Source organism: Delphinapterus leucas, chromosome 17, assembly GCF_059928025.1.
Source record: "Delphinapterus leucas isolate spDelLeu-1000000601 "Yukka" chromosome 17, BTC_Dleu_Yukka2, whole genome shotgun sequence".
In the NCBI taxonomy this organism is placed as follows: Eukaryota; Metazoa; Chordata; class Mammalia; order Artiodactyla; family Monodontidae; genus Delphinapterus; species Delphinapterus leucas.
The window spans coordinates 37,149,379-37,414,376 of NC_143145.1; the positions used below are offsets into that span (position 1 = coordinate 37,149,379).

Below are 264,998 nucleotides of genomic sequence, written 5' to 3' on the forward strand. Positions count from 1 at the left end.
AAGAAAAGGGAAAAGAGCAAATGGGTCATGGACACTGAGGGGGAATAAAGGTCATGGAAGACTCTAGAGTCCAAGTGCCTACATCACAGTCTAGCCAAAAGCAGGGTCAATAGGGATTCCTATTTCCAGTTCTGCCACATCCCCTTGGCCCCATGTGGTATCCAAAGGCAAACAGCTCACTCCTCTCATCACTATTTAAGACATGGGGGGAAGAAAAAGTAAATGGATTGCAAGTGGGGAGCCAAAAAGAGATCAAGTCAATGGTTGGGGGTGAGGTGCGATTCCTTAAGTTTAACCTTATTTTCTTGTTAGTCAGTACCCCATTGCAAGTTCAAGTCTTCAACCGATCTTTGTTTTCAGAGTTACAGGAGCCAAGTGATGTACAACAAAGGCACAATGATTCTTGGAGTGAGATGGGGAAGGAACCCAATGGCCATCACCTTGGGACATTGAGTCTGATTTTTGATACAAAACTTGACCCAGAGATTTCTGAAATGTGAATGGAAAAATAGCCATTTCAAGACTGCAAGCAGTTTTCAGTCTTATGAGCAAGGACATCTATAAGGGCCAGTCAGGACCAGCTATATAATGTGTAGGGCCCAGTGCAAGGTGAAAATACAAGACCCTTGTTCATAAATTTGTAAAAATTCCCAAATGGTGACAGCAGAGCACTAAAACAAACACCCCTTCTAAGCATGGGCCCCTGTGGAATTGCACAGGGTGCAGCCACATGAAACTGGCCATGGGGCCATTTAATTACTCAAATGTGGAGTGTGGAACCGCTTCTCACATGGAAATGGTTGAAACATGACTCCAAGGAGCAAAAGACTGCTGTTTAAAAAACATGACTTTCGTAAAGACAAGAATCTGGACTGTTTGACTTATCACCATATCAGTGAATACAGAGCAGCTGCTCACTAAATATTTGCTGGGGGAAAAAAATGAATAAACAAGCATAAAATAACGTGTGCAGTAGGAAGCTGTGTCGTTACAGACTTGTGTCTGCTTCCAAGTTTTCTCTGTAGTGACCAAGAGACACATGAAAAGATGCCCAACATCACCAATTATTAGAGAAATGCAAATCAAAACTCCAATGAGGAATCGCCTCACACTGGTCAGAATGGCCGTCACTAAGAAATCTACAAAAAATAAATGCCGGAGAGGGTGTGGAGAAAAGGGAACCCTCTTGCACTGTTGGTGGGGGTGTAAATTGATACAGCCACTATGGAGGTTCCTTAAAAAACTAAAAATAAAGCTACCATATGACCCAGCAATCCCACTACTGGGCATATACCCAGAGAAAACCATAATTCAAAAGGACACATGCACCCAACATCCATTGCAGCACTATTTACAATAGCCAGGTCATGCATGGAAGCAACCTACGTGTCCATTGGCAGACGAATGGATAAAGAAGATGTGGTACATATACAAAGGAATATTACTCAGCCACAAAAAGGAACAAAATTGGGTCATTTATAGAGATGTGGATGGACCTAGAGACAGTCATACAAAGTGAAGTAAGTCAGAAAGAGAAAAACAAATGTAGTATATTAGCGCATATGTGTGGAATCTAGAAAAATGGTACAGATGAACCTGTTTGCAAGGTAGGACTAGAGGCACAGACATAGAGAACAAACGTATGGACACCAAGGGGGGAAAGGGGGAGTGGGATGAATTGGGAGATGGGGATTGACATATATACACTAATATGTATAAAATAGGTAACTAATGAGAACCTGCTGTATAGCTTAGTGCTCTGTGGTGACCTAAATGGGAAGGAAATCCAAAAAAGAGGGGATATGTGTATACATATGGCTGATTCACTTCACTGTACAGTAGAAATAACTCAACATTGTAAAACAACTATACAATTAAAAAAAAAAGTTTTCTCTGTAGGAAACTGACCCTTAAGTGCAGGTAAACCATTGCCTGTGCTTATGAAAACATGAATATTCTTTAGGAAGCATTTACTCGAGAAAACCAAGGGGCTGTTCGCATTAAAGGGCTTGAGAGAATCTGAGCACATATGATACCCTAGAGTTGAGAGGACTGAGTGTAGCCCCAGTTGGGAGCAGGCCCTTCTTATCACTTCTGAAAGGAACCCAGAGCCTTTCTTTTACCTCAACTGTTAGAAGCATCAGGAGTGTGTCTTGAGGCATTAGTACAAGCAGTGGGCTTAAGACGATGGGCACTGCCGTCAGACTAGCTTCATTATTACCTTATTGGGCAAGTTACTTAATCTTTCTGTGTCTTAGTTTTCTCATCTATAAAATGGAGGGATAATATAGTATCTGCCTCAAAGGGCTGTTTAAAGGATCAAAGGAGTTTTATGTGTCACGCCCTTAGAACAGTACCTGGAACATGGTGAGTGCTATATAAGTATTTGCTGCTTATTATAACCCTCTTTGGAAGGACACCATTGCCTGTGGCAATAATGAGGCCCCTTCAAGCACCTTCCCAGACAGTAAGCGTTGATGAAGGGAACAGGAACAGAAGAGAAGGAAAAGGCTGGATGCTGCCAATCAACAAGTGTGTGAGCACTTCCATGCCTCTTCCCCTACCTTAGCAAATTGCCCAAAATAGCCAAGGAAAGGAAGGTTCTTTACTTGGTGGGGCCTTGGGGTGAGAGGGTATTGGGGGTTGACAGCCTGCAGGCACAGGAACTTCAGGCACCGATGCTATGATGTGACTTGACACTACTTTTATTAGAGGCAGAGTTGCACAGTGGCATCAACACATCTTGATGGACATAAGCAAGGGTTCTAGAGTCAGACTGAATTCAAGTCCTGGTCTATCATGTGGTCAAAGCTAATCTAATGGTGTAATTAGAGCTCAACCATGAGTGATAATCTTTCTAAAAGGGCAAAGTTGAACTGGGGATTCTAGGTCCTCCTAATTTCTCACAGAAGACCAAATCTATGTTTGAATAACCAAAAAGTCTGCTAGCCTAATAGGCACTTATGTGCTAGTCAAGAAAAGTCTTCATTTCTTGAGCCTGACAGGGCTCAACCTGGACTTTACTCCCAATTCCCGCTCTTTCCAGGAGCCCTCGTTCAGCACCTAACCTTAACACGTATAATCTGAGCACAGTTAACCAATGTAGTTACTATTTTAATTTGAAGGAAAAAAAAACTTGGAAGAAAAATGTCATTTAATTAAAAAATAATAAAGTCTATGGATTTTACATAAATTTTTGCAACTATTCGAGATCAGGAAGACTGAATCCTGAAAGCCAGGGCCAGTCTTACTCTTGTAAGAGAATTAGGATCCTAAGCAGAAAACAAGATATATGATCATTCTTAGACGGAAGTGTTAGTAAATGGTTTGCCAAACAGAGATTGGAATTGAAAACTAATGGTTACTCTCACCACCATATATGAAGCATAGCAGTAGTAATAAAACAATTTTCCTCATGAATTCTTTAAGCAAAAAATCCTAAGAGTAATTTGAGAAAGTTGTATAGTAAATTATCTCTGCCTTTTTGAAATAGGGAGAAAGCAGATACATTAAAATATCCTCTACATGTAATTTACATATAGCTGCAAGGTATAATGAAGTCAGTAGTAAGAGATGTGAAACCCTTGGATTAGGAGAGAAGAAATGATTTAAAATTTTCACAGTTACCACTGATTTTGTGTATTTTCCTGGCTTGTATTCTCCCGTGATCTCTAGAACAGTCCTGTCAAGAATGCTTCCCAAGACTGGGGATTTCTTTCCCTGGTGGTATGGAAGGATGAGGGCTGGACTGAGTGAGGATATGGGAGTGTCAGTTTGCACTTTACCACCAATCAGCTGGACTGCATGAAATGACCTTCTTTTCATTCTCCATCTGGGAAACTCCTACTCATCTTTCAAAACTCAGCTCAAGTGCTACTTCCTCTCGGAAGCCTTCAAGGACACCCCCAGGGAAAGTCTCTGGGTGCTTATACACTTTGCTCAGTCTCTTTTAGAGTATTTTTTGCTGTTTCATAATTTTGGTTTACCATACATGGTTTACTGACTAAAATATAACTTTCTCAAAGGCAGGCAACGTGACCTGCTATCTTTATTTCTTGGGCACCTAGCACGGTATTTGACTAAATAAATGATTAATTGAATTAATGTCGCTAGGTACCTCATGCAAACTCTCTGGTACTGCATTTTCTTCATCTGTAAAAGGAAGGCATCCATCTGTTTTCTCAAGTTCCCATCCAGTTCAAATGCTCCTTGAATGTATAATATTTAGTTACAGATATTCCATCCAGACCTTTTCTAGGGGTAGGGCAGACAGAGTTACCTCTGGGATTCTGCCATCTCCTCTTTCTACCCTCTCCATGCATCCAATTCCCCTGCACATCCTGGATATGACTCTTTTCCACAGACCCTTGCACTCAGCTACTTGTCAGTAGTGTCAAGGTTAAGAGCACAGATCCTGGAGACAGATTGTCTGAATACAAATACTCTAGCACTTATTAGCTATATGACCTTGGGAATGTTATTTAACGTTTCAATTCCCTAATTTTCAAATAGGGATGATGATGGTGATGATGATAATGACGGTAATAATAAATTGCATCTACCTCATAGGGTGTCTAAGACAGGTTCTGATCAATCAGAATGAATGCCAGCCTTCCTGGACATAGGACTCTACCCCACCCCACGCTGAGTGTGTTGTTGTTGACTGTTTTAGAGAATGGGAAAATAAGGTTTTAGTAAAAGATGCTACAATAGATATTTTCAATAGGCAAAGGGGGAGGCATGATCCAGATCAACAAGTCCAGGTCCTAGAAGGCTTACCCCAAGACAGGTTTCCAAGCTCTGTTGATTTCACAGGCAGTAAATAATGAGACCAGGCTGTGGAACTTACTCTTCCTCTGTCTACTTTTTATCAGAAAATAATATTAGGTGGTTTCTCAAGAGTTATGTTTCTCTGATCGTATCTGCAACTTAAGAAACTGTTATTTTTAATAATAGTAATTAATAGTAGAATAACACTTTATTTTTTTTATAAGATTCTCACAAGCCTGTGAGATGGGTAAAGAAGTTATTATCTGCTCTTTTAAAGGAGTGATCACTAATCTATTGTATTTAGGATTGTTAAACATGTAAGATTTTTGGCAATGCTTTGGAAACTTACATGGACATTGATGAATCAGCAGAGTAACTCAGATTTTCTCCATCAATTTCCTGGAATCTAATTGTAAATCTTGGATGATTTTAGAGTCTAAGTATAATAACTTATATTAAATGGATCCATAGCTAGAAATTGTTGCTGTCACAAATAATATATTACTTCACTTACTCCAAGAATACAAGGTAAGTAACTTTTTAAATTCACAGAGCAAACTAGAAATAGACATGCCAAATTCATAGATTAGGTATAAAATTATGTAGCAGCATACCTTTGAAATACAAATCTATCAGGAGCTCTATAGGCCACCTCTCCTTTATGGAAATGAACATGGTGTTTGGTCACAAATTAAAATTCCACTTGACAGAATACATGGTGCAGAATGAATAATCTTCACTCAAGCAATTCACAATTATACTCCTAATCCTGTCGCATTGTTCATTATATTAATACAGACTTGACTTTTAAGGGAATGCTTGACAACGGTTAAAACTAATGCCTTAAAGTGTAAGCTCGGGTATAGATACAGATCTATGGAATAGATATTAATATATAATAGCTGGATCTTCTGTATTGAATTCTAGATGGGTATTTGTTTGCTGGTAATCTTATTTGACAAGTCCAGAGAAAAAGAATTATATCAACTCATCACTAAATGCAATTCCGGCAATGCTTTCTTATTCCTGAGAGCAAGTGAGGTGAGCAATCTTTTTTTATTGAACAGATTGATGGAGTAATATTTTGGAAAAATTATAGGGAGCAAACAGATGGGAAATGGGAGAAAAGCCACATGGGTAAGAAAAATCATGAGTTTTCACTATATAACTATAAAATATAAAGGACAATTCTTTTGGGAACTCCATAGGTCACTTGATTCAACAACAGTGATATATTTTCGCTTCAGCAAAGCTTCTAAACTTTGGGAGTACGGGAGTTTTATGACATACGGCTCTCAGCACCAGCTGTGACAGAGAAAAAGGCCTGTTGATAGAATAATTCTGATTAAGATAATGAGATCCTTGGCTGGCCACATTTAATAGCCTCACAGGAAATTTTAGGGTGGAAGTCAGCCAACAAGCCCATCTTCATTTGCCCTTTCCTTTGAGTTGGCATAAACAGTAGACACTTACTTATTTCTCTGAAAAATTAATTCCTTAAAAACTTTTTAATGGAGTCACTTCACATGGTAGTCCAGCCTATATTTTAAATTAGGTAAAAGCTTTAAAATAACTCCCTATCTTACTGGCTTGCTACATCCCCTTCTTGTCCTCATTATGTCATCCTGGGCATTGTGTCATGACTACGAAAGGTGGAGGGAACATTCAAGAACTGGAACCATTTGAGATGGGAGTGCAGGAAGGAAATGCCCCATAAGGAACTCTGAATCCATGTAGAGAAGGATCTTAAATGGCTAGGATTAGACCACAGATGATTTTTTTTTTAATTAATTAATTTACTTTTGGCTGTGTTGGGTCTTCATTGCTGCTCGCAGGCTTTCTCCAGTTGTGGCGAGCGGGGGCTGCTCTTAATTGAGGTGCACAGGCTGCTCATTGCAGTGGCTTCTCTTGTTGCAGAGCACGGGCTCTAGGCACACGGGCTTCAGTAATTGTGGCATGTGGGCTCAGTAGCTGTGGTTCGGGGGCTCTAGAGCACAGGCTCTGTAGTTGCGGGCTTAGTTGCTCTGCGGCATGTGGGATCTTCCCGGACCAGAGCTCGAACCCGTGTCCCCTGCATTGGCAGGCAGATTCTTTTTTTTTGCGGTACGCGAGCCTCTCACTGCTGTGGCCCCTCCCGCCGCGGAGCACAGGCTCCGGACGCGCAGGCCCAGCGGCCATGGCTCACGGGCCCAGCCGCTCCGAGGCATGCGGGATCCTCCCGGACCGGGGCACAAACCCGCGTCCCCTGCACCGGCAGGAGGACTCCCAACCACTGCGCCACCAGGGAAGCCCCGCACAGATGATTTCTAATTAAGAGTGCTATGGATTGAATCATTGTGCCCTCTCCAAATCCATATGTTGAAATCCCAACCCCCAACAGGATGGTATTAGGAGGTGGAGACTTTGGGAGATGATTAGGCCATGTGGTTTGAGTCCTCATAAACGGGATTATCACCTTTATAAAAGAAGCCAAGAAAGCACCCTTGCCCCTTCCTCCATGTAAGGTTACAGGGAAAAGGCAGCCCTTAATGAGACAACAAGCTCTTACCAGACACCAAATCTGCCAGCACTATGATCTTAGACTTCCCAGCCTCTAGAATGATGAGATATAAATGTTTGTTGCTTAAAAGCCATCAAGTTTATGGCATTTTTGTTATAGCAGTCCAAATGGACTAAGACAGGGAATTTAGCATAATCAGATTTGTGCTTTAAAATAAATCACTCTGGTGACAATATGGAGGACAGATTGGAAGGGAAATACATTGGACTTTGTGATATTACTTGGAAGATTCTAGAAATAGGCTGAGGGGAGAAATGCTGAGAAACTGAACTAAGACAGTGACTCTGGGAATAGAAAGGAGAAAACAGATTCAAGACTAGTCATCAGGTCTTGTCCTTTCTCTCTCTGAAGTACCTCTACCAGTTTAGTCAAATGTCTCAATAATGCCCTTTAGAGCATCCCGCTTTCCTCCAGTCCAGGATCCAGTCCAGGATCACATATTGTATTTGGTTGCTGTCTCTTTAGTCTCCTTTAATGGGGAAACATTCATCAATTTTCCATTATCTTTCATGACACTGACACTATTAAAAAGTACAGGTCAGTTCTTTTATGGACCGTTCCTTAGTTTTGGTTTGTCTGGTGCTTGCTCATGATTCGATTCAGGCTATGCATTTCCAGCTGGAATACCACATATGCAATGTCATGTCCTTCACAGGGTCATATCTGGAGGCCACATGATGTCTGCCTGCTCCTCATTGGTTATATTCATCTTGATCACCCGGTCAGGGTGTTGTCTGGTTACTCCATTGTACAGTTACTGTTTCCCTTTTTGACCAATAAGCAATCCGTGGGGAAATACTTTATTACCATATAAATGTTCAGCTCTGTGGCAAATGTCCCTCCCTGGATTGAGCATTCTCTCTTTTTTTTTTTAATTAATTAATTAATTAAATTTTGGCTGCATTGGGTCTTCATTGCTGCGCGCGGGCTTTCTCTAGTTGCAGCGAGCGGGGGCTACTCTTCATTGTGGTGCACAGGCTTCTCATTGCAGTGGCTTCTCTTGCTGCGGAGCATGGGCTCGAGGCGCGTGGGCTTCAGTAGTTGTGGCACGCAGGCTCAGTAGTTGTGGCGCACGGGCTTAGTTGCTCCACGGCATGTGGGATCTTCCCCGACGAGGGCTCAAACCCATGTCCCCTGTATTGGCAGGTGGATTCTTAACCACTGTGCCACCAGGGAATTCCGATTGAGCATTATCTGATGATTCCTGTCCAGATGAATTTTTACCATGTTGGTTGCAAAATGGTCATTTTTCCAGAAGCTCCTTTTTTAACTAGACATAGTGTTGCCTGAAATCTATATATATGTATATGAAATATATATATGATACATAGTTGTGGTTTTGTGGCTAAATTCTCATAGAACTGTTCTGTGGGACTTCCGGGAAGTCTCCTTAAAAGCACAGGGGTCGGGGGTGAGAGGGTGGCAGGTGTTTATCTCCCTCCCTCCTCCTTCCTGCTGCCTATAACACAAACATGATAGCTGGAGATCTGTCAGTCAACTTAGACCACCTTGTATCTTGCAAATAAAATCCTCAAATGGGATTTTGAGGATGCCATAACATCCTCAAAGAAAAGAAACTTGGGTCCCTCTTGACACCGTGAAACTTCCAACCAGCCCTGGACTGCCTACGTCCAGACTTCTATCTTGTTTAAGCCACTATTTTGGGGCTCTCTCTTACAGATGAACAAAAGCTTCTAGTTAGATACATACTTAGTAGTTGAATCTTTGAGAAAGTATGGGCAGCTTCCTAGGTAGAGCATGAAGTAAGAAGAGAGAAGGGTTAAGGATTAGTGCCCTGAAAATTACTGAATAGTAAAGGAGCCAGTGTAGAAATCTGTGAAAAAAATCAAACATCAGGACAGAGTGGTGCTTCCAAAATCAAGGGAATAAAGAGGTTGAAGGGAGAATGGCATGAACAGTTCAAATATCGTAAGAGTTCAAATGAGATAAAACTGAAGAGCCTCCACTGAGTTTGGCCATTACAGGTCTTTGGTCACTTACCAAGAAGAATTTTATTAAAATGCTCATTTTCAGTGGTTTCCAGGAAAAACATTTTACAAAAATGAATAAGAAAATTCTCTGCCCTTAGGAGCTTACTGTCTAGAAGGAAAACAGAAATTCATAATCACAATATATAGCATATTATAGGACTTAAAAATGGTATATGATAGGAGCCGTGAAAAAAGGAACTGATTTCAGCTTGATGTACTAATTGGAGGATATAAGGTTTGAGCTGAACCTTGAAAGATGATTGGAATTTCCCCCATGAAAAGGACATTCGAGACTAAGAAAACAGAAAAAGCAAAGATTCAGAAGTTACAAAGTATAGGATTTACTCTTGAAACATCTCACTTTTCTGGTGGTGGTAGGATAGAGTTTTAGAGACTTGGGTGTAAGGTGATAGGGCTTCAGAGGTGGGCTGGGGCCTCACTGTGGAAGGCTGCATAAAACAGCAGAGAGGACGGACTTTCTTCTATAAGCAATGGGGAGCTACCACAGGTTCTTAAGGGGCAAGTGATTACTATAAATGTTTTATAAGGATGTGACTAGAGGCCAGGTGTCGGGAGAAGAAATTAGTGATGGGGATTACTTAGAAGATTTTGCCATGGTTGTAGCTAAATAGCATGAGCATAAATATGGGCAATGGCAGTAGGAAGGAAAGGAAGAGGATGAATTCAAGAACCATTGCAGAGGGTGGTGAAGGGAAAGTGTCCTGAAAATATTATTACCATAGGATTCCTGTCTTTGTAAAACACTACCCCTAAACCAGGCTTGGGAGACCTAAACAAACCATGGAGTGATTCCTGCTGCTGTTGGTGTAGCTTTCCTCCCTAATGCCAGCTGGAGTAGCCTTCTGCTAACTATGATAACAGTGAAGAGCAGTCTGTGATCATCGGAAGTCATTATTCTTTAGAATACCCATCTAACAAAAGCTTGCTACCATTTATTAAGTACCTAAGTGACAGTCACTGCATGAGCGCTTCGTGTATTTTACCTAGAGATCTTTACATCAATACAGTAAGGAATAATTTTCCCATTTATCAGGTGTGGAAAATGAAGCCCATTGAAGGGAAAGAACTTGCCCAGGGTCACTCAGGACTTTCCAAGTCCAAGGCACTTAGCCTGATGGAGATGATGACCAAAATGCACAAAATCCTTTGAACCTTTACTAAAACATTTGCCTTTTCAGGATAGCTAAATTTCTGTCTTTTCCCTTTACTTAAAAAAAAAATCCTCCTATCTAATCTCTTGTCTTTCTTACTAATATACATCCAAATACATTGCAAGTATTTCTGAAAAAATGATTTCAACATTAGGCCTTCCATGTACTTTCTTTTTTTTTTTTTGCGGTACACGGGCCTCTCACTGTTGTGGCCTCTCCCGTTGCGGAGCACAGGCTCCGGACGCGCGCAGGCTCAGCAGCCATGGCTCACGGGCCCAGTCGCTCCGCGGCATGTGGGATCCTCCTGGTCCAGGGCACGAACCCGCGTCCCCTGCATCGGCAGGCGGACTCTCAACCACTGCGCCACCAGGGAAGCCCTACCTGACTTTCTTGACTTCAATCCACAGTCATATATTAGATGATGCTCCTAAGTTTCCTCCATGTGCTGAACTTGGATTCTTTGTGTTCCAGCTAACAAATGATTATTTAAGGTCGGAGAGGGAAGTTGGCTGGTAGGCAACAGTCTGCCTCACACTGTTTGGACAAATATTTGAATAGTTTACTGCATTTTGCCTTTATTAAAAGAGTATAAAATATAGATAAAAGCGTTGATAATAGGAATAAGAAGCATTGGTCTTAAAAATTTAATACAACCATGACAGTCAGAAAGGAGCAAATCTTCAGCCTCCTCAGATGCTTTTTAGACTTCAACTGATTAATTTTTATCCAGTTGTGATGGAAAAATGCAAAATTGAGAATATGAGTAAAGTGCTAGAACCACGTTATCAGAGATTACATCTACACACACACACACACACAGGAATAAAATCCTCCCTTAAAATATATAATTCTATTATTTAGCTTTCACACATTTTACTCTAATTCACATTTTCACAAACTCATATATGAAAAGGGGACTCTCTGCTTCTCTTTATATTCGTAGTTCTTAAATCTTGTGGGCTTTTTAAAATAACTTTTCTCATTTCTTCCTAACACCCACCTTCTTTTACCCTTAACAGAAGTCTAGTGCTGCCGTTTCCCTATGTTTAGCTCAGACTCTTCCTCTCTGTTCTGAACTGCAACCCTCGCACCTTCATTCCTTTCTATCAGTTGCACTTGCTTTCCTTTCCCCTAAAATGTTTCCTAAATGTCTGGATGATTTTTCTTCCCAAAGTGATCCTAAGTGCCTTTAAGCAAAGAGATTAGGAATACAGTCAACATAAAGAAGTAAGAACTAGAAATAGAAATAACTGATGTATTGGCAGCTTCTTAGTATTTTATTCCATGTGGATTATTTCTTGATTGTGCACTTTAGACCACAAGAACTATTAGAATTCCTCTGCTTGGCACAGTCTTGAGAATCCTGTTATAAGCACCAAATGTGATATTAAGAAACGAAATTTAGTGAATAGTGCACACAGAGGACCTAAATTCCAATCTAATGTCTGCCTTTTGTATAATAATTAACCCCACAAAATCTTGCTCATTTTAGACTTAGTAGAAGGAAAAGCAAATCTAAATTCATGAAAAATGTGAATCAGGGACTATTTTTAAAAGCCAAATCGTTGTGTTATTTTCCTATACCTAGAGTAACTTGAACTGTTGAGGAGGGTTTTCTAAGCTTTGCCTACTCTAATGATCGAATAACACTTTGGGTAGTTAGTAGGATCAATTTAAATATAAATAGCAAATGCATGTATCGCCTTAAAAACCTTTCTTCTTTTAAGTAGGCTAGCATCCTAACCACACAATCACTGTCTCACTTAGGGGACTAATTTGCTCTTGGGATAGCACTGAGAGTTAGTCCCTCCAAGAATGGTTTTGTTAGAGATTTACATTTTATTTTAATCTCAAGAATGAGGGTTACATCTCTGACAAAATTAGAAAGGGTTAGAAAGGGATTCACTGAATGAAATAGCATATGTGATTTCAACTGTGAGGGACGGGGTCAAACATTGTCTTAAGTGGTAACCCCCAGACTATCACTTTCCATTTATCATAAATAATTAGGTGGTAGTTTTGTTATGTCATCAAGTGCATGGGCCTTGGAGTTAGAAAAACAAATCTGGATTATACTGAGAATTTGTGGATTTTGAAACACTTAGATACAGCACTTAACTGATGCCACCCCATGGCCCCCCACCCCCCAAATTCTTAGGGACAAAATAAAGGGACAGCAAAGTGCCATTCAAAACCCACAAGATTTAGAGTAAAATGACCAGTTTGTATCTGGAGCACATAGCACTGTGACTTTAGACAAGTCCTGTAACCTCCCTGAGCCTGTTTCCCAGCTACAAAATGATACTACCACCCTCAGAATGCTGTTTTGAGTATTAAGTTCAATCATGCATAAGAAAGTGCTTGAAAACTGTTTAGTATCATTCAAATGCTAGAGTAAAAATGGAGGAACATTTGATTGTTTTTAAAATGAAACTGTTCCTGTCTTGGCCAGGGAGAAAAATTTCCTCCAACACTTGGCATCTTTTGAAAAACCAATAATAAATTCTTTCACCCATGATTGACTTGTAATCATTTCATACTTTTGTGAAAAGAAGGAAACATGATTTCAAAAGTAGTGATTTTAGACAAATTGTCAAATCACCCCTACATTTGTGACAACTTTTGGGTCAGGAAAGCATCTCCATGTAGATGCAATGTGGAGTTTAAAGTGTTTTTTCACAGAAACATCAACAACAACTTTTAGCTACGTTGTTAAAAATTAAACTTTCCTTATGTTTCGTTTAACATGAACTAAAGTTTTACAAAGATAATCCAGTAATAGGATCCTGAGAAATGACAGGCAAGCATTGAAGGGAAGAATTGCCTTTAATATATTTTGTATTTATACATGAAGGAAAACCAAGATAGTGACTTTTGACTAGGTTAGATCATCTAACTCCAGATAGTGAAGGTAATATCATCAACAATTTGTTTATTGTTAGCAGGACTCTAAGCACTGAATGGAGAATAACAAAGAGGAAACATAAATATGTAATAACACATCACCTATCAGAGTTCAGAAACATAGAAATTTCACTCTGGCTGAAATGCCAATCATTTTCCCCCTGCTGAAGTCTCCTCAGAGAGCCTGTTGCTCTCTGACCAGCTAATTTGACCAGGGACAGATACTTGGCCCAAACTGAGTCAATCAGATTTTCAGAGACAGGAAGGCTGAATTGGAGGGTGCTGGCATTGAAGACGCAAGGTCATGATGCAAGGTCATGCATTGCCAAAATCGACAGCATGGCAGCCCAAAGCCAGTGTTATGAAGGAAAAGAAAGTAAAAACTCTACAGAGAAGCAGAATAACTAATTTGCAGAGAAGAAGGTGGAGCAGATGTGAAACAGGACAAAGAGATTAGGGAACCAAGTAGCTAGAAGGAGAAAGGGAAAGAGAAAGAGGATGAGAGAGAAGCTCTCTGACCATGCATACTTCCTTCAGTTGGGTTCTGAATAATGTCTTAAAATAAGTCTCCTTTCCTTTCCTTGTACGTTTTGGTTCCTGAGAATCAAGGGATACTTTAATAAGCCATTCACTGATTGGACTAGAGCCAAAAGTAAACAAGAAAGGCATCTGAACAGTCAAATTACATTTCGAAAATACTATCTACTAAAGTTCACGTGACACTAAAAGTCTTTCATTGCTTATTTAATTTCTTATAACAGCTTTATTAAGATATAATTCACATAATATAAAATGCACCCCTCTTCAATTACCTGTTTACTTTAAATTTGTTTTAATTCCACCAAGCTTCCAGATTTCATGTCTAACTCTATGAGTAGCCTTAATAACGAAGAGAGCATGGCTAGTAGAAGCTAGCACACTGCAGCAATAAAGTGAGTTGACAGCCTAGCAGCCAAGGAGGAAATAGAAAAACTGTAAATAGGAGAACAATAATTCCAAAAGGGAAAAAAGGAGCAATCTGGGGCCACGTAGAGTGTTTTCATCAGGCTTTTCTAGTTCCGAGGAACAGCTCAAGTTACATCTAATATTAGGGGAAGGAGTTGTAAGGAATGAAGAAAACAAGGATCTCAACCCCTCAGGGCCTCGTGGGAACCACCGACGGCCAAATCACCAAACCTCTGGAAGACCAGGCGCTGTAGCAGCGCCAAACCTCAGGAAGACTGGGACTAGGACGCCATCGAGAATCCAAGGTTACCCCGGGACTTCAACATCGCACATCGTCACCTCAGTGATCAGTTATTTACGGCCTCAGCTCTCCCCTCTGGCTGCGCTTAGCAGTGTCTTGCGTCTTCTCTGTCTCCCCTGACCCACTTCCTCAACCCCTCTTTGGAATTTATAAGCTGCCAGCTCTTGACCTATTGCAACCTGCAGACTCATTCTGTTTGGCCGGTGTGGTGCCTTCACGTTTAGAGTTCCAAAGTCTTAGGGTGGGGCATGAACTTGGCAGTCACCCGAATCTTTGCCAAGCCCGGCTACCTTCGCCACGCCCCCTTCTCTCATTTGCATAGCCCACCCCCGCTGCTGAAGGTCGGAGTTGGTGATTCCTGCTCTCTACCTCTTTTCTACCTCACAGCTTGTGCTTAGCATCAGACTTGCTTCCTCATAATTTTGGCTTATTCTACCCCATTGGCTCTCTGTGTACATGTTTCTAGCTCCCACTGTTCACCAGTAATTCCCAGCTCAAATTCCCCAAAGGGAGAATCCGAACCACACCACCCAGTTGTGGCTAAACTTTTTCCACTGGTCCATGCTGTAGACTGCTGGCCAGCCTAGAGCATGGCTGCTTTAGGACAGGAGTCCACTCTGTGTCATCAGGTGTGGCTGAGGAACTGCAGGGCCTGCGGAGAACAGAACACAGTTTTCTGGGGCTGACACCTCAGCAGGGCCCATGAGCAGTGCAGGTACCTTTAGTTGGGGCTGAGGGAAGGGTGTCTGCAGTAATTGTCCAGCCCAGTGAAATCTGAGGGACCTAACTCTGCGAAACCTTAAAAAGACTGAGAGAATCAGGTTCCATCTAGCGTCCTCAAAGTCTGTGATCCTAACATGGAGTCTTTAAGAAAAGGTTAAATTGTGTTCAGTGCTCTCTGTCTAAGGAAACAGTGATGTGTATAGTATGCTTTGGAAGAATTTTGAAAATCATGAAAGTAAAAACGATGGAAGCTATTTAATGTGTATTCAGATATTTGAGAAACCTGGATGGTAAAAACAAAACAAAAACAACAACAACCAAAAACACCTTCATTTTCCATTGAAATAGGAATTAGTCCTACAAAGTTAAGAACAGAAGCTCGGAACGTTTTCTAATCCTGGCTCTGCCACTTACCAGCTAGCAAAATCTTTAGTAATTCATTTCCTCAACTGCCTCATCTATAAAATGAGGGTAATAACAGTACCTATCTTGTAGAGTTGTCAGATTAAACTAAATATTCCAAATAAAACCTTTAGAATGGGTACCTGGTGCATAGTTAGTGCTAAAAATTAATTATTATTATTGCTGCCATTGTTTTGTTATTATATAAATAAGGGAGTTTTATGTACTAATACATTAGTAGGATTTTTATAATGGTTGATAACTGTCGAGATTTTCCTCTTTGTACATATATATTCTCTTTAACATTTTGTTCTAGCTCTGTCACACAAATTATGTATTGTATTTCCACATGAAACAAACTGCTTCAGTTGACTTGCTATACTCTATAACAACAGTGTTTTGTTTGAGGGGATCTGAGTTTATTTTAACCCTAGTGCTGGTCTGTCTATCCATTAGCTTATCTTGGTGCCTAGACTGAAAGGCAACCCTGGCAAGACAACCTTCAGAGCAGGCCCCTACGTGGATAGCTGTCAATTCAAAAGTAAACACCTTTGAAAAACAACAAAGGCTATAGCTGATGCCAAAGGATTTATCTAAAGTCAGTCTCTTTGGCGTCTCTGGCCAGTTCTAGGTTGACTTCCTGCCTGGAAATAAGACAGGAAAGTGCTGGAATGGGTGCACGCCAAAAGGGCTGAGACCTGAAAGAAGTGGCGCTCAATGAAACCATTAGAATCAGTGAGGGAGCTTTAGAAAACATATCACTGCTGGTCCTACTTTACACCAATTAAATTCTAAACCTCAGGGGTAGGGCAGGGGATGGGAGAGGGCAAGCAGCCATATTTTTTTAAATTAATTTTTATTGGAGTATAATTGATTTACAATGTTGTGTTAGTTTCTGCTGTACAGCAAAATGAATCAGTTATACATATACATATATCCACTCTTTTTTAGATTCCTTTTCCATATAGGTCATTACAGAGTTTTGAGCAGAGTTCCCTGCAAGCAGCCATATTTTTAAAGCTCCCCAAATGCTTATAATGTGTAGCCAGGGTTGGAACCCCACTAGGGCTTCTGCTAATTTTCTTCTGCCACTGGGCAGGCCCTCCTCAGAAGAGAGGCTTCCGGGCAAGAACAGAGGAAAGGCGAAAAGAAGACCTTGCCCAAGAACCTGCTCATCATTGCAGCCACCTCAGGCGTTGGCCAGGCCTTACCCTCTGCTCAGCACTGGGTAGAAACCAAGTGGGAGGAGACAAGAAGATTGTGATTAGCGTCGCCTGCCTTCACAGAGCTTTCAGAACAGTTGGGGAGTCAATATTAGCACACAAGAAATGGTCGCAGAACTGTGAAGCATTACTTTGTGGCTGTGATTGGAGGGGCATGCTCTGAGAGTTCAGCCAAGGGTGAGGTGAAGGTCAACATGGAGGAGACAAAAACCTCCTGAGGATGAATCAGATCTGGGCACAAAGGGAGCCTGGGGAAGGCAGTTACAAGAACAGTGAACAGAACGAACAAAGAAAGGGCGTGGGGTGGCACAAACAGTGATGGCGCCACTCTATCGAGGATGCAGGATATTCCCGGGGAGTAGTAGGAAATGCACTTGGACGATTTAAGTAGACTGGGGCCAAATTTTAGAGGGCTGGTGTATTAGCCTGAGTAATCTAAATGTCATGAAATAGGAATGCTGTCCTGGGGTCTTCAGTAATAATAGGCAATGTTTCTGAGTGATCTAACAGAATATTGGAGGAGACTAGAGATAGCAAGACTGAGTAATATTGATTGTTTCAATAATCCCAGTGTGGAAAAGAAAACCCTGAAGGCCTATCGGTTATCATAGAAACAGATGAGGAGTAAATCCTAGAAATAGCTGTACGTTCCTTTTGTATGTGCTTATTTTGATTTTTATCAGATTATATAATATATGCACATTATAAAATTTGAGAAATCACAGAAAAGTAAAAAGGAGAAAAATGCATAATCTCTCTAAATACAAGCAACCACTGCTTTGACATATTTTTTCCAGTTTTTCATATATTTTTATGTGGTTGTGATCTCACTGTCTAAGCAATTTTGTATCCCATCTTTTTTTTTGTTTTTTCTTTTTGCTATACGCGGGCCTCTCACTGTTGTGGCCTCTCCCGCTGCGGAGCACAGGACTCTCTACCACTGCGCCATCAGGGAAGCCCTGTATCCCATCTTTAATATAATATGTGTGAGAATTTTTCTACATCCTTAATAGCTTTAAACTTTATTATTACATTAGCTGTGTTGTCTCTATTGGTATGGATGCACTGTGATTTATTTGTAGGACAATAGATTTCAGATTTCTTTCAATTCTTCCCCTGTTAAAACAGTGCTGAGGACTTCCCTGGTGGTGTAGTGGTTAAGAATCCGCCTGTCAATGCAGGAGACCCGGGTTTGAGCCCTGGTCCGGGAAGATCCCACATGCCGCGGAACATCTAAGCCCGTGCGCCACAACTACTGAGCCTGCTCTCAAGAGCCCACGAGCCACAACTACAGAAGCCCGCGCACCTAGAGCCCGTGCTCCGCAACAAGAGAAGCCACCACAATGAGAAGCCCACGCACCACAATGAAGAGTAGCCCCGCGCTGGTCTCAACTAGAGAAAGCCCATGCACAGCAACAAAGACCCAACACAGCCAAAAATAAATAAAAAAATTTATAAAATAAAATTAAAAAAAAACCAGTGCTGAGTAGAAGTATATCTCTATATATTAAATGTGCCCATCTTGGTTGTTATATCCATAAGATAAATTCCTAGATATGCCATTACTGAATAAAAATTTTTTTTAATTTAAAGCTCTTGCTACTTACTGAGAATTTGCATTTCAAAGTATTGAATTAATTTGCACTCCTGCCAACAGAATATAGCAATGCCGTTTTCACTCTAATTATCTTACCTAATTTGCTAGAGTAAAAAACTGAAATCTAATTTGTATTGTTTTAACTTGTGAGGTTGAACTTTTTATGTGTCTATTAACCACTTGTATGAATGATTTGTCCATTCTCTTTTCCCATCTAGAAATAGTAAGAACAAACAAATTTTAGAATTAGTAATATACTGAGGATGAAAAAGAGAGAAGATTCAAAGTTCTTGGCCAAAATAAACAAGAGAAAGCAAAAAAAAATAAATAAACAAAATGAAAGGTCAGATAGCAATCCGGAAAAAAATTGCAACACATATGGCAGAAAAAAGTCTGCTTTCCAAAAAATAGAAAGAGCTTATACCAATCAACAGGTCAACAATCTAATAGAAAAATGGGCAAAGGACATGACAAGTAGTTCTAGAAAAGGAAATACAAGTGGATTTTAAACGCAAACTGATACTCAGCCTAACTCCCAATAAAATATGCAAGTTAAAATGAAAATGAGATAGCATTTTCACTTAGATTTGCAAAGACCAAAATGTTTAATAACAGACTTTCTCAAGGAGTTGTTGGAAAACAGGTACTCATCCATGGTTGATACACTGTTAATTTATGTGATCACTTTGGGGGATAATTAGATAATAGATATCAATGTGGAAAGTAGACATATCCTTTGACCAACAATTCTACTTTTGGAATTTATCCTACAGATAATTCACAATTTGCACAAAATACTATATAACCCAGATAATCATTGCAAATTTGTTTATAGGAGCATAATATTGGAAACAACCTAAGATACGTCAATAGAAGATTATTTAAGTAATGCATGGTGTATCTGTACAGTTGAATATTATGCATCCATTAAAAAGAACAGTGTGCCTTTGTGGGTACTGATATAGCATTTCTCCAAGGTATTTTGTTGAAAAAAAAGTAAGGTGCAAAGACTACCACTCTGTAAAAGGGGTGAGGGTGGGCAGGATAGATATTCATTTGCTTGTATGTGCACAAACTTGTTTTGCATTGATACATGAGACACTGACAATAATAGTTGCATGGGGGAGGGGCATTGTGGGAACTGAAGGGCAGAGGTTTACAAAGAGAATTTTCGCTCTATCCTTATGTTCCTTTTGAATTTTGTGTCATATATCTACAATGGGAAAATGTGACTGTTAAGAGTATGGCTTTTGTACATTGTGTAAAACCAAGGTTCAAAAAGGCAGCTGCTTGGATTCTCTCCAAGTTGTGATTTGGAGTAAACTGTATTGTTAGCATTCTACCCTGGACTGTAAGCCCAAGGTTGCAGTGGCTGTCAACATTGACTTCCCTGTTGAATCACCAGCATCTAGCCCAGATGGGAGGTGTTTAATAAACATGTCTTAGATGAGTTCCAGGATTCTAATCTAAAGAACAGAAAAATGAAGCTGCCATAGAAAGAAACAGGTCAATGTGAAAGGAAGAGTCAGAGACAAAGGCATTTAGGAGTGTAAAGAAGATACCTTGCAAAAATGTTGCAAGGGTATCAGACTTCAGAAGGAGTGGGTCAGTGCCAGCCTGCTCCTCCTGTACCAGCGCTGTTGTCCACAGCAATGTCAAAGCTGTGGAGAGGAAGCTGGAGAGGTGGGCAGGGCCGAATTGTGACGGGCCCTAGACAGGATGCAATGGAGTGAGAAGAATGAATGACAGAAGTCAGAAAGAAATTGAAAGCCCAGACATATTGTTCAGACTACTTTGGCTTCAAGAAACAGATCAAAACCAAAGAGGGCCTTTATTGGCTTGTGTAACTGGGAAGTCCAGAGATTTGACAGTATCGGTTAGGATATTCTTTCTTTCTCCACCCAGCACACCCACTTTTCCATGCTGGATTTATTCTCTTGTAGACTCTTTACACGTGCTGGCTTCTGACAACTCCAGTTTTATAATTAACCGGTAGGTGGTCCCAGTAGTTCCTAACAGTTCTAGTAAAATCTTAAAAATGATACTTATTGGACAACTTGAATCGCATGCCCATCCCTGAAATAATCCTGTTCAAACTACTAGAAGACCAGGCAAGTGTCATAGATCACCACTAAAGGGTTAACACCACTTTAATCTTATGAACCAAGAGTGAGGGAGGGGTAGTCCTCCAAAGAAATCAGGATGCTGTTTCCAAACACAAAGTGCTGAACAAGTAAAAACAATAATAGCACTCCACTCTAAGCAAAAACAAAAGATCAAATGAATATTTTTCCATTCTTTAATAATAAAAATTGGAAAGCATCTTTGGAGGGAGAAAAAGTCAAGATGCTAGAGATGGTGGGAGAAATTGTGGGAGCAAACTCTGGAAGAAATGGGAAGTGAGGGTGTTCAGATGGAAACACTGGTGGTAGAAAATAATTATGGACTCATAGGGCTGGGAAGGATCATGGAGGCCACCTAATGCAGCTCCCTTTCTTCTATTCTGCGAGCCTCCACACATGAATTAGGCTCCCTTACAGGACCATTCGAACTCTACTTGAACATGTTCGTAATGCAACATATTCGTAATGGATAGCTAATGATTTCAGAAAGTATTTAATTTCATTGTCATGCAGGTTTGATTCTTTAAAATGTCTGCTTTTCATTGAGCTGAAATCTAGTTCTCAGTTTGCCCTCTGGGTTAACAAACCTCAAGGCTACTCTTTTCATCAGACGATCCTTTAAGAGTTGGAAGACACTTACATTCCTTCCCTAGTCTTTTCCTTTTCAGCCAAGCACAACCAGTTCTTTTGACCACATATCAGGCAACGTGGTTTCTAGCTTTTTCTACAGCCTAATTGTCTTTCTCTGGATTCACACTGATTTATATGTGTCTCTCTATATCTTTATCTTTATTGCCTCCCTTTATCTGGACACTATACTTTACTAATGCAACTTAAGATTTCATTGGCTTTTTTTGCAACACTGCACAAACTCTCCCATTTTGAGCTTGTTACCAATAAAATCCCCAGGTCTTTTTTCTCATGAATGGTTGCCAAGTCAGGTTTTGTAACTATGCAAGTGGTATTTTTTTTTGAGCCAGAAGAATGGAACTTCCTAATTTTTTCTTTTCAGTCTCTTCTTGTTGTTTCTTTCAGACTCCACCCTGTTACTTCCCTGCCAAAATGTGACTCTTTATAACCGGGTGGTATAAGGCCTATAGGCCTTGCTTCAAAAGAAGAACCCTCTGGCGTTCCATTAACCCAACAGGTCTTTTGGCTTATGCGTGGGTCAGTTCTCATGGCTGATTCCTAAATAATCTGATAATCTGGTTTCTATTCTTTGCTGATGCCTTGGTCATATGTTGCACCACTAATAAGTGGGCAGCCTTTCTAGCCCATAGCTTGTGTGTGTGTGTGTGTGTGTGTGTGTGTGTGTAACAGTTGATGAGCTTTGACCTGTGTTTCAGGTCAGTCAGCTTTGTTCCAGCTGTTCTAGATGAGCAGACACCGGTGCCTATAAGCTGTCCCCTCCCCGACACCCATGGCCAATGAAACAGTAGCAGCCAGGTCAGCTCCAGAAAGATGTAGAATTAGTCACATCTGGCCTGTGCTTTAAAGCAGAGTTGTGAGAGGCCTAACTAACCATCACCCTGTAGCCAAACTGTCTGATGAGTCTTTGTTCGACCAAAGTCCCAGATTCCTAGATGTCCCCCCACACTGCCCCAGTCCTTACTGGAACTAAAGCCCTCTTTACTTTTGCTGTGTCATCTAAGGTTCTGATTCCATTATGAATCTCTCATCTGGTTCATAGAAGACACTTTTCAAGGAGCAATACATCTGCCCCCAGAATTTGGAAAGGCCTCCTTGATCTAAGATTTGCTCACCACTTATTTTCTTAAGAAGCCAATATCTAGAAGCCTTTTCCTACACATCACCCCAGGCCCCCCAGACTAGACCCTTTGCATATAGACCCTCCAAAGTGAACTAGCATTCACCTTGCTCCTTGGACTTGATGATTTTGACTGCTGACCTCTCCCTGATAGAGGCTAGCTTGCCTCTATCAGGGAGAGGTTTAATTCATCTCCACTGCTTTAATTCATCTCCACGTTTGCTTTAATTCATCTCCACTGCTCTCTCAGCCTCAATTACCACCCTCCTATCAGCTTGAGCCTGCTTCTGCACCAGGAGATGCTAAGTACTTGAGGCTCTGGGAAAGTGCCAATTATGATAACTAAAGAAAATGTGCAGCTGTGACACTGAGGGTGTGGTCAAAAGTGGAGCCTCTTCTCTGACCCAAAGAAGGAGGGGGTACATTGTGCCAGGGGTAGATACCAGCTGCCCTTTCATCCTGTCTCCTGTAATGCATGCATTCAAGACCCAGTGCAGTCACCCTTAAAGCAGAGGGACTGAGGTCTCAGACTCTCACTACAGTATAGGATTCACACCTCAAACATTTGAAGGGCCTACCTGTTTGCTAGGATTTAGTTCTCAGTTTTCCCACAAATCTCTATAATAGCTCATTGTCAGACTGTATCAACAGCAATAAAGAGATGATATATTTGTGCTTCTGGCTCACATATTCTGTGTCCCTGATGAAGAAATGCTGGCTTGAAGAGCAATGGTAAAGCAAAACCGTCAGTGATGGTCTCATCACCTTTCCAAACTTGTTTTGTGTGATGCCCTTTTCGTATTACTTTAAAAAGAGGAACCAGATGTTTTCCTAAGGGGAAATTTCTAACACCTTCTTTCTGAAAAATAAGTCACTGGAATTGAGAGGCCATACACTCGGGATTTTCTAGGTTATGACCACAATAAAATAATGGATGACATCACCTATAGGAGAGAGGTTTTCATGAATCAATGCAGTAAATAGAGTATAAGAAGTAATTACTAAATCTAACAGGAAATTTTCTAGTTCCTAGATACTGGGACAATCTTCCTTACCAATCCAAAATTAGTAGATCAGAAAATTAAAATAATTTTTCTTTATATTTGCTAGCCAGTCTAAGATTAAAACTGAAAAACCAAGCTTAGATGTGTGTGACTTTTTCAGAGCAAAATAGAAAGTACCTGGAAGGCAATCCAAATAAAATCATTTAAAAAGAAGTAATGCTGACATATCTGCCGAGGAACTGTTCACCAGAATGTTTAGACCGGGTCCAAGAACGTCAATCCCCTGGCTCCTATTCTGATTGTTTTGGGACAGAACACAAATTTCAAAAGGAAAAAACACAAGATAGCATTCAAAGAAACTCTGCCAATCCTGAATTTGAAGATATTAGCAAATGTATTCAGTGTTTTTTCATCAAAGTACAGCTTTGATTTAATACAGACTGTTTAAAGGATTTAAGAGAAATATCATTTATTTCAGAATAAAAACTAATGAGAATGATAGGGAGTAAGGTCTTAGAAGAAGGAAGGGAATGAATTCAAGGACTCATGGGAAAGGATGTAAGATTGGCTCATCTTCTGAGACAGGAGGAAAAATAAGAAATACTTGAGTAAGAGACAGAGAGAGATGACACAGAGAAAGGGAAGATGAGAGGGTTGATGATTCCCTAAAGGCCTGGATGTTTCCAGTAAAGCAATAAGGGCAGGAAGCTACCTTTTTCCCTCGCTAGACTGTAAGATCTGTTAGGGCAGGGACAGGATCTGTTTTGTCCCCTACCGTATTACCCTGCCACTTAGCACAGTGCATGGCACATCGTTGATTCTCAATTAGTATTCGTTGAATAAAATGAATGAAAGAGTGTGGGCACTAGGGACTTAGAAGAGTGGGACATGCTGGGAATGGCTATGTTAGGAATCAACCAGAAATGAAGAATGTGGTTGCTAATCTGAGGTTAGGTGGTATGCATTTAAATTGAATCAGCATTTCTCTGAAATTCAGAAGCAAGAACAGAAAAGCAGACAGACGGGAACTGGCGTAACAAGAGAACAGAATGGAAAAAGGATAAGAGGGTCTAGTATGCCTGCGAGAGTGCTGAAGGTCAGGCTGAAAATGGGGTCAAGGATGGGGACAGACTGAAAGCAACAATAGATTGCCAAGGTCACAAGATTACAAATACTTCTGAGTACTTTAGGCAAAGAGCCCCTTTAAAACACCAGTGTAGCATATAGCTTTGTAATAGGCTGAGCATCCAGTTCAAATTTTTACTCTAAATTCTGTGAATATTCAGACATGAATTGTGTCTTATAGCCCAAATTCTTGTAGCCCAGTGTGTTCATTAAATGAATAAAAAAGGGAGGAGAAAAAGAAAGAAGACATGATTGACATGTGTTATGTCTATTAAAATTATGAGCTACTCAGATTTTTTGTGTCTATAAGTGTATATAAGTATTTGGGGGTGTATGTGTAATACTGTTCACAAATACACATTCCATCATAAACATCCCCAGATATTTTCTGCAGTATTGGGGTTGATAGCAATGATTGGAAAATCTGTCAATTAATTGAGTTCTGCTCTATCTTCTGTGTGGTAGGATGGAGCCAAGATCTGGTAAATACTGGGCTTGAAGACCCAGGGGACAGGCTGGAGATTTGGAATTGCTGAGGACAGAGAACCAGAACCAAATTCCTTGTCCAGAGCCCAGTTACTGAAAGGAAAGGGCCTAGAAATGACACAGTTTCACCAGGATCAAAGACCGTGGCACCAGCCAGGTCAAACAGAGGGACAAATTGGCAGGTACCATATAGAAAGTCAAAATCCAGAATTACTATGTATTTGCCTCTTTGGAAGGCCCCCAACGTCAAACCCTTTGCTAAAACCCGTCAGCTGTTAAAGTTCTCTGCCTTCAGTATCAAACATATCAATATTTTCCCTTCTAGGATTTTCTATTTAAAAGGTGAATCTTGGGCTTCCCTGATGGCATAGTGGTTGGGAGTCCGCCTGCCGATGCAGGGGACACGGGTTTGTGCCCCGGTCCGGGAAGATCCCACATGCTGCGGAGCGGCTGGGCCCATGAGCCATGGTCGCTGAGCCTGCGCGTCCGGAGCCTGTGCTCCGCAACGGGAGAGGCCGCAACAGTGAGAGGCCCGTGTACCGCAAAAAAAAAAAAAAAAAAGGTGAATCTTTGGAATTAATTTTCTTATCACCTCTTCTTGAAATGTTATTATAAATTCTTTTAATTTTGTTCATGTCGTTTCTTCTGCAAATACATGTACTCATATACTTAGGATTCTCAGGTTGGAAATTCTTCACTTGTGAAATATCAATGCAAAGGTACATTAGAAGCCTAACTAAGAGAAACAGTGACTCATTGTCAGATGGGAGTGAGGTGGGAGAAGAGAATGAAAGGAACTTCCACTCTCCTCCAGATATCCTAAGTCTTCAAAACTTAGGAAAGTTTTGAATGTTTCAATGTTTCAAGGGAATCCATTGTTCATTTAAAAGGAAAACAAAAACTCTACACTTGTTTTCCTATTGGGTCTATAAATCAGTAAAATATTAAGGTGGAAACAAAAGAAATACCTCTTTGCAATTGATCATCTACTTCAGTCATACAAGTCCTTGTATTTGATTGTGTTGCAGATTTATGCTTCTAAAAATAGTATGTCTCAAGTATTCTTTCTAAATCCCAAAGTGCTTGCTACTAAATTATTTTTCCTCTATTCAATGCTGAATCACAGAGAAGATAATTTAAAAGATCTCATGTGATGTATGGAACCAACATTGTACAAAATCTGGATCGGGCACCCTCCTGTTCTCGGTAAAAAATGAATTATCATACAACTTTACTGTGTGGGAATTTTTATTTGAACAAAGCCATCTCAAAATCACTGCACTGTAGCAATTGTTTAGTTTCCCCCTCATGTCCTTGAGATATATTGTTTAAAGTTTTTGCTTTTATCACAGAATATAAAACAATTTGAGATGGAATACAGATCTCTGGCCCTGAGACTTCAGATATTTTTCTCCCTCGCTCAGTTATCCAACTGGTTTCAAATCTTATTCTCTTTGATCATGGACAAGAATGTTGGCTTGGCACAGTCATTTTAGCTCCAAACTTGTGTGTTGTTTTTTTTTTTTGCCGACTCCCAAGTATGAATTTCAACAAGTTAACAAAGTTAAATTCTCCCCTCTAGCCCTAAATGTCAGTTGATGCATTCAAGGTATGACATGTCATCTCTTGTCCATCTTTTTATATCGTATAGACTTTTCAATTAGCCATTTTGAATTCCAGCCACATTTGCTAGGAAATAACTGTTTAAATACATCCTCTCCTAACACATTTCTGATGGGATTCCCCTGGCAAAGGTAGATGGGATTTTAAAAATTGGAACCATACTAGAAACAGAATTGTTTTTGGTAATTGCTGATGAGTTTCCTGGCTAGCATACGTGGAGCTGAAGTGACAGTTCCATTGAACAGCATGGATGGCAGAAAAGGGTGAAAGATGGCACCTGCAGAACAGCTGTCCACTCCCAGTAGGGCTTCGTTCGGACTTAGTTGTCTCTCCCCAGTGTTTTCTCCCTGCTTAAATGTTTTGTATCTTCTTACTGTTTCAGTGCTGAGATTCTGCCAAAAATACTAAACACGATTTGAAAGGAAAAGAAAAACATAGAGATAAAACTTCCCAACATCGTATTACAGGGAGGAATAACATTTTCTTTCTTCCTTACAATTCTATTTTCCTATGACAGACTATCTTCAATAAAAGCCACTGAATCCAATATCCACTCATCTTAAAATAATACTATTGATAACAGCTAATATTTACTGAGCTATTACTAAGTGCCAGGTACAGTGCTAAATGCTTTACCTTTATTATTTCATCTAATGCTCCCAGAAACTCTAAGAGGGAGATATTTTTATTACCCTCACTATAAAGATGAAACAGATATAATGGAACCTTGATCTATGAGTATTTTTCTGCCTGTACTAGTAATTTTAGACCTTTTATTGGAAGGCCTCTGAGAATCCAAGTGCACACATGTATTTTTTCACCCACTGAATATGAATACCTACAAGTATAATCAAAGTGGAAGGGGGCCACAAGATAGGTTATAGTATTTTTAAGCTTTTAAAAGAGTATCTTTAGTAATTCTGCTTCTACGTATATACCCCAGAGAAACTCTCCCATTATACCAAAAGAGATATGTATAAGAATGCTCATTTATATAGCAGTTAAAATGAATAAACTAGATTTTCATGTATCAACATGGATAGATCTTAAAAACAATGTTGTGTAGGGAAAAAAAAGACTATAGAATGATATGAATTTATAATATCATTTATGTAAAAAATATAATATCATTTAGTAAAACTGATGTTTGGAACATAAAACAACAGAATATGTTATTTGGAAATAAGCATTTTTATAGTAAAAGGATAAAAATGTGAGCCAGAAAGGTAGAACTTTCAGGATAACAGTTACCTTGGGAGGAAAGGAATAGGATGGGGGGAAGGTACAAAGTAGGCTTCAACTCTTTGTCTCATTTCTTTTGCTATAGAAAATAATACAAATATGAGAATATGTTAACATTTGTTCTGTCAAGAACTACATGAGTCTGCTACCTTATTTTCTGAAAAATTTTTATATTTTAAAAATAATTCCATCTTAAACACAAATAGGTATATTCACGCTGGAAAAGGGCAGGGATCACTATACAGAGCATTATCTCCATAATTTGGGGGTAAAATTTTTCTGAAGCAGATTTAACTAGGTGCCCAATTTATTTATAAAATAACTCAGTATACCATCCATAGAACAGCTAGCTTTGAGTCTTATAAATTCAGTGCAACCTCCAAACTAAACTAGTTATAAAATGTATTCTTCAGTAATTTCATTATGGTGAATTTTGTGGTTTTATATTAGCTGCAAACCGCAAGGAGCCAGCCCCCAAGATCCCTGCAATATTATCAAGGCCAACAGAAAGAACAGTTGTCTGGGGACTGTTACGGGCCACACGCTTCTGGCCAAAGACTCCTCTTCGTGGGTCATCATTATTACCTGGACTGTACATCCCCAAATCTGACTCCCTGGCCACCCCTCTTCCTTTCCCTTTCTTCATCTCCAACAGCACAGGATTTCACTGTGAAGGTAAGCCCTCCTGATTGCTATCTAACTAGGCCATGTGGTTTCGGTAGTGAGCGTTCTTCATTACATGATTTGGTATAAGGTTCTGGGCCATAGCTAAAAATATTTCAGCTTGAAAATTAATCTGATCTCTTGTTTGTTTTCTTTTGTTTGGAATATTTTCACTTTTTAGACAATAATGTAGTTGAAGAATGCTATACCCAGCATTACTTAAAGTGCTATTTATTTGTTAACATTATATTTTGTAAGTGAGAAAAGTATTCCTCGTGTACATTTAAAAATAATCCCCTTCAGTTATATAACTAGCAATCAGTACCAGTTTGTTTGTGGGCATGTGTTCATATACATTTTTTATACCTGCCTTGTTTCAAATAGCATAAAAGCTGGGTTACAGATATAGATAGATAGATAGATAGATAGATAGAGATATAAATAACACCAGAAAAATTAAATCTGCATTCAGTGAAGACATGGAAACAGAGGATTTAAGTCAGGAGTGAGTTAAGTATGTAAAGTGCATCCTGTTCAATATTATACACAGGCAGGAAGGATGCCTCATACATGGCTCTAAGCTTCCTCGCAGCCAAGGAAAATACTGTCAGTCCCACAATTGGCTATCCAGAAAACAAAACAAATGGGGATAATACACAAGGGAAACACAACTATACCAGGTGCTAAAACTAAAGAAAAACATTTTCCAGATATTGTTAGAGTAAATATAGCAATAAATTTCATGGTGCTTTCTTATAAATCCTTTAATATAGGCCCAAAGTATGATACCAAAGTAAGTTCATTAAGAAATCAGAGGGAAGAAAGGAACCACGGCATGGAGGCTGGGAAGGTAGGAAAGGGGTAGCATAGGCACAATCCAGGGGCTATGGCATTGCAACTGTTGGTCTTGACATGAGGCTCATTACCAGGATGACCATATAATTTATTGTCTAACCCAGGCCCCTTTGAGTGTGAAAGGTGGTACTATTGGGACTTCCCTGGTGGTTCAGTGGTTAAGACTCCAAGCTCCCACAGCAGGGGGCACGAGTTCGATCCCTGGTTGGGGAACTAAGATCCTGCATGTCCCGCAGCATGGCCAAAAAAAAAAGAAAGGTGGTACTATTAATTAAGCCCACACACAGGTATAAGCCTGGAGTGTCCTGAGCCACCTGGGATATACAATTACACTAGGTCCTTGTTCCTCACCCAGTGACATCCTGCTCCCATTGCAGCCCACCACTGTGGACCTTGTCAGCCAAACTCATTCTGTCCAACCTGGAGTGAGTCTAACCAGCTCTAGTTATAGGCGACTCTGGGGGGTTCTGGCCCAGGTCACCAGCATGGGGTTGGCTTGCTCATGAGTCAGCCAAAGAGGCAAGGTAATCAAGAAAGACTGGAGTAAGCAACGGGCAATGTCATAATGGCTGAAGCACTTAAGCTATAGTTCTCAAACATGTGATATTAATTACCCAGGAATCTATCTTAGTAAGCACCCCAGGTGATTCTAGCAATGATGCTTCTAGCCTAGGCTTTGAGAAATACCACCTTAAAGGCTTATTAAATAGCCCTTCAGGGAGTCTAACCTTCCTACAAGGAAGAGTACCTTGGGTGGGCTTTGGGGAGGATACAGTGCCAGTTCCCCTGTGCAAGGTCAGAGCAGTGAGATAGGTGGATCAGAGCCGCTCAGCGTTCAGCTACCTGAATGACTTTTCCATTGAGAGGCCTAGGTTCTCAATTTGGACGAGAAAAGGTCTTTCCTCTCCAGATTCTCTATATGGTCCTAACAATTAAGAGAACCACTCAAGCCGGGACACAGACTACCCCATTTTTTAAAATCCTAGCTGGACTATCTCCCACTCTAGTGAGTTTCCCTTTACCTAGAAATAGTAGCTAACATTTACTGATGATTTGCTACGTGCCAAGCCTAAGTGTCGTATCTGCATTTACTCATTTAGTCCTGAGAACAACCCAATGGGAGAGGTACTGTTTTCACCCCCATTTGATGGTGGGGCATGTTGAGCACACCCAAGGGGAAATGTACACAGTGTGGTCTCTGTCTGAGGCACCCTTGTGGTAATGCAGGCCACAACCTTCACAGTCTGACACACTGGGCCCAACGTTGTGGGTCATAGAAGTTTGGTAAATTTCCCAAGGTCCCGCAGCTAGAACCCAGGTTCTGAAATCTCATAGATGAGGAAAAGGAGGGAACTGGCTAAGAAGACATTTCTATGACCTGCCAGGAAGGGAACTGGACCAATTTGGGAATCAATGTATGTAAACACAAAAGGACAGGTAAGAGTGAGCAGTTAGGAAGTAGCACATTCCAGTGAACCAACTGTGGCAACTGAGAATCTCCCAAGTCTTCCTGGATGAGGTCCCAAGACTGCCTCCCCAAACCGTGTTAAATGATGATGGTGAAAAGAAAACCTAAGCTCCCCTTCCTGGTTGCATATTTTCCAATGAAATGACCCTAAGGCTGAGCTTCTTGCTTCCAATGTCCTGTCCGGTGTTCCTACAACATGTTTTTATCACAGTTTTGGCCCTTGTATTAGAGTGATTTTCTATGTGTCTGTTTCCTTGCCAAGTTTACAAGTTTCTTGAAAGCAGGGACAATACTTTACCATATTTGTATCTCTCATTGCCCAGGGAAGGCATGCCACATGTGCATGGCTAGGCATCTTTGATTGCTTCCTTCTTCTCTTCCTTATGTGTCAGGATTAAGCTACCTGACTTCAAAGTGTAGTGGAAAAGACCTACAAAAATAATGAAGTGCTTTACACAGAAAATTATAGATAGGCACAGGATTGCTGTGGAGCCAGAGAAGATGGGCTCAGCTTAGCCTGTGAGGGCCAGCGAAGGTTGATAAATTGAGCTAGACAGAGAGAAGGGAGGGGGCGCTCTAGGCAGAGTAGATGGCATGTGCAAAGAAAAGAAGATGCTCATGTGTGAGAGAGAGAGTAAAGAAGGAGAGGAAGGGAGAAAGGAGAGAGGATTTTTGGTACTGCAAGCAGCTTTGTGTGGTTGAAGAAGTTTTCACTTTGACTGTGTCACCAATGGAGAGGGCTGGGGTAGGGATGGGAGAAGGGTAGGAGCTCTGGAGCCAGACAGCCTGCATGGTCCAAATCCCAGCTCTGCCACTTACCAGCTATGTAACTTTGTGCAAATGACAACCTCTCAAGCCTCAGATCCTCATTTGTTAATGGGATAATAATAGCACCTACCTTTTGGGACTCATAATTAAATGGCCTAATACTTATAAAGCACTTAAAACAGTGCCTGTCATATAATATGCATTCAATAAAGAGTAGTTATTATTGTAACCCCATTGCTCTCTTTCTCTCATTCCCTACTTTTACTCCATTCCAAGTAAGTCTTATCAATTCTTCCTCTAAAACAAATACCAAGACCATCCTCTTTTGTCACCACCTTGGTCCAAAGAACTATGATTTCTTTCCTGGATTCTTGTAGTAGCCTCCTAACTGCTCTCCCTGTTTCTATTCTTGCTCTGTTACAATCTGATCCACAAAACAATTAGAGTGATCCTTTTCAAAGGTAAATTGGGTGTCACTCCACTTAAAAATCTGTTGTTTCTCATCACACATCATCCCAACCATTTAGAATTCTTATCATGACCTTAAAAGGCCTTAAATAGGGCTTCCCTGGTGGCGTAGTGGTTGAGAGTCCGCCTGCCGATGCAGGGGACACGGGTTCGTGCCCCGGTCCGGGAAGATCCCACATGCTGCACGGAGTGGCTGGGCCCACGAGCCATGGATGCTGAGCCTGTGCGTCCGGAGCCTGTGCTCCGCAACGGGAGAGGCCACAACAGTGAGAGGCGCACGTACTGAAAAAAAAAAAAAAAGTCTTAAATAATCTGGCTGCCTCTAACCTCTCTAAAACTACATCACATTCCCTCTTACTCACCATGCTTCAGCCTCTAGTTGCCTTGAACTTGGCAAGTTTGTCTTGCTAGAACCTTTGCATCTGCTGTTCTCTCTGCCTTCCCCACCCCGTAACTTGTTTGCCTCCTTCTTGTCTTGTACTGGGTTGGCCAAAAGGTTCATTTGGTTTTTTCCATAAGATGGCTCTAGTAGCACTTAGTTGTCTTTAACTTCATTCGAAACAATTTTGTTAGATTGTATGTGACAGCTGTCATATCAGCGTGCATTTCAAAAAAAGACATCAAAATTGGTGAATTTTTGTGTAGCCATTTTAATATTGAAGATGGAAGAAAAAAGCAACATTTTCGGCATATTATGCTCTAGTATTTCAAGAAAGGTAAAAACGCAACTGAAATGCACAAAAAGATTTGTGCAGTGTATGAAGAAGGTGCTGTGACTGGTCGAACGCGTCAAAAGTGGTTTGCAAAGTTTCGTGCTGGAGATTTGCTGGACGATGCTCCACGGTCGGGTAGACCAGTTGAAGGTCACAGAAATCAAATCGAGACACTGGTTGAGAACAATCAATGTTATACATGTGGGAGAGAGCTGACATACTCAAAATAACCAAATCAAGCATTGAAAATCATTTGCACCAGCTTGGTTATGTTCATCGCTTTGATGTCTGGGTTCCACATAAGTTAAGCAAAAAAAAACCTTCTTGACCGTATTTCCGCATGCAATCGTCTACTTAAAAGTAATGAAAACATTCCCTTTTTAAAACAAATTGTGACGGGCGCTGAAAAGTGGATACTGTACAATAAAGTGGAATGAAAGAGATTGTGGGGCAAGCGAAATGAACCACCACCAACCACGCCAAAGGCCAGTCTTCATCCAAAGAAGGTAACGTTGTGTATATGGTGGGATTGGAAGGGAGTCCTCTATTATGAGCTCCTTCCAGAAAACCAAATGATTAATTCCAACAATTACTGCTCCCAGTTAGACCAACTGAAAGCAGCACTCGATGAAAAACATCCAGAATTAGTCAACAGAAAACGCATAATCTTCCATCAGGATAAGGCAAGACCACATGTTTCTTTGATGACCAGGCAAAAACTGTTACAGCTTGGCTGGGAAGTTCTGATTCATCTGCTGTATTCACCAGACATCGCACCTTTGGATTTCCGCTTATTTAGGTGTTTACAAAATTCTTTTAATGGAAAAAATTTCAATTCCCTGGAAGACTGTAAAAGGCACCTGGAACAGTTCTTTGCTCAAAAAGATAATAAGTTTTGGGAAGATGGAATTATGAAGTTGCCTGAAAAATGGCAGAAGGTAGTGGAACAAAAGGGTGAATACGTTGTTCAATAAAGTTCTTGGTGAAAATGAAAAATGCCTTTTTTTTTTAAACTTAAAAACCGAAGGCACTTTTTGGCCAAATGTCAGAGGAGTGGACTTTAGTTTGAGACACCAAACTGAAGTAACAGGCTCCCTGGTTTCTATATGTTACTCTGGTAAATTTATTTCCTTTTGTTTATGTCTCTGTTGTTATTTACTCTGCCTTCCCCAACTCTGTGCCCCAGAATATATGTTCTATGAGAGCAGAAACAAGGCCTGTCTTTTTCATTGCTGTATTCCCAGTTTCAATAACAGCAAAACTCTCTGCCTGAACTAGGCACCCAATAAATATTTATTGAATTGAAATTGAACGAATTAAAAGAGAGTAGGGAAAGAAGGGAGAATGCTGCCAAAAATGAAGGCACCTGGGGCCAATTATTATGCTTTTGCAGCAATCCAGTGAGAAATGATGAGGCCCTCCAGTGGTTTTCAACCTTGGCTCTGCATTGGAATCACCTGGGTAGTTTCGAAAATTACTGATGCCTGAGCATCATCCTCAGGGCCCCTGATTTAATTGGTGGATGCAGCCTGGGTGTCAGGATATTTCTTAAAGCTCCAGAGGAGATTCTATCATGCAGCCCAAGGTGAAACCACTGCCCAAAGGCAAAAGGGGGATACAGAAGAGAGTGAGTGCAGGGATGTTTAGGACACGACACGCAATAAGCAGGACTTGGTGGTTAACTACAAACTGGAACTGATGAAAAGGAGGGTGCCTAGGAAGAATCCTAGATTTCTGGCTTGGGCCTGGGTAAAAGAGAGAGGCAAGTTTTGAGAAAAAGATAACAAATTATGTCTTGGACAGGCTAAGTTTGAAGTGCCTGTGGGGATTTGAGTGGAGATGTTCAATAGATATTTCTTTAATAGATTTACGTTGCCCTAGTGAAGAACAGGAAATCCCTCTAGTTTTTAAGATGACAGGGAAAGGCATCTCCGGAAATTATGACAGAGTACAAGACCATTCCCACTCTGCACAGACTCTTTACTCAAAACTCCCTTCCAAGACAATGCCCCATCAGTTCTGAAATGTTGCTCAACATGTTGATATATTTACAGGAAGGATTATATTATGGATGGGTACCATCCCATAAATCCATTTAACTTACTATTCTTGTATTACCTGTAGGCTTAAAGTATCCCACTGATTAAATTGCTGGCAGCCTCCAAATAGCATTTAAAGGAATATATAGCAGCTTTAAAACTTTCTGATAAATGAAAATGAACATACCCATCATTACTTCAAGAGTTGTGGTCAAATATACTTAGACCTAAACCGCTTAGAAACCTTGTTTAGTTTTTTAATTGATAAATTTTTACTGGGTTACCAAAGATACCAAGTACCCTCTGAAAGACCATGGCTCCTTGGTTTGTTTCTAATTTAAATTAGATACACTAAAACAAGGATTGATAGGGGGATATATTTAGTTAAGTAACAGATGGCGAAAGGACATTCTGTCCAGCATCTATCACATTCCTGTTTCTCAGTATTCCAGAGTGACTAAATCTTGAAATCAACTAGGAAGGAATGGACTGAATGTGTTTATTCAACGAAGATGAACTGATGCCCAGTCATATGTAGGTTAAAAAATTCAAAGGGGGTATGGCTGGCTTCAAGGATATGGGGGGTGTAACGGATAAAGCGGATTAAAGTAATTCAGAAGGTATCAAACATAACTGAAATATGAATTCTCAATTCTTAAGGGACTCTGTGATATCAAGTGGGAAAAAAAGAGGTGAGTGGAAGATATTCTCCGAACCCTCACGCAAGGTGCACAACTGTGGCTAAGGGCTGTTCCTAGCAGCCCCTGCGGAAAACTAAGGTCTGTTAAAAGAAGGGGGCGGTGGGGCGCCGCCACCCTGAGGGAAGGACATTTCCTCCCGGAGAGGTTTGAAACTCGCTGCAGCACCACGGCCCTGCTCTCCCTGGGGCTGCCAATCTAGCAGGTGAACCGTGAGAACACAAAGGAATGAATAATGGCGTGCGAAACGCCGAAAGCCGGGCTCCGCAAGTCCAGCATCTCCCTACACCTCCAGCCACTCCCACCCGTCCTTGGAGGAGACACCTGCCCCACAGCCCGGCCCGCTTCGGTGAAGTCTTGCGGGATGATGGGCAGGAAGGGCCGCTGATAGCCGCGGGCGGGTAGACAGCGGGGAGGGGCCACACTCCCAGCAGCCCGAGTCGCTGGCGGGGAGCTCCCGGGCGTGCGCGGAGCGAACACGAGCGAGCGAACAGCCGCGTCCCAGAGCCGCCCGCGACTGGCCGGGTGGGCGTGACGCCATGACGCAAGGCACGCGGGCGGTGCGCAGGGGCGGGGCGGGGGCGGGAGGAAGGAGTGGGAGGAGGGGGCGGAGACAGCGGGGGCTGAGGGAGGGGGAGAATGGCAGTTGCGGCGCTGGTTCCCGGGAACAGCAGTCAAGACAGAACTGCGGAGGAGGAGTCCGGGAAAGCGGCAGCCTGGACCCCTCCTCTCCGTTCCCCCCGCCCCAGCTGAGAGGCGCCTTGGCGGGTCTGAGGAACCCTCCTCCGTACTTCCTTTGGCTGCTGCCGCCGCCAGGAGATGGGCCTGCTCGCCCGCAGCCCTGCGCCCTGCGTCTCCCTGAGGAGTTGAAGGTACGGGCGGGTACAGGGGGAAGCTGCGCCCGGGAGCCAGAGGGCAGGGGCGGCTCCAGTTTCCGACACGCGGCGCTCCGGCTGCTACCCTTGCGCCCCTCCCCGGGACGGAAATGGATTCGGAAATCCCACGGGAAAGGCGCCCCTGCTCGTGGCCGGGGCGGCCCGGGGGTCAGGCCTCGGGCTGGTTCCGCGTCCCCGGCTTGGCCCCGGCGCTGGCGTTCCCTCGGCCGCGCGGGCGGATGGGAGGCGTGGGATACGCCCCGAGCTCTGTCCTCCTGGCCCGAGCAGTCTGGGGCGAGGGCCGCCGACCCGGCGGTGTTGTGACGGGCGGAGGCGGCGCTCCCCTCCTCACTTCCCCAGCCCCTGGAGCAGGCGACGCGGAGGGCGGCCGCGGCGGGGAGGTGGCGGGGGCGGAGCGCATTCCTGATGGGTGAAATCGGCTCTAACGGGACTGATTTCCGGGCCTCGCTGCAAATTCGGAGACGGGGCCAGCGCCCCCCACCCCCTGTGGTTGGAGGCCTCGGGGAAGAGAGAGGCAGGCACTGGGGAACGTTTATCCGGGGGACTGCCACCCCCTGCAAAAGCAGAAATTAAACAGACGAAAAATGGTGGGGTCTTGGGGTGAAGTATGTCTTAAGAGGGGTCCTCCAGGGTTGTCTCCCTCACACTAAACCTTCAGGGAGTTCTCAGTCTTCATCCAGCCAATAATGCCACTATTTTTAATTTCCAGTTTTTCCTATCATTTGGCTTCCCCTCTGCCGTTGCCCTCCCCCCCACCCTTTTCATTAATGGGAAGAAGGAAAATAAGTTCAGGGTTCATTAACCTCGCGACAAAGGGCAGTAAATAAAAGAGGGGAGAGAATGGTTAAGGCTACATATGGGAGAAAGAAAGGTCTTATTTTTTTCCCATTAGCTCTTGAAGGTAGAAATATACGAACGATGTTTTATTCTGGTTAATATTTACTATTCAAAATGTTGCGGAACGTCCTGTGGGGTGGACGTTGGAAAGAACAGCATTTAAATGCCTCTGCAGTTTTCAAACCCAGGTGTTGGCTGCAAACGCTAGTATTAAATGTTAGTAAACGGTGGAGGAATAAAGCAATCCTTTCCTCTGATCGGTTGCCTTAAAATGTGATTTTTCCTTAGCGTTCCACTTTTTTTTCTTTTCTTTTCTTTTTTTGGTAGTAACATGGCTGTCTTTTTATTTATACATATGTATTTTTTATTTTAACCTAATTCCTTGACCCTTTTTGTTATGTGAAGTCTGACGGTATGCCCAAGTTTCATTTTAGGTTTTGCCATTAACCATCTTAATGAGCATCTTTATGAGTCGAACTGTTATTACCATATTGGCTTGTTTATGCTTCCTTAACACCCAACTGTCAGAACTGAATCAAAATGTAAATATTTCTATTTAGAAAATGGCGATGATCTATTGTTGACGCTTATTTTCAAATGTTCTTTGCTTGCTATGTGCAATTCCATGGTAAAGATCTAGAATTAAGTCTTGGGACCTAAACCACATTATGCAACAACAACAAACCTTTTTATTTGTTAGTTTTATTTCTCTTTCTATTATTGTATACAGTGTAACTGAAATTTAAATTTCATGTGTCCTCAAAAACTATTTTAATGTCACCACAAGGTGTCTTTCTGAGGAAAAAATTACATTTGGCAACTAATGTTAGTGTAGTTTTTCAATATCTGTGACTTCCAGGAGGATTCCAGTAAGATTAACTTTTAAAACTGTAACATTATTTTAGGAATTGAAACACAACTCAATTTTTAGTCTTCAGATAGTAGCTACTTGAAATATTGTTGTTTCGTTTGAATGACGCCTCAGTTGAGCATTAGAGTTTATATAAAGAATGGTCCATTTTACTGTCTTCAGACCAGTATTGGAATTTTTAAAATTTTGGTGGTGATTTGTAGAATTTTGGGTGCCTTTTTACTTGGTTAAATGAAACTGTTTTTTTCTACCTAACATATGAAAGATACTAAGATTATTGTCTGTTTTTAAAGCTACTTCAGCATTTTAGTGGAAAATAAATGCACTTCACACATTTGAAATAGAGGAAGTCATAAGGTCATATTTTTGCAGTTATGAATTAAGACACTTGGGGTCGCCTCTCTTCAATGGGATCAGATTGAAAGATATTATTCTCACGGGGTTGTTAGATGGAATTAAATATAGGTAATTTAAAACAAACTCTTTTATCATTTGAAAGACTCTCTTGTATATTATGGCAGGTTCTGATTTTATCCTTAACACTTCCTTAGATTTATCACAGAAATTCTTTGGTTTCTAATCATCCCTGCCCACACTGCCCCACCCCCACCCCCCCAATCTGGAGGGCGCTGAGGATTGAAAAACGTAGTTTTCTGGATTTTTCAAGGAGGAGAAGGAAGACAAATATTTGTGATAACACGTCAAAATCCCTGGTCAGGTGCTGGGCAGAGAGTAAGCTAGGGATAAATTTTGTTGCATTTATATCTGAATTGCCTCTTTCTATTTCTTCCCTACTCAGGTTATAAAGGAAATCTTAGAGAATTGTTATTTGTTTTTCTGATGCTTCTAACAAGTGACAGTTGATTGTCAAATGCAGGCTGGTTTCGTGTTAAGCTTTATGATCTTTTATCATTTAAGGCCCATGTAAAAATTAGGCCATTTTAGGCTGAAGGCCAAAAAAAGGTTGAATTTCGAAATTTATATTTGATTGTATTGGCATTGTGTTTGGCAAACTAGCACTAGTAGTTTAATGATGGTCTGAAAGGACCCATGGTCGTACATGAAGTACTTTAGCTTAAAGGTTTTGGTTTGATCTTTTTTTAAGCAAAATGTTAATCTGATTGCTTATGGAGATCACCTAAATTTTCCTTAGGTGATTTTTTTTCTCCAGTCAGGAGTAGTTATTATTTTTCTTTGGCTTTTTAATTTTTAAGTCATGAGGTACCAGCTTTTGTTAGTTTTGTATAACCCTGAAACAACTATATATATAACCACACCTGCACAGCTAAAGACTGTGGGATACTGTTCCTTTGTTAAACACATCTGTATTTCAGATGACGGTAGAAAAAAGGCAGTGAAATCATTTTGGGTGTTTAAAACTTGGATACTTCGTTCGTTTCTCAATAGCTGTCATATGTCAGTAATACTTTCTGTATTAAACTGAGAAAAATTAGCACCTTTTGATAAAGTAGTTTTTGCTTGTATTGCTCTCTTTGTAGCTGTCAATAAAAGCTGAACAATTAATTTGTTTATTAATGACATTTTCTTGAAAGCTAGGATATTAGCCTAAAAAGCATTATACATTCTTGTTCTACTGATGTTACCTACTATTTTCTTTCAAAAGTCATTTACTTGAGAAATGCTACTTGTTAATTTGTTTTTGAAGTCCTTCTTGGTAGAGCTTCCTTTTTTGTGTGTGAGTATACCAGCATTTTTTTTTTAACATCTTTATTGGAGTAAATTGCTTTACAATGGTGTGTTAGTTTCTGCTGTACAACAAAGTGAATCAGCTATATGTATACATATATCCCCATATCCCCTCCCTCTTTCGTCTCCCTCCCACCCCTCTAGGTGGTCACAAAGCACTGAGCTGATCTCCCTGTGCTATGAGGCTGCTTCCCACTAGCCATCTGTTTTACATCTGGTAGTGTATATATGTCTGTGCCACTCTCTCACTTCGTCCCAGCTTCCCCTTCCCCCTCCCCGGGTAGAGTTTTCTTCTGTGAAATCCTCAGTAGGATAAAACTAATAAGGAGTTGTTTTACCCCTCAAATACATTTGTGCGTTGAATTTTGAAGCAAAATCCTCAGAAATCACCCTAGTTTGTTTAAGCCGAAAAGAAACTTCAAACCTCAGTCTTGGGTTCAAAAAAACTGAACTTAGCCCCTTAAAATTATGTACACTTAACATTTTCAACCTCTGTCCTCCTCTGGAGACCCCTGAAAGTATAAACAGCCCTGCTGTAATGTGAATAGCAAGCAAGGTTGCTAGTTGTAGAGACTTCTGGTAGAGATGAGCCATAGGAGGGAGCAAACTAGTTAGAGAGAAGGAACAAGAAACCAGGAGAAGCTATAGGGAGTGAGATAGTGTTAAGCTTCCAGATGAATCGTATATAGCATAGTAATGTAACTAATGTATCACAAAAGTAGATGGCCATTACTATAAATCTGCTGATGATTTATATTTTGTGATTTCTAAGTCAGGTATTGGCATTTGCTCCCCAAATGGTGAAGTACTCTAAGTTATTCTTATGCATATGAGATAATACATATGAAATGTGCAGTAGAAGTGTAGGAGATAATGTAAACTGTATGATGCCAGGGACCATAATCTTTGTTCACTCTTAAGGTCTCAGCACTTAGCATAAGGCTTGACAATGATAGGTGTTGGATAAGTATTTGCTAATTGAATAAAGTTATGTATTGTAATGTAACTATTTCATAACTCTCTCTATAGCAGGGCTATCTGATAGAAATATAATGTAAGTCATAAATTAATTTAAGATTTCCTGTTAGCCACATTAAAAGTAAAAAGGAACAGGTGAAATTAATTTTCATAATATATTTTATTTAATGCAACATATACAAAACATTATTGTCTCAGCATGTATTAGTGAATGACTTTACATTCTTTTATTCATACCAAGTCTTCAATCCACCATGTGGTTAACACTGGACAGCACAGCTCTAGGAGTATTTTGTATGAAATGTTTTTTCCTTTCCACAGAAATTCTTTTGTCTTTTTTGATAGTCTCTTCTTTTGTCTTTTTTGATAGTCTCTTTCTAACATGTCTTTTGAGTCCAAATACAGAAGCACATATGTCATTGAATTGGAATTACTGAGTTGGATTGAAAGTCAGGATACCTGACTTCTTTCATTTGTACAACTTTCCCAAAATGGCTCTGCCTCACTCTCTTTCCCTGTCTGTAAAATGAGGGAGAATGTGCTATCATCTGTTTCATTTGATTAGTATAAATTATGTCTTTGAAACACTCTTAACTACTCAGACAAGACTATTACAAAATAGATTTTTAAATTATTAGTAACTTGTCATAGCAAATCTCAGTATAAAAACAGAAGGAAAAATTACCCATGAGACTACTGGTGCGGAGGTCCTGTTACCTCCCACACTGGAATAAGTTACAATGAATGAATCAATACAAGATGCTCCTGTAACATTGAGTCAGGAGAGGTGACTAGGTCTGCTCCAGAACCAGATTTTAAACCTCTGATCTATTTAAATATTGCCTTAACTAATTTATCCTTCAGTTTTTGTTTGCATGAATAACCTACACTTCTTACATAGGCATCCTTAAATCAAAATCATGAAATAAGGTCCTTTGGGAAGAGAGGGTGGGGACTGATTAAGTGCATTTAAGTGGGGGAAAATAAAGCAAACATTTAGAAAAGTCTATCATCACTTCCTATAGTACAGGATATGTACTATATAGCACAATAACTGATTCTTTCATCCAAACCAGGGGTTGCAGTGGTTACCTGGTAAGCAGTTACACATAGCCAAATATAGCTAAATCAAATACGTAGCCAAATCAAATAGGTATCTCCTTATAGCCATATCCTTTCATTAAAAATAATAATAATAGTAACTTTTAAAAAATTATAGATGAACATCCTTTGGCTTTTTGCATAAACATAACACACTTTACTGATGACCTTAGTAAAAATTTCTGGAGTCATGTAGTAGATTGTGTGGTGGCTCTCAAAAAGATGTTCACATACTAACCTCTGGAACCTGTGAATGATACCTTATTTGAAAAAAGAGTCTTTGCAGATGTAGTTAAGGATCTTGAGATGAGGAGATCATCCCAAGTTATCTGAGGGGTCCAAAATTCAATGGCAAGTTGTCCTTATAAGGGAAAAGCAGAGGGAAATTACAGATAGACAGAAGAGGGGAAGATGCACAGAAGAGGTGGAGGCAATGTGAGGCATGGAGGCAGAGACTGGAGTGATGTGGCCACGAGCCAAGGAATGCTTGTAATCACCAGAAGCTGGAAGAAGGAAAGAACAGATTCTCCTGAACCCCCAAAGGGATCGTAACACTGCTGGATTTGAGGCTTTTACCTTCCAGAACTGTGAGAAAATAAATTTCTGTTGTCTTAAGTCACCCACTTTGTAGTAAGTTGTTAACAGGAAACTAATATACAGTCAAAAGTAAAAAGATCTGTGCTTACCTTTGTTTTATATCATGCATTGTGACTCTCAGAGGCCAGACAGCCCTTCCTTTAGAATTCTTATCCGTTCTGAGAAGTATCAGAGGAAGTGTCTTAATACCTTCAAGTCTGAACAGGCCTAAGAAATAGCTTATATCATGTAAGATACACTGTTATTGTCTCTCAGGTCGTTCTTAAGATACAGTTTATATTTAGGGGAGGGGGCAAGTGTAATACTGATGGGATAGACCAAGAGGTTTTGTCTCATGAGGGTGTGATTCCTTCCACCTTCCCTATCTCCTTTACTGGAGCCTCCTCTTCTACCCTATATCTTAAAGTTGGAATGCCACAGGGCTCAGTCCTTACCCTTCTTTATTTATTCCTCTGGGGACTTCATCCATGCTTGTGATTATACCCACCATTCGTATAACAACTCTTCCCAAAATTTTATCTCTAAGCCAGACTTTTTTCCTGAACTCCATGCCTGTCATGTGGGTATTTGGCTGTACATTCTCACCTAAGATTTAAAGGCATCTCAAACTTAAATGTCTGAAAATGAACCCCTGCTCTTAGCTCCTCCCTGAACTTGTTCTTTTCACAGCCTTCTCCATTTCAGTGGACAGCAGTTTCAGCCTTCTGGTTAATCAGGGCAAAATCCTCTTGGAATCCATCAGGAAATTCTGTCAGTTCTAGTTTCAAAAGATATCCTTATGCCCATCATCATCTCTCTCCTAGAGTATTGCAGTAGCCTTTAAACTGTTCTCCATGTTACTGTCCTTACTTCTTTCTTCTCATTCTATTCTTAACACTAGAATTATCCTTTAAAATTATTCAGATTCTAAACTGTCTCTGTTTAGAAGCCCCCTAAGTTTGCCCATTTCGCTTAGGATAAAAGCCATAGTTCTTACAGTGGTCTATAAAGCCATACACAACCTGGTCCCATAACGTTGTGACCTATCTCGTATATTCTTTTTTTGCTCATTTCCCTCTGGCCACATTCTGGCCTCTAGGCTATTCCTTGAACATACCAGGCACATTCCTACCTTAAGGCTTTGCAGTGGCTGTTGCCTTTGCCTTGGAGGCTCTTTCCTCAGATTTCCTCGTGGCTAACTCCCTTCAAGTCTTAGTTTAAATGTCATCTTTTCAGTAAGCTCTGATCACCCTTTAAAAAATTGTAATCAGTGCCACACGTACACACACTCTTGATTACCTTTACTCTGCTTAACTTTTTTCCCACATTTTAGCAAAGAATCACAGTAAAATATTTAGGTGAAGTATTTAGAAAATTGTAAACTTCTATATAAAAGTATGAAACAATTTTTAGTAGTTTATCTATAATTACTGACCTAGAATGATTTGTGGAAATAAGGTAGGTGTTGGGCCTTGAAAGAAGAGTAGGACTTCAAATAAGCAGAGCAGAGAAGGTGGAAAAGAGTATTCAGGCAGAGACAAAGACATAGGAAACATCATGGAGGTGAAACTATGTTTTCTTGATATATTTAACAAGTAGACCAGTTGGCTAGAGTGTGTTTTTATGTAGGAGAATGGTGAGAGACTAAGGTAAGATTGCGGAATGCCATGTAAAGCTTAAAGTTTGTTTACCTGTGGGAAGCAAATGGATGTTTGTAAGCAGAACTTAACAAAAGGCCAACGTGATAATTCAGAAACCAGGTGATTAATGAAGGTCTTGTGGAGGAAGTAAAGTAGTAGAAAGAGGACTGAGACTTCGGCTCTGCCACATTAGCCGTATGGATAAATCAAATAATCTCCAGACCAGCACTATCCAATAGAACTTTCTGCAGTGATGGAAACATTCTAGACCTGCACTGTCCAGTATGGTAGCCAGTGGCCACATATGGCTGTAGAGTATTTGAAATGTGACTAGTGTAACTGAGGAACTGGAGTTTAATTTTTTTTAATTTTAATTAATTTAAACTTAAATAGTCTCATATGGCTAGTGATGATACATTCGACTGAGTAGCTCTAGAGTACAGTTTTCTCACTTATAAAATGTAAGGTTAGATTGGAACATTAGTGGCACTAGAAGGATAGGTTCCACAGCCAAATAAAGTTGATGCAGTGTTCTGAGAAAAGCAAATGGTATCTAGCTAGCAGATGCACCTGTGCATGACTAGTATTTGTGAAACAGTTCCAGGTTTGTATCCTTTTCATTTTTTGTATCTCCATGACTTATTTGAGATCCCCTCTGTCTCTTGATTGCTGATTTTTTAAATTGGTCTTTAGGTTGATGCTTCCTATAGTTAAATATCTAATACATCTAATTTAATAGTATGTTTCATAATTATAGTTAAATCTATCTTGTTTCTTTTGAATTCTTAATGAGAAAGCCATAACAATGAAAAACCTTTATGATTGTTTACCTGTTGTGTAATTCTTACCTAGATTCTTCTGCTTTCTTTAGAAAATACTCCCTTACTTGTTTTCTTCCCCTATAAAATTAAGAAATATTTCATTTGTATTTCAGTTATGATTTTATTTTCGGGGGACATGTTTAGAGAGAAGTTCTATGAATGCTGTGTATCCAAAGGAAAATAGACACGTTGCTTATTGTGCCTCTTGTTTCCCAAGAGATATTGTTCCTTCTGAGAATTACTTTATAATTTGAAGAAAGTTTTAAAAATAGCTTTTAGAACTTATAATCAAATAGCTCTTCCAGCCTGTGCCCTACCTAGACACACACACACACACACACACACACACACACACACACACACACACACACACACACACACACACACACACACACACACACACACACACACACACACACACACACACACACACACTTACCCTAACCAGAGGTTTCCGCTTCCCCCACCCCTCATGTTCTTTAGGAGAAAGAGACAAATGAAATTCCAAAATTGGAGATGCAGGATACTGCTGTTATCAATACTTTTTATTAAAAAAAAACAACTTCCAGAAAAAATGGTAAGAACAAAATTAGCCCAAACATTTAATATTTGTAATTGTCCAAATAGTAGAATTATTCAGATTAGTGATGAAACCGGTAAAATTCAGTTTGCGAAGATAATACTCATTACACTGGATTTACTAAGACCAAAGAGTATACCAACACTGTAGAGAATTTGGAGATATTTTTAAAAGAACAGAAAGAAATATTAATTGTCCACTTTTAACCATAGAGTATGGTATGTATTACAGCTGTCTATATATTTGTATATTAGAATCATAGTCTTTCAGAACTAAGGGGCCTTAGACATTACCTCATCCAATCACTTTAGCTTTCAAATAAGGAAGTTGAAATTCAAAAAGTAGACAGACTTGACTAATATCAGACTAGGTTAATATTTCCCTTCTGTTGATGTATAGCAATGAGTATTTTAACCAGTTCAAAAAATTTTTTTTGACAGTTGGATATCTTTTTTAAACCTATTTAAAATTTTTTTCATGTCTCTGGGCCCTCTTATCATACCCATAGTTTTGCACTATGCTTTTCCTACCTTCTCCCTATTGGTGTATTGTTTGCCCTTCTGAACAAAGAGTGCCTGGAATGGGCTAGTCAAAATGTTTTAAATCTTTTTTCTTTAATTGGAAAATGGAATTAATAATGCTTTTTCTTTCTGCAGCAGATTTTTTTTTTTTTTTTGCGGTACATGGGCCTCTCACCGCTGTGGCCTCTCCTGCCGCGGAGCACAGGCTCCGGACGCGCAGGCTCAGTGGCCATGGCTCACAGGCCCAGCCGCTCCTTGGCATGTGGGATCCTCCCGGACCAGGGCACGAACCCGTGTCCCCTGCATCAGCAGGCGGACTCTCAACCACTGCGCCACCAGGGAAGCCCCAGCAGCTTATTTTTGTAATGGATTGAGTAATGAGTATTATTTGTAATGAGTATTATTAAAACCACGTAGTACCATTCTATTCTACCTCCCAAACAAGAATAGGCTTAAATAGATAAATGTACCAGGTGTATGTTTGTGAAGCTGTTTAAGAACTATCTCTTTGGGGAGGCTTTGTGGCATATGGGAATAGTTTATTCTGAACTTTTAGTTTATGTTTCTAGGCGATCATAGGAATTATGTTAAGGATAGAGCTCAAGGTAGTATATTTGAGTCTTGATAAGCATTCACTTTCCAAAAAACTTGCTGGAAACTGATATGTGCCTATGTTAACGCTCTGTTGAGTTACCTCCACCTCCCCCATATATAAAAGTAGTTAAGTTGAAATTATTTACCCCATTTTCAATATTAGACCACTTGTCATAGGTTTGTAGCTGTATAAACATAACAAGGCTGAAAACTATATTTATGTTGGAGAAATTCGTGTACTATAATGATGTGTTCCAAACTTGCAAATGGCTAACTATTCTGATGACATTAGACAGGCCATTTCAGAGGCAACAGTTTGTTTCATTTTATTTCTAACCTTAAGCATGATAATCTCTTTTTAAACAGTTTTATCCAGTAAATGGTTCAGTTACATTTGTGCCATCTCCTCAGATATTTGTAATAGTTATAGCTAATATTTGTCAAGTGATTAATATGTCATACTGATGCTGGATTCTTTATATATTTTATTTAATCCTAGTAATAATCTTGTGGACTGTAGATTATTTATTATTCCTATTTTACAGTTGAGTAAACCGTCTTAGTAATTTAATGCAATGTCACACAGCTAGCTAATAAGTGTCAGAATCTGAACTTGAACCCAAACTTTGTGACTCCAAAGTCTGTGCTTTACGGTCTGAATAAAAAGATGCTATCATTACCCCATATTTGTATAGTATTTTAAAAATTTCCCATCCAAGCTACTCGTAAGTTATTCCCTCATTTTATCTTATCTTGGGTAAGATAGTTGTGTCTGAAACAGACAACCCCAAAATCTCAGGCAGAACACTATAAAAGTTAATTTCTCACTCACACAGAGAACCGTGTGGATGACTCAGGTATCCCAATTCCTTCCATCTTGTGACTCAGCTGTCCCCAGAGGCCTACTTGGAGTCAATCACTAAAATTACTATATTCAGCCAGCTAGGGAAGAGGGAAGAGAGAGAGCTCAAAGGATGATTGAAAGGATGATTTAGGGACTAGTCCTGGAAAGGGTGTAGTACATCACTGTACTCACATTGCACTGGCCAGGACTGGATACATGGCTGCATCTAGCTGCAAATGGAAGGAAAATGAAACAGGTGGGTATAAAACATCATCTCTGCCACAGATGATACAGAGAGGTTATTGCTGAACTAAAGCCACAAAACCACTTGGCAGCTATCTATAGAACCCAGATTTCTTAGATCTGCGTATAATAGGCTCATGTTTCTGAGGAGACATTCCAGTAATTAAAAGGCTTTTTGGTTGTATTTCTAGCACCGTTGCTGACTCTTTCTCATTGGGCATCAAACATTTTACTTCTTTGTGCCTGTTACATTTTAAATAGGAATATTGTTATTGACTTACCTTATGAGGAATGATAAACTTAAAAAAAAGTTTTTCAGTGGTAATTGCCATTTTAAGTGAAGATGACATTATTGCTTTATAATATCTTTATATTTATACTCAGTTGTCCTTTGAATATACAACAGTTAGCCTTTACTTGTTAGATTTTGTTTTTTAAACATGTGATGAGTTATTCTGGGCTATCTACATACCTTATATTTATTCGTGCATTCTGAATCTGAGACATTTGTTTAGGGATGAACGTTGTTTTTTAATGTTCCCCCAAACTTAACTCTTTTGGAAGGAACTGCAACTTCAAATCTTAAAGGAATAGAAGTATGTTCTAACTGAGCTAATAGTTATGAATATTGTACTAATAATATAAATTAGAACAGACACAATTTACAGAAACTGATGGTAACTTTTACTGGCAAATTAAATTCTGCCATCTCTTCAGTAGCAGTTAACCGTTTGTTATACTTTAGACTCCTCGGAGAATCTCTTGAAAGCTATGGATTCTATCTCTAGAATATACCTATATTCACAATTTAGTATACAGTTTTAGAAATTTCATGGGTTTCTCTGAAGCCTATCCATGCATTAGCTGCTATTTTTAAGCATTTTTATCCTTCTCCAAAAATTTATTATCGTGCCTATTATATTTTTACTTTAACAGACTGTATAAAGAGATGTTTAATGAGTCAGAGTTTTTATAAGATTCATAAGGAGAGTCTGTCTCCTTAATATTATTTGGACAGCAAGAATTATGCCCAGAGCCCGCACTGCTGCTGTAGCTGAATTTCCAGCTATATTGGGGAATAGATTTATTAGAGGAAAATATGACATTTCCACATTTGACATTGACAAGATGAATGACATAAAATAACTTTAAACATTTAAATAAACTTTTTGAGCAATATCAAACTTCATTATAATGAACTTTAGTGATTTATCACTGTTCAGAGAAAGCTGTATGTGAAAATCCAAGTAATTTAATGCCTCAAATTTCTCTTAATGAACTTCTTGTTCAGATGTACAAAGGTCTGTTTATTTGGGGCCAAAATTAGCTTGTGTGCAGATACATCATTTCTAGTACATCACTTCTAGTTGTGGTCGATCAAAGGATGGCTTATGATAGTTAATTCTGTTTTTTGGTAATCAGCTACTACCAAATTGTACCTAGGCATATTTAAATTTGTTATGTTGTTTGCAACTCTGTATATAGGAAATGCTATGGAAGATAAATATTTCCTTTTTTCAGTGCCTTTGGAACCTTTATTTAACACTAGAGGAAGAGCAAGGCCAAAAAAGTGAATTAAGTTTCAAGGATATCCCCCACTGTTTATTTACCATATTTGTTTCTGAAGTTATGCACAGTGAGCTAAATTAATTTTCTCTATACTAGATCATTAAGTCAGATAACTAGTGATTCTTCTTTGTACAACTTAAATTGTCTGCTATTTATTATACTAGAAAACCATTGTCACTGTGAAAAATAGAGTGCTGTCAGAAGCACATATTTATAGTCTTTTAGAAAAAAAGCTTTAAATGGGATATTGATAAATATTTGTTCAGATTATGGGACTATCATATATGCTCAAATATAAAATAAAGTCTTTTTTCTTTCAAAATTATGCTTATGAAAAAAGGGAATCACTTTATTATAATTTATATCCTTGCCAAGTCACTAATATTACTGTTTGGGGAAGACATAGTCTGAAATGTCTTTATTCAGTGCTTGGTTAGAATGCACTAGAGTGAAAGTTCCACAGAACAAGGGCCTTGTCTACTATTATATGTCTACCACCTAGAAGAGTATTTGGCACATGATAGGCACTGAACATATTTGTTGAAAGAGTAAATGAATTAATGATTATAAAGAATAATGAATTAATGCATGCTTAAGCTAAAATTTCCTATGATAGCATCGTATACAGATTCGAGAATACTGTATCTCAGATCCTTTGGTAAAGGTCTTCTTTGGAAAACCGCCAAATGTTTTTCCCCCAAAGTGTATACAGCTTTCCTCTTGAGGAAAAGTTCATGCAGCACAGGGCAGCTGAAAATCAAGCAGAAAACTAAAGTCTTACTGGCCTAAGGTGTCAAGGGACGGAATTTGGGACTGCCAGAATGGCTGGAAATTGAGTGGATAAATCCCAGGAAGGAGGGAGTTGTAGTAGGATAGCCGTAAAATCTATGAAAAAACTCCCCTGAAATACCTAGGTGACCCCTGAACTCTGCAGAAAGATTCCAAGGAGCTCAATGGAAAATAATAGCAGTTAGGCTGAAAAAACTGACTAGAGATTTCACCTGCTACTCTCTGTAGGGGAGACAATTTGGTGTTTGATTCCCACCAAATTAAGGGGTTTTAAACATTTGTGCCCAGAGACCCATTCTAAAACACAAAACCAGCCTCCACAAGTTTGACTTTATTAGCCAGTGATTTAACTGCCAGGTATAATAAAAATCCTCACTCTTAGGAGCAGATAAGAAGCTGTAAAAGTCTCTACTGCATAACATCCACAAAATCCAGTTTATAATAGACAACTACTAGACTTGTGAAGAATCAGGATAATGTGATTTAATGTCAAGACTATGCACCCCAAAATGGTAGCTGACCCTAAAATTAGCAGAATTAGCAGACTTTAAAGCAACTGTAATATATTCAGTGACCTAAAGGGAGATCCATGATCATGATGACTGAATAGATGGGCAATTTCAACAGAGAAATAGAAACTATAAAGAAGAATAGACAGTCTAGAACTGAAAAGTACAATATCTGAAATAAACATTTTACTGAATGGATTTAACAGCAGATTGGAGAAGGAAGAGGAAAAAGTTGATGAACTTGAAGCTAGATCAACAAAATTTGCCAATCCAAAGAATGGATAAAAAAGATTACAAAAAATGAACAGAGCCTTGATGGCCAGTGGGACAGTATCAAACTAACATGTGGGGCTTTCTTGGTGGCTCAGTGGTTGGGAGTCCGCCTGCCGATGCAGGGGACACAGGTTCATGCCCCGGTCCGGGAGGATCCCACATGCCGCGGAGCGGCTGGACCCGTGAGCCATGGCCGCTGAGCCTGCGCATCCGGAGCCTGTGCTCCGTGGCGGGAGAGGCCACAGCAGTGAGAGGTCCGTGTACTGGAAAAAAAAAAAAAAAAAACTAACATGTGAATAGCAGAAAGAGAGATAAGAGACAGACATAGCAGACAGTCGGGCAAAAAATATGTTCATTGAACCCCAACTAGGATAAATAAAAGGAAAACCACATCTAGGTGTGTCTTAATCAAACTGCTGCACATCAGAGATGGAAAGAAAATGTTAATGCAGCCAAAGGGGGAAAAAAACCCACATTACTACAGAGGAATTACAATACCAATGAAGGATAACTTAATCAGAAATGATTGGAGACCAGAAGACAATGGAATGACCTATTTAAAGTTCTGAAAGGATAAAGCTATCAACCTGGAATTCTATATTCAGAACAAAATATACATGAAAATGAAGGTGAAATAAGGACATTTTTCAAATAAACAAAACTTGAGAGAATTCATTGCTAGGAAACCTGCAACACCAAGAAACGCTTAAGGAAGTTGTTCAGGCTGGAGGGAAATGACATCAGACATCAGATGAAACTTGGATCCACAAGAAGGAATGAACAGTACCAGAAATGGTAAATGTGTCTATAAATAGATTTTATCCTCAGAAAATACTTTGTAAGCATATAAAGCAATGAAAGAAGAACTTGGTAGATGTGACTAAATAAACATGTTAAACTTCTTCAAAAATCACAAAATTAAAGGGCAAATATTAAGAGGAAGTTAATATGAAAGATTTAAAATCAAAGAGGACCATTAATGTTCCAGTGTTAAAATGGGTAAAAAATATGAACAGATAAATCATTGAAAAAATAAAGAGGGCTGTAAGCGTGAACAAACGTTCAATTTGTTTAGCAATCAAAGAAATGGAAATGAAAGTACTTACTTTTTTTTGCCACTTAGAAAAAACTATTGAAATGATATAGGGTGTTGATGAGAATTCAGGGAAGTAAGCACCTTTCCAGTTGGTGGGAGCATAAATTGGAATGAAACTGTTGGGTAGTTTATTTCAAGAGCATATTTTGGAAGTCCATACCACCTAGGTAGCAAGAAATTCATACACCAAGAAGTAGCCTACCAAATTAGGTCAGAGATAGGTAGAAAGGAGATCATTATTCAATAAGTGGTGTTGTGATAACTAGCTAGCCATTTAGAAAAACTCAAATTTTGATCTCTACTTAGTCCTAACATGAAAATAAATTGAAATGGATGAAAGATGTAAGCAATAAACAAATCATAGAAGTACCAGAAAGAAACATGAGCAAATTTTAAAAATATAATCTTGGAGTGAGCAAGATGTTCCAAGACAGATATAGAATCCAAAAGTCATAGAGAAAGATATGTTAATTTGAACACACACACACACACACAAAATTTTAAATTCCTACATTGGAAAATTACCATACAGTTTTAAAAAAAATTATTTGACACATAATAACAAAGTTCCTTTACATAAAAAGCCTTATACCAACAGCAGGATATGAACATGTGGTTAGTTCACAGAAAATGAAATGTGACTTGGAAACATTTGAGAACCACATATAATACCAAATATATAGTCATTAAATTTTTTTTTTTATTCCTCATCTTCTCTCAACCTCTCAACATAAGTATATATGGCTGAAAAAGTTTAATGGCCTGTTATGCTTTTGTAATATAAAATAGTATTTTAGTAGCTTCTAAAATAGAAAGTCTCGTTTCTTTATGTTCTTGATTCTCACTTGAGTATGAGATAGCTCAGGCTTCACTAGTGACCAGAATTAATGATCAATAGAAACTGTGCTGGGAATCTCTGTACCTATTCCCTCCTCACTTCAAACAAACAAAAACAACTTTATACTTAGTCCTCTTTCTGTTCTCTTCAACAGTGCTATTAAGTGTTTTTGCATTCTACTTTTATTACATTCATGTTTTAGAGGTGCTGAACATCTGGGTGTCAGACATCAGTAAAAGAAATTGAAATCAGAAACCGTAGGTACTCTTTGCTCTTATACTTAGCATTTATCAACACAAAATTATTGGATTTTCTGTCTTACCTTTGCAAGAAGTAACAGAAGAAACCTAATTTTAGCTGAATAACAGAGGCAGAAACATATTCAAGAGTATAATGGGGTTTTCTCTTGGTAAATTAATTTCTTTATTGTCTATAAACTTTATTTTGCCTAGCCTTCTATCTCCAAAATACCCTTTCATGAGTCTTAAATCACATAGGCATGTGGGTGGTTAGTAGATGCTACTAAAACATTTGTAGTTAGGAGATGTTTATTGGTTGAATATTTTAAATCTGTAATTCTTGAAGTTGTATAATGTCAGGATATTCAACATGTCTTATTTATCCTGTAGCACAAGGGTCCCCAACACCCCTAACCCACGGACCACTGCCAGTGGCAGCACAGCAGGAACCGGCAGCACAACAGGAGGTGAGTGGCAGGTGAGCAAGCGAACCTTCATCTGTATTTACAGCCGCTCCCCATCGTTCACATTACCGCCTGAGCTCCACCACCTGTCAGGTCAGTGGCAGCATTAGATTCTCATAGGAGCACACACCCTACTTTGAACTGCGCATTCGAGGGATCTAGGTTGTGCGCTCCTTATGAGAATCTAGTGCCTGATGATCTGAGGTGGAGCTGAGAATATGATGCTAGCGCTGGGGAGCAGCTGCAAATACAGATTATCGTTAGCAGAGGGGTTTGACTGCACAGAGACCGTAATCAATTGCTTGCAGACTCATATCAAAACCCTATCAGTGAGTGGCAAGTGAAAACAAGCTCAGGGCCCCCGCTGATTCCTGCATTATGGTGAGTTGTATAATTATTTCATTATATATTACAGTGTAATAATAATAGAAATAAAGTGCACAATAAATGTAATGCACTTGAATCATCCCGAAACCGTTTCCCCACCCCCGTCCATGGAAAAATTGTCTTCCATGAAACCAGTCCCTGGTGCCAAAAAGCTTGCGGATGGCTGCTGTAGGGCTTGTGGGGTAAAGATTCTTTTCACAGTTTAAAAAGGTGGATGTAGTAAGGTTGTATCACTTACAGAGAACCTTACAGCAATAACAAGCCAAAAGCAAAGATATGAACGGAATCCTCAGTTCCTCACTTCCACTTATGTGTGTTCTGCATCATAATTTATTTATCCAGTGTTTATTAGGCACCTACAATAAGTTACAAGTTGTATTAGGTACTAGAGATACAAAGCTTGTCTTACATTTCACTTCAGCTAACATTTAGCATAGTGCCAGGTTTTAGCACGTGCCAATTTCACTTTCTTCTCGTAACATCTATTTGAAGTAAGTGGTATCATCCATATTTTGTAGTGGAGATCACAGACTCAGGAATGGACATTATCTGAGATTTTATAACTAACAGTGGCTGACCAGATCTTGACTTCCAAATTCTCTTCTTTATACATCCAGACTGGGTGTTTTTTATTTGCCCCTCCAGATCCACTCCTCATCCTTCCTTGACTTTCTCTGTGCCCCAGAGGAGGTTGACCTAGTCTAAGGACTGCCTCACTTGGGCTCCTTTTTTGGTTTCTCATTGGATTTAGCCAGTGTGAGGCATTGGTGGATATTGGAGATCCAGAGAAGAGAGAAGCTGGGTATTTATTCTTCCAGTTGCCTTTTGACAGCTCTCTCCCTGCTCCTTCTTTCAGAAGGCTGGCAGTGGCTTCCTGAGGACTTTCCCATCCCTGTTAGTTCCTTTAACCCTACCCACACCTTTGTAAATGAGCCCTTCAGTTATCTCTTTGAAACTGCTTTGTTTTTTTGCCGGGACCCTGACTGATACAGCTTTTCAAACATGAGCTACTATTTTGTATGGATTTGAGTTTTCTAACTGTTTTTATCCTGTGTTTATAAGTTGAGCATTTAAAATCTGCAACACATTTTCATGTCAAACAATATTGTAATTGTTTATTAGGTGCTTCACCTGGAATGGTCAACTTCCATAATTTTTACGAAGAATTAAAAAATAGCGTGCTGCCAAATTAGATGTATTTTATGATGCATCCGTACGAAGTTATCAGCACTTCTACTACATCTTTGGTCCATAAAGCTTTGACACGTCGTAGAAATACCTTTGTTGTGGGCTATTCCTATTTCTTAATTCCGTATTCCTCAAGAGGTACAAAAAAGTTAGAATCAAAGAGATCTTGACTTTAAAGAGGTATAAACACTGTGGGCTAGAGAAGGTTAGGTAAGCAGGTTCAGGTCTTTGTCCTTCATACCAGTCTCAGGTGCTAGTCTTCAATTTAAGTACATAAAAAGGTCAGGAGGTGGGGCTCCTTTGCCAGCGATAAAAACTAATTTTTCAACCAGTTTCTTCAGGGGGATGAAAGTGTGTAGCAGCAATTGGCAGAGAGTCTTCGTTACTTGTTGGAGTTGTGCTAGACTGGGAAAGAGGGGGAAAGAGAGCCATTTCTCATATTTTAATTAGCAGGTGATTGGAATTTCTTGTGACATTGGTGTTAAGAGAATTGCCTCCTGTATGATATTAGATACTTGGTTGAAAATACATAATATGGGGTCTACTTGTATTTTACTCTCCTTTTCTGTTTCACTAAGCTCTTCTAGCATCTGCAATTACAGATCTATACTTTTATTTAGAGGGGAAAGGTATCCCCACTAAGCCAACAGCCATAACATCATGGAGGCCAACCTCAGTTATCTTTTTCCCCACTGCTTTTCTTCATGTTATCGATGTGTTGTACTTCGACAAATCCTTGTGATAGTAAATCAGTTTAAAGAATATCCAAAGTTGGGGATTATTAGGAGTTGTATATATTTCAAATTACATCATTAAGTACATTTACTGCCTCTCATCTTCTGTTCCTGCTCTGAAATGATGTAAACTACTCTAAGTTTTTAATACATAATTTATTTTGCCTTTGATCCAGTAGACCTCATATTTGTCTTTGTAAACTTGGTGTGAACTAATTGGACGTTTTAAAAAGTAGAGCATGTATATGCCTAGGAGGCATGACAGTGAAATAACAAGATTTTTTCTTGTGCTTATGAAATAGTATCATCACTTCAGTGACATTGTGTCATTTTAAGAAATACTCATTTGGTATTTATTCACAGTGTCTATGTTCCTCACTTCATCTTGGCTGTGTGTGGTATTAAAGAAATCACAATACTCAAGTTCTACATTTAAAACCTTATTAAAACATTGAAGTAATCAGGGCAGAAAAACAAGTGAACACTGTAAAAATTTCTTAGTTATAAAATGTGAGTACAGTTTAGTTAGGAGGAGAGAAGAGGGAGTGGCATTTCATACGGGGGAATGGCTTGAATAAGGCATGGAATTGAGGGATAGTTAAGACCAGCCCTAGATGATATGTAAAATATAATTGTCTTTTGTTTTCTGAGACAATTTTTGAGATACTGATAGTGACTGGAGTTGTTTCATGAAGGCAGCTGCAGACAGATGATGGTACTGAGGCCGAGATATTAGAAGACCTGAATTTGACCCTGAACCCTGTTATTTCCTAACTGTGCAACATTTACCCTCTCTGCACTTCAGTTTTCTCATCTATCAAATCAGGATAATACCCATTCCATAGGGCAATGAAGTTTAAATCAAAAGTGCTTTAAAAGCACTTTAAAACTCTACTGTGTAGTGGTATTATTATATACAACATATTTTCCCTTCTTTTTCCAACCAGCAACCCAGCTCTTTGTTTTAGAACTCAAATAATATTTTTGTCTTAATGGTGTGTGCATTTATGAGGCCGAACATAACAGTAGTACTTACAGATTGATACAGTTGATAGTTTAAAAAGTTGAGTTCAAAAAGAATAGTACTATATTAAATGATGCAAATAATAGATTTTTATTCTTCATTGGAGAATAAAATCAGCTTTTTCTAAAAATAAGTAAAGTTTCTAAATCATTGAAAGTTTTTTTTTTTTATAATTTCACACATTTTTGTCATCTGTTCAAATTGGCAGAATTTCTGTAGTGCTTTTTTGTTTTTTTGGTGGTTAAGGGTAGTCTCAGAAATCCAAGTTAGTTTACTAGTTTCTAAGTGTTTATGCAAATAAGCAGTTTGATTAAAAACTCTTCGTGGGTGAACCACATAATCTTAATTTCATATACCACTAGAATAATTAGGTTTAGTTCTTTACTTAATACTCTTGAGTCTCTGATTTCCTATCTGCAAAGTTAGAGTAAACTTTATGTATATGGCTAAAACTTGTATATTGTAAATCACTGAGAGGAGGGGAAGGAGGGACGAATATGTCCACACTTCAGGGTGGTGGGGTGAAATATTGACTATATCTTTTGAATCTGCTGTTATGCAGGGCCTCTTATCTTGTAGGTGGCTTGCAAGATGGCTTCCTTTCTTTTTAAGATGAATTCTGTAATAGCCTATAGTTTGTCATAATGTCTGAAAGACTCCCTCTAAATCTGGTGAAAATGGACTCAGCTGTTTTCAAGAGTTGTAGTAACAGAGATAAATTTAATATATATAAGTTTATAACTATTGGTTTTGTGATATATATTTCTTCTCCAGACATATCGCATTGAGTACAGAGACCCATGTCTATCTTGTTTATGGTGGTAACCTCCTGAGGTTTAGCACATGCTAGGCTTAGACTTTAACTTTGAAATTAAGCCAAAGTCCCCTTGATTGAGGCATTCCCAATACTGTTGAGTCACATGCTTTTAGACACCTTTCATGGATTTTTTCTACAGATAGTCATTAATTTATGTGGGTTTTTTTTAATGTCTCTCATATCTCTATACATAGGTTTTTAAGTACTACCTCACTATAGCCCCATAGGCTGAAAATGACTATAAACTGAGGTTGTTTTTTTTTTTTTTTAATGGCACTTTTATTTTCAGTACCTAAACTAATGAAAAGCAAGGAGCCTTGTTTTTGGAGGCCAAGCCTGTAGAATTCTGTTTTTAAGTGAAAGTGTTTAGCAGACTGTCTTTAGAATTAGTGGTTCTTGACCAGCGTGTGCAACTAAATTACTGAGGAACATTTTCAAAATATACAAGTTCTGGACCACATCCTCAATTTGATTGGGTAGCTCTAGAGTGGAATACGTTTTTTGTTGTCATTGGTGGGGTTCAATTAGCTGGTTTTTTTTTTTTTTTGCGGTACGCGGGCCTCTCACTGTTGTGGCCTCTCCCATTGCGGAGCACAGGCTCCGGATGCGCAGGCTTAGCAGCCATGGCTCACTGGGCCCAGCTGCTCCACGGCATGTGGGATCTTCCCGGACCCGGGCATGAAACCGCGTCCCCTGCATCGGCAGGCGGACTCTCAACCACTGCACCACCAGGGAAGCCCTTAGCTGGGTTTTTTTTTTAAACTATACGCAATAGATGCTCATGATACAATTGTAAACTATGCAGAAAGCAGAAAGTGAATACTAAAGATTATTCTCCCCAAGGTAGCCATTGTTAATGGTTTAACATTTTTCCAGAAATTGTGTACGTACATGTAAACCTCTGTGGGTGCGTTTTTTTCCACAAATGGGTTCATACTATACATACTATTTTGCAGTTATTATTGTTCACTCAGTATTATGTAGCGAGATCTTTTCCCTATCATTACATGTAAATTGTGGTTGGTTCCTTTATTTTTACCAGTTCCCTGTGGGACACAAGTTATTTCCAGGTTTTGTGTGGGGCTTGTTTGCCTTGTTTTGTTTTGTTTGCTTGTATCAGCTAGGCTGCAGTGAGTTTCCCTGCACAGTATTTCTTTGCACACTTGTGTCATATTTTTTGAAGGATAAATTTTACATGTAGGATTGCTGGTCAAAGCAATTTTGAAGTTTAATAGATAGTGCCAAATTGGTTCCCCAGAGTTGTGCTGATTTGCGGTCCTCCCAACAATATGTGAGGTGCTTCTTTCAATACATGTCCACCAACCCTTTCAACCTTTGTCAGTCTGATGTGTACAAAGATGGTGTATCTAGTGTTTGAATTTTCATTTCTTTAGTGTTGTTGAACACTGTTTCCTATCTTCCTAATTTTTGTAATTCTTTTTCTCCAAACTTCCTCCTTATATCCTTGCTCATTTTACTGCTAGGTTATACATCTTTTTCTTACTTATGTGTAAAAGCTGTTTGTATACTAAGGAAATTTGTTCATTGTTATACATGTTTTACTAATTTATCACATCATCCTACTCTGTAGTATTTTTTACCATATAAAAATATTAAATTTTTTAGTATTCACATTTGTTTCTTTTCCTTTGATGCCTATTTGTTTATTTGCAGAATGTTTTAGGAAGTCTTCCTAAGTGGGATGACAGTATGTTCTAGTTTGCCCCTGTTATCCTAGTTTAAATATTAATAGCACCTCCATTCACTCTTACTAGGTTCTTTTTTGGATAATGAATTATATGGGTATCAAATTTCTAAAAGTGTGTTTTGAAAAATTCTCCAGCTGATATTCATTAAATACCACTGGTTTAATTTTTAAATGATAAATTCTTAGGACAGAATCCCCAAGATAGATTCCCTCTACAGTTCTGTTCATTGATACATATATTGAACCCTGGAGTACAGAAAGCATTTTGAGATGCAAGAGAAAATAATAACTATAAAGAAGAAAATATGCAGAATTTTTAGTTCATTTACCATCACACTCTATATTTCCCTCAGAATTAAGGGACTATGCTGCAGATGATGGGAAAATATAAACTGATAGACGTGAGTAAAGTTTGCCTGAGTGAAATTGTGTGGATATCACCTCAGGGAGCTTTTTTTTTTCTTTGACCTTTAATCGTGGTATAACAATCACCGAGAAAAATGCATTAATCATGAATCTGTGGGTCAGTGATTTATCACAAAGTGAACATACCTTTGTAACCACTATACATGTGCTTTTTCCTTTGTGCCTCTCCTCAAAAGGTAGCTACAGTACTGACTTATAACATCATAGATTAGCTCTGTCTGTTTTTGTTTTGTTTTGTTTTGTTTTGTTTGCGGTACGTGGACCTCTTACTGTTGTGGCCTCTCCCGTTGTGGAGCACAGGCTCCGGACGCCCAGGCTCAGTGACCATGGCTCATGGGCCCAGCTGCTCCGCGGCATGTGGGATCTTCCCGGACTGGGGCACGAACCTGCATCCCCTGCATCGGCAGGCGGACTCTCAACCACTGCGCCACCAGGGAAGCCCAGCTCTGTCTGGTTTTGAACTTTATTTAAATGGAATTATACAGTACACATCCTTTTATGAGAGATTCATTCTTGTTTTATGAGTAGCAGTATTTTGTTCATTTTCATTGCTTTCTGGTATACCAGAATATACCAGAATGTGGAATGAATATACCACAACTTGTTTATCCATTCTACCATTGATGGAAATATGGGTTGTGTCCAGTGTTTGGGCTTATTATAACTAGTGTTGCTGTGAATATTGTTATGTAGATGTTTTGGTGCATGTGTGCATTCATTTCTCGTGCATTTATATCTAGGAGTATAAATTGGGTAATAGAGTATCCATGTGTCCAAATTTGGTAGATACTGTTAAACAGTTTTTCAAAGTAGTTTTCCAAACTCCTACCAGCAGTCAACATCTTTGCTAATATTTGGAAATGTCAGTTGGAATTTTAGCCATTTTGCTGGGTGTGTAGTGGTCTCTCAGTGTGGCTTTAATGTGTACAACAAATGATGTTGAGCACTTTTTCATATTCTTTTGTGAAGTGCCTGTTATGTCCCTCACCCATTTTTCTATTATATTGTCTGCTTTGTCTTGTTGACGTCTAAGTATTCTTCCCATATTCTGGATACTGGTCCTTTATTAGTTTTATGTGGCAAATGTCTTCTCCCACTCCCTTAATACTGTCTCTTCATTTTATTGTAGTCCAATTTAACAATCTTTCATTTTATGGTAAGTACTTTAGTATGTTTTGTTTAAGAAATCTTTTTGTTGAAATATTCTCTTCTGTCAACTCCTAGAAGCGTTATGATTTTACTTTTCACATTTAGATCTATGAACCATGAATTGATTTTTATGCAGGGGGTTAGCTATAGGTTAAGTTCCTTTTCTCTTCTCAGATGGTAACCAGTAAAACAGTACTATGTTGTTTTTGTTTTGTTTTTGACAAGGCCATTCTTTATGCTCAGCAGTGTCACTTTTGGCAATAAGTCAAGTATCCATGTGTATATGTGGGACTTTTTTCCTGGACTGTGTTCTGTTCCACTGGTCTTTGTATCCATCTTTGTGATGTACCACACTGTCTTCCTAATTACTGTAACTTTATAATGAGTCATTATATCTGGCAGTGTAAGAGCATCCCCTGCCCCCCCCACACTTTGTTCTTCACAATTGTGTAAGCTCTACTTAGCCATTTGTATTTGCATGTCCATTTTATTGCCAATTTTTTTTAAACTCCTAAAGGCAGTGGGAATCATTGAGGTTTGAGTGTGATAAAAATCATAAGTTTTGTACAAGATTTTTTTTTTTTTTTTTTTTTTTTTTGTGGTACGCGGGCCTCTCACTGCTGTGGCTTCTCCCGTTGCGGAGCACAGGCTCCGAACGCGCAGGCTCAGCGGCCATGGCCCACGGGCGCAGCCACTCCGCAGCATGTGGGATCTTCCTGGACCGGGGCACGAACCCGCGTCCCCTGCATCGGCAGGCGGACTCTCAACCACTGCCCCACCAGGAAAGCCCTGTACAAGATATTAAGAATAAGGTCAGCTCAAATCTAGACTCTTAAGATTAAGTAATATCCGTGTTATATCAGCATTGGTTTTATATTCTCTTGTAGACTACTCAATAAACTGGCCTTATTTAAAAAACATCAAAACCAAAAACTAAGGATTAAAGAACATACTTGTTTGAAGTTTCATAGAGAGTTTGTAAGTTTATTAAGAAACATGCAATTAAATAATCTTGGTGTTTTTGTTTTGTTTTTCAGAACATCTGTGATAAGTCTACCATAAATTGAAGTCCTTCAAGAATTCTCTGAAGGAACCAAATAGGATTTTCTTACATCATGACTTAATCTGAATGCACGAACAAGAAACAGGTTTTATCTCTAAATATAATGAAGGGCTGTGTGTAAACACAGACCCTGACTCAATTCTAATGAGCATTTTAGACATGAGTTTACATCGGCAAATGGGTTCAGATCGAGATCTTCAGTCTTCTGCTTCATCTGTGAGCTTGCCTTCGGTCAAAAAGGCACCCAAAAAAAGAAGAATTTCAATAGGCTCTCTGTTTCGGAGGAAAAAGGATAACAAACGTAAATCAAGGGAGCTAAATGGCGGGGTGGATGGAATTGCGAGTATTGAAAGTATACATTCCGAAATGTGTACTGATAAGAACTCCATTTTCTCTACAAATACCTCCTCTGACAATGGATTAACTTCTATCAGCAAACAAGTTGGAGACTTTATAGAGTGCCCCTTGTGCCTTTTACGGCATTCTAAAGACAGATTTCCTGAGATAATGACTTGTCATCATAGATCTTGTGTGGATTGCTTACGACAATACCTAAGGATAGAAATTTCTGAAAGTAGGGTTAATATCAGTTGCCCAGAATGTACTGAACGGTTTAATCCCCACGATATTCGCTTGATATTAAGTGATGATGTCTTGATGGAAAAATATGAAGAATTTATGCTTAGACGGTGGCTCGTTGCAGATCCTGATTGTAGGTGGTGTCCAGCTCCAGACTGTGGGTAAGAAGATTTTGTTTGATTTTTCTTGAGTTAATTTTTTTCTCTGTGGATAAAATAAGAATTTGCTGACTGTTACTCAAAAGAAAAATCTTAACATGCCAGGTAATTCATTCATTCAGTAGACAAAAATATGTTGAGTATGTACCATGTGTCAGGGACAATGTTAGATATTAAAGGCAGGAATCTTGTCTTACTCATTTTTATATTGTCTTTGCATCATATATTCACTTAAGACTGTTTTCAGAAGAAAAGGATAAGATGGTAGAGTGCAGAATCTAGTCCTATTTATTTTCCCCATCCATTTGGAGAATTTTTATTTTGTTATAATATATGAAATGAGCAGACATTTTGTTTGTTTGCTTTTGGTGGGGGAGTCACTCGTTTAAACTTAAATGACCCTTTTGAAAGGCACCTTAACGCGTGCCACAGTATGATGTGTTCATGAGTTGATGTGTGCTTGAGACACAAGATCTAGAGATTATGTAATACTTCATTTGCCTCAAGCTTTTGAATTACAAATTCCATTTTCCCAATATTTAAAGTAAAATAATTTTGCTTGTATATTTGGTTATTATGTTAACAGCAGCTCCTGTTAATAGGGTATTTACCATGTATGGTTGTCAGAACTAGAAAAAAATAGTCATATGCTTTTCACGAATAAGGAAAGCCATAAACCCTGGATGAGTTTAGCATACCATTAGTAAGCCAGAGATTATAAATAAGAATTTGGGAAAACCCAGAACTTCCAAGATTATCTGGGTATAATCAGAGACAAGGCTGAAATGTGAGTTTGATTTATCAAATGACAATTTCAGGACTCTGATCAAATCCATTATTAAAAACTTATTGAGCAGCAAATTTTCAGATTGTATTTAGTCTACCAATTCCATAATTTTAAGTGAGAAAGGTAATAGTATGTTTCTAGCCTGTGCAAATTCCACCAGTTTTCCCAGGTATCACTAGCACTTGACTGTCCACCAGGGATTTCTGTGAAACATAAAGCATTAAAAATATTAGATTATCTAATTATTTAACATTTTATGAATTCATTAGTTGTGTGAAGGACTCGGAGGTACTGTTTAGTATCACATTTGTATTATGATCTCCTATACTGCAGGATGCTTGTACTGTAACATAAATAACAAAATAATATATTAAAGATACTATCTAAACTGGGCCAAGGTTGGCTGTGCTTCCAGGTGTATGGTAGAAGCAAACTCTGGACCTGTGAAGGATTAAATTCTCAAGAAAAAGATGGGGAGAAAATAGGGATAATGAACAGTGCCTTTAAATAATTTGAGCTAGAGAAGAAGAGCTTAGGTACGATTGTATCACTCTTGATCCCGTGGACCCCTGCAGAATATTTTCACTAATGCAGGTGTGTACATTCATTAGAGTAGATTTCAAGTTGATTACAAATTTTAGGTTTAAAAAAAAAAAGCCTTTTGCAAGTCATTATAGCAAATACCCTATAGCAGGAGTTCAAACAGAAGTATTTTACATTTCATCTGGACAAAGTGTGATTTTCTAACTGTCTTTCATGGAACCCCAGGATAAGAGGTGTTTCACAAGTTCCTTTAAGCATTTAATAGCTTTAAAAGAAAATGTGTGAAAATGATGGAACAAATTAAAAGGAGGCTTTCGTGTCAGAACCTGTGACCAGGAGAGATTGAGAGAGTAAATTCAGGAGCACAGGCTTTCTGGTCACTAAATAGGTATGTTCTCCTGTGCTGGGTTGATGGATCATGTCATCATAGTGGATAATATCAACACTATCAAGCTAATAGAACACAATAGATAGGGCTGACGTAGATTCTCACTTGTCTAAGAACTTGATTTGGGTACTTCCCTGGTGGCGCAGTGGTTAAGAATCTGCCTGCCAACGCAGGCAACACGGGTTCAATCCCTGGCCCAGGGAGATCCCACAGGCTGCAGAGCAACTAAGCCCGTGCGCCACAACTACTGAGCCTGCGCTCTAGAGCCCGCGTGCCACAGCTGCTGAAGCCTGCGCACCTAGAGCCTGTGCTCTGCAACAAAGAGAAGCCACCGAGATGAGAAGCCCGTGCACTGCGACGAAGAGTAGCCCCGGCTCGCCACAACTAGAGAAAGCCCGTGCGCAGCAACGAAGACCCAATGCAGCCAAAAATAAATAAATAAAATAAATAAATTTATTTAAAAAAAAAAAAGAACTTGATTTGGGGGGAAGAATGCCAAACCAACTGGGAAAGGATTGATTATTCACCATATAGAATTGTGAAAATTAGCTATTTAAGGGGAAAAAATTAGATTGTCACCACATATAATAAATTAAAACAAAATCAAAACAGATTACAGAGGTAAGTTATATAAATAAAAGGACAAAATTAAACTAAAAGAAAATATAGATTGATTAGATCACTTACTGCTATATTATTTAGTAAAATTGAACACACATCCTGTAACTTAGAAGATCCACTCCTAGTTAAATGCCTCAGAGAAACTCTTTACTTGTGTGCCAGGAGACATCTAGTTAAGAGACATGTTTAAGAATGTTCATAATAGCAAAGAAACAAACAAAAAAGTTCATTAACAGTACAATGGATAAATGCATTTAGTCTCATGGTTACCTCTTGTGAGGAAGAAGAAGGGATGTGAACTTCAAAGGGGCAATCAAGGAACTTCTAAAGCCACAGATAAACAAGGTAACCATAGGTTCTGGTTTGCCCAAGATAGTTCCAATTCATGCTTATTGTACTGGTGTAAATTTTAATAGCATTACCTTTCTTTTTCAGGTGTTCCAGTCAGGTTGTGAATTATATGATCACCCTACTGATACTATTCTTAACTTGTGTGGTAGATTCAGGGGGTATTCATTTTATTATTCTTTATAAATCCTTTGGTGTATATGACATTTCTCAGTAAATTTAAATTTTTTTCATAATCTCATACTCTTAGGTATTTTGCACATTTTCTTATTGAGACATCATTGTTAAAAAATAATATGGCTTAGGTATTCTAAGTATTTTGGAGAGGAAGACATGAATGTTAACTCAAGTATAAAATAATCTTAAAATAATAGAAACACCTACTTTAATAGATTCCTTTATTATGAAAACCACTTGATTGTTACATAAGTTTAACAGAGAATTAGTCTTGATTAATTTGGCTATAAATTAATTTTTGGTTTTGGTGGTTGTTAGTAGTCTTACGCACAAAGGACAAAGAAAACATGTCACAGAGATTAATCACTTTGTGTATTTTCATTTGTATTCAATTTATGCTGGCTCACTAGATTAGTAAGAGCATGTTTTATATAATTGATTGTGTTATAGGTTTTATGGTTGTGTTATGTGGAAAAGATCACCTGTGACAAAATTTATACATATGCTTTGAAAACATAGAATACTGCATAAGACCTCATTACAAATTACAATTGTACTTAGCATGAGCGTGGACAGACCTGATTTTGAATCTCTATCCTATCATGTTTTAAGGATTGAGAAGGTTTTTAATGTTATTGGTAGCATAATTCCTAGCACACAGTAAGCTTTTTATAGTTCTTATTTATCACTCCTCATCTCCATTTCTGAAGTTTTGTTTTTATTTTTTTTAATCAGACAGTTCTTCAAATATTTACTGCACCCGTGTGCCAGGTACTGGGAATTTTTAATAACTAACAAAAGATGAAAATCTCTGCCCTCTTGGAACTTATTCTTTGGATTCACAGAGAGAAATTTCTTATTTAAACTCCATTTATTACTGAAATCTGGCACAGAGGATACTGGTAAATATCTGACTGTTTGACAGTTATTCATAGCAATGCATAGCCAGTAGTACGTACTAGGACCACAGGCATGCGTGTAGTATTTTAATCCCTTTCATTGTACAACACACTTGAAAGACTTTTTTCCAGAAATGCTAAATGTGAAATTATGTTTTCCTCTTGCTTTTGATACTTACCAAAATGACCATTTTCTGTATCTGACACCAGTTTTACTTAAACATGTAGTTTAACACACTGAGAAATATTGCCCTTAGCTCAGAGTAGAAAGAAAACCTGACCTGGTTTCTATTTGAGACCTCTGAGGGTTTCTGACCTATAGTCTTTCCTCTCTTCTGAGGGCCAGGGCAGATTAAGCTTGTTTAAAGGACAGCATGTATTTCTGAAAACCCCTCTTGCGAAGGGGTCTAGGAGGCCAAACCTGTGTGCTGTGATTTAACCGGGGTGAAGTTATCTGGACTGCTTCTAGAACATGCCAGTCTATACAGGTTCAGAGAAAAATCTGGCCATGGCTGAGGAAAAGAATTACAGTGAGGGACATGTAGGAGGGGAAGCATAAGACCTGCCTTGGATAAAAATATCTATTACCTCTGCCTAGGAGGCTTAGTTTGTACATTGTCTAGGCAGACAGCAAAAAACTGGCATCTTGGTTTCTGTCATCACTTGTTTCAATTGGCTAAGACTACCCTTCTACTAGCACACATTATCCATGTCATCTCATGTGAGTGCTTTTGACTTTACTGGGGAGATTTGAATATGCAGGAACATTTATTATACTAGAATATAGTTAATGATTTAATGTCTGTGAGCCCCTCAAGAGTAAAAATAAAAAGTATTTTTTTCTTTATAACCACAGGTTAACCACATGCTCAATAAAGAGTTATTGAATGAACAAATCTGAATATATGCCATTAATGTAAATCATATGTCTTACGAACAGTTAATAAACCATTTTTAAGCAGTGTGCTCAACTATAATCAGGTTTGTTAAGCTTTGATCTGATTTACTGACATTTAAATGGCTCTAAATAATAACTTACTCTGGTGGAAGATACTGTTCATAATGGACACTGTTCATAATGGAGTGGCACCATAGGCTTAGGAACTAAGGAACATGTATTTTTAGAATTTTATTCTATCTATGTGACTCTCATTCCCATCCTCCAAAGAAGAGTTTTAGCCATAACTTGCCCGTCTTTTGACATGCTGGAAATGCTTTTGTAGGCTAACCTTTTAGAACAGAGAACAGGTCCAACTTTGATTTTCTCCCGAGGAAACAAGTACATGTGTCTGAGAAAACAAGAACTGAGTTGATACATAAGACATAGGAGACATATCAGCTTTCTTTTACTAATTAGCTAAAGAAGTTAGCTTTAGATATGCATCCCAAATGGCCTAACACTCCACCCTGAAATTAGACAGACTTCTGCAAATAATCTGGGCGGTTCTCTACAACCGTAGACCTCCCCTCCCCTACAGCATGTACTGGAAAGCAGAACAGAAAGCATCCTCTCTAGGAAAGCAGATCCTGAAAGGGGGAACCAGGAGATGAGCCTCACTTTGTCTAGACCGTCTCTCAAATATATTAATTAAGTCACTCCTTTTCCACGGAATAATAGTAACTTCTTGCTAATGGAATCATGAGCCTGTTGATTTGAATATAAAACTTGACTTTTCCTCTTAACTGGATCAAGTAATTTTGGTATTTCTGATTATATTTTCTTTGTTCTTTAAAGGTTGTGTTAAAGCTTTGTGCTTTTGGGGGAAAAGTTATCTTGGACTCCTGGATAATCTTTCTTTTCTTTTTTCTCATTTTTTAATTAAAAATTTTATTGAAACTATTATATCTTTCTTAGGATTCCATTTCATGTTTGGTATAGTTTGTTCTTCTTACTTGTTCCTTCATGAGGAATTTGCTCTAGGCAGAGTATACGACCCTAGTTGGTATTCCTACCTCCTCAATGCTAATTTGTGGAACTCTAGTACTGTGAAACACTCCCAAGAAATAACATGTCATGGTCAAATATATCTGGAAAATAATGTTTACTATATATGTACATTATTGGTATGTTAAAAATTATTTTAGCAAATCCTATAGTAAAAAAACAAACAAAAAAGTACTTTAATTTTGCTTAGCATGTCCCTAACTTGACCATTGAGTTCTTTCTTAGTATGTTTCACCTATTAACAATCCAACAAATAGAAAATATTTCTGGAAAAACTGCCTGTTTCAGTCCTTTTCCGTCTTTCCCACTTTCTTCCTATCCCTCCACTGCTGCTAAGTAGGAATGTTTAAACATTTCAAGTAACTAGAGATCTTCAGCTGAAAAATAGAGACAGAAAGTAAGACCTGAGTTAAATAAGGGAATAGAAGGAAATGGAACTATCTTCTGAACCAAGATTTGTGTACTGTTTAAGCCAGAGATGTTTACTTAGTTAACTAGTATTATTCAGTTATTTCTGTGACCTTCTGCTGAGCCTGTTATTTTCTCAAATAATACCTAATGCATTAGAGCATTGAAATTTTTCTTTAAAGCAAATATTTTGTATTTAATTTAGTTTTACCATTTGCTTCCATTATAATTTGAGAGCTGTTCTCCAGTGGAAAATAAGTTTGGCTCCCACACAATGAAAATCATCTTCAAGAGTCCTGACATTCTGTTTTCAAAATATGTGAATGCTAGGTACATTTAATTGCTCGATATATAATAGAATGTGCTTAACACAGTTACTAAGATTGAATGTGTATGAAAACGGAACACTTACATAGTAAACTCTCAATAATTGTTAGCATAAGAAAAAGGTTCTAGACAAAATACCCTAACTTTTATAGTTATCAAAATTCACAGTCATGAAAATATTTGGTTAGTATTGTTAAAGATAATCCTGTTTTTCTTTGGAATTTGCTTAGATTGAATGACTTAAATGTTTAGCTCTGGGGTAGGACATCTTAGCTTTTCTATTTAAAAAAATACTGCAGGGCTTCCCTGGTGGCGCAGTGGTTGAGAGTCCGCCTGCCAATGCAGGGGACACGGGTTCGTGCCGTGGTCCGGGAAGATCCCACATGCCGCAGAGCGGCTGGGCCCGTGAGCCATGGCTGCTGAGCCTGCGCGTACGGAGCCTGTGCGTCCAGAGCCTGAGCTCCGCAACGGAAGAGGCCACAACAGTGAGAGGCCCACGTACCGCAAAAAAAAAAAAAAAAAAAAAAAAAATACTGCAGAGTAGCATAAAACAAGTTTGATGTACTTTATCTCTAACATTTTGAATACATATGATGTGCTGTAAACTAATTCTCTTTTCCTTTCCCCCACCTCTCTCTCCTCTTTCTCTCTCCTCTCTTTCTCTCCCTCCCTCCCTACACACACACACACACACACACACACACACACACACTGTTTTATTTAAACAACATAACTTTTTGTTATTACTAATTTTTAAAAAATTTATTTTTGGCTGCGTTGGGTCTTCGTTGCTGCATGCGGGCTTTCTCTAGTTGTGGCGAGCAGGGGCTACTCTTCGTTGTGGTGCGCAGGCTTCTCGTTGTGGTGGCTTTTCTTGTTGCAGAGCACAGTCTCTAGGCACGTGGGCTTCAGTAGTTGTGGCTCACGGGCTCTAGAGTGCAGGCTCAGTAGTTGTGGCGCACGGGCTTAGTTGCTCTGCATCATGTAGGATCTTCCTGGACCAGGGCTTGAACCCGTGTCCCCTGCATTGGCAGGCCGATTCTTAACCACTGTGCCACCAGGGAAGCCCTATTATGTCCTAATTTTTGAGATACATCAAAATCTACATTTTCAGAAAAGCCAAGTGGCCAGATGTTTAATCAGTATTCATCCAAGGTCAAAGTCAAATATCACCAGTGATGAACTTTTGAGATACAGGAATAAATATAAAATTTTATTTTAAGAATTAATTTTTAAAAATTAGCCATCATATTAAATGTTTGACATCATGATGCGGGAATGGTAATTAACTAATTAGCTAACATGTCAGCTATTAGTTTGCTCCTGGTAATTACACTGCATATTTTAAAAATTCTAAATAGATATCTATAAGCAGTCATTTTCAACAAGCTTAAGTCTCTAGACTCAAAAGTTTAAGTAATTTTTATCTTAAAGCAGTTTATAAAGCTCTTTGGAAATCTGATTATTGAAAAGAAAATATGAGTCCTCAGTTTTTTTGCCATAACCCTTCATGTTTTTATGGATATTTTGCCAGATTTTGGAACTTGTGAAATTTTGAAATGGCAAAATTGACATTCTGCTTTTAATTCTTCTTGTCAAGATGTGAAGAATTCCCTAAAAGGTCTTTTTCTTGAAAGGCTGTCTCTAGATAGCCTAAATCACTAACTAGAAATTAAGTCAGTTCTTAAAAGTTTTGCTTAGTGATATACTAGTACACTGAACAGCCTCTACAAAGGTTAGAATTACGATATAGCCCAATTTCTGCTAATCTACCTCATATATTTTTATAAATATTTGTTTTCCCAGAAAGAATATTTTCTTCCTAGATTTATCTAGTTAAAGCAATCTCGATGTTCATATTTACTGTAAATCTGTTTCCCTATTTAATTATTTGAAAGTTCTTAAGCTTGTGTCTAAATTTGGCTTTCACAATCATCACTAAGAATTACTGCATTTTATTCTTGCAGCACGGTGTACATTTATACTTCAGTTGTCCACGGTGTACATTTATACTTCAGTAAGATTTCACCATATAAAGCAGTAAGCTTTTTACTTACATTATTTATATAGATGTAGAAATGATAATCAAGCATAAATGCAGAGGTACTAGAAATGTCATTGAAGCAGTCATTTGCTTATTTGGCCTTCTAAAGGTCAAGGCCAAAGCTGAAGCTGTTTTTGGCTGAATACTGAGGCTAAGCCAAACTTTAGTGAATCCCTATTTTATGTTTGGGAAAACTTAGTTGTAGGGAGATTGCGTAGCTTACATAAAATTATACAGGTAATAAGTGGTAGGAGTGGAGTTTGGTAGTCTAAACTTTTCTTCTGCTTTTATAAATTGTGACTGACTTAAAAAAATAGTTGGTCATAACATAGTCCCCTACACACACACGGGTTTCCCCATTCTGTCTCTCGCCTTTCCTCCTTTTTTCAAGAAAAAGTAGGGTAGAGAAGAGGTTTAGAAGAGAATGCCATTTCCTTTTCACTGAAATTACTACTATTATAAAGACTGCTTTACATTATAACTTGGGAGAAAATAAAGAGTCTTTCAAGAATTGTTTTCTTTTTATTGAGACTCCAATGAATAAGCCGTCAGGGAAATGGAACTTTCCTAGATTACCCTGTGTTGGTTTAAATTGCCTTTAATTCAGTCGGGTTTGAACACATTTATGATAGACAATGGTAGTTGGAAAATGGCCTATCAAAAATAAATTGGGGGCTTCCCTGGTGGCGCGGTGGTTGGGAGTCCGCCTGCCGGTGCAGGCGACACGGGTTCGTGCCCCGGTCCGGGAGGATCCCACATGCCGCGGAGCGGCTGGGCCCGTGAGCCATGGCCACTGGGCCTGCGTGTCCGGAGCCTGTGCTCCGCAACGGGAGAGGCCGCAGCAGTGAGAGGCCCGCGTACCGCAAAAATAAATAAATAAATTGGAATTTCATATGTAAAATTTAAGTTTAAAGGGTGAGATACTAAGGAAGCAAGAGGTCCAAAATTGGAGGAACTTCCTTACTCCTAACATTTTGCATAATTTAATAGATTATCTTGTAATTGAATAAAAATCTCTGTTACAACTATTATTTAAATTTTATTCCAGTAAGAAGAGGAACCCTGAAAAACTCCCCTAAATTTCTAGGCAAAATGTTTGATATTTACAAAAGCCTCTTATGCATAGATGACTTGTTTGTTTCTCTTTCAAACACTAGGCTTTTTCAATTGAAAGTTTTATTGAGATGATTGTAGATTTATGTGTAGTTGTAAGAAATAATACAGAGATATTCTTTATATCCTTCAAACAGTTTTCCTCCGTGGTACCATTTTGCAAGGCTATAAAGCAATATCACAACTAGGATATCGATATTGATACAATCTACCTATCTTATTCAGACTTCCCGAGTTTTACTTGTATTTATCTTTGTGTGTATATTTAGTTATATACCATTTTATCACCTGTAGGTTTGTGTATCCATATCCACCACCATAGTCAAGGTACTGAGCAATTCCATCACAACAAATATCCCTCATATTGCTCTTTTTAAATACATCCACCTCACTCCTGCCTGCTCCTTGACCCCACCCCATTCCTAACTGCTGGCCACCACTGATCTGTTTTCCATTTCTAAAATTTTGTCATTTCAAAAATGTTATGTAAATAGAATCATAGGGCTTCCCTGGTGGTGCAGTGGTTGAGAGTCCGCCTGCCGGTGCAGGGGACACGGGTTCGTGCCCCGGTCTGGGAGGATCCCACATGCCGCGGAGCGGCTGGGCCCATGAGCCATGGCCGCTGAGCCTGTGCGTCCGGAGCCTGTGCTCCGCAACGGGAGAGGCCACAGCAGTGAGAGGCCCGCGTACTGCAAAAAAAAAAAAAAGAATCATAAAGTATGTAACTTTTTGAGACTGACTTTTTTCACTCAGCGTAATACCCCAGAGATTCATCCAAGTTGTTAAGTGTATCAGTAGTTCCTTTTTGTTGTTGAGTAGTATCCCATGGTATATATGCATCACAATTTGTTTAACCATTCACCTGTTGAAGAAGGACATCTGGGCTGTTTCCAGTTTTGGGGCTATTACAAATAAAGCTGCTGTAAACATTTGTATACAGGCTTTTGTGTAAACTTAAGTTTTCATTTCTCTGGGATAAATGTCTAAGAGTGCCCAGAATTTATTTTAAGTCAGAAATTCTTAAAGTGCCAAAAATATTAACTCAGAAAATAGATATTAGTCACAAATCTGCTGTTCTCAGGTTTTTTTTCTGAAGCAAAATAACAAATTTCCTGATGGAGAAATTAGAGTTTGTGTACCTTTTATTAGGAGATTGGCACCAAAGACAACTTCTGCCATGCATCTTAAAAACAAAAATATGAGAATTTATGCATAAACACAAGATACAAAATGTATGAATTGGCCTCATTTGCCATTAACTGATAGGTATAGCTGATCCATAGTCATTATAATTTTAAATAGGTAATTTTTTTATCTTTCTGATTTTATCATTAACAAGTAGTTGTAAAAATTAGAAATAATGTAAGTATATAAAGAAAAAACCCTAATACCAGGGAAACTACTGTTATGACTTTTGGTATATTTCTTTTTAGTCTTTTCTATGTGCATATAATACTAACTTAATAGAATTTTTATAAAATTAGGACTAGGCTATATATACAGTTTGGTGTCCTAGTTGAAAGTTAAAAGTTGAAAATTAAACTTTAATAATTTTTTTAGGCATTTATATATCTTCATTTGTGAACTGTTTATTTTTTCCCCATTTTTATATTGATGAGATAGATAGTTTTAGGGTTTATGACTGTTAGCTCGTGCATAAGTAGAAAACTTTTTCTGAAATAGCATTTAAATTGGGTAGTATTTTTACTTAATGAGTATCTCTTATTTTACATCACATTTTAAATCTTTTTTCTTGTTCTGTAAAGGTATGCTGTGATAGCATTTGGATGTGCTAGCTGTCCAAAATTAACTTGTGGGCGAGAAGGCTGTGGAACAGAGTTTTGCTACCACTGTAAACAGATTTGGCACCCCAATCAGACCTGTGATGCTGCTCGACAGGAGAGAGCCCAGAGTTTACGTCTGAGAACTATACGTTCTTCGTCCATTAGTTATAGTCAAGAGTCTGGAGCAGCAGGTATTTACATCTAACTTCTTCTAGTAAATATTTGACACATATAGAACACCAGTTATTTTAATTTAAAAATGTAATATTCAGTCCTTGTATCCTTTCAATTTTCTAAAGTGTTTTACGCGTTAGCATTTCTGTCCCAGAAGCACTCATTCTTTCTGTAGAAGAAAGTGGTATTGAGTTGGAAAGATTTTATTGTCCAAAAAAAAAGGAAGAAAGGAAGTGTCAGTGATGATTTATATAACTGATAGCTGAAGATGGTCTGAAACTGATGTTTATAAAGGTGTTTTATGCAAAGCTTAGCAACTATTTTAAAAAATATATTAATTTTGAATATATTACCCTTAGAGATTATTTCTTATTGTATAACTATCACCCAGTTACAGATTTAAAACAGTATTTATTTTTGGAATCCTTTTCATTTACATGTTTTGTGAAATACAATTTTTATTTACAGATATTACCAATTCCAGGATCAGGGATTCAGAATCATACCTTGGTGAGGAGTACACTAAGAACTTTGTGTCTTTGGCATTTAAAAATTACTTGGAGATCTGTACATGAGCAAACATATACATCTCATAAATCTTAAAAAATTTTTAAAAAGTCTGACCATCTTAATGTTCTTTGAATAAAAATTCAAAAAAACTAATATTTCATAGAATTTTCACTGTTTATTGGAACTTCAGTCATTTTTAGAAAAATATTAACTTTTTTCATTGATTATAAAAGGAAAAAACTTGGAAAATACAGAAATTTATCAAGAAAATAATTTATATTCCTACTAGCAGTGTATTAAAATAGTCATGTACTTTATGCTACTTTAATATTTAAAGTTGAATTTAAAATTAAATAAACTTTAAATTCAACACTTAATATTTTATACAATGGACATGGATTTTCTTGCTTGTTCACTGGTTGACTTGTTTTATTTCCTTTCCTAAAGATTTGGGGTAGAACTCCAAAGGTATTAATAATAATCTGTAGGTATTGGTTCAGAAGCAATTCAGAGAGGACCTGAGTATACCTAAACTGTCCTCTGTAGAGTCAGCTATAGCTATTAAGTGGTCCCCTTGGAAATGATATCCCTCTTCTCTAAGTGGGGATGGATATTTATTGCTTACAGGACACACAGACATATAGAGTATGGAATCATCGTCTGGATTCAAATTCCAGCTTCTTCACTTATTCTCTGTGTGACCCTGAGGAAGTTACTTGCCTCATCTAAAAGATAAAGATACTAATAATACTTAAATCCATAAGGTTGAAACATTTCCTAGCTCATAGTAAGTGCTTTGGCTATATGAGATAGGGAAACTTAGAGAAACCACAGTCCTCTGCTAGAGATTTGCATATATCTGAACCATCATTAAAGAAAAAAAAAAAAAGAAATGACTAAGAGATGACTTTTGTTATTAATTTTAAAGTAAACATCATGATTTACTCACATTCCAGAGAATGTTGGTCTTCCTTATAGTCATCGTGGGGGATTTTATGTTTATTTAGCAGTGCTGTCCTGGAATGCCTTACTGGTCATAACCCTTATACGTTCACTTAAAATTATCCCTTTAATGTGAGTTTGATTTCTGGGGATAACCAAAAGTTCCGTTGCAGCTAAGTTTAACACCTAGAGTAACATACCAAGTTGAATCACTGGTTTGGTGTGGATCCAAAGTAAGATGTGCTTATATGATCATGAGTGTGACTTTTTATATATATGAAGTAGCTTTGAAAGTAATTATGAAAGAAAAACTTCCAAATGATTTGAGTTAAATAGTAGCATTGTTGGAATAGCCTCCCTCCCAAGGTGATTATTTTAAAGAATAAACTTCATTTGGAATTTTTCCATGTTGATTTAAAAATCTTATCTCATTGTTCTGAAAATATAAGGTACATGCATTTTCACCTACAGTGTTCCAAAAATAAAAGCTCTCAGAACAAAAGTTTAGTGGTAGTTTCCTTGATGTAATCTATAAAAAAATTAAAACTTTGAACTTGGCTTTTCACTGACTTGTGGAAAGACAAGAGGAAAGTAAACTACCATCTGAAATAGTTTTATTAATTCCTGTTGTTCTGGGTATCGTGGTGTTTTTTGGTCTCTCGTTATCATGATACATTAAAAAATAGTCTGCACTTTTAATAATAATTGCTTGGTATAATAATAATAATTGGTTGGCTATTTCTTTCTAATCAGTTACCTGAAGTTAAATAAGTATGCTTAATTATATGGTACATTAAATAATTTCTATTATGATTATATTTGTCTTTAAACTCTGACAGTATGCATCTACATGAGAGGGAGTTAACACACTTTGAGTTACTGCATTTTAAATGAAACACATATTTTTCATTTTTGTTACCATGTTTCTCCCCCTTTATAAAAATATATTTAATTGGCTCAGCTCCCCACCTACCCCTATCCCCTATTACTACCACCCCTAAAGATATTCACTGTTAACATTTTGTTTTAAGTCTTTATAGGCAATGTTGCAGGGGCAGGGGAGTTTTAAAACAATTTTTGAGAACATAATATTTGGTAACCCAGTGTTTTTTTCTTAATATGACAATGGCACATATTTTAACAACAAATAGAAATATAGTAATTTAAAAAGACAAAAGCTTTGCCAAACACTTTAAATAGAAATGGAAAACATTTTTTTTTTTTTTTTTGTATAAAGGAGCTGTGGATTAATTGATGCTTGGGGAGTGGGGCATCATTTGACCATCTAATCATTAAAACAGTTTTATTTAGGATTTTTGCATTTGGAGACTATTTTGAGAGAAATACATTATCTAATATGCACAGTAAAAATTTTTTTTCCAGTTTGTTGTTCCAGAAACGAGACAAAGCAGACAAAACAGCTTTTTGTAGACAAACAAGTATGCAGAGAGTGAAAGCATGCAAGTACAAATATATAAAAGAGACACATATCATTAGATTGCTTATGGTGTTAATTCTCTAACATGTAATCTTAGCATATTAAAAGGCCTTTTTGTGTTTTTAGAACCATGAAAATGAATGGGAATATCACCTGTCAGTTTGTTCTGAAGATTGCATATGTCAGAGCCAAAGCCTGAGTCTTTTTACTCTCACCAGTAATTGGGATATTTACTATTTGAGAATACTCTGAAATGAGGAAGTTTATCAATTAATATGCCACTTAAGCAGAGTATTAGCATTTCTTTAATGTACTAGCTATTATATTAGCTATAAAAGCCAGCTTTTTTTCATTCATGCCCAGTGTTAAAAACATTTTCATGCAGACTTTGTGTTCTTTGGATCATTTAAATCATGACTTATGGATTTTTAAATTTTTATATTCTAGTAATTATGTGTTTTGGTCTGGCTGCATAGAGTTGTCAGTTTGCTCAAAATTGTTTGAATCGTTAAAACAGTAATTGTGAGCATCGACCAGTTCTTAAGTTAAAAAACAGCTTTGGCCCTAAATGAAGCGCTAAGGAAACCTGAATTCACTGATAAAGCACAGGTAAAATTTGACCATAAAACTTGTAGAAAGGAAAATAGAATATAGCTTAATGCTTATCATGTAAGAAATTGAAACAAATACTTGAATTCAGTGGCTTGCACTATACATATCTTTTCTTAACTGTCTTATGTGAAACTGTCTTATGAAAATACGGGTGATTACTAGTAACAGTAAATAATTACTGGTTGCTATTTAAATAGATGCCAAAGTTCAAAATAGTTGCATAATTTGAGATAACTCTTATTCTGTGTCAGTGATTCCTAAAGTTATGTACCACTTGATTGTAACTTGGCATCTTTGTGCATTGTAACCATATTACTATACACGAAGCATACCACAGCATTTGAATAAATGAATAAAATGGACGAAGTTAACTAATTAAAAACAGTCATGAGCATAACCACCAAATGGTTGCTTTAATTCTGAAACTATTTTCCATTAAGTGTTTATAACCATACAACCCTTACTTAACCTCTTACCTCCTCCCTTTTATCTGAGTTCTGATTCTTTGCGAGGCCCATCTATCTATTGTATGAATTAAAATACGAGAAAAAGGCTGCTTTTCTACAGATACCTGTATTATTTTTACAGTGCCTATAGTTGATGTTACCTAGAAGAGAGGAGTAAACTCATAGTGCTATTTTTATGTAGTGCTTCAGGTTACTATCAAATTGTCACTTGCTGTTAGTATTCATTCACTAAAGGAATAGTATACAGAATATCTACATTTAATTTAAGTGGAGATGGTTAGAAAAGTCCTAGAACTTGAAGTGCTGCTCATTGAAGACAGCTATGGGGTGGGGACAAAGACAAACTTTATATAGTTCCCGGTTTGCCTAGAGCTGCCCTTGGTTCTCATTTCTCTTTTTATTATTTTGTTATTCTTTATTCTCATTGTTCTGCTACTGTTGGAAAAATGTTTACAGTTTGAAAATTTAATGTAAAATATGTTCCTTTCCTTGGAAGGGAAAAAAAAGTGCTTTATATACTAAAATTAGCAGGCTAAAGCTGTCGGTTAACAAACCATACATGTTAAGATATTTTGGCAGTGCTATAATTACCTACTAGAAATTGTTATTTTTAGACCAGTCTTGTATACTAAACGTCTATTTTCTTAATAGCTGATGATATAAAACCATGTCCACGGTGTGCTGCTTATATAATAAAGATGAATGATGGGAGCTGTAATCACATGACATGTGCTGTCTGTGGTTGTGAGTTTTGTTGGTTGTGTATGAAAGAAATCTCGGATTTACATTATCTAAGGTAAGCTTATAGAAGGGGCTATTTATGTCTAAATATAATTTTATATTGTAAGACAAAAGGACTTTTTTTGGAAACAGCATTATCCTTAGTATTCTTAAGCTTGGAATTTATATGATACTTGAAGAGATCTATTTTATTCTAGCTACATAAATTTAATAGGAATCCAATTATTGTGCCAGTCATTTGAGATTAATAGCTAGTCAAAAATAGGAAATGGAAATTTCTTCTTTTTTTTTGTTTGGCTTTGTCTTGTTTGTTTGTTTTTGGGCTGCACCACGCAGCTTGTGGAATCTTAGTTCCCCGACCAGGAATTGAACCTGGGCCTGACAGTGAAAGCACCAAGTCCTAACCACTGGACTGACAGGGAATTCCCGGCTTTGTTTTTTGTTAAACTAGAAAGTTAGCATTTAATACCCCATGTAATTACGGTAGGTCATAAATATTTCCATTTAATTTTCTCATAAATTTCCTCATTTAGGCCACAGAGTGAGTTTATGATATAATCAGATAATTATGTGCCTAAAACAGGGATAAAATAAGCATATTTTGCATTAATTTACTCTTCCAAAACTAACCTAAGGTTTTGAGGCTAATGGAGGACTAGGGATAAATGTTTAACCTGAATCCCAGTTATCAGTATCCTTTTAATGTAATTTATGGTGGTGCTTACCTTGATATTTTAGCTTTTAGTAAACTCAGAATTCAAAGAAAGGGGAAAAAAATCCTCATTCCTAAATTTGAGAATTCTTTTATAGTTATTGCTGAATGTATTGTAGTAAATTGTTACTGTGATGTTTTGCAACAGTTACTTTACATCGTAATTTTTTCCTTTAGTCCATCAGGATGTACTTTTTGGGGGAAGAAACCCTGGAGCCGAAAGAAGAAAATATTGTGGCAGCTGGGAACACTTGTTGGTGCTCCCGTAGGAATTGCTTTAATAGCTGGCATTGCTATCCCTGCCATGATAATTGGCATTCCTGTATATGTGGGCCGTAAGGTAAAATGCTTGATTGCTTGTTAATTTATTATCTTATTTTAAATCTTTAGATTTAGGATTGATGGTTTTGCTTTGTGTTTGTTTTGTTTTTTTATTTGTTTATTTGTTTTGAAAGACAAAGGTCATTTTTGGTATCTTAAGTGTAAAACAGTTACTATTTTTTCATAAGGTAATAAATTTTCAGTGTTTGGCAAGCTTATATGTATGCATAAAAAGTAGACTTGCTTTAAAATTATCTGAATCTGAAAACTTCAGTACATTTGCATTATAAACTTTACATATAAAATATTAAAGAATCCACACCTGACATTTTTTCTCATGGGTATGTCCTTGTAAAGTCAGGTCTATAAGGTTAATAGAGAAATAACATATGCCCTCAGGCAAAGAATAATTAGCCAGTTCCTGAATTATTTCCAACTTGAATTCAAAGCTTTTTTTTTCTTCAGATTACTGCTATTAGTAAATACAATATTTTGTAGATTACAACAATTTTGTGAAAGTCTGAACACCCAATACTTGCCACTGGCCTGAGTGATACTTCATTGGCTAAGCAAATAATTCTTTTTTGAAAGATTAAAGGGATAATTTACAAAGTGGCTAAGAAGTCTGCTGCTGCCTAAATTAGTAGAATATCAGAATTGAGAAGTAACCTCAGAAATTATCTAATCCCAACCCTGTAACCAAGCAGAACAAAGTATAGGAATTTTAAAAAGGGGAACTAACATTTGTTGAGTTCTAACTGTGTGGTAGATGTTTTATATACTTTGACTCATTTTAACCTCACAGCAATTTATATGTTAGAATATTGAAGTTTAGGAAAATTTATGTAATTTATCTTTAGTTACACAGGAAGAAGCAGAGCTGGGATTTAAACCCAGATGCACAAATTCTTTATATAAGATCCCTGATAAATTTCAAGCCAGCCATTTGGGCACTTCAGTGATGGGGAAACCACCAACTCATGAGGCAGCCCATTCTGTTGCCAGGGAGCTGTAAGTGTTAGAAAATCCTTATTGAGTCAGAATCCATTTCCCTTTTAATTGTTTCATTTAATTCTAGTTGTGACTTTCAGGACTCAAGATAAGGCTGATCCTCTTTCATACAACAGCCATGTTTTTTTATGTTCAACACATATTACTTTTATAATCAGAAATAACAGTACATACTATTTTTTTAATTAGCTTGAGACTGAGGACAAACATATTTATGGGCCGAATGTTTATTTCAGAAGGTAATTGTTTAAAGTCCCAAACATAATACTGATTATAATAATTTTTCGTAAGTTGTCCAAAGCAAGGTTTTGCCGAAAACAAAACTATTCAGATACTTAGAAGTAGAAGGGAAAGAAAGACTGTTGTACTGCATACACCTACAAATAATTTATAGACGAGAGATTATTTACCTCATTGTTCAGTCTTAGGTGCAGTAACGAGTCTCCTTTTTTCAAACCTGTACTCAAATGGTTGCAAGTTGATGAATTAGTTTTCCACTGAAACAGTGTTCTCTGGGGTGTGTAGGGTTATAAACCAGCCCAGGAAAACCTATTAAATTGATAAAGTACCTAAAAGCTGAGCCTTTCTTTACAATAACAAATAGCAAATGTGGCACAAAATAGTAAAACAGAAAAAATTAAGTTGAACCAGAAGTAGTGGGATGATATGATCACTGTAATTGAACATTGGTGCTTGAGGATGTGGAATTATCTGGAAGACTCTTTCTCCTGGCAGCCTGCCTTTGCAAGTCTGCTCCATCAGTTTGTAGCTTTGTCTTTTTTCTGCTTCAGTGCTGAGTTTTGTAGGAATGGGGGTGGCGAGGAACAGGTATTAGCTAGAGTACTGAAGGATAATGAAAGGTACTTTGGGAAGGTCTGCCATCTCTGCCTGTATGGACTATTTAGGAAGTGTAGAGACCCATTCCCTGGAACATATAGTCAGTTCTGGGAAACAGAATTCTGACTAGGAGATAGAAATGTTCCTTGTCCCATGCATGTTTTGCCCACCTCCCCATCCCAGCTTTTTCACTGTTTAATACATCCCATAAGACTCATTGTACTTTACAGCCTTCAAAATAACCACATAATAATGATAGATTACTTGATTATGCCTCATCTGTAATATTGTTTTTAAGTCAAGTATTTTACTTTAGAGACTACCTGTACCCTTTTGAGGCTGTTTTGAATCTGTCTTGAAACAGGGGGAAATGTACTTTATTAGCTTTAGCCCTTGAAAATCACAAGAACAAAGATACTGAGCTATTTCCTGAAGTTCATATAATAATCTCACAAGTAACTTTCATGGTGATATTAAGTTCTGTTTATTAACAACACCTGTACTCTACAAAGATGCCAAGTAGATCTAACTCCTGTCCTCTGGCAACATTATTTGTTCTTTTTTTCTCTCTGTACCCCTTACTTTGAGCTATAAATGAGAGCCCAGGATCCTGAGTCATTTGATAACATTTTTCTTTATAAAAAGGAATCTGAGAAAAAAATTGATTCTATTTAATGATGTTTGCTTATTAGTACTGCTTTTTAAGGTCAGGTTTTTTTTTTGTTTTTAAAAGACTGTGTAAACCTCTCCTAGAAGCCAACTAATTAGGGATGCTTATTTAGAATTCTGTGGAATGATACATTTCTTAGAAGTAATCCTGTTGATCTAACATCCAACTCATAACTATGTTGAAAATAATGTTCTTAATTCCTTCTTCTTTGCTCAAAACGTGATTTATACTGTTCTTGAATAAGATTATAAGGACTACTTTTACTCAAGATTGATTAAACACAGAGTAAAATCTATTAAATCACTGTCTTATGTAACCAAACTATTAATAAGCAAATTATGTATAAGAATATGGTTTAAGAACAATAATATGTTTACCTTGAATTTGGACACTTAACTATGAAATTATAAGGTAAATCACTTTAAACTTCTAACAAATGTAGGCCTATTTCATTTAAATTAAACATGTAATGTGTTTTTTCTTTAACCCATCACCCCCATTTTTCTTTTTAATTCAAGATTCACAATCGATATGAAGGCAAGGATGTTTCAAAGCACAAACGGAATTTGGCCATAGCAGGTGGTGTAACATTGTCTGTAATCGTATCTCCAGTTGTAGCTGCAGTAACTGTAGGTAAGAAATGCTTAAAAATTCTAATTACCTCAAATTTTATAGAATTAAAGTTTTGTGGAAGAATTTTGAAAAACAGAGCATTATATTGTTGAAGATAAGAGAGTTACTTTGTTTATTTATTTAGGGGCACTTTGAGCCTACAGATGCCTCTCATTCTGTAACTATATTGGTTAAAAGTAATATAAACTCAAGAGCCTAGCCTTAGGGATAGTTGGTAAATTATTAGTGGTTAATATCCCTTCCTCCCCACCAAAACACCGTTTAGAGCCCTGGCACTGAAAAAGAAAAAAGATTTACATCTTTTTTTTAACCTCATATGTGTCACCTGAGGCTAGAAGCTTTGAATCTGCTTGCATCCTTTAATAGTTGGGTAAATCCGCTTTTGGCAAGAGTTGCAGAACCCTAACACTTTTCTCCTGTACACCTTCTCTTGAAAAGACTTTCTGAAATGTGTGTTTCTGTAATTTATTTTTTGGTTTGTAATGACCAATTTAATTCCTCTTTAGGTATTGGTGTTCCTATTATGTTAGCTTATGTCTATGGTGTTGTTCCGATTTCTCTCTGTCGAAGCGGAGGTTGTGGGGTCTCAGCAGGCAATGGAAAAGGAGTCAGGATTGAATTTGATGATGAAAATGATATAAATGTTGGTGGGACAAACACAGCTGTAGGTAAGTCCTTTCAGCAAAGGAAGAAAATGTACGTACTAGTAGTAATAGTGTAAGACTGTAGGTAACATGCAAGTCAGAATTCCCATTGCTCTCTTACTAGCCCTAATAGTATTCACCCAGAAGTACATCAGAGAAATGAGCTGCTGAGGAAAGGTGAATGGATGAAAGAGGGTGGGATGGTCCTGGGTACCTATAACCTCCGATGGAAATGTAATGTCTTAGAAATTCTAGATTATTTTGTGTAAAATGTTACAAATCAGTAATAAAAGGACAGAAGAGAACTGCAGTTCATAAAAGAAGAAATGCAGATGCCCAATGAGTAGAAAATATCTTTAACCTAATGTTATTCAAAGAAATAGGAATTATAACAAAAACTGGAACATATAAAGGCCCTCATAGACTACCATTAGGAGTATAAGTTAATAAGCTTTTTTAAATGTGCGTGTTCTTTTTAAAGAAATTCCCACAGTTCTTGTTAAAGAAATTGTCTTAGGGAAGTACAGGCATACCTTGGAGATGTTGTAGGTTCGCTTCCAGACCACCGTAATAAAGCAAATATCACAATAAAGCAAGACATGAATTTTGGGGTTTCCCACTGCATATAAAAGTTATGTTTACACTATACTGTATATTAAGTACCTACCTGAATTTAAAAATACTTTATTGCTAAAAAATTTTAATCATGTGAGCCTTCAGCAAGTCATAATCTTTTTGCCAGTGGAGGGTCTTGCCTGGATGTTGGTGGCTGCTGACTGATCAGGGTGGTGGTTACTGAAGGCTGGGGTGGCTGTGGGAATTTCTTAAAATACGACAACAGTGAAGTTTGCGGTGTCAATTGGCTCTTCCTTTCACGAATGATTTCACATGCAATGCAGTTTGGTAGCATTTTACCCACAGTAGAACTTCTTTCAGAATTGGAGTCAGTCCTCTCAAATCCTGCCACTGCTTTATCAACTAAGTTTATGTAATATTCTACATCTTTTGTTGTCATTTCAACAGTCTTCATAGCATCTTCGACAGGAGTAGATTCCATCTCAAGAAACCACTTTCTTTGCTTTTCCATCAGATGCAACTACTCATTCATGAAAGTTTTATCATGAGATTGCAGCAATTCAGTCACATCTTCAGGCTGCGCTTCTAGTTCTCTTGCTCTTTCCACCACATCTGTAGTTACCTTCTCCACTGAAGTCTTGAACCCCTCAGAGTCATCCATGACAGTTGGAATCAGCTTCTTTCCAACTCCTGTTAATGTTGATATTTTGACCACTTCCCATGAAACTGTGAATGTTCTTAATGGCATATAGAATGGTGAATCCTTTCCAGAAGGTTTTCAATTTACTTTGTCCAGATTCATCAGAGGACTCATTGTCTGTGGCGGCTATAGCCTTAGAGAATGTATTTCTTAAATCATAAGACTTGAAATTTGAAACGACTTCTTGATCTGTGGGCTGCAGAATGGGTGTTGTGTTTGCAGGCATCTTGTCCTACATCTCCATCAGAGCTCTTGGGTCACCAGGTGCATTGTCAATGAGCCAGTAATATTTTGAAAGGAATCTTTTCTTTTTCTGAGCAGTAGGTCTCAACAGTGGGCTTAAAATATTCAGTAAGCTATGTTGTAAATAGATGTGCTGTCATCCAGGATTTGTTGTTCCATTTATAGAGCACAGGTAGAGTAGATTTAGCCTAATTCCTAAGGGCCCTAGGATTTTTGGAATGGTAAATGAGCATTGGCTTCAACTTCAGGTCACCAGCTGCATTGGCCCCTAGTAAGAGGGTCATCCTGTCCTTTGAAGCTTCAAAGCCAGGCATTGACTTCTCCTCTCTAGCTATGAGAGTCCTGAACAGCATCCTCTTCCAATATAAGGTGTTTCATCTGTATTAAAAATCTATTATTTAGTGTAGCCACCTTCATTAAGCATCTTAACTAGATCTTCTGGATAACTTGCTGCAGCTTCTACATCAGCACTTGCTGCATCACCTTGCTTTTTTATGTTATGGAGACGGCTTCTCTCCTTAAAGCTCATGAACCAACTCTGCTGGCGTCAGACTTTTCTTCTGCAGTGTCCTCACCTCTCTCAGCCTTTGTAGAATTAAAGACAGGGCCTTGTTCTGGATTAGGCTTTGGCTTGAGGGAATGTTGTGGCTGTTTTGATCTTCTATCCAAACTACTACAGCTTTCTGCATATCAGCAATAGTCTGTTTTGCTTTCTTATCATTCATGTATTCACTGGAGTAGGACTTTTAATTTCTTTCAAGACTTTTTCCTTTGCGTTCACAGCTTGGCTAAATGGCACAAAAGGCCTAGCCTTTCAGCCTGCCCTAGCTTTCAGTGTACCTTCCTCACTAAGCTTAATCATTTCTACCTTTTGATTTAAAGTGAGAGATGTGCAATTTTTCTTTTCACTTAAACATTTAAGAGGCCATTGTAGGGTTATTAATTGGCCTAATTTCAATATTGTTGTTTCTTAGGGAATAGGGGGGCCCGAGGAGAAGGGAGAGAGATGGGGGAACAGCCCATTGGTGGAGTGGTCAGAACCCATACACATTTATCAATTAAGTTAGCTGTCATATATGGGTGCGGTTCATGGCACCCCAAAACAATGACAATAGTAACATGAAAGATCACTGATCGCAGATCGCCATAACAAATATAATAATAATGAAAAAGTTTGAAATATTCCAAGAATTACCAAAATGTGACACAGAGACGCAAAGTGAGCAAATGATGTTGGGAAAATGGCGCTGATAGACTTGCTTAAAGCAGGGTTGCCATAAACCTTTCACTTGTTTAAAAAACAAACACAGTATCTTTTTTTAATTAATTAATTAATTGATTAACTTTTGTCTGCGTTGGGTCTTCTTTGCTGCGTGCGGGCTTTGTCTAGTTGCAGCGAGTGGGGGCTACTCTTCGTTGTGGTGCATGGGCTTCTCATTGCGGTGGCTTCTCTTGTTGCAGAGCACGGGCTCTAGGCACGCAGGCTTCAGTAGTTCTGGCACGCGGGCTTAGTTGCTCCATGGCATGTGGGATCTTCCCAGACCAGGGCTCGAATCCGTGTCCCCTGCATTGGCAGGTGGATTCTTAACTACTGCGCCACCAGGGAAGTCCCAACACAGTATCTTTGAAGTGCAATAAACTGAGGTTTGCCTGTAATCAGGCATATGTGCAAAGATAATGTTCTCTTCCTTACCTCCCGTTCTCGCTTGAACTCACTCCAATCAGATTTTGGTCCCTACCATTCCAAAATTTCCTCTCTGCCACTCCACCAAAGCAGAGTCACCAGTCACCTCCATGTTACCAAATATAGTGGTCAATTCTTGATTTTCATCTTACTGTAACAGTACATCTGACATGGTAGAGCATGCCCTCCTTCTTAAAACATTTTCTCTACTTGTTTTCTGGATAACCACTTCTCATCTCATCATATCTCCTGGCCACTCCTCAGCTTTCTTTGCTGGTTCATTTTCCTCTCCTAACCTCTAAATTTTGGAGTTTCCCAGGGCTCTCAGTTCTCAGATTTCTCTTCTTTATCTACACGCACTCCCTAGGTAATCTCTGTTAAATAATACATAGACAAACAACTCTTCAGTTTATGTTTAGGCTAGAACTGTCCTCTAAACTTCAATTCATACATCTAACTCTTCTACCTAAGCTGCACTGGAACATCTAACAAGAATTCCAAGCTTAAGAGTCTGTAACCAGACTCTTCACTCTAAAACCTGCTGTCCTCTCAGTCATCCTTCCCTTGTTTAGTAGCCTCTTCATTCTTGCTGTTGCTGTGCCAAAACCTTTGCTGATGATGACTCTCCCTTCTCCCTTTCTACCCTGCGTCTGATCCGTCAGCAAGTTCTGCTGCTTCCTTCAGTATTTAGCCATAATTCCACCATTTCTCAGCATCTCTACTGCTATTCCACTAGTCCAAGCTACTCTCTTTTATCCTGGGTTATAGTAATAGCCTCTTAAGTGATCCATCAGCTTTCAGCTTCCACTCACCATTCCACATAATGATATTTCTAAAACATAAGTTAGATCTAACTTGTGTTCAAAATTCTCCCAGTGTTTCTAACTGTACCAGGGGCGGGGGGATGGAATCGACAGTTGCTACCATGGCCCGTAAGTCCCCCTCTGGTCTTTTCTGAGCTACATCTCTGAACTCTTCCCTTATACCACCTGTCCTTAATGTTGAGGATGCCAAACATACTTCCACTTATAGGCTTTTAAACTTGCAGTTTCCTCTGCCTGGAATACTCTTCCCCCAGATAATTTCATGGCTCACCTCTTCACTTCCTTTGAGTCTCTACAGGTATTACCTTATCAGAGAGGCCTTCTCTGATCATACTATATAAAACAGTACACAGGCGCTTGCGTGTGCACACACACACACGCACTCCTCATCACTCTCACTGCCTTTTACTCACTCCCCTTTACTCTGCTTTATTTTTTCTCACAGCATTTATCACCATATAGTTTTATTTATTGCTCTCCCCAACTAGAGTGTAAGCTTTTTGAGGGCAGGTTGTTCATCTCTTTGATCCACTGTGTCCCCAGTACTTAGAAACAGAGTTGGGTTATATAATAGGAACTCAAATATTGGAGCAAATAAATAAATCCTCCAATATAAAGCCTGTGAAAAGTATTGTAAGATTGGAATATAGTGGTATCAGATCTTGAAATAGCTTGTAGACAGTCGAAACTGTGGAATATTTCAAGAAGTCAACTTTTGGCCCATTCTTATTGTCCTAGAGAATACTAAGCTCTTTAAATAACACCTTATTGAAAACTGTCACATAATTTTTCTCAAAGTCAGCTAAATTCTTCAACCATCAGGTTCTTTATAGAATTCCTAAGTCTTCTTGATTTTCTTGTAAAGTACAGGCATACTTCATTTTATCGCACTTTGCAGCTAATTGCATTTTTTGCAGATTGAAGGCTTGTGGCAACCCTGAGTTGTCAGATGATGGTTAGCATTTTTTTTAGCAATGAAGTATTTTTTAATCACTGTATATACATTTTTTTTAGACATAATGCTATTGCACACTTTTCTATAGTATAGTGTAAACATAACTTTTATATGCACTGGGAAACCCAAAAATTCATGTGACCCACTTTATTGTGATATTTGCTTTATTGCCATGGTCTGGAACCAAACCCACAATACATATCTCCAAGGTATGCCTGTAGTGACCATTTAAAACTGAGGGCATCCTTAATCCAACTTTACCCTGTGAGATATTTCCGTTTACTCTTATTCCACGGTTATGTTATGTGTCCCTGACTCCAGACACCTTTTCTATTCCTGTGTATGTTTTATACTTTATATGAAAATATGTCCTATCTGAAATCATGACAGACTTTATGGAGAGGGAAATCAGTAATCACACTTATTTAATTTCTTTGAAATATTTGCATTTAGACACAACTTCAGTAGCAGAAGCAAGACACAACCCTAGCATAGGGGAGGGAAGTGTTGGTGGTTTGACCGGCAGTTTGAGTGCAAGTGGAAGCCACATGGATCGAATAGGAGCCATCCGGGACAACCTGAGTGAAACGGCCAGCACCATGGCGCTTGCTGGAGCCAGTATCACAGGGAGTCTGTCAGGAAGTGCCATGGTAAACTGTTTTCACAGGTGAGAAAACTGTGCTTTGTTTTGGTTTGGTTTGGTTTTGCCTTAACTACAAATTATTAATTATTATAGATGAGGAGAGTTTTGAACACAAAGCATGATGATGACATATAATCTTACTGTGTCAGGGTTGAAAACAGTAAGGTTTCAAAAACGGAAATTTAGTGGTAAACAGTGAGTAAGGAGATTTGATGAGGTAAAAACCAAGTCTAAGGGATAACATGCCATTTTTTTCACTGCACTTGTCAGATTTTATGTTATGAGTCAATGCTGGAGCTGCCTTGGTGAATACGTAAAGGCAGTGATTAAGCTTGGACCTTACCTCTGGAGGTGGCCACAGCTGTTAGGAAATGAGACGCTGGCTGAAGCCTGGGGGAGCAGGTGGAGTCAGGATATCCGGAAATGCAAGAACTGAGGCCGAGAGAGTCTGCCTGGGTCCTTTTATGTATTAATGGTTATTTAATTCTCACGAAGTCTTTTACCCAAAGCCATGTAGATAAGTAGGATAAGTTAAAGCATTTTTATCTTCTTTTGTTTCCTCTTTAATTCACTTTTCTTTACTTCTGTTTACTAGCTTTGGGGTTTTTTTTTTAACGTAGGGGAGAGTACATGAATTAAAAGATAAATCAGGGCTTCCCTCGTGGTGCAGTGGTTGAGAGTCCGCCTGCCGATGCAGGGGACACAGGTTCGTGGCCCGGTCCGGGAAGAGCCCACATGCCGCAGAGCGGCTGGGCCCGTGAGCCATGGCCGCTGAGCCTGCGCGGCCGGAGTCTGTGCTCCGCAACGGGAGAGGCCACAACAGTGGGAGGCCCGCGTACAGAAAAAAAAAAAAAAAAGATAAATCAGTTATGTTTATCTTATTTTTAGGTAGTGTGCTTTTAAACACAAACTCTTAAGTTATAGTGGTGTATATTATGTCTCTTTTTTTTGATAAATTTATTTGTTTTGGGCTGCATTGGGTCTTCGTTGCTGCACAAGGGCTTTCTCTAGTTGCGGTGAGTGGGAGCTACTCTTCGTTGTAGTGCACGGTCTTCTCACCACAGTGCCTTCTCTTGTTGCAGAGCACGGGCTCTAGGTGCACGGGCTTCAGTAGTTGTGGCTCGCAGGCTCTAGAGCGCAGGCTCAGTGGTTGCGGCGCACGGGCTTAGTTGTTCTGCAGCATGTGGGATCTTTCTGGACCAGGGCTCGAACCCGTACCCCCTGCGTTGGCAGGCAGATTCTTAACCACTGCACCACCAGGGACGTCCCTATTAGGTCTTTTTTAAAGAGTCAGGTGTTAAATTTGGAACTATTTTTAATATATAGATGCCCAGGATTTTTTGAGGCACTGATTTGTCATGTAGAATGGTTTTTAATGTATTCCGATTTGGTGTTTTGCACTGAAGTGTGGCAAGCAAAGCACCGCATCATAAGTAAGAATATTGGAGCATGTTTAAGTTAAAATCCTTTATGTTCTTTTTGTATTACTCTGTTATTACCTTACTTGGCAGACAGCTAATTTTACCATTTTATCTGGATGGCTGGTACTGTTCAATGTGCTGCAGTAGAATTTGAATAATCAAATAAAAGGAAACTTAAAAAAATAATGTTTATAGTTGTTTCTAAAATAGCTTCTTGTTACTAAATTATTTAAAGATACATTCTCATAGTAGTGTTGATATTATATGTAGTTGATTTTTTTTCTAATACCCCTCTCTTTAAGGTTGGAAGTACAAGCAGACGTACAGAAAGAACGGTACAGCCTAAGTGGAGAATCTGGCACAGTCAGTTTGGGAACAGTTAGTGATAATGCCAGCACCAAGGCAATGGCAGGATCCATTCTGAATTCCTACATCCCATTGGACAAGTAAGGAAAAAATTGTTATAAAGTCAGAAGTATTTTTTAAATTAATTTGTAAAGAATTATCCCTATCATTAGGCAAAATTATTGTGAATAATGGTTATCTACTATTAGGTTCTCTGCAAGAAGAAAGTGGTGAGATGTCCAGAATAGGCAGATCCATAGAGACAGAAATTAGGTTAGTGGTTGCTAGGGGTTGGGGGGAGGGAGGAATGGGAACTGGCTGCTAATAGGTTTCTTTTGGGGATGATGAAAATGTTCTGAAGTTCAATAGTGGTGATAGTTGCAAACTCTGTGAATATACTATAAACCACTGAATTGTGCACTTGAAACAGGTGAATTTTATGATATGCAAATTATATCTCAATACAACTGTCCTGAAAAAAAAAATGGAGAAGGTAGCATAGTACCTGGAATAGCATAAGCAATGAGTGTAGTTGCTTCTGTTTTATTTTAAATTGAAGTATTATTTTAAAGATAGTCCTCTTATTTCAAGCAACTTTTTTCTATTAGTAGAATGTATCCTGCATTAATTTGTTCTAATAGCTTTTATATAGTCTTTGAAGTTTTCACACAGAAGCCCCTCCCCCTTTGCTGTCATTTGCATTTTTCTTTTTAAAAAGAGGAAGTCAGAAATTTATATGTGTTACTCTTATGTTCCAGAGAAGGCAACAGTATGGAGGTTCAGGTAGATATCGAGTCAAAGCCATCCAAATTCAGGCACAACAGTGGAAGCAGCAGTGTGGAGGATGGCAGTGCCACCCGAAGTCATCCTGGGGGTTCATCCAGTGGCTTGCCTGAAGGTAAATCCAGTGCCACCAAGTGGTCCAAAGAAGCAGCAGCAGGAAAGAAATCAAAAAGTGGTAAATTGAGGAAAAAGAGTAACATGAAGATAAATGAGACCAGAGAGGACATGGATGCACAGTTGTTAGAACAACAGAGTACGAACTCAAGTGAATTCGAGGCACCATCCCTCAGTGACAGTATGCCTTCTGTAGCAGATTCCCACTCTAGTCATTTTTCTGAATTTAGTTGTTCTGACCTAGAAAGCATGAAAACTTCTTGTAGTCATGGTTCCACTGATTATCACACCCGCTTTGCTACTGTTAACATTCTTCCTGAGGTAGAAAACGACCGTCTGGAAAATTCCCCCCATCAGTGTAGCATTTCTGTGCTTACTAAAACTGCTTCATGTTCAGAAGTTCCACAGTTGAATCATATTGCTGAAGAACATGGCAACAGTGGTATAAAAACCAATATTGATATATATTTTGGCAGTGCACTAAAAGAAGCAAATAACAACCACTCACATCAGACAGTGGAATTAAAAGTTGCAATTCAGACTGATATATAGACCTATAAATGCTGCAAAATAATTACCACTTGAAAAACCTTGTTTGGAGCTGGTTGAACTGCACGTGACTATTTTAAGTTTCAAGTTGCCAGCAAACGCTGGGTTGCATCATCATAATGCAGATACAGTTTCTGTGTTCAGCAAAGCATTGTGTTTCATGTGGATCTTAATTACCAAACTATGAAATGAAGGCTTTAAAAGTGCATTATTGTAAGGACAGTAATTCTTAAGAGAATTATGTTTTGTGTGTTTGCCACAAAACATTGCTTGAAGCACATACTTGTGTATTTAGATAGAAATTTGGCTTAATTTATAATCAATATAAAATACTAATGCAGTTCTACAGCATTCTTATGAAGAGAACTTGAGGCTTAGGGCTAAGTGGTTAGTGACATTTTATTGAAACCACTAAAAGATACTGTTTAAAGAACCTTGCAGGTTACTCGCAGTATATGATACACTTTGTAACATTTATGTTCATAACTGGGCATAAATTTCATTTTTTTCTTCATATGCAGTGTGGATATATACAGCTTAATGCAGCCCATTTGCTACCATTTGGATACTTAGACACTTTGAGCAAGATTGTGGCAGTTTTTGCACAACTTTGAAATAGAAACACCTGGTACCCTATATATCTTGTATATTATTGCCATCTTAGAAGAAAAGTGTAAAAGTAGGTAATTAAGTATACTGACAGCACCAAATAAAATATATAAAACTGCAAAATAAAATTCCATTAGTTTATAAGTATTACAAAAATGTCACCTTTCATTAAGGGGAAGTTTGCACCCCACTGATTCTTGGTGCCTTCAGAATAGAGTAGATTTTAAGGGCCTACTTGTTTGAGGGTTTTGCTGTATTGTTTTCCATAATGTCCTCTCTAGCCACCTTGGATTATGTAGAAAAATACAGGGTAGAGAAACATAAATATGATTAACAATAACAATGCTGAAAAAGTATTAGCCTACCAAAGACACACTCAGGCTTTAGTGAATAACTTTACATAACCTCAGTTTTTAGCACATGTATATCTTCTCCAATCATGAAATCAAAGCACGGTGCAGAGTTTGTACCAAGTACTAAGGAGGGGTCTGTATATGGCTGGCTTTATTTTCCTTTGCTTTTGTTTATGGAAGATGTTCAGCTGACATAAACAGAAGTTGGCCAAAATATTGCCTATACTGTTAACTTCCAGTATAATTCACTTAAATAAAACAGGCTAACCTCAGTTAAAATATTCCATCTTATGTGTTTCTTTTAAGTATTACCATTATGGTGCTACAGAGCTTTTTCTTTTGATAAAAAGAAAAATGCCATGGGCTGCAGTCTTCTTTCATCATTTTTCTCACCAGGCCCATTAATATGCTTATAACACTAGTGCCAGTTATTTTATTTTATAATGCTTATTATGGTATTTGTATATTTGTCTGCATTCCAATTTTGTTCAATAGTGAGTGTGTAAACTGCATACATGAAATAAATGTAAATACTAATGTATCGCTGCCTATGGTTTGTGCACTGACATTTTTATAAGAACAGGAATATTCATTTGCCATGTGGCAAATTCGTAAATATTGCAAGCCACTGAGAGGATTCTGCATTCTAGTCTCAGCCTAGAGGGAAGCATCTGCTGAAGTTCTCAACAAACAATGTTAGAAACTATCCTTTCTTCATGTCGAATACCTGCCTTTCCTCCAGAAAGAAGCTGCTTTATTCATCAACATAAATTCATTTCTTTAAAGTATGTTGGTTGAAAAGTAAATAGAGCTGTCGTTTAAATTGTGAAGAGATAAGCATTATAAATCCTCATCTTAAAAGAAAAGTAGGGTTTCCCTGGTGGTGCAGTGGTTAAGAATTTGCCTGCCAATGCAGGGGACACGGGTTTGAGCCTGGACCAGGAAGATCCCACATGCCGCGGAGCACCTAAGCCCGTGCACCACAACTACTGAGCCTGCACTCTAGAGCCCGTGAGCTACAACTACTGAGCCCGTGTGCCACAACTACTGAGCCCGTGCACCTAGAGCCTATGCTCTGCAACAAGAGAAGCTACTGCAATGAGAAGCCCGTGCACCACAACGAAGAGTAGCCCCCGCTCGCTGCAACTAGAGAAAGCCCGTGTGCAGCAACGAAGACCCAATGCAGCCAAAAATAAATATGTTTGTAAAATAAAAACAAAGATTAAAAAAAAAGAAAAGTAAAAAGATCTTAAAAGACTTTTAAGAGATTCTACTCTGGCAACATTAGATTATGAAACTAGAGCCATTTAAATTCAAGCTAATAATTGTAATGAAACGCTTTCTATTCTCATAGCCTCTATAAAATACATAGATGGTTTTTCTGTTTTCCTGTTACATAGTTAATACTTCATGAAAACAATATATATGAATATGTTGCCTGCCTTCTTGACATTTCTGTAAAAAAGATAAAGAGTAAATGGAAAGCTAAATGATCTTAGGAGGAATACAGCAAAGACGGTGCCGAGTTAGGAGGCCTGTGCAGTCGGTGCACCCCATCCCTCTCCTGGTTGTACCCCAACCAGTACTGCCTCAGTCTCACTTTAAAAATGGCCTAATCCTTTCAACTGCCTTAAGAAGTTCCTTCAAACTTGGATTAATTAAGGACCAAACCAGATTCCTCTGGAGCTCAACCTTGGGCTATCATAGCATAAGAGAATACTCCACAGTTCAAGACAGGCCTTAACACATCAAAATCTTTTAAAAGCCCTTTACACTTTGCTTTCTTTAAGGGGAAAATCGCATAGTGGTGAGAGAAAGAATACACAGATAGTGATCATATACCCTACTGTTTATTGTGTGGGCTACCAGTTTAACTGAATTCTCTTAAATGTACAAATTTCCAGCTTCAGAGCACTGAGTTAGTAAGCTTTTTATGTTAAATTTATACAATTCATCTTTCTTAACTTATTTTCACCAGAACTTGGGTTAATTTGTAAATATGTAAGATTTTCCATAGTATATTGTCTAGTTAAATACAAATTTTGGAGAACTTCCTCATGATGATGGAGAAGGAAGACTCTAAACTCACCTCCTCCCACGGGCACACCAAAATTACAATGATTTACAGAGCAATTATCTATGAAAATGACCTGAAGACTAGCAGATAAGATTTTCCACAGCTAAAGATATATAGAAGGGGCCACAACAGATGCGTAGAAGGGGTGGATACTGGGTATAGTCAGGACTCACACCCCCAGGTCAGTGACCCACAAATGGGAGGAATATCACAAGCACAGAGGTCCTCCCCAGGGAATGAGGGGTCTGAGCCCCATGTTGGGCTCCTAGCCCAGGAGTTCTACGCCAAAAGATGAGCCCCCAGGACATCTGGTTTTGAAAATAGGGCTTTTTAAAAAACATGCTGATTCTAAAAAGCAGAGCTTATGTTTGAGAGCTGGAGGGCTATAGGATAGAGAGAGTCTGCTCTTAGAGGGCACATGCAAAGTCTCACGTGCTCAGTGTCCCAATGCAGAGGGAGAAATTCGAAAGGAGCCCAGGTCCTAGACCCATGCGCTTTTGCACAGCAAAGGAAACCATCTATCGAGTGAAAAGGCAGCCTACTGAGTGGAAGGAGATATTTGCAAATGATATGTGTGATAAGAGGTTAATATCCAAAATATATAAAGAACTCATACAACTGAATATCAAAAAAAATTGCGTTAAAAAAATGGACAGAGGACCTGAATAGACATTTTTCCAGAAAAGACATACAGATGGCCAACAGGCACATGAAAAGATGCTCAACATCACTATCATTAGGGAAATGCAAATCAAAACCACAGTGAGATAGCCCCTCACATCTGTCACAATGACTGTAATCAAAAAGACAACGAAAACAAATAAGTATTGGCGAGGATGTGGAGAAAAGGGGACCATCCCGCACTGTTGGTAGGAATGTAAATTGGTACGGCCACCATGGAGAACAGTATGGAGGCCCCTCAAGAAACTGAAAGTGGAATTACCAAATGATCCAGCAATTACAGTTCTGGGTATTTTTGTGAAGAAACAAAAACACTAATTTGAAAAGATATATGCACCACTATGTTCATAGCAGCATTATTTACAATAGGCAAGATATGGAAGCAATCTAAGTGCTCATCAGTAGGTGAATGGATAGAGAAGGTGTGTGTGTATGTGTGTATACACACACACACACACACACACACATAGTGTTGGCCAAAAGTTCGGGATTTTCCATGTGAATATAAGCCATAAAGAAGAATGAAATTGTGCCATTTGCAGCAACATGGATGGATGTATAGGGCACTATGCTAAGTGAGGTAAGTCAAAGACAAATATCATATGATCTCACTTATATGTGGGATCTAAAAAAGCAAAATGAAAACAGACTCAGATAAAGAGAACAAATGGGTGGTTGCCAGATTCGGGGGAAGGAGGGTGCTTTGGGCAAAGTAAGTGATGAGGATTAAAAGATACAAACTTCCAGTTATAAAATAAATGAGCCCCAGGGATGTAATATACATCATAAAGAATATGGTCAATAATACTGTAATAACTTTGGAGACAGATGGTTACTAGATTTATCATAACGATCATTTTGTAATGTATGTAAATGTCAAATCACAATGTAGTACACCTGAAACTAACATAATATTGAATGTCAACTATATTTCAATTAAAAAATAAACTTTGATCACCAAAGGATAAAATATATGTTGAAAACCATCAGAGCTATTAATTCATACATAACATGAGCAAAATACCTAAACTCCTACTCCTTATATCATTTTGCCAATTTTAGAGTCAATTAAGATTTTCAGCTACATTTTATATGGCTCTTTTAATGAGTTTGTTTCATTTATTTCCCTTAATTAAGTATGAGATATCATTGCTTAAAGCCAGTATTTACATACTGGTTGTTTCTGGATGCCCAAAATAGTATTCTAAACCTGGGGAGAGTTATAGCATTTTGGTAGCCATCATTTAATATATGAATAGTGAAGGAGAGTTTGCAGTTTATAAGTTTAGTTCAAATTTAATCACTACGTTTCCTATGCCAGTGAGAATCTTTGTGATTTCTGCCAATTTATTCATTCAACAAAGAGTAAATCTGGACATACAGCATTGTACTAAATAAACATTCTCTGGTTTCAGCAAGCTTATAGTCAAGCGAGTGACATAAATAAAACATATACACATACCTTAAAATAATGTCAGATAATGGATGCTATGAAAATATGGGATGGGGGGAAAAGTGACCAGAAGTATTGGGTAGTGCTGTTTTATACAGGGAAAACTGGAAAGATGTCTTCTTAGGTGACATTGGTACAAAGATCTAAAGGAAGTGAGGGAGGAACTATGAAGACATACCTATTGGATGAGCATTCCAGAAAGAGATCTTCCCCCAGGTGAGTTAATGGACAAGTTAGACGTCAGTCTTGGAATTTGTTTGATATCTAGAAATATGTTGGCCACCTTGTTTTTCTTGGAGAGTGTCTTGACTGTTCTTAGCACTTTACATTTCCATAAACATTTTAGAATAACCTCGTTGCATTCTATCAACTTTGGTTGGGATTGCATTGAACCTATAATTATTCCTCTAGAGATCTTTCACATCTTTTTTTTTTTTTTTTTTTTTTTTTGCGGTACGCGGGCCTCTCACTGCTGTGGCCTCTCCCATTGCGGAGCACAGGCTCCGGACGTGCAGGCTCAGCGGCCATGGCTCACGGGCCCAGCCACTCCGCGGCAACACATCTTTTTTTAAGTTTTATTCCCGGGTACTTGATTTTTTAGGTATCATTTTCTGTTTGTTAGTATATAGAAATGTGGCTAATTTTTATGTAATGATTTTGCATCTAGGGAACAGTACTCTTAATTCCAAGAGTTTGTCTCTAGATTCTTTGAGATTTCTCTATACACAGTCGTCATCTGTGAATAATTATTTTTTTATTTAACAAACACTTTTACAGTGCTTTGTAGTGTCAAAACACTTTCTATGTACTTTTAAAATATTCTCATTTACTCTTTAGAACAACCCTGTGAAGGAGGTACTCATTATCCCCATTTTACAGATGAGGAAACTGAGACACAGGGTTAGCATTTTGCCCAGAATTACATTGCTGGTTAGTGGCAGAACAGGGATTCAAATCTTTCTCTTTGATCGCTGCATCATATATTTCTTTTTCTGGCGCATTTGGACTGGCTAGGACTTCAAGTGCATAATGCTGAATAGCAGTGGTTTGGGGGGCATTGTTAACTCATTAATAATCTCAAAGGGAACCCTTTCAACATTTCAACCATTAATTACGATATTTATATTTCAGTTATATTTGTAGATATATTTGTAGATACCCTTTATCAAAATTACTAAATTCTTTTCTAACTCTTAGTTTGCCAAGAATGTTTACCTTGGGAAATATGCTGAATTTTATTGGCTGCTATTTTGGGGGGAGGGTCATCTATCATGTAATTGTGATTTATTCCTTTAATGTGTTAACATAGTGAATTTGATTCTTTAAATGTTAAACTAACCTCCTGGGATAAACTTCAATATCAGAGTATGTAAGACTGGAATTATGTCTTCCTTGAATGTTTGGTAGAAATTGTTATTAAGGCTGTCTGGACCTTCTGAATTTTTTTTTTTTTTTATACCACGGAGGTCCACATTTTCAGGGTTAGTAAGCAATTCCTTTTCATTTACATAATAGGAGCAGCAAGGCGTGGCAAGCTCTTTCCCCTGTGATCACAGAGTTTGCTAATCCTAGAGTGTGGCAATTTGCTGGTTGTCTGGTGCTGACATATTCCTGCTTTTATTGTTTTCCTTTGCAGCTTTTTGCCTAATAATGTTGGAGCACCTATTTCTGCTACCTTTTGGCCTGCATGAAGGAGGTAAAACTTAGATATTTCACAACCCCATGTGTACCAGGTGCCTCCAAATTCTGAATTCAGGATACTAGGAAACCAGAAACCTTAAAAAGAAAGAAACTGTAGGCTCTCGGGGGCAAGAACCATATCTTTACTTTTTCCTATGTGTGTGCTTAATAAGTACTTCATCTACGGAGAGGGAATTGAGGATAAGCTTGCTATGATGGGGCAGAACTGAGCAAAGACATGAGAATATTTGTGGACCAAGGCCTCAGAGTTGGTGACCAATCACTTCATTACATTGTCCACTAGAATAAGTTTTGAAACAAGACAGTGGCTGAAACTTTTAACAAGGTTTTATGCCAAATAGGTTAATTCGTCAATATTCTAGGATGTATGACAGACACTGGAACATCTTTTTTCAGGGTTGGAATAGCCAAGGCATTTTACTTTTGTTTCCGGGGGCTTTTTTTTTCTGTTTAAGGAAAATGTAATACGTTCAGCTAAATAAAGAATCATCGTTGCTTTAAAGGTAATGTGCAAACTGATGTTTTAGAGACAAGTACTAAGAGTTTAAATAAACTGTGCACAAGACTTTCTTTCCCCGTCCCCCTTTTTCCCTTCTCTTTTTTCTTTGCTCCCCCCTTTCCCTTCTCTACCCTTCTTCCCACATTACCTTCCCCCATAACCACTGAAAATGACCATGTGTGATAGCATAGCTTTCTCTACATTCATATAATCTTACACAGTGCGTATATGTATTGATTATTGTCGCGATTTTCTCAATATCTATTGATTATTGTCGCGATTTTCTCAATATCTCAGAAATCAGTCCGAGTCACGTGATATAGCTCCAGTTCATTCGCTTTGATGGCTGCATGTTCATGGGTATTCACTTTGTGTCTCTTTTGTTTTGTTTTCCTCTCTACAAACACTGCAAGAAACATCCTCATACGTAAGTCCTTGTTTTCTGGTGGTTTGGAGTATGGGAGATGGATTCATGGAAATCAAATAGCTACTTTGAAAAGTATATGTATTTTTAACTTTAATAAGATTATCAGATTGCCTTCCCAAAAAGGTTGTCGCAATTTCCAATTCCACTAACAATACACGAGTCCTCTTTCCCCTGTATTCCACCAACAATAGATATTAGGAGCTTTATAGTTTTTGCAAGGCTGTTTGGTATAAAGTAATACCTACTACTTGATTTTTCATATCCCTGTGAGTGAATTTGTACATCTTTTTGTGTGGTTTTCTTTCTTATGAGGGGAGGGAAATGATGGTATTTGATTCACTGTTCTCTAAATTGACTTTAATATTTTTTGCCTATATTTTTTGTGTTGTTTTCTCCTTGTCAGTTTAAAAGATATCTTTATTATATATTATAGCTATCATAATAGCTCTATATTATATATATTACTATTAAGTTATATTTTTATTATATTTTTCTCTAAATCTAGTATTTGATTATTGACTTTAACTTTTCTTGCTGTGCATTTTTTTCTTCAAGTTTATTTAGAATTTGTTTTTTTTTTTTTTTTTTTTTTTTTTTGGCTGCGTTGGGTCTCCGTTGCTGTGCGTGGGCTTTCTCTGGTTGCGGTGAGTGGGGGCTACTCTTTTTTTTTTAACATCTTTATTGGAGTATAATTGCTTTACAATGGTGTGTTAGTTTCTGCTTTAGGGGGCTACTCTTCCGTTGCGGTGCGCAGGCTTGCTTGTTGTGGAGCACAGGCTCTAGGTGTGCGGGCTTCAGTAGTTGTGGCACGTGGGCTCAGTAGTTGTGGCTCACGGGCTCCAGAGCGCAGGCTCAGTAGTTGTGGCGCATGGGCTTAGTTGTTCCACGGCATGTGGGATCTTCCCTGACCAGGGCTCGAACCCGTGCCCCTTGCATTGGCAGGTGGATTCTTAACCACTGCGCCACCAGGGAAGCCCTATAATATTTATAAACTTAAAGAAGAGTTGCAAAGATAATTCAGAGGCTCCCCATACACTCTTTACTCATATATATTATTTTGCCATATGAAAGCTCTAATTTTCAAATGTGTCTAATGGTATATTTCAGGCCTCTAATCGTGGTTAAGGTCTCCCCTGCTCCTAAATGATACTTAGTCTCCTAGGTTTCTTGAGAGATTGTTATTTACTTTTTTACCTTTGCTTTAATCTGTATTGAATTTATGTGTATGTAATATGGAGGTCCAATCTTATTTTCTTCCATTTAGAAAGCTGTTTGTGATGACACTGTTATATAATCTATCCTTTCCCTGTGATCTGAATACTGTTTTTATACTGGAATTTCTAGATTTCTACAAAAAAGCCTGCTGGGATTTTTATTGTGATTCAATTGAATCTATAGATCAGTTGGGGGAAAATTAGCATCTTAATGATATTGACTCTTCTGATCCATGAATACATTGTATCTATCCATTTAGTTTTTTAAATTTCTTTAAACAGTGTTCTCTAGTTTTCAAAAACTGTTTTTGTAGATTTTTTTAAAAAAATCTCAATTTCTGATTTTTCATTAATAGGATACAGACATACCTTGTTTTATTGCCCTTTGCTCTATTGTGCTGTGAAGATATGGTGTTTAGTAAACTGAAGTTTTGTGGCAGATGATGGTTAGCACTTTTTAGCAATGGAGTATTTTTTTTTAAATTTAATTTATTTTTATTTTTGGCTGCGTTGGGTCTTCGTTGCGGTGCGCGGGCTTCTCATCGCAGTGGCTTCTCTTATTGTGGAGAACGGCGCGCGGGCTTCAGTAGTTGTGGCGCACGGGCTTCGTTGCTCCGCGGCATGTGGGATCTGCCCGGGCCAGGGCTCGAACCCGTGTCCCCTGCATTGGCAGGAGGACTCTTAACCACTGCGCCACCAGGGAAGCCCATCAATGGAGTTTTTTTTTAATTACGGTGCATACAATTTTTTAGACATAATGCTACTGCATACCTAATAGACTACAGTATAGTGTAAATGTAACTTTCATATGCACTGGGAAACCCCAAAATTCATATGACTCACTTTATTGTGATATTCACAATAAACCTGCAATATCTCCAAGGTTGCCTGTATAGCAATACAATTTTTGTAGATTGATCTGGAAATCCTACAAACTTCTAAGTCATTTATTAATTCTAATAATTTTTTGGCAGATTCTCTAGGATTCTTCTACACAGACGATCATGTCTACAAATAAAGACAGCTTTATTTCTTCCTTTCCAGTCTGGAAGCCTTTAGTAACTTCTTTTTTTCCTTCTTTTACCGGCTTCAACCTCCAATACAGCATTAAATGGGAATGGTTAAGACTAGACATGCTCATTTCCCATTGTAGCATGGAAGTATTTAGTCTTTCACACATCCATAGCTTTTATTCCTTCTGATAAAGTAAAGGGGTGACCATGCTTAAAGGGGTGGCACACTTAAAGGGGGTGACCTGTTTGAAATGATTGGAATTTGACCCTAAGTTGTTGTCTGAATTGGATGGTTTGCTTTTTTCCCCCCTCAATTTTAAAAATTGATATATAGTTCACATATAAAATAAGAAAAATAGAAAACCGAGTTTGGTTTGTAAGTATCCTGACTGGTTTCTGACCACTTCGCAGTGAAGCATGCCGACAGTGGCAGAGTTTCAAACTAAGTTTCCAGTGCACTGTGACACTGGAAATTCTACAGTAAAGTAATTCAATCAGACTGAGCTCTTTCTTCTCATCAACACAAGTCAATTTAAAAATATGGCTTAGATTTTACCTCTTCCTGAAAATGTTCTTGATTAACTTTGGCCCTTTTAATAACTTTGACACTTGAACGTTATATTGATGCTTTTTTTTTTCCTACTAGAGTCTCTTGAACTTGGTTTTATTTTCCGTTTCTTCCAAATTAGTCATAAGCTCATTAAAAGCAGGAGCTATCTTTTTATTTATCCCCTACAATACTTTATTCAGAGGGTCATAAATGGTTTAGTTCACTTAGATGCTTATGCAACTCAGATATTAATTAGTTATTACACACTCAGCTTCTAGGACAGTGGGTGTATATTCCAACTTGCCTAAGAATCACAAGAAGTATTTTAAAATTTAGATTCCCAACCCCTGGACTCTAAGATTTCCAAGTGATTCTGATGCAAATATTCCAAGAATTACTGTTTGAGAAATATTTATAGAGTGTCACTGTAAAGTTCTCAGTAATAGGAACTTCTCTAATCTGAATTTTGGAAACCAGGGTACCTTTTAGGGCAGTGTTCTTTTAGATTCATTCATTCAACATTTGCTAAGCACCTACCAAGCTATGCCAGACTCTGAATATACCTCTGTGTTGGCTCACTCTCAGAACAGTGACAGGTTGGAAAAGACACACGCGACTACAAATAGGTTGTTAAACTCAACATGTGGAGTCATCTCTTGGCTGTTGTGACATGACTGATTTCCAGGAGATGGCACCAGACCCCTTCTCTGGCTATCCCATTTCTATTGGCGTGGTTTTAATGTGTGTGACTTACCCAGTAAGTAAATATAAAGGTGTCCCTAATATTTGAAAATAGCTTTATTATCCTTTTCTAACAATATAGATGAGATCATTATACTTATGGGAAGAAAGGAGTTCTATACATAGAAGGTAAGATAAGGAACTTATGAAGTAACACCAGGCATTTTACGAGAACTACATGATCCTACAACCCTCCTCATTTTGCAGATGAGGAATCTAAAGTCTTCAAGGTTATACAGCTCCTGAGTATCAATTAAATCCTGAGCTGGGATTTAATTCTAGGTTTATCTAATGCCAAAGTCTATGCACTAAAGCAGTTTCCCAGAAATAAAGAAGGGGCAGCTCTGTCTCCTGCTGCTTTTTCACTGATCTTTATTAATTAACCTTCAACCATCTCTTTTATTTGATTTTTGGCAAAAGGTATCAAAACTGATAAACTTGACGAAATGCATTGTATTCTGGAGACAGATTTCGCACTAACAGACGTCTCTCGTGTGGGGAATTGAGAGAGGCAGCAGCCCATGACTTCCACATCAGTCCTTAGGGGTCCTTTTGGTCTGGGTGGTGCCAACTGGCTAACAGAGTAAAACAAATTCCTAATGAACCCGCTTTGCTTCATCCTGTTTCTAGATAGCAAACCCATGAAATAATAGAAAGGCAAGTATAATAAACTATCTTTGAACTCACTCTAATGTAAGTTTTGCTATAACTCATGATTAATCTTGATATCTTGCTCATGAAGGAGGTACTCTCTGCATATCCCTAAATAGATTAGCGCTCATTCTGAGCAATTCAGAAGTATAATAGCCAGTTTAGATTCGGTGTTACAGCTGCTCTTGCAGCTTTGCTTCTTCACCTTTCAGTTTCACCTCCTTTGCCCACAAATCTCAGCAAAAGGGCAAAACCAACGCAGTCACCACTTCTCAGCGTTTCATACTATACAATATTCTGTTGTGTTCTTATTTGGGCTTCAGTATAAATAAAGGGATTAGCTTTAGGTGAGACTATCTCTAAAAAATTTCTTTAGGCTACAAGAGTGTAACACAATTCTATGACTAAGAAAAGCCTTCTGGATTTGATCCAGGTGGTTGAGAGCAGTTTCAATAGTGATGGGAGGTAGAAGCCAAATTTCTTTCAAAACAGGAAATTTGGGAGGTGGGGAAAATGGAGAAAATTATCTATTTTTGAAAACAGGATGGTGTAGAAAAGGATGGAAGCTTGGATGTTGAAAGAGGGACTCTTCTTTAGGTGGTGGGAAGAGTTGAGGCAGTTTGTAGGCTGAGAGCGGGGGCAGTAATAGAAAGGGACATATTGCAGATGCAAAAGAGGTGTTATTCTTGGGGGTGGGATCAAGGATCAGCATTAGGAAGGAGAGGAATACTGCTTTCTGGGAGAGAGAAGGAGCAGGGAACATTTGGTCATAAGCCAAGAGGAAAGGAAGCTGATTGGAGCAGTCATATGGGATGGCCTCAGTTATTTCTGCTAAGGTCAGGAGGCTGAGGGTAGCCAGGGCAGTGGACCATGGGATCATGCGGTAACAACTGCAGAGGCTGGACATTAACTGATGGGCCACAGTTAGGAGACGTAGAATCCTAGACTCAGGTTCTATACAGAGGGAGCTTTCATATTGTCCATGAACCAGAAATAATGATAGTCTCTTCTGTCGTGTATAGCTTAAAAGGTATTTTCATAGGTTATTCCACAACAAACATGATTGTCAGCGAGATGGTATCTATTAATCATTTAAAATATGCAAACTTAATGATTATGATTTGCTCAGGTATATTGTCATGTATAGTTTTCAGAGCCTGTGTTTTTTTTGTCTCTCCTTTTCTGTTTTACTATTTTGTCCTTCACTCCTAGTCTAGAAACTGCTTAAAAAGGTCCCTAAGGCATGAGTTTAAACTTTGATGATAAATCACCCTCACTCTAATAGAGAATTACTTTGAGACTTTTCTACTTCTGGATGCATGATTTACAGCAACCCATCAGATACAACAAGTGCAAACATCCTGCTGAAATAATATATGTACCCTAAAATATAATGATAAAGTTAGCAATGCTTCTCTTTCATTCCATGCAGATTTATTGAGTCTCTACTGTGTCAGGCATTTTGCTCATCAAGATAGGGAACAGAACTAAACGAGACATTTTCTGTCATAGACAAGTCAACTCAGAACACCGCAGCAGTGCTTAGAACTATGATAGAGCTGTGCGCATGGCACCATGAGGAAACAAAGACAGATCATCTAACTCAGCCAAGGGAGGTGAGGAAAACCCTCTGGATTTTAAAATCCATTTGAACTGGATTTTAAAAGATGACTAAGAATTCACTCTTGTGGGTTTTTCTGGAGGGAAGAGGGAAGAAAGAAGAGCATCGGGAGCAGGGAAACATTCCGTGCGAAAGCAGTCAGTGTATTTTTTTTGTTTTTTTTAAGTTATTTATTTATTTTTGGCTGCGTTGGGTCTTTGTTGCTGCGCGTGGGCTTTCTCTAGTTGCAGCGAGCAGGGGCTACTCTTCGTTGTGGTGCGTGGGCTTCTCATTGTGGTGGCTTCTCTTGCTGTGGAGCGTGGGATCTAGGCGCGTGGGCTTCAGTAGTTGTGGCACGTGGGCTCAGTAGTTGTGGCTCGCGGGTTCAATAGTTGCGGTGCACGGGCTTAGTTGCTCCGCGGCATGTGGGATCTTCCTGGACCGGGGCTTGAACCAGCATCCCCTGCATTGGCAGGTGGATTCTTAACCACTGCGCCACCAGGGAAGCCCTGAAAGCAGACAGTGTTGAGTGAGTGCACCATACTGGGTAATGAAACAAGTTGCCTGGATGAAGTATTGGATGTGGAGTTTGAGAGAGCAAGGGAAGTCTAGGATGAAGCCAAAGTTCCTGGCCGAGGCCAGTGTATGAATGCTGGTAACTTTCACTAAACAAGTGAAGCCTAAGTTTGAGGGAACAGAGTTTAGTTTGGGGGACATTACATTTGTAGTAATGAGACATCCAGGTGGAGATGAAACATGTGAAGTTGGCTTTACAGGCCAGGAACTCATGAAAGATTTAAGGACTTAAGGTGGAAGAGATACAGAAACAGACTGTGAGAGATTAAGTCTTTGGATATAATTACAAACAATCCAAAATCTCAGTGGCCCAACACAAAAAAAGCTTCTTTCCTGTTTAGGCTCTCCGCCCAGGGCAGATTAGCAGGCCTCTGCTTCAGGCCCACACTCAAAGCACCAGGCTGCTGGAGGGGTCATCATCTTGTGACCCACGAACTGGAACATGAGGCCTTCTCAGTCACTGCAGCGAGGGAAAAGGCTGGGCGTGAGGGCTCTGTGCCAGCTCGTGCATACTCTGGCCCAGAAGTGACGGACAGCTTTTACCTCTACCCCAGCGGTCCCCAACCTTTTTGGCAGCAGGGACCCGTTTCGTGGAACACAGTTTTTCCACCGACGGGGGTGGTTCGGTGGTAACGTGAGCGAACGGAGAGGATGGTCCAGGCGTGCTGAGTGCAAGTGATGGGGATCGATGGGGAGCGGCAGTGAAGCCTCACTCGCTCGCCCGCTGCTCACCTCCTGCTGTGCAGCCCGGTTCCTACCAGGTGCGGACCAGCACGGGTCCGCGGTCCGGGGGTTGGGGACCCCTGCTCTACCCTATTGGCAGAAGAGGTCACCTGGCTCCAACCAATCACAAAGAGGCTGAAAAGTACCGTTTTGAGTATGCCCAGAAGGGGAAGAAAACCAAGTACTGGTTAAGAGTGGTAATGCCTGACTAGGAAAAGAACTATTTGTATAATTAAAACTCTGATATTGCTACCATTTCATGTGCAGCATGCAGCTATCTACTTTATCCAATTATAATTACTTCAGGCTTTATCACACAAAGCTTAGGCTCCACTAGTACTAAGGTGAAATGCAGTTCCCCAAACAGGTCCAGATATTTCACCCTTTCATGCAACACGCACCATCACTATGCATCTTGATGCCTTTGTGTCTCCTCTGCCTGGCACATCCTTTTCTCGCATCCAAATGGCAAACTCAAGCTGCAACATTAACTCCTTGAAACCTTTCCTAACCTTCTCACGGCAGGGCTGGGCACTCCTCTTGCTCTGTGTAATCACTAAATGCCTCTATTGGGGTACCAAAGCTGGTAAATTTACATATCCATTGCCTCTAGTAAGCCGTAACTCTTAAAGGCCAGGCACCTTACTCATTATTCCATTCATATATTTAAAATTTTCCGTTACACAGCGCAGTGCATATGAGTTCAAAAGAAAGACTGCCCAGGTTTGAACCTTGGACTGGCCATTTGCTGCATTTGTAATCCTTGTTAATTCATAAGGATTTAATTTAACTTAAATTTTCTGTTTTTAATTTTCTCTGTGCCATGGTTTCCTCATCTGTAACAGAGTTATTAGGATTAAACTAGACAATGTATGATAAACTGGGCACAGTGTCTGGCACAAAGTGAAGCTAAAAAAAAATATCACCTGCAATTTTTTTTACATTGAAATATATTTGACATATAACATTGTATAAGTTTACAGTGTACTACATGTTACTTGATACATTTCTATACTACAATATGATTGCTGTGGTACTGCTAGCTAGCACCTTTATCACATCACATAATTATCATTTCTTCTTTGTGGTGGGACTAATTAAGGTCTAGTCTCTTAGCAAGTTTGATGTTTATAATACAATATTGTTATCTATAATCACTACGCTGTGTTAGATCTCTAGGACTTATTTATCTACTAGTTGTTAGTTTGGACCCTTAAACAACATCTCTTCTATTCCCCCACCCCTAACCCCCTGATATGCACCATTTTACACTGTTTTTATGAATTCAGCTTTAAGATTCCACATATAGGTGGTATCACACAGTATTTGTCTCTGACTTATGTCACTTAGTATAATACCCTCAAGGTCCATCCACGTTGTCACAAATGACAGGATTTCCTTCATTCTCATAGCTGAATAATATTCCTTTGAGTATATATATTCCATATCTTCTTTATTCATCAGTTGATGGGCACTTTAAAGTATCAGGTCTTATAAGTCCTTGATCTATTTTTAGTTAATTTTTCTGAGTGGTATAAGAGGAGTCCAATTTCTTTTTTCTGCATTTGTTTACCCAGTTTTCCCAATACCATTTGTTGAAGAGACTACCCTTTCCCCATTGGGTGTTTATGGTTCCCTTGTCTAATATTAGTTGGCATATATGTGGAGGTTTAATTCTGGGGTCTCTATTCTGTTCCATTGGTCTGTGTCTGTTTTTATGCCAGTACCATACTGTTTTAATTATTGTGGTTTATTGTATAGTTTGAAGTCAAAGTGTGATGCCTCCAGCTTTGCTCTTCTCTCTCATAATTGCTTTGGTTATAGGGGTCTTTTGTGGCTCCATACAAATTTTTAGGATTTCTTTTTCTATTTCTGTCAAAAATGCCATTTGAATTTTGATAGGGATTGCACTGAATCTATAGATGGCTTTGGATAATATGGACATTTTAACAATATTAATTCTTCCAATTCATGAGTGTGGGGTATCTTTCCATTTGTTTGAGTCATCTTTGATTTCCTTTTTTTAAAATTTATTTATTTGGGGCTGTGTTGGGTCTTTGTTGCTGTGCACAGGTTTTATTTAGTTGCGGTGAGCAGGGGCTACTCTTCGTTGTGGTGCGCAGGCTTCTCATTGCGGTGGCCTCTCTTGTTGCAGAACATGGGCTCTAGGCTCAGTAGTTGTGGCTCGCGGGCTCTAGAGCACAGGATCAGTAGTTGTGGCACATGGGCTTAGTTGCTCCACAGCATGTGGGATCTTCCTGGACCAGGGCTCGAACCCGTGTCCCCTGCAGGTGGATTCTCAACCACTGCGCCACCAGGGAAGCCCATCATCTTTGATTTCTTTAAACAAAGTCTTGTAGTTTTCGTTGTACAGATCCTTCACTTCCTTGAGTAAATTTATTCCTGGTATTTTGCTTTGATGCTATTGTGAGTGGGATAGTTTTATTTTTCAGGTGTTTCATTGTTAGTGTACAGAAATGCAACTGATCTCTGTATGATGATTTTGTATCCTGCAAATTTACTAAATTTGTTGATTAGTTCTAAGAGTTTTTTTGGTTGAGACTTTGGGATTTTCTATATGGTCGTCCCTTGGTATCTGTGGGGGACTGGTTTCTGGAATCCCCACCAATACCAAAATTCATAGATGCACAAGTCCCTTATATAAACCTCTCATGGATTCTAAATCTGTAGATTCAATCAACCCCAGAATTCAAGCCATGGATACAGAGGGCTGACTGTATATAAAATCATATCGTCTATCTGCAAATAATGAAAATTTTACTTCTTCCTTTCCTATTTGGATGCCTTTTCTTTCATTGTCTTGCCTAGTTGCTCTAGTGAGAACTTCTGATACTAGTATTGATTAAGAATGGTGAGAGTGTGCATCCTTGTTCCTTAGAGGAAAAGCTTTCAATTTTTCACTCTTGAGTATGTTTGCTGTGGGCTTGTCACGTATGGCCTATATTATGTTGAGGTTATGTTTCTTCCATATCCAATCTGTTGCGGGTTTTTATCATGAAAGGATGTTGCATTTTGCTATATGCTTTTTTCTGCATCTACTGAGATCATCATGTGATTTATTTCTTTCATTCTGTTAATATGGTATATAAGATTTATTAACTCACGTGTTGAACCATTCTTGTATCCCAAGGATAAATCCCACTTAGTCATATATTTAGGTGTTCCTACGTTGAGCCCATACATCTTTATGATTGTTATAAATTCTTGCTTACTGACCCCCTTTATCATTGCATAATGACTTTCTTTGCTTCTTGTTATTGTTTTTGGCTTAAGGTCTATTTTGTCTGATATTAGTATGGTTATCCCCACTTTTTGTGGTTTCCACTTGCATGGATTATCTTCTTCCATCCCTTCATTTTGAGCCTGTGTGCCTTTAAAGCTGAAGTGAGTCTCCTGAAGGAAACATATAGTTGGGTCTTGTTTTTTTTTAATCAATCCAGCCACTCTGTACCTTTTAACTGTTGAATTCAATCCATACATTCAGAGTAATTATTGAGATGTATGGACTTACTATTGCCATCTTATTGATTGCTTTCTGGTTTCTATTTCCATTGTTTCTGTTTTTTCCTTATGTTTCTTTTTCCTTTTGTTTCATCTTGGTAAACTGGTGATTTTCCATGGTGATATGCTGTTTTCCCTTTCTGAAATCTTTCATGAATCTGCCCTAGACTTTTGCTTTGTGGTTACCATGAGGCTTAGCTAAAACAGCTCATAGATGAAACAGTCCATTTTACACTGACAGCATCTTCATTCACCTATGAAGACTCCTCCCTTCACTAGCCCCCCCTTTTACATTTTTGATGTCACAGTCTATCTTTTTATGTTGTGTAATTATAGTAGCTATAGTTACTTTTAATACTCTTTTCTTTTAACCTTTATCTGTAATTGAGTGGCTAATATACCATCTTATTATAGAATTAGAATTTTCTAAATTTGAGCATGTATTTTTCACCTTTACAAGTATAAAGGTGTTTTCATGTCATTGATGAGCCTCTTTTCATGTCAGCTTGAAGAACTCCTTTCAACATTTCTTGCAAGGCAGGCCTAATGGTGATAAACTCCCTCAGCTTTTGTTTGTCTTGAGAAAGTCTTTATTTTTCCTTCATATCTGAAGAATAACTTTGCTAGATAGAATATTCTTGGCTGGGAGTTTTTAATCTTTCAATGCTTTGAATATGTAATCCCACTCTCTCCTAGCCTGCAGGGGTTTTGGTGAGAAACCTGTTGATAGCCCAATGGATGTACCTTTGTAGGTTACACTTTTTTTTCCCCCCCGGCTGCCTTTAGAATTCTTTATCTTTGATTTTTGGTAGTTTCATTACAACGTGTCTTGGAGAAGGTATTTTCACATTTAGATAACAGGGTGATCTATTAGCTTTGTGAATTTGGATGTCCAAGTCTCTCCAGATTTGGGAAGTTTTCAGCTATTATTTCTTTAAGTAAACTTTCTGTCCCCTTCTCCCTCTGGATCCCCAATTCTTCTAGTATTGATATTTGCTCTCTGTCTCAAGTCCCATAGAGCATGCATGCTTTCTTTGCTCTTATTTATTTCAAAATTCTCATCCCCTAAGTCATTTATTCTGTCTTCCATCTGCTCTGCGCTACTGCAGAGGCTCTCCAGTGCATTCTTCATCTCATTCATTGAATTCTTCAGCTCCAGAATTTCTGTTTAGTTCTTTTTTGTCATTTTTTGGTAAAGAGTTAATTTTGTTCACGTATTTTCCTTCCTATTGTCATTTCTGAGTTTTCTTGTAGCTCACTTCAGAACAGCTTCTTCAGAAGAGGAGTTTCTTCAGCTATTCTGATCTCTTTATCAGCTACATCAGAGTATTCTGTGACTTTGAGCTCGATTGTTGGAGAATTATTGGTATCTTTTGGAGGTGACATATTTTCTTGATTTTTCATGTTCCTTGTATTTTTGTGTTGCTGTTTTTGCATTTGAAGTAGCAGGCACCTCCTTAAATCTTTACTGGTTGCCTTCAGTTGGGATACTAATCATTGGTGTTGCTATATGAGGGGTTTCCTCGGTTTCTGAATGGGTAGACCTGCTCCACTCTTCTTGTTCTGCCTTGTGGCAGAATTCTTAACCTTTTATGTTTCTCCAGACCGGCTGCTGGAAACCTCTCTTTTGTCTTCCAGAAGGTAGTGTTATAGCTCCAGTTGCAATTTCTCCCTTACCCACAGACTCTGGTCCATCCTTCTGAGAATACTCCAACTACTGCGCCTGCTCTCACTGCTGCAGCACTCAGGAGCATGCAGAAGGATCTGGCCACAGAATGGCAGGAGGTGTGGGTTTAGCACTTGGGGTGTTGGGGATGCCCACGGACCCAGCGGGGAGATCCCTAAGTAGGGTACTCCCAGAGGCTTGTGGGCAGACTTCCTGCTGAAGTCCTGAAGCTGTCTGCAGGAACTGTGCTCCTTTAATGCCCTTGATATTCTTATCTGCTTCCTTCACTTTCTCTTCCCTTCCTTCAGTCATGGAGGTCCCCCCTCAGGACTCCGGCTGGGGAGAAACAAGTTTCTCCAGGTGTGACCCCCAACAGTTGGGACAGCCCGGCACTTGCTCACTGCTTCCCACCTCCTCCACGGGAGAGGCTGCCCCATGCAGCTAGTACTGGGTATGTAACTGTCAACAAAAGAGAACGTTTCCTTTTTATGTTCCTACTGTAAAGTTACTAACACACTCCATCATGTACTTGCACAGAAACTTAGTATCATTCAAAAGGAGAAGACTGTTTTGTTCATTTGCTTGAAGACTAGAGTTAAATACCCATCACAGCAGATTTTCATTTATGAGCTTAGGAAAGAATAGTTTTTTTAAAAAATGGCACAGTTTGAAACCATTTACCCACAATACTTTAAATATTCTTTAATTATTAAATATTAGATAATAATGGATATGGTAATAATGAATGTGATAGTCATCTTTCGTCTGCTCTTCTAAAGAGCAAGAAAATGCTTCAGAAGAAGAACCCTGACCAAAGACTACAGGAATAAATGACAGCACACTGATAGAGACCTGAAGGTTTTATCGTAAGAAACACCTTTACTCTGACCCAGTTAACAAGGGAGCTCTCAATATAAAGAGTTCTTCACTTTCCCTTTTGCACGAAGGGAATAAATATGATTATGCTTAAAGGAGGAGGGAAAAAAAGAAAAAAAGAGGGAGAAGTCATTTAAAATGTTTGGGGGAAGTGTGGGAGTGACAATTCAAATAGAAATGCAGGCTTAGTTGCTTTTTATACAGTGGTTGTTTCGTTATTGCTTATATAAGCAACACATAAGGGAAACTTGCCTTTAAAAATCTAGTAAAAAGTAGTAGAATTTCAGGCAATTTTTGTTCTTAATTATTAGGCAATGCTTCCATATTAGAAAAAAATAAGTTCCTCTTATAGCTCTAAATTAATAATCACAATTTATTTAATAATCATTTCATATTATAGACTTAAGTGTTACATTTCATCTTAGAGGCCTGTAATCCACAAGTAGTATAAAATGGGATTTATATATATCTTAGCAGGAAATAAAAGTGATGTAATAATCACTGTTAATGATTTTCACTTTTAAAAATGAACTGTAAAGAAGTACATTTCTATCAAACTTAACAGGACTCCTTCATACCCAAAGAAGTATAATTTAACTCAAAATTTTAACAAGTTACTAAAAGAAAATGTATAATATAAATTAAAATGCATCTTAACGAGTTCCAGATATACTTATTATTAAATATAAAGATGTTAGCTCTGGTACATAAGAAAATATTTACAACTAATAAAAAGCAGATTGTAGAATATATGTGTTCTATGTATAAAAATAAGTAAAATAGTTTATAGTCCAGACCAAGGGATCTTTTCTAAGCCAGGTTTTACCCATGCAACTCTATTACAATACCATCTCATTAGCATTACTGGAACACATACATGCATGGAAGAAATCTAACAATAATCTTTATTTAAAGCTCATACTGCCTTTTGAGGGCCTGCACGTCTTCTAAAGTAAAATGTTTGTTTCGTGTGTCTGAGAGGTCATCAAAGAGCTGTTTAATCTGCTCCTTTTGGCCCTTGCTAATCAGTGTCAACATCATCTGAAAGAAGGAGAAAAATTATATTAGCATACAAACTGGCATTTTAAAGTTGTTATAAAAACCCTAAAAAAATCAATCTCCACGAATAACATAGTTTGACACTTACTTTAAACCTTTCTGCTTTACTCAGATATAAAAGATGCTGATATACCAAAGAAGGATCTTTATCAATAAGATGATTTTTCAGAGACTGGATGAGGAGCAGGAATGTATCCCCTTCAAGTTTGTTGCTCAACAACACTGGCAAGTCTTTCGGTTCAGTGATGGCTAACAGATGTGCACAGGCTTCTTTATCTTTCCTAGTACTGACTGCGTTTATAACCTGGCCAAATTCGTAGGCATTGTTAGGCTTGGGGATTGGTAGTTTCTCATAGAATTCTCGTGGCCCGTTCCTTGTGTCCCCCGTCTCAGAAGCATGGGAGTCAGTGGAGACGTTCTCCAAGGTCCTTTCAGGCTCCTCTTTCTGGCCTTCATTCACCTTCAGGTGGAGACAAATTACACTGTGACACAACGGCCACTGCACACACCCCAAGTTACCTTCATTAAAATGGGAAGGGAGCTTCCCTGGTGGCGCAGTGGTTGAGACTCCACCTGCCAATGCAGGGGACACGGGTTCATGCCACGGAGCAGCTAGGCCTGTGAGCCATGGCCGCTGAGCCTGCACGTCCAGAGCCTGTGCTACGCAGCAGGAGAGGCCACAACAGAGAGGCCCAAGTACCGCAAAAAAAAAAAAAACAAAAAAAAAACACAAACCAAAAAACGGGAAGGAACTGAAAAACACAAGTGGACTGTAGTTTAGTCAAGTTCTAAGTGAAAAATATATAACTTGTAATAATCATAAAATCTTTTTTTTAGGAAGAGAACTTTTAAAGTATAAATAAGTATCCATTCATAAAAGCATTCATTTTTAAAGTTTAAAAAAAAAATTTGACACTGAGAATATGACAGTGAAATTTTATATTTTTCCACAAGTAAAAGCTGCTGCATAGAAGAAGACCTGTAACAACTTTATATCTCTTCTTCATGATAAATTCTACATTTACTTGTTTTGTTACATTTGATAGAGAAGTCAACTTACATTTTTCAATTCTCTTAAAACACCTTTTTCCTTCCCTCCTTAGAGGGAAAAAACTCCCTAGCTTCTTTCACATATTAGCCTCTAACTCTTAGTAGAAATGTAAGATGATAGGTAGCTGATATAGTATTCATGAATACACAGGAATCCAAGAGCTGACATTCTTCACTAAAGGCAAAACAAAAGGCTACAGCACAACGCATCGAGTTGTCTGAAATCACAAAGGTAGGTTTGACTCTAGGGTAGTCCAGGACCCCTGATGAGGCCGGTCTTGTTTACAAGTTTACTAAAAAAGTCTAAATCAATCACGAACCCTCTATGGGGTGTGGCGTGCAGGACCACTGAAATTGAATCAGTCCTGTAGGGTTCTCTGGGTCGACCAGGAAGCAAAGCTCAGCAGCCACAGGCTCGCAGGGCAACCTGGAGTGGAAGCAATAAAACCACAGGCCAGGTGATACCGGGGGAGGGGAGCACAGAAAGGAAGAATGCAGACACCCAAGGGTCCTTGGACCCAAGCTGGGAAATGCAATGGCTAATTATCACAACAAAAGAAAAATCTTGTCATTAATTTGTTAAAATGTCTTCATTGATCATCAGAATAAAAACATGAAAATTTTTAAAGTCATAGGAATATGACCTCATCCCATGAGTATAGGATCTCCAAAAGAGTACTTTCAGAGATAGCCTGATATACATACCTCTTCAATCTCAATTTTCCTTCTCTCCTTTTCTTTGTTGAGTAATGCTGCATTATCCTGAACATTCAGGATTCTGGTTACCTCTTCCAGTTCCATTTTTGCCTCAATAACATTTGGGTCTAGTAGGAGAACTTTATGGAGATCGTTTAAACTTTTCTGATAATTCTGAAAGCAGGAAGGCAGAGAAAATAATTTTCATACATAAAAGGAGAAGGGGCACAGATGAGCCCAGGTGGGAGTGAAATTGGTGAGATGACTACACAGAGTGTGTGTAGTGGGTTCCATCAGTACCGCAGTAGTGAAGTTAGGCCTACGAGATAAGTCCTGGGCTAAAATATTGTAGCCCACAACACGGTGGCCATCCTCTACAGAAGAGCGAGCACGGAATCTGGGGTTAGAAGGCAAGTTAAGTTCTGTACCACCACAGCTTTCATAGTCCCTGGCACACACCGGCATTTGTGGTCTGCTGAATGAATAGATGAAAAGAGCGAACAGCCTCACATCAGCACCTACTAGTAATGAAAGCTTGAGCAAGATCCCACTTCAGCTTTCGGAGCTTTAGTTCTCTCATCTTGAAAGTAAGGATGAGAAGAGATTCTACTCTAGTTTTCACGAGGTTGTGCCGAGTAATCAGCTCATTAATAAAATAACATGGGAGTGGCTTAGCCTTAGAAAGAGCTGGGCCAGTGTTAGCTGTTACCATGATGCCCTGTTCTGTAACACCCTTCTTGTTGCCTACTGCTCAAACAGCCTAGAGTCAACCTTTATTCCTCCGTAAAGAGTCAGGCAATACACTGGAGAGGTTGAGGGGAAGGAGAAGGGATCTACGCTTAACCAGACACTGCACAGAATCTGCTGGCAGAGACGGACACCACAGAATCACAGTCTGCTGTGACAAGCCACATTCTAGAACTACAGACTAGACCCGTGTTTTGATTAAGCCGAAATTAATTCTGTGAGGAGGCCAGGAATTCCAATGACGTGTCACCTCTCAAGTACTCATGACATATAATAACAGCATGCACTGGACGCTGAAGCCCAGGTAAAATAAGCTGGTGGTTACGTGACACCCCTGGGGGACGAGCTGTAATGCCGCGGCCCTTCCCACTCCACCGAGCAACATACTAGAGCAAGAGTGATGTGTTTAAAAGGGATAACCTTAAACCTGCTCTAACTTATTTTTTAAAAAGGTAAATTATTTACAAACTGTAGTACATCAGCGCTATTAACAACAATCTCCACATAGCACTTTGTCACAACAGCGCAGTTGGAAAACCTGCTACAAAAGACAAATGACACTGTGTTTTCATCCTAGGTGTTCCAGGCACGGAATCATACTGAAAGGCAAGAAGGGGGGGCAGCGGGGCAAGCTGAGGGAGTGATAATAGCTAACTCTTACCCGTCTCAACATTTTGCAAGTATTCTTATTTTAGTCCCACAGTAGCCCTATAAATACTGTTACTGTCCCCATTTAAAGATAAGGAAACTGAGGCATAGAAAGGTAATCTTTGAGATGATGAAAGCAGCAATGAGCAGAAGGTGAATGATAAGACAGTTGTGGAGCTCAAGTGAGAGGCCTGAAAATGGAGATTTGTGAGCTGCAGCCTTGGAAATAGAGGGCCACCGGCAAGGAGTTGACATGACTATTTTTTCATCCATTCAAGGAAACGCTGTGCCTAAAGACCAATCTGTCTGGTTGGAAGAAACCTAAGAAAGCAAGAAATACACTTTGATAAATGTTAAACAGAGGCAGGCAAGTGTGAAGAGAGGGCCTGACAGCAGGAGGTGTGGGGATGGCCATGGAGCAGGGAGGCGGTGGCAGAGGAGGGGCCGGGTCAACACAGCGTCAGACCAGATCCAGCCCTTCCGTGGGCCATGGGCTAGGACACCATGGGGGAAAGGACAGCCGGGGCCCCGGCCCTCGTGGAAGCTTACGTCTTATGAGGGGAAACAGTAAGAAAACAAGTGAACAAATGAATAAATAAAGTAAGCGTGCACTGTCATTTATGCAATTAAGAGAAGCAAGGATGGAGACGGATGCTAACGAGGGGAAGGAGTCTCCTTTGACACGGGTGTCAGAGAACAAAGGACCTGAAGGGAAGCCAGCCACGCAGAGTGGGGGGCAGAGCAGAGCTCACACAGAGAGAAAAGTGCGGCTCCAGCAAAAAGGAGGACGTTAAAAGTTGCTAATGACCTTATCAGGCCTCAAAAAAAAAAAAAAAAGTAAAGTATAATCACATGTGTTTGTGATAACATTTACTATCAATAAATGTGCTTAAACTCCAATAACAGCAATTATTTTAGACGATATTACCCTTTTTGATACTTTTGGCCTGATAGCATCCCCGGTTGGCTGTGAATTCCCTAAGGTAGGCACTATGTCTTACCACCTCTATGCTCCCAAAGCCTAGCACGTGAGTGGCATATAAATTGTAAGTAAAAGCAAAATGTTCAATTATCTTTTCTTATGAAGAACAGCTGAACATTAAGAAAAGCCCTATATTTTTCAAACCTGGCACACAGAAAAAATAAAAATAAAATAAAGCAAGCTAGAAAACAAACAAAATATCTGAGAAAGCACAGGCAGGGACCCAGCTCCCTGTGAGCCCCTGTGCCACTTCCTCACCAGTCACACAGAGGAAGCTGATCCAGGTGTGAGTTCTGATGCGTTTTATAAGCAGTGGTAGCCTTTGAAGATCCTGAAATTAAATTCACTTGGCACATAACTCAGACTACAGGGTATACAGATCAAGTTATAAGAAATCAAACCAGGAAAGATGCCAGCCTCATACTCCAGCGGGATAGCATTACTAAAAATTGGGATTATCTTTCTGCATAATACAATTTCTAGAATTCATTCCAAGGAAGTATAAAATTCCGGTCTTTCATTAGGTACAACTTCTGACTTTGAATCAAGTAAACAAGTTCAAAGAGTCAGGCAGCCAGTATGGGATAAACCTGTTCTAAGGGTCTGGATATATATAAACTCATGAGTCATGCAGATCATGAGTACCTCACAGACCCAAATCCATTAAGTTCAAAAACAGTTGAGTAAATTTTCAAGAAGCCTCTTTTAATTCATGGTGCCACACACCACCTAGGAAATCTTTACATGAGGTTTACAAATGAGTCTGTTGCTAACAAAAGAAAGGGGAGGGGACTGGTCAGGTCGCCTGGGCCCTGGGAATACAGTGAACACACTGTGAATACAGGACACAGTGCAGCTGTGGAGCTGCTGGGCTGGTGAGTGGGGCATCCACATGCTGGGAGGGTGACGCACCCCAGTTCCATGGGGACAGAAGCTCCTGCGCGCAGGACATTTCTGGACCTCGCCCTACACACCTCTTCACTTGCCTGTTCATCTGTGTGCTAGACAACAAACTTAGAAGGGCGGGGGAGGGGAGGAAAGGGAGGGCAGCTGCATGGCCCTGCTGGTAAGGGGTAGAGGTGTGGCTCCACTGCAGCCTGAGGGGATCTAGGACCTAGAAAAGCCTGAGCACTCAGTGCACACAGGTCGTACTCATTTGATACAGGACTCAAAAACATGACCACCCTCTCTCAACAAAACCTAGGTTTTATGGAATATATTTTTAGATATTTCCCTGTCAGTGATGGGCAGGGAATTACAGGAACTCTCTCAAACTCAATAAGGTCAACACTCCTCCCTCAAATCTCTCCCTCCTGCTGCACACCCTCCCTTATCACACTGTACTGCTCAGCCACCTGGGACAGAAACCTGCATTTATCCAAAGACGACGAGGACACGAACTTGAAAAGATACTCCCATGCTCACTGCAGCGTTATTTACAATAGCAACCAAACTGTCCATCAGTGAATGAAGAGAGAAAGAAAATGTGGTATATCTACACAATGGAATCTTATTCAGCCATAAAGAAGGAAGTTCTGCCATTTGTGACAACATGATGGACTTTGAAGGCATCGTGCTAAGTAAAATTAGTCATACAGAGAAACGACAATTACCTTATGATCTCACTTACATGTGGAATCCAAAAAAACCAAAAAAACCCACCACCAACAAAAAAACCCACCACCTGAACTCACAGAAACAGAGAACAGAGTGGTGGTTTCCAGAGGCAAGGTGGGAGTTGGGGTGTGGAGGATGGGTTGGAAAGGTTGAAGACCCTCAAAAGGTACAAAATTCCAGTTATAAAATAAGTCATGGAGATGTAAACAGCATGGTGATTCGAGATAGTAATCGTGTATTGTATATTGGAGAGTCTCTAAGAGAATAAATCTTAAAAGTTCTCGTCACACACAAAAAATTTGTAACTGTGTGGTGAACTACACATATTGTGATCATTTCACAGTATATACAAATACCAAATCACTATGTTGTACACCTGATACTGATATAAAATGTCAATTATATCTCAGTTAAAAAAACTTTAAAGAGGAAAAAAAAAAGTCAATGACCTGTACACTGACAATGTGTGAATTTCATTGTATTAAACCTTAATCAACTTGATTCTTTAAAAATACCATTTCAGGAAATGCCATTTCCCAGTATGTTCTGATTTTTCCTTGTCATGTTATTTTCTACAAATGTGAACATTCACTCAAGTCTTCCACACAGAAGAATCATCATAAAGAAAAATGTAATTATACAATACTTTCCTTGAAAATAATGGTGTGGTTTTCTTAGAGAAGAATGCCATCCTATAGCCTCACACTGACCACCGGCCAGTTTACAGCCCAAATCACAACAAACTTCCCAGCCTCTGCCATGTGTCTACCAACGTCCATGGGGTGAACACATTCTCCGTTCTGATACCTCCCTCCCACCCTACAGACAACCCCAGTCCCCTGCTAGAGGAATCCAGTGGCGGTGATGATGGCCTTCAGTAATTCAAACAAACCTTCCTGTCCTTTAAAGTGGACCTATTATAACTAAAAACACTCCTTAGAAAATCAGAAAATAAATCATTGTTTTTGAGCTGGGAGGAATCTTAGAAATTATCTAGCTCCACACTGTAGTCCGGGGAAATCTGAGGCATCTTCCAAGGTTTTGGGACTGCTGAGCACAGAACTGGGATTAAATCCCAGGATAATGTCACTGCCATTCCTTGAGCCCACAATTTATGTTCATGAAAACCACATGATCTGTTCAGAGCTGACATTTATATATTAAAATGAAGATTTCCTCACCTTGAGTCCTTTGTAAGCAAGAGCTCGTCTATAGCATGCTTTCACATTCCCGAGATCTATCTGAAGCGCCTGGTCACAGTCCTGCTTTGCCTCTTCAAACTGGCCCAGCTTCAAGTAACAGAGGGCTCTGGTATGTAATGGAACTCAGCATTATGGAAGTAAAAACAACATATCTATAAACTTGGACAACTAACAGAAATTCAGAAAATAGATAAATAAGTCCGTTTCTATACCACAGCTGCTGCAATTGAAACTTAACATTTTCCTCCAATTATGGCATTTTCTTGCAATACTTGAAATTAGGGCCCTGGGGATACAACCGCAATCAAAACAGTCCTGGCCCTCAACGAGGCTGCAGTCTAGGGGAAGAGACAGTCAAAAGAAGCAAACACAATAAAATCTGTAGAGGATGCTCTGGTAGCACAGAGCTGAGACTCTCAACACATTTGGTGGAGCTGAAGCCAGGGGAGGAATAGTCAGGGAAGACGTCCCAGAAGAAGTGGCGTTTAAGTTGAAGCCCAGAGTACAAAGTGAGAATTATCCAATGCGAAGGCACCAGGCTGAGATTTAATATGTGGGGAGGGCACAGCACGTGCAAAGTCCTACGGTGACGAGAACACGGTGCTCTTGATGGACTAAGAAAAGAGCGCTATGGTGGTGATGAGGCTGGGAGAGTGGGAGGCCAGATCAGAAAGGTCCCATCAGGAGGCTGAGCTTTATCCCAAGGTTAATGGTAGTCCAGTGATGGGTTTTTAAGCAGAGGCTGATCCGTTCACCATGTTTTAGGAAGATCGCTCCAGCTGCAGCATGGAGAATCAGAGGGAACATGACTGTGCGGGGATACCTGGGAGGGCACTGCAGACGTCCAGGGAGAGCCGGTGTCAGCCGGAGGAGGGGCTGATGGTGAGGGTGGACAGAAAGGCTCACACCCAAGAGGAATTTAGAAGGTAGGACATCTGAGCTGCTGACAGACTGGAGAGGGAGGCGTGGGTCAGGGATGATAACCCACCGTGAGTGCAGAAGGGAGGGAGGTGCTCAGGTGCAGGGCTCAGAGACAGAGATTTGGGGGACATAATTGGAAGGTGGTAAATGGAGCTGGGGAGAGGATTAAATGGCCCAGAGAACATTAGAGCAGACAAGGGATCTATGCCTTTAGAAGCCCGAGAACACCAGGGAAAGAAAGAAAAGTGAGAAGGGGAGAGCCAGGCAAGTGAGCTGTCTGCACCGCAGCCAAGAGGAGAGGTGGTCTCCAGGAAAAACTGAGTGGCCAGTGATGCCCAAGGCCACCGAGGCTGAACAAGAGAAGGGTAGAAAAGTACCTGTTGGGTTCAGTGACAGAATCTTTCACAAAAAAGGCTGCCAAAAGAGGAAAACATGTACAAAAACAAAGCAGTGAGAGATTAAAAGTTTTTTCTGAAATGGCTAGGAGAACCCATGCTGAGCCCCTATTCTTTAGGAACCATACCTTATTCTTCCTTGTCACTGCAGACTCTTATCTGTGCCCTAAAAATCCCCAAATCACCATATTCTAGGTTAACTATCTTTTTTACCATAATGTGTTAAACATGGCACCTGAGCAGCATTCTGGAAAAATCTGCCCATTCCTACTACACATTAGAAGATGCCGGGCCCTTCCCTTAGCACTTCAAGAGAAAAGGGGCCCTTAAGACACTAGTTTGAAAGGCAGCTGATTCCTGCTCCCACTCTGGAGGACCACGCTGAGGCCTCCTCACGAGCCACGGCGAGGCCACACACCACGGAGAATCAAAGCAGCACCAGCCAGGGCAGCCATGGCCACGCGGGAACCTAACGCAGCCCACGTCAGACCTCCCAGCTCCGAGACACATCATGTTTTCAATCTCTCCGATAGCCCCACCTCTTTAAAAAACACTCACTTAAAACAATTTGCTATATAGAGTCTCAGAATCATGGGAATAAACTTTGGCAATTAATTTATAATTTTTTCATCAAAACTATGAACATAAGAAATATAGAAAGTTACAAAGAACTTGCCTGTTTGTATAAATGGCACATTCCTTGTTGTTAATTTTTAAGCATTCACTGTATTTACTAAGGGCATCTTTATAGTTTTTGTCCTTTACACATTGATTTCCTTCTTCTTTAAGGGTTTTAAACATTTCTTCATCTATGGGACACACACAAAAAAGAGCAAGTATTCATATAAGCACCTTTACAAAACTTTAAGTATACTGTAAGTTAAGTGACCACAAACCATACAGAGCTAAAGCCTAAATGGAACAAAACGTTGTATACAAATTAAAAAGATAAATTGGCTATAAGTAAAAATGATTATACAATTATGACACTATTTTTTCAAATTAGAAAATAAAATACAAGTGATTCTATCCTTTTATCCATATTGGCACGCCTTCTTTTCTCTGCTAGAGATAGAAGTATCTAGTGTTCAGTGTAGTAACTATTTCATGAAAAGTGAACAAACAAACCCATTAAAGCCTGAATTAGACATCTTCCAACAGTCCGAGTTTCCTGGGAATCACACCTCCTCCACTCTCTGCTCCTAAGGTTTACGTAAAGCAAATCCCACCCTAGCCCTACCTTTTGGAGTAATCTTTGTTTTACTAACCAGCACAGTATGTTCCCTTGGCCACAATAATCTAATTGGTCAGGAACGGACCTATGAGAGCCAATGAGCTACAATAAGATTTTAGTGGCAGCTTCTGGTAAGGTAATTCTTGCTCTTTGCCGTGGAACATAAGGATAAAAGGAGGAGCTATTTTGCCATCGTGCGATGCAAGGGGAGAATCTGTCTGAGAATGGGGCCAACAGAGCAAGAGAGAGGCCAAGACAGACAGCTAACGAATAACCTCTGAGTGCCGAATCCAGTCATCCCTGCAGCTATCCTACTTGTGGCCTTTTCCACAAGGGGTGCCGATAAACAACCTCTTTTGCTTAAGACATTAATGGTTGGGTTTTCTGTTATCTGCAATCAGAGTCCCAACTATTACTATTGCCTATTATCTTGCAGTGAGCATGGCTGACTCCTCACTCAGGATCCATTTCCTTCTTCCTAAGGGTACCTCAACATTCATTCAGCTATCACTCCTCTCCTGCTCAGCCCATGTGTCCAGGGGAAGCTGACCTCACTGATCGGGAACTCATGGCATGGCATTTCTTCATTACAGGGAGGGGTTCAGCAATGGGCACATGACCCATTAGAATAAATACCAACAGAGCTCAGCCAACAGAATAACAGGCTTAAAAAGCTGGATCTTTGGGGCAACATATCTCCTCATTATTAAATTAATGCCACCAAAAGCAATGGTGTCTCTCTCCCTTTGGACATTGATATGTGCAGACATGAAGTCTAAAACTGCTACAGTTCTATTATTTCTGGCCAGAGCCTGAGCCCTGACAAGTTGTGCCTGATTTTAGAGCCTGTCTGGGCCCTTTCAGTTACTTGAGCCAAAACTATTCCTTACAGTTATAAGTCAACAGATTTTCTGTTACTTGCAACCAAAGTTTTCTAACATACATAAAATTTAAAGTTTTAAATCTATGTGATAACTTTACTCTATGGAGTACCTTGATATAAAATAAAATTGCATAACAAATTTTAAAATATGCCTTTAAATTCTGTGATCTAAAAATCTTGATAGAGGTACTGAATTTATAGTATAAACTTGGAATGTAAAAAATAATCTTATTTGTCCCTCTGCACAAATGGCATGACATATTAACTTTTCATCCTTTATTTCAAATTACAGAATATTTCTGCCTAATGTTTCATGTTTCAAAAGAGCTCACACTATGTGGCCAAATGACAGTCCCCATAAATCTTGGTATATCTAAGCTCTAAAACAGAATATTACAGAGGATTTTTTTTCTTCCAATTTGCTGAAAAACTTTGCTCAAGCTTTTCTTCCTACATTGTTTTTGAGTCTTTGGTATCCAGTCTCACTAATAATTAGTACACAAATATGAACAGAAAGAGCTGACTATTCTTGTGCTCATGATTCACTATCACATATCTATAGTATGGTTAGTATATGCACGTTATTAGTAATGAATAGCTACCCTTTACTGAGTAAATGCTCTGTGCCAGGCCCCATTAATAATGGATTCTAGAAGCTAGAGATCTCCATGTTTTTCCCAGGACTGCTGAACCATCTAAAAGCCTTGGGAGAAGTTCCCGGCATCTTCTTTCTAGGCAATGAAAAGGGTGAGCCATTGGGACATCATGGCTCAGAGTGCCTGCAAGATGAAGCTCGACACAGACACACATGGGGTTCCTAAGCAGGCAGGAGAAATGGAGCCTCAGCCAGCTTTCAAGCAGAAGGCAAGCGTGAAGCCACATTAAACACTCTGCACAAAGTTCTGAGATAAGCACTGTGGGGATGTACGTATGGATGTGAACTACGATACAAGGCAGAAGGAGGTACTGCTAGATATATGTTGTAGGGCTTTTTTTTTTTTTTAAAACCTTTATTTTATAAGAAAACTGGGATTAAATTACAAGGATCCATGTGACCCCAACTTCTGTCAGTCATTTCATGATTTGTGAGGCTCTGGTCCCTTCCCTTGGCATGGTGACACAGCCTGAAAAAAATGTATACTTTCTTGTTGTTACTTAATAGAGATCTTCCTGGGCATGTTCCCCAAAACACTCCACAGGATGGGAGAAAGGTGCTACTACAGAGTAACAATTTTTGTTCCTACTCCCTCTCTGCTTTGTAAAACCAAAGTCAGATGTTATATAGCCCTATCCCAAAGCTTAAATGTAAACAACCAAACGATGTTTTAGATTAAAGCCTTGCATCTTTGACATTCTAGAATTTCTGCATGGTGAGATTTATAAAATTCATATGGAAGTACACAGAAGTTCTTATAATAAATGATGGCATTCCCTAAGACTTAATCTTTAGATCTCTCAATTATACTTTGTAAAACCTTGGTGATCTCATCTAACCTCATAACTTGAAATATCATTTATAACCTGCCTGCTTCCAAGTTTATATGTCAATACAACCTCCCTCCCCTCTCAAACTCTAAGTTCTTTTGAATGTCTAGTAGGTTTTCTGAACTTGATGTGTCCAAAACTGAGTTCTTGATTGTTCCAAATCTAATTTTTCTGCGGTTTTCCCATCTAATAAATGGCACTTCCATCCTTCTACTTTCTCAAGACAAAAACCCTGAAATTATCTGTAGCTCTTCTCCCACATCCAACTAGTCAGCTTTACCTTTAAATTGTAACTAGAATCTAATAATTCTCACTACCTCTTCTACTACCCTCTTTATTCAAGCCACCCTTATCTCTTGACTGGATTATTATGGTAGTTTCTTAATGCCCCTATCTCTTCCTTCCTTGGCTTTCTATAACTGAATCTCATCACAGTAGCCAGGGTGATTCGTAGGGCTTTATTTTGCTTGATTATTTCAAAAACATCAATCTCATTAAACTAGCCTTGCCACATACATGGTGTGTAGAGAACTATATGCTACTCAATTCTTTTTTCTTATTTTTAATAATAATGCTGACTTAATGTTTATTAAGAGGCTACTATAAGCTTACACAGTCAGCACATGTGCTAAGTATTTCACATGCAACTCTCCATTTATTCCTGAGATTAACTCCATGAGACAGTTACTCATATTTCCCCCTTTCATATACAAACACTGGAGGTATGTGGCAACTTCCTAAGACTCTGCAGTTAGAAAGAGGGAGAACAGGGTCTTAACTTAAACCCATAGCAGACGCCTGAGTTCAGGCACTTATCCTTCTGCTTTACTGTGAAAATATATGCAGAGCTCCCGATAACTCTCAGAAGAAATAAGTGTAGGCTTCCCCTACCTGTGATGCCCGGTTGGTGATGGCTGCGGGAACCTCCCACTTGGTCTGGCGGCGTCTCTGCCACAGGCCGCCAAGCTCGCAACTGTGCAGAAGTGGGCACAGCAGGAATGGGCGACAGCTTCTCCCGCCAGCTTGGTCCATCCAGGGCCATTAGGATTTTTGTTATCCTAAAAAGAAAATCAGATTCCTCTGTTGATCATGCAATTTGCTTTCTACATTACTGGAGGTCATATCAAGAGTAAAATGTACAAATGCGATGCATTTCTGTACTTCCCTGTAAAAAGCACACAATCAAGCCACTGGCTATCCACATAAACAGTCTTAAAAAGGACTCTTAAAAATTGCGCCAGGGCTTCCCTGGTGGCGCAGTGGTTGAGAGGCCGCCTGCCGATGCAGGGGACACGGGTTCGTGCCCCCGTCCGGGAAGACCCCATATGCCGGCGGAGCGGCTGGGCCCGTGAGCCATGGCCGCTGAGCCTGCGTGTCCGGAGCCTGTGCTCCACAACGGGAGAGGCCACAACAGTGAGAGGCCCACGTACCACAAAAAAAAAAAAAAAAAAAAAATTGCCCCAAACTATGTAACTTTAGATCCTTTTTGCATCACAAGAAAAAATTAAGACATTTCTAATTAGTTTAAAAAATTTTTAATGTATATGCAATAAAATTTTAATTTTTAAAAAAGTGAAGTATAAAACTAAAAGTTAGGAGGCCTAGAAGAAATATCCCCTGCATAACATTTCATATAATTACTAAATTGATAATGTATTACTCTTGAGAATAATCAGAAGTACTTTGGAATTTCTATGCCCAAAGTGTATACGAAAGGCAGGTGTATAACACTGGCTGTTAAAACTGATAAGGAGTGGCAGTTACATGGAATAGTGCTTCTTCTGGAAACATTTACCTGTGGTTAAGATACTCTTTACCTTGTGTTTTTTTACATCTCTAAAATTATCCACTCTTTTTGTTTTCATATGCATAAAGATGAAAGAATAGGATATTGGAGTCTACTACGAGGGCCCTTGTATTAATGATATTTGCTAATGGCTATCATAATATTGAGATAAAGTGATTATCACTTTCTCATCACTTTAAACTTACAAAATATCATACTTAGATTTTAAAACAAAACTGAATTATGTCTTTGGGAAAAATCTGGTTTCAAAAAAAAGGTGGTTCCTACCCACCAGAAAGACAAGATCCAGCCTCATCCACCAGAACACAGGCACTAGTCACCTCCACAGGGAAGCCTACACAACCCGCTGAGCCAACCTTAGTGACTGGGGACAGACACCAAAAACAACGGGAACTACGAACCTGCAGCCTGCGAAAAGGAGACCCCAAACACAGTAGGTTAAGCAAAATGAGAAGACAGAGAAACACACAGCAGATGAAGGAGCAAGGTAAAAACCCACCAGACCAAACAAATGAACAGGAAATAGGCAGTCTATCTGAAAAGGAATTCAGAGTAATGATAGTAAAGATGATCCAAAATCTTGGAAATAGAATGGAGAAAATACAAGAAACGTTTAAGAAGGAACTAGAGAACTAAAGAGCAAACAAACAATGATGAACAACACAATAAATGAAATAAAAATTCTCTAGAAGGACTCAACAGCAGAATAACTGAGGCAGAAGAACGGATAAGTGACCTGGAAGATAAAATCGTGGAAATAAATAATGCAGAGCGGAATAAAGAAAAAAGAATGAAAAGAATTGAGGACAGTCTCAGAGACCTCTGGGACAACGTTAAATGCACAAACATTTGAATTATAGGGGTCCCAAAAGAGGAAAAGAAAAAGAAGGGGACTGGGAAAATATTTGAAGAGATTATAGTTGAAAACTTTCCTAATATGGGAAAGGAAATAGTTAATCAAGTCCGGGAAGCACAGAGAGTCCCATACAGGATAAACCCAAGGAGAAACATGCCAAGACACACATTAATTAAACTATCAAAAATTAAATACAAAGGAAAATATTAAAAGCAACAAGGGAAAAACAACAAATAACATACAAGGGACTCCCCATAAGGTTAACAGCTGATCTTTCATCAGAAACTCTGCAAGCCAGAAAGGAGTGGCAGGACATATCTAAAGTGATGAAAGGGAAAAACCTACAACCAAGATTACTCTACCCAGCAAGGATCTCATTCAGATTCGATGGAGAAATTAAAACCTTTACAGACAAGCAAAACCTGAAAGAATTTAGCACCACCAAACGACCTTTACAACAAATACTAAAGGAACTTCTCTAGGCAGGCAACACAAGAAAAGGAAAAGACGTACAATAACAAACCTAAAACAATGGGTAATAGAAACATACATATCGATAACTACCTTAAATGTAAATGGATTAAATGCTCCAACCAAAAGACAAAGACTGGCTGAATGGATACCAAAACAGATCCATATATATGCTGTCTACAAGAGACCCATTTCAGACCTAGGGGCACATACAGACTGAAAGGGGATGGAAAAAGATATTCCATGCAAGTGGAAATCCAAAGAAAACTGGAGCAGCAATTCTCATATCAGACAAAATAGACTTTAAAATAAAGACTGTTACAAGAGACAAAGAAGGACACTACATAATGATCAAGGGCTCAATACAAGAAGAAGATATAACAATTGTAAATATTTATGCACCCAACATAGGAGCACCTCAATACATAAGGCAAATGCTAACAGCCATAAAAGGGGAAATTGACAGTAACACAATCATAGTAGGGGACTTTAACACCCCACTTTCACCAATGGACAGATCATCCAAAATGAAAATAAATAAGGAAACACAAGCTTTAAATGATACATTAAACAAGATGGACTTAATTGATATTTATAGGACATTCCATCCAAAAACAACAGAATACACTTTCTTCTCAAGTGCTCATGGAACATTCTCCAGGATAGATCATATCTTGGGTCACAAATCAAGGCTTGGTAAATTTAAGAAAATTGAAATCGTATCAAGTATCTTTTCTGACCACAATACTATGAGACTAGATATTAATTACAGGAAAAAATCTGTAAAGAATACAAACACATGGAGGCTAAACAGTACACTACTTAATAACCAAGAGATCACTGAAGAAATCAAAGTGGAAATCAAAAAATACCTAGAAACAAATGACAATGAAAACATTATGACACTAAACCTATGGGATGCAGCAAAATCAGTTCTAAGAGGGAAGTTTATAGCAATACAATCCTACCTCAAGAAATAAGAAACATCTCCAACAACCTAACCTTACACCTAAAGCAATTAGAGAAAGAAGAACAAAAAACCCCGCAAAGTTAGCAGAAGGAAAGAAATCATAAATATCAGATCAGAAATAAATGAAAAAGAAATGAAGGAAACAATGGCAAAGATCAATAAAACTAAAAGCTGGTTCTTTGAGAAGATAAGCAAAATTGTTAAACCATTAGTCAGACTCATCAAGAAAAAAAGGGAGAAGACTCAAATCAATAGAATTAGAAGTGAAAAAGGAGAAGTAACAACTGACACCGCAGAAATACAAAAGTTCATGAGAGATTACTACAAGCAGCTCTATGCCAATAAAATGGACAAACTGGAAAAAACGGACAATTTCTTAGAGAAGCACAACCCTCTGAGACTAAACCAGAAAGAAACAGAAGATATAAACAGACCAATCACATGCACTGAAACTGAGACTGTGATCAAAAATCTTCCAACAAACAAAAGCCCAGGATCAGATGGCTTCACAGGCGAATTCTATCAAATATTTATAGAAGAGCTAACACCTATCCTTCTCAAACTCTTCCAAACTATAGCAGAGGGAGGAACACTCCCAAACTCATTCTACCAGGCCACCATCACCCTGATACCAAAACCAGACAAAGATGTCACAAAGAAAGAAAACTACAGGCCAGTATCACTGATGAACACAGATGCAAAAATCCTCAACAAAATATAAGCAAACAGAATCCAACAGCACATTAAAAGGATCATACACTTGGGTTTCCCTGGTGGCGCAGTGGTTGAGAGTCCGCCTGCCGATGCAGGGGACACGGGTTCTTGCCCTGGTCCGGGAAGATCCCACATGCCGCGGAGCGGCTAGGCCCGTGAGCCATGGCCACTGAGCCTGTGCGTCTGGAGCCTGTGCTCTGCAACAGGAGAGGCCACAACAGTGAGAGGCCCGCGTACAGCAAAAAAACAAACGAACAGACAACAAAAAAGTATCATACACCAAGATCAAGTGGGGTTTATCCCAGGAATGCAAGGATTCTTCAATATACGCAAATCAAACAATGTGATAAACCATATTAACAAATTGAATAAAAACCATATGATCCTCTCAATAGATGCAGAGAAAGCTTTCAACAAAATTCAACACCGTTTATGATAAAAACCCTCTGGAAAGTAGGCACAGATGGAACTTACCTCAACATAATAAAGGCCATATATGACAAACCCACAGCCAACATCGTCCTCAGTAGTGAAAAACTGAAACTATTTCCACCAAGATCAGGAAGAAGACAAGTCGCCCACTCTCACCACTGTTATTCAACATAGTTTTGGAAGTTTTAGCCACAGCAATCAGAGAAGAACAAGAAATAAAAGGAATCCAAACCAGAAAAGAAGTAAAGCTGTCACTGTTTGCAGATGACATAATACTACACATAGAGAATCCTAAAGATGCTACCAGAAAACTACTAGAGCTAATCAATGAATTTGGTAAAGTATAAGGATACAAAATTAATGCACAGAAATCTCTGGCATTGCTATACACTAATGATGAAAAATCTGAAAGAGAAATTAAGGAAACACTCCTATTTACCACTGCAACAAAAAGAATAAAATACCTAGGAATAAACCTACCTAAGGAGACAGAAGACTTGTATGCAGAAGACGATCAGACACTGATGAAAGAAATTAATCATACAAACAGATGGAGAGATATACCATGTTCTTGGATTGGAAGAATCAACATTGTGAAAATGACTACACTACCCAAAGCAATCTACAGATACAATGCAATCCCTATCAAACTACCAATGTTATTTTTCACAGCACTAGGACAAAAAATTGCACAATTTGTATGGAAACACAAAAGACCCCGAATAGCCAAAGGAATCTTGAGAAAGAAAAATGGAGCTGGAGGAATCAGGCTCCCTGACTTCAGACTATACTACAAAGCTACAGTAATAAAGACAGTATGGTACTGGCACAAAAACAGAAATACAGATCAATGGAACAGGATAGAAAACCCAGAGATAAACCCACGCACCTATGTCTCCTTATTTTTGATAAAGGAGGCAAGAATATACAATGGAGAAAAGACAGCCTCTTTAATAAGTGGTTCTGGGAAAACTGGACAGCTACATGTAAAAGAATGAAATTAGAATACTCCCTAACACCATACACAAAAATAAACTCAAAATGGATTAAAGACCTAAATGTAAGGCCAGGCACTATAAAACTCTTAGAGGAAAACATAGGCAGAACACTCTATGACATAAATCACAGCAAGATCCTTTTTGACCCACCTCCTAGAGAACTGGAAATAAAAACAAAAATAAAAATTAAAAAGACCAGACATTTCTCCAAAGAAGATATACAGACTGCCAACAAACACATGAAAGGATGCTCAACATCACTAATCATTAGGCAAATCAAAACTACAATGAGGTATCACCTCACACCAGTCAGAATGGCCATCATCAAAAAATCTACAAACAATAAATACTGGAGAGGGTTTGGAGAAAAGGGAACCCTCTTGCACTGTTGGTGGGAATGTAAATAGATACAGCCACTATGGAGAACAGTATGGAGGTTCCTTAAAAAACTAAAAATAGAACTACCATATGACCCAGCAATCCCACTACTGGGCATATATCCTGAGAAAACCATAATTCAAAAAGAGTCATGCACCACAACGTTCACTGCAGCTCTATTTACAATAGCCACAACACGGAAGCAACCTAAGTGTCCACTGACAGATGAATGGATAAAGATGATGTGGATAAAATGGATAAAATATTCCATATATACAATGGAATATTACTCAGCCATAAAAAGAAACAAAATTGAATTATTTGTAGTGAGGTGGATGGACCTAGAGTCTGTCATACAGAGTGAAGTAAGTCAGAAAGAGGAAAACAAATACGGTATGCTAACACATATATATGGAATCTAAATTAAAAAAAAAGAAAAGAAAAGCTTCTGAAGAACCTGGGGGCAGGACAGGAATAAAGACGCAGAAGTAGAGAATGGACTTGAGGACACGGGGAGGGAGAAGGGTAAGCTGGGATGAAGTGAGAGAGTGGCACGGATATATATACACTACCATATGTAAAATAGCTAGCTAGTGGGAAGCAGCTGTATAGCACAGGGAGATCAGCTTGGTGCTTTGTGACCACCTAGAGGGGTGGGATAGGGAGGGTGGGAGGGAGGGAGACTCAAGAGGGAGGAGATATGGGGATATATGTATATGTATAGCTGATTCACTTTGTTATAAAGCAGAAACTAACACACCATTGTAAAGCAATTATACTCCAATAAAGATGTTAAAAATAAATAAATAATTTCAAAAAGGTGGTCCCCAAGACTGATAAAGTTACTGGTAATTAGTAGAATGCATTCCAATTAGTTAGCTCAGTAGTACTTTTTCTGTGAAAAAAATTTTATGTTTATATATAGAGGCAAATGTAATACATACACTTTCCCTGCAATTTCATAAACCGAAATTTCAATAGTGATCTTTGGCTATGATAACCACATCTCATATATTTTAGTGTAAAAAATAAATTTGAAAAAATAAATGTACAACCACCCACAACAGCAGAAGAAAAAGAAAGAAAATTTTAGAAAAAAAGAATTTTCAAGCAAAACTTGTATTACCAGCAGAGAGGTAAGGAAGAAGCAGCTGAAAAGAGATGATGTGTTGCCTGGGAATAAATAAGTATATGCAGGGAAATGTAACACGTAAAATTCCTGGGGAGGGATATGGTTAATGGAAGACACATACAAAATAGGCACAGATGTTTAAATTTAAGAAGAAAAAAAGCTACTGTGGCTTTGGTGGCAAAGCAAGCATAAATATGGGATTCATGAAAAGGTATAGTGAAATTTTCTAAATGGATATTTTATCGAAGATATATGTGGCAAAACCAGACAAAGCCTCCTCATCTTATAAAACGATGTATCAGCAAGAGCCATTCAATTAAAAAAAATGAATGAGCCTTAAAAGTCAATTTGTGTAAAAGAACCTTCTTGAGTACATATAAAAATTACAATACAATCCTCAAAAAGCTAAACAGAATTACCATATGACCCAGCAATTCCATGCCTAGGTGTACATCAAAAGGAACTGGAAACACGTATGCAAACAGAACCTTGCACGTGAATGTTCAGAGCAGCACTATTCACAACAGCCAAATGGTGCAAACAGCTGAAAGGTCCATCAACGGATGAACGGATAAACACAATGTGATACATCCATACAACAGAATATTATTCAGTCATAAAAAGAAATGACGTCAACACATATGCCACACCGCGGACCAACCTTGAAAACATTATGCTAAGTGAAATAAGCCAGACGCCAAAGGTACATATTGTATGATTCTATTTATATGAACTATCCAGAAAGGGTAAATCCATAGAGACAGCAGATCAGGTGCTTGGAAAAGGAGGATGAGGAGTGGCTGCTTAAGGGGGACAGAGTTTCCCTTTGGGGATGAAATATTTTGGAACTAGTTAAAGATGGTGGCTGCACAACACTGTGAGTGTACTAAAGGCCACTAAATTGTACACCTTAAAATAGTTAATTTAGCTGCTATGTGAATTTTACTTCAATTTTTTAACAAAGTATAATGCAGAAGGTTCAGAAATGTGAATGCCCAGTCTTTCAGACATAAATTCCTCCCTTCAGACCATTCAGCCTATCATTATGAACCAGATTTCCTAAAACACCTCAACAGGCCCCTTGTTTCTCTGTCAGATGCTTCTTTGTTTCATGAGAACCCCTAACCCTGGGAGAAGATCCTACTTTCCCCAACCATCTCGGAGACTCCCACACAGAGGATGGGCAAATTAAGAGCAGAATTCCACAGCATGGGGTGAGCCACGCTCTGTCTGTTGAAGAATGCATTCATTCCACACAATTTTACTGAGGATGCCTACTGTACAAAGTACCGCAACTACAGAGACAGATAAAACACAACCCCGACCTCCAGGAACTCCTAGAAGAATAAGAGAAAAAGAACTTTACAAAAAGAGAAGGCAGAGAATTTATAAACAATATGGAAAGAAGGCATAGGTGGTAGGAGAGGAGCCTGAAGGGCACGTGTGCTGGGGAGATGGTGGATCAGGGAAAGTCCTCTTCTTCGGGACAAGAAGGAATTAACCAAACAAAAAGGGGGAAGAAGAGCCTTCAGACACATATGAGGAGGCAGCAGATGACGTGCAGCGAGGCAGCTGTGCAGCAGGAGAAAAGGCTTGGAGAGCTCTCAGTGACACGCCTGATTTTACAGGATGGAGACCAAGCCGTGAATGCCCACGGTTCCATCTGGTTCCACTCAGATCCAATAACCAATATCTACCCTTTACTTCCGGACAGGCTGGGACCAGACAGGTCCTGAGCGACCACAGAGTAGAAGCACCAAGGAATGGCTGCCCACTCTCCACACGGATCTTTCCAAGAGTTTTTCTCCAAAGTGCAGTGGGACCAGGTGGGGAGGTAAGGCAGGATCTCAAAAAAGGAATTAATCTGAAACCTGCCATTCTCATTTTCCATAGCTTTGTTCAAGGTCCCCTCGTGGTCTCTCAATGCCCTTCACCTCTCCAACAACTGTGGCCCACAGAGACAAAGGCAGCCTCACCTCTCTGTGATCCCCACCTCACTAATGTTCACACTTGGGGAGAATCTGTCTTATGTTAAGTTGTTCCCCCTAGCTATGTTCTAGTTTACTTAAAGACAGAGGCTATGTCATTTTTTTTTTCCCCTGTCTTTTTGTGGGGAGTGGGGCGTGGTACACTAGACCAACACAAGGCTCAGTGTAATACACACATACTTGGAAGAAATTATACTTTGGACAAATGGGATCAGAAAATATTCTACATACCTAGAAATGTTATCCAAGTAGTAATTTTCAAAGTTCACCTGAAAGCAATTTATGAAGTCTGGAAATTCTTACCTTCCCATTCTCACCCAGGGGGTAAATAGGTCATAATATAAATTAGACCAAATTCTGTGCTATTTTGCCATTTTAAGTTAATACTCATCCTAGACGAGTGTCTATTTAAAGGGCACATAACACAAATATCTAGCAGGCCCATGAAGACATCCATCAAAACCATTTGGTTTTGAAGGAATGAAAGAAGACAATCATTCATGTAATGCCAATAACGAAGAACACGTCTACACTTTGACATCGTTCTTGAAGGAGGGGAGGAAAATAAAATCTCATTCCATTAGAAAACAACTAGACCTCAGGCGGCTGCCTCTGATCAGGTTACCTGTTAACACTGTCATTTGCTATCTGGATTCCGCAGTCTATTTGCAACACTGTTTTATAATCCACATAAGCTTTCTGATACCGCTCTAAAATTTCATAGGCCATTGCTCGTCGAAGAAGAGGCTTCATTGAGAATGGACGAAGTTCCAGAGCCCTAAAGGAGACAGAAATATTACACTGTCATTTGTTTTGAAAATTACTCCCTTACTTACGCTAACTGAATGTATCCGATAGGACTGGACTCTCACATGCATTCATATCTGATATTTTACCTTGGGGATCTGGCAATATACCAGAAAGGCAAACCCAGAGTAGCAGAGCAATCAAATCTGTGGTTACTTCCTTTCTTTTAAAACAGTATCGAAGCCCTTTGGCATTTACTCTTTCCCCCAGTGAGACTGAACTCCCTGACAGCAGGCGGTGCCTCCCTCCCACTCCCCTGTGTACTAGCAGAGCCCATCATGGCACCAAGCACAGAGTAGGCTTTCAACAGGTTCTTGTTATTGACAGATTAAAAGGAAAATTTTTATTTGCACCTATGTATTTAATAAGGCACTTAGCAAAGAACCACAAAATCTACACTGCATTTTGAAAGTAAGCTCTCCAAAACTTAATACAGGTGATTATGATTTACTTGCTGCCAAAGGGCTTCAAACATAGACCCGAGGAAATCAAGGGAGTAAGTACCCAATGATTTCTTGTAAGTCATGAATTTTCACCTTGTACTTTTTAGTCTATGAAGCATTTCCAATATCACTAGAGATGTATTTCAAGGTTATGTTCCTTGGTTTTGTCTGAAGTAACTGCTTAAAGCTACCTTACTACTTAAGGCACTTCATTATATTCTGAAACAAAGAATACAATCAAAAGATTGTATTTATGAATGAAAACTATTGTACTCTTAGTTTTAACAAAATCAACTGAAACTGTAAAGAAGTACTCCGTGCAGAGATCCTATGAAGAGCTAATAATCCACTAACAAATCTCTGTGCCAGACTGCCCACAGTGGGGATAAAGGTTTGCTAATTCTTATGCATGAGCATTTTATATATCAGACATTTAACTTGCTTCAGGAAAAGCACGAGGGAGGGCTTCTTGACTTTTTCCCCAACAGTCCTAGAGATCTGCTGTCTATTCCTGTCTACAGTGATCTGGAAGGAGGAAGCTCCGACAACATCTGCCATTGCTAGTCTCTGCAGACATTCTCATCTAATGTCACAACAAGCCTGCAAGGTAAATAGTAACATGTTCATGTTGCAGGTGAGGAAATGGAGAGACACAGGGAGCAGTCTGCCCACTTGCCCGTTCTTCTGAATTTAAGCTGCAGGAAAGCACTGGCATTGCGGGAGCTGATCACCACTGTATCCCAGTGCCTAGATCACTGCCAGGCCACTGGAGGGACTCGGCAAACCCCTCCCAAATGAACCTGCAGGGCCTACACTCTTTCTACCACGAACAGAAACAAGAGCACCACAGATAAAGGAACTCAGAGTCACCTGCCACTCAGGGTCCCCAACCCCGGGGCCACGGACCGGTACCGGTCCACGGCCTGTTAGGAGCTGGGCTGCACAGCAGGAGGTGAACGGTGGGTGAGCAAGTGAAGCTTCATCTGCCGCTCCCCATCTTCGCAGCCCCTTGCATTACTTCCTGAACCATCCCCCCAATCCGAGGAAAAGTTGTCTTCCGCGAAACTGGTCCCTGGTGCCAAAAAGGCTGGGGACCGCTGCTCTTCGTCGTACAGATACTCAACTGGGTGTGTTCCTCAGCTGTGTATCATAGAATTTGTTCTAGAAATGTCATTAAACCTAATTAGCTTCATTTCTTTGAAAAATAACCAATTTTGCTTTGCCTAAGTGTTAGGATTGGGGATGATTTTAATGATCTCCTTTGCGTTGTACTGGGTTTTAAGATTTTTTTGTATAATAGGTATGTATTACTCTTGTGACCAGTAAAAGTTATTTTAAAAATAAAATTAAAGTCTATTAAAAACACTCAAACACTAGAAAACAGGTTTCTGGGCATCTGTACCACTGCCTTAAATCTACCTTAGTTAAATGCTTAGGGAATATTAACTACACAGTGATTATAAATATAGGTCACAAACACAAGACTACCCCCATTTTACCAAAGACTTCCAACACCCAAGGTGCTATTTATCCACAAGAGAGACCTTGTGGTAGGCGTGGAATCTAAAACTGAATGAGATGATGCATTTAATTTTTAGCATTGCCCAGCCAAGTAAATGCAAGGTTTTTTCTCTTTAACCGCAGTCCTGAAAATGAATGTGAGCTTTTAAGTGAAAATTCCACTAGAAGAAAAAAAGAAAAAAAAAAAAAGCACATCCATTCATAAAAACAAACACAGAGAACTTTTAAACCAGAGTTTACAAAAGCTTAACTATTCAAGTTAACACAGTTAAGACTCTTAAATCGTCTTCTAATTTCAAGTCCGTCTGTGAGCAACAAAGATGAGAAAAAGCAGAGAATTACTAGGCAACATTCATTTGTCTTGATTCTGTCAGAATACCCTCAATGGAAAATCAGTGAAAGATTTTTGATGTGGTTTAGATAACCCAAAAAGATTCTCTGACAGATGGGAACAGTGAAGATTCTTCTTTTAGCTGATAAGCAGTTATGAGAATGACAAGTAATTTCTAGAAATAATTCTAGAATTTCTAGAAATAACTCTAGAATTATTTCTAGAAATTGTTTTATTGTTTAAAATCATTTGGTTTTAAACTTTTCTTAGGTGTCATAACCCTGTTTCATGCTTCACCTGGAAGCCTAACCTAGAAACCTGGAGATGCTCAGGGGAGGAGAGGGCAGGGCCTGCAGCCACTGAGCTCCTCAAACAGCCTCATGCTCCCAGCAGCTGCTCTCCATAAGCCCCTGGGAAAGAGCTCAAGGGAAGTGCTTCAGAGTAGGCCCCAGGAGTGTAGACACTTAAAATCAAAGACTTTTCCCCAAAAATGCATACAAAGGTATTTCATAGGTTCCCCCTCTCCCTTATTTTAAACTTTGCCCTAGGCAGTTTTTCTTTTTCGCTGTTTGAATGCTGCTACCACTTGTTTTGTAATAAGTGCTCCTGCAACAGGAAACAACTCTCCAAGGAGCAAAGATAATTAACTGAAAAACTAAAAAATAGGCTCCCTTTAAAATGTATGTAATCTTTTTCAGGTGAAGAGAAAACAGTCATCCTTCTGCTAATAATTGGTTCCTAGTTTACACATATTTAAATACAGCCATATTTCAACATGTTCACATAAGTAAATCATGGTTTCCCTGGCACTGAAATGAGTTTGAGAATCGCTGCTTTGGCGTAAAATCACACCATGCTCCTTATGCTAAGACTCATACACCAGGTATCAAAGAAAGCATCTAAGTAGGTCGGCTTCTAGAAAGGTCAGTACTGACCAGCAGAACCAGATTCCTCAGCCTAGAACACAGCTCTTAACTAAGGACACCTTACCTAAACCACCACCCATCTCCCTCCCTCCCTCCCCTGCTGGCAATCTCCCCCGCTCTCCTCCAGGGCAAACCTCCATTCTAGCGCCCACCCCGACTCCTGACCCCAGAGTCTCCTCTGTGACTTCCTCCTGGGTCTACACTGAAACAACACATTTCAGCAAGAAAACGTCTGCCACCTTACTCTCACTTAAGGGTAAAGTGAGTCCACTGTTTGTAACTAGAGTCCTGAACTCACTCACTGAAGGAAGACCTAAGACAAGTCTGAAAGGTAATATATTACCATCACACACTTGAACTGAAAGGTTCTTAGCTGCAAATCACAACGTGCCTGATAATCTGCAAATACACGTGGTCTTGTTGTTAGTTATGGGCAGCGGTAAATGTTTAACAACCGGCTCTCCTGAGAAAAGAGGCCCAGGTTTGGGGCATTTGCCAATTTTCATGGTATTAGTAGCACTCCAACCATGGCAGATTTCAACTACCAACTTGACTTCAACCAACTCACAAGATCCTGAAAACCTAATAATTAGCTAGTGTGAGATAGCACAGCAGTAGGTGGGGTCTAGAGTCAGACCAATGTGAATATAAATATTATTGATTTTAAATATGAATATGTAAAATCGGCAAAAAATCCAAGCAGCTCACGGCCTTCTTTTTAAACTGCAGGCACAGATACCAGCAAGATTTTATCCATATCAATAAACTGATACTATCAATGGAAAAAAAAACTGTTTACCTTATAATCAAGGTGTCCACACATGCTACTGTCCAAACTAGGGCTTCTGAGAGTGAAAGGGGATGATATTAACAATTATACCAGACTACAGGAGTAAACCAAAACTGTGAAGGTTAAACCAGTACATATGGCTTCTTATTTTTTAGATGCACTAAATTCTTTCCAAAGGGCTCCTGAAGCAGGCTTATTATTTAATGGTAAAATGATACTTTTTATTCATGTAAATATATTCATCCATCTCAGCACGTAACTTGTTGAGTACCATGGGTGACTAATGTGCTTGAGGGATGCAACCCTATAATACATGATTCTTGACCTCAGGGAGCTTAAAATCCAATGCAGTGGATGACATAAGTACCTACAGATGTGAGAGTGACAGTGCAAGCATTACAGCCATGCAGATGACCAGGGAGCCTGAGGTGATCAGGAAAGCAGAGAGGATGGGGAAGCTGAAGAGGAAGGATTTCTGAAAAGCAAAGATGTACAGAGGCATTATAGATGTGAACCAAATGGGAGCAGAAAGCTTTTTTGGGGGGCAGTGTGGTGACAGAGGAGGTTATAATTATCTAGAAGAACATACTGAGCCACTGAACACCCGCTGAAACAGTCTGCACAAAATAATGCTTCAGGAAAAGCTATTCTGATGCCACAGTGGATTGGAGGACGCAGAGAGACTAGTTAGAAGGCTTCTCCAGTACTCTGAGACTGATGTGAAAAAGAGTATGAATTAAGGTGATAGCAATGGAAGTGAAAAAAGTTTGCACAATCTTTTATAATTGTCTTCATATATGTGAAAGGATTTACGAGTTTTATGTATTAACCAATTAACACATCTTAAATGTCTTAATTAGACTCATGCAGAAAATTTAGTATATTAAATACTGCATTCATCACAGTGAAATGATAATCTCTTGACAAAACTGAAAACGGGCAGTTTACCTGTTACAATCTTGAATGCAGCCACTGCAATTTCCGTCTTTTAGGTAACATGCTGCTCTATTTGAATATAAGATACTTAGATCATCTGCATTTCCACTTCCTAAAATCACATTTAATTAAATACAGTTAAAATACATTAGCGAAATCACAGTTCAACAGACAGCTGAGGTCTTCCGCGGCACTGCAGTCCTACACCCCGCTGCTAATGCAGCTCCGAGGACCTCCCTGTGCCCGCAGTGGCCACAGAGGCCAAGCCCGTAAGGGACCGCTGCAACCGTGCCCCGCCCGGGCACACGCTACGCGTTCCAAGATACAGCTCCCGGAGGTGGAGTCGCTCCCGCCCTGCCCTCGGTTACTGGGAAGGAACCTACAGGGCGAGCGCCTGTCAATCGGGAGGTGGCCCGCGCCTCTCCCGCGGTGGCCCCTTTAGGTCCCGCGAGCCGCAGCCCGAGGGGACAGGGACCCCGCGGGCGAAGCTCACTCACCTGCAGGCTCCAGCTGCGCGATCACCGCCGAGTACCTGAGAGCCGCCTCGGCGAACTGCCCGTTTTTAAAGAGCTCGTTGCCCTGGCTCTTCAGGCCGGCGGGGCCGACTGGGGCGGCGGGCGCCGGCGCCGGCGGCGCGCCAGGTCCGGGGTACGCGCCGGGACCAGGGGGCGCGCTGGCCGCGGGGCCCCCCGAGCGCCGCCCGCCGCCCGGGTGTCCATTGGAGCCGCCCGCCGTCGCCGGGGCCCGCGGCCGGTCCCGCTTGTCCGCCCCGGCCTCCGGCGCCCGGCCCCGCCGCGGCGCGCCCCTCTGCGGCCGCCTGCCGCCCTCGCTCTTGCCAGTCAGCTTCTTCTGGATGTTGCCCATGGCGCGCGGCTGGGCGGCGCGTCCGGCAGGCGCCGGCTCCGCGGCCTCTGTGGGGAGTGGATGCGGGAAGTGAGTGTTTGCATCATCGCGAGCAACTACCAGGGAGGCCGCGGCGGTGCCGGCGCAGGGGCGGGGTCGCGGGAGAAGCCAGGCAGAGTGGGCCCGCCCCTCGGGCGGAATCCGGCGGTTCCGGCGCCTTTGGGGGACCGGTTGGCCCAGAGGGTTAACAGCGGAGGTCGCACTCTGAGCCCTAGTGGCTTCCCGGGCTAGGGACGGAAGCCAACCCCGGATTTAACTCTTCAAACGCTGAAGAGCTTGTAACGTGAAAACCGGCATTTCAAAATCATTCCCTTCATCAACGCATACGTATCGAGGTAGGTCTTACAAAATATGTACTTTTCTTCCATTTACAGTTTAGAAATGAATGAATGAAGTTACTAAAACTTGAATACAATAATTGCACCCAAAGTTAGGGCACCCTTTCCTTATGTTAAGGGACTGGGAGAAGATAATTTGAAAAAAAAAAAAGTCCAAGTGATTTTTAAGCCATTTAAAAATGATTTTAGCAAAGAACTCACATAAAACAGGCACCTGGTTTTTAAAGTGAACCTTAAAAAGATAGTAAAATTTCCAGTACAATACCTTATTCAAACTTAAAAGTTCCTTTGATCTTGATTGAAAGATTTCAGGTACTTATCAGAGCTTAAATAATTGATTATTGAATTGATATTTAAATAGGCAAATGATGCATAAATATTTCATTGATGGGTGTCTTAATATTTAAAACAAAGCAATTCATCATTTCAAAGCACTAAATGCAGAGACTTCCCAGCTTTCTCTTGTAACAAATTCTAATCTGATTTTTAATGAATCTATTTCCCATTCTGTTTCATGAATGGTAAAGCCAGAATTTGAAGCACAAAGACAGAGGAAGTAGAAAACCACTAGTACTTAAATAAAAATCAGTGGATGATCACCTTAAGGCAAGCAATGAGTATAAAAACACACTAATTAATAAATACAGCTTTCTATACAGCAGAATGACATCCAGTTTTGGATCACTAACCAAAAGGGGCTTAACAATAAAAAGATGATCTTATTATAGAGATAAATCCCCAAATGGGACCCAGAGCAAGGCTCCAGTACTCTTCATCTGGTATCTGCTGCTCAAGTCCCACCCAGCATAAAAATGGATGGAAGCTTAAGTCAGTAGAAACGATGGACAGCTAGTATTATTTTCTATTCCCTTGTATGTCTGACCAATACTATTACTAAATAGCTGCCATTTATTTAGAACTTAACATGGGTCAAGACCTTTACATACATTATCATTTTTCATTATCGTTAATCTTCATACCAAGTATTGTCCCCACATTACAAATGAAGCAAGAGAAACACATGGAAGAAGCTAAGGAATTCTCTCAAGCATGAAGAGCTAGAAACCAACATAACTGAGATTCAAATGAAATGAATGCTGTACCTCTTTCCTTAAGACTGAAATGCCCCTTAACATTTTCCTGCAAAGGTAAGCAGAGGCCTGAACATGAAAGACCTGTGAGTCCTGTTGGGTATTTAACTACCTGTGGGACATTCCAGAGGAGTTGTTCAGGAGGTAGCTCCAAATGTAGGTCAGAGGAGGCCTTATCTAGAGACATTGACTTGGGAATTGCTGGCATAAAAAGGATCACTGAAGTTTGAGTGTGAATGGAGTCACCGAGATCTTCCAAAGGATCCTAAGAAATAAAACACTTAAAGGGGGGCTTCCCTGGTGGCGCAGTGGTTGAGAGTCCGCCTGCCGATGCAGGGGACACGGGTTTGTGCCCCGGTCCGGGAAGATCCCACATGCCGTGGAGCAGCTGGGCCTGTAGGCCATGGCCACTGAGCCTGCACGTCTGGAGCCTGCGCTCTGCAACGGGAGAGGCCACAACAGTGAGAGGCCCGCATACCGCAAAAACAAAAACAACAACGAAAAAAAAACAAAAAAAAACCGCTTAAAGGATGATCAGAATCTCCAGTGGAGATGGAGGAGTACCTAGAAATGAGAGAGAAAACAGGAGGGTGTACTGCCTCAGAAACCAAGAAGAAAGAGTATTTCAGGGAGAAAGGAGTCAACAGTAACCAATATCAAAGGAAGGAATGGCCAAGAGTTTTGACTGCATAAGGATTAAAGAAAATCATTAGATCTGAAGACCACAAAGACTTCAGTACCCTGGGGTGGGGTGGTTTGGGTAGCTGGTAGATACAAAAATCCTCAATGAAATACTAGCAAACTGTTAAAAGGATTATACATCATGACCAAATGGGATTTTTCTCAGGAATGGAAGAGTAGTTCAACAGTAGAAAATCAATCTATGCAACAGATGACATTAAAGGACAAGGGGAAAAACTGACATGGTCATAACTGACATTGAAAAGGAACCTGACAAAATCCAACACCCTTTCATGATAAAAACACTCAGAAAACTAAGAAGAGAAGTAAAATTTCTCAACATGATAAAGTACTTTTATGAAAAACAGCTAACATCATACTCAATAGTGAAATCCTGAAAGCTTTCCCCTGAAGCTCAGGAACAAGACAAAGATGCTGTTTTCACTGCAGCTACTCAACATTGTACTGGAAGTTGTAGCCTGATCAATTAGACAAGAAAAAGAAATACATATTGGAAAGGAAAAAGTAAAACTATCTCTATTCATAGATGACATGATTATCTACAGAGATGACATGATTATGTCAAAGATGACATGATTATATACAGATTATCTATCTATACCTATATATATATAAATGTACATATATTCCCAAAGAATACACACACACACAAACCACTACTAGAGCTAATAAGCAAATTCAGCGATTTCAGGGTACAAGCTCAACATACAAAAATCAGTTGTTTCTATAAATTAGCAATGAAAAATCCTGAAAGGAAATTACGAAAATAATTACATTTACAATAGCATCCAAAGGAATAAAATATTTAGGAATAAATTTAACCAAGGCAGTGAAAGACTTGTATAATAAATATTGCTGACAGAAATTAAATAGGGCTTCCCTGGTGGCGCAGTGGTTGAGAATCTGCCTGCTAATGCAGGGGACACAGGTTCAAGCCCTGGTCTGGGAAGATCCCACATGCCGCAGAGCAACTAGGCCCATGAGCCACAACTAGTGAGCCTGCGCGTCTGGAGCCTGTGCTCCACGACAAGAGAGGCCGTGATAGTGAGAGGCCCGCGCACTGTGATGAAGAGTGGCCCCTGCTTGCCACAACTAGAGAAAGCCCTCGCACAGAAACGAAGACCCAACACCAACACAGCAAAAATAAATAAATAAACTCCTACCCCCAACATCTAAAAAAAAAAAAAAAAAAGATCCTTTAAAAAAAAGAAATTAAATAAATGGAAAAACATCTCTTGATCATAGATAGGAAGACTTAATGTTGTTAAAATATTAATACTATACAAAGCAGTCTACAGATTCAACATAATCCCTATCAAAACTCCACAGCTTTTTGGGCAGAAATGGAAAAGCTGATCCTCAAATTCATGAGGATTTTCAAGGGGCCTAGAATAGCCAAAACAATCTTGAAAAAGAGAACAAAATCAAAGGACTTACGCTTCAGACTTCAAAACTTATGGAAAGCTACAGTAATCAAAACAGCGTGGTACGACATAAGGATAGACATATAAACCAATGAAATAGAGAGTCCAGAAATAAACCCATGCATCTATGGCCATGTGATTGTTTTTTTAGGGTAAAATATGTTTGAATTTTTATCAAATGCAAATCATTGAAACATCTAAAAACCACAGCTTTGGACCATGTGAGTCAGTCAGGTGGTTTGTTTGTTTGAATACACCTTTATTATTTTTTTTGAGGTATAGTTGATTTACAATATTATATAAGTTTTAGGTGTACAAAATATTGATTCACAATTTTTAAAGGTTATATTCCATTTATAGTCATTATAAAATATTGGCTATATTCCCTGTGCTGTATAATATACCCTTGTAGCTTATTTATTTTACACATAGTAGTTTGTACCACTTAATCCAATACCCCTACCTTGTCCCTCCCTGCTTTCCTCTCCCCTCTGGTTTGTTCTCTATGTCTGTAAGCCTGTTTCTTTTCTGTTGTATCCACTATTTTATTTTATTTTTTAAATTCCACATATAAGTTTTATCATATAGTATTTCTCTTTCTCAGACTTATTTCACTAAGCATAATACCCTCCAATTCCATCCATGTTGTTGCAAATGGCAAAATTTCACTCTTTTTTTAAGACTGAGTAGTAGTCCAGTGTGTGTGTGTGTTACATTTTCTTTATCCATTCATCTGTTGATGGACACAAGTTGCTTCCATATCCTAGCTATTGTAAATAATGCTGCTATGAACATTGGGGTGCATATATCTTTTCAAATTAGTGTTTTCTTTTTTTTAACATCTTTATTGGAGTATAATTGCTTTACAATGGTGTGTTAGTTTCTGCTTTATAACAAAGTGAATCAGCTATACATATACATATATCCCCATATCTCCTCCCTCTTGTCTCTCCCTCCCACCCTCCCTATCCCACCCCTCTAGGTGGTCACAAAGCACCGAGCTGATCTCCCTGTGCTATGCAGCTGCTTCCCACTAGCTATCTATTTTACATTTGGTAGTGTATATATGTCCATGCCACTCTCTCACTTCATCCCAGCTTACCCTTCCCCCTCCCCATGTCCTCAAGTCCATTCTCTACGTCTGCATCTTTATTCCTGTCCTGCCCCTAGGTTCTTCATAACCATTTTTTTTTTAGATTCCATATATATGTGTTAGCATACAGTATTTGTTTTCATTTTATTTGAATATATACCCTGGAATGGAATTGCTGGATCATATGGTAGTTCTATTTTTAGTTTTGTGAGAAACCCTCATACAGTTTTCCACAGTGGCTATACCAATTTACATTCCTGCCAACAGTGCACAAGGGTTACATTTTCTCCACATCCTTGCCAGCATTTGCTCTTTGCGGTCTTTTTGAATGATAGCCATTCTGACAGATGTGAGGTGATATCTCATTGTGGTTTTGATTTGCATTTCTCTGATGATTAATGATGTTGGTTATCTTTTCATGTGCCTGTTGGCCATTTGTATATCTCCTTTGGAAAAATGTCTATTCAGGTCTTCTGCTCATTTTTTAATCGAGTCGTTTTTTTGACCTGGGTTGTTGGAGCTGTTTATTAATGTTGGATATTAACCCCTTATTGATCTTATCATTTACAAATATCTTCTCCCATTCAATAGGTTGTCTTTTTGTTTTGTTGGTGGTTTCCTTTGCTGTGCAAAAGCTTTTTAGTTTAATTAGGTCCCATTTGTTTATTTTCGCTTTTGCTTCCTTTGCCTTAGGAGACAGATCCAAAAAAATATTGCTACAACTTATGTCAAAGGATGTTTGGCCTACATTTTCTTCAGGAGTTTTATGGTTCCTGGTCTTACATTTAGGTCTTTAATCCATTTTGAGTTTATTTTTGTATATGGTGTTAGAAAATGTTCTAATTTCATTCTTTTACATGGAGCTGTCCAGTTTTCCCAGTACCGCTTACTGAAGAGACTGTCTTTTCTCCATTATATATTCTTGCCTCCTTTGTTGTACATTAATTGACCATAAGTGCGTGGATATGGCCAACTGATTTTGCACAAAGGTGCCAAGTCCATTCAATGAGGAAAGAATAGTTTCTTTAACAAATGGTGTTAGGACAACTAGATTTCTACATGTCAAAACACAACAACAAAAACAAAAAATCAAAGCTAAGTTGGACTCCTTCCTACCTCAACTAATCAAAATAAATCAATGACCTAAATATAAGAGCTAAAACCGTAGCACTCTTAGAAGAAAACATAGGAGTAAATCTACATGACCTTGGATTTAACAGTGGATTTTTTTTTTTTTTTGGCCACACCACGTGGCATGCGGGATCTTAGTTCCCCGACCAGGGATCGAACCCATGCCCCCTGCATTGGGAGCATGGAGTCTTAACCACTGGACTGCCAGGGAAGTCCTAATAGTGGATTTTTATATATGACACCAAAAGTGTAAGTAACAAAAGTAGATAAATTGGACTTCATCAAAATTAAAAACTTCTGTGCATCAGAGGATATTATCAAGAAAGTTAAAAAACCCACAGAATGGGAGAAATTATGTGCAAATCAAGTATCTGATAAGGATTTAATATCCAGAATACATAAATAACGGTTACAATGCAACAATAAAAAGAAAACCTAATTTGAAAATGGGCAAAGGACTTGAATAAACATTTCCCCAAACAAGATATACAAATGGCTAATAAGCACATGGAAAACAGTCAACATAATAAGTCATTAGGGAAATCCAAATCAAAACCATAAGGAGTTACCACTTTACACCCATTAGGATGGTTATACACAAAGAGGCAAACCATAACAAGTGTTTGCAAGAATGTGGAGGAATTGGAATCCTTATATATTGCTGGTAAGAATATAAAATGGTATAAACACTTTGGAAAACAGTCTTGCAGTTCCTCTGGAAGTTAAACATAGAGTTACCATATAACCCAGTATTCTGCTTTTAAGTATATACCCCCCAAAATTAAAAACATATGTACATGCATAAACACAAACCAAAAATACTTGTACATGAATGTTCACAAAAGCATTATTCATAATAGCCAAAAAGTGGAAACAACCCAAGTGTCCATCAACTGATTAATGAATAAAGAAAATGTGATATTATCAATGTAAGAATATTATTTTCCATAACAAGGAGTGAAGTACTAAGACATTGGTCTTAGTAATATTTTTTTGGATATGTCTCCTCAGACAAGGGAAACAAAAGTAAAAACAAACAAATGGGACTACATCAAACTAAAAAGCTTTTGCATAGCAAAGGAAACTATGAAAAAATGAAAAGGCCACCTACTGAATGGGAGAAGATATTTGTAAACAATATATGTGATGAGTTAGTATTCAAAATATACAAACAACTCATATAACTCATAGCAAAAAAACCCAAACAACCCAGTTAAAAAATGGGCATAGGATCTGAATAAACATTTTTCCAAAGAAGACACACAGATGGCCAACAGGCATCTCAAAATCATTAAAAGATGCTCAAAATCGTTAATCATCAGAGATTAAAACGACAATGAGCTGTCACTTCACACCTGTCAGAATGACTATTATCAAAAAGACAACAAATAATAAGTGTTAGTGAGGACGTGGAGAAAGTGTAACCCTTGTACACTCTTGGTGGGAATGTGAATTGGTACAGCCAGTATGGAAAACAGTATGGAGATTCCTCAAAAAATTAAAAACAGAACTACCATACAATCCAACAATTCCACTCCTGGGTGTTTATCTGAAGAAAACAAAAACACTAATTAGAAAAGATATACAGACCTCTATGTTCATTGCAGCATTATTTACAATAGCCAAAATAGGGAAGCAAACGACTAATAGATGAATGGATAAAGAAGATGTAGCATACATATATAAATAAATGTACATAAAATATATAATAGAATATTACTCAGCCATAAAAAAGAATGCAATCTTGCCATTTGTGACAACATGGATAGATGTAGAGGGTATTATGCTTAGTGAACTAAGTCAGACAGAGAAAAACAAATACTGAATGATTTCACTTACATGTGGAATGTAAAAACAAAACAAATGAACAAACATAAAACAAACAGAGTCATAGATACAGAGAACAAACAGATGGTTGCTGGAGGGGAAGGGGCTGAGGGAAAGAGAGAAAAAGGTGAGGGACATTAAGAAGTAAAAACTTCCACTTGCAAAAATAAATGAATCACAGGTATGAAATGTACAGTATGGAGAATATAGTCAATAATTATGTAATATCTTCATATGGTGACAGATCATAGCTAGACTTACTGTGGTGATCATTTTGAAATGTATAGAAATACAAAATCACTAAGTTGTGTAGCAGGAACTAACATGTTGTCAGTCAATTATACTTCGAAACCAAATAAACAAGCTCATAGAAAAAAGATCAGATTTTTGGTTACCAGAAGTGGGGAATGAGGGGAGGGGGAAATGGATGAAGGCAGTTAAAAGGTACAAATTTCCAGTTATAAGGTAAATAAGTACTAGGGATGTAATGTACAACATGGTAAACGTAATTAACACTTTTATATATGAAAGTTGTTAAGAGAATAAATCCTAATAGTTCTCATCATAAGGAAAATTTTTTTTTCTATTTTAAAAATGTTGCATCTATATGAGATGATGGATGCTTTCTAAACTTACTGTGATAATCATTTCATGATGTATGTAAGGAAAATCATTATGCTGTATGCCTTAAACTTTATACAGTGCTAATGTCAATTATATATTAATAAAACTGGAAGAAAAAAAAGGGAATGAAGTACTGATACATACTTCAACACTTCAACATGGATAAACCTTGAAAACATTATGCTGAGTGAGAGAAGCCAGACACAAAAGGCCACATATTGTATGATTCCATTTACATGAGATATTCAGAATAAGCAAATCTGTAGAGACAGAAAGTGGATTAGTAGTTGCCAGGGGAAAGGGAGATGGGAGTGACTGCTAATGGGAATGGGATTTCTTTTTGTGATGATAAAAATGTTCTGGAATTAGACAGTCGTGATGATTGTACAACCTTGTAAGTATACTAAAATCTACTGAATTTGTAAAGGATGAATGTTATGATATATGAATTATATCTCAAGTTTTTAAAAAGAATGCTTATTTTACCTTACCATTGACAAGAAAGAATACTTTTTTTTTTCCATCTCAGTCAATTTGATGGGAGAAAAAAAAATCTATATTTAACTTTCATCTTTTTATTAGCAATACAAAAATGTATTGATCGGGGCTTCCCTGGTGGCGCAGTGGTTGAAAGTCCACCTGCCAATGCAGGGGACGCAGGTTTGTGCCCCGGTCCGGGAAGATCCCACATGCTGCGGAGCGGCTGGGCCCGTGAGCCATGGCTGCTGAGCCTGCGCTCCACAACAGGAGAGGCCACAACAGTGACAGGCACGCGTACCGCAAAAAAAAAAAAAAAAAAAATGTATTGATCATTTAATTTCTTCATTAGTGATTTCTCTGTTCCTATGCTTTGTTCATTTTGGTACTAGGCTCTTTACTTGGTCTTATTGTTTTGTAAAAGCTCTTCATATTTAAGGTCATAAACCCTTTGCCATTTTACTAATTTGTCATTTGCCTTTTATTTTTTTTTATGGCATCTGTCTTATACAAGTTTTTAATTTTTACATAATCAAAATAATTCATCTTTCTCTTTATGATTTTGTCTGCTGTTTTAACTCTTTGCAATCCCCACTCTTCCAACCTCCTGATCCCACCAATTCTAGGACAAGAGGAATATTTACATTTTATTCTTCTGTTTGTCAATGACTGTTTAATTTTCTTATATTTCATTTTTAAGTGGAGAATAAGCAACAGCACTACAAGGGAGTCTAGAGGCTTACTTTCCTCTGACGGCCACTTCTAAATATTCTCTACTAGGGAAGGAAAACACAAATAGGGAAGTTTCCGAGAAAGCCCATGAACTCAAATCCCAGATCCAATCAGCCTGGCGAGGACAGGTATTTCTTCATAGCAGTCCTCAAAAGGACAGGTGAAGAAAGCCTATCAATTGTCTTATCTCAGTACCTGACACAGAGTAGGTGCTCAGTAACTGTCAGCTGTTAGATTAAACCCATTGGTTATGTTGTACCTCAGTCTGGCTGACCTGGGCCTGGCCAACCCAGGTGGAGCCCACAGGGAAGCAGCAGTATCAGCCGAGGATAGAACACACTAATTGCTGCATTTTCCCATGGTCTTCAGGGCTCCCTGCATCATACCCCATAATGACTAAGAATTCTTTCTTGGAATGTGGTGGGAGGGGAACCACAGGCAAAGATTCCAGTTTGATAACCTCCCTCTGGGCTTTCACATTATTTTCCTAAAAGTGACTTGGACTTCTCCTGTCTTGTCCAAGGCTCCAGGACCTCTTTTTACATATTATCTAACAATGGAACTTGGTAAAAATGAACATAATATAGTCCCATTGTTCTTACTTCATCTTAAAAGCACTACTTCTGGGCTTCCAGCCATTTAACCTACCTAATCTTGATTTGCTTCTGATAAAAGGGAACTAACTGGTCTTAAAATTTATATCCTTCCTCATCAAGACATTTTTGTTTTCTGAATCTTGCATACTTTTATATAGTCCCTAATCTACAAAATAATTATGGGGGGGCGGGCATGAATGACAGGATCAGAAATGGTTCTCTTAAAGCTCTGCCTGCTTGGAAATCTGAATGGGAATATTGCTTCCCTATGGGACTTACCTTAGGGATAACCACCTAATTCAGAAAGAAACATATCAATCTGTTAAGTGATATTACACTACAGTAATCCTAACTCAGATTTTTAATCATGGAACCATATGTATTACTAATTTTTGATTAGCCCTTTGCTGTTTATCTCTATTTGTGAAGAGGGCATTTTAGTATGTTTATTGAGATGCAGTTGACACATAACACTGTTTAAGTTGTACGGTATGGTAATTTGATACACATATATACTGCAGAATGATTACCACAATAAGGTTACTTAATACATCCATCACAGAACTACTATTACTTTTGTAATAAAAATGTTTAAGATCTACTGTCTTAGCACCTTTCAAGTCTTAGCACCTTTCAAGCACCTGTATTATTAACAATAATACAGTATTGTTAACTATAGTCATCATGCTATACTGAATCCCCAGAACTTATTCATCTTATAACTGGAAGTTTATACCCTTTGACCAACTTCTCCCCAATACGTCCAACCCCTCCGCCCTAGAAACCACCATTCTACTCTCTATTATTATTATGAATTTGGCTTTTTTAAGATTCCACACCATAAGTGGGATCATAGAGTATTTTTCTGTCTGACTTATTTCACTTAGTACAATACCCTCAAGTTCCCTCCATGTTGTCACAAATGGCAGGATTTTCTTCCTTATTATGGCTGAATAATGTTCATGTGTGTGTGTTTGTATCACACTTTCTTTACTTATTCATCCTTTGGTGGACACTTAGATTGTTTCCATATCTTGGTTATTGGGAATAATGCTGTAATGAACAATGGATACCTCTTCGAGATAGTGATTTCATTTCTATTGGACATATACCCAGAAGTGGGATGGCTGAATCATATGGTAGTTCTATTTTTTAATTTTTTGAGGAACCTCCATACTGTTTTCCATAGTGGTTATATTCCCACCAATAGTACAAGAGCTCCCTTTTCTCCATATCCTTACTGACACTTGTGATCTCTTGTCTTCTTGATGGCCATTCAAATAGGTGTGAGGTGATATCTCATTGTGGTTTTGCTTTGCATTTCCCTGATGATTAGTGACGTTGAGCACCTTTTCATGTACCTGTTGGCCATATAAATGTCTTCTCTGGAAAAACGTCTATTGAGTTCCTCTGCCCATTCTTTAATCAAAAATGATCATATTAGTCATTAACCCACTTGTTTCTCAACATATGTTCAACCTCTGATAAGAGTTCTTAGTACAGCGTCAGCACAAGAGTGGATAAACACCAAATTACATCTGTTTCTTTGACAGTGTAGCCCGGTGATATTCAGCCTGGGTTTTATAGAACCTGTACTTCCTTAGTTGGTATCTAATAACCATGTTTAAGAGATACACTTTGGAATCTCACAGATTTGGGGCCATATCCTAACCATATGACTTATAACCTATGCAAATGTGGCAAATAACCTTTCTAAGCTTCTGTTTCCTAATCTATAAAAGTATGGATATTATAGCTTCCTTGAGGATTAAGTGAAATAATACAAGTAAAGCACTTTCACAGTTCTTCAAGTGTGCTAATTGTTCCCCCCACCAAAAAAAGTAGTGAGAAGAGCAATTCCTGTCAAGGTGGAGTAAACATAATCCACCCTGTCTCTCACACTGAATACAACTAAAAACCTGGGACAGAATTCATGGAGCAGTTATATGAGGACACTGAAAAGTAAATGGTAGCAGGCTGATTGGGGAAAGGAACTAGAATTGGAAATACCTCCCAAACAGCAGTGAGTTTCTCATTTTTCTTTCCTCTGATATCTCCTAGCCTGGGTCAAAGTCAGTTTAAAACCCAAAACTGCACTGGGTATGGAGAAAAAAGAGCTTTAGGAGGTCTCCTTTATTATTTATCTTAAAAAAAAAAAGAAATATTTGGCCCCTACGGGGAAATTCCCTATTTCTATTTGTTTGTTTGTTTTGTTTTTCCTTTCTCTCCAATCCCAGCTCCCAGGCAATCCTTCAGCAGCTGCAGTAGCAGCCAAGTAGATAGCTAAAACTTTGAGGGAGAGGAACTCTTATCTCTGGTCAGAGAAACTGTGGTCCCAAGGATATCCCCATTGCTTTTTTTTTTTTTTCTCTTTCCTCTTGCTGCTCACTACTGGAGGCACATAGTCATGGGAAGTGTACAGTAGAATTAAAGTGTGTCTTTCTAGCCAAAGGAAGAGGAAGGAAAACATCTGGCATCCAGAAAGAGTAGGGAAGAATCACAGAGGAGGGAACTTAAGAAAACAATTGCATAAAATTGTAACTGAAATGAGCTTACCCACCAGGTGATCCATGTGCATAAATCTGACCTTAAACATCCTACCAAAAATTTTGAGAAGTGAATTCCGGGGGAAACCATTACCCAGGCCCCAGTTGGTCATGGGGTGGTGCACAAGTGGGACAGATCCAAATAGTGCTGCAAAGGTTTTGAAACTAAACTGACATTAGAACCATAGTCCACGGAAGTCAGGTAGGAGAACTGTTACCCAAAACTAACCAGATTGATTAACTGCTTTAAAGTAAAAGTTCCTCATCAGATTTAAACAAAACTGAAAATCACATATAATAATATTAAAAATTGCTAATATACAGTACAAAATTCCTTACAAGTGAAGAAGAAAGAAAATCTCAACATGTGGCAAAGAAAAAGGCAATTAAGTAATACTAAACCCTGGATAACCAGATGTTATGAATTCTCAAACAAAGACTTTAAAGTGGCAATACTAACCATGCTCCAAGAAATACAGGCAAACACTCTTAAAATGAATAGAAAGATTAAAAAGTTTTGCTGAAAAATAGAAGATTTCAAAAAGAAAAAAAAAGAACCAAATGGAAACATTACAATGGAAAAATACAATAACCAAGATAAAAAAATTCACCAAATGGCTACAATAATACAATTGAGATGAGAGGAAAAGGTCAGTGAACTTGAATATACAGATCAAGAGAAATTTCTCAATCTTAACAAGAGAGAGGAAAAATAACTGGGGGAAAAAAAGAACAGAGCCTCAAAGTCTTGTAGGACAATACCAAATGGTCTAACAATTGTGTCATAATAGTCCCAGTAGGAAAGGAAAAATAGTGTTGTCCAGAAAAAAATTTGAAGAACTTAGGGCTGACAACTTCACAAATGTGGCAAAGACATGAACTTATAGATTCAAGAATCTCAGCATACTCCAAAAGGATAAATTCAAAGAAATGCACATCAAGACATATGATAATCAAACTGCTAAAAAATAAAAACAGGGCTTCCCTGGTGGCGCAGTGGTTGAGAGTCCACCTGCCGATGCAGGGGACACGGGTTCATGCCCCAGTCTGGGAAGATCCCACATGCCGCGGAGTGGCTGGGCCTGTGAGCTATGGCTGCTGAGCCTGCGTGTCCAGAGCCTGTGCTCCACAACGGGAGAGGCTGCAACAGTGAGAGGCCTGCGTACCGCAAAAAAATAAAAATAAAATAAATAAAAATAAAAACAAAGGAAAAAGTCTTGAAAGCATCCAGAGGAAAACAATGCATCAAATATAGGGGAACAACAATTTGAATAACAATGGATTTCTCATCAGAATCATGAAGGATAGAAGGCAGCAGGGCAAAATGTTTAAAATGCTGAAACAAAGGACTGTCAAACCATAATTCTATATCCCGCAAAAATATCCTTCAGAAATGAAGGTGAAATAAAGACATCCTCAGTGAAGGAAAACTAAGAGAATTTATCTCTAGCAGACATTCTTGAAAAGAAATGCTAAAGGAAATACTTCATATGTAAAGGAGATGATAGCAGGAAGAAACATGTACCATTAGGAATGAAGGAAGAACAGTAGAAATGATAAATATCTGAGTAAATAAAGGACTGTTTTTTTTCTCCTCTTAAATTCTTTTAAAAATGTAGAGAGGTTGAAAGCAGAAAGCATAACATTGTCTAATGGGAATACCAATGAACGTAGATATAACACATATGACAACTACAACATAAAGACAGTGGATAAAGGGACTGATATGGTGGTAAGATTTTTTTTTTTACATTCCACTGGAAGTGGTAGAATATTAATTCTAAGTAAAATGTGGAAAGTTAAGTATGTATATATAAATTCCTAGTGGGACCATTAAAAGAATGTACAAAGAAATACAGTAAAAAACACAATCAATACTTTAAAATGTAAAACTAAACAATATTTAAATAACTCAAAAGAAGGTATAAAAGAAAAAAAGTTGAACAAAAAACAAAGGGAAGAAACAGAAAAACAAATAATACAATGTTAGACCTACTACAAACATCAATAATTAATTGTAAATGGTGTACATATACCAGTTATAAGACAAGAGATAGTAAGATTAAAAACAAGACCCAACTATTTACTGTCTAATAGAAAACCACCTTAATTATATAGGTAGGTTAAAGTAAAAGCCTAGGAAAATATATACTGTGAAAATATTAATCCAAAGAGAGCTGAAATAGCTATATTACTGTCAGACAAAGCAGACTTAAAAGCAAGTAAAATTACCAAAGATAGAGAAACATTATATAATGATAAAAGGATCAACTGACCAACAAGTCACAGAAATCCTAAACGTGAATATTTCTAACAACAGAGCCTCAAGACACGTGAAGCAAAAACTGGTACAACTAAAAAGAGAAACGGACAAATCCACAACTGTAGACAACAATACTCCTCAATAAGGAATATAAAAGTAAGGAATATAACAAGTAAACAAAATCAGCAAGGATAAAGAACTAAGCAGCACCATCAACCAACTTAATTTAATTGACATTTATAAAACACTCCACCAAAAACCAGCAGAATAACATTCTTTTCAAGGGCATGTGGAATCTGCATCAAGAAATAATACATCCTATGTCATAAAAAAAAGCCTCAACAAATTTGAAAGTAATAATGTAACACAAAGTGTATTCTCTGACCTTAACGGAGGTAAACTTTACGGGTTTTTATTTTTATTTTTCCATTCTTTTTAAAATTTTTTTATTTAAAAAAAAATTTAACATCTTTATTGGAGTATAACTGCTTTACAATGGTGTGTTAGTTTCTACTGTACAACACGGAGGTAAACTTTAAATCAATAACAGAAAGATTACTGATGTCTCAAAAATTTGGAAATTAAATATGCCATATGGGTCAAAGAGGGAGCCTTGAAGGAAATTAGAAAATATTTCCAGTTGAATGACAATGAGAATACAACGTATCAAAATGTATGGGATGCAGCTAATGCCACACTTAGAAGAAAGCATAGCATCAAATGCTTATGTTAGGGAAAAAAGTTTCAAATCAACATTCTAAGCTTCCATTTGAGAAACTATCTTAGAGAAAGAGAAGAAAAATAAACCCATAACAAACAAAAAGAAGGAAATGATAAAGAGCAGAAATCAATGAAACTGAAAAATATAAAAAAGCAGAGAAGTGAGGAGAACTTCAAGATGGTGAAAGACTAAGATGTGGAGATCACCTTCCCACCCACAAATACATCAGAAATACATCTACATGTGGAACAACTCCTACGGGACACCTACGGAACGCTGGTAGAAGACCTTAGACCTCCCAAAAGGCAAGAAACTCCCCACATACCTGGGTAGGGCAAAAGAAAAAAGAAAAAACAGAGACAAAAGAATAGGGATGGGACCTGCACCAGTGGGACGGAGCTGTGAAGGAGGAAAGGTTTCCACACACTAGGAAGCCCCGTCACTGGCAAAGACGGGGGTGACGGGGGGAAGCTTCGGAACCACGGAGGAGAGCGCAGCAACAGGGGTGCAGAGGGCAAAGCAGACAGATTCCCGCACAGAGGATCAGTGCCAACCAGCTGTCACCAGCCTGAGAGGCTTGTCTGCTCACCCGCCAGGACGGGTGGGAGCTGGGAGCTGAGGATCCTGCTGCAGAGGTCAGATCCCAGGGAGAGGACTGGGGTTGGCAGCATGAACACAGCCTGAAGGGGGCTAGTGCGCCACAGCTAGCCGGGAAGGAGTCTGCGGGGGAAAGTCTGGAACTGCCAAAGAAGCAAGAGACTTTTTCTTGCCTTGTTGTTTCACGGTGCGCAAGGAGAGGGGATTCAGAGCTCGGCCGAAACAAGCTCCAGAGATGGGTGTGAGCCATGGCTATCAGTGCAGACCCAAGAGATGGGCATGAGACACTAAGGCTGCTGCTGCAGCCACCAAGAAGCCTGTGTGCAAGCACAGGTCACTATCCACACCTCCCCTCCTAGGAGCCTGTGCAGCCCGCAACTGCCAGGGTCCCATGATCCAGGGACAACTTCCCTGGGGGAACACACGGCATGACTCAGGCTGTTGCAACGTCACGCCAGCCTCTGCTGCCACAGGATCGCCCCGCATTCTGTACCCATCTGTTCCCCTGGCCTGAGTGAGCCAGAGCCCCCAGTCAGCTGCTCCTTTAACCCCATCCTGTATGAGCGAAGAACAGATGCCCTCAGGCAACCTACACGCAGAGGCGTGGCTAAATCCAAAGGTGAACCCCAGGAGCTGTGCAAACAAAGAAGAGAAAGGGAAATCTCTCCCAGCAGCCTCAGGAGCAGTGGATTAAATTTCCACAATCAACCTGATGTACCGTGCATCTGTGGAATACCTGAAAAGACAACGAATCATCCCAAATTGAGGCAGTGGACTTCGGGAGCAATGATATATATATATTTCCTTTTTCTCTTTTTGTTGAGTGTGTATGTGTATGCATCTTTGTGTGATTTTGTCTGTATAGCTTTGCTTTTACCATTTGTCCTAGGGTTCCGTCTGCCCTTTTCTTTTTTTTTTTTAAGCATGGTTTTTAGCACTTTTATCATTGCTGGGTTTATTTTCTGGTTTGGTTGCTCTGTTCTTTCTTTCTTTGCTTTGTTTTTTTTTACTTTTTAAACTTTTTTATTTTTAATAATTATTTTTTATTTTACAACTTGATTTTATATCACTTTCTTTCTTTCCTTTATTCTCCCTTTTATTCTGAGCCGTGTGGATGACAGTGTCTTGGTGCCCCGGCCAGGCGTCAGGCCTGTGCCTCTGAGATGGGAGAGCCGAGTTCAGAACATCGGTCCACCAGAGACCTCCCAGCTCCATGTAATATCAAATGGCAAAAATCACTCAGAGATCTCCATCTCAGCGCCAAGACCCAGCTCCACTCAACGACCAGCAAACTCCAGTGCTGGACACCCTATGCCAAGAAACTAGCAAGATGTAACACAACGCCACCCACTACGAGAAAGGCTGCCTAAAATCATAATAAGGTCACAGACACACCACCAGACGCGGAGCTGCCCACGAGAAAGACAAGATCCAGCCTCATCCACCAGAACACAGGCACCAGTCCCCTTCACCAGGAAGCCTAAACAACCCACTGAACCAACCTTAGCCACTGAGGGCAGACACCAAAAACAATGGGAATTACGAACCGGCAGCCTGTGAAAAGGAGACCCTGAACACAATAAGTTAAGCAAAATGAGAAGACAGAGAAACACACAGCACATGAAGGAGCAAGGTAAAAAACCCACCAGACCAAACAAATGAAGAAGAAATAGGCAGTCTACCTGAAAAAGAATTCAGAGTAATGATACTAAAGATGATCCAAAATATTGGAAATGGAATGGAGAAAATAAAAGAAATGTTTAACAAGGACCTAGAAGAACTAAAGAGCAAACAAACAATGATGAACAACACAATAAATGAACTTAAAATTCTCTAGAAGTAATCAATAGTAGAATAACTGAGGAAGAAGAATGGATAAGTAACATGGAAGATAAAATAGTGGAAATAACTACTTCAGAGCAGAATAAAGAAAAAAAAATGAAAAGAATTGAGGACAGTCTCAGAGACCTATGGGACAACATTAAACACACCAACATTCAAATTATAGGGGTCCCAGAAGAACAAAAGAAAACGAAAGGGACTGAGAAAATACCTGAAGACATTATAGTTGAAACTTCCCTAACGTGGGAAAGGAAATAGTTAATCAAGTCCAGGGAGCGCAGAGAGTCCGATACAGGATAAATGCAAGGAGAAACATGCCAAGACACATATTAATCAAACTATCAAAAATTAAATACAAAGCAAAAATATTAAAAGCAGCAAGGGAAAAGCAGCAAATAACATACAAGGGACTCCCCATAAGGTTAACAGCTAATCTTTCAGCAGAAACTCTTCAAGCCAGAAGGGAGTGACAGGACATATTTAAAGTGATGAAAGGGAAAAACCTATAATCAAGATTACTCTACCCAGCAAGAATGTCATTTAGATTTGATGGAGAAATTAAAATCTTTACAGACAAGCAAAAGCTAAGAGAATTCAGCACCACCAAACCAGCCTTACAACAAATGGTCAAGAAACTTCTCTAGGCAGGAAACACAGGAGAAGGGAAAGACCTACACTAACAAACGCAAATTTTAGAAAATGGTAATACGAACATACATATCGTTAATTACCTTAAATGTAAATGGATTAAATGCTCCAACCAAAAGACATAGACTGGCTGAATGTATAAAAAAACAAAACCCGTATATATGCTGTCTACAAGAGACCCACTTCAGACCTAGGGACACATACAGACTGAAAGTGAGGGGATGGAAAAATATCTTCCATGCAAATGGAAATCAAAAGTAAGCTGGAGTAGCAATTCTCGTATCAGACAAAATAGACTTTAAAATAAAGACTATTACAAGAGACAAAGAAGGACACTATATAATGATCAAGGGCTCAATCCAAGAAAAAGATATAACAATTGTAAATATTTATGCACCCAACATAGGAGCACCTCAATACATAAGGCAAATGCTAACAGCCATAAAAGGGGAAATTGACAGTAACACAATCATAGTAGGGGACTTTAACACCCCACTTTCACCAATGGACAGATCATCCAAAATGAAAATAAATAAGGAAACACAAGCATTAAATGATACATTAAACAAGATGGACTTAATTGATATTTATAGGACATTCCTATCAAAAACAAGAGAATAAACTTTCTTCTCAAGTGCTCATGGAACATTCTCCAGGATAGATCATACCCTGGGTCACAAATCAAGCCTTGGTAAATTTAAGAAAATTGAAATCATATCAAGTAACTTTTCCGACCAAAATGCTATGAGACTAGATATCAATTACAGGAAAAAATCTGTAAAAAATACAAACACATGGAGGCTAAACAGTACACTGCTTAATAACCAAGAGATCACTGAAGAAATCAAAGTGGAAATCAAAAAAATACCTAGAAATGGGCTTCCCTGGTGGCGCAGTGGTTGGGAGTCCGCCTGCAGATGCAGGGGACATGGGTTCGTGCTCTGGTCCGGGAAGATCCCACATGCCGTGGAGCGGCTGGGTCCGTAAGCCATGGCCGCTGGGCATGTGCATCCAGAGCCTGTGCTCCGCAACGGGAGGGGCCGCGACAGTGAGAGGCCCACTTATTGCAAAAAAAAAAAAAAAAACCTAGAAACAAATGACAATGAAAACACGATGACACTAAACCTATGGGATGCAGCAAAATCAGTACTAAGAGGGAAGTTTATAGTAATACAATACTACCTTAAGAAACAAGAAACATCTCAAATAAACAAGCTAACTTTACACCTAAAGAGATTAGAGAAAGAAGAACAAAATACCCCCAAAATTAGCAGAAGGAAAGAAATCATAAAGATCAGATCAGAAATAAATGAAAAAGAAATGAAGGAAATGATAGCAAAGATCAATAAAACTAAAAGCTGGTTCTTTGAGAAAATAAACAAAATTGATAAACCATTAGCCAGACTCATCTAGAAAAAAAGGGAGAACACTAAAATCGATAGAATTAGAAATGAAAAAGGAGAAGCAAAAACTGACACTGCAGAAATACAAAGGATCATGAGAGATTACTACAGGGAAATATATGCCAATAAAAAGGACAACCTGGAAGAAATGGACAAATTCTTAGAAAAGCACAACCTTCTGAGACTGAACCAGGCAGAAATAGAAAATATAAACAGACCAATCACAAGCACTGAAATTGAAACTGTGATTAAAAATCTTCCAACAAACAAAAGCCCAGGACCAGATGGCTTCACAGGAAAATTCTATCAAACATTTATAGAAGAGGTAACACCTATTCTCCAGAGGGAAGAACACACCCAAACTCATTCTACAAGGCCACCATCACCCTGATACCAAAACCAGACAAAGATGTCACAAAGAAAGAAAACTACAGGCCAATATCACTGATGAACACAGATGCAAAAGTCCTCAACAAAATACTAGCAAACAGAATCCAACAGCACATTAAAAGTATCATACACCATGATCATACACATACACATACAAAAGTATCATACACCATGATCAAGTGGGGTTATCCCAGGAATGCAAGGATTCTTCTATATATGCAAATCAATCAATGTGATACACCATATTAACAAATGAAGGAGAAAAACCATAGGACCATCTCAACAGATGCAGAAAAAGCTATCGACAAAATTCAACACGCATTTATGATAAAAACCCTCCAAAAGTAAGCATAGATGGAACTTATCTCAACATAATAAAGGCCATACATGACAAACCCACAGCCAACGTCATCCTCAATGGTGAAGAACTGAAACCATTTCCACTAAGATCTGGAACAAGACAAGGTTGCCCACCCTCACCACTATTATTCATAGTTTTGGAGTTTTAGCCACAGCAATCAGAGAAGAAAAAGAAATAAAAGGAATCCATATGGGTAAAGAAGAAGTAAAGCTTTCACTGTTTGCAGATGACATGATACTATACATAGAGAATCCAAAAGATGCTACCAGAAAACTGCTAGAGCTAATCGATGAGTTTGGTAAAGTAGCAGGATATAAAATTAATGCACAGAAATCTCTTGCATTCCTATACACTAATGAAAAATCTAAGGAAACACTCCCATTTACCATGGCAACAAAAGAATAAAACACCTAGGAATAAACCTACTTAAGGAGAGAAAAGACCTGTGTGCAGATAACTATAAGACACTGATGAAAGAAATTAAAGATGCTACAAATAGATGGAGAGATATACCATGTTCTTGGATTGGAAGAATCAACATTGTGAAAATGACTATACTACCAAAGCAATCTACAGATACAATGCAATTCCTATCAAACTACCACTGGCATTTTTCACAGAACCTGAACAAAAAATTGCACAATTTGTATGGAAACACAAAAGACCCCAAATAGCCAAAGGAATCTTGAGAAAGAAAAACGGAGCTGGAGGAATCAGGCTCTCTGACTTCAGACTATACTACAAAGCTACAGTAAATAAGAGTATGGTACTGGCACAAAATCAGAAATATAGATCAATGGAACAGGATAGAAAGCCCAGAGATAAACCCATGCACATATGGTGACCTTATCTTTCACAAAGGAGGCAAGAACATACAATGGAGAAAAGACAGCCTCTTCAATAAGTGGTGCTGGGAAACTGGGCAGCTACATGTAAAAATAAACGAAATTAGAACACTCCCTAACACCATACACAAAAATAAACTCAAAATGGATTACAGACCCAAATGTAAGGCTAGACACTATAAAACTCTTAGAGGAAATCATAGGCAGAACACTCTATGACATAAATCACAGCAAGATCCTTTTTGACCCACCTCCTAAAGAAATGGAAATAAAAACAAAAATAAACAAATGGGGCCTAATGAAACTTCAAAGCTTTGGCACAGCAAAGGAAACCATAAACAAGACCAAAAGACAACCCTCAGAATGCGAGAAAATATTTGCTAATGAAGCAAATGACAAAGGATTAATCTCTAAAATTTACAAGCAGCTCATGCAGCTGAATATCAGAAAAACAAGCAACCCAATCCAAAAATGGGCAGGACCTAAATAGACATTTCTCCAAAGAAGATATACATATTGCTAACAAACACATGAAAGAATGCTCAACATCAGTAATCATCAGAGTAATGCAAATCAAAACTACCATGAGGTATCACCTCACACCAGTCAGAATGGCCATCATCAAAAAATCTACAAACAATAAATGCTGGAGAGGGGGTGGAGAAAAGGGAACCCTCTTGCACTGTTGGTGGGTATGTAAATTGATACAGCCACTATGGAGAACAGTATGGAGGTTCCTTAAAAAACTAAAAATAGAACTACCATATGACCCAGCAATCCCACTACTGGGCATAAACCCTGAGAAAACCGTATTTCAAAAAGAGTCATGTACCACAGTGTTCATTGCAGCTCTATTTACAATAGCCAGGACTTGGAAGCAACCTAAGTGTCCATAGACAGATGAATGGATAAACAAGATGTGGTACATATATACAATGGAATATTACTCAGCCATAAAAAGAAACAAAATTGAGTTACTTGTAGTGAACTGGATGGACCTAGAGTCTGTCATACAGAGTGAAGTGAGTCAGAAACAGAAAAACAAATACCATATGCTAACACATATATATGGAATCTAAAAAAAAAAAAAGGTTATGAAGAACCTAGGGGCAGGACAGGAATAAAGATGCAGCCCTACTAGAGAATGGATTTGAGGACATGGGGAGGGGTAAGGGTAAGCTGGGACAAAGTGAGAGAGTGGCATGGACATATATATACTACCAAATATAAAATCAATAGCTAGTGGATAGCAGCCGCATAGCACAGGGAGATCAACTCTGTGCTTTGTGACCGCTTAGAGGAGTGGGATAGGGAGGGTGGGAGGGAGATGCAAGAGGGAAGGGATATGGGGATATATGTATATGTATAACTGATTCACTGTGTTATAAAGCAGAAACTAACACAGCATTGTAAAGCAACTATACTCCAATAAAGATATTTTTTAAAAAAGCAGAGAAAAATCAATGAAACATTTGAAAAAATCAATAACATTGATAAACCTTGAACTAGACTGACAAACAAAAAAGAGAAAACACAAATCGCCACTCTCAGGAAGAGAGGATATCACTACAGGTCAATCAGACATTAAAGCTATAATAAGGGAGTACTATGAACTGTGCTTATAAATTCAACAACTTGGATGAAATGGACCAATTTTTTTGAAACTACTAAACTCAGGATTCACTGAAGAAAAACACAGATAACCTAAACAGTTGTATGTTTACTAAAGAAATTAAATTTGTAATTTTAAGTCTTTCACAAAAGAACCTCCAGGCCCAGATGATTTCACTGGCAAATTCTACCAAATTTTAAAAGAAGTAATATCAATTCTACACAATCTCTTTCAGAAAACAGAAGTGGTAGAAGCACATTCCAGCTCCCAACTTTTCTGACGTTGCCATTATCCTGATACCAAAACCAGACATGTACAGTACAAAAAAAAAAGAAAAACTATAGTCCAATGTCTCTCATGAACATAGATGCAAAAATCCTCAACAAGATAATAACAGACAAAATCCTGAAAAGAATAATACATGATGATTGATGGGGTTTATCCCAAGAATTCAAGGCTAGCTCAACTTTTGAAAATCAATCAACATAATCCAATAGACTAACAGATTACAGAAGAAAAACCACATGACCAAATCAATTTCTGCAGAAAAAGTATTTGAAAAGTTTACATCAATTTGAGATGAAAAGTTCACATCAATTTGAGATTAAAAGTCACAGTCATGTAGAAATAGAAAGTTACTTCCTTAATTTGATGAAGCCCATCTCTCAAAAACCCACAGTTAACAGAAAACTTAATGACGGAAGACTGAATGCTTGCCCTCTAAGATTAAGAACAAAGTTCATGGTTGTTCACTCTCACCATGTTTATTCAACACCATAGCCCTTAGCTAGTTCAATAAAGTAAGAAAAAGCAAGAAAAGAGGTATAGATTGGAAATTAGGAAAATAAAACTGTTCTTATCTGCAGACCATGTAATTTTCTATGAAAAAAATTCCAAGGAGTCTACAAAAAGAATCCTGGAACTTATCAGTGAGTTAGCAAGACTGCAAGATACAAGGTCAACATATTTTTTAAAATAAATGATATTTTAATATTCTAGCAATGAACAATTCAATTTTCAATTTTCTGAAATTAAAAATATATTCTTTACAATAGCTCCAAAAAATCTAAATACTTAAGTATAAATTTGTCAAAGTATGTGCAGTATCTGTGTGCTGAAAACTTAAAAAAACACTAATGAAATAAATCAAAGAAGACCTAAATAAGTGGAGAGATATACCATGTTCATGGATTGGAAAAATCCATATAGTTACAATGTCATTTCTTCCCTATATTGATTTATAAATTCAATGCAGTTCCAATCAAATTCCCAGCATGACTTTTTTTAGGTATAAAAGAACTGATTCAACTACCTCATATTTGCTGTCCAATTATAGTCTACTATATACTATAGTGATATACAGTGGGAAATTCCCTGTGTTTTGCAGTGAGTAGAAATATAGATTTTAGTAATATAACAAACAGGCTTGTGGTAAAATAGTCATCAAATATATGTGACTGTTAAGTGATTTTATGCAATAAAGGAATATACTTGAATATTAAGAGAAGTTGGAGGAATGCAGCATGTGAAAAATAAAATATAATTGAAAAAAACCTGATTTTAAAACTATGTGAAAGGCAAAGGAACTAGAATAGCCAAACTATTTTGAAAAAAAAAAAATAAAGCTGAAGGAATCACACTACCTGATTTTAAGACTTACTATTAAACTACAGCACTCGAGATAGTGTGGTATTGACAAAGGGACAGACACATAGGTCAGTGGAGAAGAACTGAACCCAGCGTTAGATTCTATTGGCTACACAAATATGGCCAACTGATTTTTTTTTACAAAGGTGCAAAGACAGTTCAAAGGAGTAAGGACAGTTTTCATCAAATGGTTTTGGAACAATTGGACATCCATATGCAAAAAAGTGAAACTCAATCTAATCCTCACACTTCATAGAAAAATTAACTCAGTATGGCTAAGTGAAATAAGTCAGACAGAGAAAGATGAACACCACATGATCTCATTTATATGTGGAATCTAAAAAGAAAAACCAAACCGAGCTCATAGAGAACAGACTGATAGTTGCCAGAGGCGTATCTATGTGTGTGTGTGTGTGTGTGTTTCTGTGTGTGTGTGTACATGTGCACACGTGTGCAATGGGTGAAGGGAGTCAAAAGGCACAAACTTCCAGTTATAAAATAATTCATGGGGATGTAATGTACAGCATAGTGACTAGAGTTAATAATACTCTATTATATATTTGAAACTTGCTAAAAGAGATCTTAAAAGTTCTCATCACAAGAAAAAAATTTTTTAACTATGTATGGTGATGGTTTTTAACTAGACTTATTGTGGCAATTACTTCACAATATATACAACTATTGAATCATGTTGTACACCTGAAACTAATAGAATGTCATATGTCAGTTATATCTCAATAAAAAAATTAACTCAGAATGGTACATAAGTATAAAACTATGGAACTTTTAAAGGAAAACAGGAGAAAATCCTCATGATTTTAGCTTAGTCAAAGCATTAAGATATGACACCAAATCACCAGCCCATTAAAAAATTTTGATAAACTGGACTCTAATCAAACTAATACCCTTTTTTTCTGTGAAAGACACTGATAAAAGAATGAGAAAAAACAAGCTACAAATAGGGAAAAAATATTTGCAGATCTCACATCTAACAAAGGACTTGTATCAAAAATATGAAAAGAACTCTCAAAATTCAACAGTAAGAAATCAACAACCCAACTTTAAAAACTGGTGGAATAATTTCAACAGATACTTTACCAAAAGTGATATAGACATGGCAAATAAGCACAAGAAAAAATGTTCAACATCACTAGCCAATAGTAAAATGCAAATTAAAACCACAGTGAGAAACCACTATACACCTAATAAAATGGCTAAAAAATTTTTTTAAATAAAATACCAAATGCTGGCAAGAATGTGAAACAGCTAGAACTCTCATGTGTTGCTAATGGGAATGAAAAATGGTACCACCATTCTGGAAAAACAGTCTGGAGATTTTTTATAAAGTTAAACATACACTTGCCATATGACCCAGCAGTCCCACTCTTGGTATTTACCCCAGAGAAATGAAAACGTATGTTCACCCAAAAACCTGTGCATGAATATTAATAGCAGCTCTATTCATAAATACCAAATACTGGAAAAAAACTAAATGTCCTTCAACAAATGAAAGGATAAACAAGCTGCAGTATATCCATATAATGGTGTATTACTCAGTAATAAAAAGGGATAAATCAAAGATACATGCAACTACATGAATGAATCTCAGTGACATTACACTAAGTGCAGGAAGCTAGTCTCAAAAGGTTATATACTCTCTGATTCCATTTATATGACATTCTGGAAAAGGTGAAACTACAGGAACAGAGGATAGATCAACGACCAAGCCTTGGGGTGTTGGAAGGGTTTGGCTAAAAGGAAAGCAAAAAGAGGTGTTCTTTTTTGCCTTCCTTTTAGCCAACAATTTGTGATAAAATTGTTCTGGATCCTGACGGTGGTGGCTGTTACATGAAATTATACACGTGTTAGAACTGTATACCAAAAAGTCCATTTTTACTATATGTAAATTTAAAAAAATAATTTAAAAATAGTGGCAATTGATACAGTTTATATCTTGTTCCAGATAAGATTTTAAATGATTTCCTTTAACTGTAAGATGCTTGGCTAATTATCTTAAGCTAAATATAAACATAAGAAAAACATTTGCTCCCAGAACTTGCTTAAAGGTGAGCCTCAATCGGGACTTCCCTGGGTGGCGCAGTGGTTAAGAATCCGCCTGTCAATGCAAGGGACACGGGTTCAATCCCTGGTCCGGGAGGATCCCACATGCCGTGGAGCAGCTAAACCCGTGCGCGGCAACTACTGAGCCTGCGCTCTGGAGCCGGCAAGCCACAATTACTGAGCCCGTGTGCCACAACTACTGAAGCCTGTGTGCCTAGAGCCCGTGCTCGGCAACAAGAGAAGCCGCCACAATGAAAAGCCCATGCACCGCAATGAAGAGGAGCCCACGCTCACCGCAACTAAAGAAAGCCCGCATGCAGCAACAAAGACCCAACACAGCCAAAATTAAATAAATTTATTTAAGAAAAAAAAGGTAAGCCTCAATCCTTGAAAAGCTGCTTACCTTAAACTCTCCTTTTTATCCCTTTGATGCTCTCACTTTCTTTTCCATCTCTCTTGGGTGCTCTACTCTGCCTCATCTCTTTCCCCCTTCTTTTCTGTGCTTTTGTCTTTATCCTAGCTTAACTGATCATATTTTAAGCTGATGTATATATTTTACACTATATATTTTGCCACGAATGAAAACAAACTTATACTCCTTGTTCTTTCTTTAAAGTTGAATGACTTGAACATTTTATATTTCCCTAAAATAAAATATTCTGTCAAATTACTTAAAGTTGGTTTTTACCTGTGAATGATTTTCAGAGCTGACATTTCCCCTTCAGTTGCTCAGGGGCCCTCAAGAAAAAAGAAAAACTTTTCTCCCCTGGTCAAATGAAAAGGCAGATTTTTTCCCCTTAAAGTTGATGTAATTTTCATTGTCTTATATTATGAAGATTAAGCTTTATATAGTCTAGATTCTTTTTTTTAAATTACATCAAAAGTGAAATTGCACATTTTAAAAAAAAATTGAGAGGCATGCATAGCTACAGGGCATTCCAACAGTGCATTCATTTTTAGGCAAACAACCCCTTTGAAGCCAACATATTTGTTTGCAACCAAGTAGCTATATATAAAACAATCATCTAAGAGATGGACATAAGGTTAACTTGCAAATGGTTGGTGTCACAGAGGCAGCCATTTGTGTTTAAAGGTGATAATCAGGAATTAAATTGAGCACTAGAAAAGATGTCAGATTATGAAGAAAAATGGGTTTGGGAGATTGTATTAAGAAAAAGATTTTTTTTACGGTATGCGGGCCTCTCACTGTTGTGGCCTCTCCCTTTGCAGGGCACAGGCTCCAGACGCGCAGGCCCAGCGGCCATGGTTCACGGGCCTAGCCACTCCGCAGCATGTGGGATCTTCCCAGACCAGGGCACGAACCCGTGTCCCCTACATCGGCAGGCGGACTCTCAACCACTGTGCCACCAGGGAAGCCCCAAGAAAAAGATTTTAACTAGACTTATCGTGGTGATAATTTCACAATACATACAGATATTGAATCATTATGTTGTACACCTGAAACTAACATAATGTTATAAGTCAATTATACTGCAATAAGAAAAGAAAAGAAAAAGAAATGAGCTGTGTTAAGAAAAAGATGAAGGAAAAACCTGCTTGTAGACTTACAAGGTAAAAGCTAGAAAAATTTGGTAGACTAAGAATTTCTGTACAAAGAGAAAATTTGAGCCAGCTCATCATATAACAAGATAGGGTTGTGGTTTTTTTTTTTGCATAAACCAAAGAGAAAAGATGTCTTACTGTTATCTCCAATGCCATCTTCATGTTTTCTTCCACTGTCCTTTTCATTTTCATCTTCTGAGTTTTCTACTTCCTGAATAACCATCCTTTTTCCTTTGGTTTGAGTCTCAGATGCAGGTTCAGAATTTTTCAGATCTCTTTCAACCTCTAACAAGGTTTTCTGAAACATAATCACCACACTAAAGAAAACTTTTTCCTTTAGTAAAAACTATAACCATTCTTGCAGGTAAGAATATCAAGATATTAAAAAATGAATAAAGATAACTAAGATAAAGCTTCTTATGGTGGTCTTTTTCTTTTCAAACAACTTCACTGCTTTGTCTGATTAGAACTATACATGTCCACTGTAAAAAACTTAAAGCATAACAAATATAAAAGAAGGAAGAAAAAAATCATCTGAAATCCTGCCACTCAGATAAACTATTGACATTCTGATGATCATCTTCCTGGATATATTTGTATGCATATACAAACAGAGGTGTCCAGTTTTATACAAATTAAACCATACTATACATGTTTTTTTAAGAGTCATGTTGAAAGTTCTTTAATATTTTATGCCAACTAGAAAATTTTAAAAATATATCAAACCATTTTGCTTCCTTCCTCATCTTTAACACCTTACTGAGGTATAATTGACATAAACTGCACATACTTAAAGAGCACAAGTTTTAATACATTTTGATGTAATAATAAACATATCCATCATTCACAAAACGTTTCTTCCTATCTTTTTGTTATGATTCCCTTTTGCTCATCCCTGCAACCACTGTTCTTTCTGTTACGATAGATTAGTTTGTATTTTCCAGTTTTTTATATAAGTAGAATCATAATACATATACTCTTTTTGTCTGGCTTCTTTCACTTAGCATAATTATTTTGAAATTTATCCATGTCGTCTTATGAACCTATTAGTTCATTCCCTTTTATTGTTCAGTAGTATTCTATTATATGCTTACAAAACGATTTGTTTATCCATTCACCTATTGATGGACATTTTAGGCTATTTTCAGTTTTTGGCAATTACAAATGAAGCCATTATAAACATTCGTGCTTAAATCTTTGTATGGACATGTGCTTGTATTTTTCTTGGTGAATACTCGGAGTGGAATGACTGGGTCATGCGGTAGGCGTATGATTGTTTTGTTTAGCTTTTTACCTGTATTCCAAAGCAGTGGGATCATTTTATATTCCCAAGTTTCAGTTCTCCCACATGCCCACCAACACTTAGTGTGGTCAATCATTTTCATTTTAGCTGTCTAACAGGTTTGTTGTGGTATCTCTTGTGGTTTTATGTTTCTCTAATGACTAATGACATTGAGCATCTTTTCATGTGCTTATTTTCCATTCACATAACTTTTGGTGACGTGTCTGATCAAATATCTTGCTTATTTTTCATCAACCTGTTTGTTTTCTTATTATTGAGTTTTTAAAGTTCTGTATATATTCAGGACACAAGCCCTTTGTTGGATACATGATTGCAAATATTTTCCCCCAGTCTATGGCTTGTCTTTTTATTCTTCTAATAGAATAAATAAAAACTTTTTAATTTTGATGAAGCCCAATTATCAACTTTTTATAGATTATGCCTCTGTGTCACACCTAAGGAATATTTGTCTCATCCAAGGTCATAAAGATTTTCTCTTATGTTTTCTTCTAGAACTTTCATACTCCAAGTTTTATATTAAGGTATATGATCCGCTTTGAGTTAATCTTTACATATGGTTAAGGTAAAAATGCATTTGGTTAAGGTCTAAAGTTAATATGTAAACATGAACTTATGTTGGATAGTAAAATTAAAAGTGGTTTTCCTTGTTTCAATTTTTTTTTTAGAATATTAAAATGCTAACTTTTTAATGAACATACCATTATAAAAAGGAAATACTATGGGGTCAAGAGGTGTTCCTAAGCTGCACCCTAAACCTAATCCACTGAAATGCTGACTTGATAATTGCAGCTGATACAGTAGGGACATCAGCTGCCTCTCAGAAAGAGTTAGATAACCTGAAAGGTATGTGGAAACAGTGACAACTTATTGGTGGAAGACAGTTCTCCAGGGGTTTCCCATATTTCTGAATATATTGTAAGCAGAGGAGCTAAACCACCTTTGTTCTTTTTTTTTTTCTTTGATTTATAACAACAGGAATTTATTTCTCAGTCCTGAAGACTGGGAAGTCCAAGTTTAAGGTGCTAGCAGATTTGGTTTCTGGTGAGGGCCTGCTTTCTGGTTCACAGACAGCTGTCTTCCTGCTGTATCTGCACTTGGTGAAAGGGACCTAGATTATCTTTTTAAGGATGTTTGTACTGAGAACAGCCCTGGGAAATAGAGAATGCCCTATCTGGGCATTCTGCCGCCCACACGGAACTTGGTGGCCAGGGTAACGGACATGAGCTTCAAGCTCATCGGCTTGCCATGCCATGAGTAGCAAAGTCTTTTGTGCCTGACCCAGGAATCTTGTATATTCTTCTAGGCCACCTTGCTAATTTACATGTAGGGTAAACTCTCAGGCCCTTCACAGCTCTTGACACTTACCTCTACTCCTTAGGATTGAATACAGATCCCCTAAGTGCCTATCTGAGTCAGTTTACTGTTAGGGATGCTATGGTTACCATGCAAATTAAGGAATAAACACTCTTTTATGGCCATCAAGCTCATGCTTAATCCTACCTAGGAAAGTTCTACACCATTTGCATAATAAATTGAACTTGGCTCAAAGAAAAGAATTGCCTACAAAGCTTCAGGAAAGAGAAATTTATTTGTCCTTTAGGAGTAGGTTTATGATTTTGGACAATTTAAGAGCCAGCTTTCTTCCACTTCAAATAGATGTTAACACTGGGAATGTCTGAGATGTACCTCTCTTTTTTTTTTTTTTTAACATCTTTATTGGAGTATAATTGCTTTACAATGGTGTGTTAGTTTCTGCTTTATAACCAAGTGAATCAGCTATACATATAAATATATCCCCATATCTCTTCCCTCTTGCAACTCCCTCCCACCCTCCCTATCCCACCTTGCTAGGTGGTCACGAAGCACCAAGCTGATCTCCCTGTGCTATGCGGCTGCTTCCCATGAGCTATCGGTTTTACATTTGGTAGTATATATATGTCCATGCCACTCTCTCACTTTGTCCCAGCTTCCCCTTCCCCCTCCCCGTGTCCTCAAGTCCATTCTCTGCATCCACCTCACTACAAATAACTCAATTTCGTTTCTTTTTGTGGCTGAGTAATGTGCCACTGTTTATATGTGCCACATTTTCTTTATCCATTCACCTGTCGATGGACACTTACGTTGCTCCCATGTCCTAGCTATTGTAAATACAGCTGCAATGAACATTGTGGTACATTACTGTTTTTTGAATTACGGTTTTCTCAGGGTATATGTCCAGTAGTGGGATTGCTGTGTCGTATGGTAGTTCTATTTTTAGTTTTTTAAGGAACCTCCATACTGTTCTCCATAGTGGCTGTATCAGTTTCCACTCTCACCAACAGTGCAAGAGGGTTCCCTTTTCTCCACACCCTCTCCAGCATTTGTTGTTTGTAGATTTTTTGATGAAGCCCATTCTAACTGGTGTGAAGTGATACCTCACTGCAGTTTTGATTTGCATTTCTCTAATAATTAGTGATGTTGAGCAGCTTCTCATGTGCTTCTTGGCCATCTGTATATCTTCTTTGGAGAAATGTCTATTTAGGTCTTCTGCCCATTTGTGGATTGGGCTGTATGTTTTTTTGATATTGAGCTGCAAGTAAATTTTGGAAATTAATCCTTTGTCAGTTGCTTCATTTGCAAATATTTTCTCCCATTCTGAGGGTTGTCTTTTCCTGCTGTTTATGTTTTCCTTTGCTGTGCAAAAGCTTTTAAGTTTCATTAGGTCCCATTATGTTTATTTTTGTTTTTATTTCCATTTCTCTAGGAGCTGGGTCAAAAAGGATCTTGCTGTGATTTATATCATAGAGTGTTCTGCCTATGTTTTCCTCTAGGAGTTTTAGAGTGTCTGGCCTTACATTTAGGTCGTTAATCCATTTTGAGCTTATTTTTGTGGTGTTAGGGAGTGTTCTAATTTCATCCTTTTACATGTAGCTGTCCAGTTTCCCCAGCACCATTTATTGAAGAGGCTGTCTTTTCTCCATTGTATATTCTTGCCTCCTTTATCAAAAATAAGGTGACCATATGTGCTTGGGTTTATCTCTGGGCTTTCTATCTGTTCCATCGATCTATATTTCTGTTTTTGTGCCAGTACAATACTGTCTTTATTGCTGTAGCTTTGTAGTATAGTCTGAAGTCAGGGAGCCTGATTCCTCCAGCTCCATTTTTCTTTCTCAAGATTGCTTTGGCTATACGGGATCTTTTGTGTTTTCATACAAATTGTGCAATTTTTTGTTCCAGTTCTGTGAAAATATGCCAGTGGTAGTGTGATAGGGGTTGCATTGAATCTGTAGATTGCTTTGGGGAGTATAGTCATTTTCACAATGTTGATTCTTCCAATCCAAGAACATGGTATATCTCTCCATCTATTTGTATCATCTTTAATTTCTTTCATCAGTGTGCTATAGTTTTCTGCATACAGGTCTTTTGTCTTCTTAGGTAGGTTTGTTCCTAGGTGTGTTATTCTTTTTGTTGCAGTGGTACGTGGGAGTGTTTCCATAATTTCACTTTCAAATTTTTCATCATTAGTGTAAAGGAATGCAAGAGATTTCTGTGCATTAATTTTATATCCTGCTATTTTACCAAATTCATTGATTAGCTGTAGTAGTTTTCTGGTAGCATCTTTAGGATTCTCTATGTATAGTATCATATCATCTGCAAACAGTGACAGCTTTACTTCTTTTCTGATATGGATTCCTTTTATTTCTTTTTCTTCTCTGATTGCTGTGGCTAAAACTTCCAAAACTATGTTGAATAATAGTGGTAAGAGTGGGCATCCTTGTTTTGTTCCTGATCTTAGTGAAAATGGTTACAGTTTTTCACCATTGAGTGTGATGTTGGCTGTGGGTTTGTCATATATGGCCTTTATTATGCTGAGGTAAGTTCCATCTATGCCTACTTTCTGGAGGGTTTTTATCATAAATGGGTGCTGAATTTTGTTGAAAGCTTTTTCTGCATCTATTGAGACAATCATATGGTTTTTATTCTTCAATTTGTTAATATGGTGTATCACATTGATTAATTTGCATATATTGAAGGTTCCTTGCATTCCTGAGATAAACCCCACTTGTTCATGGTGTACAATCCTTTTAATGTGCTGTTGGATTCTGTTTGCTAGTATTTTGTTGACGATTTTTGAATCTATGTTCATCAGTGATATTGGCCTGTAGTTTTCTTTGTGACTTCTTTGTCTGGTTTTGGTATCAGGGTGATGGTGGCCTCGTAGAATGAGTTTGAGAGTGTTCCTCCCTCTGCTATATTTTGGAAGAGTTTCACAAGGATAGGTGTTAGCTCTTCTATAAATGTTTGATAGAATTTTCTTGTGAAGCCATGTGGTCCTGGGCTTTTGTTTGTTGGAAGATTTTTAATCAGTTTCAATTTCAGTGCTTGTGATTGGTCTCTTTATATTTTCTATTTCTCCCTGTTTCAGTCTCAGAAGGTTGTGCTTTTCTAAGAATTTGTCCAGTTCTTCCAGGTTGTCCATTTTATTGACATAGAGTTGCTTGTAGTAATCTCTCATGATTCTTTGTATTTCTGCAGTGTCAGTTGTTACTTCTCCTTTTTCATTTCTAATTCTATTGATTTGAGTCTTCTCCCTTTTTTTCTTGATGAGTCTGGCTAATGGTTTATCAATTTTGTTTTTCTTCTCAAAGAACAAGCTTTTAATTTTATTGATCTTTGCTATTTTTTCCTTCATTTATTTTTCATTTATTTCTGATCTGATCTTTATGATTTCTTTCCTTCTGCTAACTTTGGGGGTTTTGGTTCTTCTTTCTCTAATTGCTTTAGGTGTAAAGTTAGGTTGTTTCTTTGAGATGTTTCTTGTTTCTCTTAAGGTAGTAGTGTATTGCTATAAACTTCCCTCTTAGTACTGATTTTGCTACATCCCATAGGTTTAGTGTCATAATGTTTTCATTGTCCTTTGTTTCTAGGTATTTTTTGATTTCCACTTTGATTTCTTCAGTGATCTCTTGTTTTTAAAAAGTGTATTGTTTAGCCTCCATGTGTTTGTATATTTTACAGATTTTTTCCTGTAATTAATATCTAGTCTCATTGCATTGTGGTCGGAAAAGATACTTGATACGATTTCAATTTTCTTAAATTCACCAAGGCTTGATTTGTGACCCAAGATATGATCTATCCTGGAGAATGTTCCATGAGCACTTGAGAAGAAAGTGTATTCTGTTGTTTTGGGATGGAATGTCCTATAAATATCAATTAAGTCCATCTTGTTTAATGTATCATTTAAAGCTTGTGTTTCCTTATTTATTTTCATTTTGGATGATCTGTCCATTGGTGAAAGTGGAGTGTTAACATCCCCTACTATGATTGTGTTACTGTCGATTTCCCCTTTTATGGCTGTTAGCATTTGCCTTATGTACTGAGGTGCTCCTATGTTGGGTGCATAAATATTTACAATTGTTATATCTTCTTCTTGTATTGAGCCCTTGATCATTATGTAGTGTCCTTCTTTGTCTCTGGTAATAGTCTTTATTTTAAATTATATTTTGTCTGATATGAGAATTGCTACTCCAGCTTACTTTTGATTTCCATTTTCATGGAATATATTTTTCCATCCCCTTTCAGTCTGTATGTGTCCTTAGGTCTGAAGTGGGTCTCTTGTAGACAGCATAAGTATGGGTCTTGTTTTAGTATGCATTCAGCCAGTCTATGTCTTTTGGTTGGAGCATTTAATCCATTTACATTTAAGGTAATTATTGATGTGTATGTTCCTATTAACATTTTCTAAATTTTTGTCATTTGTTATTGTAGGTCTTTTCCTTCTCCTGTGTTTCCTGCCTAGAAAAGTTCCTTGAGCATTTGTTGTAAAGCTTGTTTGGTGGTGCTGTATTCTCTTAGGTTCTGCTTGTCTGTAAAGGTTTTAATTTCTCTGTCGAATCTGAATGAGATCCTTGCTGGGTAGAGTAATCTTGGGTGTAGGTTTTTCCCTTTCATCACTTTAAATATGTCCTGCCACTCCCTTCTGGCTTGCACAGTTTCTGCTGAAAGATCAGCTGTTAACCTTATGAGGAGTCCCTTGTATGTTGTTGTTTTTCCCTTGATGATCTTAATATTTTTTCTCTGTATTTAAATTTTGATAGTTTGATTAATATGTGTCTTGGCATGTTTCTCCTTGGATTTATCCTGTATGGTGGGACTCTCTGCACTTCCTGGAGTTGACTATTTTCTTTCCCATGTTAGGGAAGTTTTCAACTATAATCTCATCAAGTATTTTTTCTCTTTCTTTTTCTCTTCTTTTTCAGGGACCCGTATAATTCGAATGTTGGTGCGTTTAATGTTGTCCCAGAGGTCTCTGAGACTGTCCTCAATTCTTTCCAGTCTTTTTTCTTTATTCTGCTCTGCAGTAGTTATTTCCACTATTTTATCTTCCAGGTCACTTATCTGTTCTTATTCCTCAGTTATTCTGCTATTGATTCCTTCTAGAGAATTTTAATTTCATTCATTGTGTTGTTCATCATTGTTTGTTTGCTCTTTAGTTCTTCTAGGTCCTTGTTAAACGTTTGTTGTATTTTCTCCATTCTATTTCCAAGATTTTGGATCACCTTTACTATCATTATTCTGAATTCTTTTTCAGGTAGACTGCCTATTTCCTCTTCATTTGTTTGGTCTGGTGGGTTTTTACCTTGCTCCTTCATCTGATGTGTGTTTCTCTGTCTTCTCATTTTGCTTAACTTACTGTGTTTGGGGTCTCCTTTTCGCAGGCTGCAGATTTGTAGTTCCCATTGTTTTTGGTGTCTACCCCCACTGGCTATGGTTGGTTCAGTGGGTTGTGTAGGCTTCCCTGTGGAGGGGACTGGTGCCTGTGTTCCGGTGGATCAGGCTGGATCTTGTCTTTCTGGTGGGCAGGTCTGCGTCTGGTGGTGTGTTTTGGATTTTCTATGATCTGATTATGATTTTACGCAGACTTTCTGCTAAAGGGTGGGGTTGTGTTCCTGCCTTGCTAGTTGTTTGGCATAGGGTGTACAGCACTGTTGCTTGCTGGTCGTTGAGTGGAGCTGGGTCTTGTCGTTGAGATGGAGATCTCTGGGATATTTTTGCTGTTTGATATTACATGGAGCTGGGAGGTCTGTGGTGGACCAATGTCCTGAACTCAGCTCTCCCACCTCAGAGGCACAGGCCTGACTCCCAGCCTGGTCACCAAGACCCTGTCATCCACACGGCTCAGAATAAAAGGGAGAAAAAAAGAAAGAAGGGAAGTAAAAAATAAATAAAATAAAGTTATAAAATAAAGAATAATTTTGAAAAATAAAAACAAAATTTGAAAATAATAAGAAAGAAAGAAGAGGGCAACCAAACCAAAGAACAATTCCACCAATGATAACAGATGCTAAAAACTATACTAAAGAAAACTCCAAAAAACGGACAGACAGAACCCTAGGACAAATGGTAAAAGCAAAGCTATACAGACAAAATCACAGAAGCATACACATACACACTCACAAAAAGAGAAAAAGGAAAAAAAAAACCATATATATATCATTGCTTCCAAAGTCCACTCCCTCAATTTGGGATGATTTGTTGTCTATTAAGGTATTCCACAGATGCAGGGTACATCAAGTTGATTGTGGAGATTTAATCCACTGCTCCTGAGGCTGCTGGGAGAGATTTCTCTTTCTCTTCTTTGTTTGCACAGCTCCTGGGGTTCACCTTTGGATTTGGCCCTGCCTCTGCGTGTAAGTCGCCTGAGGGCATCTGTTCCCGCTCAGACAGGACGGGTTTAAAGGCTCTGGCTCCCTAAGGCCAGGGGCGGGCCGGGTACGGAATGTGGGGCAAGCCTGCGGTGGCAGAGCTGGTGTGATGTTGCAACAGCCTGAGGCGTGCCATGTGTTCTCCTGGGGAAGTTGTCCCTGGATCACAGGACCCTGGTAGTGGCAGGCTGCACAGGCTCCCAGGAGGGGAGGTGTGGATAGTGACCTGTGCTTGCACACAGGCTTCTTGGTGGCTGCAGCAGCAGCCTTAGCATTTCACGCCCGTCTCTGCGGTCCGCGCTGATAGCCGCGGCTCATGCCCACCTCTGGAGCTTGTTTCAGCAGTGCTCTGAATCCCCTCTCCTTGTGCACCACGGAACGAGGCAAGAAAAAGTCTCTTGCCTCTTCGGCAGTTCCAGACTTTTCCCCCCAGACTCCCTCCCAGCTAGCTGTGGTGCAGTAGCCCCCTTCAGGCTATGTTCACACAGCCAACCCCAGTCCTCTCCCTGGGATCTGACCTCCGAAGCCGGAGCCTCAGCTCCCAGCCCCCGCCCACCCCAGCAGGTGAGCAGACAAGCCTCTCGGGCTGGTGAGTGCTGGTCAGAACCGATCCTCTGTGCAGGAATGTCTCTGCTCTGCCCTCCACACCCGTCGCTGCGCTCTTCTCTGTGGCCCGGAAGCTTCCCCCCTCCGCCATGTGCAGTCTCCGCCCACGAAGGGGCTTCCTAGTGTGTGGAAACCTTTCCTCCTTCACAGCTCCCTCCCACTGGTGCAGGTCCCTTCCCTATTCTTTTGTCTCTGCTTTTTCTTTTCTATTTTGCCCTACCCAGGTACGTGGGGAGTTTCTTGCCTTTTGGGAGGTCTGGGTTCTTCTGTCAGCACTCAGTAGGTGTTCTGTAGTTGTTGTTCCACATGTAGATGTATTTCTGATGTATCTGTGGGAAGGAAGGTGATCTCCGCATCTTACTCTTCCACCATCTTGAAGCTCCTCATACCTATTTCTTAAAGCTGTGTCCTAATCCTCAACATCATTTTTCCAGCAAGACTGATATCATTTTAACATAAATACAGAAATAGCAAACTATAGAATTAGGTGAGGTATCACTTTCTGTACTTACTTTGGCCAACTCATTATCAGGTTCAACAGCCAGTACTTTATTCAAATCTTTTATAGCTTCCTGGAGCTTGTTTTGATGTTTATACGTAGTGGCACGGCGCAGAAGAGCTGAAAATTTACCAAAATAAAAGACATACTTTAACATATGGCATTATGATTATAACACACTTTTCAAGTGTAAGTATATATGTAACATAGAACAGTTTAGAATGCGATTGTGCAAACTACACCAACTTCCAACGACCTGGCCCTCTTGGGTGCTCCAGTCCCTGCCAGCTCCTCCAAGGGCTGAGAGACTCGGTACCTCACCCCTCAGAGGCACCATGCTGTGCTACAATAATGGGAAGGTCTTCACTAAACAGTAACATGTTCCTCCTTATAATCATCACTAGTATTATTTCCACTTTATGAACATTTAGAAAACCCTTCCTTTAAATTTAGTACATTACTGACCAGCACCTGACCCAGAATCTGGGCTGTTAGTGAAATCTCTATAGCACAGGGAACTGAAGGAATCCTGGTGATTATGTCAACTAGGTTCAGAAATTGAATACTTTAGCAATTTGTATCAGGTTTTTTTTTTTTTTTTTTGTAGGTTACAATATCTAATTTGATCATTTTTTAATACTGAAATGAATGCCTTCCTAGTCCAATTGTTATTAATTATATAATGAGAGAATTCTGTGTAGTTACACATGATTTTGAAAAGAATCAGTCTTGGTAATTCTGAAAAGTGAGATATTTATATCTGATTTAATACACTATTTTATTTTTTTATTTTAGATTTTCTTTTTGATGTGGACCATTTTTAAAGTCTTTATGGAATTTGCTACAATAATGCTTCTGTTTTATGTTTTGGTTTTTTGGCCACAGGCATGTAGGATCTTAGCTTCCCAACCAGGCATTGAACCCACACCCCCTGCATTGGAATGTGAAGTCTTAACCACTGGACTGCCAGGGAAGTCCCAATATGCTATTTTAAAACATAAATTTCACTAGTTTGATTTTAGTCCTAGAATGAGCCACGAAAATCTAGAGGATAAATCATTTTATCATAAGTGTAATCAAAATTGTAGCATAAGTACAAGTTTAGCTTTTACTATTACTACTCAGATTTCAGAAGGGATTGTCCATAAAGAAATATTCATGATATAACAAATACCATTTTTAAAGACTTTTTACTTTGGAAAATACTTTAGATTTACATAAAGTTGCAAAGCTAATACAGATAGTTCTCATATACCTTCACCCAGCTTTCACTAATGCTAACATCTTATATAACGCCAGTATTTTTGCCAAAACTAAGAAAATAACATTGGTACAATACTGTCAACTAAACTACAGGCTTTCTTTGGATTTCACCAGTTTCTCCACTAATGTCCTTTTTCTGTTCCAGGATGTAATCAAATACCACATTGCATTCAGAGCAATTATTTTTTGAGTAAAAAATAAAATTTTGAACAGGAAGATATTTATCCACTTAAGAAAACCTAAGACTTTTCAATGCTTTATGGCCATAATGATGGCCATAGTGGCTCTGTCAAATTTTTTTTTAAATAGTGAAGATTCTGGTGCTTAAGGAATTATTCAATCAAGGAAGAATGAAAACAGAAGGCCATTCTACTGGCAGAAGAGTAGCACAGTGGTTGAATGTGGGCTCCTGATGTCTCATCCAGTGTTGAGTCCTGGCTCTGTCACTTACTAGCAGTGTGATCTTAGGTGGGTTGTTCAATCTCTCTATGCCTCAGTGTGCTTTTGTAAAATGAGTGTGCTAATAATAGTACCTGCACATTTACTGAGCTGTTGTGAAAATTAATGGAGTTAATACATGTACTACATGGCACAGGGCCTGGCACAGTGATGGTGTGGGCCCATCAGGAGATCGTAAAACCTTTACCAGGCACCTGCCTAAAGCTGGGAGCCCACCGGTACTCTGTGATAGAGACAACATACAGGCACGGGAGAACTCTACTGGGGAAAGGAGAGCAATCCATTATGATGACAGTCAAGTCTGATGCACTGGGATCCACCCTCAGCACAACCATGGTTTCTGCCCATCCATGTTTGTAGGCATGTGAAGAAAAATTAAGTGGTTATATTTATCTGAATCCGTAAGTATTTACAGAAATAGAATGAGTCTGTTATAATTTATGCCACTTCCTTTTGGAATGACTCCCTGATAACAGAAAAGGAGAGTGGAGTCTGACTTGCATACTTCAGGCTCGGACCACAGCAAGGTGGTGCAGTCACTGAGACAGGAAATCAGAACAGAGGACAGGTGTTGGTGGAAAGATGTAGTCAGTTTTAGACACATTTAATTTAAAATGTCTATGGACATCTAGGTGGAAAAGCCCACAAAGCAGCTGGTAGAAAGTTCTAGAGCTCTGGTGTGGACTTATTGTATTATATTAATAAATATTTTTAAATCTATATTAAATTATACTTAAATTTATTTTTGAATAAAAAGATACAGTTCAATAAGCCAGTCACAAAAAGATAAATACTGTATGATTTCATTCATATGACATACCTAAAATAATAAAATCACAGAGACAGAAAGTAGACTGGTGGTTGCCAGAGGCTGGGGTGGGTGGAGAGAATAGAGAGTTGCTGTTTAATGGGTGCACTTTCAGATTTAAAAAGTTCTGGAGATGGATGGTGGTGATGACTGCACAACAATATGAATGTACTTAATACCACTGAACTATTCACTTAAAAATGATTAAGGTGGTAAATTTTATGTTATGTCAATTTTACCACAATAAAAAAAATTGAAAGAAAAAAAACACAAACCACAATTCAAATGCAAGCATGAGATATTTCTTTTAAAACACATGTACACTTTATTCAATCAGTCATCTGGGATTATTAGCTACTTCGATGCAAATAATTAGGAACTTAAATTCCAAGTTAAACTTGAAATTAAAAGTAACTTGAGGAAGGTAATGATTCACATATAGAAATATGAGTTTATCTGAAATATTTTTAGTGTAAATATAAGTGTCTACAAATGGTCTTTAACAGATCCTGTTGCAAATTTAAAGGTATTCTATAAACACTTTTACCCTTTAAGTTCCCAGGTTCTAACTCCAAGACCTTTTCACAATCCTGAAAAGCACTATTCCAGTTCTGTAGTTTGAGTTCCGCTTGAGCGCGATTGTTATAGGCTGCTACTGTGGGAAGCACTGATATGCTCCTGTAAAAGAAACACTTAATGGCAACAAGCAGATGACAGGAAAACATAAGATAGAGAAACTCATCTAAAGTTGTAAGTAAAACAATCACAGCTCGTGTTATGGGTTCAATTGTGTCCCCACAAATTCATATGTTGAAATCCTAACCCCCAGCACCTCAGAATGTAACTATACTTGGAGATAGTCTTTAAAGAGATAATTAAGTTAAAGTGAGGTCATGAGGGTGTTCCCTAATCCAGTATGACTGGTGTCATTATAAGAAGACGAGATTAGGACACGGACATGCACAGAGGAAAGCTCACTTGAAGACACAGAGAGAAGATGGCCATATACAAGCCAAGGAGAGAGGCACCAGAAGAAACCAACCCTACAGACACTTTGATCTCAGACTTCTAACCTCCAGAGCTGTGAGAAAATACATTTCTGTTGTTTAAGCCACTCAGTCTGTGACAGTTTGTATGGCAGCTCTAGCAAACAAATATGGCTTGCATCATCAAAAATAATAACATACAATTCTATAAACATATTAAATCAATGTTTGGACAGATGCTTAAATATCCAGTTAAGAGATTTAAAGTTGACTCTGGCTTTAGAAGTGACATGATCACTTAAATACCCACAGATCTCTTAAAAACCCAGTTTAGTTAACATCAAATATCAAATACATATTTTTTTACTCTTTAGGGACAAGTTTCTAGTACAAAAAAGCAGGAGCAACCAACCACAACTAATATCCTTTATTAAGTTGTTATTGTGTTAACAGATACAAATTAGTCTGTAATCTAAAAGTAAATTTAAATCTAAGGAAATGATAATTTTATCAAAGGAATTTAATTGAAGGAAACAAGAGAGTAGTAGTAATTGAGGAGTACAGACCTTAAGAGAGTAAATTTTGCTACATTAAGGGTATGAATGCAAAATAATTAATGAAAAGAATTTAAAACCTACCTGGCTGTTGCTTAAAAAACTGATTTGGAATGCTGTAAAATAATGTATTCCTAGATATAGGAAACATAAGGGTATTGGTGCACTAAATTTTCTAAATCCAGAAAAAAAAATGGGAAAGTCACAAAAAGTGTCAATTTACTAAGATCATTAAAGATGAATATAAAGAAATTACACAGTTGGGTAGAGACCAAACATGGAAAATACATGTAAGAATAAATAACACGAGTACCTGACACTGAGTACTTCCCACATGCCAGGCACTAAACAGTCAACTCATTTAATCCTCATTATAATCCACGGAGGAGGCATTACTGCTCTTACGATTTTACAGATGAGAAAATAGATGTAACGGAAAGGTTAAGTAACATGCCCAAGGCCACAAGCTTGGAAATGGTAGAGTCAGGATTTAAATCCCAACTGTCTACTCCAGCACCCGTTCTCTTTACCATCGTGTTACCCTGCCTTTCAGCATGTTGTTTTATTTAATCCTCACAGCTGCTCTGAGGTAGGCAGTGTTATAGTCTCATCGCATTGAGAAGACTGAGGTAAGAGAGGTGAAGAATCTACCCAAGGCCAGAAAAGTGGCAATTTGAGTTCCCTTAACCATTGCAATATGCTGCTTTAATTCTGCACCTCTGTGATTTCTTCAAAGAGGAAGACAAGAAAAAGTTTGTTCCCTGTAAGAGGCAAGAGATTCTCCACTGGTGGAAATCTACAAAAAGACAAACAAAATTCCAGAGCTGACATCCACCTGCCTGAACAGGGGAGGCTGTACTGAATGAATGATACCTCAATATCCTCTTTACTTTGTATGTTCACTTAAACAGTTGAGCAAACTTTACAGACACCAACAACATTAAAAAAAAATTTTCTTTCCAAAGGTGGAAGCAAGATTGTACAGAGTTTAGCTCTAAGATAGCATTAGTGGTTGTATAAGCACAGTTTGTCTCTAACAATATTTTAGGAAATTAGTTTACTTTTCATAGGCTGTAAGAGCTTCATAAGTTCATGCAAGCGTACAATGAACATCTACTATGAACCAGGTACTCTGCTGGGTATTAGGGATACAATGATATTAAAAAAATGACAAGTGGGCTTTATTCTTACAGAGCTTACAGTCCAGTTAGTGCCAAATCACACACACTTGAATTGTACCTCCAACAAAGTAGAGTTAAGATTACTATATGGGTATGTAAATTGGGGGGGGGTTAAACTGAGTAGGGTGAAGGTTTAACCTAGTCTGAAAAGTAAAGGCAGACTTCCCCAAAGAAGTGAGACATGGGCTGAGATCTGAAGAGTAAGTCAGAATTAACTAAATCATGAGAAGAGGGGATAGTATGCTAGATGGAGGACCCAGCATATGCAAAGGCCCTGTGGTGGGAGGTAGCACCATAAGTACTAGGATCCAGGCAGTCTGACTATAGAACCTGAGTTCTTAACCTCTATGCTATATGAACTTTCTGTCGAGTTCCATTCAGACAGCTTCTATTTTCTCTGTAAAACAGTAAAGTTAGAACCTCTGTCAAAAGTGGGGATGAAGTGGGAGCTTGGAGGTTTAAGGAAATTATTGAGAAAACAAGGCAAACACAAGTGAATTTATGATAAATCACAAGTACAATATCTTAAGTGGTTCTGACACTGATTATTTAGCTTACTTACATCATTTCAACAATTAAATTTAAACATTATCATTTTTTTAAATGGCAAGTTTTGCGCTTTCCTGATGGTGCAGTGGTTAAGAATCCGCCTGCCAATGCAGGGGACATGGGTTCGAGCCCTGGTCCAGGAAGATCCCACATGCCGCAGAGCAACTAAACCTGTGCGCCACAACTACTGAGCCTGCTCTCTAGAGCCCTCAAGCCACAACTACTGAAGCCCGTGTGCCTAGAGACCGTGCTCCACAACGAGAGAAGCCACTGCAATGAGAAGCCCGTGCACCGCAACGAAGAGTAGGCCCCACCTGCCACAACTAGAGAAAGCCTGCGCACAGCAATGAAGACCCAACACAGCCAAAAAAATAAAATAAATTAAAACATAAATAAATAAATGGCAAGTTTAAACCACAATGAAAATCTGCTCACCGAGTATAATACATCACAGCCTCTTCATAATCTCCTGCGTTAAAAGCTTCATTACCTTTCTCCTTTTCATGAATAGCAAGAAAATCCTTTTCCTTCTCAGTTAGACCTAGAAATAAATGTTACCTGCTATAAGTAAAAATATAACTTAGTATAACTTTAACAAATTTAAATCCAAGAATGCTTATTTTAACAGAAGCAGAAAATTATATAATAAATAAAAGAAGATAAAAGTTTCCTAAGTTTAGAGATATTTCTTTTCTTTTTTTTAATTTATCAGAATTTTTGAAGGTTTAGATTTTTTGAATAATTGTTTTGCTTTACTTTAATGGTACTATACACCTGTGGACTTCAAGTGAAAACAACCTGCTCCTTTTTGTTTTGAGGCAAAAAGAAAAAAATTTGAGGGATTTGGAGGAAAAAGATGATTTGAAAAAGGGAATGAAAAATGAATTACAGTAAAAAAATAGGTTTACATATATATTTTTAAGTCTTACTAAATTTAAATATCGTAACTCTTACTCATAAAATTAAGAAGTTAAAGGATAGAATGGAATTTGTTAGAGGTGGTAAGCTCTTGGAGAAAATCCATAAACTTTTCATGGAAATCTGCAGCACTTAAAGAGAATGTCTTTGGGTCAACAGCTTTTATTGTATTTCAAAAAATTTAGAGACTACTAAATTATTCTTATTTTCCCCCAATTACCTGCTGTATCTAGTCTTGTCTCAATTTTAGACAAATGCAACTTGTTGTTTACTACAGTTTTTTCTTTGTAATCTTCATCAATTTTCGCACATTCCTTTTCCACGTCAAATCTTAAATGAAAGAATAATAAAACTAGAAAAAAAAAGCTCAATACAAACAAGAGAGTAAAATTTATTATTGATATCCTTGTATTTGTATCACCGTGCCTTTAGAAATAATATTCCAAAAATATATGATAGGTTTGTATTAGAAGTCATCTCTATTCTTTCTTAGAAAACATGGAATTTAGTAAGAACTTAAATATTAATCAGACGTAAACTGTGTGGAACTTTGGTATTAAAATTGTGACCAATTTCTCTTAATTTAAAAATTTGTTATTTTTTATTTTGGATGGCTATAAGTGTTACATTAGTTATTTTTGGTTACCCTTATAAATAAAAGGATGCAGTAGTTTTTTATTTAATGAAAAAACAAAATCAAGAGTGCTTAATCCAAATACTCTTAGTACTCTACTGACATAACGATATTTGATATGTTCAGGTTTAAAACAACAAAGAATTTATTACAGTATTTTATGGTAGAGAATTTTTATATACAGAAATATAAAACATACTTATCCCACTCTGCATAATCCCTTGGAATTTTCTTTTTAGCTGGTCTACTTTTAGAGTTTTTTTCCTGAAAGAAAAAATTATATTTTATGAGATATTTAATATAAGATTAGCAGATTTTCCTATAAATGTGTAGTACTGGATTAAGGTACACAAATTGAATGGGTAAGAAAAATAGGTACCCTTGACGTTACAACAACTCCAGTATTATAATTTTTTTAACATAATAATATACAGCAGGTTAAAAAGTAATTTTAAATTTGTAGTTAATTATGAGAGTGATGGGCAGGACTTTAAGTACATATATAAAATTTTAAAACTTATATGTGTGAAATGTATTATTGATTTTTCTTATAATAGAAAAGTACTAAACTATCATTCATTCTTTTAAAACCTAGGCATTGAAGAAATAAGAATAACTACTTTGCTGTGTTAGAGCTGTTTTGCTTGCAATGACAGACACCCAACTTGAACTAATTTTAGTTAAAAAGAATAAATTATTGGCTTATGTAACCAAACTGATGAAAGGGCAGGGGTATTTCTGGATAAAGGGTTCATATACCCTCTTTCTATAGCTCTCCCTCTCTCCCCTTTTCTCCTTCTCTCCCCCAGAAGTCTCTGCTTCTCTCTCCCTGATTTTGTTTTCCCTGCTGTCTGCTTGCTTTTTCTATGTTGTTGCAAATGTGGCCACACACAGTCTGGGATTATAACCTCACAGGCCTCCCAATCAGAAAGGAAAAGGAGAGTGACTTTTCTCTCCACCTTTAGTTAGAGAAATCCCAGGGAAGGACTCTGATTGGCTAGCTTCAGTTATGGGCCCATCACTGACCAAGCACTAGCTTGGCGCTACTAAGTGGCTCAACCCAGGTCACATGTCCACTGCAAGCACCTTGAAGGGAATGGGAGGAAAGCAAACAACAGCTCACAAATAGTTTCTTAAATGATTTCTTAAAAGTCATAATTTGAAACCATTTGAATGGGTCATTTATACAAGCACGATTTTGTATCATTGGTCATTAGGAGTTACACAGATCTTCCAAATATTCCTACATTTCATTATACAATTAAAAAATCATATCTGTTAAAATCCTCATGGAGTTCACTGACAGGCACACGCAAAGATGCTCAACATCACTAATCGTCAGGGAAATGCAAATTAAAACCACGAGATATCACCTCACACCTGTCAGAATGGCTATCATCAAAAAGACCATAAATAACAAATATTAGAGAGGATGTGAAGAAAAGGGAATCCTTGTACACTGTTGGTGCATCCACTGTGGAAAACAGTATGGCAGTTTCTCAAAAAACTAAAAATAGAACTACCCTACGATCAAGCAATTCCACTCCAGGGTATATATTTGAATAAAATGTAAACACACTAATTCAAAGAGATGCATGCACCCCAATGTACAAAGCAGCATTATTTACAATTGCCAAGATCTGGAAGCAACTTAAGTGTCTATCAACAGATGAATGGATAAAGAAGAAGTAGTGTATACAAACATAAAAAAGAATGAAGTTTTACCATTTGCAACAACATGGATGGACTTGAAGGGTATTATGCTAGGTGAAATAAGTCAGACAGAGAAAGACAAATACTATATGATATCACTTATATGTGGAATCTAAAAACTAAACTAGTGAATATAACAAAAAGGAAACAGACTCATAGAAACAGAGAACAAACTAGTGGTTACCAACGGGGAGAGGGGAGGGGGAGGGGCAAAACCAGAGTAGGAGATTAAGAGGTACAAAGTATTATGTATAAAATAAATTAGCTACAAGGATATACTGTACAACACAGCGAATATGGCCAATATTTTATAATAACTATAGATGGAGTATAACCTTTAAAAACTGTGAATCACTGTTATAACACCTGTAACTTGTATAATATTGTACATCAACTATATCTCAATTGTTTAAAAGTAAAAAAAAAAAAAATCCTCATGGAGCTCATCGTAAAAGTCACTAAGTGTCTCCCTTAAAGGGGAAATTTTTTTTGTCACAAGTAGGTATTTGAGAACCCCCAATAATATGAAATACTCTGAATTCTACCTGAAAGCTCAGGTTTTAGCACTGGCAACAAATACTGTTCATTGATTTCTTTGAAGTGATAGACCATTGCACTATTTCCAAGAAAATGTCTGCCAAAAACTCAACTCTGAATAACTATAGCTTGTCTGTCAGTCATTTCTTCAAGTAAAAATTGTTCCAGGAAAGAGTTGCTAATTCGGCTGGCGGTCAATCACACAAGTGCTTTTTCTTATGATAACCATATTTCATTTCACAGTGAAGTGCCTTCTATGTACTCCTCATTTTGTCACACAGAATATTTTTTTAACATCTTTATTGAAGTATAGTTGCTTTACAATGGTGTGTTAGTTTCTGCTGTATAACAAAGTGAAGCAGCTATACATATACATATATCCCCATATCTCCTCCCTCTTGCGACTCCCTCCCACCCTCCCTATCCCACCCCTCTAGCTGGACACAAAGCACGGAGCTGATCTCCCTGTGCTATGTGGCTGCTTCCCACTAGCTATCTATTTTACATTTGGTACACACAGAATGTTAAAAAGATATGTCCTCAAGATTCAAGATTTAATGACAAAAAAAGTTTTATTGTTTCATCAAAGACACTTTTAAGTTAAATTGGAATTTTTTACTATGAGTGCACAGCAGTGGAGAAAACAATGACCACTAGTCCAGTTGGTGCCACTGCCTTGATTCATGGTAAGGCACCAGCAGGTTTACCCTCAGTGCAATGTCAACCAAGTGAAAGAGACAAAAGCATCAGCATTATTTTTTAAAATAACATTGACTTTCTGGATCCCCTAGAAGGATCTCTGGGACAATCAGCATCCACGGGCCATACTTTGAGAACCACTGCACTACTAGTCTGTCTATTCCTACTGGACTATAAGCTCTTTGAGGACAGAGACCAAATGTTTTTTGTTGTTATAGTTTCAGGACACAGACTTAACACATAATGGGTGTTCAATAAATACGAATTCACTGATTACAGACAGTAGTATCCTTCCTATACTTACTTACTTTGTACCTCAGTTACCTGAGTAATTCCTAATGAGTAAAAAGACCCAGGAAGGTAAATTACCAAGGAGCAGAGTGATGAAAAGGCTATGAATGTTTTTCAGATAAAACTGGGGACTCAAAGAAGAGACGAGAAAAACAAGAATGACTCAACCCGAAATGAAGAAACTTAGGTAAGCATCCTCTTAAAGATGATAGGAATAAAAGAAAAAAAAAAAAAAACAAAAAGAAGGGCAGAGGGAATGGAATGTGTGATCCAAGCGAAAGCCCACTGGAGACAAGGGCTGGGTTCTATAATATCAGGGTCAGGTGGATGCCAAGAAGCTCAATTTTAACTTGAAGTTAAGTGAACCTGGAACTCCAACAAGCCCCTTCTCTATGGAAGCCATGGGTTACCAAGGAGAGATCTGCATGGCAAAATAGGGACCAATCTCAGAGGAATAAAAATGAGGGGCTGGAGATGGGGGGAGAAATGCACTAAACAGAGAAATGACAACTATAACTGCTTGAAATCCATGTTTAATTGGTTAAACAGATTAATTCATCTGTTTAACGCTTTAAATCATACTTAATTGTGTAATAAACTACTCCCTCTATACCTCTATTGGATACATGAAGTTACTCCCTGAAACTCTTACACACTGAATTGGATATTAAGTACGCATCAAAACTTGTCAGAGTAGAAGAGACAGAACAGCAAAAGAAAAAATGAGGAAGGTGGTAAACCCAAGATGCAAGCCTTCAAATGAAAACACTATTTGATTTTGATCTCCAGGTGAGGCCTACTCCAGAAGGTGATGACACACGATCACCTGAAAAAAAATCCCCAGCTGCCTACAGGACATCACACTTCGGCTACGCTGATTAAATCAAGATAATGTTCTTAATAAACAACTTTCTCCCCCTACCACTCACACCCCACACCAAAAAGGCCTACCTTGGCAACATGAAGATGGCTGGTTGAACCACGAACTGGAGGCAAATTATCTTCCATTGCTGGAAATGTTTCATTTTCTTGAAAGTGTATTTTATCATCTTCTTTTTTAATTTCTGATACCCAACTCTAAGAAGAAGAGAGGAAAAAAGAAGGTAAATATACAGTTTGAAATAATTAACCAGGCATTAGAAAGGACTGTACATCATCACAGTTTACTGTGGGTCAATTTTTAGGTGACAATTTGATCATGCCATTTTCCCTACCTGAAATGCCCTTCTTACCCTCTCGTTTTTTTTTTCCAACTGTAGGAAAATATACAATAACATAAAATGTATCATCTTAACTATTTTTAAGTGTACAGTTCAGTATTGTTCAGTATATTCATTGGAGCCCTTCCTACATTCATTGGTGCCCTTCCTACTTTATTTATCTTACAAGATCTTTTTCATCATCCCTTCCAGCAAGCTTTCTCTGAACTTCCTGGTTGGGCTAAAAGTGTTCCTCCTCTGTGTTTAGCATAGATTTTAAATCCTCTATTTATTGTTTGTCCCTCTTACCACACTGTAAGTTCCTTGAGGGCAGAGCCTATGTCTTAATATCAAGAACCTTAGCACATCAGCTGCAACTTAACATACAGATCAGATTGACCCAGTCTCCAACTCTAGCAGTTTGACAGAAGGAACATGCTCCTTTCTGTAGTTAAATATTAATTACTTCAGATTCCACTGATTTTTTTTATATACAGTGGTCAGTATAAAATATACAAATAACAAGAAAGACAAAGAAGCAGAAAAACATTACCCCCAGTCAATAGAAGCAGACTCATAGAGTGGATGGATGTTGGAAGTAACAAATAGGGACTTAAAAACAGCTACAGTAAATATGTGAGGAGGGTGGACAACATGCATGAACAATTGAGAACTTTGGGAGAAGAATGGAAACTTTAAAAAGATTTAATGGAAATCCTGAAAATGAAAAACTCAGTATCCAAAATGAATCTATTTGATTAACAGTAGAATGGACACAGGGAAAACGTGGACAAAAAGAGAATCAGTAATGTTATAGCAGATGTGAACATTAACCAACTTGACCTAATCAATATTAAAAACTTCTATGTGATTTTCAAGAGCACATGGAACATAGGCCAAAAAAAGTCTCAATAAATTTGATAGGGGTGAAATTAGACAAAGTATGGTATCTGACCACAACAGACCTAAACTAGAATTCAGTAATAATAAGTATTTAAATTATCCCCAAGTAATTGGAAATCAAACAATACACTTATAAAGAGATCATGGGTTAAAAAAGGAAATCAGATGGGAAATTGGAAAATAATTTGAACTAAGTGATAATGAAAACATGACATATAATTTGTAGGATTCAGATAAAGTATTAGAGAGAAATATACAACTTTAAACAAGAAGAAAGGCTTAAGATCCAATTATTTAAGCTTCTACCTTAAAAAACTAATGAAGAGAGAGAAAACACATTAAAGCCAAAGTAGGTAGAAGGAAATAAAAATATTAAAAAATAAAAGTAGGAATCTGTAAAACAGATAATAGAAAAATAAAGAAAATCAACATTCAAAACTAGTTTTTTTGTTTTGTTTTGTTTTTTGTTTTTTTTTGTGGTAAGTGGGCCTCTCACTGTTGTGGCCTCTCCCGTTGCGGAGCACAGGCTCCGGACGTGCAAGCCCAGCGGCCATGGCTCACAGGCCCAGCCGCTCCGCGGCATGTGGGATCTTCCCGGAGCGGGGCACGAACCCATGTCCCCTGCACCGGCAGGTGGACTCTCAACCACTGCGCCACCAGGGAAGCCCAAAACTAGTTTTTCTGGAAATAAATTAATACAACTGAAAAACACTTAGCAAGACTAGTCAAAAGAAAGTGAAAGGAAAAAATACAAATTCCTAGTATCAGGGATAAAAGAGGTACGTCACTAATAATTCTACAGATATTAAAAAAAAATAAGGGGTTGTTTTAGACAAATTTATACCAATAACTTTGCAAGTTAGATAAAATAAACAAATTCCCTGAAAAACTTAACTTAGATACAAGAAAAGGTGAAGTACTTAAAACAAACAAAAAACCCAAAAAGCCCAGCACAGTGTCTGGCATATACTAGGTTTACAATAATGTTTATTAGACTGAATTGTCACAGAGGCCAGAAAAACTGAGTAAGATATTTCCTTATTATCTGTGAAATTCTATTATTTATTATTCAGCAGATATATAGTGAGGGTCTAATATTTGTCAGACACTCTTCAAATAGGGGCTAGGATAAACTATATTAACTGTCCTACCCATATAGGAGGCAGGGAGGATGAAAAGGAGGCAAACAGGAGAAACAGGAAGAGAAAAAGAAAAACAAGGGAAGAAAGGTAAAAGGAGAGAGGAAGGATTATAGAGGAGGTAAGGGAGAGAGAGAATGGGAACGAGGGAGAAGTGGCAAGAAAAGTATGAAGGAAAGATGAGAAGGAAACTAACTTAAGAATTGACCGAGAAAGAACAAACAGGCCCTGCAATTAAAACGGCTGTTTACCCCTCAGAAAATAAAGCCAAAGACCGCTGGACAAGAACTGCTATTTTAACCTGTAGATTAATTACCAAATTTTCAAACTCAAGTCAATAAAATGACAAAATGAGAAAGCTGAAAGTTTTTAAAAATTAGCATTCTGAGTTAGAGAATACACATAACTCAAAATTGTTTTCAAGTGTATGATATACCTCAGAAAAAATACGCTGAATAAAGTAAAACCAAAAAAATTTGTTTTCCCAGAGTCTGTTTAAAAATATATATATTTCTTAAGCAAAATGAAGCCACAAAGGAACTATGAGACGATATAGGTAAATATGTATCTGGTGGAGACAGAGTCTTCCTAAGTATAAAACAAATGTAAAGATCATAAAGGATAAAATCAAGAAGTGTGGTTACATAAAAATAAATAAATAAACATCACACACAAAACTTATAAGGCAAATTAACAAATTGAGGGAAAAATTAAAATATGTAGGAAAGAACTCTTACAAATAAATAAGAAACATATCAATAGAAAAGTCAATAAAGGAGCTTCTGGCTCTGACAAAGTAACAGGGACTAGATTTACCCTCCTGCCTAAACTTTAGAAAACCCGATATATGAAACAATAGTTTTCAGACACTGGACAACAGGTAGCACAGGACAATAATTCTTGAAAGAAGCAAAATAAATGAGGTAAACCCTACATTTGCTCCAAACTGACTGCCTAGTGTTTCCAGGCTACAGCATAGGGAAAGGAAACAGTCTTAGGTCTCAATGAATTTAGAAGAACGGAGGTCAGACTTTGGGGAGACCAAGATTGCAAGAACTGAGGAGGCAAGATTTCTGAGAGGAGAGAGCTGGACAGAGAGAAAGCTCTGAAGGTAACCCGAATAGCCCTGAGTCTACTAAAGAAACTGAATTAATAGTTAAAACCTTACCAATAAAGAAAACTTGAGGCCCAGATGGCATCAATGGTAAATTCTAGAAAACATTTAAGGAAGAAATAATATCAATTATACACAAGCTTTTCTAGGAAACAGAAGAAGAGAAAATACTTTCCAACTCACTCTGAGGTCAACAGTACCCTGCTAAGAAACTAGACAATGACATTACAAGAAAACTACAGGCCAATATCTCACATGATCCATAGACACAAAAAGTCCTTGACAAAATTTTAGCAATCCAATCCATATGAAAGAGATACATCATGATGAGTAGGGTTTATCCTGGAATGCAAGGTTACTATAACACTCAAAAACAGTGTACATAAATTACCTTATTAACAGACTACTAAGAAAACCATATGTTCACTCAATAAATGCAGGAAAAGCATTTCACAAAATTCAATATCCATTCATGATAAAAATTCTCCATCCATCAAACATGGAACAAAAGGGAACTTCCTCAACCTGATATAGGACATCTATACAAATCTAAAAGTAACATAATGAAAGGCTGGATGATTTCACCTAAGATTGGGAACAAGACAAAGATATCTGCTCTCATTTCAACATTGTAATAGAGGTCCAAGCCAATGGAATAAGGCAAGTAAAAGGAATAAAAGGCAGCCAGTATGGAAAAGAAGAAAATCTTTCAATATTCACAGATGCCATAATCTTCCATAAAGAAAATCCAAGGAATCTACAAAAAAAAGCTACTAGAACGAATGTGTTAGTTTGAATTAAACAAGACACAGGATACACAGTCAATATAAAAAGGCCAATTTTAGATAACTATAAGCTTGCAATGTACAAGTAGAAATTGAAATTAAAATTCTACTGATATGAGGTATCTGGATTAGCCAAACTCAAAGAAACAGAAAGTAGAATGGTCAATAGATGCAGAAAAAGCTTTTGATAAAATTCAACATCCATTTATGATAAAAACTCTCCAGAAAATGGGCAAAGAGGGAACATACCTCCACATAACAAAGGCCATAAATGACAAACTCACAGCTAACATCATACTCAATGGTGAACAGGAAGAAGAAAAGGATGTCCAATCTCACCACTTTTATTCAACAAAGTTTTTGAATCCTAGCCACAGCAATCAGAGAAGAAAAAGAAATAAAAGGCATCCAAACTGGAAAAGAAGTTGTTAAACTGTCACAATTTGCAGATAACATGATACTTATTATACACAGAAGATCCTAAAGATGCTACCAGAAAACTATTAAAGCTCATTGATGAATTTGGTAAAGTCGCAGGATACAAACTTAACACACAGAAATCTGTTGCATTTCTATACATTAACAACAAAAGATCAGAAAGAAAAATTAAGGAAACAATCCCATTTATCATCACATAAAAAAGAATAAAATACCTAGGAACAAACCTACCCAAGGAGGCAAATGCTCTGTACTCCAAAATCTATAAGAGGCTGATGAAAGAAATCGATGATGACACAAAGAGATGGAAAGATATACCATGTTCTTGGATTAGAAGAATCAATATTGTCAAAATGACTATATTACCCAAGGCAATTTACACATTCAATGCAATCCCTATCAAATTACCAATGGCATTTTTCACAGAACTAGAACAAAAAATTTTACATTCGTATGGAAACACAAAAGACCCCAAAGAGCCAAAAGCAATCTTGAGAAAGAAAAATGAAGCTGGAGGAACCATGCTTCCTGACTTCAGACTATGCTATAAAGCTACAATAATCAAAACAGTATGGTACTGGCACAAAAAACAGAAATATAGATCAATGGAACAGGATAGACAGCCGAGAAATAAACCCACACACCTATGGTCATTAATCTATGACAAAGCAGGCAAGAATACACAACGGAGAAAAGACAGACTCTTCAATAAGTGGTGCTGGGAAAACTGGACAGCCACATGTAGAAGAATGAAATTAGAACATTCTCTCCCACCACATACAAAAATAAATTAAAGGGCTTCCCTGGTGGCGCAGTGGTTGAGAGTCCACCTGCCAATGCACGGAACATGAATGGGTTCGTGCCCCGGTCCGGGAAGATCCCACATGCCGCGGAGTGGCTGGGCCCGTGAGCCATGGCCGCTGAGCCTGCGCGTCTGGAGCCTGTGCTCCGCAACGGGAGAGGCCACAACAGTGAGAGGCCCACGTACCGCAAATAAATAAATAAATAAATAAATAAAAATAGATTTAAGACTGGATACTTTAAAACTCCTAGAGGAAAACATAGGCAGAACACTCTTTGACATAAATTGCAGCAATATCTTTTTAGATCCATCTCCTAGAATAATGGAAATAAAGACAAAAATAAACAAATGGTACCTAATTAAACTTAAAAGCTTTTGCACAGCAAAGGAAACCACAAACAAAACGAAAAGACAACCTACAGAATAGGAGAAAATATTTGCAAATGATGCAAGTGACAAAACATTAATCTCCAAAATATACAAACAGCTAATACAGTTCAATATATATATATATATATATATATATATATATATATATATATATATATATAAAATCAAAAAAATGGGCAGAAGATCTAAAGAGACATTTCTCCAAAGAAGACATACAGAAGGCCAAAAGGCACGTGAAAAGATGCTCAACATCACTAATTATTAGAGAAATGCAAATCAAAACTACAATGAAGTATCATCTCACATTGGTCAGAATGGCCATCGTCAAAAAGTCTACAAATAATAAATGTTGGAGAGGGTGTGGAGAAAAAGGAACTCTCCTACACTGTTGGTGGGAATGAAAATTGGTACAGCCACTATGGAGAACAGTATAGAGGTTCCTTATAAAACTAAAAATAGAGTTACCATATGATACTGCAATCCCACTCCTGGGCATACATCTGGATAAAACCGTAATTGGAAAAGATATATACACCCCAATGTTCATTGCAGCACTGTTTACAATAGCCAAGACATGCAAGCAACCTAAATGTCTATCAACAGGTGAATGGATAAGGAAGATGTGGTATATTTATTCAGCAGAATATTACTCAGCCATAAAAAAGAACGAAATGATGCCATCTGCAGCAACATGGATGGACTAGAGATGATTATACTAAGTGGAAAGCCAGACAAAGACAAACATAATATGATATTATTTACATATGGAATCCCAAAAAACCTGATATAAATGAACTTATAAACAAAACAAAAATAGCCCCACAGACATAGAAAACAAACTTACGGTTATCAAAAGGGAAAGGGGAGGAGGGATAAATTAGGAGTTTGGGATTAATATATATACACTACTATATATAAAATAATCAACAAGGACCTACTGTGTAGCACAGGGAACTATACTCAATATTTTGTAATAACCTATAAGGGAAAAGAATCAGAAAAAAGATAGATATATATGTATGTATAACTGAATCACTGTGCTGTACACCTGATGCTGACACAACATTGTAAATCAACTATACTGCAATACAAAAATAAAAAAGAATGTAAACGGATCAAAAAATAAATAAAACAGAAAGTAGAATGGTGGTTGCCAGGGGCAGGTGGTGGGGGTGGGATTGGAGAGTTGTTATTTAATGGGTAGAGAACTTCGGTTTTGGAAGATGAAAAAGTTTTTGAGATTGGTTGCACAACAATATGAATATACTTAACACTAATGAACTGTACACTTAAAAATGGTTAAGACAGGGGCTTCCCTGGTGGCGCAGTGGTTGAGAGTCCGCCTGCCGATGCAGGGGACACAGGTTTGCGCCCCGGTCCGGGAACATCCCACATGCTGTGGAGCGGCTAGGCCTGTGAGACATGGGCGCTGAGCCTGCGCATCCAGAGCCTGTGCTCCGCAACGGGAGAGTCACAACAGGGAGAGGCCCGCGTGCCGCAAAAAAAAAAAAAAAAATGGTTAAGATGATAAATTTTATATAAACCAATAAAATTTCATAACTGAAGTGACTAAGAATGAGCAAAAAAATTTAAACATTAACTTTTACAGTAGCATAAAATATATTAGATACTTAGAAATAAGTTTCATTAAAAATAAGAAGTATACACTGAAAACTATGAGACACTGCTTCATTAAAGACCTATATGAACAGAAAAAATATATGTTCATGGATCAGAAATCTCAATATTGTTAAGATATCAATTCCTCCAAAATCGATCCACAAATTCAACACAATCCCAACTCAAATACAAGCAAGGTATTTTGTAGAAATTGGCAAGCAGCTCCCACAGGGACCCGGCCTGAGGAGCAGTGGCAGGAGCTTTGAGACTAGGGCGGCGGGAAAGCCATGTGGAGGAAAGGCTCTTGGTGCTGCAGCCAGGAGTCACTGCTGTGCCTCTGAGGTGGGAGAGCCAACTTCAGGACACTGGTCAACAAGAGACCTCCCAGCTCCACATAATATCAAACGGTGAAAATCTCCCAGACATCTCCATCTCAATGCCAGGACCCAACTTCACTCAATGACCAGCAAGCTACAGTGCTGGACACCCTATGCCAAACAACTAGCAATATAGGAACACAACCCCACCCATTAGCAAAGAGGCTGTCTAAAATCATAATAAGTCCACAGACACCCCAAAACACACCACCAGACGTGGACCTACCCACCAGAAAGACAAGATACAGCCTCATCCACCAGAACACAGGCACTAGTCCCCGCCACCAGGAAGCCTACACAACACACTGAACCAACCTTAGCCACTGGGGACAGACACCAAAAACAACGGGAACTACGAACCTGCAGCCTGCAAAAAGGAGACCCCAAACACAGTAAGATAAGCAAAATGAGAAGACAGAAAAACTCACCACAAACGAAGGAGCAAGATAAAAACCCACCAGACCTAACAAATAAAAGGAAATAGGCAGTCTACCTGAAAAAGAATTCAGAATAATGATAGTAAAGATGATCCAAAATCTTGGAAACAGAATAGACAAAATGCAAGAAACATTTAACAAGGACCTAGAAGAACTAAAGATGAAACAAACAAAAAGGAACAACACAATAAATGAAATGAAAAATACTCTAGATGGGATCAATAGCAGAATAACTGAGACAGAAGATCGGATAAATGACCTGGAAGATAAAATAGTGGAAATAACTACTGCAGAGCAGAATAAAGAAAAAAGAATAAAAAGAACTGAGGACAGTCTCAGAGACCTCTGGGACAACATTAAACGCACCGACATTCGAATTATAGGGGTTCCAGAAGAAGAAGAGAAAAAGAAAGGGACTGAGAAAATATTTGAAGAGATTATAGTTGAAAACTTCCCTAATAGGGGAAAGGAAATAGTTAACCAAATCCAGGAAGCACAGAGAGTCCCATACAGGATAAATCCAAGGAGAAACATGCCAAGACACATATTAATCAAACTGTCAAAAATTAAATACAAAGAAAGTATATTAAAAGCAGCAAGGGAAAAACAACAAATAACACACAAGGGAATCCCCATAAGGTTAACAGCTGATCTTTCAGCAGAAACTCTGCAAGCCAGAAGGGAGTGGCAGGACATATTTAAAGTGATGAAGGAGAAAAACCTGCAACCAAGATTACTCTACCCAGCAAGGATCTCATTCAGATTTGATGGAGAAATTAAAACCTTTACAGACAAGCAAAAGTTGAGAGAGTTCAGCACCACCAATCCAGCTTTACAACAAATGCTAAAGGAACTTCTCTAGGCAAGAAACACAAGAGAAGGAAAAGACCTACAATAACGAACCCAAAACAATTTAGAAAATGGGAATAGGAACATACATATCGATAATTACCTTAAATGTAAATGGACTAAATGCTCCCACCAAAAGACACAGATTGGCTGAATGGATACAAAAACAAGACCCATATATATGCTGTCTACAAGAGATCCACTTCAGACCTAGAGACACATACAGACTGAAAGTAAGGGGATGGGAAAAGATATTCCATGCAAATGGAAACCAAAAGAAAGCTGGAGTAGCAATTCTCATGTCAGACAAAATAGACTTGAAAATAAAGACTATTACAAGGGACAAAGAAGGACACTACATAATGATCAAGGGATCGATCCAAGAAGAAGATATAACAATTGTAAATATTTATGCACCCAACATAGGAGCACCTCAATACATAAGGCAAATACTAACAGCCATAAAAGGGGAAATCGACAGTAACACAATCATAGTAGGGGACTTTAACACCCCACTTTCACCAATGAACAGATCATCCAAAATGAAAATAAATCCAATGAACAGATCATCCAAAATGAAAATAAATACGGAAACACAAGCTTTAAATGATACATTAAACAAGATGGCCTTAAATGGTATTTATAGGACACTCCATCCAAAAACAACGGAATAGACATTTTTCTCAAGTGCTCATGGAACATTCTCCAGGATAGATCATATCTTGGGTCACAAGTGAAGTCTTGGTTATTTTAAGAAAATTAATATGGTATCAAGTATCTTTTGCGACCACAACACTATGAGACTAGATATCAATAACAGGAAAAGATCTGTAAAAAATACAAACACATGGAGGCTAAACAATACACTACTTAATAACGAAGTGATCACTGAAGAAATCAAAGAGGAAATCAAAAAATACCTAGAAACAAATGACAATGGAGACACAACGACCCAAAACCTACGGGAAACAGCAAAAACATTTCTAAGAGGGAAGTTTATAGCAATACAAGCCCACAAGAAACAGGAAACATCTCGAATAAACAACCTAACCTTGCACCTAAAGCAATTAGAGAAAGAAGAACAAAAAAACCCCAAAGTTAGCAGAAGGAAAGAAATCATAAAAATCAGATCAGAAACAAATGAAAAAGAAACGAAGGAAACGAGAGCAAAGATCACTAAAACTAAAAGCTGGTTCTTTGAGAAGATAAACAAAATTGATAAACCATTAGCCAGACTCATCAAAGAAAAAAGGGAGAAGATTCAAATTAACAGAATTAGAAATGAAAAAGGAGAAGTAACAACTGACACTGCAGAAGTACAAAAGATCATGAGAGATTACTACAAGCAACTCTATGCCAATAAAATGGACAACCTGGAAGAAATGGACAAATTCTTAGAAATGCACAACCTGCCAAGACTGAATGAGGAAGAAATAGAAAATATGAACAGACCAATCACAAGCACTGTAACTGAAACTGTGATTAAAAATCTTCCAACAAACAAAAGCCCAGGACCAGATGGCTTCACAGGTGAATTCTATCAAACATTTAGAGAAGAGCTAACACCTATCCTTCTCAAACTCTTCCAAAATATAGCAGAGGGAGGAACACTCCCAAATTCATTCTACAAGGCCACCATCACCTTGATACCAAAACCAGACAAGGATGTCACAAAGAAAGAAAACTACAGGCCAATATCACTGATGAACATAGATGCAAAAATCCTCAACAAAATACTAGCAAACAGAATCCAACAGCACATTAAAAGGATCATACACCATGATCAAGTGGGTTTTATTCCAGGAATGCAAGGATTCTTCAATATACACAAATCAATCAATGTGATAAACCATATTACCACATTGAAGGAGAAAAACCATATGATCATCTCAATAGATGCAGAGAAAGCTTTTGACAAAATTCAACACCCATTTATGATAAAAACCCTGCAGAAAGTAGGCATAGAGGGAACTTTCCTCAATATGATAAAGGCCATATATGACAAACCCACAGCCAACATCATCCTCAATGGTGAAAAACTGAAACCATTTCCACTAAGATCAGGAACAAGACAAGGTTGCCCACTCTCACCACTCTTATTCAACATAGTTTGGGAAGTTTTAGCCACAGCAATCAGAGAAGGAAAGGAAATAAAAGGAATCCAAATTGGAAAAGAAGTAAAGCTGTCACTGTTTGCAGATGACATGATACTACATATAGAGAATCCTAAAGATGCTACCAAAAAACTACTAGAGTTAATCAATGAATCTGGTAAAGTTGCAGGATATAAAATTAATGCACAGAAATCTCTGGCATTTCTATACACTAATGATGAAAAATCTGAAAGTGAAATCAAGAAAACACTCCCATTTACCACTGCAACAAAAAGAATAAAATATCTAGGAATAAACCTACCCAAGGAGACAAAAGACCTGTATGCAGAAAATTATAAGACACTGATGAAAGAAATTAAAGATGATACAAATAGATGGAGAGATATACCATGTTCTTGGACTGGAAGAATCAACATTGTGAAAATGACTCTACTACCCAATGAAATCTACAGATTCAATGCAATCCCTATCAAACTACCACTGGCATTTTTCACAGAACTAGAAAAAAATTTTTCACAATTTGTATGGAAACACAAAAGACCCCGAATAGCCAAAGCAATCTTGAGAACAAAAAATGGAGCTGGAGGAATCAGGCTCCCTGACTTCAGACTACAGTACAAAGCTACAGTAATCAAGATAGTATGGTACTGGCACAAAAGCAAAAGATAGATCAATGGAACAGGATAGAAAGCTCAGAGATAAACCCACGCACATATGGTCACCTTATCTTTGATAAAGGAGGCAGGAATGTACAGTGGAGAAAGGACAGCCTCTTCAATAAGTGATGCTGTGAAAACTGGACAGGTACATGTAAAAGTATGAGATTAGATCACTCCCTAACACCATACACAAAAATAAGCTCAAAATGGATTAAAGACCTTAATATATGACCAGAAACTACCAAACTCTTAGAGGAAAACATAGGCAGAACACTCTATGACATAAATCACAGCAAGATCCTTTTTGACCCATCTCCTAGAGAAATGGAAATAAAAGCAAAAATAAACAAATGGGACCTAATGAAACTTCAAAGCTTTTGCACAGCAAAGGAAACCATAAACAAGACCAAAAGACAACCCTCAGAATGCGAGAAAATATTTGCAAACGAAGCAACTGACAAAGGATTAATCTCCAAAATTTACAAGCAGCTCATGCAGCTCAATAACAAAAAAACAAACAACCCAACCCAAAAATGGGCAGAAGACCTAAATAGACATTTCTCCAAAGAAGATATACAGACTGCCAACAAACACATGAAAGAATGCTCAACATCATTAATCATTAGAGAAATGCAAATCAAAACTACAATGAGATATCATCTCACACCAGTCAGAATGGCCATCATCAAAAAATCTAGAAACCATAAATGCTGGAGAGGGTGTGGAGAAATGGGAACACTCTTGCACTGCTGGTGGGAATGTGAATTGGTACAGCCACTATGGAGAACAGTATGGAGGTTCCTTAAAAAACTACAAATAGAACTAACATATGACCCAGCAATCCCACTACTGGGCATATACCCTGAGAAAACCATAATTCAAAAAGAGTCATGTACCAAAGTGCTCATTGCAGCTCTATTTACAATAGCCCAGAGATGGAAACAACCTAAGTGTCCATCTTTGGATGAATGGATAAAGGAGATGTGGCACATATATACAATGGAATATTACTCAGCCATAAAGAGAAATGAAATTGAGCTATTTGTAATGAGGTGGATAGACCTAGAGTCTGTCATAGAGTGAAGTAAGTCAGAAAGAGAAAGACAAATACCGTACACTAACACATATATATGGAATTTAAGAAAAAAAAATGTCATGAAGAACCGAGGGGTAAGACAGGAATAAAGACACAGACCTACTAGAGAACGGACTTGAGGATATGGGGAGGGGGAAGGGTGAGCTGTGACAAAGCGAGAGAGAGGCATGGACATATATACACTACCAAACGTAAGGTAGATAGCTAGTGGGAAGCAGTTGCATAGCACAGGGAGATCAGCTCGGTGCTTTGTGACCGCCTGGATGGGTGGGATAGGGAGTGTGGGAGGGAGGGAGATGCAAGAGGGAAGAGATATGGGAACATATGTATACGTATAACTGATTCACTTTGTAGTAAAGCAGAAACTAACACACCACTGTAAAGCAATTTTACCCCAATAAAGAGGTTAAAAAAAAAAGAGAGAGAGAAATTCGCAAGCAAAGGAACTGGAACACCCAAAACAGCTCTGAAAATGAAGAACAGAGTTGGAGGACTTGCACTATCTGATTTCAAGACTTAGTGCATATATGGGAAAAGAATCTGAAAAAGAATATATATAAAAATGTATAACTGAATCACTTTGCTGTACACCTGAAACTAACACAACACTGTAAATCAACTATACTCCAATATGTTGATAAAATTAAAATTAAAAAATAGACTTACTGTAATCAAGACAATGGAGTACTGGTGTAAAGACACACATTTAGATTGATGAACAGAATAGAGTGAGTTCAGAAATAGACTTAAACATACATGGTCAGTTGATTTTTGATAATGGTACCAAGAATTTCAATGAGGAAAGGATAATCTTTCATTAAATGACACGTGAACTTTTGGATATCCATATTAGTATGTATAAATATATGTATGTGTGTATGTATATATTTGTGTGTGTGTCTAAAAAATGAAACAGATCTTAGACGTATATTTAAAAGCTAAAACTATAAACTTTGTAGAAGAATCATAGGAGAAAATTTAGGGATCTTGAATTAGACAAAGATTTCTTAATAGGACACAAAAGCACAAACCATAAAAAGAAAAATCGCGTTCATCAAAAGTAAAAACTTTTGCTCTTTCAAAGGTACTGTTAAAAAAATGAAAAGGCAAGCCACACAATATCAGAAAATATTTGCAAAGATGTATCTTTGTGTGTAAAATACATGAAAGACGTGTATTTTACAACTCAATAAGAACACAAAAAATCTATTTCTTTTAATGGGCAAAGGATTTAAAGACACTCTACAAAAGAAGATATATGGATGACAAATAAGTACATGAAAAGACATTCAACATCATTAGTTATTAGAGAAACGCAAATGAAAACCACAATGAGATACCACTATATACCTAATAGAATAGCTAAAATTAACAAACCTGACAATACTAGGTATGGACCACAATATAGAGCAACTGGAACTTTTATCCATTATTGGCAGGATTGATTGCCACTTTGGAAAACATTTTGGCATTTGTTCATCAATGGGTAAATGGTTAAACTGTGAGATATCCATACAATTCACTACTACTCAGCAATTAAAAGGAATGAACTGTGGACACATGCAACAACATAGATGAATCTCAAAAGCATCATGCTAAGTGAAAGAACCCAGACATGAAAGAAGATATACTATATAATTATATTTATATGAAATTCTAGAAAAGGCAAATCTATAATGATAGAAAGCAGTTCAGCAGTTGCCCGGAGCCAGGGTATGGAGTCAGCACTGACTGCAAAGGGGCAAAACAAAACTTTTAGGGATAATGGAAATATTCCACAGCAAATGCAGTTTGTCAAAACTCAGTGAAATTACCATAAAATCGCTAATTTTTAAAAAATTGAAGTATAGTTAACATACATTATGTTAGTTTCAGGTATACAACATAGTGATTAAATATTTTTATAGATTATACTCCATTTAAAGTTATTACAGAAGAATTGCTCTGTTTCCCTGTGCTGTACACCCTTGTTGCTTATTTATTTTATACACAGTAGTTTGTATCTCTTAATCCCTTACCCCTATCCTGCCCCTCCTTCCTCCCTCTCCCCACTGGTAACCACTATTTTGTTCTCTATGTCTGTGAGTCTGTTTCTGCTTTGTTGCATACATTTGTTTGTTTTATAAAATAGCTAATTTTTATTGAATGTGAATAATAACAATAAAGCTGATTAAAAGAAATCAGTAAAGACACAAACAGGTCATTAACAAAATACGAAATTCAAGTGACAGATTTTTAAAAATTTAACGATACTAGTAAACAAACAATACACTACGTACTATCATTTTTTAACTGTTTAATTGACTTTAAAATGTAAAGAATGATTATAGTTTCAAGTGAAGAGTACATGAAGTGAGCATTCTTACACACTGCTGGTGGGAGAGTACAAAGGTACAACTTCCTGAGAACACAGAAATGTGTTTCAACAGCCTTAAAAATATTTAGAGCCTTTGATCAAGTAATTTGAATTCTAGTAATTTATCCCGAGGAAACAACCAGGATGGTACAAAAAAATTATGAACAAACATAACACTATTTATAGATGCTGACTGAATTATGTTCCTTTCATAGGATGGGATATTATTCAGTCATTTAAAATACATGTGCAGGGCTTCCCTGGTGGTGCAGTGTTTAAGGATCTGCCTGCCAATGCAGGGGACACGGGCTCAATTCCTGGTCCGGGAAGATCCCACATGCCGCAAAGCAACTAAGCCTATGCGCCACAACTACTGAGCCTGCGCTCTAGAGCCCGCGAGCCACAACTACTGAGCCCACGTGCCACAAATACTGAAGCCCGCACGCCTAGAGTCCCCACACCGCAACAAGAGAAGCCACTGCAATGAGACGCTTGCACACCGCAACGAAGAGTAGCCCCAGCTCACTGCAACTAGAGAAAGCCTGCGCACAGCAACAAAGATCCAACTCAGCCAAAAACAAATAAATTTATGTTAAAAAAATAAAAAAAATAAAATACATGAGCATGCCCTCCCCACCCCCACCAACAAATCCACAGACATACACACATGCACGCACGCACACACACACACACACACATTCACAATATTCTCCTCGGTGTAAGAAGCAACCAGTACCACCTAAGTAATTACTACTAAAAGCCCTTTACTGACAAAAAAAAGGAAGCCTAGGATTTCAGATAAGTAAAGTAGATATATATCCACGACAATGTCACAAAAAGTGATGTTACTCTATACCTTTATATCACCGTCAATTTTTTCCCATTCTTCTGCTGTGAAACTGGCTGCTGTCGCTGCAGGTTTCTCTCTCCTCAAAGCTCTACTTCCAGGAGCCAAGCCTGAAAGGCGCTTTTCACAAAATTCAGTAAGTTCAGGATAATATCCTTCCTCACCAGACCTTTTAAAAAATTCAGAATTTTAGAGTTACCACTTCATTTAGAGATCATATAGACCAGTGGTTTGCAAGCTGGGTTCCATGGAGCCCAGGGGTTCCACAGAGATCTCACAGTCTGCCCCGAATGAGGATGAAGGCTGAGCTGCTGCCTTCCCCTCACCGTCCTCAATTAGAGCAACCTCCACTTTCACATGCTAATCTATGGAGTACTGCGATGAAGGGGGAAAAAGGAGCTCCAAAGAAGACATCAATTTCCATCACACACTTTAAAAGTTGAATAGGTAACATATTCTCTCCTCTTCAGCACACATATGTTCATTTTGCATATAAGGTAATTTTAAACTTATAAATGGAAATTCATTATTAGAGACAGGCAAAGAGTGAGACTCTGGACTTACTTTCCAATGAGGAGTTACTGTTCTAGCTCATTTTCTTTTTACCCCCAAAGGGATAGGAAGAAAATGGCAGAAGAACAGTTTAGAACAACACACCTCTAAATTCAACCACTCAAGGAACAGAATTCCTTCCTTAGTTATACAGAGACATGCGTTCTCTTTTGCTTTTTTTTTTTAAGGAAAATCAATCTTTTCCCCATTCTTGTGAATCTGTTTATTTCTAAATTTTTAGAAAAATAAAAATAAATCCCATTTTCAAAGTAAATTAAAAAAAGAATCCCAAGTCAATACAATTTAATTAGGCTATTCATAAAATGTCTTTCAAACTCTTTCAACCCATAAACTTCGCATTTTCTTTTAGTCTTTAATCAAATAAAAATGAAAACGTTCTTATATGTTGAGAAAAGCGAGAGGGAAAACAATGATATGATGAGGCTATTACATCAACACTGGCTGGGGACAAGCAGGGATGCTTAGGAAGGACAGGAGGCTAAAGGTGATAAGAAAGAAAAAGGAAAAAAAAAGAGAGAAAGAAAAAGGAAAGGACACAGCAGTAAGGAAGGGCATCAGAGGAAAGAAAAGAGAGAACCACTGCCGAGCAAAAGGAATACTACTGATGTCCCGGAAATGGGCAGTTTGTGCTCACAAGTGCTTCTGCAGTAATGAGGCGATCCTCCAAATGAAAAACCCTCAAAAAACCCCAAACAGGTGGCACAGGTTGGTAGGCCACAGGGCAGTGTTTCTTGTAGAGTTCCCTTGACCACCCGCATGTTGATCAGCCAGTGTGCTCGTTAAAAACACATTCCTGGGCTCTACTCATGATTTCCTGAAGCAGAATCTCTAGGAGTGGGGCCCTCAAATTTGCATTTTCTAACCACCATGTTTGGCAAATATTAAAGTTTGACAATCACAGCCCCAGGGCTCTTACCCAGAAAAGGCCTTGATTCCCTGACTTCTGGGGTCCCCCCCACCCCATCCCCATGCGACGGCTCCCAGTGAGTGACCCACCTTTGCTGGCAGATCGTGTGAAGTGGGAGAGTGCCAAAGCACTTTATCAGCATAAGCAGGTGCCTCCTAAGGGCTGCTTTACCGGTTCCTAGAAAGTGCCAGGAAGCAAGAAAAATGCCCTCTTGGATACTAATTAGCCTAAGTCTTGTGCTGGGAGTAGATCTAGCCAGAACCCGCCAAACTAACCACAGGATTGAAACCACTATTTTGGAACCTAACATGGACAAAAACAACAATTTCAGTATTGGAAAATCTGCTCCAAAATTTCTAATGTAGCTTTGAATTTTAGAAGTCAACAATATAAAATTGGCAAACTGAAACATGATATGATTTTTAAATGCTTACCTGAGCACACAAAGAATTTTTTCCAAGTGTTTAACATCTGAACATTTTTCAATATACTTGAAATCCAAATGTTCAACAGGTATTTTAAATGTTTTTGTTGTTCCAAAGCCCCACAATGATGGATAATCTTTGGCAGTCATGGCTGAAATATAGTGTAGGAAAATAGTTATGAATCTAATGTATACATTAATACTCAATTTGGATAGTAGTAACCATCTAGGTACTTCTGTATTATTTATTTTTCATTTCCATAGAAAAGGAGATGGAGTATTTCTTCTAAGGAGGAAGCTACTCATTGTAAATTCTCTCTCCCTGATAAGAACAGTTAACATTCATCGGGCTAAATTACTATATACCGACTTCCCTGGTGGCGTGGTAGTTAAGAATCTGCCTGCCAATGGAATCTTGAAGCCCCTGAGATTTTATGATTTGAATAAAATATGGTGAAAAACACTTGAAATGATAAAGACACCTCTTACCTAATCAAGCGAATTTTATTCTGAACACTGTTTCAACGTTTCTGAGAATCCTTTTTGAAAACTACCACTTGGGGGGGTGGGGGTGGGTAGGAGAGATTCTCAAGACCACTAAACGTTAACTCTCAAACTCCAAAAACCAAGTCATACAATACTTTGTTTGCTCTACTTAGAACTCTTCCACATCTGTTTGCAATTTCTTTGCCCCTGATTAGAAAAAACTTTGGTCCTAATTGGCGTTAATTTCTTCTCCACCGTCCTAATCCACATCCATTTCCCATATTTCCTAATCAGTATATCAGTAATACCTCCAGCACAAACTGCAATGGGCTAGTAACACGAAAAATGGTTTTCTTCCACCTAGGCACGTTCTTTCCAGCAGCCACAGGGCTGGGCGCCACCTGCAGCCAGAGACCGGAAGGAAACGGCATCCTCCAGCAGTAGCAACGGTTTCTATGTACAGCGCGGGTCAGGGACTGCCTGAGATCCGAGAGCTCTACAGCCAACCCGCAACGGTCAAGGGGCACTTTAGGACTCTACGAAACTTCTCCCCATTCCTCTGCTTTGTTCACAAGGACCGGTGGCCGCCGCCAGAGCCCGGGAACCTCCCCGCCGCACCACCACCTCCGCGTTGCCGCTCTGCCCCAACATCCGCCACCGTCAGCCCCGAGAAACAGAAGGCCCCCAGGCTGTTGCCCCGGCCGACAAGGACATTCCTCCAACTGCAGTCCGATAGCGCATTTGCTCCTCCGGGTCCGTCTTCCACCCCGGCTCCCAGAGGAAGGGATTGCGATGGAGAGAGGTAGTTTACTCCTGGCCTGCAGATACTCACCTGGTTCAGACCCCAAGCCTTGCGGAAGCCGCAGCCACACACCAGTCGCGCGGCTCGTAACCAAGGAGGGGCGTGTCGCCCCGCCCCACTCACCCCACTCCGGCACCCGAGGGCTTGCGGCGGACCGCCGGGGGCGGGGATTAGGGCCTCTGCGTGATGACAGGCTAGTCTCCGGTTTGCCATTCGGCTGATGGGCCTTGCAGACCCAGCTTCACCCGAACAGAAGAACGTTAGCCGAGAAATAAGAGTTGCAATTCCACGTGCCCTGTAATTTTCCTTTCACGCACACTTTGGTTTTTTTCTGGTTACAATTATGTACATATACAATTATGCTGAATAAACAAGCAGGATAAAAACTAACTCAAAGGAAATGGACTATGCAGGCAAATGAAAATTACCACTATCATCTTCATAAAGACATTGCGTCCAATAATTAATAGATGGATTAGAAAGTAAAGTTGAAGAAATCTTTCACAGAGCAGATAAAGAAAAAAAAGGAAATCGAAAAAGATGAAAAAGTTAGGTCTAATATTAGATTTAAAAGATCTAGAGAGAATACTGAGGGTAGGAAGTTATCAATTCAAGGAAATTTTCCAGAATTGAAGAGCTTGAGTTTCCAGACTGAAAGCACCCACCAAGTGACCAAAACAGGGAAGGAAAACAGACCCATACCAAGGCACAAACTGCAAAATTTCAGGACACTGGCAAAGAAAATTCTAAGTTTCTAGAGCGAAAACAGGTCACATACAAAGCATTAGGAAGAATAGTTTTGCACTTCCCACAATAATACAGAAAACTAGATGGCATTCTGACACTGGGGAAGAACACAAGACAGGTCATTTCAGGCAGAGAGAAAGGCAGGAGCACAGGCAAAAAGGTCCGTTATCTGCTTAAGGAACTGCAAACATCTCCTTAAAACCAAGATTGAGAGGTGGGTTGAAGTGGTGACAGAGGCAGGAAAGGAGTCTATACTATTCCCAAATATACTATTCCCAATAGTTTTCGTTTTATCAAAATGGGAAGCTACTAAGAATTTTCAGCAAGACAGTGCTGTGCAATTTCTATTTTACAATGAGCAAGCTGGGAATTCCCTAGTGGTCCAGCAGTTAGGACTCTACAATCAGCAAGCTAAAGAGTATGGAAAACAGCAAGACCAGTAACTGAGACTAATCCTAAGACTGATACAAGCACCTGTGCAGAAAATGCTAATACTTTCTGTAATGGTGTTAACAGTTATTAGATTAAGAGTTTTTATGGAGTATTTAATTTTATCTTGCAGCAAACCTTTGACATAGGTGCTATTATTTCATGCCCATTTTACAAATAAGGAAAGTGAATCTTGGTAGTCACTGACATACAACAAGGGACACTCTAGGAATACGGACCCAAAGCCTTTTGCCAAAGTCCATACTGTTTCCTGTGCTCCTAAGTACTAACCAATTCACAAGTAAGTCCTATTCAACTTCAAAACATATCTCACAACCAGCTACTTCTCACTCCCTCTACGCCTACCCTGGCCCAGCCACCATTACTCTTAGCCTGAACTTTTACAGGTGGCCGCTAACTGGCTTCCCACCATCCCGTCCCTATATTGTCCGTTCCCACAGAACAGACCCAGTAATCTTTTAAGTCTGGGCAGAGGGTGGAGGGTGGAGGGATGTGCATGTATTTGTACATGTAAGGAGGCAACTTGTTTTTACGCGTTCTCAGTTTACACTTTCTCACTTTATGTGATATTTTAATCTTCTTAAAATTGGTCATTTATGATTTCATCTACTAGTTTTGAATGTCATTAACTTCAATCTCTGAAGATAGCTTCAGAGTCCAAAAGCACTGAACTATCATTAATTCCTTGACTTTGACAAGCTGAAGTCAAAAGAAATAAACTGGCCAGTAACTGAGTAGCAGCGCTGGATTTGAACCAATTTCCGTGTATTCATATTTTTGATGGACCTGCGTGTCTACAGCCATTGGTAAGCAGTTTAGTAGGGGACAAGTTATGTATTAGCTTCAAGCTCAGATTTACTGATTTTTATATTTATAGAGTACTATTCAAAAGGATCTTTTAAAAGCAATTTTATATCTATTTTACCTTTTCTTAAAACTGTCCAGGTAGGCAAGAGGTAAAATTACATCCATTTTATAGACGATGGGGACACGAAGAGATAACTGAAACGATGGTCTTGAGTTCCAGTGGTTAATACTTTTCCCATTAAACCACTGTCTAGTTAACGAAATAACAGTATTCAATTAAACTATTGATACACAAAGGACCTATGATGAAATTAGAATAGTTAAGAGCAACATTACCCAATGAGTTGTGGTTTAGGAGGCTGTCATAAAGAGATATTTATTGGGACTCTTGTACAAAAAGGACCAGCTCAAGAAGGAACATGGCAGGGCTTCCCTGGTGGCGCAGTGGTTGAACGTCTGCCTGCCAATGCAGGGGACACGGGTTCGTGCCCTGGTCTGGTAAGATCCCACGTGCTGCGGAGCGGCTGCGCCCGTGAGCCATGGCCAGTGAGCCTGCGCGTCCAGAGCCTGTGCTCCGCAACGGGAGAGGCCACAACAGTGAGAGGCCCGCATAGCGCAAAAAAAAAAAAGTGGCAGAATTACAAAATTATGAAAGCCACAGTCCAGGAAAACCTGGACCAAGGAAGCACTCTTTAAAAATATTAAGTATGGTAGTACTTTGTATAGCACATAATAAATTTACATAACAATATTTGAGGATGGTAGTAGAAACAATGTTTTGTTTTCTTTTTTAAACAGCACAGTTGCACAGTTAATACTTTCAATGTGCGAGACACACAAAACTATTAACAAAGTTGAAATATATCTAATCGAATCCTGGAACAGATGGAGTATCTGAGCATCCATATCTCTATCAAGGCAAAAGCTTTAAACATTCATCCAATTTAGTGTAAACCAACTCCTACTTTTTCTATATCCTGAAAGCAGAGTTTTTTACCTTAATGATTACACCTGGGAAACTGCACCTGCCTTAATAGTCTGCTTCATCCACTTTACTTGGGGTTGATTTTGCCTTAGAGAAAGCAATCATTAAAGTTTCTTTTCCCTTGCCAAAAATTTAAAAAACAGTCAAGCATTATATACAAATACAGAAAGGCCTATGCCAAGTTAACAAATAAATTATAACTCAAAATGAGGTATGCACACTGATAGTAAGTGCGTTGGTATACTCTATACAAAATGAGGCTGGAGAGTTTACAAACAATTGGTGATGTAAAACAGTGGTTTCCTAGGAACTTACTTAATCAGACCTTTAAAGGGCCCTAGCAAACGTCATTTTTAACAAGGGCCCCAGATGATTCTAGGTTTTGATTAAAGTGTAGTTTGGGGAATCACTTTTAACCTTCATTGTGTGTCAGATTATATATACGATAAAATTAAATTACAAACCATGTAACTGAACAAAAATATCTTTATATAAGCTATTAATAGATACCTAAATACAATATGGTTTTTAAAATGAAATCATGTGTATATAGTTGTATTCATAAAGTACACTAATCAAAAGCTATATGACAACATTAATAGCAAATCCAAATCCAAATGAAGACATTCCTCTGTATTTCATCTTTCATCGAGCATCAAAAACCACCACTATACAAAAACTGAGTTAAGGACAAAATAAGTACTTCAAAATTATATTAAAAATTTAATGCTTCCAAGTCACTTTCTCTTTGCAATAAGCTAGTTATTTAATCTAAAATGCACAAAAGAATGAAGTTCACTATTTACTATAATTAGAAATGAACTAAAAAAATAAACTATTTTAATTATTAGCCCCCCATGATACAAGAGACCAATGCACCAAGAAACACTAAAGCAGTGTTAAAAGTGATAATTTAGTGATCTAAAAAACACTGGTAGTTATTACATACCAATTTACTCTCAGTCTTTCAGCTAATTTGTAAGCCTCACTTATTCCATTAGGTAGCATACAAACTCAATATCTGTATTTCTCCTTGTATCATTTAGTTTGCCCATAAACTGAAGCTCAAGAATGAGTACTTATATACAGAATCCCTGAAAAAATACACTTATGAAAGCCAAAATCAACTAGTATTTAGATTATTTAGTATATGTCTATACACTGGAGTACTGGTCCATGAAAATGCTAATCATGCCTTTTGTTTTTTTGGTAAGTAATCCAAGTTGTTACCATTTTTACCAGAAATTAGTCTTTGACTATCAAACTATGCATTTTTTTCTTCCTCTTATCTCATAGTCATAAAGCTTTTTTTTTCACTTCCTCTTATCTCATAGTCATAAAGCTTAGTTAGAAGGATACGTCTTTTAGTTCTTTTCTTGTACATTATTCTGTATCCACATTCTCTGCAACGGATTGGATCCCTTGATTTTATTTCATTTTCTGTGTGACATTCTAGAAACAAAACACGTTTATTCAATGCCTAAAAGAGAAATATTACAGACGAGCAAATTATCTTAACCATGCTTTTCACCCAAAGCACTAAAATATAGTATACTCAGTCTCAAGGGTATGTTGCCATTACCAACATATTAAGGGAGAAAGAAAAAAAGAGTGGCAGACAATGCATTTTTCCTAGGAAAGAAAATGAAATCTTAATACGAGGATTTTTTTTTAAGATTGTTAAAGTTGTTCTGCTTTCTAACTTTAAAGATGACTCATTTAAGCCAAAGATAAATGCAATAATTTTTTTAAAACTGAGGTGAAATACTCTTACTTTTGTGTTACTCTTACCTCCACAGATATATATCATTGGCTGCTGCTTTGGGGGTTGAACGTCCTTCTGGGTGTCCATTGTTGTCCCTGAAATCACAGACTCAAATATTTAATATCTCAAATGGCGTCCTCACAAATCTAACCAGGCCTCATGTTTCTCGGAGAAAGCTAAAAAGGCCGCAATTCCTAATCTGTGCTTTTTTCAAATCCTATAGGTGGGTCTAAAGAACGAAACAAAAAAACAACGTATTGTGCATTTACCCCCAAACTGGACACAATAATAAACACTTTACATATGTCATTTCAATTATGCATGCTATTTCATTATAATCTTTACAACAATTCTAGGAGGTATTACTCTTATTTTACAGATGAAGGAACTGGGGTTTAAAGAAGTTAATTTGGGCAGGATTATTCATCTGTTAAGAGTCAGAGATTTAGATCTGACTGCAAAGCTCGCGTCTTCATTTAACACAAGTTCCAAACTTTAGCAAGAGATTGCCAAAAAACTGTATCCCTCAACAGGAGAACATGGGAACCGAAGATAAGGGAAGAACAAAGAAATAACTCCCAACGGCTAAAACGCCAACAGCTAAAGAGGCAAACAACCCAACAGCTAAAAAGGCAAAGGCCTAACAGCATCGACTCTATCCCCAGTCTCTCCCGACTCTAACCCCACACCGGACCTGTTTAGCCCCTAGCGTCTTTCCAGTTTTGGCCCAAATACCTACCCCCCAATCCGCCAATTACCTACACACGTAACACGGAGAAACTTCTCTGCTTCTCCGAACAGACCCCGCCTCGCCGCTGTATGGCAGCCAACTTCCGGCGCTGGCTTATGACGCAAGCGGAGTCTCCGCCCCTTCCGCCCCAGGTGTGGCAGAGAAAGCCGGATTGAGTACAGGTGGTGAAACTGGTTTGGTTTTTTTGTTTTTTGTTTTTTGCGGTACGCGGGCCTCTTACTGCTGTGGCCTCTCCCATTGCGGAGCAGAGGCTCCGGACGCGCAGGCTCAGCGGCCATGGCTCACGGGCACAGCCGCTCCGCAGCATGTGGGATCTTCCCGGACCGGGGCACAAACCCGCGTCCCCTGCATCGGCAGGCGGACTCTCAACCACTGCGCCACCAGGGAAGCCCAGCGGCTGCTTTTTCTGTATTTCAGACTCCGGACAAAAGTGCTTGTTTCGGTCTCACCTGTTTTCACTCTTCAGGGAAGTAAAGCGTTTTAGAAGCTCCTCAAGTCGAAGGAGGTTTGTTTCTCTGACATATGAAGTCGGTAGAAAATAACACTTTTCCAGGAGGGCAGAGGGTTAGAAGAGAAACCCAAGTGAAGTGTTCGTGGAATCCTAGGCTGACCGTTACTCCGAGGAACGTAGAAGAATCGGCTCCACCGCTGATTTCCACGTAGAAAAGCACTTTTCAGATTATGCATTTCCAGTCGTTTGATACCTGTGCCGGGGCAGTGGAGCAGCCGCCCCTATCCTTCCTTAGAATCATTTCGTTTTTGCTTTTCGCCCCTTTCTCTCCTAGGCTCCCGTCATCCCTGTAACCCCCTCCTTTTACTCGTTTTAAAGCACAGGTGGGCTTGCGGGCAGCTACGTCAATTACTCCCACTTAAAGCTAAGGGATTTAGGTAGTAGTAGCTGTCCATTGACTCTCCTTTCATCCCATGTAATAATTGCTCCCCAGAAGAACAAAACGACTTGTCCAGTGGAGGCGTGTTCTTTCAAAGATCAAAATTTTAGTGAGACTAGTAACAGTTGGGTTCACAACATTTGCATTCGTTTGCTTCTTTCACAGCAGGTATTTTACTTATATCACGAGAGAGAAGAAAATGAAGTTATTAAAACTTAGAAACTAGCAAGTTGTGAATAACTATTTTAGTTAATCTGAGAATCAGGTTTCTTTCTCCCCAACATGCACTACTTTGGTTTTTATTAAGCAGGCTATACCGCTTTTCGGTCTTCCATCCAGCAACTTGGGAACCTTGAGCCTCACCTTTCACTTCCAGAAGGAATTCCAACTGGTTGCACCTCCACAGACCAGCCTGAGAGATTTAACTCGATTTTCTCAGTCTTCCTAGCTGCCGATTTTTTAATTTCCAGGAAACACAGTGGACTGTCCTGCTTCTTTCTCCACAGATAGGCTAAGATAGAACATAAATATTTTGATCATCAGCTCTCTTATGAAATACCCCTCCTCTTAGCCAAAGGGAACAGGTAATCCAATAGAACAGTCAAAATTAGCTTCACTCAAGAAATATTAGGTAAAACCATTGTCATGATAAGAGAAAGATTATGGAGTGATCCAGAAAGTGTAACTTTAATCATTGCAAACTGACCTGGGTTCTGACTATGCAGCTTGAGGTTATCAAGATGATGCTGGAATGTAACACAGTTTGTGGAGATCAGAATGGATCAACACATGTAGAATACAAATGGAACCCTACAGAGGGTTAGGGTAAAGACAAGTTATAGCAAGGAGATCCAGAATTTCAACAAGAGTTCATGTCGAGGCTAGTTCCCAATGCAACATTCTCTTTCCTATCAGCAGTCACCAGTAATTTTAGGATCATTTTGGAGCATGGTCTGTGGAAGCTGTTATCAATGGTGACAGCTAACTTTTCTTGAGCATTTGCTACGTGCCGGACATCATCGCATTGCTCTCTCTTAATGAGGGCATTTGTTTTGCCAACTTGGATACTAGTGTTTTTAAATGCTTACATTGCAATAATATGGTTATGGAGATGCAAGTTGCTATTTTCCCCCTGAGTATCTGTTTTCCTTTTTCTTGATCATACTCATTTAAGTATACCTGCATAGCTTGACTATCATGGTGATGGAAAACCCTTTCAGTATGTTTTCCTGGATGGTCTCCAAAAGAAGCGTTAGCTCTGTGGAAAACATATGGGTTTTAGAATTCTGAAGTCAGTAATGAGATTACACCCAATCCAGAAAGGGAAGGGAAAAGGCCAAAGACTGTGATGTGTAAAGAACTGGAAAATATAGCTCAGTGGCTTAAATTTGCGCTATATGAGTAAAGCTAGGGCAAGCTACATGTAACTAGGTGTCTTTTTGCCATTTTTGGGGTGGGGAGGGGTGTAAAATTATTCTTCGAGTGAATAGAAGAGAGTTATGATACATTCTTTTACTCTTCAGTTGTAACAAAATATCTAAAGAAAAATTACTAGAGAAAGAGAAAAGGGCAATGTTTAATCGTGTTGTGGGGTCGTGTGGCTTTTATTTAACCATAGGCAAAATCCCCTGCCCTGTTTACAGTGGAGTGGGGAGCAGACCTTACACAAAGTAAGTAAATAATACAGTATTTTATAAGGTGATAAATTATATGGAGAAAATTCCGGAGAGGAGGATTGCAAGTGCTGGGCAGGGAGTGGCAAAATAGAGGCTTGATTGTAATAGAGACTGGTTTGAGGACCTAGAAAGGACACTACTCATTCTATCCGAACGTGTGAGGGAGGCTTCAGGGAGGTGCCATCTTGAAGAATGTGTAATTCACCAATTCCTTACCTTAAGTCCTACAGGTACCACAAACGTAACAACCTCGCACTAAATTCATCTTATTTTCTCCCAAACCTGTACTCTTCGCTCCTCACTCCCTGCTGCATGCAGTTCATTCAGCCAACTGAATCAGGTGTAGGTTCTTCTCCACCCCCATTATCTTCCAGAGTAATGCAGTAGCTTCCTAAGCCACCCTCACCTCTCTTCCTTCTGTCTTCCATTCTGCCACCAGAGTGGTCCTTCTAAAATGTCCTACATTGCCTGGGACTTCCCTGGGGGTGGTGGTTAAGAATCCGCCTGCCAGTGGGGGCGATCCACCTCCCAGTGGGGGCGAACCCAGACAGGGGTTCGAGCCCTGGTCCGGGAAGATCCCACATGTTGCGGAGCAGCTAAGCCCGTGCGCCTAAACTACTGAGTCTGCGCTCTAGAGCCCACGAGCCACAACTACTGAGCCCGCGTGTCTAGAGCCTGTGCTCTGCAACAAGAGAAGCCACCGCAATGAGAAGCCTGCACACTGCAACGAAAAGTAGCCCCCGCTCACCGCAACTAGAGAAAGCTCGCGCGTAGGATAAACTTCAGACTCTTAATGTGCATCCAAAACTCTCCACGGCTTGGCTTCTTCCCCTTGTCAAGAATTTTCTTTGCCCTTTCCTCAAACCAGTCTTAGTTTCCAGCTGTAACAAATTATTTGTAGTTTCTCTAATGTGCCCAACTGTTTCAATTTTCCTGCTGGTACATTTTGTTTCAAGTTTAGAATCACCTGTTATCTGTCTTTAAAGATGCTACCCTTCCTTCAAAATCCACCTCATATCACAGTCTATATAAAGGTAGCTCTGCCCACTCTTCTGCTGTAGATTTAGTTGATCCCTTTTCTTTTGTGTTACTACCATTCCTCTACTATAGCACTTACACCAGTGAGCCCTTCAGGGCAGTAACTGCGCCATTCCATCTTTGTATTCCCAGTACCTAGCCCAATAATTGGCACATAGTCAGAGCTTAATCATTGTTAGTGAGTTTGATTTTGGATATATGGCATTTAGGATAACTGTGGGGCATCCACATGGAGAAATGTTCTGTCGGAGGAGAGTGGTAGCAGTGGCTGTTACTGGCTTTAAAGTAATCCTTTTAACTCTGAATGAGAATTATGTAAGCACAGAATGGTAAAGTAAGAAAAATGTTGGGTAGGACGCCCATTTAGGGAGTAAGTAGAGGAAAAGAAGCCAGAAAAAAAGAATTAGGAAGAAGTTGCCAAGAGCAGAAGGATGGAGCCTGGCACATAAAACATCCCTTTTTAGATGCCTAAAAAAACAAGCATAATGATGTCTAGAGATGCTGTAACCAAGTTAGTCAAACCTTTCAGACTTTATCCTGTGTATAGATGAACTTCTAACCTAAAATGAGTCATTCTGTTTGTAACCTGCTTTTCACGCTTGATTTCATCTCCGGAAACATTTTCAAGTGAATGTTTTCCTACATTATTTTTAATAGCATCCCACTGTAGGACCTGTTAACCTTTCTATACAGTGTTCCCCAAAGTTAAAATGGGGAGGGGAGAAGAACCTATCAAATTAGGAAGCCCTCATGGAGCCTCGTTGGGGTGTGGGCATGGAGGGATGGGAAAGCGAGTACAGACTTCCTCTGGCGGAGGCGGGGCCGGGGGCCTGCGGGTTGCGGGGCCGCCGGCTGGGGCGCCGCTGAGCGAGAGGAAGGGGCGGCGCGGGGCGGCGCGCAGCGGTTACTCAGGGCGGGCCGTTCAAACCGAAGGAGGGAAACGCGGCGGCCCCACACGAAGCTGGCGTGGGGGTTGCCATAGCCTGGCGTCGCTGAAGGCGAGGCCGCGGCTCCTCCCCTGCGCTCCAGAGGCAGCCGCCTCGATCCTCGCCCGCCCGTCGACCCCGTGGGTGCGGCCGCCCCGGGTCTCCAGGTGGGCGGGAGCGGGGGACGCCAGGTGTGTGCGGGCTGGCCGGCCTCCGGGCTTCCCCGGCCCCGCGCCCGCTCTAGCTCTGCTTCCCGGGTGCCGGGACTAGAGAGGCGCCCCGACGCCGTTCACTTTCCCCTCGCTCTGCTCCAGGAGACGGCCCACCCACCCTCAGCCCGTGGGTGGCTTCCTGGGCCCTGGGGCCAGGCCAGGCCTCCCTCCGACAGCCTGGCCTGGGGAGGGTCCGCGGAGGGACGAGAGGTCCGATTGACGCCTTGCGGAGACCGTTAACCACCCACCCGCCGACTGCTCCTGGGGGAGGAGATGACCGCGCTGCAGCTTACACTGCATCTCAGAAACCCCAATTTGGGAAGTTTCCTCCATTCCAAGGCTAGCTGGAGAAAACAAAGATATTAAAATTACTGTTGTCCGGAAAGCTGGAGGAAATTCAAAATGATTTAGGCCTTTTCAAGTGTTAGAACTAATCCCTGTAGCATGTACTTCACGTATACAAATTTTAGCCGGTATCGTGCTACTGCACGTTTTAATGAATTGTTCAAATTAAAATTTTCTCTTTAAGTGGTATTACTTTGGCACGAATTTTAAAGGTAAAGTGAGAAATTTCCTTTTTTGGAAGCCTACATAACGTTGACGTCTAAGAACTCAAGCTTTACTGATGGTAAGATTTTACACTTTAACAAATGAAGGAAATTTGGTTCTAATTTGTTATCATATTGTAAGTACTTCATTGAGTTAATCAGGTTTTTTTTTTTTTTTTTAAGAGCGCTATAGAGATAAGTGTTCTCAATCCTTATCAGGAGTCTGGTTTTAAAAAACGAATATTGAAGAGGCTTGTTTGATTCATCAGTGAACTGTTGAATCAGTAAAATTGAACAAGTCAACAGGCGTTCCACGATTTTGCATAAATAAATTTAAAGTTTGAATAACCACATTTTGTTTGAGACCAATGTCTTGGGTTGAAAATGATGAAAGGTGAAAAAAATGATGACATCAGAGAAAGCACGGTGGAAGCAACTTCAAATGTGTAGATGAACAGAAAAAATTAGGAAGTTTTTTGTATGTTTAAAGCAACCGGTTTATGGTTTTTAGCAGGGAGAGGATGATCTCTGCACCCCTACTCTTGTTTCTAACAATTTGCCTCTCAGATTCCCAAATTCTAGCATGGTGAGACACCTAGTGGTGAAGTAGGAGAATAGTTACATTTGTTGTAACTAAAAAAAAAGGCTGGAACCTAACTTTACCAAATGAGTGAAAACTGTTACTTAATAGAGTGATTCTCAGAGAGGGGGAAATATTCGTGGATGGAGGTGTAATTTGAAAACACATTCTATCTTATTAACTTAATATTTTGAAAACAAAAATTGTTTAAAAATATAATATGAATTATAGAAAGCAAAGTTTGATAATTTTGGCTGGTAAGCATGTACGGAAGAGAGCAGTGATTGTCACAATCTGAGGGAATCTAAATCAAAAGAGAATATGTGTGAGATTTACCAAAACGGAATATAGGTTTTAAAGACTGAAAAACACCTAGATACTTTGCCCAGTAATAATGATCTCCTAATGATCATTATACCATAAAGAAACTATTTGGTTTTGTGGTTATTGTAGCAATTTTTTTAAGCTCATTCATTTACATATTTAACTGATGTAACTTAAGCATAAATAAATTACTTTCGCATTATACTCAACTAAAATACATCTTCCCAGGATCTTTTTAATAGAGAAGAATCGTGTACTTGGCCTGGAGAAAACTTTGAAAGAATGACAATTTTCTTAGTGTCCCTTGAATAGTCTGCAGAAATATATGCTATGATAACTTTCTTATCTTTTCTTCTTATACTTTGAGCTAAGATGTAATTCAAGTTTCCACAAAGAAGGAATGCAATGATAGCGTTGAAAAGGTGAAAGAGTAAAGTATTTCCTTAAAAACAAATGAGTAAAGTATTTCCTAGTGTCATTCCTTACAAATATAATTACTGAATCACATTTCTTCTTTAAGGAATGTACTTGAATTCTTTATTTTCAATTTCAAGAATATTACAAAGGGTGAGTTTCCCCCAAATAGAAAATATTTAGAAGATGAGGCATGAATGAGTATAACTTGCCAGGTTTGACATGGCCATGTATCTGTGGAGCAGGGGTTCATTTTGGCTAACTCAAGAATGTGTTAGTAATTTATTAGTGAGCCAAAGAGTCTTTGCAAAGGTGAAAGTCTGCCAATTTAGACCTTGTGAATGGTCAGGAGGACTGAGTTTCTGAGACAGGCCCGTGTTACAAGTATAAATAACATTATCCTAGAGTTGTTTAGCCATATTGCAGTTTAGTCTAGTGGCAGCACGTACTTGACACATTTCCCAAATACATGTTTAAAAATCAGCATATAGTTGTTTTTTTAAGCAGCTTTATTTACATCGCACAACATCGAAAGGAAATATCCAACTGACAAAATATAGGTCAGCACAAATAAGCTAGAATATTAAAACTACAATAATGTACTTTAGCGCTGTAAAAGTCATAAAGTAATAAAATCATCTAAAAATGACGCCATGAGATTTTTTTTTCTCAAGTGTAGTTCAAGAAAACATTTGTGCATGGTGCCTAGACTATGCTTAGTCAGGTAATCTGTGAATATTTATTTCCTGGAAATTTTGGTCTTCGCGATGTTAAAACATTGTTTTATGTAAGAGACACATGAGTATAGTGTAGAGTAGATTTGTTTTTTAAAGTAACTTTTTTTATTGCCATACAATTTTCCATTATTATTTGTGCTCATAACAAGTAATGTATTTTGGTGTAAGCTGCCAGACTGTTCATTTCAAAGGAAGAATAAAATTTGTTTTCACTTTGTAGAAACAGAGATTTTGAAGATGTCAGAAAGGCATTCAGGTCAAGCTGGCACTGGAGCAGGAAATGAGGTGGACTCTCCTATTGTCAACATCAAGTCGTCCAGCTTTGGAGACTTTTGTTCCACATCTTCATTTCAAGATAGTGGCTACAGTGAGCTGTTAAAATCATGCAGCTTTGATAATACAGATAAAGAATCATTTGGAAAGAAAGAAAGAGGTTCAGCTTTAATCCATGAACATCCTGAAACTTCAAGTCTGGCCTTAACACATAGTTTAGAGTCTCCCACTCAAAGAAAGAGATTTGTCTTCCCCAGGAAGGAAAAGGATAAAACCCCAGACCTTTGTGAAACTCCTAAAGTCAGTGGAAAAAAATTTTTACTGCGCAGAAGATTGGATGTATCTTTCTCTCTTCTAAAGGGGGACTTTGAATCACAAAATAGTTCTCTCGAAAGTAGTACAAGCCAAGTTCCAAATTTAGAAAAAAATATTCCAAGCAGTGCTTCAGGTTTCCCAAGGCAAAATAATTTTAGTTCTTTAGTTACTAGCACTTTGAAAACAGAAGAAGCGACTTCCAGCAGTCAAAAATTGAGACTTAATTTTTCTCAACAGAAGACGTCCACAGTTGATGATTCCAAAGATAACTGTAGCCTATTTGAAGTTGAATGTATATCTCCAATTCAAGGCAATAGTTTAAAAGACTCTATCACACATGACTTTAGCGACAGCAGTCTATGTATTAATGATGAGAATACATATCCTGAACTTCTGGGCTCTTCGGTCAGTGGAACAACTTGTGGAACAGATGAGGACATATTTGTGACTCCAATAAGTAATCTTGTAGCAAATGTTAAATTTAATGTAAGTCAAAGGCTTTCTCCTTTAGGTGAAGTGAGACGAAATATTTCAACACCTGAAGACAGTGGCTTTAACTCACTTTGCTTGGATAAATCAGAAGATTCCCTCACTGACCAAGAGGGCTCTTTCCAAGAACTGCTTCAGAAACATAAGGGAACTCTCAAAGTCAGGGACACGGTAAGAAGATCAAGGCGTCTTGGAAGATTAAGAAGACTGTCCACCCTTAGGGAGCAAGGCTCACAATCTGAGACAGAAGAAGAAAAGCAGCCCAACCTCTCTGGCTCTGAATCAACACCAGTGGCCACTTCAGACATCTCAGAGAGTCAGCCAAGCAGTGACAATAAGAGTGGGGATTTGAGTTTAAGCTTTAAGAATTTATCAAAGACCCCAGCCTTGCAGTTAGTACATGAGCTCTTTATGAAAAGCAAAAGGAAAAGATTCCAGCAAAGCGGTGCACGTGAATTGTTAGAAGAAAGGGACGGGGGGAAAATAGCTGTACTACAGCGTGTACTTGCAGGCCTGATTGGCAAGAAAATGGGTATAGAAAAACTGGACATCTTAACAGAATTAAAATACAGAAATTTAAAGCATGTTCTTGCTATGGTTTTAGATTCCTTGGCTGCAGAAAGCCTATGCAGGTAAGAATTTTATTTTTTTCTGAAATAAAACTGCCTTTTATCATTTTTCTGTTAGTTGAGTACTTTTTTTTGAAATTTTGTTTTAGCATCTCTATCTTGGATACTTTATATTTTATCAAAGGTGGTTTAGTGAAATTCTTCAGTGTCTCAGAAATTTCACAGAAATTTCAGTATATTGAATGTTGCTTCATAAGTAAAGAGAAACTAAGTCACATATATAGGAGTATTGAGGGTAGGAACTAGAGTTACAAGACTAAAGAGAGACTGTGTTTATACTGGCAATTTTGCGAAGTGCAGGACTATCAGAAGACAAGGCCCTTGGGAATGCCGTGACCAGGAAGGAGGGAAGCCATGTGGAACAGGATTTTTGCAAGATCATGGTTGGGGAAGGACATGCAAGAGAGTTAGTGAGCCTCTTTTTCCATAGGTATGTGTGAAGAGTTGGGTTCATAGAATCCTTACTCTTTTATGGCCCCTGCTTCTATTTAAAACCTTTCTTCACCTTTTCCCCATAAATTAAATGTAGGCTATTGTAGAGAATTGTAGAATCTCATAGCTGGAAGTCTTCTGAAATGTCTAGTCCTATCATGTATTTTGCAGATGAGAAAACTGAGCTCCAGAGAAGTGATCTGCCAATGGTCACTCAAGGAGACAGAAACAGATCCAGGTCTACAGCTGAGCCCTCTGATTTCTAAGCCCATATTTTCCCAAAACTCTTATTAAGGTTTAAGTCCTTTCAGAATAGCCTTGATCAGGAATGTCTTTGGTGTAACCCAAGTAGGATGATAAGCAGATTAATGGCCTACATACATGTGCCTTTAAAAAATGTTCAAATGAGGTAAATTATTTGTTTAAAAAAATGAGATGGCTGCGACATAGGAATTTTATTTTTATATGCTGGAGTATTTGGATACAGACCAGTTAGAATTAAAACCTGGGTGACTCTTTTGGGTGCTCACTTGTAGGAACAAATGATATTCAGTCATATTTCAATAATTGCCTTTGCTGCCATCCCTCTAGATTTATAGTATTTGTATTGCAGAGTGCATGTATAATCTTGGCAGTGCTTATTCTTGGTAATATGAGAAATTACGGTCAGTTGAAATAGCTGAGGCAAATACCCAAACGTGTATTTCATTTCTTCCCCATTAATGAGTGACTTTCTGCCTATATCTCTCCATCTATCTGATATAAGGCACATGTATCGGCGTAAGGAGAGGCAATGGCAATTGAAGTGGCCACGGTAACTGGAAGAATAGTAGTGTTGACAACTCAACTATAACCTGGGGCCCTCCATAACCTTCTCCTGACCTCATTCACTTTGAGTGATTCGTTAAGTTAAAGTAATAAAAAAGACCATATTAACAGTTGCAGGATTAGCTTTTCTTTAATAATTAATGTAGTCAAAGTTATTGATAAATAAGCAATCACTAGACATAAATTGTGTTTTTCTTTAGCTGCTTTAGTCTTATAAACTTTGGTTTATAAAATAGGAACTTTGTAGTGCTACCCGTAATAATGTTTATTACAGCTGACCCTTGAACAGCCAGAGATTAGGGGCGCTGACCCTCTGCCATGCAGTCTAAAAATCTTTGTATAATTTATAGTCAGCTCTCCATATCCGAGTTTCCTCCGTATCCGCGGTTCAGCATCCCTGGATTCAACCAACCAGTCTGTGTAGTATTTACTATTGAAAAAATCCACCTGTAAGTGGATCCCCAGAATTCAAACCCATGTTGTTCAGGGATCAACTGTATTTGGCACTTAGTACTTCCAATAAAGGATTGATTCCTTTTGTGTTTATTTAATCAAAGTGACAGAAATTCGTTAAATACAATAATAGGAGAAATTTATAGAATCTCTTGCACTACAGTTGATAATCATTTGCTGCATGTCATGTTCCAAATTTTTAATCTTAGTGTCATGTTTAAGTTAAATCCTCTTAATTAGCCTCGCAGTGGACTCATTTGGGTTTTTATGAAACTTTGTTTTTTCCTTAACCATTTATGAGATAGTAATCTGTCAATATGATGCTGGCATATTTTAATAGGTATTCTTTCACAACTATGCAGATCAAGTCATATTTTTAATGTAAAATTTTAGCTTTAAATAAACTATCCAAAATCTTTAAAATGAATTTTTCTTATTGTCATGTGTGAAAAATATTAATTCTGTGGAATATATACAATATAAGGACTGATCTTTTTGTTACAGTATTTGGAAAGTGAGCAGAAATTGGCGTGAAATTATTATTCAAGACAAAAAAGCAAATCAGAGGAGGAAATTTCATATCACACAACTGAAAACAGATTCTGAGGTAATGTATATAATACTATTCTAAAATGGATTTGTATAAATATCTAATAATCCCATATGGCTGGACAACCTCATTTGGTTTTCCTGCTATCTTGCTATCTTTTAACCTTTCCACTTACCAACATTGACTCATAAACTCTTTTTTTGTTTGTTTTTGGCTGTGCCACATGGCTTGTGGAATCTCAGGGATTGAGCCTGGGCCACGGCAGTGAAAGCCTGGAATCCTAACCACTAGGCCACCAGGGAACTCATGCACTCATAAACTCTTTATTTTTCCCAAACTCCATCTCTACCCAGTGCATCAGTGGAGTAGACTAACTGACATCAAGAACATCTTACTGGGTTTTGTTGTTAAGTGTGTATGCTGTTAGCAGTATTTGAATACCATTTGAATAGGATATGCCGGACCCTATTCATAGTTAGACATCCTTATAGCATTTTCCCATCCAGTCTTTTGAGTCGATACTACATGCAGTTGCTCAGATTACAATGTGAACATTTGTGACATGATCCCTTGCTTTCTTGGCACTCATACCCTGTGGGTGATAGTTATAAACAGGTGATTACAGTACAGGTGTGTTAGAGGAAGCCCAGAGTTCTCTCTATTGAACACTTAAAAGGAGTGGGGATCAAGAGGAGGAAAAAATGCATCTCAGCTGAGAGCTGAATAATGAGTTAGGGAAGGTGTTTCAGCGGAGGGAATAGCATATATGGAGGCCTGGAGGTGAGTGAGCATGGCAGATAAGTACTTGTAAGACATCATAAACTTGTGCTCTCTTGAAGATTTGAGGTCCAGCTTTGAAGTTACAAGAAAAGTTTTACGGAAGCTGATTGTTTCTGGGGATACTACTTTGTATAACAGGCGTCTCATGACTCTGGCACCCATATTTACTGTATATTCAACTTTTAGACCTTTCTTAGGCATCGATACCAAAAGAAGCTCTGAGAATTAACTCTCTTATTCTTGTTCTAGTAAAAAGTGTTCAATAACATAAGTAAATTTATAATTTGGTGAAATATAATAACTGAGATGAAGCATGGTATAAACTAATATGAACACCTAGATACAGATTGGGGGGTTTCTCATTCCAAGGAAATATTAGGGACCGCTATTAACTAAAGTATTGACTTTCTATTTCATTTGAAGAAATGTTTTACCTTCTCACCTATAATAACCCTTCACGACTGACTCACGGCTCTTGGCTACTGCTGCAGCTGCTGGCTCTGGGAGCTTATAATACTGAAGATATAAATTTCCTTCTCAACGTATCATTTTAGAGTGGCTCCCTACATGCTAAGGACAGACCAAAAGCACATTTTTAAGCAAGTACCCATTAATATCAAACTTTTAGCTCCATGTACTCTTTACATCCTATGTGGAAGAAACATGTTGTATTGGTAAGCCTTCGGGTAGTTCTAGATAAAGCATTCTACCCTCATATCCTAGCCACCATTTTTCTTTTTAACTTGGTTTCTTAAAGGACTGTACTTTTTTCCTTACTTGAGTATTTTCCTTTATTCTGATTTGCTTAAAATTTTTTTTTCAGTAGACACAGTACATGGTTTAAAACATCAAATTGCACTTTAAAAAAGCACATATTCTCCTGCGCTTCCTACTCTTGATTCTTGCCCCATCGAGGCAATCACTTTTTAGTTGTTCCTTTTGATATTTACCTCCATATTTCTGAATGGCATGCCTTTACTGCTGTTTCTTCTTTTGTTTTTTTCTATAGAGGGACTAGGTGAGTTCTCTAACCTCTCACCACTACCTATCTACCCACCTCTCCCTCTGAAGTCCTTTCTCCTATCTTATGAATGTAACTACACCATCGTTTGGGAGCGAATTAGAATTAGGTGCTGACATTATTAAGACTGCGTTGAGATTCTTATGACTTTTTGACAGCTGTGACATGTAGTACAGTATGATTATACCTGTTATACCTTTTTTCTTATAACTTTTTTCCTCAGAGTTAATAATTGCCCAGTTTCTTTCTTTCTTTCTTTTCTTCTTCTTTTTTTTTTGCTTATTGTTTTTCTATACAGATCCCTGACTCATCTCCTGTTATCCACCAGAACTGGAAATCTCCTCTTAACTCTGAATGTATCAGGTATTCTACCTGTTCCCTCTTTTCCTCAGAGACATCCTTCCAGATGCCTTTTGCCCTCCTCTTCTGAAATGGACTGGTTGCTTTCTACCTGAACTATCCTAATGTATATCATTAACCAAAACAGAAAAATTATAAAACAAAGTTGTTTGGTGGTTTTCCTCATACTTGTATAGTGTCACTGAAAGCCCTTTATATGTAAAAATTAAAACGCACACACCAGCTATGTGTGATAGGATCTCTATTTAATCTGTTTGCTTTGCAGCAGTGAGAATGACCATTAAAATCAGAATATCACACTTTTTCCATTGAATTTCTTAATTTACTGTAGTCTCCCCTGTTTTCTTATAATCATGGAAATGAACATCAGTAAGGTGACTCCCCTGTCACATTTAAATATTTTCTGGTAACGTGATGGAGACTATATTTTGAAAAATGTTGGTGCTCACGAATGCGTGCCTTTGTTGGCTGCTTGACCTTATACTGTTCAGAGATAGTAGCACACATTTTAAGCTCCAAGAGGGCAGGGATTAGACTGTTTTATTCACTCGACACCTAGTAGATGTTTTATGAATGTTTGTTAAATGAATGAATGTTTCTTCTGTGGATGAAATTTGCTTCAACAACATATCTCTATTCATTTTTTGGTGCATGCAGCATCACTGTGTTTGCCAACTGCATCAAGATCCAATGGGTGTCTTCTTTTAGTATGCTCTTGTGCCATACGCTTCTAGCTTAGGCTGCAAATCATTTCTAAAGTGTAACATAAAGAGATGTATTGAGTCCTTGAATAAGTTCAACTGTATTAATTCTAATTTCTGAAAACCAATATTCATCCATGACACTTATGCATATGTTGTTAAACTGTTAATGGCATAATTTTTCATGGCCAGCTAACTTCATTCCTATACTTATCCTACTGTCATTTCTCATATTTTTAACTCTCCCCATTTAGGAGCCAACTCTGGCAAAAGGAGACTATCAAGGGAGAGGAAACACAATTATAGTTGGACACTTAAGGAAATTCACCTGTAGTACATTTTATTTTGATAATTGGTTACGAATGCCAATTTGTTAAAAAAAAAACTTACTATTTTTTCTCATTCCCAACCTTAACAAAATAGAAGGCTATAAGGATTATTCATTGAAAATATTTCTTGGCTAAATATTTGAGTAATGTGGAAATCCAGTTCAAATAAGAGACATTTTTTTCTCCTTTTAAAATATCAAAGCTGTTTAAAACTCAAGCGTAAAAATTAATCAAGTATTGCAAGTATCTGGTATTTGTACAAACCAGCCAAACAAATTGGGTTTCATGGTCTAACCAGGCCCATTATTTTTCTGACATGCGGCTAAGGTAAGAAACCTTCAAAGAATTCCATGATGTCCCATAGTAAGCTTTGATTCACCTCCTCTTACACCTTGGCCTAAAAGGGGACTTGGTAAACTCTGATCTGTGGGCCAAATCCTGTCCATCACCTGTGTTTTTAAAGTAAGTTTTATTGGAACACAGCCCTGCTCTTTTCATTTACATATATCCATAGCTGTGTTTGCTAAAACAACAATTAAGTAGCTTGCAGCTATCTGGTCCTTTTCAGGAAAAGTTTGCAAACCCATGCTCTAAACAGAAAAATAACCAAGCATGCGAACTTAAAGCTAGCATTTATTGTCTTAATTTTTTCTTTTTCTTTTTCTTTGACTTTTAAATGCTAGATGAGAGGGTTTTTTTTTTTTTTTTCCTTTTTTCTAAAAAGGAAAGGTTTAGGGAGAAAATTCTAGTAGTGTAAAACCACTTCCAAACATTTAAATACATGTGCATCAGAAAGCTGTCCTGGAACTTTTGATATTACAGTGTTGACCCCTCTTGTCTTTTACCACAGGGGGCTATATTAAATGTTGATGATGCTGCCACTCGGCTCCATCTTTTAAATCGATCAGCTTTAAGATCTGTGCAAGCACAGGCTAGGACACCAGGTTTTCAGAAAGAACAAGTTTCAACATTTTCTCCTTGGGGAGAAGTTTTGACACCTATAGCGAGTTCTTCTGTTACTCACTTAAGTAGTAAACAGGAAGAATATGTTAAGGTGAGTATCATAAGTTATTAGAAGTAAATATTTACAGAGTTTGAAATAAAGCAATTCTCTATGCGAAAATGGAAGATTTAGTTTGTGTGCTTTTACTACAGGTTGCCAAAACACTTTTTATTGATGAAGCATTAAAACCTTGCCCAAGGTGCCAATCCCCTGCTAAGTACCAGCCTTATAAGAAAAGGGGACTATGTAGCAGCACAGCCTGTGGTTTTGACTTTTGTGTGTTATGTTTGTGTGCTTATCATGGGTCTGAAGAATGTAGTAGAGGAGCAGCAAAGCCAAGAAATAGAAAAGATGCTCTTCCAGGAAGTGCCCAGAGTAAGCGGAATTTAAAACGCCTCTAAAGAGACTTCACATATAAAAGAAGCATTCCCTCTAAGCAACATTTTGTTTGGCTTAAAATTATGAATATTTTGAAAGCATGCAAGTCTTCCCGTCAATGACAGATGATGATTTATTTCCTACTTTGTATATATTGTGATCCATGTCATTGTATGTTTTCTTTAAAGCAGTGAGCTTTGAAAAAATCTTATTTTACAATGTCATTTTTACTCATTTTAATAATTTAGTGTTTTTAAATAAAGAATTTTCAGTGTTTTATATATATGTATTTAACTGTTTCATGTAACATTTAAAAATTGTGCATTTCATCACTATGTGTTGAAATGTTCTTCGATTACTTTTCAAAAGTAGTTTTCCAAATAGTATTAAAAGTTCTGAACTTGAGATAGATGGCCTTATAGATTTCAAAATCTTTGAATATTTGACTGAAATGAAATGTAAATAAAATGTTTTCAGAAGTTCTGTTGAATTTACTCTATAATCTCAATCTTTCTCTTAATTTAATTAATGTCATATTTGGGCAGACTTCTGGTTAAATAAAATTTACTTAATATTGATAACTAAGATGTAAAAAGTAAATTATTAGATATATGTGGTTTTTCACCATGAGAGTCTTAGGTAATAAACACCCATAAGTCACACGTAAGTTTCCTTTACCTTGTTACACATGAAATTGTCAGTAGTGCAATGTAGAAATCTGGAATCCTATCTCTGGTCCATGAGGAGGCACTTTGTATATTGCAGTCACATTGCCCTCTCAGTGTGTCACATTTGTCATCTTATGGTTACTCAGTCCATTAAGAAAGTAGTATTTTATTTCACTCTGGTGGTGAAAAAGAAGATTTTACCACATTTAGTTTTAGAAATCAATAATCTACATGTGTTCCTCTCTACTGAAGGAACTGTTGAACGATGGAAGTTCAATTAAAAAAAAAAATTTCTGGCTTTAAATTGGGATGAGTATTGTAATAAAGTCAATATGAGTGAAATAGTGTAAGGACTTAATACCACATATTTAAATGAGTTTATAATAAAAATAAAACTTTCTGAAGACAAAAGATCAGAGTAGAAATTCAAAAGTTAATGAGTGAAGCTAATTCCAAGCTTCTTATTGGTAGGTTTTACATTTGCGATGAGGTCAAGAGGTAGGTAGGTTAACTGGAAGAAAATCATATGGTCTTCATGAATAACTTTATTAAAGTCTCCAGATATCCAGAAAATAATCATCATTATTCTAATTGTTATAAATTATTATGTATTATAGTAACTGGCTGGTGCAGCTACCCTAGCCATATGTTCCAATAGCGTCCTGTGCTTCCTCTGTCGGGGCACTTAGTTTCACTTTGCTTAACTTGTTTTTTAATTTTCTTTCCCCATGAGACTGTAAGCTCTGTGAAGGCCTGTCATATTTGATTTAAATATCGTTGTATCCCTAACACCTAGCCTGGTACCAGGCAACTAGCAGGTGCTCAGTAAATATTTATTGAATGAGTGGATTTTTTTTAGTGCTATCAGTGTTAACTTTTTATCCAAGTAAACCATTATAACGCTATCCTAATAATTTGTTAATTTTTAATGCTTGATTTCATTGATTAATGCTTGATTACATGAAAAAGTAAAATCTAAATGATTTCTTAAATTGATTTTAAACGTGTAATCTAATCAATAGATTTGTTTGGTCTACTCATTCTTTTAGCTGATTTTTCTATAACTAGTTAGGGTGTAATGCAAGGAATACTAGGCCAGGAATCAAAAAGCCTGGGTTGGTATCCTGAACTACTTACTAGCTGTGCCCTTATGCAAGTCACTTATTGATTCTGAGTATATTTCTTTAACTATAAATAAGGGAAGTTAAAAGAAATGATGTATTGTGAAATTACCCTGTTAACACCAATCAGTGTTACTACACGTTTGGCTGTACGTGAATACAATAAAGTGAAATAACATTTGTGGGGATAGAGCATATGATCTTGATATCATTAACACTATGCTGAATGAAACCGTAAAGTCAACCTCTAACCTGCTTGTGAAAATTGTTTGGTTGGAAAAAAAATTCAACAAACAATTAATTGAGCATTTGCTATGTCCAGGCACTGTTCTAAGTCCTTTACATGAGTTAACTCATTTATTCCTCAAAGTGACTCTATAATGCAGTTATCATTCCTTTTTTATATCAGGAAACCAAGAATCAGGTTAAATAATGTAAAATCACACAGATAGCAAGTGTGGGGAGCCAGGATTCTAGCAGAGGTAGTCTGCCACTTGTATGTGACAAAACTCTTTGCAGAACCCTTGTTGATAAATTCAAGATGCATATAATTACCATGTCTTTAATGGAAGATTGTTTTGCCATTTAAGAAAAATCTTTTGGTATACCAGGAAAAAAATTCTAAGTTAGAACAATTCTGCCTGAACAGAGTAGTTCCTTAGCTCATGAGTGGCTTAAACAACTATCTCATGTGATAAACTAAATGAACTGCATGAATACAATTATCTTGAGAACTCAGTTCCAGAGGAAGGCCACTGGTTCCATCCCAAGGTCTGTGTAATCTAAAGAATCAAGGCATGAAGACAAGAATAAGTATTACCACATTCCAGTAATGACTACATTCTTATAGGTTCTGATTATTGTGTGAGAGTAAGTAATAAGAAGAAGCTCACCGATCATTTCTTGATGGTACTCAGTTCCCAAGAAGATTCCAAAACAAGAGGGATGATTAAATTTGGCACTTTATTCTTCTGTTTCACTTCTTAATGAAGACATTAGGAAAATAATTAGTATTAATTCTGGGGAAAACCAATAAATTCTTTACCTTCTACTGATTTAGGATAACAGTCTCTCTGTCGTTTACCCCTATTGTGTGCCCCCCTTGCAGCCTTGCTAGCAAGTGGGCAAGAATATTCTATTTGACTTCTACTTGATTCCAGGAATGACGGATATGTTTTTATTTTGACCCCCTAGTTTAGAAAAAAATGGTGATAAACTTGTGATAAGTCATATAAAGTGAAACAACACTTTAAGAGCTATCTGATCATTTTATTATAGCATTTCTATGGGCGAAAATAATAGATTTTAAAATCTATTCCAGCTATTTAAAAGGCTTAATAAGGTCTTATGGAATTCTTAGCAATAATTTAATGGTAGAAGTACTACTGAGAAAACTTTTTTTTTTTTTTGCTGTACGCGGGCCTCTCACTGTTGTGGCCTCTCCCGTTGCGGAGCACAGGCTCCAGACGCGCAGGCTCAGCGGCCATGGCTCACGGACCCTGCCGCTCCGCGCCGGACCGGGGCACGAACACGTGTCCCCTGCATAGGCAGGCGGACTCTTAACCACTGCGCCACCAGGGAAGCCCGAGAAAACATTTTTGATACTTATGTAGCACTGCGTAAAGCTAAGTTTTTTGATTACCTTTCCTTAATTTACGACACAAAGCAAAACCGTCAAAAATTTATGACTCAAAAAACTACTGAACATTTCTACATTTGATCTCTTCTGTTCCTGGTTTGCATTAAGTTACTTATATGGATTTATTTTAAATTGTGTCTCTTAAAACGGAAATACCCATTATTGTTTCTGTGTGGAGGAGGGTAAATATTTCAAAGCTCACACTAAACATTCCACAAGGGGGCACCAAAGACTCATTTATGGTGATTTTGGCTCCCCTTCAAAAAAAGTAAATTTAGCTTTTATATATTTGATATTGATGTGGTGTGACACTGCCAGATAGGGGAAATGTTCCTTGACTTAATTTTTAAAGGGTATATAGAATAAATTTTGGTAATAGTTATTACTAAGAGTTGGTAATTAAAATACTTTAGCTGACTTGCAAGAGTGTACTGTTTTCCGGGATGACTTTTAGCAGAACACCATGTTGGCGGCTGGGTCCGTAACTTGGCCATCTGTGTTCTCTTGCCCAATGGCTCTGCCATGCTGGCTCCTTCATCACAGACTGTGGAGCCAGAGGAGTGGAAGGAGCAGTAGAAACATGGAGGTGAGTGCTGATTATGAATGGTGATGGCATGCTACCAATTTTTTCCCTCTGGAATTCTCATTTCTGCAGAAAGATGGTGCTGGTTCAGGTCATAATCACATCCTGCCTAGATTCTGCTCAATGCCTCCTAACAGGTCTCTTTGCTTCTACTTTCTCCCCATCTGACTCTGTCCTAGTGTCCATTGCCAGGTTATTTGTACTAAAACATGGCTCCAATTATGTTGCTTCCTATTAAAGATGTGGCAGAATTTAGGACCTCCTAATGGTCCTAACTTTCTAGCAATCTCTCCCACCATTCCACTCTGTACACTTTCTTCCAGCCAAACCAGACTCCGTTACTGTTTTCTAAACTCCCCCTGTGCTTTCTCCTGCTTCTTCTCTCTCTTGCCACTCTAAATCCCATCAAATCCAGCTAATCCTTAGTTTCTTTCCATGAATCATTTTCTTTTTTTTTTTTTAACATCTTTACTGGAGTATAATTGCTTTACAATGGTGTGTTAGTTTCTGCTTTATAACAAAGTTAATCAGCTATACATATACATATATCCCCATATCTCTTAAACCAAACAAATAAGAAACCCACTCGTTGTGCGTGGTGACACATTGGTCTGCACTTTGCTTTTTCCTTATCTATCTCTTTTCCTTATCTATCACTGATACAGAGCTGCCTCATTCTTTTTACTAGCTGCCTGTGGTTGTACCATAATAGAACCCAAACCCGTCCAGATGGACAAATAGGTTGTTACTGAGCTTTTAGTCTTTGTTTTCTTTTTTTAAAATTTTTTAATTTATTTTTTTATACAGCAGGTTCTTATTAGTCATCAATTTTATACACATCAGTGTATACATGTCAATCCCAATCGCCCAATTCATCACAACACCCCCCCCACCCCCCCGCTGCTTTCCCCCCTTGGTGTCCATACGTTTGTTCTCTACATCTGTGTCTCAATTTCGGCCCTGCAAACCTGTTAATCTGTACAATTTTTCTTTTCTTTTTGAATTTTCAACATTTATTTATTTTTTACATCTTTATTGGAGTATAATTGCTTTACAATGGTGTGTTAGTTTCTGCTTTATAACAAAGTGAATCAATTATACATATACATATGTTCCCATATCTCTTCCCTCTTGCATCTCCCTCCCTCCCACCCCTCTAGGTGGTCACAAAGCACCGAGCTGATCTCCCTGTGCTATGCGGCTGCTTCCCACTAGCTATCTATTTTACGTTTGGTAGTGTATATATGTCCATGCCACTCTCTCGCTTTGTCCCAGCTTCCCCTTCCCCCACCCCATATCCTCAAGTCCATTCTCTAGTAGGTCTGTGTCTTTATTCCTGTCTTACCTCTAGGTTCTTCATGACCTTTTTTTTTCTTAAATTCCATGTACATGTGTTAGCATACGGTATTTGTCTTTCTCTTTCTGACTTACTTCACTCTGTATGACAGACTCTAGGTCCATCCACCTCATTACAAATAGCTCAATTTCACTTCTTTTTATGGCTGAGTAATATTTCATTGTATATATGTGCCACATCTTCCTTATCCATTCATCCGATGATGGACACTTAGGTTGTTTCCATCTCGGGGCTATTGTAAATACAGCTGCAATGAATATTTTGGTACATGACTCTTATTGAATTATGGTTTTCTCAGGGAATATGCCCAGTAGTGGGATTGCTGGGTCATATGTTAGTTCTATTTGTAGTTTTTAAGGAACTTCCATACTGTTCTCCACAGTGGCTGTACCAATTCACATTCCCACCAGCAGAGCAAGAGTGTTCCCTTTTCTCCACACCCTCTCCAGCATTTATTGTTTCTAGATTTTTTGATGATGGCCATTCTGACTGGTGTGAGATGATATCTCATTGTAGTTTTGATTTGCATTTCTCTAATGATTAATGAAGTTGAGCATTCTTTCATGTGTTTGTTGGCAGTCTGTATATCTTCTTTGGAGAAATGTCTATTTAGGTCTTCTGCCCATTTTTGGATTGGGTTGTTTGTTTTTTTGTTATTGAGCTGCATGAGCTGCTTGTAAATTTTGGAGATTAATCCTTTGTCAGTTGCTTCATTTGCAAATATTTTCTCCCATTCTGAGGGTTGTCTTTTGGTCTTGTTTATGGTTTCCTTTGCTGTGCAAAAGCTTTGAAGTTTCATTAGGTCCCATTTGTTTATTTTTGCTTTTATTTCCATTTCTCTAGGAGGTAGGTCAAAAAGGATCTTGCTGTGATTTATGTCAGAGTGCTCTGCATATGTTTTCCTCTAAGAGTTTTATAGTGTCTGGACTTACACTTAGGTCTCTAAACCATTTTGAGTTTATTTTTGTGTATGGTGTTAGGGAGTGTTCTAATTTCATTCTTTTACATGTAGCTGTCCAGTTTTCGCAGCACCACTTATTGAAGAGACTGTCTTTTCTCCATTGTGTATCCTGGCCTCCTTTGTCATAGATTAGTTGACCATAGGTGCATGGGTTTGCCTCTGGGCTTTCTATCTTGTTCCATGGATCTATGGTTCTGGTTTTGTGCCAGTACCATATTGTCTTGATTACTGTAGCTTTGTAGTATAGCCTGAAGTCAGGGAGCCTGATACCTCCAGCTGAATTTTTCTTTCTCAAGATTGCTTTGGCTATTTGGGGTCTTTTGTGTTTCCATACAAATTGTGAAATTTTTTGTTCTAGTTCTGTGAAAAATGCCACTGGTAGTTGGTAGGGATTGCATGGAATCTGTAGATTGCTTTGCGTAGTATAGTCATTTTCACAATATTGATTCTCCCAATCCAAGAACATGGTATATCTCTCCAATTGTTTGTATCATCTTTAATTTCTTTCATCAGTGTCTTATAGTTTTCTGCATACAGGTCCTTTGTCTCCCTAGGTAGGTTTATTCCTAGGTATTTTATTCTTTTTGTTGCCATGGTAAATGGGAGTGTTTCCTTAATTTCTCTTTCAGATTTTTCATCACTGGTATATAGGAATGCAAAAGATTTCTGTGCATTAATTTTGTATCCTGCAACTTTACCAAATTCATTGATGAGCTCTAGTAGTTTTCTGGTGACATCTTTAGGATTCTCTATGTATAGTATCATATCATCTGCAAACAGTGACAGTTTTACTCGTTCTTTTCCAATTTGGATTCCTTTTATTTCTTTTTCTTGTCTGATTGCCATGGCTAGGACTACCAAAACTATGTTGAATAATAGTGGTGAGAGTGGACATCCTTGTCTCGTTCCTGATCTTAGAGGAAATGCTTTCAGTTTTTCACCATTGAGAATGATGTTGTTTGCTGTGGGTTTGTCGTATATGGCCTTTATTATGTTGAGATAGGTTCCATCTATGCCCACTTTCTGGAGAGTTTTTATCATAAATGGGTGTTGAATTTTGTGAAAAGCTTTTTCTGCAAGTATTGAGATGATCATATGGCTTTTCTTCTTCGATTTGTTAATATGGTGTATCACATTGATTGATTTGCATATACTGAAGAATCCTTGCATCCCTGGGATAAATCCCACTTGATCATGGTGTATGATCCTTTTAATGTGTTGTTGGATTCTGTTGCTAGTATTTTGTTGATGATTTTTGCACCTATATTCATCAGTGATATTGGTCTGTAATTTTCTTTTTTGTATCTTTGTCTGGTTTTGGTATCAAGGTGATGGTGGCCTCATAGAATGAGTTTGGGAGTGTTCCTCCCTCTGCAATTTTCTGGAAGATTTTGAGAAGGATGGGTGTTGGCTCTTCTCTAAATGTTTGATAGAATTCACCTGTGAAGCCATCTGGTCCTGGACTTTTGTTTGTTGGAAGATTTTAAATCACAGTTTTAATTTCATTACTTATGATTGGTCTGTTCATATTTTCTATTTCTTCCTGGTTCAGTCTTGGAAGGTGATACCTTTCTAAGAATCTGTCCATTTCTTCCAGGTTGTCCATTTTATTGGCATAGAGTTGCTTGTAGTACTCTCTTAGGATGCTTTGTATTTCTGTGGTGTCTGTTGTAACTTCTCCTTTTTCATTTCTAATTTTATTGATTTGAGTCCTGTCCCTCTTTTTCTTGATGAGCCTGGCTAATGGTTTATCAATTTTGTTTATCTTCTCAAAGAGCCAGCTTTTAGTTTTATTGATCTTTGCTATTGTTTTTTTGTTTCTATTTCATTTATTTCTGCTCTGATCTTTATGATTTCTTTCCTTCTGCTAACTTTGGGTTTTGTTTGTTCTTCTTTCTCTAGTTCCTTTAGGTGTAAGGTTAGATTAATTATTTGAGATTTTCCTTGTTTCTTGTGGTAGGCTTGTATAGCTATAAACTTCCTTCTTAGAACTGATTTTGCTGTATCCCATAGGTTTTGGATCATCGTGTTTTCATTCTCATTTGTCTCTAGGTATTTTTTGATTTCCTCTTTCATTTCTTCAGTGATCTCTTGGTTATTTAGTAACGTACTGTTTAGCCTCCATGTGTTTGTGTTTTTTACGTTTTTTCCCCTGTAATTCATTTCTAGTATGATAGCGTTGTGGTCAGAAAAGATGCTTGATATGGTTTCAATTTTCTTAAACTTACTGAGGCTTGATTTGTGAGCCAAGATGTGATCTATCCTGGAGAATGTTCCGTGTGCACTTGAGAAGGAAGTGTAATCTGCTGTTTTTGGATGGAATGTCCTATAAATAACAATTAAATCTATCTGGTCTATTGTGTCATTTAAAGCTTCTGTTTCCTTATTAAATTTCAGTTTGGATTTTCTGTCCATTGGTGTAAGTGAGGTGTTGAAGTCCCCCACTATTATTGTGTTGCTGTCGATTTCCTCTTTTATAGCTGTTAGCAGTTGCCTTATGTATTGAGGTGCTCCTATGTTGGGTGCATATATATTTATAGTTGTTATCTCTTCTTCTTGGATTGATCCCTTGATCATTATGTAGTGTCCTTCCTTGTCTCTTGTAACATTCTTTATTTTAAAGTCTATTTTATCTGATACGAGTATTGCTATTCCAGCTTTCTTTTGATTTCCATTTGCATGGAATATCTTTTTCCATCCCCTCACTTTCAGTCTGTATGTGTCCCTAGGCCTGAATTGGGTCTCTTGTAGACAGCCTATATTTGTGTCTTGTTTCTGTATCCATTCAGCAAGCCTGTGTCTTTTGGTTGGAGCATTTAATCAATTCACATTTAAGGTAATTATTGATATGTATGTTCCTATGACCACCTTCTTAATTGTTTTGTGTTTGTTTTTGTAGGCCCTTTTCTTCACTTAGAGAAGTTCTTTTAGCATTTGTTGTAGAACTGGTTTGCTGGTGCTGAATTCTCTTACCTTTTGCTTGTCTGTAAAGCTTTTGATTTCTCCATCGAATCTGAATGAGATCCTTGCCGGGTAGAGTAATCTTGGTTGTAGGTTCTTCCCTTTCATCACTTTAAGTATATCATGCCACTTCCTTCTGGCTTGTAGAATTTCTGCTGAGAAATCAGCTGTTAACCTTATGGGAGTTCCCTTGTATGTTATTTGTCATTTTTCCCTTGCTGTTTTCAATAACTTTTCCTTGTGTTTAATTTTTGCCAATTTGATTACCATGTGTCTCAGTTTTTCTCCTTGGGTTTATCCTGTATGGGACTCTCTGTGTTTCCTGGACTTGGGTGACTATTTCCTTTCCCACGTTAGGGAAGTTTTCGACTGCAATCTCTTCAAATATTTTCTTGGGGCCTTTCTCTCTCTCTTCTTCTGGGACTCCTATAATGTGAATGTTGTTGAATTTAATGTTGTCTCAGAGGTCTCTTAGGCTGTCTTCATTTCTTTTCATTCTTTTTTCTTTATTCTGTTCTGTGGCAGTGAATTCCACCATCCTGTCTTCCAGGTCACTTATCCGTTATTCTGCCTCAGTTATTCTGCTATTGATTCCTTCTAGTGTAGTTTTCATTTCAGTTATTTTATTGTTCATCTCTGTTTGTTTCTTTAATTCTTCTAGGTCTTTGTTAAACATTTCTTGCATCTTCTCGATCTTTGCCTCCGTTGTTTTTCTGAAGTCCTGGATGACCTTCACTCTCATTATTCTGAATTCTTTTTCTGGAGCGTTGCCTATCTCCACTTCATTTAATTGTTTTTCTGGGGTTTTATCTTGTTCCTTCATCTGGTACATTGCCCACTGCCTTTTCATCTTATCTGTCTTTCTGTGAATGTGGTTTTTGTTCCACAGGCTGCAGGATTGTAGTTCTTGCTTCTGCTGTATGCCCTCTGGTGTATGAGGCTACGTAAGAGGCTTGTGCAAGATTCCTGATGGGAGGGACTGGTGGAGGGTAGAGCTGTTGCTGTTGTGGGTAGAGCTCAGTAAAACTTTAATCCGCTTGACTGCTGATGGTTGGGGCTGGGTTCCCTGCCTGTTGGTTGTTTGGCCTGAGGCAACCCAACAGTGGAACCTACCTGGGCTCATTGGTGGGGCTAATGGCAGACTCTGCGAGGGCTCATGCCAAGGAGAACTTCCCAGAACTTCTGCTGCCAGTGTCCTTGTCCCCACGGTGAGCCACAGCCACCCCCCGCCTCTGCAGGAGACCCTCCAACACTAGGAGGTAGGTCTCGTTCAGTCTCCCCTGGGGTCACTGCTCCTTCCCCCTGGGTCCTGATGCGCACACTACTTTGTGTGTGCCCTCCAAGAGTGGAGTCTCTGTTTTCCCCAATCCTGTCGAAGTCCTGCAATCAAATCCCATTAGCCTTCAAAGTCTGATTCTCTAGGAATTCCTCCTCCCGTTGCCAGACCCCTAGTTTGGGGAGCCTGTTGTGGGGCTCAGAACCTTCACTCCAGTGGGTGAACTTCTGTGGTATAAGTGTTCTCCAGTCTGTGAGTCACCCACCCAGCAGTAATGGGATTTGGTTTTACTGTGATTGTGCCCCTCCTACCTTCTCATTGTGGCCTCTCCTTTGTCTTTGGATGTGGGGTGTCTTTTTTGGTGAGTTCCAGTGTCTTCCTGTCGATGACTGTCCAGCAGCTAGTTGTGATTCTGGTGTTCTTGCAAGAGGCAGTGAGAGCACGTCCTTCTATTCCACTATCTAGGTTCAGGGCTCCCATGAATCATTTTCTGATCTCTCCAACAAGACAAAATTCTTACCTTCTTTGAATCTAGTGTTTTTTTTTAAAAATTTAATTAATTTATTTATTTACTTATTTTTGGCTGTGTTGGGTCTTTGTTTCTGTGTGTGGGCTTTCTCTAGTTGCAGCGAGCAAGGGCTACTCTTCATCGTGGTGTGTGGGCCTCTCACTGTCGCAGCCTCCCTTGTTGTGGAGCACAAGCTCCAGACACGCAGGCTCTGTAGTTGTGGCTCACGGGCGTAGTTCTCCACGGCATGTGGGATCCTCCCAGACCAGGGCTCGAACCAGTGTCCCCTGCATTGGCAGGAAGATTCTCAACCACTGCGCCACCAGGGAAGCCGAGATCTAGTGTTTATTCATACCTTTCTTATGGTATTTATGGCATGTTTTATTTGTATTAAATTCTTGTTTTCCACCATTAGCAAGTTCCTTAAAAGCAGAATTGTTTTATTCACCTCTCTGCCTCATTTAGCAGAATGTCTTGTGCATGATAGATGATGCAGCAAGTATTAATTGAATTGCTGAATTAATAATGATTATCACGATATGATAATGAATCATATGATAATGACATATAATAGTTATGATGAATGAGAATTAAGATATGCATGCATGTATGTGTATATACATACACATATGTTAGGTGTTTAAGGGCAGAGGATTTGGGCCTTTAGAGTTGAAATATGCATCACTTTATGATTAAGTGGTATATTACTACATACAGAAAGTAAACAATACATTCCAATTTTTATGGGCTAGGGTGGCAAAGATATTTAATTTTTGTGTGTGTTGGTATTCAAGAGAGGGAAGTCTATGTTCAAAACACAGTACTTTAAAAAAATTATTTATTTAATTTTGGCTGCGTCAGGTCTTCATTGCTGCATGCAGGCTTTCTTTACTTTTTATTTATTTATTTATTTTTCCAGGCTTTCTTTAGTTGCGATGAGCAGGGGCTACTCTTCTTTGCGGTGTGCGGGCTTCTTATTGCGGTGGCTTCTCTTGTTGCACAGCACGGGCTCTAGGCATGCGGGCTTCAGTAGTTGTGGCATGTGAGCTCAGTAGTTGTGGCTCATGGGCCGTAGAGCGCAGGCTCAGTAGTTGTGGCACATGGGCTTAGTTGCTCCGCGCCATGTGGGATCTTCCCAGATCAGGGCTCAAACCCGTGTCCCCTGCATTGTCAGGCGGGTTCTTAACCACTGCACCACCAGGGAAGCCCTACAGTACTTATTTTAAAGGAAAAAAGTATTTTATTTCTTTTTTTTCTCCAGCTTTGTTGGGATAGAATTGACATATAACATCATGTAAGTTTAAGTTGTACAACATGTTATTTTGATACACTTATATATTGCAAAATGATTACCACCATACTATTAGCTAACATCTCCATCCCATCACATAATTACTGCTTCTTTTTTTGTTGGTGAGAACATTTAAGATTTACTCTCTTAGCAACTTTCTTTTTTTAAAAAATTAATTAATTAACTTACGTTTTATTTTTGGCTGCGTTGGGTCTTTGTTGCTGCACGCAGGCTTTCTCTAGTTGCAGCAAGCGGGGGCTACTCTTTGTTGCTGTGCGTGGGCTTCTCATTGCGGTGGCTTCTCTTGTTGTGGAGCACGGGCTCTCGGTGCACGGGCTTCAGTATTTGTGGCACTCAGGCTCAGTAGTTTTGGCTCACGAGCTCTAGAGCGCAGGCTTAGTAGTTGTGGCTCACGGGCTCAGTTGCTCTGCGGCGTGTGGGATCTTCCCAGATCAGGGCTCAAACCTGTGTCCCCTGCATTGGCAGGTGGATTTTTAACCACTGAGCCACCAGGGAAGTCCCTCTTAGCAACTTTCAAGTATATAATACAGTATTATTAGCTATAATCACCATGCTGTACATTAGATCCCCAGAACTTGTTAATCTTAGATTAACTGAATGTAATTTTATTTCTTTAATGTTTTCATGTGTTTTGGTAAATATTAATGACTTGAAGCTTATTTGGGTGTCACCTGAGGAGAGCTGAATGATCTTATATGTTTAAAATAAATATTTTAATAATAATAAAGTCATGGGTTAAGAAAAATTATGATCTGGGTGATCTTATTGAAGTACACATCTTCAGTGTGTCTCTCATCTGTTTAAAATCTTAATTGAATTGATGAATTAATAATAATTGGTTACCATATAAGATAAATTTTATCCAAATCTGTTTTCTTTTTCAACTGATATCAAATAAATTTATCCAAATCTCAGTTTACTCTTTAAGCTGATATGCTAGAGTACTTCAAATATAGTTGTTTGCTTTTGAGAGGGTTAAAACTGAGCCACTGCCCCTTTCATACTCCCTTTGCTGCAGCCCTCTAACCAGTATCCCTCTCCCATGGCCATGCTGCTTTCTCCTTCGGATTGTCATTCTCTCTCTTCCCCTCTGCCTCACTCCTGTTTGCCTTTTAAAACTCTGCTCAGTGGACACCAGGGCTGATCACCTTCCCCCCACTCCCTGGCTGGTTATGTCACTCTCTGGAGACCCTTTGTATCTGTGTTCTCACAGCATTTATCAGAACTTTTATGCTTTCCTTGTTAGCCAGTGAAGTCCTCTGACCTGTGTCTGAGTCCCCAGTACTTAGTCTAGTCCCTAAGCACCGAATAGAAGTTCAGTGTTTGCGAAAAGTCTTCCGTGCCACGTCTCCTATGCCTAGCCTGGGTTAGGTATACATGGGATGCCCTGGGGCGCAGAGAGCGGGAGCTCTGTGTCATTGTTGAAAACGAGGGGTTGTCAAGACTGCTGTCATAAAAGGCCTCTTTTTCCCTTATTCTCTGCTGCCAGGGAAATGTACATTGCTGCCACTCTCCTTTTGTACTGATACAGAGGATAATCTGCACTCATTTTCAAGTTACTTTGTAAGTGCTTTTGAATTGTTTCATGAGGAGTGTAAATGTGCCAAGGGCAGGGGCTGTTCTTTCTTACCACTCTCTAGTGCTCTAGAGTCTACTAGTATAATCAGAGACACAGTAAGTGTTGACTAAATGGGCTGTGGAATCCTGAGACAGTGACCTCAGTTTAAAATATTTATAGATCTTTATTGTTGGTGGCTAATTTTTAATTTGGCCAGGAAGTGAACCATGTATATTACAGACATTATCTCATTATATTAAGAGCAATGCTATGAGAGTGGTATCATTATTATTTTCTTTTTTTTCCCCTTTCAGATAAGGCTTAGAAGAGTTTAAAATTGTGTTCATCCCCACTAGTGAATTTAGGGCTGAGGTTAAAATGATGGCTGTTTGACTCCAGATATTTAGACTTGGCTTTCTGCCTGCTCATACTAACCTGAGTAGTATCCCTCTCCTATGGCAGCAAACCTTTGGTTCTCCTGCTCCCTGATTATTAGAGAATCACTTGCTGTTGGTTTGGCTTCAGGTAAGGAGATAGGAAATTCAAGCTAATAGACATTTTATTTTTCCTGATCACTGATGCCTGACTGGCAGATCAAAAATTAAGATCTGGCTTCCCTGGTGGCGCAGTGGTTGAGAGTCTGCCTGACGATGCAGGGGACACGGGTTCGTGCCTCGGTCCGGGAAGATCCCACATGCCGTGAAGCGGCTGGGCCCATGAGCCATGGCCGCTGGGCCTGTGCGTCCGGAGCCTGTGCTCCGCAGTGGGAAAGGCCACAACAGTGAAAGGCCCGTGTACCACAAAAAAAAAAAAAAAAAAATTAAGATCTTCCAGCAATCCCGCTCCTGGGCATATATCCAGAAAAGAGGAAAGCTCTAATTTGAAAAGATAATGCACCCCAATGTTCATAGTGGCACTATTTACAATAGCCAAAACATGGAAGCAACCTAAGCATCCATTGACAGATGAATGTATAAAGAATATGTGGTATACACACACAAACACACACACACACACACACACACACACACACACACACACACACACAACGGAATATTACTCAGCCATAAAAAAGAATGAAATAATGCCATTTGCAGCAACATGGATGGACCTAGAGATGATCATACTAAGTGAAGTAAGTCAGAGAAAGACAAGTATTATATGATATGTGGAATCTAAAAAACAGTACAAATGAACTTATTTACAAAACAGAAACAGACTCACAGACATAGAAAACAAACTTTTGGTTACCAAAGGGGAAGGGGGGAGGGATGATTTGGGAGTATGGGATGCACACTACCATATATAAAATAGATAAACAAGAAGGATTTACTGTGTAGCACAGGGAGCTATATTCAGTGTCTTGTAATAAACTATAATGGAAAAGAATAAAATATATGTATATACACATATATGTATAACTGAATCACTTTGCTGTACAGCTGAAACTAATACTGTAAATTAACTATACTTCAATTTTTAAAAATTAAGAGATCTTTTATTTTGACCAATCTACTAATGTTCTTTATAACTTTTTTAAAAAGACTTTTTTAGAGCAGTTTTAGGTTCACAGCAAAATTAAGAGGAAGTTACAGAGATTTCCCGTAGACTCCCTGTCCCCACACTTGCATAGCCACCCCATTATCAACATCCCCACCAGAGCGGTACATTTGCTGTAATCATTTGATGAATCTACATATACCATTATAATCACCCAAAGTCCATAGTTTACCTTAGGTAGGGTTCACTCTTGGTGGTGTACATTCTATGGGTTTGGACAAATGTATAATGACTTGTATCCACCATTATAGTATCATACAGAGTAGTGCCACTGCCCTAAAAATCCTCGGTGCTCTGCCTATTCACCTCTCTCTCCACTAACCTCTGGCAACCACTGATCTTTTTACTGTCTCCATAGTTTTCCCATTTCCAGAATGTCATGTAGTTGGAATCATACGGTATGTAACCTTTTTCAGGTTGGCTTTTTACTTAGTAATATGCATTTAAGGTACTTCCATGTTTTTTTGTGGCTTGATAGCTCATTTCTTTTTGGCACTGAGTAATATTCCGTTGTCTGCATGTACCAGAGTTTATCTACCGAAGGTCATCTTAGTTGCTTCCAAGTTTTGCCAATTATGAATAAAGCTGCTATAAACATCCATGTGAAGGTTTTTGTGTGGACATAAGTTTTCAACTCCTTTGGGTAAATACCAAGGAGCACAATTGTTGGATCATATGGTAAGAGTATTAGTTTAGTTTTATAAGAAAACACCAAACTGTCTTCCAAAGTGGCTATAACATTTTGCCATCTCACCAGCAATGTTGTGGTTAGTTCCTGTTGGTCCACATCCTCACCAGCATTTGGTGTTGTCAGTGTTTGGATTTTGACCTTTTGAAAAGGTCTGTAGTGGTATCTTATTGTTGTTTTATTTTATAACTTCCAATAATAAAATCTTTATTTCTTCATTAAATATAATTCACTAATTTAACACATATTTATTGAGCATTTACTATATCATGGCAGGTTTTGTTCTAGGTGCTGGGCCTGCAGGAGAGCCCCACAAAGGTCAAAAAATCCCTTAGAGCTCAAATTCATTTTTAAAAAAAAGTAGAGGAGGGGAGAAAAAAAAGGAGGAGAAAAAGAAAAAAATAATGTATTCTCTATTTGTAAAAATTACAAAACCCTAGAGCAATATTAGAGTTTTAAAACTTTAGGGAAGCATTAAAAAACTGAATTATCTCATCAGTTTGTGAAAGAAACAAAGTAATGGAATGGAATATATTGACAATTAGAATAAATCTAAACCAGCAGGTCCAGAGGGTAGTTATCTTGAATAAGTTAAGAAATTGCCTAATGAATGTATTAAACTAATTATGTTCCTTCTTCAAAAAATTATTAAACTGTTAAATGAAAAAATTAAAAAAAGAATGCTGTTTTCTAGTTAAATGTGATACGGAGTATATGTAGTTGTTATCCAGTATTGATATGTAATTTCACAAAAAGGAAAGAATCAGTGATTATCAAAAAGAAAATGTAAAGAAACAATATGTAAATGTTATAATTGCCACAACTGCAGTTATTTTAGGGATTGGAATGGGGGATGGTATTGTATGTCATCAGATGTTTAGTTGCCATCCAACTCCTAGGAAAATCATTCTACTGCATTATCCTGTCATTTTGATTCATTTATTCATGAATAAAAATGATTCATGTAAAAATTAAGGATATAGTTTAGCTCTGTGGAAATAAGTGAAAACAACCCAAATGAGAACAAGCAAAGGCTATTTATTCAGAGCTTGTTTTAGCAAAGGAGTCAGCCACCATCATTTGCATGTGGCAGTGGCTCAAAGGCAGGCAAGAGAGTGGGAAAGCTGTATAGCGAAAAGAAGGGAGAACTTCAGGTATGCTCTGATTGGAGTTTGTGAACAGGGGAAGCTGGAAGTGGGCTATCTAGAATCCAACAGGCGTCCTATGTTACTAGTTAGGGAAGCATATTTGGTTTTCTCTGATTCGTCCTGAGTTGGAAGTGAGGGCAAAAATGAGAGAAACTGGCAGTTACTGAAGAAGTCCTGACCATTTGGGGCTTATTGCTGCAGAAGTTGTGGCTTGGCTTCCCAGGCTGGTTGCTACAGAGGTTATTAAAGTTCTGTTGTCATATATGGTCTGGCCACTGTCCATTTGTACAGTCAGACTTTCTATTAAATATCCCATTACTATCAAAAATTAAAATCACAGTGGTAATATGAATTTCATCCCGTTGATGCTATTCCTGTTCACATTTAGAAAGGTTTGGAACTAGGCTTAAGTTTGACTCTACCACACCAAACCCAAGGAAGGACCAATATGTTTAAATCACTAAACAGGTAGGATGCCTGAAAAATCTGCTCTTGATCGTCAAGGAGGTATCTACACATACACTGCAGTCTCTCCAGCAGTACCTGTGAGAATCGTGGGATAAATCCCTGTAGCTTCTCACCCTGAGCAGGTTACAAAGAGTAGCCCTCATGCAAATTAATCCTTGCAATTCAGATCAGCCCTTGTGACTTTTGGTTTATGATTCATATTTGAGGACCTGATCATTTTTCTTTGTCTACAGCACCTTTACATGATATCACTCCTGTCCTGTTCCGCAGTTGCATCACAGTTTTATGCTCTCCAAGATTCCCCTCAATTGACTTTAGGTGTACTACAAAGTCTATGTTTTAGTAAGTCTATCCCAAATACATCCCTCAAATTCTCTAATAATATGTCCAGAATCAGAAGAGAATAAACAAAAACTTAATTCCATTTATGTAGATATAGGTCTTATTACAAACTTGTGGTTTTGAACTGCCTAGGTTTTCAACAATTGTATAGACTAGTAGTAAAAAAAAAAAAAAAGGCCTTTTTGGAAATACTAGCTAGTTTGGGGAGCAGAAACTTAATAAAATGTGTTAAAAGTAAGTAAAATACAGTCATCTGGGGAATACAAATCAAAACCACAAAGAGATACCCAGTAGGATGGCTAGAATCAAAAAGACAGATGATAACAAGTGTGAGTGAAGCTGTGGTAAAATCAGAACCCTCATCCACTGCTGGTACAGCCAATTTGGAAAATAGTCTTGTAGTTCCTTAGAAATTAAACAGGGTTGCCAAACAAACATAGAATTACCACATTACCTAGCAATTTCACTCCTAGGTATATATCCAAGAGAAACAAAAACATGTCCACACGAAGACCTGTACACAAACGCTCATAGCAGCATTATTCATAATAGCTAAAAAGTAGAAATAATCCAAATGACTATCAACTGATGAATGGACAAATTGTGGCATAGCCATACAATTGAATATTATTCAGCAACAAAAAGGAATGAAGAACTGATTCATGCCACAACATGGATGAATCTTAAAAACATTATGCTAAGTGAAAGAAACCTGTCACAAGAGACCAACATGTGGTGTAATTCCATTTATATGAAATGTCCAGAATAGGCAAATATATAGAGACAGAAGGTAGATTAGTGGGTGCATAGGGTTTGGGTGGGGATGGGATAATAGGGGTGACAGCTAAGAGTATGAGGTTTCTTTGAGGTGATGAAAATGTTCTAAAATTGATTGTGGTGATGGTTGCACAACTCTGAATATACTAAAAACCACTGAATCATACAGTTTAAATAGGTGAATTTTATGATATGTGAATTCCATCTCAATAAAACTGTTACCAAAAAAAAAATCATCACAACATTAGAATAGCTTCTTATCTAAGCATTTGGGTTCAAGTAACTGCCCCTATGATTCTTATGCTGTTTTTCTAAATCTCTAAGGAGATTATTTTTAGCGAGAAAAGCTGCCTAGCCTGGTTGTTAGAGGAAAGGCTTTGGATGAGACAGGCCTGGATCAGTTGGTTGTTTCAACACTTTCAGGCTTTGCTTGTCTTTGAGCAAATTTTACAGGTCCAAGTCTCAGTTTCTTACATTGTTGAGGATACTATCAATCTCCCATGGTTATGGTTATTATTAGAGGCCCACAGCATGTGCAATAAGTGTTAGCCACACTTAATGTGAAAACAAATTATTGACTTCTCATCAGTATGGCTACCTAAAACAGGAATTAACATATCTTGTCTGTGAGCAGGGCAGAATGACTGCAATGGAGAGATGTTTCAACAAATATGTACTGAGCAGTGGCACTCAGTAGTGGGTGCTGGGTGGTTAAAAGAACATGAATCTCCTTCACCCCCAGGAGTTTACTGTCTGGTGAGTGGCACTGAGAGTAGAGGGTATCCCTTTAACACATGAGTTTGTACTAACTACATAGGAGTAAGAGGGAGAGGTCAATGAAAGGAGCTCACATGAAGGTATTCTGGAGATGACACTCAAGCTGAGTATTGAAGAATGAGAAAATTTAGCCTGATAAAGAAAGGCCAGAAGGGTTTCCCTGGTGACAGAAAAATGGTGCAAGGAAATGCCTGAAAAGCCTGTTTGTATGTCAACTCTTAAACTTATATCTCCCAAATTCCAGGCTTCTATATCAACTGCAAACTCAAAATCTTTGCTTTGGATGGCTAATAGGCTTCTTAACCTCTTTCTTACCTGTGTTCCTCTCACAGCTTTCTCCATCTCCAATGATTACAACTCCATCCTCCCGGCTGCTCATGGCAAAAAACTTGGAATTCTTCTCAACTACTTTCATTCCAACATCCACTTTGTCAGGGAATCATCTTGGCCCTACCTTTAAATATATGCAGAATCCGTGAGTCCATCTCAAACCTGTTACTCAAACCTGCTACTCCCTGCTCTGAGCCACCCGCTCTTGCCTGCTACTACCTGGCCCATCTGCATTCTCTATACAGCACCCAGAGTGATCATCTTCAAATAAAAGTAAAATCGTGGTACTTCTTTGTTCAAACTCCTATAGCTTGTGTTTCACTCAGAATGAAAGCCAGAGTCCTTACGAGGGCCGACAAAGCCGTTGCTGATTTGTTCCCTCACGCATCCCCTTCCTGTTCTCCTCACTAGTCTCCCTTGACTTCATTTGGCCCGCTGATTCTGTTTGGCCAAGGTAGTGGTTTATTGCTTTATTTTTTTTGTCTTTGCCTATGTACTGCTGAAGAGGAAATAAATATAACTAAGCAGGTGTTACGGTTTCCTGCAGTACCAGCACCCCTTGTCTTACTCCTTGTTTGCTTAAGCACTCACACACCTGCAGGCCCTAGGAGGCAAATGTGGAGCCACTGAGGGTTTCAAGTAGGTCAGATTTGCATTTGAATAATTTTGCTTTCAGCATGGAGAATGGACTTAAGGGGAACTCCACTGGAAGCAATGGCCGAGAGACAAGTTAGGAAGTATTTTACAACAGTCCAAATGGCAGCCTGTGCTAGGACTCTGGTTGTTAGTGGGAAAGGAGAGAAGATTCCAGATTCCAGAAATACTTCAAGGTAGAATTGGCAGGACCTAGTGCTTGGGTGAATATGGTGTTTCTGGCTTGAGTCACTTGGTGGAAGAAGGTATCGCTTACTGAATATGGGATTTATGTAAGAAGATGAAATTTGAAAATAAGAAATGGGAAAAAATGTGAATTTCCCTTTGGACATTTTGATTTGGGAGCATCCAAGAAGAGCTACTACGGGTAGAAACTGGATTTAGGATTCTCAGGTTCAGGGGGAGAGGTCTGGGCTGGAACTCTGAGTTAGCCACGACGTTGCTAGAAACGCTCACTTTTTCCTAATTAGAGGTATTGTTTTTCTTTTTTCAAATTTCACTCTTCACTTAAACTCCTCTATCATAACTTTTCCGGGAACATACACTATGGGCAACCTCAGTATATTGTCCCCTCTTCATGATTCCTTCGGTAATTTTAAAATCTTAGCTATCTTGAGAATTTGGCTGCCCTAACCGATTGGAGGAAAAGTGTGAGGAAAATCTGGTTCCTAAAGCACGTGAATATTTAACTTTTTATACAGGCATTCATAGAACTGAACGCGCTCAAGAGCTGTGTGTGGCGAGGACTCCCCCTCCTTCGGTATCTAGAAAACTCTTCCTTCCTCGTCTTCCCAGGACTAGCCAGAGGGCCCTCCATCCCCGCACCCGCTCGGAGCCGGTCTTTTCTTACTGTGGACGGCGTGGGCGGAGCTTGTGCGGGAGCTTGTGCGGGGAGAGCAGGCCTCAGCAGCAGTCACCACAGGAACGAGACCCCAGCTAGTTCGGGCTCTAAGGGCGATGCGTCTCCAGGGCCCTAGCGGTGGCAGCGCCGGGGTCTGGGCGCCCGTCGTTCCGCAGCCGTTGGCGGCGGGGCCGGGTCCTGGCCCGAAGGAGGACGGGCGGGAGCAGACGTGGTACCTTCCTCGGCCCCGGGGGGCCCGAAAGGCGCGTGACTGCCCGCTGCTCGGCGCCCGCATTGTCTCAGCTCCATAGTAACTCGGGCCGGGCGGGGCCACAGCGGCCGGCGCAGTCCGGCGCCGAGCGCCGCTCCGCGTCGTCATCCGTTCCCGCACGGGTGACAGGGGCGCGGGCAGCGGCGGCGGCATGACCGAGAGGCGGCTCACCGCCGGTAGGTGGGGCGGCCGGGGTCGGTGTCGGGGCCGAGGTGCGCGGGCCGCTGCTCTCGCCCGCGGGGCGGCCCCACTGCGCACCGCCTCTGGGTTTCCTTCTTTGCCCATGCGTCCCGTAGCACGGGCTCCAGAGTACTCTTACCGCATTTTGTAAGGAATTTAACCCCTCACCCTTTTCCTAGTGCTTCGTTGGCCCCGTCCTATTTTATCTTGCTTAATTCTCCGTTTTGCAGCGGGAGTAATGGAGGCCTCCGTCTATTAAGGTTAACTCCAGGGTCACAGTCAATTAGTGACCAAGCTGAATTCCAGAGACCTTTCCTTCCCACTTCCACCTTGAATTCCAACTTAAAATTCAGTCCATGTGCAGAAAATGAACAGAGGGCCAAGATTTTACTGAGCTTGCCCACGTATAAAGCTGGGCTAAGTGCTGTCTCAAATTATTTCATTTACTTTAAAAGGAAATCAGATTTCAGTGAGATAATGTAGTATTTTATCTTGTTTCAGAGCCACCAACTATTACAGAAGAAGGATTTGTAAGTACAATTTAGAGGGCTACTTTTTCTTTTCTTGGCTTTTTTAAAAAAATAGCAAATCATAGATCATTGAAAGAAAAAGCTGTTTCTTTTCTTCTTTTTGCCAAATGAGTATAATAGAGGCTTCCATTTCATAACAAGGGTGCTGAGTACAAGAATTGCTTATTTTTTAACAGATACATTTTTAAGAAGGGGCCATCTGACTTTTATGGTGGATGCTATTCATTGTTAAAATTGTTTTACATAAATGGCCTCATTTAATTTTGCTGAACTTGTTAATGACTCCATGAGAGGTAGACTTCATCTCCATGGTTTTATTGTGATGGGGCTGAGCATTCCTGGTTACAGTAAACATTAGTAGGTGGCATTGATTGATAACAAGTGGTCTATTTACAGTTGTAATTCCTTTAAAAATGTGCTAAGTATGTTCTTAGGTCAGACTTCTGGAGAGTTGAGTAATAATAAGTACTTGGCCAAGTACATTGTAATTGTTGTCATTTAGGCGAGTGCTATATCTAGGGTGGTGGGCTCTGCTGTGGTTCCCGCAGTGTATTTAAGGAACTTGCCCAAGTTTATACATTACCTAGGAGGCAGTAGAGCCTCATTCCTACTAAGGTTTGATTCCAGCAGTTCTAACCACTTCTCTAGATTATTTGCTTACGTCCTACAGCACTTATTTCTCTTCTTGGTCAATTATCTTATTTGCTTTTGACTTTTTATTCAAAAAACGTGAGCACCTCTATATTCACAGTGCAGTGCTAGATGCTGAGGATAAGTCTCCAAAAGTTCACAGTCTAGTAGGGGCTATGAAAATGGAGGCTCTCTGCTAGCTTCATTTGCTAGTACTTTCCACTTTCACCCTTCCAGACCTTTGGTCCACCACTGAGAGAGGGAGACCAAAATAGAGGCACAAAGAGTGTGTCAGAAACTCCAGCCATCTTCCTGTTGCCTTGGCATCACTCAGTGTAGTGGCATATTTCTTAATCTGCTTCCTGAACTGTTCTTCACATCAGCAGGAGGTAGGTAAGCGTTTCTGGAGATAACCCTTTCCCATACAACTCCAGCACAAACTCTCTGACAAGCACCCAGCGACATTACCCTTTGAGCTGTCTGCTAACCTCTCCAGGTCTTTTCCCAACTTATGGGAACTCATAACATCTTGAAGATTCTATTAGCCACTACACTTTCTCTTGGTTTCTTTGTACCACTGTCTCCCAGTTCTCCCATCTCTCATTTTTATGTCCCCCTTTCTGGCTTCTCTTTCTTCCTTACCCATGAAAGTGTTGACCTTCTTCAGGATTCTCTGGGAGGACTCCTCTTCTCCTCCTATGGCTTCAGCTACTCTTATTTCACAGGACTCCCAAATCTACACATCTCCAGCCCACACACCTCTTATGATGCTAGAACTCTGTATTTATTGGGTTATTGGACACCTACGTCATCTGGATGTCCCTGCATCACTGCAGTAGTCTAAACTGAATTAATCACCCCACCCCATTCTATCTTTCTTCCTCTTTTTCTTATTTTGGTTAATGATGCCACTGACCATTCAGTCACCCACATCAGAACCTTTCTTCCCTTTTCTTCACCTCCCACCTGCAGTCATTTAGCAGGTTCCTTTCATAGCCAGATCTTTTTCTCCATCCTTAGCACTGTCTTATTCAGGCCCTCATCCCTGAGCATGGACTTTGGCAGTAGTCCTCCCAGATATCACTGCCTCCAATATTCCCTCTGCCAACTTCAATTTTCCTTTGCCTAAGGCTTAAAGAGCAGACTCCTGCGCGTCAGCTATGCTGGATTACTTGCTGTGGCTTTGCTCTGCCTTTATATTTTTCCTTCTCTCATCAGTCCTACCTTGGCTATCAGATTGCTGTTAACTCTTTAAAAAATTACCATGTTACTCAATTACTCAGAGCTTTATTAATCCTACTATTTACTGAATGCTGGCTGCATGTTAATATTTAACCTCAAAACAACTCTATTAGGTGGTTATTAACACCCACATTTCACAGATGAGGAAGTCAGTGTTCACAGAGGCTAACTAACTTGGCTTGGGGCCACACATCTAGTAACTGGCAGAGCCACAATGTCAAAAGCCTCCCTTTAGCATTCAAAATCTTTCCTACAACGTTTCAGCCTTCTTTAAACCTTACCTTCCAATACTTTCTATGTGATAAAGACAATGTTCATACCATTTTAGGTTTATAAAGTACTTCCGCATGTCCTCTGCTCCAGCCAAGCTGCCCTGCTTGCTTCGTTGCCTTTGCTGTTGAGTTTTGTCTCAGTTGCCCTTCCCCATCCATTTCACAGTCTTGCACATGCTTCAAGTTTCAGCTCATCTCCTCCATGAAACCTTTCCAACCTAAAATCATCCAGATTGCCTTTGAGCCCTGTGCAGCTTTCAGTTGTGACCAGTTTGTGACCAGATTCTCAAATTCATATGCTCACCAAGCATTATCTACAGATTATTTAATTCATATGTCTTGCACATAATATTTATCTGTTTTACAGAAGTATAAAAGTATTTTTTTCTCAATATTTTTAGAAGAAATTGTGTGACAGAGATCTCTGGTTCCCCAAAATCCATTCTACCATTTTCCATAATACATACCAGACATATTACTCTCCAAAATAATTACAACATTTTCTAGCCTCCCTTGCAGCTAAATGTAACCAAATTCTGCTTACAATGGAATGTAAGCAGAAGTGTTGTGTCATAATTCTGAAAAGCTGATGTTTACAGACATTAAATAACTAACCCCTGGGTCACACAGCTAGTAACTGGTCAGGCCACAATTAGAACCTGTGTCATTCTAACTGTAATACTCAGATAAATGTAAAGGGAGAGAACATGCCCTTCGTCTTGTTTCTTGCTGGCTGAAATGAGGATGTGATCCTGGAGCTGAAGCAGTCATCTTGGATCCTGAGGTAGAAGTGGCATCTTGAGGATGGCACAGTCACAAGATCAAAGGAGCCTGGGTTCCTGTTATGTTGGGAAGCCAGTATGCCAGTTCTGAACTGCTTATAATTACATGAGAGAAATAAACTTTTGTGTTATTTAAATAGTGTTATCTTGGTTTTCCATTACTGGCAGCAGAGTCCTATTCTAATATAAAGTGCTTCCATAGTCATAGGCACTTTTTGCTTATTGCATTTTCACAACCAGTGATCTAAAAAACTACAGTGCTATTAAGTATGTCTGCAAAATATTTTAACCTTACGTCTTCAAATGAGAGAATAACATTTAGAATAAATCATTTGTTGTCAGGGACACATTGCCTTGTATATATTTTAACTTTTTGTTTGTAAATTTTGCAATTTCTTAACAAAATTGTGAACTCTTGGAGGGCTAGTGTTATGACTCAGTACACCTTAATATTCCCTATAGTTAATAGCACAGTTCCCAGAATATGTTATTAGATGATTGATAAATTAGTGTAATTGCTTCACTTATCAATTTTTTGCAAAGCTTCATTTGATATATATTCTATATTTTCTACTTTAGCATTTTTAAGTAGCATTTTTTCTACTTTAGTGTCTTTATTAACTTTGGTCTTTGATAATTTTCTCAGGGAAAATATATACAAAAATCTTACATATTCAGTTTTCTCATTAGTTCCTTTGGGGATATATTTTTAATTATATAAGCAATGTATAAACATTCCTGTAAATAATTCAAATAATAAAAGTGATAAAGTGAATGCTTCTCTTCATTACTTCCCTCAATGCCATACTCTTTTTCATATTCCATAAAAATTGAAATATAAATCTGTCATAGCAAGAATAGTAGAGTTCAGACCGCTTTATGATACATTGAGATTTGATTATGTGTTAGGTATACATTGAGAAAAGTTTAAATTTTAGAGTGACCCCTAAAATTCTTTTGACTTTAAAATAGAAAATAAATTAGTATTAAAGACTTAAGTACTTGACTCTTTAAATTCAAAATAATATTTTTTTATTGTGCCTTAAAAATTTATGCAGATAGATATGTCATGCTTCAAAAATAGTCTTTGTAGAGTAAAAATTTTGCAGTATAATGATCTATTTTGTTGAAGGATTTCTGATATATAAAACTCACAGTTTCAACTTTAAAAGCAGATGCCATTTAAAAAAGAAAAGAGTTTTTTTAAAAAAGCAGATGCTCTTTATTTATACCATAAAATTGAGACTAGTTTCAAGCAGTATTTTCTGTATTTTACTTGTTAAAAATGGTATTTATTTTTAGTTAATCTTTAGTCTGTTTAAATTCATATTCTGTTATTTGTATAGGGTGAATGAATTTATTATAAACACAAAGCATTTCCCAAGCATGAGGATATTCTCATTTTTCTAATGTAATATGCAAAAAAATCCATATGTTCCAGTCCTCATGAAAAAGACTGTCTAATTATATGAACATTAATGACCAATTGGTATTTGTCTTTTCAGATTGTAAATACGGCTGACTGCACATCAGTCCGTTGAATGAACTGTGAGAGCACACTCGGTTGACACGCTAGGTGGCGTTATGTGGAAGTGGTGGAGGGTAGGGGCAGGTGGATGGAGGTACCATCCTGCTTCCGCCCTGCTCGCTTTCTTTTAACAGGGTGCAGAGCAAGGTGCGAGAAGTGTTTCCAACAAGTCATTTGGAAACTGAGACTGGTCCTAGAGGTCCTTTGGAAAGTGTAAGCAGTTTGGAATCCTTCCATCTCTGTGGAGTCCAGTTCTCTGGTTGGAATTAAATTCTCTAATGCTTTTTGGAACTGCAGAAAGTGCGTTAGAAGTTCCATCAGTATGATAGTCAACAAGTGTATTTTTAAGCAACAACTTGCACTTCTCATTGTATTAGGCACTACTGGGGACACACACTGTCTGTCACTATTCCCAAAAGTTGTATACCTTCTGATTAGCGAGGTGGCCTTTAATGAGGACACACAGTTTATATTTAAGTATGAATTTTGAGGTTTGAACCAAAAGCACATTTAGAGAAGCTTTCTATCCGTAGGTAAGGTGTGGCATGGGAGAAAAGGTGATAAAGAGTGTGAGATACTCTTTTAAATTAGGATATCAGATTGTAAGAACTTTTGTACAGGGAGAAAGCCTTAGGGTATTTCGCCAAATGAATTGACTGAAGCCAAGTAGGTATAATTAGACAGTGTGATTGGATAAAAAGGGAATTGAGACCTTCCTTTACCTTCTCCAGCCTTTGAGAATTTCTTCCAGGAGAGAGCGTGAGAACAGAAACCAAATGGAAAAGTACCGCTGGGTAGATGCTGATTGTAATATGTGATGATAACCTTTGGTATAAAAGGAGATCCATACTTTTGTTCTTCATTGCTTGAGCCACTCATATTTTCTCCTTCCTTCATAAACTATATTCATAATACAATATACAATTTTGCGATCCCATGAGGATCTGATAAATGGGCTTTTGGCTCTTAAGTTTCCAGAGTGCCTTGGATCTATGCAAGATACACTTTCAATAAGCCACTTTGTGAAGTTTGTTTCCCCTTGTGTTCTCTTTTTGTTTTTCTTTTTTGGCAACATCTGTGCTTTTTATTTTATTGATGTTGCTTTATTAGAGTCTTTCTTAGGTTATCAGTCTCTTCTCTTTAGGTTTCATGTCCTCAGTATAATCATTCAAACATTCACTCAACAAAAGTGTAAGCATCTATTATCTGAAGCATTGGGATTTTTTTTTATTGAGCTATAGTTTATTTACAGTGATATGTCAGTTTCAGGAGTACAGCAAAGTGATTCAGTTATACATATATATTCTTTTCCAGATCTTTTAGTAATTGGGAATTTTCAAAGTGAGTAAGAAACAGTCTTTTTCCTCCAGAAATTCACAGTCCAGAGAGTGAGATATCTAAACACACAATTATAGTCTGAAGTATTAAAAGTTATTATAGGGGAAGCATATCATAGGGGAAACATCACATTTCTTCTCTTCTTTTAGAGGAGAAAAGATTTTCCAAGTAGAATAGTCAGCATGCGCCAAGGTGCAAACTATTAAAAAAATTGCTATGACTGGAGCATGGTAGTATGAGATGAGGCTAGACAGTTGGGCAGGAACCAAATTGCATTCATCATAAGCCATTTTTTTGTGTGTTAGAAAAGGATGGGGGATTGGGAGACAGGTGGAACTCTTGTATTGATTGTGGTGTTGTTAGGAAGATTGATCTATACTGTAATGGTGATAAGGAGAGATAGGAAGATGAGGTTTGGCATGTTATGGGCAGAAGGGTGAAGCAGAGGTCCCAGGGGTCTGACCATTAGTGCATGGGATTGCAGGGTAGTGGTCAGAAGATTGTCAGATAACCAGGGACTGATTCTAGATGTGATGATAATGATTTGGGATCTGTCATTTAGTACACAGGAGGCTAAGAAGGCTGTCGTAGGTGCAGAGAAACATGATATTGTTTCCTTGTACGTAAGTCCCCCCATCCCAACATTTTTTTAATGAAAAAATTTAAACATATAGGAGAATTAAAAGAACTGTATGGTGAATACCTATATACCCATCACCAAGGTTTCACAGTTATTAACATTTTGCTACATTTGCTTTTTCATGTTTCTGTCCGTCTGTCCATCACACCATTTATCCATTAATCCATTTTATTTTTTTATGCATTTCAGAGTATAAGCTGCAGACATTGATATGATACAGATCACCCCTAAATATTTCAGCATTTTATATCATAAACTAGTGTTCAATATTAGTTTATGGTTCTTATGTTGAGGTAAAACTTATGCACAGGGAAATGGAAAACTTTTGAGTCCCATTTGACAAATTTTGACAAATGTATACACCTGTGTAATCCAAACCTCCATCAAATATAGAACATTTCCATAATCTTAGAAAGTCCTTTCATGCCTCCTTCCAGTTGATTCTTCCTCCATTCCCCAAAGACCACTGTCCTGTTTTTTCACCATTGGATTATAGATTCAAATTCATACAAACGGAATCATACAGTTAGTTTTCTTTTGCGTAAAATTACTTTTGCTCAGCATAATGTTTTTGAGATTCTCCATGTTGTTGCATGATTCTGGCATGTACATAATTTTTTATTGTGGTAAAATATACATAAAATTAAACTTAACATTTTAACCATTTTAAGTGTATGATTTCAATGTCATTAAGCACATTCACATTGTGTAACCATCACCACTATCCATCTCTAGAACTTTTTCATCAACCCAAACTGAAACTCTGTACCCTTTAAACAATAACTTCCCATTACCCCTCCTCTAGCCTCCCGTTACCATTATTCTGCTTTCTGTCTTTATGGATTTGCCTAGTCTAGGTAACTCATATAAGTGGAATAATGCAATATTTGTCCTTCTGTGTACGGCTTATGTCATTTAGCCTGACATTTTCAAGGATCATCCATGTCATTGCATGTATCAGAATTTCATTCCTTTTTAAGGCTGAATAATATTCCATTATATATACATACTATATTTTGTTTATCCTTTCACACATCAGTGAACATTTGGGTTATTTCCACCTTTTGGCTATTGTGAATAATGGTGCTAGGAACACAGGTGTACAAATATCTGTATGAGACCCTGCTTTCAGTTCTTCTTATACCCAGAAGTAGATTGCTGGATTATATGGTAATTATATGTTTAACTTTTTGAGGAATGGTGGCTGTACCATTTCACATTCCTGTCAGTAATGCACAAGGGTTCCAATTTCTCCACATTCTCACCAGCACTTGTTATTTTCATTTTTTAAAGAAAATCATAGCCATCCTAGTAGATGTGAAGTGATATCTTGTTGTGGTTTTGATTTGCATTCTCTTGTTGCTATTGTTGTTGAGTATCTTTTCATGTGCTTATTGACCATTTGTATATCTTCTTTGGAGAAATGTCTATTCAAGTCCTTTTCCTGTTAAAAAATTTGTGGTTTTTTATCTTTTTCTAGCTTAGTTCTTTATATATTCTGGATATTAAACCCTTATCAGCTATATGATTTGCAAATATTTTCTCACATTCTGTAGTGTGTCTTTTTACTTTCCTAGTAGAGTCCTTTGATTCAAAAGTTTTTAATTTTCATGAAGTCCCATTTATTTATTTATTTTTTGCTCATGCTTTAGATGTTATATTTAAGAATCCATTGCCAAATCCAAGGTCATGAAGGTTTATCCTTATGTTTTCTTCTAAGTATTTTATAGTTTTAGCCCTTATGTTTAGGTCTTTGATCCATTTTGAGTTAATTTTTGTATATGGTATAAGGGAAAGGTCCAACTTCATTCTTTGGCATGTGGCTATCCAGTTTTCCTAGCACCATTTGTTGAAAAGAATGTCCTTTCTCCACTGGATTGTCATGGCACCCTTGTTGAAAATTATTTGACCATATATGAGAGGATTTATTTCTGGACTCTTTTTTATTCCAATGGTCTGTATGTCTGTCTTTATGCCAGTACCACTTTATTTTGATAACTGTAGTTTTGTAGTAAGTATTGAAATCAGGATATATGAATCCTTCAGTTTTTGTTCTTTTTCAATATTATTTTGGATGTTTTCAGTCCCTTGA

The 264,998-nt window shown here is 38.5% G+C and overlaps 4 protein-coding genes and 1 long non-coding RNA gene across 14 annotated transcripts; 3 read left to right on the plus strand and 2 right to left on the minus strand.

The window, feature by feature from the left end:
- Window positions 1–36,237: 36,237 nt before the first annotated feature.
- On the plus strand, window positions 36,238–94,286 carry RNF19A (ring finger protein 19A, RBR E3 ubiquitin protein ligase). Of its 6 annotated transcripts, none has more exons than XM_089898858.1 (12): window positions 36,238–36,503; window positions 53,544–53,631; window positions 62,088–62,853; window positions 74,217–74,425; window positions 74,877–74,918; window positions 79,029–79,173; window positions 80,008–80,170; window positions 83,188–83,302; window positions 83,809–83,970; window positions 89,382–89,595; window positions 91,295–91,438; window positions 92,096–94,286. In XM_089898858.1, the coding sequence occupies exons 3-12, from the start codon at window positions 62,180–62,182 to the stop codon at window positions 92,784–92,786; spliced, it is 2,559 nt and encodes an 852-aa protein (XP_089754984.1). In that variant the 5' UTR covers window positions 36,238–36,503; window positions 53,544–53,631; window positions 62,088–62,179; the 3' UTR covers window positions 92,787–94,286. The 6 variants fall into 6 exon arrangements, with proteins under 6 accessions (XP_089754984.1, XP_022440400.1, XP_022440399.1 ...); XM_022584692.3 differs by having other exon boundaries at window positions 53,544–53,620; XM_022584691.3 differs by lacking the exon at window positions 53,544–53,631.
- Window positions 94,287–101,149: 6,863 nt separating this feature from the next.
- On the minus strand, window positions 101,150–211,765 carry SPAG1 (sperm associated antigen 1). Of its 3 annotated transcripts, XM_022584695.3 has the most exons (18): window positions 211,296–211,556; window positions 209,391–209,550; window positions 193,208–193,333; window positions 189,216–189,280; window positions 188,603–188,712; window positions 187,900–188,005; window positions 184,742–184,872; window positions 181,678–181,784; window positions 171,710–171,869; window positions 142,632–143,045; window positions 142,147–142,246; window positions 137,006–137,158; window positions 127,526–127,692; window positions 123,709–123,841; window positions 121,696–121,822; window positions 116,530–116,694; window positions 114,863–115,234; window positions 101,150–114,756 (listed from the first exon to the last, which is right to left on the minus strand). In XM_022584695.3, exons 1-18 carry the CDS (start codon window positions 211,433–211,435, stop codon window positions 114,625–114,627), a joined length of 2,868 nt encoding a protein of 955 aa, XP_022440403.3. In that variant the 5' UTR covers window positions 211,436–211,556; the 3' UTR covers window positions 101,150–114,624. The 3 variants fall into 3 exon arrangements, with proteins under 3 accessions (XP_022440403.3, XP_022440404.3, XP_089754983.1); XM_089898857.1 differs by lacking the exons at window positions 101,150–114,756; window positions 114,863–115,234 and adding an exon at window positions 115,244–116,251 and having other exon boundaries at window positions 211,296–211,765; XM_022584696.3 differs by lacking the exons at window positions 188,603–188,712; window positions 209,391–209,550; window positions 211,296–211,556 and having other exon boundaries at window positions 193,208–193,233.
- Window positions 143,264–199,173, plus strand: LOC149746936 (uncharacterized). Its single transcript, XR_016388368.1, has 4 exons — window positions 143,264–143,372; window positions 170,001–170,381; window positions 192,375–192,443; window positions 193,046–199,173. It is a non-coding gene; the product is annotated as an uncharacterized LOC149746936 (long non-coding RNA).
- Window positions 211,766–216,030: 4,265 nt separating the features above from the next.
- POLR2K (RNA polymerase II, I and III subunit K) lies at window positions 216,031–218,190 on the minus strand. Of its 3 annotated transcripts, none has more exons than XM_022584698.3 (4): window positions 218,086–218,190; window positions 217,354–217,422; window positions 216,922–217,014; window positions 216,031–216,230 (listed from the first exon to the last, which is right to left on the minus strand). In XM_022584698.3, the coding sequence occupies exons 2-4, from the start codon at window positions 217,412–217,414 to the stop codon at window positions 216,208–216,210; spliced, it is 177 nt and encodes a 58-aa protein (XP_022440406.1). In that variant the 5' UTR covers window positions 217,415–217,422; window positions 218,086–218,190; the 3' UTR covers window positions 216,031–216,207. The 3 variants fall into 3 exon arrangements, with proteins under 3 accessions (XP_022440406.1, XP_030615856.1, XP_022440405.1); XM_030759996.2 differs by having other exon boundaries at window positions 218,090–218,165; XM_022584697.3 differs by having other exon boundaries at window positions 218,067–218,139.
- A 7,366-nt stretch (window positions 218,191–225,556) lies between these two features.
- On the plus strand, window positions 225,557–235,642 carry FBXO43 (F-box protein 43). Its single transcript, XM_022584557.3, has 4 exons — window positions 225,557–227,132; window positions 229,347–229,449; window positions 233,434–233,637; window positions 233,739–235,642. The coding sequence occupies exons 1-4, from the start codon at window positions 225,661–225,663 to the stop codon at window positions 233,985–233,987; spliced, it is 2,028 nt and encodes a 675-aa protein (XP_022440265.2). The 5' UTR covers window positions 225,557–225,660; the 3' UTR covers window positions 233,988–235,642.
- Window positions 235,643–264,998: the final 29,356 nt, after the last annotated feature.

Bases quoted from the DNA above. Each gene is read 5' to 3' on its own strand.
- RNF19A (XM_089898858.1), top strand. From the start codon at position 62,180: ATGCACGAACAAGAAACAGGTTTTATCTCTAAATATAATGAAGGGCTG. The intron at 83,303-83,808 runs GTAAGAAATGCT...ATTCCTCTTTAG, and splicing joins TGTAGCTGCAGTAACTGTAG to GTATTGGTGTTCCTATTATG. The intron at 83,971-89,381 runs GTAAGTCCTTTC...ATTTGCATTTAG, and splicing joins TGGGACAAACACAGCTGTAG to ACACAACTTCAGTAGCAGAA.
- SPAG1 (XM_022584695.3), bottom strand. From the start codon at position 211,435: ATGACTGCCAAAGATTATCCATCATTGTGGGGCTTTGGAACAACAAAA. The intron at 171,870-181,677 runs GTAAGTACAGAA...ATTATGTTTCAG, and splicing joins CTGATAATGAGTTGGCCAAA to AAAACCTTGTTAGAGGTTGA. The intron at 143,046-171,709 runs GTAAGACATCTT...CACTCCCCACAG, and splicing joins AGATGGCATTGGAGATAACA to AGGCCGCGGAGCCGGCGCCT.
- POLR2K (XM_022584698.3), bottom strand. From the start codon at position 217,414: ATGGACACCCAGAAGGACGTTCAACCCCCAAAGCAGCAGCCAATGATA. The intron at 217,015-217,353 runs GTAAGAGTAACA...TTTTGTTTCTAG, and splicing joins AATGATATATATCTGTGGAG to AATGTCACACAGAAAATGAA. The intron at 216,231-216,921 runs GTATCCTTCTAA...GTTTTTGTATAG, and splicing joins CAAGAAAAGAACTAAAAGAC to TGGTGGTTTTTGATGCTCGA.
- FBXO43 (XM_022584557.3), top strand. From the start codon at position 225,661: ATGTCAGAAAGGCATTCAGGTCAAGCTGGCACTGGAGCAGGAAATGAG. The intron at 229,450-233,433 runs GTAATGTATATA...CTTTTACCACAG, and splicing joins AACTGAAAACAGATTCTGAG to GGGGCTATATTAAATGTTGA. The intron at 233,638-233,738 runs GTGAGTATCATA...CTTTTACTACAG, and splicing joins AACAGGAAGAATATGTTAAG to GTTGCCAAAACACTTTTTAT.